At 48.6% G+C, this 288,358-nt stretch overlaps 5 protein-coding genes across 6 annotated transcripts; 2 read left to right on the top strand and 3 right to left on the bottom strand.

The window, feature by feature from the left end:
* Window positions 1-77,355: 77,355 nt before the first annotated feature.
* Window positions 77,356-78,252, bottom strand: LOC144179491 (beta-1,4-mannosyl-glycoprotein 4-beta-N-acetylglucosaminyltransferase-like). The gene has a single exon (XM_077707862.1). It carries the CDS (start codon window positions 78,250-78,252, stop codon window positions 77,356-77,358), a length of 897 nt encoding a protein of 298 aa, XP_077563988.1.
* A 7,562-nt stretch (window positions 78,253-85,814) lies between these two features.
* On the top strand, window positions 85,815-134,337 carry Pdk (pyruvate dehydrogenase kinase). Its single transcript, XM_077706077.1, has 12 exons — window positions 85,815-86,215; window positions 111,329-111,467; window positions 112,738-112,809; window positions 114,180-114,364; window positions 117,890-117,976; window positions 119,174-119,251; window positions 119,420-119,496; window positions 120,608-120,709; window positions 121,631-121,741; window positions 125,116-125,229; window positions 127,009-127,231; window positions 131,042-134,337. Coding segments are annotated over exons 1-12 (1,293 nt in total). The 5' UTR covers window positions 85,815-86,112; the 3' UTR covers window positions 131,044-134,337.
* Window positions 134,338-136,867: 2,530 nt separating this feature from the next.
* LOC144178325 (acyl-CoA-binding domain-containing protein 5) lies at window positions 136,868-165,819 on the bottom strand. 2 transcript variants are annotated; one of them, XM_077706078.1, is made up of 10 exons: window positions 165,595-165,819; window positions 164,516-164,645; window positions 159,837-159,909; window positions 159,580-159,618; window positions 156,075-156,231; window positions 153,664-153,741; window positions 151,970-152,046; window positions 147,338-147,629; window positions 144,867-145,084; window positions 136,868-140,831 (listed from the first exon to the last, which is right to left on the bottom strand). In XM_077706078.1, the coding sequence occupies exons 1-10, from the start codon at window positions 165,653-165,655 to the stop codon at window positions 140,697-140,699; spliced, it is 1,260 nt and encodes a 419-aa protein (XP_077562204.1). In that variant the 5' UTR covers window positions 165,656-165,819; the 3' UTR covers window positions 136,868-140,696. The 2 variants fall into 2 exon arrangements, with proteins under 2 accessions (XP_077562204.1, XP_077562205.1); XM_077706079.1 differs by lacking the exon at window positions 159,580-159,618.
* Window positions 165,820-166,003: 184 nt separating this feature from the next.
* LOC144178326 (protein CDV3 homolog A-like) lies at window positions 166,004-180,890 on the top strand. Its single transcript, XM_077706080.1, has 5 exons — window positions 166,004-166,352; window positions 166,654-166,733; window positions 170,882-171,075; window positions 173,920-174,097; window positions 178,841-180,890. The coding sequence occupies exons 1-5, from the start codon at window positions 166,041-166,043 to the stop codon at window positions 178,971-178,973; spliced, it is 897 nt and encodes a 298-aa protein (XP_077562206.1). The 5' UTR covers window positions 166,004-166,040; the 3' UTR covers window positions 178,974-180,890.
* A 9,921-nt stretch (window positions 180,891-190,811) lies between these two features.
* Window positions 190,812-273,168, bottom strand: LOC144178322 (uncharacterized). The gene is made up of 11 exons (XM_077706076.1): window positions 272,844-273,168; window positions 208,324-210,763; window positions 207,738-207,874; window positions 206,688-206,815; window positions 204,707-204,962; window positions 201,617-201,766; window positions 200,303-200,369; window positions 199,263-199,388; window positions 198,566-198,734; window positions 196,950-197,093; window positions 190,812-192,860 (listed from the first exon to the last, which is right to left on the bottom strand). The coding sequence occupies exons 1-11, from the start codon at window positions 272,959-272,961 to the stop codon at window positions 192,762-192,764; spliced, it is 3,834 nt and encodes a 1,277-aa protein (XP_077562202.1). The 5' UTR covers window positions 272,962-273,168; the 3' UTR covers window positions 190,812-192,761.
* Between the last annotated feature and the right edge of the window lie 15,190 nt (window positions 273,169-288,358).

The raw sequence follows: 288,358 nt of genomic DNA, 5'->3' as shown, positions 1-288,358 counted from the left end.
GGGGAGCCGTGCAGTAGCGCAGCCAATTGCGAGCTCGGCTCCTCGCGACGTCACACGAAAACGCCGCAGAAAATGGGCGAGCGTAAAGAGAGGAGGACAGCATTTTCGAATTGATTTTTCTACTAAATAAATTCGCGTAAACGCGCTCAGAGTGGTCGAAACAGGGCCTAGGGACTCCGGACTACAATTTGCGCAAGTAATCCCGCAATGTGTACATATCACTTCAGTGTCCCTTTAAGAGGCTGTTTAAACACCACCAACCGCAAAATGTATGAGGCGAAAGCATTTTCGTGGTTCATATCGCACTCGGCATCGATGGGAAGTTGTCCGCTATATTTGGTCACTTTCGTACCTGTTCTTCCATTTTCTGGTCACGCTTCCATTTGTTTATCATATTCATTGGAAGGATGTTCACGTCCGAGCCAGTATGGAACTTGAGCGGCACGTCATGGTCATTGACGGAAATCGTCTCCATTCACTCTGAGGAGGAATGTACGTTAGAGAGATCGAGGCTCTCCAAAAAGAACTTTTGATGGCTGTCTTCCTGCTCAGACTCCTCGAGTAGCCCTACTCGATGGCGGGAGGTATGGTTGCCTCGCTTCCCTTGTTTACACATGCTGGCAAAATATACAATCTTGCCCAGTAGGTAACCACGGGAATATCTGACACGGCAATTTCAAGGTGATGCCCCGAACACGCGCAAAGGCAGCCGTTGATCACGGGTACACCGCTGGTCGGCAAGACGCAGCGCATGCAGCGAAAAGAAGGAACGAGGGCGGAGATCCCAAAACGAGCATCTCGGTACTTTTCGAGTACACTGGTCGCGACAGCCGTAATATATGCCTTTACGGTAACTTCAACGGCGTTTGCAACGTTTTAAGCGTTAGCTGATCAGGGTTGTTTAATCTGTAAATAGCGCATAGTAGTGTCACTAGATAAGGTTACAGAGTACTGGCCCTCTTTTCTTCTATTGTTTCGTGCCGCCGCCGTGACCATAGGTCAGTTCGCATCACGTGACATTTGTTGGCACTGCGACGGGTAATGGGCACCGCCATTTTGTTCTTATGCGTTTTCTGTCGGTTAACTGAGGTAGTCTCAGCTTCTCCTCTTTGTTCTGTGGCTGCGCGCGACTGGCGTCCTTCCGAACGCGAATCAAAGATAACGCGCTTCGCAGCATTTCAGCGTCAGAAGTGTGTCCGAAGATGCCGTGTTGCTGCGCCTTCGGCAGGGTTGCTTAAAGTGACCTCGTCAAAGTGATCGGTGAGGCCGCTGAAGCGGAAATCTGGCAACACTGGTAAACACCAATATGGCGGCCGTTGCTCACTGGCGTGCCTCAGTCACCGCACTCTGGATCTTATTTAGTGATACTAGTGCATAGCACTGAATGGCGTTATCGTCAGCAGGTTCGCGAACCATCCACTTTTGCAGGACAGGATGAGTCAGTAATTAATTTATCCGGAATTATTGCAATTCACTGTACTATCAATGGGATTTCGCGGTGTTGTGAAGAGCTCGGGATGTCGTTCTGTTCTGTCAATGAATAAATAGCTGCAGTCAACATGGCGCATTTCGAGGCGCGTTCGTCTCTTCAGGATCAGTTACCGACTGCACCTCTTCCACCAGGGCCAATTCTTACCCTGGGTAACTCGTTAAAAGGCGGAAAACTACTACAAAAAACGCTTAAATGGTATTACAGCATTTCAGTCAACAAAAGCGTCGCAGCCCAAACTATTCTACATGGCGCTACCCTTAACTTGATTCGGCACATTCGCGTGCCTATTTAACCGTCTTCCTTGAAGGCATTCAGTAGCTAAGAACTTATGCGCCGCTCTGACTTAGAATTCTTAGCTAATTTTGAAGGCCCAGGAGGCGTGTTTCCAAACGCTTCGCAGCACAGCGCCCCGTGTGACTTGTGTGATGTCACAGCGAGCGCTATTTTTTAGCTCCCGCTGAAAGGAGCCCGCCGTTCGGGCTCTGTGGCCTCAAGGTACAGTTCTGTACACTGGCCCTGGCAGTTGGGGTTCGAGCCCCAGTGGGTCTACAGGGGATTTGGTATGCTTTAGGTTGCTTTATGTTCGGGGCGCATCCTCTGACAATGTTCAATTAACATTCTGCATCGCGCGAAAACACATGTCACGTGGCTGTAATACGTTCAAAGATCAAACAGGTCTTCAATGAAGACCGACATGTTGCGCATGCAGATGATAATGTATGTACCAAGGATGTTTAAAAAATCTATGACCAGCTTTTTGTAAATGGAATATATATAAAACCCAGAAACGAACAACCCTATGTATACCCCATTTTCGGAGCAAAGTGGGCTTCATAAATTGGTCTAGAGCATATACGGCGAAGCGCCTTGCCTGGCATTGAACAGAGATAAAACCTCCAAGGTAGGAGCTGGGAGATGAAACCTAACTGATAGGACAAAAAATAGATACAGAAAAGTAGCTGCGACGTGAACAATGGGGACTTCGATTTACCGAATAATAAGATTTTCATTAGTAATTCAAATGGCCTGTCATGAAAAGATACCCCCTACCCCAGAGAATAAGTGACAGGGAAAGGGTCAGTCGTCATAGCAGTCGTCTAACCGCCGTCTAGGAAAACATAATGGACTGATTCCAGGTCCTGAATCCGCACACAAGTTCACCGCAGGTAAACTTAGCCCAGAGAAGGTCGCATTTAAAGCACGGAACAGAGCTTCCCGGCCAAATTTTGAATGCTTTCACGCTGACACACATGCATCCGGGAGCATTGCGTCTAGGTTCTTATCAGCCTTGAAGAGTAAAAAAATTGGGATCCAAGAATCTCAATCTGAACCCTGACAGCCAGATCAGCTCAACCATCTTATTGTCTCTGCAGCCACACGATGCGGAACACACGCAAAACGCACGCACCTCTTTCATATATTTTATCCCAGCACGGGAAAAAGGACTCTCCTATTATGATCACTTTAGTGCCTGATCTGGTACTTAACACACATAGGGGAGCGACTTCTGGCGATTCGGCTATGTTTGGAGAATCGATTATTTAATCAACTGAATACACAAAAAAAATCGTATCCCGGATTTCTCGGAATACTGAGATGCGCCCGTGTAGATTACGGGAAACACCGGGTATTCAGATATACAGTCATTCAGAAGAGCCGGTAATGGTGAACTTAGACGAATGGTCACTGCAATAAAACGCGCATTTTCGTAAACATGGCTATGCACAGGAGGTTTGTTGTTAAAATCAAGTTATGCAAGCTAATCGAAGTATAGGAGGGTTAATTCCGCGCGTGCACTAGGGGTGCAGCTCACCTCGGCCAATAACAATTTGATTGACATTGACAGCTGATCGATTGAGTCTCCAAACACGCTAACTATCGTTTTATGATAGTTTTCCAATCCCTTTGTGTTGGCACGTATGTGCATTCACCCTCTCCTATGCTGAGGGATATTAATCGGCATTACCCCTCCTTACGCCTGAGCTTTTCATGACTGCCACCATTGCGCAGTCACTAAAGTTTATTTGACTTCTGGTTGCAGCTGTCATGGCAGATACCCCTCAGTGGGTTGCGCAGACTGAGAAGGTGGCTAAGTGGCTGGCGTCACTTCAGCTCTTTCACTCTAATGTGGGAAGTGGGTGACTCAGTGTTGCCTTTCTTGAACTCAGAATTTTAGGGGGAAACTCCTTAAGGCCGACGGTTGTCCGGCGTCCGGCGTCTGTGCTCACGGCAAGAACAAAATAAAATTACACCATCTTCCCGAGGGGAACCATGAGGTGATGCGAAGAATCGCAGAGTTCCAATCGAATCCAATCCAATCAAAGCCAAGCCAAGCCAAGGCAATCCAATCGAATCCAATCCAATGCCCCTCGCGAGAGAGTGTTCGCTATCGGAGAGGAGAGGGGGTGAGCGGCGGAGAGCGCAGTTAGCGCGGCGAGGAGAATGGGGGAGGGGTGGAACGTGACAACGCCGACAACAACGCCGGATGGATGCAGGGACAAGGCGAATGAATGAGATGCGTCGCATCTAAAAGGTTCACAAAAGAACCCAAGACGGGCCCGTGTAGAAAACGAAAAACGCATGGCATTCAGATATACGCTTTATTCAAAAAATCAGGGAACAGTGAGCATAAAAGAAGTCCCGTAGCTGTAAAAAACTCATTTTAAAAATAAACACCGCTTTTCTCAGGACATTTGATAATGAAATCCTGTAATGCAAGCTAATCGAGGTAGTGCAGGGGGTGATTTCATGCGTATACGCCGGGTGTAGCCTCTCGGTGCGGTACTGGGGCATAGCCCACTTGGGCAAATAGAAGTTCATTGACATTGATCTGTCGTTGATTCAGTGTCCAAGCTCGAGATAATTATTTTATAGCAGTTGGCCGATCCCCCTGAGTTGATGTTTGTGAATTGACCTGCGAATGATTGACTGGTACGCACTATTCATCCTCTCCTCAGGTAGGGAATGATTCCCCATTGCCCCTATTCAAGCCAGTATCTTCCATAGCCGTATGTGCGTGTGTGCGAGTGCATTTGCGTGCGCGCGCGTGTGTGTGTGTGTGTGTGTGTGTGTGTGTGTGTGTGTGTGTGTGTGTGTGTGTGTGTGTGTGTGTGTGTGTGTGTGTGTGTGTGTGTGTGTGTGCGTGCGGGCCAGCACGTGCGTGCGTGCGTTTGCGTATGCGTGTGCATGTGCGTGTGCGTGCGTGTGTGTGTGTGTGTGTGTGGGCCAGCACGTGCGTGCGTGCGTGCGTGTGCGTGTGCGTGTGCGTGTGCGTGCGTGCGTGTGTGCATGTGCGTGAGCGGGCGTGTGTGTGTGTGCGTGCGTGCGTGCGCGTGCATGCGTGCGTGTGCGTGCGCGTGGGTGCGTGTAAGCGCGTGCATGCGTGCGCGTACGTGCGTGCGTGTGTGTGTGTGTGTGTGTGTGTGTGTGTGTGTGTGTGTGTGTGTGTGTGTGTGTGTGCGCGTGTGTGTGTGTGTGTGTGTGTGTGTGTGTGTGTGTGTGTGCGTGCGTGCGGGCCAGCACGTGCGTGCGTGCGTTTGCGTATGCGTGTGCATGTGCGTGTGCGTGCGTGTGTGTGTGTGTGTGTTCAATATTCATCGTGTGTTTGTGTATCTTCTATCTTCAGCCTCACCTTCAACAACGCGATGAGGCTATGGTCTCCGCTTAGCCTATGGCCTCAGGCTATTTCCTCTTGTGGGCGTCTGCCTAATTCATTTGAGAGGACAGCTTCGTGACCAGAATACAAACCACGAAACATTAGCTTTAATCTGCAAAGAAGCGTTTCTTATTTCGCCATTTTGCCACACTCCCAGGCAAAAACAAAGGTACTCAGCAACTCGTCATTTGAACCACACTCCATTCGGATCCGTCAAGGTGTGAAAGTGTCTCTTGCCTACGGGGCAGCATATGTTGCCCCGTAGCATATGCTTCGCTGTGGATTTAGTTTGCCGTTTTCTGAAGCCCTGTATGCTCTGAAATGACGATATAGAAAAGGATGCTATAGCTTAGGTTATACAGATTTTCTTTCGTAGTACCCAAAGCAAACCCGACTGTCTTCCGGCGCTGTGAAGTACTCCACTTCATAGCTGTAAATGCTCCGGCATTATTTTGATGGGTAGAAGTTGAAACGAATGCATATACGAATGTGCGACGGGTGGGGCGCATCTCTGGGGAAAAGGTTACACTGCTGTTGTCAGTGCCTCGAAGCATGTATACCAAAACCTATTCTGCACATAATTGCCGTTTAGCGTAAAAGGTATAGGCGTCAGACATTTAAAAGAATCGATGTTAAACATAGCAACAAACGCAACAATACTGACTGGCTAATTCACAGTTGAGGTGAATTCTTTGCGTGCAGAAATTAGTGCCCAGCGCCTAACAGACTGTCAACACTGCTTTCTTCCTGGCTAGCCCCGGAGAGCCAGTGTAATATACACAGAAGAAGGCTTAATAGTGAAGAGCAGAAAACGTGTAGTGATGCCGAGCTCAGAACGGCCGCACGGTGACTTTGAAGCTACCTGGCACTATGGTGATGTTGAACCCAGAAAGGTTTAACGCGAATCTGGCACAATATATTGATAATGAGAGCCTATAAGGTATCTGAACAGCAGCTTGGGAGATAAATGAAGGGAAAAACTCGCGAAGTATCATCAACACATTTTAATAAAAAATCGTAACCAGTGACATTTCAAATCTACCTGCACAACTTTACGCCCTGGAGAATCGAGGGACCCCCTGGGGCTGACAAATTGTTGATTATTATTATGCCAGCATAAAAGATGTTTAGCATTGAACTTTACGATCCTAGCTGCTCAAGCTCCTGATGTTCGTTGGCGATTCCCGCCTCTTAAAGACTTGCACGTTGTCGTCGTGAGGATCGGCTTGCACGTCGTGGTCATCACCACAGGCCTGCGCGTGGTCGTAGCTCGGGGGTGGCACGTGGTAGTACGCTGTTTACTCGTGCTAGTCATCGTATGCAGCTTACACGTGGTAATCGTCGTACGCGGCACATACGTTGTCATGGTGGTCGTCGTCGTTGTTTGGGTGCGTGGCTTAGATGTCGTAATCGTGGTCCCAGGCTTGCACGTTGTCATTGTGGTCTTCGTTCGTGGCCTGCACGTTGTGGTTGTGGTGGTCATGCGCGGCCTGCAAGTCGTAGTCGTCCGCCGCCGCTTCCACGTGATTGTCGTTGCCATGAGTGGTCTGCACGTAGTCTTCATGGTAGACGTAGTACGTGGTCTGCACATAGTGGTCGTCGTGGCCGGCTTGTACGTCGTAGTTGCGCGCGGCTTTGCTGTTGTAGTCGTGGTGGTCGTGGCTGCGCTGGTTGGGACTGAATTACGTGGGGTGGTCGTGGCAGATTTAGTGGTGGTTGACTTACGCGGGGTGGTCGTGGTCGTCGTGCTGGCAGGGGTGGCGGGCACCTCGCAGCCTGCTGGTTCGGTAGCAGCGGGTGCCTTCATAGGCCGCTGGAGCCTAAGGCGCAAGGCCGGACGGTCGGCGAGACTTGGGCAATTCTCCCACTGCATGCGAGGCAGCATCTGGTCCAGGAACCAGTCCTCGTAGTCGCGATTCCCCCAGAGAAGCCGTAGGGGCAAGCCGTGAGGGTAGGAGCCGTAGGGACCTCCGAATGCGGGTTCATCAGCCGAATGTCCCCACGCAGAGGTGCGCTTGTGGCATCGGTGGTGGTGGGGGTGGTGGTGGCCCATGAAGTGGCGCATACCCACTCAGGGGGATTGGCCAAGAAGATTTTTTTTTCATTAAAAGAACCAGAGGAAGCAATATAGTGCAGTCAAAGAAAGTATTTAGTACGTCGATTGAAGAGAGAAATAGAAAAAGAAAAAGGAACGAGAAAGCCTGATCAGAATCGTTTTAGCAAAGCAGACGAGCTGTCTCCGAAATGAAGGAATGGATGGCGTGACAAACATCCCCATGGCAGTGTCCTAGCTTCATGCCCCCAAAAGACAAAAGCACTGGCAAAGTTAGTGGCATTGCAAGACGCCGTAGGGGAGCCTCCAGCAGCCTTCTTCGATGATGAGAGAATCGACGGCAAAAGAGGAACAAATGTTCATCCGATTCAATTTCATGGCAGAAGTGGCAGAAGGGTGAGGTTGCTAGATCTTCCCGGTATAGGTACCTATTAAGTGGGGGAACGCCACAGCGAATTAAGGGGGCACTGACAAGGAGCTCTGTCTCTGTGGTGACCATCATTGTCTTTGCTCTTCTACCACGGATTTCAGCTACATACCTATAGACCATTTACGTGAGGGTTCTATATTTCCTGTTTAAGGCTTTAGCTCTAGCTACTCACCGACCTGAGTGGTGAACCACGTGCATGTTTTTTGGCAAAGGGTGCAATAAGATATTATGCCACCACCGAGAAAACTGCTTGTTCGGCTTCACGTCTGGGGAGCTTCAATTTATTCGGTTCAACATTTTTGACCGGTTTTTGTCATTGCAAGCCCTGTTCTCTGGCTAGAGAGGTGGCCGACTATGAGCTCATCCAGCGTGTTCTGCAGACCCATGCGAAAGAGCCTGTCGGTTGAGGCGCTCATTGGGACTCTAAGGGCTTGGTTCGTGGCTTTAAGGATAAGAATGTTGAGTTTGTCCGTATCTGTCTTGGTTAGTGTCATGTAGGGCACTGCGTATGTCAGCCTCAATAGAAAAAATGCCCGGATAAGAGGGATGGTATCGTCTTCTTTTATGTCCCGGTGTCTATTTGTGACTCTGCGAATCATTCACAACTTGTTCGGTCGTTCGGGCGAGGCCCTGGAGCAACATGTTGCATTTAAAGCAAAGCTTTCTACCTCTACCAGCCAACGGTTCTTTTGTGGCTGCCGGCCAAGAAACTCCCAATGCGGCTGGGCAGGGTGAGGGTGCTTTTCGCTCACGGAGTACAGTGTAGATGGCGCGGCGATTTGGCGCTATTACCGAGCGTTCCCCGTGCTCACCCAGGCGGGCAGGTCGGCGGGACCTTTCCGTGTGCTTTGTCGTTCTTTAGCGACGGTGTTGGGCCTGCTTTGGCACAGCTTCATGTCCATTGCGCGCTTACTTCTCATGGCTTGATTAACTTGTTCGACAGCACCTCCTCGGTAACCCGGACCCGACGGAATTAAGTGGTCGTACAGCACAGATACGTTAAGGATTGATTTGCAGGGCGGGAAAACAAAATAGGAGACCACTTACAGACATCTGGCCGCTTGAGAAACGCCACCTTTTGCGCAATTCTTGTCAGGAATGGGTCTGCGTTTTCTAAATTGGGGAATACCAATTCGGTTGTGCTTTAACAGGTATTACAAAAGGCGAATGGAGCAACCGGTTGTAGTAAATAGCGATTATAAAAGTTCCGTCAGCTTTCTCGTAATTCTCAAACTAACGAAGCCATTTATTTAAATCTGTATAAATCGGAATCACTAAGCTCACATGCCGGATTTTTTAGGTGTCTGCGCTTGTGTCGCGCGGTGGTGTAGCGCCGAGCTAGCACATCAGGATGGCTAGGTTCGGCTGTCTCACACTTCGAAGAACACTCCTCTCAGTTTTCTTTCTTCGGACGCACGGCCGGGCTACAGCCTCTGGAGCCCGGCCGTGGCCGACGCTGCTGCGTTCGTGACGGCCCCGCCGCGAATCCCAGGAAACGGCTGCCAGAATCTCTGGTTTCACTCTTCTAGAGCCACGTGTGTGAATTCAAGTGACGTCGCGTGTGAAATTGTTTTAAGCGTCGTCTACAGCTTTGCTTTCCAAGCACCTTCACAGCGTGGATTGGAGATATTTTTTTTTTCATCTGGTAGTACGATAAGCCCAATTAAGTGCCCTGAGTGAGCCGCAGGGCTTCATTGCTTGCCCCTCTAAATTGATTTCGATGCTGTCCTTGTCTTTTTTAGAACGACGACGCTCGACCACCAAGAGTTCTGACTTTTGTGGGGAACACTCCAATGCGCCTTCCTTTGCGTATTGCTTTACAGCGTCTGCTAGCTGTTTGTTGCAAGCAGTCTTGAAGTCTCCCGAGTGAGTCAGTGCCAGTCCGAATTGTTATATTGTCTGTGTGCAGTGCATGGTTTAAATTTGGAATACTGTGCAGCCTCTCCGGTAGACCCAAGAGCTTGATTTTAAATAGGAGCAGGAGAGGACCCAGCCATTGGGTGTACCTCTATGTCCGGGGATGATAGGATCTGAGGTGATATCCCCAATTTTGAGTGTGGCTGTGCGGTCTGAAAGAAAGTCTACAATGTAGTTGTCTGTACTCGTCCCGCATCCGGTGTTGTTAAAGTTTCGTAGAATTGCCTCGTGCGACACGTTATTAAAAGCCCCTTTGCGGTCGAGCGCTACTATTGCTCGCGGAAACTGACGGGGGCGAGGATTTCTTCTTTTAGATGAATCAGCACGTTTTGGGTTCCGAGATGTTTTCCAAGTCCAAACATGGTGTCTGGCATTTGCTGGGTTTCATCCAGGTATTGCTGCATACTGTTGAGCATTCCTCCCTCCATCACCTTTCTCGCACAGGATGTGAGCGATATTGGCGGCAAATTATCAACTTGCATAGATTTGTTTGTCTTGGTAATAAATCTTATCTCTGATGTTTTCCACTGCTGCGGAATCTTGCCTTTAGTCCAAAAGTCGTTAACATATCCCAACAGAGTCTCAAGAGCCTCGTCGTCAAGGTTGGCTGATAGTTTGTACGAGATGTGTTCGGGTACTGGAGCGATGTTGCGCTTGTTTTCGGCGATTACAGCATGCAGTTCGTACAGTTGGAATGGTTTGTCGAGGCCTTCATTCTGCTTTCCTGTGCAAGGTAGTGGGTGGTAGCTTTTTATGGTTTGGACGTACTTGGTTTCGAGATTCAATAGAGTTGGTTCAAGTCTCGTCGATCTGAATTGACGGTGCGGATCGTATCAGAAACCGGAGGAATCAGATTTGAGTAAAACGTGTTGCACAAGGCCTACTGGCGGTAGCCGACCATTGAGTTCCTCCTTTCCCCTCTTTCTCCGTCACAACATGCGCCGACGTCTGGGAACGCATCACGAGGCCCATGGAGGGTGTTATTGTGTGTATGTACAGCTTTCCTGCCGTTCGAAAAGCGTTGGAAGGCTGTGGAGCACTTGCACTTTTTTGCATAAACTCTCGCCCTCCGGCAAGTCGAGCTAGTTCCCTCAGGGCTCTCGTTAACAGCATTGGTCTGCCCGAGTCATGCGGTAAGCTAGTCAGCATGCTGGTCTTCCTGTATCATCGCTATCTTGTATCGACATTTATTAAACCACTTAGGTTTTGTTCTCAACTCCTTCTCGTTCGAAACAGAGGTATAGCTCTCCTGCTCGCCGCTCGTTCACCACACTACCACTACATGATGGAGGCGACAGAGCTCGGTTATTCGCTAATGAATAACCCCGGCTACTACATTGCACCGAATGAAGAGTCATGAACCGTGTTGAAAAATCTTAAGTTCACGACAACAATCTCAGTGAGTCATGTTCACGTCCATGAAACGCCATCCTGGGTTCATGCCATCAGGATAATTATGTGGCATGCTGACCAGTTCTCTCGCAGATACACACGAGAACTCGGATATCACGTTCGAGAGAGAGAGAGAGAGAGAGAGAGAAAGTTCAATGCCACAGGCTATGTTTGCCGAAGTGTCGTGCCTGGTTTGCTACGACAGGTGAGAAAAAATTATGAGCAAAATGTGGGAAGTGCGGGAAAATTCTCCGTCGCATGCAAAGAGCCTCACAAGAGGCTGTTCGCCGTAGAAACATCTATTGGTTCGACAATCGCCTACATGGATGCATCACGGATGCATGTTGGAGCAGCCGCCTATTCAATCACAAGTGACATGTACTTACACACATCCTTGGTCCTTTCACTGATCCCCGTGTTACAGCGACTTAAGGACCCTCTCAATATTCACCGTGCTTGCGTGCGTGCGTGCGTGCGTGCGTGCGTGCGTGTGTGTGTGTGTGTGTGTGTGTGTGTGTGTGTGTGTGTGTGTGTGAGAGAGAGAGAGAGAGAGAGAGAGAGAGAGGGAGAGAGAGAGAGCCCGTGTATGTGGGCGTGAGTGCGTGCACGTGCGTGAAAAAGCGTGTGAGCATATGTGCGTCTGTGTGTGGAGAATTCCACTAGCAATATTTAACTCCAATTACGCGATGAGTCTTTGCTTTACCCGACTGTCGTTTGCCATATCAATTCACCCAGCTTCCTACGCCCTACCCCCGGCGCAGTGCCCAACCCGTGGCAAGGGCGGTGTGTCGTTGAGCCTGAGGACAGAAGTTCGAATACGGACTAGGCGGCTGTCTTCCAGGAGTAGAGGAGAAGCAAAAACCACCGCGTGTTCGTGATTTCGGCCCATTATGAAGACGTCTTGTCTACTTTTTGTCAATTGGCTTCTATTCCTACTCTTTGGCATGTTCGATGGCCCAAACTTGTATTTAGCGCATAAAACAAAGCGTGAAAATTTTACAAAACTCAGACCGGCCCTGCTATTAAGCGCAATATTGTGGTCACCTGAAGGAATTCCTCACGAAGACCTATAAGTTAAAGCTGGCAATTAGGCGACCTTTAATGGTGGCAAGTTCAGTTGTGCGAAGTTCCACCATTCAGTGGAATTCAGTGAAATTCAGTGGAAGCATGGTGCGATATTTCACAATGATGACGGGCACACTGGAGCGCTGCCAAAGTGTTTTTTGTGTTCCAGCGGCGAAGAGCTTTTTGCGAGGGTATGGGTATGCGACTAAGAATTTCGTGCGCACCATCCCACATTTTTTTTTCTTCCTTTTTTTGTCTCGCCTGTCGTAGCAAACCAGGCGCGACGCCCCGAACAACATCGCTTCTCTCATTAAATGTTCTCACTTATTCACTATCCATCATACTACCAAAATTATTCAAGGTTCAAGATGGAGAGAGAACAGCAAGGGCAAACGGGGCATCCTTGCCGATTATACGAGCGGAAAGGCGCTGGCGTTGAAACCTTTCCATCTGTGACCAGCCGGGTTGTGTTGTTGGCATAGCACACACGGAGGCCGTGATATGACTTTGCCAACATTGGCTTGGTGCAATGCCTCAAAACGAAAGGAGTAACTTTGTCACATGCCTTGGGTAAGTCAATCTGAACAAGAGCAACTTGTTAAGAGTTATCTGACGAGCACTCAAGTACGGAATGAACGATGCGGATATCATTTTTAATACTGAGATTACGAATTCCGGAAGTTTGGCGCGGGCCTACAAAGCTCTCAATAACACCACATTGAAGCCGATTAGCCACAATATTTGCAAATATTTTATTACTGACATTGCACAAAGGTATAAGTCTGTAGCCAGAAATACATTTTCCATCGGTTAGGTAGTCTCTCTTCAATATGAACACCATGTGACCATGCTAAAAAGTGGGTGGTAGAGCCCCTACTTTGTAGGCAATCTGAAGATCCTCAAAAATAACTGGACAAACAGGTCCCGAAAACGCTTGTAGTATTCCACGGGCAAACCATCTGGCCCTGGTGTTTTTTGCTCCCGCAAAATATCTACAGCAATATAATTTCGTCTGGCGTTAAATCAGCTTCAAGCGGAACCTTTGCGTCTTCATTTAAAGAGGGCAGCAATCGAACGAGACGAGAAGCTACGCCAGGAGCTTAACTAGAGGGTGGAACACCGAAGAGGCTTCCATAACGACGGTCAAATGCTTTCAGAAACGAAGAAGTGTCAGTAACTGCCGCTGAATCAGTCTCTATATCTATGATTTCTTTTGACAGAGCATGACGTATCACATCATCTAGGGAACGGTCCGAAGGATTTTCATTGAAGAAACGGTTGGACAGCGATCGGACTGAAAGTCCTCTATTACATTTCGTTTCCAAGGATTGCCACCTAATCTTCACATAGCTGCTGGCCTCGGTGGATTGACCTGTAAAGTCTGACTCCAAACGATAAAATTTAAGTTTATTTAGAAACTCGCGTTGCTGACATTTCATTTCAAAGTTTAGTCGTTAGGACTCTTCAATGGCAAACTTTCCCTCTGCTTTAACAAGTCCTATTTTGCGAAGATGTCCAAATCGGTCAGCGCAAAGCAAGATTTAAAAATGCAATTTGCACCATAAACAGATAAATCGCGTCGCGAAAGGAAATTGTTACGTTTGAGGAGATTCCTATACCACAGATTGATAAGTGCTGCTGAGCCACACCTACAGGGTCACCCAAAATACACGGTCGTTTAAAAAAAACAGGACGGGCAATAAAAGATACCTTATCTGCAAGGCAACTCGAAACGAATTTTTGATCTAATGGACATGGATAAAGCGTACTATAATATGCTCACGCTCTCATATCTCAGCAAGAAAGTCGTCGCCTATATAGTAAAACATGCAAAGTAGCCATGGTTACGACTATACTGCGCTATACCAGCAAGTTGTGATAGATAGAACAAATGTTTTTGTCGTTGTTCTTTTCTTCAAGCAGATGCTTACTTGGGGTATTGGTGCCGAACCAGGAACTTTTATGGGCTAATCTGCGCTCTTCACCAAATTCCCATAACTTTTAACTGTAAATGTAAATCTCGTTGAATTGTGCGTACTACGTGACACCTGTAGGTGGCGCGCTTCTTTCTTTTTATTTTCAACGACACCTGCATGGGATGGCACGGGATTAAAACAAGGGCAGACGAGCCCGGCAAATCCCTAATTTTAGGGAGGCTGTGACGGTTTCCAGTCTGTTTGTGGACGTATTTTGCCCAGTAAGACGAAGGAATAAAAGCAAAGAAACGGCACACAAACGATGCAGCACAAACGAAAGAGGTCGAAGTAATTTCTTTCAAAAGACAAAAAAACCCATTCATCACCTTCGTTAGGTCACCATCCCGACCGAACAAAGAGCATTGTCCCTAGACCCATCTTTCTCCCACCCTGTCCTCTCCCCCTCCTCTCCTTCTAAACAATGACTACCACAGGGCGTAAGCCAAGAAACACGCGAAAATAAACGTTTAAAAAAACGAACGAAAGCGAAGAAAGACAAGCAAATAAGACGCACCAGTATAGAACTTGTTAATTAGTACCGCCACGCTACCACCTTCAAAGTGCGTAAGCAGGCTTACCTGCCCCGAGGAAGTTTTTATTCATACCAGGAGCCTGACGAAATCGTAACAAAAATCCTTTGTTTTCTTCTTTCAATTCTTGTACAATCGGCAAAGGTGGGAGTGTGGCCAAGTTCTCATTTTCACCATCCCCTTAACCTCTGCTGATGAAATCCCTTCCTGCGAGCGGCCGTGATGAAGAAGAGGTTGTGACACGCACGGCATTCTCCCACACAGGAAGTCAGCGAAGTAAGCACACATTCGTCCAGAAAACTCTGACCAAGGAACCCGGCGGCCCTGACATAGCAGCGGTACCCCTGCGTATGCTCCAGGGAAACCGCAACCATGAGGACTGATTCCTGGACCGGATGCTGCCCCGCAAGCATCGAGAGAGCCGCTTAAGCCTCGCCAACCGCCTGGCCTTGAATCTCACGCTCCACAGGAGGATGAAGGCGGCCGCCACAGCCTGTCCCGATGGCTGCACCACTGCCAGCACGACGACCACGCGTAAGTCAACCACGACCAAAACCACCACGACCACCACGCGTAAGCCAACAACGAACAGAGCCGCCACGACCACGACGACGACCTGCAAGCCGCGCACCACCACTACAACTTTTAAGACCACTACGACGACCACGACGTGCAAACCATGTACTACGGCTACAACGACGACTACGTGCAAACCACGCATAAGACCGACAACAACATGCCAGCCGCGAATGACAACTACGACCTGCAGGCCGCGCACAACCACCACTACCACAACGTTAAGACCACGAACGACGACCACCACGACAAGGTGCAAGCCTACGACTACGACTACGGCATGCGGGTCGCGCACCCAGACCACGATTCCCACCACCACGACGACGTCCAAGCTCAGGCAGGCGGCCCCAACAGGAAGTCCGCGTACGACAATTTGTAAGCTGCGGAAGACGTCTACTCCGTGCCGTCCCCGAACGACAACGACCACGTGCAGGCCTGTGGTGACTATTACGTGTAAACTGTAATCGTGACGACAACTACGTGCAAGCCTTTGCAGACGAGGGTCTCGCGAAAAGAACATCAGAATCTTAAGCATCTTCGGTCGTTTAGTTCAGTGCTAAATTCTTCCGAAACAAGTCTAATTATACGCAGTAATTTGTCAGCCCCAGGTGGTCCCTCCAGACCACAGGGCATGAAGTCGGGCCAAAAAAAATTAATAAAACGGCTGCTGCTAATAATAAAACGTTTTGCAGATAATACGGCAGTTTTTTTCTGTGCTTACTTCACAAGCTGCTGTCGAGATGTATTACAAGCTCTCGTTTTCTGAAACATGGTGCAGATGTTTCGTATAATAGCTTCGGTCTCGCCTGTCTGGGACAATGTCTGCGTTGAGTGTGGTAATGTGGCCTCTACCGGCGATGTCACCGTTACGGTGACATGAACATATTGTGGAAGTGCATTTTGTGTTCCGAGTAAAGAGTTCGGAGTTCGCTTCCGTTCCTTACCTGGTCTCCGTTCATTACGCGTCGTTTTCTTACGCTTCGGTCGCATACGTCATACACCGCCACGCTCAAGTTATTTGCGCATCATGTACCACAGTTGATGCGGTTATAAAGTGCACATTAGGTCAAACTGCGCTTGACGCACTGATCCTTAACTTCAAATGACGGAAATTAACACAAAAATGCTTTTAGAACACGCATCCTAAACGAAATGTCACGCGCTGCAAGCCAACTACGCACCAAGATAGTAACTGTGATCCTGCAAGGGACATCATAATCATAGGCCAATAGTCATAAGCGTTCGAAACTCGAGAACCGCTGCCGGTTGTCATACATATTCCCGTTGTTTAGCGCAACAAAAGACTGCAGGTACATTTGAGGCAAAATATACAGGGTGTTTCAGCGAACACTTTCAAAAATTCTTGAAAATAGGCTCTTCGAGAAAAAAAGAAACCACCCTCTTCAGAAGGAGACTGCTAGCTGCGGCGAACGCCAGGTAGTATGAAGGGTGTGCACATTAGTTAGGTGGGTAAGTAAACTCTACTAATTAACTTCTTAATTAGCGGAGTTTGGTGGCTATTGTAAATGGTGATTTTGTAGCCTTGGAGAAGGCGTTTTCACATCGTATTTTAAAACAACGAAAAAGTCGGTGTTTAAAGCCCTGTAGCACGAGGAAACCTGCCGTTGTTTTTCGCTCAAAAACGAAACTCGGCGTTCGAGGAGCGCTGGAAATCTTGAGCGAACGCAACGTCCACTGGTGACGTGTTTCAATGAATGTAGTGGCCAATTCGAAATGTAAGTGCAATTTTCCCTAGCTAGGAAGCCTCAGCATGCGGCCACAGCCGCGAAAGCCTTCTTCACCCAGCAAACAAACCTTTCCTTTGTCTGATGCGCTTTCTAACACGCAGCGATTATGAACGAACAGCAGATAAACCTGACGAAAAAAAAATGAACGGATGGTGACGTTTCAGATTTTTTCACGACTGGTAGCCACTTGAGATGAGGACAAGACAATAAAAAAAGAAAAAAATCACGCCATATCCACGGAATGAATGATGATAAGTGGGGCGAAGCTCGAGAGGGGGAGATCATCGGTAACCGTAACTCTCCCGTGGAAGTTCGCCCATTACATCATTAAGAAAGACGTAAGACTGTGTGCGTACATTGTACAAATCAACTTTTATTTTCGGAGTCAATGCTCCCAGGCCCAGACCTGGTGAAAGACCCCGCGCCATCGAGGACTACCCCGCACCTCACCACAATTTGTCACGTAGGATGGGACACAACGGTAAAGAAATAACTTTTATTTAGGGCGAACTTGTGCCCGAACAAGACGAGAGGAAACGAGCAAAGATCCTTGCGTCTCGTTCGATCTCCGAGAACGACTGCCTGCGTTCGTGGCGTGATCTCTTCCGTGATCTCCCCCTCGCAGTGCACGTGCGCTCGCGCCTCCGTTGGCGAACACAGACAAGCTCGCGCTCCCGGTGCCGAGTTCGCGCTGCCGGTTGCAGCCGGTTCTTGCGCGTGCAACGCGGCCCACTTTGCGACATCTCCGAAAGCATGCGGCGGTCACGTACCACGAGACACAAGGGATGGACAGACCCATGACTTAAGGAGCTTCGCCCCTAAAACAAAACTGTCGCCAACGCCCACTAGGGCTCCTGAAACGGGAGACCGCGCAGTGGGCGATATGGCTAGCTTTTTTCTTGCGCCTACCAACCAAAGAAAAGATAACGCTAGCCGTGGTATAAGGTGATCGTTGATCATTGAAAGAATACAGGAGGCGATGGCGTTGATATAAGCTGATTCCCTAGCGTGGGGAATCATCAGAGCCTTCTTGAATTTGGTGACACAGTCACTGCAACACGTCATCAGCGGATGTTGCGTTTTCACTACACTTCTGGCGCACCATGTGCGCTGCGTTTCGGTTTCATGCGGGAAAAATACTTGATTTTTGCGGGCTGCAGGGCTCTACAGAGTGTCTTTTTCGTTGCTTTAAAAACTGATCGGTTATCGTCTTCACCGTAGCTACAAACTCGCCATTGGCAATAACCGCCAAACTCCGCTAATTAAAAAGTTCATTAGACAATTTTTGTTAATTAACTATGTAATGCGCATGTTTCTCATAACTGCTGACGTCCGCCGAACCTGACAGCTTGTTTCTTAAGAGAATTCCTATTTTTCTTGAAAAGCCTACCTTCAGGAATTTTTTAAAGTGTTCACTGAAACACCCTGTATGTAATTAACCGGCAGCGCCATATTCATATAGTAGGGGCGCTCTTTGAGATGATTTTTACGTTTGTAAGCGAAAAAAAAGTAAGTGGCGTTGCAACGCCGGCACGTGCGGAAGGGAAAGCAAGCACCATAAGAACATAACTCCCGCTGGCGGTGTTTCAGGGAGGGAGCGAGCGAGCACTGCGGAAGCGGGAAATTTGAATTGCATTGGGTGGTAGCAGTGAGCGGATAACGGTGCTACAGCCCATTATGGCGAATCACTGCTCTGCACTTCCGGTAGCTTTCACGTTGAGTAGAACGGCTTTAATTTTTTTATGTCATACTTATTTCTTTATTTCTTTATTTATTCAGAATACCCCTAAAAGCCCTCACACAAGAGGGTATGGCGTAGGGGGGTGGTCAACACAACAAAAAAAGAAGATTCATTGTGATAAACATAAATAAAACATCGAAAGAACAGCGAATAAAACCCAAGAACAGTTTCGGGGCTTGGGTGGTGCCGACATTTCGCAATTTTGAAGGAAAGGGGGTACAAGGTAATCGGACGGCACGGGGAGAGAGCGAGAGAGAGAATAACTTAAATGAAGACCAGCGATGTTAGCCGAGCCGTCGGGCTGGCTTGCCAGATGAGTGAAGAAAAACAAAAAGAAAAAAATGTGAAAACAAAAAGATGTCATTTGATGCGCCCAAAATTTTCAATCACAAAACTCTGTCCAGTTCTGGGCTCCGAAAAAACTCTAAAAAAGAGCTTTGATTGCACGTGCAGCCTGACTGGGACCCGACCAAGGACCCAAAACAGCCCTCAGCTCAAGTCGCGCGCAACCTGCCTGCACAAAGATAATATGAGTTTCTGTCTATGCACGGTGTACTTTGGACACACACATATAACGTGATGAATGTCTCCTCGTGAGTTACATCTGGAACAAAGAGGTGAAGATGCCTGCTGGATTTTGTGCAGGTAATGTCCCGTGTAGGCCACATTCAAGCGCAGCCTATGCAGAATGGCTTCCTCGCGCTTTCTAAGCCCAGGTGGCATTCCGAAGGTGCACTTGGGATCAATCGCATGAAGAGGTGCGTCTTGCTGCCTTGCATCAGTCCAGATAGACATCGGCGCATTCCACGCGGTTGATGAGGCGAGTATTGCCACATCCTTTCTCGTGAATGGGATCGGCACAGCTTGAGTGCAGAGACTGGGCAGATGAGGCGGCTTTGTCAGCTGCGTCGTTGCCGGCGACTCCGCAATGGGCAGGAAGCCACTGCAGACCTACGCTGTGTCCCCTTTGTATGGCTTGTAAGTGCTAGAGATTGATTTCCCAAGCCAGTTGTTCTTTTGGAAGCGACTTTAAGCTCTCTAGTGCTGACCTGGAGTCTGTAAATACAGCCCATTGGTAGGCCGGCTGCTTTAGAATATGCTGAAAAGCAGCGCGCAGCCCAGCCAGCTCAGTAACTGTCGTCCAGGACTTGTGGCTAAGTAGGGCGCAGATGGTAGTCAGGGACGAAGGAATCGATATTCCTATCACCGACGATGTAGCCGTCACTGAGCCATCAGCGTACACGTGAGTGTGGCTTCTGTATTTGTTGTTAATGTGCTCCAAGGCAAAGAACTTTAGAGCCGGGGTTGGTATATCCGCCTTCCGCTTGAATCCAGGTACCGTGGTGACAATGTTCATTGGAGGAAATAGCCCCGAAGGGTGAGGGGAAGAGGCTGAAGGCCGACACTGGGAGGGAGGATGTTACACTCTCCCTACTAAGTGTAGCGGTGAAGATTTTTTGCTAGATGTAGCTGCAAATTTGTCCGAAAACTGAAGTTCTTCGCGGTAAGACTGCATAAATCTAGAGTTTAGAAGAAAAAAAACCGTCAAACCTTTCAGAATTGTTCGCTATCTTCAATAGACAGCACAGGCAATCTGTTTCACTGCCGTCACATGACCGACAATGTTAGTCAGCGTCTAAAGTCCTGAAGGGCGTTCCATATGGATACGCAGAACCTGAGGGTGATAATCATTTGAGTAGCGTGGATTGTTGGGCTAGTTGGTTCACGTACATAATTTAAAAAACTTTGCGCTAAAGGACGCGACAAAGGAGAGAACGTCGGCGTCGTTCTCTCCTCTCTTCCGTCCTTCAGGGCAAAGTTCTTTTAATTATGGGCCAACCAAGCTGTGCAGCTTTTTTGTAGTGCATAAAAATATCCAAATCTCAAAGGGGGGGCAGTTGCCCCCCCCCCCCCTTTTGCCCCCCCTTCCGGACGCCCATGCACGGTGGAAGGGTTGTGAAGATCCATGTTGCGTTCGGTGTGAAAGGTTGGGAGTTCGCTCCCGTTCCGTGCCTGGTCTTCGTTCAATAGGCGGTGTCTTCGACCGCAGTTGACGACACGTTGAACCTTTTTGGGCAAAAGATAGTTTTCATCATTTGCATACAATATCCAAGCATAGTTTTCCTTAGATGCGTTCGGACACAGCTTCAAAGTCACCATGTTGCCATGCAGAGTTAGCCATCACTAAACGCTTTCTGCACCTGACTACTAAGGGGTACATTTCTCTTCTGGGTAGATTATACTGGTCGTTTGGTGCTAGGCCAGCAGAAAGCAGTGTTTTCAGTCTGTTAGATGCATGGGGAACTTTAAGTGCACGCATAATATTTAAATGGGGTGTAAATTAGCCTGTAGCTGTTGCTACGTGGTGGCTATCTGTCTTATCGGTTCTCTTAAAAGGCACCTATACTTTTTACACAAAACGGTAATGATGTGCAGAATATGTCATGATATACTGTCTTCAAGGCACTGACAACCCCACAAGGGTGCTATTCCAGAAGACCCGAGTTTGAGCGAAACTCGGGCAAGGAGGAGCTGTGGTAATAATAAAAAGCGCATGATAATATTTCACGGCAGGGTTAAAACGCTTTAAAATGCGATTCGTGCTATTTGCTGATGATTGAGGGGACGTAATCGGTCCAGGGCAGTGCGCACCAAGGATGCGCCACTAGGGTGTGGCGCATCTTTCAGTGCTTTCTCTCGCTCCACTGCTGCGCTGGCGACTACAATGGGCGAGCAAATCCAACTACTTTATTTTGTTGTGCTTTTACTTTATTAATCTGTATTTCACTTCGAGGTTCATTTTATTTTTTTATTCCAGGCGTTCGTATGAGCTTTTTGTTTGCAATTTTTGTCCTAAGAAGTAGTTTCTGCCGTTGGTAACACACAGTGCAATCACGTGACTATGGCCGACTGGCAAAAAAAGAAAGCGGGTGATGAAAGCGCCCCACATTCAAAACAGTTGCTGCTCGTATTGCGTTATCGAAACCCTACGATTTTCGACACAAAATTTCCTCGGCGCGGTCCAGTCTGCTTACGTGCATTTAAGGCGAAACCCTGGTGAGATGTATTAGCAACTTCTTTTTTAATTTATTGTACTTGCGCCTTTTTTTCTCGCTTTCGTTTCTTTTTCTTTTGCCACGGACTACCTTAAACAGCTTTTTTTTTTTCTGCTGTTGCGTGTTTGTGTCAGTGTCCTCTCTTTCATTTGTTCGTCTTAGTGTGCAAGCAGGCTGGAACACGCCACAGCCTCCCTAGAATCGGGGTTCTGCGAGGGTGGTGTGCACCTGTCCTACTCCCGTGACATCACGTTCAGGTGCACACTGCACGCACTATCCTACAAGTGTTACTGTTCGGATCCACAGTGTTACTAATTTTGCGAACCGGGCACGTTAGTTCCTCTAAGCTCCCAATAGCGGGCCAATCCCCCAAGTGGCCATGTGTTACGAAGGAAGGAATAACAAGGACAACAACCTTTCAGATTTATTTGCTTTATTTTATTTTGCTCTTCCCCGATCTTGTTCGAAGAAGCTCTCCTCAGACGTTTTTTTTTTTTTTTTTCATAGAGTTCAATCCCCTCATTACCCTCTCTTCTTTCGCGCCCTTCTCACTCCTGCTTACCCTCCCTCTGGCGCCACGCAGTTACGTCAATTCTTAGCTCTCCCCTTTACTCGCTTTCCATGCTCTGCTTCCTGCCAAACGACGGTGACACTGAACAAAACCCGTTGAAATGTGTAGAGATCGCCTCTGACAATAGGCAGGCGCCGTTGATTGAATTGTAGCGAGGATAATGAACAGATGCAACAGGCCATAAAGCTATCGGGGTATGCCCCGTGCCAGCATCAACCATGTGGAAGAGGAAGGCAGGATTATGTCTTATCCAGATTCGACGGTATGCGCAAAATACGTGTCTGGGGAAGAAGATGAACCCCATAAGGTGCATGCGCGAGAAACGAGCTGGGTTATCTCAACGCCCGGACCTGCGTTCCTATCGGCTTCACCCTTGAAAATAAACCACCTCAACCGACTATCGGTGCGTAGACTGTCTCCTTTATATGTATGCGTATAAGCTGTCCTGCCAGAAACTTTTTCACAAAAAATGCGCGTCACGCATCCCATCGAGGGAGTCTGTCTGCCGCGCTGATGATAAACAAAACGCACAGACATGCAACGCTTCGTTCGACACTGTTTTGCGAGCATACGATAACGGAACCGCACTCTCCGGCTGCAAACGAATAGACACGGCAGAAGCCACGTCCGCCAAATCACCTAAAAGAAAGGCGAGGTCTTGGAAACACGTTTCCACTAATCGTATTGCGCACACACCGGTTAACGGTCGAATGGTGGCGGTCGATAGTGCGGTCGCCACCAACGCCTCTGTAGAAGCTGCCCGTCGCCTGAAACAGCAGCGCACACTACACTTGCTCCTTGACGGTCGTAGAACGAAAGCCGCCTCTAAGTCGTCGTAAACGGGGGTTTGTCGCCAGACGGCTGCAAATCCAATGCACAGCACTTCTTGAGAGCTAATAACCAGCTCGAAATTTCTCCTTCGTTTAAAATACCTGTTGGGGTAGAAATATGCCTGCTACGGCGACCATAAAAATAAACCACGCCACAGCAGGGGCCACCACGGGTGTCCCGAGTTCAACTCGGCCGTGAAAAACCATGCCCGAGTTTTCTCCGAGTTATAATGTCAGTCAAATACACCCAGCCCATTTGTGGGCGCGGCATAACAACGGATGGCGTCCACTTTGTGTGGGCGTAGCGTCGTAGCCACGAAGACGTCATTTGGTGCCCGCTAGCAGCGACAGGAACTCAGCCCGAACAAAAATGACGTCCCCAGGCCACCGTCAGCCAATTATAGCAGTCGCGGTGGTTTTCGGTCCAAACTGGAGTTCACTATTGTACGAGCCGACAGGAAAGACCAAGACGACACTATTTTCCCACGGGAGCCTTCTTCATACACCGTGAAAACATAGTCGATGAAAAATGACACAACTTCAACGTCTAAACCGCACTCGCCAATGCTCAAAAACGCTCTTGGCGCGACACGAGACAATTTCTGATAAGCGCTTGCCGTGCACACTCAAGCAAGCCATAAACAAAAGCCATATTTGACGGTCGGGAGCAGGACGCGTTCCCATAGAGTTTCTTACAGTATACTTACTAAGAAACTCTATGCGCGTTCCGTTCGCTACAGTGGACCCCTTTGATTACTTGGTTTGTGCTTGCGCAGAGCTGCACTGGGACTGCCCTCAGACCACGTAGCAAACATAATTCAGCGGAAGAACAGAACACCGAGAAAAACGGACCGCCCCGCGCCGGGCGTGGCCAACAGCCAGGCTGACGATTTCAAAGTAGCAGTGGCATTATCTAGTTTATGCTGGGGAATGAGCATTGTAGAGCAATTTTAGATGGAGCTGCAGGCGGAAGATAGCACGAGCCGTACTTTATTAACGTAAGTGGCCCCAATACAGCGCGCTAAATATGCCAGGCGTGCTGCACGCGATTCTGGCGGTTTCGCTCGAGTTGTATCGAATGCTCCACTATCAATACTATCATAACCCTAGCAGCTGCAACACGGGAGTAGGCAAAACTCGGGCCTTCTGGAACAGCGCTCCAGAGCAACCATTCCCCACAGCTGCCACGACTCCGTAGCACATTGTTATATGCAGCTCACATTGATTTCATTCTCATCCTACTGGAACAATTCACGAACTATTCGCCTTTGGTAGAAGCCATGAAGCGGAAAACCTCACAGCGGAAGGACACTCTCGGTCTTCGCTTGGCTATCCAAGAAAGAAAATATGTATAACCCTGGCTATGGTGCCCTGCTATATACCGCTATTTGCAGACAGTATACGGCTTCAAAAATGGGCGTACAGAATCATCATCATCATCATCATCACCAGCCTATCTACGCCCACTGGTAATAATGATGATGATTCTGTACGCCAATTTTTGAAGCCGAATACTCTCTGCAAATGCACTGAGAGAGATAGAGAGAGAGAAGGGTGCAAACGGTGGTCGTTGAACCGTCACTCAGTGGCGTGGGTTCTCCTCAGTCCAGGCACCCTTGGGCCTCGTCTGCAGCCCTGGCATGGGTGGTCAGAAAGATATGGTCAGCGTGGCGGGAGCTGGTCAGCAGACCCTTCCGGGGGAAGGGCTGGGATTGGGGGTGAGCGATGGGGAGTTTTGACAGGCCCACAGCATGCAGTAGGTAGTATTAAGAGAGGGGCAGCCGTGACAAGAGAGGGGCATCGGGCAGGATTGGGAGAGTGGAGATTGGCTGCGCTGTAATAGGTGTTAGTTTGTGACTGACCCCAAATTAGTGCTTCCTCCTTGGCTAGTTGAGGATAAGGTTGAGTAAATGTGAGGGGAAGGTTGCGATAATGGTGGAGGATGTAGTGGTGGCGGGATGGAACAGCGGGAGGCAAATGAGGCTGGGCTGTGGATTCTGACGCTGAGGGAAATGCTCGGTGTGAAAGAGCGCGGGAAGCGGCCTGATCCACCTAATTTTCCTCGAGGGACGAGTGGTTGAAGTCCAGGCGATTTAAAGGACGGAGAGGGGATTGATTGATGCGAGTATGCGTAAGGCGGGAAGTGAGATGCGTCCATGTTCAATGTTACGGAAGGCTCGCTGGGAAGATAGAGAATAAACGCTTGTTGAAACCAAGAGTTGGGTATGTACTGAAGCTTTCAGGAGGTGCCCTTAGTCCAAGATGCCTTGAACGGGAACGGCATCGACAGCCCTTTGAGCCAGCCGAAGCTGGTCGTCCAGTCGGGTGCTTGCCAAGACTCTCTGCCAGAGCTCGGCAGTGGAAAGCTGGAGGTTGGTGGGAATCAGTGGTAATTCGTCACACACGCCGAACATTTGGCGCAGCGTTCCTCGTTCTCCGGAAATTCGGCGAAGCGAGGAGACCTGACAGTGAAAAAGGGTGGAGCCGGATAGGATGGGGGATATTTGTTTGTAGAGCGCGTCTCGGGGTAGAGATTTTTATGGGGGAGAAAGTGTCTGACGCGACAGCCTGTAGTGCTGTGTGATGTCTGCTTAAGAGGTCGAGGGCTGCATGCGCTCGGGTTCTGGGAATCAGTGATCATTGTAAGGTATTCGGAGCCAGTAGTAGCGGCGACGGCTACGGCAATTTCTTCGGCAGTGGTTGTTGATGTGGAGAGGGTCATTTGTTTTTGTTTTTTTTTTCTGAGAATTTGACAAAATGGCGAAATAAGAGAGGTTTCTTCACCGGTTAAAGCTTATATTTCTTAGATCGTGTTTATGATGCTGATGCCTATCTCTCATACTAGTTAGTCCCATACCCACGAGGTGGGTCTAGCCTCAGAGAAAACGCGCAACGCTGTCCGTTGGGAGATGAGAGATGAAATTGAACAATCGAAGCCGAAAAGAGACCACGAAAAGATTATGGGCTACGGCGTGATTCATGGCGACCAAAAATACCTTCTTGAGAAGAACCTCCTTCAGGCCAAAGAATAAGTGATCGGGAATAGGTCAGTCTCATAGCAGCCCCCTTACCACCGGCACAAGAAACGACGAACTGATTTTATTTCTGTCACCGCACACAAGTTCAGTGGGACATAAATTGAGAGAGAGAAAGAGAGAGAGAAACGTTTATCTAATCTTTCTAAAGTAGGAATGGTTCCCTATCCGGGAATCCATGAGGTGAGCGGAGAGCCTTCACTCTGGATGCCAGGAGCTGCTGTACGTCCAGATGGTCGCTGGTCACCAGGTTCTCCCACAGCTCAGGGAGGGGGGAGAGGGGATCGGAGAGGTGGAAGTTTGGTATTGCACCCACAATGTATCATAATATGAAGAAGAGTTCCGTGTTGTGAATAAAACTGGCGTTCAGCAGAGTATTGAGTTGGAAACATACGATGCAGGCAAACTGGGTGAAGAAAGGTATTGGTTTGTAGTCTTCGGAGCAGCGATTCTTCTTCCTTGGAGAGTGCAGGGTCAGGGGGAGGAAAGTGTTGTCTGTCGGACCGGAAATATTGCGTGATGCCTTGATACGTTACGAGCGGGATTGACGATGTGGTCTCCTCGGAAGCCTGGAGAGAGAGGGCGCAGGCTTGCTGATGAGCAAAGTTGTTGCCCGTCAGGGAGGAATGGTCAGGAGGGACATAAGTTGAGCCTTCAGCGGTACTCGGAGAAGGTCAATTAAAGCAAATAACAATACCAAAATTAGAATGATTGTCCGCTGACACGCACACATCCTCACTAATGGCGTCTAGATTCCTTAAGTACGCAAAAAGATTTGCAATCACAATCTGAATCCTGATAGCAAGATCACATCAACCATCTTATTGTACCTCAGGCCCGCACAATCCGAAACACGTGTCAGACTACTTCTTTTCGATACCCGGACACGGGAGAAAAAGGAGCCAGATATCATTAATATTTGGGTCTCTTCATCTGGTACTTGGCACTCAGTGTGAATAATTGATAGAGATTCTGCTGTAAAGATATGTGCGTAGACCGGATTGCTTAATCGAACTCTAATTTAAAGTCTACGAAAATTCCAACCCCCGACTTTTCGCAGCACACAGATACGACCGTGTCAAATTATGGAAAGCGAAGGGTATTCAAATATACACTAACTCAAAATAACTAATAACAGCTAGGCGTGGACGAAGTACCATAGCAGTAAAAATACATTTTGAATATGAACACCGTTTTCACAGGGGATTTGATACTAAAACCACGTTATGCCAGCTAGTTGAAGTGCAGGAGGGAAAATTTCGTGCGTATGCACTTGGTGTAGTGTCGCGGTGCGGTAATTGGGAAACTCGGGCGAATAAAAATTATTGACATTTATCACCCGTCGATTCAATGTCCAAAGACTTACAGTCATGGATAAACGAAAAGGGAGCGCGAAAACAATGAGCCAGAACATGCAAAATTGAAGAAAATGGTTCGTGGAGATCACATAACGACGCTGTTGTAATGCATTTGGAAAGACGAGTTTACAACCTTTGCTGCTGTTAAGGAATGATGGACAATTCCACTTGCATAGAAAGAAATCACGCTACTTGTGTGTTCTGGCTCATATTTTCGTGATCTTGTTTCATTTGTCCATGCCTGTACAGTCGGGATCAATTTGAAGGTTATCGCGGGAGCGCCGACCGACCGCGACGACAGCGCCGTTACGTGACACTTTTTAGCATTAGCCACAACGAGATTGCGCTGGGTTTGCTACTCCCTCAGCTGTTCCATGTAGTGCGCGCACTACCGCCAGAAACGATAACGGCCACTCTCGTTTCTTTTTTCTTTATTCCTTTCTCCCGTCATCGATATACTTCCCACTGATACGCAGCCTTCTAAGGGCAACTATGTCAGCATGCCGGAGCATTGTAGCATAAAAAAAAACAGTAATTTGCTTCCGAAATGTCGAGGTATCTCCGGTATTATCAAATCACCGAGAAACGAAACGCGGATACGTCATCCAAAAAGGAATGAAGAAAAAGAATGTGGCAGTCGGCCCTTGCAGAAGCGGGTGAGCGAATTCTATGCAACAGCCAAAAGGTGAGGGAGGGTAGCATAATCTCGTCTTCGCAAAGGAAAAAAAAAGTGCCATGGAACGGCGCTGTCGTCTTGCTTGGTCGGCGCTGCCGCGATAACCTTCAAATTGATCCTGACTGTACATCATCATTTCATGGCAGTTCGTGTGCGTGCGTGTGCATTGGCATGCGTGCGAGCGTGTGCGTGTCAGTGGGTGTGTGCGTATGCGTGTGTGCATGCGCGTAGGCGAGCGCGCGTGAACGTGTGCGCGCGTGCGTCCGCGTGCGTGCTTGTAGATGTGCGTGTGTGCGTGCGTGCGCACGTGTGTGTGTTCGTGTGTGTACGCATGCATCTGCATGTGTGCATGTGTGTGTGTGCGTGTGTAGGTGCGTGCGTGCGTGTGCGTACGTGAGCATGTGCGTGTGGACGTACGAATCATGTTTCGCAAGGCAATTCGTAGTAGGACAATGCGTGGTAGGGCACTTTGTAACAATGCGATCGATCGCGTATGTAAATTCGTCATTACGGCTATTCGTCGCTACGACAACTAGTCCTTCAGAAAGAAAGTTCTTTTTAGCGGGCGGAAGGCTTCTGAATTTTATCTTTTATGCATACACGCTCCGTACCCAAATCTATTTACCCAATTTTGTTTGGATAAACTATAAGCCTTGAAATGTTGAATGAATTTAAAATAAAGATTTTATTCATTCACTCAACATGTAAAGCCCTATAGCTTACCAAAGCTTGTTAAGCAGGCTGGGGCATGAAACCTGCAAGTATAAAAGATGAAATTCCGAAGCTTTCCTTTCAAGAAAACTTCAATTCACTCCCAGGCTCGCAGTGCACGGGAGCCTGCGTGTTCTCCGGGACAATTGTATCCGTCAAGGTTCTAAGTTGGCTGGTTCAGGGAACGTGCAGTGAACTATTAAGACGCATTTACATTCGTTGTATATGCAATGTAAATGTATATGTAGGGTTACGGAACCAAATCAAGCTCTTTTCGTGAACTAACACCAGCTTGGTTGCCCCATCAAAATTAGTGAAACATATAACCCCACTGTAACATAGCCCCACAAAATAAGGCGGCGTCTACTAAGATAGTACAGATTTTAGGCCAAATTTGGAACATTATAGTACACAGCTGGCTATCAAACACAAAGTGAGGGAGAACCTTCGTTCATAGTTAATAAATTGACGTAATATTTCCAGAACCCGTGCCTTTTGATATGTTTTGTTGCCAGTTCGTGGCCGCGCCCGGCTACGAATTCACATTCCATAATTGTATGATCCAGTGCGTGCGTGCGTGCGTGCGTGCGTGTAGGTATATGTGTGTGTGGAGGGGGGGGGGCTGTAGAGAGGTAGAGATTGCTTCATGGTAGTAAATACTTTCGGCATTATTCTGATGAGCAGTGAATAGGGATATACTAAAGACGGCGGACCACCCCTGCAGTTGTCAGTGCGTCGAAGCGTGTACACGACAACCTGTACTGCACATAATTGCCGTTTAGTGCAAAATATGTATGCGTTAGACCTTTAAACAGGCACTGAAGTGAATTTGTCAGCTCCCGTTTCTGCTTGCTTTGCGTAGGCTGGCTCAAGTAAACACACTTTTCATCGTTTATCTGGTTGATAAGGCGGTATTGATTTAATAAAGCCCGAAAGAAGAAATGCTACCATGTGGGGTCTGCGGCGCCCGCCCCAACTAAAGCAGTGACGTCCATACTAGGTGCTACTGTGATTGGACGATGTTTAAGATTAGAATTCAAAACAGTTTTGGTTAAGGTTCTCTGAAACAACATGCTCGTCATCCGACGTTCTCGCTGGCTGGGCATTCTCCAAATCTCAGTAATCGGCCTACCGCGTTTCTGCCATGTTGTCGACTAAAATGCGTCAGACAAGACTACCAGCACGACTTGGAATCGTAACAATCACTAGCCGAGGCGTCCGCAAGGATGAACGCCCTCCGCGTCACCGAAGACGTTCAAATGCGATGCTCTCTGCTGCCAGCTTTGGAGCTTTCCTGGCTCGTTCCTGTATCATAAGAGGTGTGTTCCCAACAGGCAAAGCGTCGGCTGATGCGGAACTGCGCCAGCAAGCAGTCGGTGCTTATGGCAGCACCACGCCAACGAGTACTCGCCAGCGCGTCAGAGTCAGTCAGCACACGTTCTGCGAACTCGCTGGTGAAGCAATGGGTTATACAGACCAAAATGGTGAATTCTGTATAGAAAACATCGCCCAAAAACAAAGAAATCAACTTAAAAAACATGCGCTATCGGGGATTTGAACTTGCGAATTGCAAAACAATATATTAAGTGTTCCACTTAGCCATAAGGCAGCGCTGCTAACAGTGGAAATATAATGAATGTAATGTATAGCCTGTATACATTTTTACTTAGTTTTAGCATTCCAAGCAGCTTAGATGGCCATTTCTTGAATAGCACTCGTGCAGTAAGCACCCCCAAATTTCCAGAAATATCGCGAATGCATTCCTTAGGCAGACAAGCGTTCGCAGATGTGTGGTCGTGCTGCTGGCCGCTGTGCTAGTTCACCCAGTGCAAGAAGTGCTTCCCGCACCTTGGTTTTACGCTGTGCGGTAAAAGTTTTGGTTGATTTCAATTCTTTAGTACCTATAATAAATTCCCTGACTCTTCTACCGCATTCAATTGGCCTTAAAATTTTCTATAAGCGTACCCGCCAGGGAAGCGTCACCTGTGCGCTTTTGTGGAGCGACTTGAACTTGGAGCTAGATACATTCTACAAACTAACAAACTAAAGACACATTCTTCCAGGCACACATGTATCATGGCTTAGCTTCTTCAACTGAGCGAACTAATTGCGACGACCCGCCGGCGGCCGGCCAACAAAAGGCTGAGCCAGTAGCGCAGTGAAGCCAAGCCATCTCGTTTTGACGTCACACGAAACGTCATAAGAAATCGGCAAGGGCGATGCAGAGAGGAGGACAGCATTTTCGATTTGATCTTTCTACTGAATAAAGTCGCCAAAATGCAGCGAGAGGGGTCGAAACATAGCCTAGAGACTCCAGACTACAATTCGCGGTAGTAATCCCGCAATTTTTACAAATCACTTCAGTGTCTCTTTAAGGGAATCGATGCAACAAGTTGCGACCACGAAACAAACGCTACCAGCTATAGGTCAGGTGAATCGTCTGAGCGCAGCACAAACTGCCCCATGTCAAATGGGCTCGCTAAGCTGGTTTCTGCCTGGATAGCCACGAAGCGCCAGTATAGGGCCTCCTCGATTTACCAGTCCTGGATGGTCCGCGGACAGTCTGAGGACTGCACTCGGACCGGAAGCCTTATAGGAATACATGGGAAAAACGAGCTCCGGATCGCGTCTCCGGCAGTCCGCGGACGACCCGAGACTGATAATCGAGGAGGCCCATAATCGATCCAGCAGACGGGTGAACGCCTTTGTAGTGAAGAGCAGAAACTGTTTAGTGATGTCGAACTCTACATGGAAACATGCTGACTTTAAAACTGTGTCATTTCCCGTACCAGGAAAACTATGCTACCTAATGTTGGATGCAAACGATGGAAAATATTCGCCAAAAAATTTTTAACGCTATCTTACAGAGCCCCTGCGCAATATTTGGAGCACCGATAGTTTATAAGGTATCTTGACAGCAGCACATAAAAGAAACCGGAAAAACCTTGTCATCCCTTGCTAAATAAAGTTGAGAGAAGCGCGAAAGCTTTCTCACATCAAAACGGCGTCAAGAGTGTGTCAAAACCTTCTCTAAAAGTGCGTCCAACCTACGCTGAAAGTGCGTCCAATCGATCGGCAAGTCTTCAAAGACCAAAATCGCCAATGAAGAAGGAACCAATGGGACAATTTTTCGCGCACTAAGTAAACGCATCGACGAACGACGTAGATGTATGCATATACGTAGTTTATCACATAAACGTATAATATTGCACGCCTTCCTTATGATCGATGCGTGTATATTCTTATCTCGAACCGTTCCTATTCGTGAGTTTCAAGTAACCCTTTTGAAACAATGGAAGCCCGGTTTCAAGCGTGCAACTTTATTCGACTTCTTCCGCTTAACATGCACCCAGTACACCATGCAGAGCGTAGTTGCCAGGGCACGCGTGACCTTGCAGATAAATACCCGACCTCCCCCACCACCATGTATGTAGACGCTGTGGTGTACTGATATACCGACGGCTTCGCTCTAGCAATAGTTATGCACCCCAACTGTCCCCCAGACACTTCCTTCACCGTACGCACCTCTTGCCCCGAATGGCGGCAGAGGCGGCAATAGCCCTGGCCCTTATCACCAGGCCACAACCACGCAATATAATCACTGATTCCATAACGGCCCTCCAACACTTTATTCGCGGTAGCATTACGGCTACGCCACTCAAAACTCTCAGGCTCCCAAATTCCCCTACCTCAGCCTACACTGGGGTGGGAGGCAACGAGGCAGCCCACAAGTCAGAACGAGGACCTGCTAGCCGTGCTGGGCTCGCTGTTCGGTGAACTTCGGTCGGCACGCGGTCGACTACACTCATATCAAGAAGACGTGGTGCATTACCGCCTCTCCCGCCGCCGCCACCTTCTTGCAAACACATCGCTCACTAACGCTCAGGAGCGCCTGTGACGAGTCCTCCCAAACAATTATCTCACTAGTCGTTTCTTTCCCCCAACTGTCCCCACTGTGACTCCCTGGGCACTTTAACTCACGCCATGTGGGCCTGTACTCTTAACCCACTCTTCCCTATCTCCAGCGTCGAGTAGTGGGAGGACGAGCTGGGCAGCTCGCAACCGGTGCTGCAACTACTGGTTGACCGAGCCCTCAACGTCGACGCCAGTCTTCGTCCGGCGGCCGCCGCGCGTTCCTAAGCCAACTTTCTTGGAAAATAAAATGTATCCCTCTCGCTACAGACATCTTATCAGAGCTTTTCGGTCAACCAACAAGTCTATAGGGAAACGCATTAGTTGTTTTTTTACACGACGCCAATGGTCCCACTAAGAAAGCTTTTGCGTAAAAACTCGCGCATTATCTGCAAATTTTTTTATTAATGAGCAGCAGTAGGAGGTACTCAAAATTTACATGCCCAACTTTATGTCCTGTGGGCTTTAGTAACCACTTGGGCCAATTAACGAAGTGTAATTATACTAGTATAGGAAGAATTTAGCACTGAACATCACGACCCAAGGTACTTGAGCTTCTGATGTTCGTTGCGCGAGTCCGGCCTCTGCAAAGGCTTGCACGTGGTCGTCGTCACAATCGGCTTGCACGTGGTCGTCGTCACGATCGGCTTGCACGTCGTAGTCGTCACAACAGGCCTGCACGTGGTCGTTGTACAACGGGGGGTGGCCGGTAGTCGTCGTACGCACTTACACGTGGAAGTCATCGTACGCGGCCTACATGTAATAGACGTACGCGGAGCGCACATTGTTGTGGAGGTGGTCGTCGTTTGGGTGTGCTTCCTGCATGTCGTAGTCGATGGCCCAAGCTTGCATGCTGTCGTCGTCGTCGTCGTTCGTGGCCTGCACGTTGTAGGAGTGGTCATGCGCGGCCTGCAGGTCATAGTTGTCGTCCGCGGCTTGCACAGGCTTGTCGGCGAAGGGCGTGATCTAAACGTGGTGGCCGTTGACGTCGTAACCGGCTTGCCAATTGTGGTTGTTTGTGGCTTGCGGGTCGCCGTTGTAGTGTTGGGTGTCGTCGCGGTTGGCTTAGGCGTGGTGGTCATGACCGTTTTGGCAGTATTCTTACGCGTGGTCGTCGTGCTGGCAGTGGTGGCGGGCACCTCGCAGCCCTTGGGTGCGGTAGCAATGGCCGCCTTCATGCGCCTGTGGAGCCTGAGACTCAAGGCCAGGCGGTTGGCGAGGCTTAAGAGGCTCTCTCACTGCATGCGAGGCAGCATCCTATCCAGAAACCAAGCTTCGTAGTTGCGGTCCCCCTGGAGCACCGCGAGGCCTCTAAGTGCGGGTTCCTTCGGCAAAGCTTTCCAGACGATGGTGCGTTCGCTTCGTTTGCTTCGTATGCGTGAGAATGACGCGCGTGATAATGGCGCGCGTGCCACGACCTCCTCTTCATCGCGGCAGCCTTGCGCGCAGCAATAGATTTCGTCAGCAAAGCAGAAGGCGAAAGTGATGTTGAGGATGGCTACGCCTTTTATACAAGAATTGAAAAAAAAAACCAGGCGTTTTGCTACGATTCCGCAACCCCCCCCCCCCCCCCCCGGGATGAATAAAAATATTTAGGGGCACTTAACGGAGTCATGAAGACAAAATTCATGTTTTGTTCAATCTAAAGATTGCCTCATAAGAATTACACTGGAACCACTTTCACGCAAACTTTAGTCAAATAAGCTGTATAATGAGGAAAACAGAATAGCCATGCGACTCACTAGTGACTTTTACACACTGAACATAGGACGTATTATGGGCAGTTTGTTACGATTTGCAGAGGCCACCAAAGTCCAAGGCAAATTGAACAGGGATTAGAAGCGTGTAAACCGAGCTATTTGCGCTTACATTCAGTGCACACTTTTTTATAGCAGTAGGAATAGCGCGGTTAAAAATAAAATTTAGGGACGAAAACTTGCAAATTGAATCACAATTGTCCCGGTATGGCACGCACTATTCCGGCCGATGCTGCGCAGCTGTCGGGCGCATATGACTGGTCAGACACGACACTGGTCAAGTGGCATAAGTGACACTGGCACTTCCGTGCCCCTGCCTATCGAGTCATACCCAACCTTTCTCGACGCGATTACTATTAACCGTATCAAAAACCGTGTGCAAGTCCGGTCACACAAAAACCAGACAGCGGTCAACGAGTGGTATCGTTGCCCCATCTATGAAGAAAGGCAGCTTTGCCATTGGCGGTGGCATTTCGTTATGGCGGCAATGACTTATTCAGCGCAGTACCTCACTTTCGGTTTAGGTAGCTGCTCCGGATACGTCAATGCCGCCATCATGAAACACACTATGTAGGAAGGGAATCGAAATTTTAGCTTAAATTGCCTAATTTCTCATCTAATAAAGCAACATTTGATGCCGGACAAGCTCTGAGGGCACTGTAAATACCAAATCTTTCGAATAAAACAAAAAGCGTTTTGTCTTCTCGGCCCCAATAAGTCAGTTGAAGTGCTTTGTAGCCGAAAGCCCGGCGGTACTTATTAAAGCCTTCTAAATTGCTACATGATATTTTCGTGTCTTCCTCGCTTTCGTTTCTTTGTTTGTTTTAAACGTTCATTTCCACGGGGTTCTCCGCTTGCGCCGTCCGATGGAAAGGTTTCGGGCAGAGAAGAGAATTAAAGGGCAGAATGAGAGAATGGGGGTCCCAGAGACGATGTGGTTCGGTCCGTCAGGACACACAACGAAGGCGACCAATGTGTTTATCTGTCTTTTAGCACGAATTACTCTGACCGACTATTTTTGGCTACACCCTGTTTCTATCTGGTTATTCGCTTTCAGCCGTAAAAAACTAGGCAACGCTGTCTATGGGCTCAAGAAAAATGACGTCCCTTCCTTCACACTTTTCGCAATGCATTGGGATGCTAGGGGCCTCTGCTGAGTATTCTTTCCTCCATGGTGCGGCACTTGTGCGCGCGCGCCCGCGCTGACTGCGCCCGAACAGCACGTAAATACATCACATCCAACAGTGGCGAAGTCAATACGATATCCCTGTCCAATCCCCCTAGTGGGTACGTGCCAAACACGTCAAGGGCATCACAATCATCATCATCGTCATCGTTGTCGTCATCAGTAAAACACGTGAATACGGTTGCATTTGCCGACGTAAATTTATAAGCCCCACGAGGGAAACGTCATCACTTTACCCCTGGCCAATTCTCGCGAGTGGGTACACGCCAATAACTTCGAGAGTATCATCCTCATCAAAAAAGTTGTCTTTTCCTGAAGGCTTTTCGGCGTAAACCCCCACTGAAGGCGCAAGTCAGCCAATACAAGCTTTCATTGATTAATGCCTCTGAACGCCTAAGATTTCATCTTGAGGCCATTTAAATAGCCTACAATTTATTATTCCTCCCAGGGAGCTGAAAGAATCGTATCGAGATGCATTTGTTCTTTCCGTTCAATCCTTGTGCAATGAGCATGGACTGCAGTCTAGCTAGCCATTCATCACCACCATCATCACGTTTCTCATCGCCATCCTCATCGTCGTCATCATCATTATCTGTCCCTTCCGCTCTGCTGCACCCAAGGCAGCCGCGATGAAGAAGAGGTATTGGCACGCTCGCCAATCTCGCGCACATGACTCCGGGGCTGTGCCGGTAGGTCAGGTGGGTCCGTGGTCCTTCGCTTACGACCCGGGGAAGGCGGCAGCGGCATGGCGCGGGTGGCCGTGCTCATGCTGGGCTACTTTCTTCTGGCCACCATCGAAGCGAGGCCGCTGGAACCACGCCGGCGCGGCAAGCGCACCGTCGTCTGGGAAAATTTGGCCGAGGAACTCGCGCTCGGAGGCCACGACGCAGCCGTGGTGCCCCTTCGGATGCGCCGGGGACGCCGCAACTACGAGGACTGGTTCCTGGACCGGATACTGCCTCGCATGCAGCGAGAGAGCCGTCTGCGCCGCGCGGACCGCCTGGCTGTGCGTCTCGGGCTCCACAGGCAGATGAAGGCAGCCGCCGCTGCTGCTGCGCAGGGCTGCGAGGTGCCCGTTACCACTGCCAGCACGAGCACCACGCGTACGTCAACCACGACCAGAACGACTACGACCACCACGCCTAAGCCCACCACGACCAGAACCACCACGACTACGACGACTACGACGACGACATGCAAGCCACGCACCACCACTACTACGTGCAAGCCAGCCACGACGACCACAACTTGCAGGCCCCGTACTACTACGGTTACAACGACGACCACGTGCAGACCCCGCACGACACCGACAACTACCACGTGCACGCCTCGGACGACGACTACGACCTGCCGGCCGCATACCACCACCACTACCACCACGTGCAGGCCTCGAACGACGACGACAACTTGCAAACCTAGAACTACGACTACGACCTGCAGACCTCGCACGCAAACGACGACCACCACCACGACTACGTGCAAGCCGAAGCCGACGACGACAACGACAACTTGTAAGCCGCGTACGACGACTACAACGTGCCGCCCCCGAACGACAACGACCACGTGCAGGCCTGTGGTGACGACTACGACGTGCAAGCCGATCGTGACTACGACCACGTGCAAGCCATTGGACAGGCGGGACTCGCGAAACGAACGTCAGCAGCTTAAGTACCTTGGGTCGTGAGGTTCATTGCTAAATTCTTTATACTAGTTTAATTATACTCAACGATTTGTCAGCCCCAGGGGTCACTCCAGCCCTCATGGCATGAAATCGGGCAGGTAAATTTGGAATGCCCCTGGCTGCTGCTCAATAATAAAACGTTTTGCAGATAGTGCAAGAGTTTTTTCCTCTGTTTATTTCACAAGCGGCTGTCTAAATACTTTATAAGCAGAGACCGCAACTTCAGATAAAATGCCTATTTTTTTCTTTGAGGCCCTATCAACCCTATTTAACATATAAGAATGAACTCAAGGAAAAGAAACATTGTACCCAATCGTTCATTGCGCCTGTTAGTGCCTGTTGTGTTTCGTGTTTAGAGGGGCTTTTAGCGCTTAAAAATGCCTTTTTAATGTAATACATGTCCTGAAGATACCTTTTCTTGGTTATATATAGTTATGTGCCTTTTCTCTGTTATATACGCTTTTATTGTGCTTTTGAGCCCACGTTGTGCTAGGAGTGCTCTCACTTCAGAAGCCTGCAACTCGGTGTTTGTCGCACGCTGTTTACGAGCAGAATCCGCGTGCCGTACGGCGCGCGGATTCTCCTCGCACTTTATCGGCACGTAATGCCCGACTCTCGGCGTGTTTGACACGTGTCAAAAACGCCGAGAGTCGGAAGCCGAGCTCAAGCTTCTGCCACCTCGACCTTGACGACCCGAGCAACTAAACGCTAAAGACCCGTACGCAGCGACAATACAGCCAACCTCGCCACCGGTGTGGCGTGAGGTCACCCTTGTCCGCGCGAGCTCTTCTGGTCCTGGGCTGTGTCCGTGTTTCAACAGCGTAAACTTCCGATCCATTGCCGACGCAATAAAAACCAACCAAACAAGAAAATGTACGCGACACAGCCGCGCATGTGCCGCACAAGGTCAAGGATGCCCCCCTGTAGATAACCACGTGATTCCACGAACACACGCACGGGCAGCCGTCGGTCACGGCTACATCGCTTGTCGCCAACATGCAGCACATGTAGCACAAAGAAGGAACGAGGAGTGAAGGTCACAAAACGAACATTTCGATGAGTACTCTGGTCGCGACAGCCATCGTCTCTTCAATGGCGTTTGCAACGTATTCCGCGCTAGCTGATCGGGGTTGTTAAATCTGTATGTAGTACCCGCAGCGACGGCTCAGTGGCTAAGGTGTTGTGCTGCTGAGCAAAAGGACGTGGGCTCGATTCCCGGTCGCGGCGGCCGCTTTTCTGATGGCGGCGAAAATCAAAAACGCCCGTGTGTACGAGGTTTCGGCGCACGTTAAAGATGCCCAGGTGGTCAAAATTAATCCGGAGCCCTCCACTACGGCGCGCCTCATCGCTTGCGTTGAGTTGGCGCGCTAATCCCTACAATCAATCAAATAATCTGTAGATAGTGCATAGTAGTGTCACTAGATAAAGTTAAAAAAGAGTATCTGCACTTTTTTCTCTCAATCTGTGCAACAGCCGTGATCATTGGTAATGGTAAGTTCGCATCACGTGACATTTGTTTACACTACGACGGTTCACGGGCACCGCCATTTTGTTGTTTATGCATTTTCTGTCGGTCAACTGTGGTATAGTGTCAGCTTCTCCTCTTTCCTCTGTGGCTGCGCGCGACTGGCGTCCTTCCGAGCGCGAATCAAAGATAACGCGCTTCGAAGCATTTCAGCTAGTGACCTCTTCAAAGTGAGCGGTGAGGCCGCAGAAGCGGAAATCTGGCAACATTGGTAAACAAAATGGCGACCGTTGCTCACTGGTGTGCCTTAGTCACCACACTCTGGATCTTATCTAGTGATACTAGTGCATAGCACTTAATGGCGTCATCGTCAGCAGCTTCGCGAGGCATCCATTTTTGCAGAAAAGGATGAATCAGGAATTTATTCGGAATTATTGCAATTCACTGTACTATCAATGCAATTCAGCGGTGTTATGAAGAGCTCAGGATGTCGTTCTGCTCTGTCAATGAATAAATAGCGGTCAAGATAGCGCATTTCGTGGCGCGTTCATCTCTTCAAGGATCAGTTACCTAATGCACATCTTCCACCAGGGCATATCGTTACCCGTTGGGGAACTCGTTATAAGGCGGAAAACTACTACAGCAAACACTTAAATGGTATTATAGCATTTCAGTCAACAAAAGCGTCGCAGCCCAAACTATTCTACACGGCGCTACACTTAACTGGATTCGGCACATTCGCGTGCGTATTTAACCGTCTTTGCATAGAAGGCTTTCGGCAGCTAAGAACTTATGCGCCACTCTTACTTACAATGCTGAGCTCATTTTGAAGGTCCGGGAGGGGTGTTTCCAAACGCTTCGCTGCACAGCGCCCGACGTGACATGTGTGCTGTCACTGCGAGCGCTATATTTTTTAACCCCTGCTTAAAGAAGCCTGTCGCTCGGGCTCTGTGGCCTCGAGGTAGAGTTCTGAACACTGGCGCTAACGGCCGGGGTACGAGCCCCAGCGGGTCTACCTTTGATTTACTTTTTATTTATTTTTTCTAACTCAATCCTACGTGTTGTTTTTAGTAATAATGGTGATTTGGTATGCTTTAGGTTGCTTTAGGTTCGGGGCGCAGCCTATAAAAACCTTCAATTAACGTTCTGCGTCGCGCCAAGACACATGCCACGTAGGGTGCTGTACAGCGAAGCGTTTGGAAATGCGCGCCCAGGAGAGGTTCGTCCCCACCGTCCCTGAATGAGCGATTGCATACGGAGCCATTCCGGAGTTTGAATCTGTCTCGGACGCAAAATTCCTGGATTTCCTGTGCTAACAGAGCTACTGAAGATTCTTAGAGGCAAACGTTCGGACATTCCAGGTGGAATTAGATCATGGCGCGTTCCGAAGTACAAGCACATGCCCCGCTAACTTCACGAGCGTTGTTTTTAAATGCGAATGCACTTCTTAAGCGAGCCTGAATCGTCCGCCGCCGTCGTCCGCATAGCAACAGCTGCGGGTGCGCGCGCTCCTCGTCTTCCTCGTCTTCCCTAGCAACGGGGGGAGATGGGCGCGCGCTACTCTCCTCCTCCTCTCTCCGCTCAGTGACTGCGGGTGTTGGGCACCTCCTCTCCACTTCGGGCGGGAGAGCTCTCGCGTAGCGGGCGCTCCGCATTCCGACGCGTGAGGGCGCTCGTGTAGCCCTCGCCGTAACGGCGGGCGCTACTCTCCTCCTCCTCTCTCCATAGAGTCTCATACAAATAACTAGAGGGGAAACTGGCGCTAGTGTCAACGCGAACATGGCAGCGGCGCTTACGCTTCAATGGGAATGATGGGTAGTTTTGGAACCGGATTGCGTAGGATCAAAACGGGCTTGTGGCTGCGCAAAATGTGTTTTTTGACAAAAAAGCTCTTATTTCCCGGTTCTCCGTTTACAAATTACATGGCAAACAAGAAAGTTAGTGACGAAAAACCGGTTTTGTACGAAAAAAACGGCGCGTTTAAACAAAAAGCAGACGCGGAGTCGAGGAGGTTTGTGGAGCAGGTTTGCCATTTTCCGCCAACTACAGCAGGACGCGGACTTCTTTAATAACTACTTGTAAAAGTTTCGGTGCTGGTGGTTAGTAATAGGAAGTTAAAAGTTTTGTACTTATGAAAAAAGAAACAGATTAACTTTGGAGAAGTTATTCTTGCCTGAATTAGTGACATCCATCAAGCTGCGTTCCTATCAGCCGCCGGTGCTGCTTTTCTACCATGTTCTACGCCGTAGGAGCCAGCGTTCGCACGAAAGGTATGGCTGTTCCAAGCGATTCGCAACCGTCGTCAGCTTTGACAATACATTGCTCTGCCGAATGAGCAGCGCCGCAACTCCTAATTAGCAGACAACTTCGCCGCACAGAGCGCCGTCATTTGTGTGTTCATGCTCGCTGTGCGGCAATGCATTGATAACCCACCCAATTCGCAACTCTGGTTATAAAACATTCCACTCAGGGCGGCGTCAGGGCACGCGAGGCATGCAGTTCAATGAGAAACGTATTTTTGATCACTCCTCCCAACACCCCGCGTAGGCAAATGCGTTCATGTAAATCTAAAACGAAAACGAAACTGCCTGCAATCCATAGCAAGTTCCACGAGCCATCGAGCGCCAATCCGAATCCACGACTACCCATCACGCCCATTGAGGCGTACGATTGCAGCGCCAGTTTCCCCTCTAGTTATATTGTAAGAAACTCTATGCCTCTCTCCGCTCAGTGACTGCGGGTGTTGGGCGCCTCCTCTCCACTTCGGGCGGGAGAGCTCTCGCTCGCGTAGCGGGCGCTCCGCATTCCGACGCGTGAGGGCGCTCGTGTAGCGGCCGCGTGGCGCGGGAGGGTATTAGTCGAGCGCGCGCCGTCGTCAAGGGCGGTCGCTGGTCCTGCATCTCGATAACGATGATGGCAGACCGGGCAACGGTACCAGCAATAACGAGTGAAATATCTTTCTTTGTAGTTGTGTGCGTGTGTGTGATCTCTCGACTACTCATTAAGATCACGATATCCACCGTAATCGCGCAATCAACAACCGTGCATTCGCACTTACACACTCTCCCCCTCGGGGAAGTGCGAGGGAATTTTTTTCGCACAGAAATGTCGACGGACATGAGGTAGAATTTTATGCTGTTACACGTTGAGATGAAGCTGGTTTGTGATGGCTGTGACGTCTTTCTTGTAGTGACAAATCAGCCTCCATTTTAAGTAAATATGTTAAAATGGCGATTCTTGTGAGAATATTTTCCTAAGGAAAACACAATTACTTTTCTACAGCACAAGATTTGTCCGCTATTTTCATTGAAAGTAAAATACTTGTCCTAAAATACACTGCTGAAGTAAATACGGATTGAGCTCATATATGCCTGAACGATAGTCTTTCACGTCTATGTATGCCTAAATGACACTGTTCAGTGCATAATATAGGCGCCTGAATCGTCGATTTTGCGTGCCTAACGTTCCGGTCTCTAGTTGTTCCAAATCTCATGTCTGGTTTAGCGTAATAATGCTTCCAACGTTCTCGGATAGTGTTGATCGTTAGAGTAGCACTGCCTTGATTTTACTAAATGCGTTCGGACACAGCTCAGAAGTGTCTGACCGTGTTGCCATGCAGGCCCGACATCACTAAACGTTTTCTGCTCTTCCATAATAAGGCGTACATTCGCCTGCAAGTGGACTATATTGGCCGTCCGTGGCTAGGCAAGCAGAAGGCCTGTTAGAGGTGGGACACTATATGAACACGCAGAGCATTCACCTGCGGTTTAAGATTATCCGCGTGGACGCTATGTTTCACATTCATTCCCTGAAACGGGGAGTGCTTGTACTTTTTACACTAAACAGCAATTGTGTACAGAATGATAAACTCGTTTCAATGCACTGACAACCACCACGCAACCTTTTCCGCAACGCTTCTTCCCCTCAGTAGCCCATTCTTATAAGCAGCTCGCCTTCATTTCAATCTCTACACTCCAAAAACAATTAAAAAATTATTTACTAGACTATGGTAGGAGCTATATATGCAGCAGATGCCATCGCAGCGCGAGAAAACTCTCGGTATTGTTTCGACAACCCCGAAAGAGAGAGAGAGAGGGAATAAACGTTTACTGATGTCAGTACAAGAAGTTTAAGGAGGAAAAACCTGTATAACCTGATAGTAACTTGTTTTATATCTATGGTTGTTCATTTTGGGTAAAACCCGGCTTCACCCGATTTTTACCCCCCGAACATGTTTCAGGAGAATCGGGTTAAACCCGATTCCTCCCCGAATGTACCTTTTCAAAATAGAGATCTTAACAAATGTGGGCTGACGGTCCACCCTTCTCAACCAGTACTTGCTGGAAGCAAGCTGCACTAACGAAGCATTCGAACTCATTGAGTATTGGCATGACTCTGCCACTCGCTTCCCCAGGCTGGCAGATGCTGACATTGTTGTGCCTAGCTAACGGAAGCAGTGATATCGCGAGAACTTTCTCCCGGTTGAGAAACGTTCAACGATATCAGGTCTCGAATGAAGACCGACATGTTGCGCATGCAGAAGATAATGTATGTAAACAAGGATGTCTAAAAAATCGATTAACAGCTTTTCGTGAATGAAATGTTTCAGTTTTTTTTTTTTAGTTATCAAGGCTCTTTACTAGCATCATTACCGATTCATTTCCGAAAAAGCACCAAGTTTCCGGGAGTATTTGATAGGAAACCCTCAGGCCTCCCGATTACCAGTTGAAACAAACAACAATTTTAACGCATTGGAGTTATTAACAAGCTGGTGATACCATGTGATACAACAAACTGAGCGTATTGCATAGTAAATCTGTAGATATCACCCGAAAAAAACGAATTTCTGAATGGTTTTATAAAAAAAACTCCGTTTATCCCCGATTATAAGTTTGAAAAATAGCATCCAATTTTTACCCCCGAATTTAAAAAAACTATAAACCCCGGAAACGACCAACCCTATGTAATCCCAATTTTCGGATCAAAGTGGCCTCCATAAATGGGCCTATAGCATGTACGGCGATGCGACTTGCCTGGCATATCCAAGAGATAAAATGTCCAAGGCAGTCAGGTGGGAGCTGGGAGATAACTGATAGAACAGAAAAGAGATAAAGAAAAGTAAATTGAGCGCTCAAAAATGGAGGACTGAAAGAATAAGACACGAAGACCAGCTCAGTACTAACAACTGGATTTTATTTATCACTCACCACATATAAACCCTCTTTGACAACACCCGCGCGTGATCGAATGTGTGCGTACCACGTCATACACACAAACACAGGAAAAGGCACTTAACACTTTACATTATCTTATGTTGTCTAACAACTTAATTTCCTTATCGAACAGGGCTACTGACGGTTGTCTTTAGCGTGTTCCCTTTATTTTCTACATTTGCCAGGCTTTCACTATCTCTCTTGTAGTCTTGTCTTGGTGGTGGAACTTCGTCGTCGTTTGGTAAAACAACGACTCGCACTTTTTAAGTGCGAATGCACTTCTTAAGCGAGCCTGAAGCGTCCGCCGCCGTCCGCATAGCAACAGCTGCGGGTGCGCGCGCTCCTCGTCTTCCTTGGCAACGGGGGGAGATGGGCGCGCGCTGCCTGGCCGCTGACATGGCACATACCCACGCGGGGGATTGGCCAGGAATCTCCTCGTCTTCCTTGGCAACGGGGGGAGATGGGCGCGCGCTGCCTGGCCGCTGACATGGCACATACCCACGTGGGGGATTGGCCAGGAATCTCCTCGTCTTCCTTGGCAACGGGGGGAGATGGGCGCGCGCTGCCTGGCCGCTGACATGGCACATACCCACGTGGGGGATTGGCCAGGAATCGGGCGTGAGAAGGGCTAATGCACCCGCTTAAAGGAGTACTAACACGAAATTTCAAAGCTGAGATCCGCTCTAGCAATCAAGTACAACGACAACACAAATAGGTGTCTGTGAATAAATGCATCTTTCTTTCTTTGTAGTTGTGTGTGTGTGTGTGTGTGATCTCTCTTTCGCGAACATTACCGAACCGCGCAAATTCAACTCCTGCATTCGCACTTTCACATTCTTCCCCTCGGGGAAATGCGGGGAATTTTTTATTTGTTGTGCACTGTTCACTATGCGCAGCCAGATGCGTGTATTGTTTTATGAGCCTTACATTTACGCATCTACTCGCTTGACCGACGTACTGGCGCCCACATGTGAACGGAATCTTGTACACAACTTTTTTTCTGCATTCCATAAATTTGTACGTGTGACGCATAGTACATTTAGTAGCCTTGCTGCTAGCCCTTTCTTCGTACAGTCTAATAACCACCGGCAAAGGCGTCCCACTTTGTTTTTGGCAGAAAAAAAAAACACATTCACGTTGTACTTGGAAGCGGCTTTCTTGAGCCTGTGAGACAAACCGTGCACGTAAGGAATTACTGACATGCTCTTGTTCTTATTTTCGGCGCTTTTTTCCTCCTTCTTGCCCTCCATTTTTACTCGTTTTAGTAGTATTTCGTTAGCTGTTAGCAGCATCGTCGATGGGTACCCCATAGAGTTTCATACTAATATATACTAGAGGGAAATCTGTCGCTGCAGCCGCGGGCCGCCAAGGGCGGCGCCATTGCCGCTAGCGACGTTTCTTGCCTACTTGGCTTAGCTAGCCATACGGCTTCTTTTATGTCTCGATGCCAACTAAAAAGGGTGACATTTTTTTCTTGTTCATTGTACATGGAACCTCTAAATAATTATGTCAAATTAATCTTTTGGGGGGTTCAATTTTATAATGACAAAACGAATTTGATAAACCTTGTGCAGTAATATTGTTGCTTTTTTGCAGCCAGAGCCCACTTTACAGCCTGTTCATGAGCCATTCCATGGACAAGTGGAACGTGCCTGCCTGGTACATGACGGAACGCTCGCTGAAGCGCGGCTCCCCTAGACAGTGGCGCCAGATTTCCCTCTAGTATATATTAGCATGAAACTCTATGGGGTACCCTGCCTTTTCAGTGCCCTGCCCTGGGCTGGTCTTCGTGTCTTTTTCGTTCAGTCCTCATTTTTTGTGCGCTCAAGTAACAGTCATGAATTGTCACCAACAAGCTAGAATTTCAGTGTTATTAAAGAAAAGTAGCTGCGACGTGAACAATGGGGACTTCGATTTACCGAATAATTAGATTCCCATTAGTAATTTAAGTGGCCTGTTATGAAAAGATCCCCTCTACCCCAGAGAATAAGTGACAGGGAAAGGGTCAGTCGTCGTAGCAGTCGTCTAACCGCCGTCTAGAAAAACATCTGGAAACAGCGCAACACGGACGAGGACGGAAGAAGTAGACAAGACGAGCGCCCTATGTCACCTTACCAACTCGCCCAGTTTTCCACCCTTTTAGAAAAACATGATGGACTGATTCCAGGTCCTGAATCCGCACACAAGTTCACCGCAGGTAAACTTAGCCCAGAGAACGTCGCATGTCGCATTTAACACTTTAGCCGTGCAACACTTTTTTCAACGCTTTTTTTTTTTGAAATCCTAAATGCTTGCAGAACGTAGTTACCCATACATTAGGGGGTCGCTAAGTACCTCAGCCAAAAATTACTGCTCTATGCTCATCAGATAAGTTGGAAACTCACTCAAAAGATTTTTCTCTCTTTCCAGGTCTTGACGTTCTTCGACGGCCCGAATTACGTCACTGCGGCCATGTAGCGGCTGTTGGACGCTTTTCCTTCAGTTGCAGCAGTGAACGCTTTTCGATAGCAACTGAAGCCACAAAAACAAAGCAGAAACGGAAGGCGTATCTGGTGCGACGAGCAAATCACGCAGTGCCGCTCCGTACACTGTAGCTTTCGCAGTGCTTCCAGACGCGAAGGAAAGAGTGAAAGCGTTTATCGAAGGTGTTGCAGGGTCCCTTTAAAGCAAGGAACACAGCTTCCAGGCCAAAATTTGAATGCTTTCGCGCTGACACACGCGCATCCGAGTGAATGGCGTCTAAATTCTTATCAGCCTTGAAGAGGGAAAAAAAATAATTGCAATCCCCAAATCCCAATCTGAACCCTTAGAGCCAAATCAGCCCAATCTGAAGCCGCACGATCCGGAACACACGCCAAGCGTACCTCTTTCAAATATCCTATCCGAGCATGGAAAAAAAGAGAACTCTACTATTCTGATCACTTTAGTGCCCTGATCTGGTACTTAAAACACATAGGGGAGCGATTTGGCTATAAGTTATGTTCGGAGAATCGATTATTTAATCAACTAACGACAAAAAAAAGCCTACCCTGGATTTCTCGGAGTACTGAGATGCACCCGTGTAGATTACGGAAAACACGGGGTGTTCAGATATACACTCATTCAGAAGATCCGGTAGCAGTGAACGTAAACGAATCTTCATTGCCCTAAAACACATTTCCGTAAATAAACACGGCTTTCCCCAGGAGGTCTGTTGCTAAAATCACATTATGCAAGCTAAACGAAGTATGGGAGGGGTAATTTTGCTTGTGTACTAGCGGTGCAGTTCACTTGGGCCAATAAAAATTTGATTGACATGGACCGCTGATCCAATGAGGGTCAAAAAGCGCTGATAATAGTTTGATTATAGTTTGCCAATCCCCTTGTGTTGGCACGTATGTGCATTCACCCTCTCCTACGCCGAGGGAGATTAATCGGCAGTACCCCTCTTTAAGCCTGAGCTTTTCATGGCCGCCACCGTTTCGCAGAATCACTAGAGCTTATTTGACTTCTGATTGCGTGCAGCTGTCATTGGCCGATCCCCCTCGGTGGGCATGCGCCGACTGAGAAGGCTGCGAAGTGGCTGGCGTCACTTCACCTACTTCACGATTATGTGGGAAGTGGGTGACTCAGCGCTGCCCCTCTTGAAGTCAGAATTTTAAGTGCGAATGCACTTTATAAGCGACTCTGAATTCCGTTGACCGCCGTCCGTCCACATAGCAACAGCTGCGGGTGCGCGCGCTCCTCGTCTTCCTTGGCAACGGGGGGAGATGGGCGCGCGCTGCCTGGCCGCTGACATGGCACATACTCACGTGGGGGATTGGCCAGGAATCTCCGCGTCTTCCTTGGCAACGGGGGGAGATGGGCGCGCGCTGCCTGGCCGCTGACATGGCACATACCCACGTGGGGGATTGGCCAGGAATCGGGCGTGAGAAGGGCTAATGCACCCGCTTAAAGGAGTACTGACACGAAATTTCAAAGCTGAGATCCGCTCTAGCAATCAAGTACAACGACAACACAAATAGGTGTCTGTGAATAAATGCATCTTTCTTTCTTTGTAGTTGTGTGTGTGTGTGTGTGATCTCTCTTTCGCGAACATTACCGAACCGCGCAAATTCAACTCCTGCATTCGCACTTTCACATTCTTCCCCTCGGGGAAATGCGGGGAAATTTTTTTTAGTTACCGTCATCATTGTTGACAGGAAGAAAATTCACGCGTTCTCAGCCTGCACTTAACGGTAATGAGGCGGGCGTGGATTGGACGTGAACCGCTTCCAAGGAGTCCTCAACGTCTCCCGGTCTGATGAAAGATGCAAACGCCATTTCCCAGTCTCCCCCTGAGTGGTTATTACCGGCGACGTATATGGATAGATCTAAAGAGTCAATAACGGTCACCCGAGGAAAATAAATTAACTCCTCCCGAGTTCGGGGTGAACCGGTCGTCAACTGATTCCGAGGAGGAGGAGGAGGAGGAGATTCCGATGAGCGGGAATGGTTTGAGGGAGAAGTAAAGGGAGTGCACTGGGCTGGGCTGGTGAGGGAGCTCACCTGCATACAACCCAGTACAGGGTATGGGAAGTAAAGGGCAGTGAAAGGATAAAGTACAGAGCTAAAGAGATAGAAATCGAGAATAAAATAAGAGATAAGGCCACGTCAGTCCGGGCACCTCAGTTATTAAGGCAGCCCGGGCTACAGCCGCTGTGAGGCCGGTCGTCTCTAGGCAATGGATCAGAGGGCGTGTCAAGTCTCGAGGCCGTTTACTGCAGGAACCAGAAAAGAATCCAGCCGCTGGCTGCGGCTGAAACATGGCGTCAGTCAGCTGCACGCTCTGGCGCGCCGGGTCTTCGTCTTCGTCTTTCGTGGGCACGTGCACCCTAGCCCGGTACATAGCGTACCGATATATAGCACTCCTCCCCCCTGCTAGTTGGAGTCGCTGTATCTTGCAGGACGACGTCTATTCCTCGGTGGATTTGGGCGCCGTTGAAATGCTGGCTGAGGACATGCTGCTTTGCCGGGCGATAGCTGTTCTCCAGAAGTGTTCGCAGTGGTTGGGCTATCTTCAGCATCAAGCCTCTCGTTCCGGGTTAGCTCTGGATTCGATGTGTCCAGGGCTAATGGCATCGGTAAAGAAGACGGCTGACCTGGGTACTCCATCCGCCTTACGCGTAAATGGTTCAGGTGTCTGCGAACCGGTTCAGTAGACGTCTGGACTAACCACGAGCGAAGGCCTTTCCTCTCGAGGAGGACGCCAGGAATCCACTGAGGCCCATTGCCGAAGTTCCTCGTGAAAACTTGCTGCTGTGGCTGCCAATCCTTTTTCAAAGTTTCGGAGTGTTCTGGATGGAGGTTGGGCGTGGTAGGCACTAGCAGCTGTACATTTGTCCGAAACTCCCGACGAAGCATTAGTTGTGCTGGGCTTTTCCCTGTGTACGAACTGACAGTGGAGTGTTATTTAAAAAGAAACCTGGCCAAGCGAAGGTTGATGTCCTTACTCTTCTCTCGCACCAGCGCCAGTTTTAGTTCGTACTGTTGCGACCGGGCGGGGACACCCGATCCGTTCTCCGTGGCCTCCAACAGACGATGGGTAGCGTGTATGGTGCGAGCGGCCAGCCGGTGTTGCAGCCGTGAAGAAGTCCAGAGCAGTAGGGTAACGTAACTGTTTACTTCATAGCGAGAGGTGAGCCGAAGCCAAAAAAACATACAATGCCCTGACGGGCGAGGTTACAATACAGGACTCGAGAAGAGCGACCGCATGGATTCGCTGCTCAGACAGGAATGAATTTCAACGTTTGTGCTGCTTCTATTTATACCCAAAAAACGCCCCCAAGAGTAACACGCCACGAACATCACAGACACACACACACTCTTTCCATAGTTCGTGAGTCATTCATGGCTTCGTCCCTCGTGGCGTCCGAGAGAGTGGAGAGAGTGTCCTTGAGAGGTGCCGGGGTCGCGCTATCGCAGTTGATCGCGCCGATAGCGAAACGTCTGAGCCGGGGATGTCAAGGCGGGACTCACCGACGCGCAGCTGCCTGAAGGGTGTGGCGAACGTTGTGAAGCATGCCTGGGCGTGCCGCTGGCAGCCGCCGGAGGCGCGTTGCAAAGCGAGGTGACTGACCCGGCATGGCGAGACACGAAAGTACGATTCACCGACACGCGGGCGCACGTGGTCGATTCCCACGTGGTGGCTGATGCGGGGAAATACGGCGGCGTTGGCCGATTCGTAACAGCTTCTCCGCCGGGGGTCCGAGATCCCGATGGATAAGGGTCTGCAACCGTTGTCCGGAGGGATGCTTTCGCAGTGAAGTGCTCAGCAGACGCTCGACTCCAGGCCGGGGCTGTACGACACCGTGCTGGAGCTTCACAGGGCCGATCACTGGACGAGTAGTGGCTCCCCAAGAACGTCTCTGGCTTGGTCAGGCAAGCAACAGAACAACACAGCAAGACACAACCGCATTGCCGGCAAGTGCGAAGACAAATCCACACGGAAGATCTACCAGGCTTTAGTTGCGAAAAAATACGCTAATAACTAACTACACTAGTTATATTTTAGCCCAGCAGTACTTTTAGACAAGTGCACAAACTTGAAAGGTGACATTTCGCGTGATTGGAAATGTCCCACACACAAAAAAAAACGTAATCGTAAAGGGCGAAACCTGCTTCAGGAAAAACAATGAATTTGAGAAAGTCAGGCGTCTACAGGCCATTTCTCGCGCCGAGAGCTGCGATTTGAGCTCTCGTCAATGCCCCGAGCTTTTCCCCTTCGGAACCGTACTTTAGGTGCAGCCGTTCTCTCAACGCTGCGGTGACCGTGTGAAATGACACCGGTCGTCTTGTTCGACAAAGGTCGAGCGCGCGGAGGAGCGAGCGGGATTTTCCCCCGTTCATACGTTAAGCGCGCACTGCTTCTAGGCGGCGTTCCCGCGACGCGATGCGAGCTCACGGCTTTGCTCGCACTGAAACACGCGCCACAATTACGCGCTGAAGTTTTTGCTACCTCCTCGTTGCTCGCCTTTTTACGAACGCGTTCGGCAAGCAAACGCCGGAACGCGTTTGCGTTCTTTCCTCTAGACTGGTCGGCTCCCGACTTCGGTTCAGCCACAGGCGACACCGGAACCTCAACTAGCTCAGCCGATGTTGGCCTATAGACGGGAGCATCAGCTGGGAGTGAAACGGGCACGACACCTTGCAGACACCATTAGACACCTTGCAGTTCCCATCAGTCACTACCTCGTCGTCCCTCGCGCTTTCAGTGACAACCTCGGCACGCGAAGACCGAAGCGTGTTTCCGTTCTCCTTCCTCACTGCCAGAACTACACTACAACTAGGCTGCCCTGTCTCAAAAGACGGCTCAGTTGCCCGCGAACTGCGCGCGTTCGGGTCGACAGTCGTTTTCAAGGCCTCCCGTGATATAGCGCACTTTGAACATGGCGACAAAACATCTCCGCTCAGCGTAGGGGCTTTACACACAGTGTACTTACGCTGCCCTCCGTCGCGAGCCTCTGGAAATGCCCAATCATCGCTTTCGGTCTGAGTTTCGCCATTCCTCACAGAGGTGGCGACCCTATCGTTACTCGAGTTCTTCGCAGCGAGCCAAGCTGGTTCTTTCCTCGGCAGGTTCTCAAAATTGTACCCCTTTTCCCTTAACAGCTGATCCGACCTGTTCGAGAATAGGTACCTGTACTCTGGAAGTAGTTGTGGGGATACTGCTGCCTGCGTCACAAGTTCACCAAACGGACCTCCGATGCTGACCTTAGCAATCGGTAGACGCACGTTTCGTGCACCTACGGCTGGCTTCACCCAAACACACTTCCCTGTTAGCTGATCCGGTTCCACGTATACGAAGTACTATATACGAAGGGTGGACCATGTCTACCGTCGCTGCGGAGTCGCGAAGCACTCGGCACGGTTTACCATTGACGACTAGCTCCCGTACGTACTGCTCTAGAAACTGCCTGCTGTCCTCACTCTGATCTAGTACGTGAAATACTAGTTTTCCCTTCTTACAACTGGCAGCGAAATGTCCCGTCTCGCCGCAGTTGTAACACGCAGCCTGTCTGCGCGCTTCGAAAGCTTTCTTTCTGCGCCGCTCCTCAGCGTCTGCTGCTCTCTCTCCGTTATCGTGGCCAGTTTCTCTATCCACGAGAACGACTTCCGTTGCTCCACCGTCTTCCCGTGGAGCTCTGCCTTTCGGTCCTGACTTATCAGGCCTCGGCCTGAACTCTTTGTGGCCGCCTTTCGGCCCCTGCGCACCTCGACGTGCGACGAACTCGTCGGCTAGCTGAGCTGCCTGATCCACAGTACTTACCCCTGGCCTATCTTGCACCCAGAGTCTCAGGTTCTCTGGTAGACGGCGGTAAAACTGCTCAAGACCGAAGCACTCAACTACCTTGTCGTGCTCTCCGAAAGCCTCTGCCTCTTTGAGCCACTCTTCCATATTTGCCCTAAGCTTGTAGGCGAACTCCGAGTACGACTCGCCTCTAGCTTTCTCGGCTTCACGGAACTTCTGGCGAAATGCCTCTGCTGACAGCCTGTACTTACGCAGGAGGCTCGACTTGACTTTTTGGTAGTCCTCCGCCTCCTCCTTTGGCAAGCGGGCCATCACGTCGGATGCCTCACCTTGCAAAAGCGTAAGCAGCTTTTGCGGCCATGAGTCTCGGCTAAACTGGGCCCTCTCACACGTACGCTCGAAGTTGACCAAAAAAAGACCGATGTCTTCTCCTACCTTGTAGGGTCGCATTAGGTCACACATTCGCAACGTAGGTCGCTCAGTCGCCGCAGACTGCACGCTGCTGCCACTCTGACGTCTAGGTCGAGACGCCTCGACGCTTCATTTCCAGCTCATGCTGTCGCTCCTGTTCTCGCTTTCTATCTTCGCGTTCCTGTTCTCGCTTTCTATCTTCGCGTTCCTGTTTCTGCCTCTCTTGCTCCTGTTCTCGCTTTCTTTCCTCGCGTTCCTCTTCGCGCTTTCTTTCCTCGCGTTCCTCACGCTGGCGCACAGCCTCTGCCTCTGCAGCCTGACGTTTAGCGGTCTCCCTGCCACTGATCGTCTCAATGCACTCTGACAGCTCGTCATCGTCAGCCCCAACAGCGAGTATAGCCTGTATCAGCTCTGGCTTTCTCAGCGCGTCCGTAACATCCAAGTGCAACTCTTTTGCAAGCTCCAACAACTGCGGTTTTTTCAACGCTTTCAAATTCATGGCCGGTCTAGAGTACAGCTTTCCCACTGCTCAAAAAAATGTTTTGCGCGAATAACCCACGCGACAAAAACACACGCCCTACCAGCTATCCTCAGAAGCCTGGTAAAACTCAGTGAAGAAAAGTCCCGCACTCACCCTTGACCGCCGTGAATTCTGCGAAGTCCGAAGCCGCCTTGACGTCCGTGGTGTTGGGTCTCGCACCGCTGGCTCCAGGTGTCACGAAGTTGTCATCCGACCGCTGCCAACCAGTTGTTGCGATCGGGCGGGGGCAGCCGATCCGTTCTCCGTGGCCTCCAACATACGATGGGGAGCGTGTATGATGCGAGCGGCCAGCCGGTGTTGCAGCCGTGAAGAAGTCCAGAGCAGTAGGGTAACGTAACTGTTTACTTCATAGCGAGGGGTGAGCCGAAGCCAAAAAAACATACAATGACCTGACGGGCGAGGTTACAATCATGAGAAGAGCGACCGCATGGATTCGCTGCTCAGACAGGAATGACTTTCAACGTTTGTGCTGCTTCTATTTATACCCAAAAAACGCCCCCAAGAGTAACACGCCACGAACATCACAGACACACACACACTCTTTCCATAGTTCGTGAGTCATTCATGGCTTCGTCCCTCGTGGCGTCCGAGAGAGGGGAGAGAGTGTCCTTGAAAGGTGCCGGGGTCGCGCTATCGAAGTTGATCGCGCCGATAGCGAAACGTCTGAGCCGGGGATGTCAAGGCGGGACTCACCGACGCGCAGGTGCCTGAAGGGTGTGGCGAACGTTGTGAAGCCTGCCTGGGCGTGCCGCTGGCAACCGCCGGAGGCGCGTTGCAAAGCGAGGTGACTGACCCGGCATGGCGAGACACGAAAGTACGATTCACCGACACGCGGGCGCACGTGGTCGATTCCCACGTGGTGGCTGATGCGGGAAAATACGGCGGCGTTGGCCGATTCGTAACAGTACACCATGCGTTACGCTTTGGCCGTTAGTTGCCGGATGGTATGGAGCACTTGTGATTTTCCGAATTCCGTTCCTCTGACAAAAGGTGGTCATCTCGGCTGAAACGAACGCAGTGCCGTTGTCAGTAACGAGCTTCTCCGGAATTCCGAAAGTAGCAAACAGACGACGAAGCTCTAGAATGACCGTTGCTGAAGTAGCGTTTGGGACGCACCGCATTTCCAACCATTTGGTGTACGCGTCTACGATGACCAAGAACATTCGACCTTCGAGCGGTCCAGCAAAGTCCAAATGTAGCGTCTGCCAAGGGCGCGATGGGTGTTCCCAAGTAGGCAAAGGAGTTCTAGCGTCGTCTCTCCGGGACTGTTGGCACTGAATACATTCAGCCGCCGATCGTTCGATTTCTCGGTCTATAGCAGGCCACCACACGTAACTGCGTGCGACCGCCTTCATCGCTACCACACCTCTGTGACCGGCATGAATAAGCTTCAAGACCCACCGTTGGTATCACAACCCGTGAACCCCAAAGCAGGCAACCGCGCAGTGTCGACAACTCGGCGTCCTTTTTACGAAAAGGTTTAAAGGTGTCCGCAGTTAGGTCACGAATCCTGCCCTTTTGGACCGCATTGTAGACTTGACGAAGCGTCGGGTCTTCCTGCGTCAATGAGGCTATCTTTTGAGCAGATAGTGGGGAATTCGGAAGTGCTTCCGTCATGAGCACGTCAGCGGGAGGCCATGGTTCATCATCGGTGGATTACAGAGGAAGCCGACTAAGGACATCAGCATTTTGATGGAACTTGCCGGGGCGGTACGCCAGCTCATAGTCGTACGCAGCCAGCTTGATGCGCCAGCGCTTCATGCGCGGAGACACAACCGCCGGTACCGGTTTCCCGGGACTCACAAGCCCAAGTAGAGCCTGGTGGCCGTGTAGATAATCACGTGCCGGCCTGCCAGGTACTGGTGGGAGTGAATGGCCCCAAAAACGACAGCAAGACCTTCTCTGTCCAGTTGCGAATAGTTCCTTTCGGCTGGCCCTAGAGTTCTGGACGCAAAAGCAATGGGGGCTTCCCGGCCTTGACTGTCTTTCTGGGCAAGAACTGCGCCAATGCCATACGGAGAAGCGTCGCAGGAGAGGATCAACGGTTTCGATGAATCGTAATGCGCCAGCACAGTTTTCTGCAGTACAAGCTGTTTGAGCCGTTTGAAAGCTGCGGCATGCTTGGCTTCCCATCTCCAAGGCACATTCTTGGCGAGTAAGGTAGAGCTCGTTGGCAATGGTGGCGCTATGCTCCGGGAACCGGTCATAAAAGGAAATCATGCCAAGAAACGATTGCAGTGTAGCCTTTGATGTAGGTTCCGGCAACTCCTTAATAGCCTTAATCTTCTCGTCCGTCGCTGAAATCCCCTTGGCGTCAATCCTATGTCCGAGGTAAACAACCTCCGGCAGGCCGAAACGGCACTTCGACATTTTGGCTCGTAGACCCTGAGCCTGTAGTCTTGCAAGGACTAAGCCCAGGCGCTCATTGTGCTCCTCCTGCGTCGGACCGGTAACTATGATGTCATCCAGGTACGCGCAAACGCCTTTGATTCCAGCCAGGGTGGTTTCCATACATCGCTGGAAAATGGCAAGAGCCGCCGAGATGCCAAACGGCAACCTCTTGACACGGTACAGGCCCTTGGACGTATTAATCGTCAAAATTGCGGCGGCTTCATCCGTGACCTTGAGCTGCTGATAGGCTTGGGTCAGGTCCAATGTCGAGAAAATCTTCCCGCCTTCTAGCTTTGCCAGCACCTCACTTACAGTGGGTAGCGGATACGAAGCTTTTGTCGATGCCTCGTTGACAGTGCTTCGATAGTCGCCACAAAGACGAATGCTCCTGTCCTTCTTCAGAATCAGGACAACGGGAGTGGCCCATTCGGAGTGTTGTATCGGTTCGATGATGCCTTGCCTGGTTAGCCAATCGATTTCTTCCTCGACACGCTCTTTAAGTGCAAACGGCACAGGACGAGCACGGAGGAACTTCGATGATACCGAGCCCTTGAGCTCCAGCTTAACCAATGGCCCCTTGTACTCATTCAGGTTGTCGTCGAAAACCGAACCAAACCGCTCCAGAACGGCCTTGATGCTGCTGTCACAGGCTAGGAGGTTAATGCCACGGATGCTGATGCCTAACGGCTCGAACCAGTTGCGGCCTAAAAGATTGCATCCAGGTGTCTTCATAATCACCAAAGGTAAGCTTTGGGTCGTATTCTTGTACTGCACCTCGACAACAGCCGGTCCCAGTGCTTGGAGGCCTTCCGCCAACCACGTGCGCAGAGCCACAGGCATGTCCAGAAGAAAGGGTGGCTTGTTTGGCCAATCACGGCGGAATGTGTCTTCGCTGATGATGGAGTGCGATGCTCCCGAATCCACTTCGAAAACCAGGTTCACACCGTGAACTTGAAGTTCGACCAGGTGCTTCTGAGGCACAGACGCAGCGAAGACATGGTTGAGGTCGTAGCATTGGGCTTGATGACATGGCTCGGTATCGCAAGTACAAGGTGGAAGGACAGCGTGTAGCTTACCACTGTGAGGTCTAGCCTTGTGGTCTCTTGCCTTTTTCTTTATGCACGCCTTCTCAATGTGACCAACCTTCCTGCCAAAACGACAACGTGATGATCGATGAGCACAGGAATCTGGGCTGTGCGGCTCGTCGCAGCGGTAGCAGCTTTTGTCCGATGTCTGGTGCGCCGCTGAATTCCTCCCAGGCACCTTCGCGCCGGTTTTGTTCCCCTCTGAGACGCTGCCTTTGATGCTCTGCTGTTGCAACTTGGCACTTTCCGCGCGTAGCGATATGTCCAGCGCCTTTTGGGACGTCAAATCTTTCTCGGCGAAGAGACGTTGTTGCAGATAGGCATCTTGCAAACAGCAAACGAATATGTCGCGTAACATGACATTGAGGGGGAGCATTGTTGCATGCGGCCCCGATCCGTCTCCTTGCGCTGCGTCCGCCAACACCGGTGTGCCAAAATTGCACTGCGCCGCTAAAGTCTTTAGGGTGGCGACGTAAGCCGTGATCGACTCGCCTGGTAGCTGGTCGCGTTGTTGGAAACTAGTGACTGTAGAGTTCAAAAGGCCTGGGGTCGAAGTGGTCTCGCAGGCGGGAAACAATCTCCTCGAAAGGAACTTCAATCGGTCTCTGAGGCGCCACCAGTGCTTTTACCGTCTCGTACGTAGACGGTCTGCAAAGCGTCAGCAAAAAGGCACGTTTCCGAGCGTCCTCCAAGATGCCGTTGGCTTCGAAGTAGAATTGAAGCCGCTCCGACCACGAAGCCCAGCCCGTACCCGAAAACTCTTCGATGGAGCCGTGCGTAGCCATGTCGCTGTAGTACGATGCGTCAGTTCTAAAAACTGGTCATCCTCGTCGCCAGTGTCAAGTCTCGAGGCCGTTTATTGCAGGAACCATAAAAGAATCCATCCGCTGGCTGCGACTAAAACATGGCGTCAGTCAGCTGCACGCTCTGGCGCGCCGGGACTTCGTCTTCGTCTTTCGTGGGCACGTGCACCCAGCCCGGTACATAGCGTACCGATATATAGCAGAGCGAAAAGCGGATCTTGGAAGCAGCAAGGGAGGAGAGGTGGGGGGGAGAGCAGCGAGGTCACGAAGCATACCGGTGGAAGTGACACTAACAGCTAACATCTTCAGTGCATGACATTCAGGGAGTGTACAAACGTATCAGCTCGGCAGGGCCAGACGAGTATCATACGTGCGAAGGAAAGCCTAGACGGTGATTCACAAACCTCACTCCGAACTCCGGAAAATGAGGCTTTGAGTACAGAACACCGGTCTAGACGAGAAGTTCTAGGTTAAGGCAAAATTGAAAGGTGCGTTTTCGACCAGACATAAAGTTCCCGATATAAACAGGGAGTAATTTGAGAACAAGACGCTAGCAAACTCTGTGATCGCCTGAACATAGGACCCTTACAACGAACAACAACCGCGCCTCATTCTGGCCGTTTTCCAAAGAGTTTTCTCAATGCCACCAAAAGCACTATTTGCCTTTTCTATTTCTTTATTGCATGATTCGAATTCCGTTGCTTAAATTTGGCTAGAGAAAGCGCCATCTTTTCGCCAGCAAACATTGGTCTATTCTCATCATTATTATTGCTCAGGAAGTTTGTGGTGAAAAAGAGGAGAATGCGTTGTTTCAATTACTGATCATGATGGTGATGATGCCCGCAATTACAATGGCACGTACCAGGAAGGGTCAGTGGCCAGGTCTAGAAGCGCCAGTTTCAGCTGGTGAATAAAAATTCGCTTAGCTGCGAAAGGAAAAAAAACGAAGAAAGGCGCTCAATGAGAACATTTTCACCTTTGCCGCTTCCACTGCGTTACTTTGATCTCTTGAAGAGCCGACACGCACATAGGCTGGGTCTCAAAACAACGGGCCCTGTGTCAATGGGACAAAAGTCGCATCCGCAGCCAGTGCCGCAGCCACATCATGGGCGATGGGCGGGCAAGGCGGAAGAAGAAGCGGCGGGTACAGTGAACGCGCGAGAACAGCGCTGCTCCTTGAGAGCCGCCTCGACCGGCTGCCGCGGGCCCCATGGGGCCGTCCAGCGGCGGACGGCGGCGCCTCGTAGTCTTCTGGCTACTGGCGTTCGCGCTGTCCGCCGTCGCCGACCACCGTCACCCGGCCGCCAAGGGCCGCCGCCCCGGAGAGCACCGGCCACAGCGAGCGCGGAGGGGCCTCAAGTGGCAGTTCGTGCCCGAGGAAGGCCCCTCGGGGGACGACGCTCACTACGCCCACTTCGACGACGGAGAGGACGACGAGGACGCCGACGTGCCGCCGCCCCCTCAAGTAGAACGCGGCTTCCAGGAACAGTTGCTCTTGGACAGGTTGGGGCCCCACGTGCCAAGACCCGGCTCTGGCAAGCTCGATGAGCCCGAGCGGCTGGTGGCGTCGCGTCACGGATGGCTTCCCAACGCCCTCCAGAAACAAGTCATCGAGACCCGCGGAAAAGAGGAACTCCCCGTCCATGACGCCAAGACCGATGCCGACTCAGCTCCGAGCGCCACGTTGTCCGCCAAGGACGAGTCTCCGAGCGAGGCGGCGGCGACGGGGAAGACGGCTGACGACGAAGGCCGATGCTTTGCCGACGATGTCAAGCCCCCCCGGCCACTTCCGCGGACAACGGCAGCACTTACCGAGCCCGGTGGCCTCATGCGCGCCTGGTTGCGAACAAAATCTACGGCTGAGTCTGCAAGCGTGACGACAAGCAGGATGAAAAGAACGGGGCTGTCGAAGAAAGCCGCTACGAGAACCATGAGGACGAGGAAGGCTACCACCACGAGCGCACCGAGATCGACGACAAGGTCAACGGTGAGGGAGACGCGCAAGACAACCACGAAGATCGCGTCGGCTGTGCAGGCACCGGCCAGCAACGACAGCGGCTGGTTTGTCATCAACCGTTTCGCGCACATGTCGCGGGAGACCGCGTACATGGAGCACATGGAGCCCATGACCGAGATGGCGTGTCGGGTACACCTGTGGATAATCGGCTTCCTGCTCGCTCTCCTGCTGCTAATGACGGTGGCCTACTGTGCGTCGACAAGACCGCGAACGGAGCCGCCGCCTCGACCACCCCCGCCGCCAGTGGCACTTTCTCCGGTAAGCCCGTACTCGCCACCATCGCCGCCGCTACCGGCGCCGAAAAGGCCCTACGCCGAAATGTGGGAGGACGACCTGTACAACGTGTCCGAAATTTCAAAATCCGACAAGAAGCCCAGCGTGACGCAGGCACCGCCGCCGGACCGAGTCTACCGAAACATTTAGGTTTACTACGTGCAAGTGAATCGGCCATTCGGTGCACCGCGGCCTCAGGTTGTGTGGACGTGGTGCTGCGCTCGTGCGAGTCGAGTTGAATCCTTCAAACGCGACATGCATCGGGCGCGAGGCCTTGAGCCGACTTAGTTTGTCAATTGGCGCAAGCATTCATTTGTCTGGCTTCAAGTTTTGTCGTCTTTTCTAAAGCGCGTACATTTGACGGGGTTTGACATTCCCCGTCTAACGCGATTACCCATTAAAGTAACAACTTACATTTGGCTTTATAAAAAGACCGGCGGGAAATGCACTCATCTACGAGATACTATGGTAACAAAAAACTTCGCGTTGACCTGGACCATTTTATTCACAGTATCAATCTTTTAACTACCGTATGAAGCCTCCTGTAAGGTGTATGGACATACGTAACAGTCGAGTGATCACGTGGCTTCAATCACGCTACTACACGCCCGTCGGTGTAACCCTTAATGTATACCTCTAGTGTTTTAGAGAAACAATAGGACAAGTATGGCAGCAATTTAAGACGTTCGAATTTTTATGCAGTATGAAGGCGCAGTGAAAGAATTCGATATCGTATTTTCCTGCTGAGGCGTATCATCGTGCAGAGTGATTGAACGGCCGGTGTAAGCCTAATTTTTATCGTTCAGTCTCGTACACAAGTTTATTGGTTGGTTTTTAAAACCTTGTTTGTCAGTGGCACTTGGCCATACATTTCTTTTTCTCTCTCGGAAATTGTAGGGTTCTCAAATGTTTTAAATTTACGCAGGCCGAAGGAAGGGGAGGAAACCTTTCAGCTCAGTGAGCCCCCTAACAAAGTTGTCGCGAAAATAAACACATAGAGCTTGGGAATAAAAGAAAATACGTCCTCTTTAAGCATGCGCCTGCGCAAGAGACGGTCTTCAAGCAATTACACAAGTTTAAGCTGCTCGCCTGTATGTAAATTGGATTTCCGTTTCTGCGCGAGGCAGCGCCCAGGGCAATGTAAGAAGTACTAGTTAGGCAATGTAACGGCAGCAAATAAGGCGGCGCAGGTACTTGAATAAGGGACGGGAGCGTTCAGAAGAACGCAGTCGTCTGTTTCGAGAGTACAAAGGCAGCTCTCGTCTGCTGTGCGTCCCCGGGTAGAGAGGGCGTAACCTCGAAGACTGCGCCTGAAGAGAACAGCAGACGGAGCCGCACTCCCCCTCCCCTTCCTTTAAATCCCGGCAAAGCACAGATGCCGTAAAAGTTAATTGGAACGCAGTCTCATGAATGTAAGCGAACTTCCATCTGGGGAGGCCTGGCTTCTGGTGGGTGCGGTTAGGTCAGTCCTTCCAAATTGAAAGAGCCGCCCCCAGACTCGATATAGCTGCCGCAAAGCCACACCGGGGAGTAAACGGTTAAAATTTGCGACCCTTTGTTCGAATCACTTTTAGGGGCGAAGCAACTTAAGGCCGAGGCTTGTCCAGCGTCCGGCGTCCGTGCTCACGGCCCAGCACCATGTAAATCGAAACATCTGTGAACAAAGGGTTCCCAAAAGGTTAACAAGAACAAAATAAAAGGTTCGCAAAGGTTAGAGAGAGAGAGAGAGAGAGAGAGAGAGAGAGAGAGAGAGAGAGAGAGAGAGAGAGAGAGAGAGAGAGAGAGATAATGCGCGAGGAGCATTGGATTGGATTGGATTTAATTGGATGTGGATTGGATTGCATTGAAATGCATTGATTGGATTGTATTGTAATAAATTGAATTGAATTGTATTGGATAGGATTAGATTGAATTGGAAATCGCTTTAGCTGCAGTAAGCACTCTCACGGGTGATTTACGATTAAGAACGATCCCCAGTGCTTCGCCCAATCGTCATGATTCACTTCGTGGAGATGCGTGAATTTTTTTACAGTACTTGCTCAGTTTCTTGCCCATAGGTTTGCGTTGTCAGCAGTGATCTATCTCTCTCTCTCTCTTTCTTTTGGTGTGGCACATATCCGAATTTCCTGTGTTTCAAGAAGAGTAAAAGAGCTAACAAGTGTGCTTGAAGATAGCTGTTGAGAAACGGAGGGATAGAGCAAAAAGTCTTTATTCAAATTGCTGTATGCAATGATTGTCAAATATTGCCAATTTGCTGAATTTTTTCTCTTTCACTGCATAGCCCCCCCCCCCCCCTCCCCCCAATTTGCCATCCGGCCCTCCGCAGCCTCGGCTTCATGCAATGCAATGCAACTTGATCGGCCCTCCACCTCAAAAGGCTGCGGCGACCCCTGATCAATGGGATTGACACAAAGGCATTCAGGAATGTTTGAAGAGGGTTCAGCCCCCGTTTCTTTTTCAGACACAGTACCCATGCAGCAGAATGGCGAGTTGGGCTAGTTGGTGAAATTGCGTGTCGAAAACTTCAAAAAGCGCAACACTTGAAAAAACGCACCACAAACGAAGGGAACACAGGACGAGCGCTTGCAACTGAAGTTTAATCAGAAAAGACGAAGAACATATACCCTCCCATTCACCATACCACGCATGCGTCTCCAATAATCAGATGGGAACAACCCAAAAACCACAAAAACAAAAACAAAAAACTGCATCATCAACTGCCACGGGGTGTGCAACTCAATTACTACCAAGACACGCGATCTCTTTGCGTGTAAGGCAACACTGACTGACTGACACAAACGTCCCCTCTCTGGCTTATCTGGAACGCCTCAGCTATTTATTCCCCTATATCCAGACGGTGAGCACTGGGCGAGGGCATTGGGCAGCTCGGATTCGGCGGTGCAAGATGCCATCGTCGCCCGGGCTGCCAAAGTCACCGGGGACCTTCCTCCCTCGGTCACCACCCCTCCCCCGAATTAGCCCTTGCGGCAATAAAAGTTATCTCTCTCTCTCTCTCTCTCTCTCTCTCTCTCTCTCTCTCTCTCTCTCTCTCTCTCTCTCTCTCTCTCTCTCTCTCTCTCTCTCTCTCTCTCTCTCTCTCTCTCTCTCTCTCTCTCTCTCTCTCTCTCTCTCTCTCTCTCTCTCTCCTCAGCTATTTCCCTGGCTTACGCTAAGGAGTACGTATGGACAAACGGGCAGATGCGTCAACGTGCGCCTCGGAGAGCATAAGCTGTCCCTGAAAGGGGCTATATCGTCACATCTAGCGGAGCATTGCAGCAAATTCCGGCACCGTGGTGGTTGCAGGCCGCTTTTCTCTGACACAAAGATTGTGTTCAAGTGCGCCAGATGACGAGGGAAATAGCTGAGGCGTTCCAGATAAGCCAAAGAGGGGACGTTTGTGTCAGTCAGTCAGTCAGTGTTGCCTTACACGTCAAAGAGATCGCGTATCTTGGTAGTAATTGAGTTACACACCCCGTGGCAGTTGATGATGTAGTTATTTCGTTTTTGTTTTTGTGGGGTTTTATTGTCGTTTGCAGTTTTTGGGTTGTTCTCATCTGATTTCTGGAGACGCATGCGTGGTCTGGTGACTGGGAGGGTATATGTTCTTCGTCTTTTCTGATTAAACTTCAGTTGTGATTAAGCGCTCATCTTGTGTTCCCTTCGTTTGTGTTGCGTTTTTGTCAAGTGTTACGCTTTTTTTAAGGTTTTGACACACAGCACCCATGTCATCTTCATACAGATATCACAAAGGTCGAACGTAAGCTTAAGAAAAACTGTAAAGCAGAGATGTGTGCTTATTATTGTGACAGCAGGTACAATGTCTTATTCATTTTGAATATATTGTCACGTAGCCAAAGACGATGCAGCTGTCTTGAAAAAAAAAACAAGTTCATTGGAGCGAAGTTGTGGTCCTCTGACAACTCAAAGAATACACAGGCGGCGAAGCAGCAGTCAACAAAGTGACGTGCGCAGGCGAGTGCCGGCGAATCGAATGCCGCGGCGTGTGCTCTGCGGACATTTATCTTTCGGCGAGGGTGTTTCTCGAACCGTCGAGTTACATCGAGAACACTATAGATCAAAGAAGACTGCTCTAGGTTAGTGGCGTTAGGGTGAAACGTACTTTCTATCAAATGGGATAATCCGTGCGGCATAAGAAAGAAAGAATGGAACGTGCGCTTCACTCGGGACACTGATAACACAGCCCGGCGCAGCTGGGCGGTACACGCAAAATATAAATAAATCCAATGCATGGTTCGCGGCAATATGTAATGAAAGACTCATCTCGGCTACGGCCAATTTATAGGGATGGGCATTTAAAAACTCTTTGATTTGCAGGATGTTTTCCGCGTTCCACAATTTCTGTGTATTTTTTCTTCATTGCCTTGTGTGTTGTAACTGGCATTTACGTGCACTCGGAAAGTATGTCTGAATTTTTTTAAAAACCCCGGATTCAGTCTTAATTTGTTTATAGATTACGGAACAAATGTACCGGCTCACTATATTCCCTGCTCCTTAAAAATAGGAGCAACGTGGCTCCAAAATATCGAATTATTTGCAAAACGTTGTTTTTAAGTAATTGTAGTCTTTCCGTACGCGTTTTTCGCGTTGTTCTCCAAACAATTAAGAATGAATAAATGGAGACGCAAATTTATCAGTGCATAATAGAGCTGCTTTTAAATGGGTGTACTGAATATTTTCAAAATCATGCATCCGACCTATAACAAGGCACGCCGAGCAGCAAGAGCACGAGCAATCCATGTGCAGTACGACCACCTCCCCTTCACTCGCTATGCAGACGCCTCTCCATACCCCCACAAATCTGACCACGCTGCCAGTGTGACCGACGCCAACGGAAAGGAGTTAACCGCAGTCACAGCCATTACAAAATCTATAGAAACAGCCGAAGAAGTTTCTACTACTTGCGAAGACTACACAGTTATACTGACAGTCTCCCAAGCTGCATGCCGCAATTTCTTGACCGGACGAATATCCCAACCAGCATTGGCTATACCAAAACAAATTAAGCGACTTCCTGAACTACAGATTGTCTGGTCACCTGGCCACGAAACCCTCAAAGGAAATGAGTCGGCACACGCCGCCGCCCGCGCGCATACACGCCGGGCCGTTTCCCAAGAGGGTGACAAACTACAAGATGACGACATCCTCAAGCCTACGCCCCTGAGAAAATACGCCGATATACTCGCCCACTACCGGCGCGGGCGCCAACAATACCCAGCACCCCACCCACACCTATCCAGAACCGAAGGTACAATACTGACCATACTCCGGCGACTACAAACAAACTCTTACCCCCACAATACCCTACTCCATGCAATGTACCCCACCCTCTACCCCGCATCTTGCAAATACTGCCCCCATCCTAGCAGCCTGTACCATCTGGTATGGGGGTGTCAACTAACCCCGTCCATTACTCCCAATCCCCAACCTACTTACGAGCAGTGGGTGGCACAGCTGACCAGCTCCAACCTCTCCTCCCAGCGTAGAATGGTAGAGAGGGCCCGGGTGGCCAGCGCGGGCGGGTATCCCGGACTAGAGGAAACCCCCCACCAGGCGGGTGCCCAGACAGCAGCACCTAAGGCTCGCATAAATAAAGTTTATTCCTCCTTCCTCCTCCTGTCGTGGCCTAAAAAAATGGCCGCGTATCTGCTCCTTTCGTTGCAAATGTCGTCAAAAGACGATAGTCTTTGTGGACATTTGCCAAGGAAATGCCCCCTTCGCTTTCCCGCTCACCTCTCATGCTGTTCCTGTTCCGTCGCGCTCATCCCAAGGTAAACACACTAAAGGTTTGCTCGAAGCGATTTCAATTTACTGCGTTCCACTGCTAGACTTGGGGTACCTCGATGCCAGCGCTGAAGTACGGCGGAGACGCGCGTGAATCGAGGCGGCCGACTTCAAGGTTTATAAAACCGCGTTGCCGTGCTCCACGTGCGTTCCAAGCAGAACGTGGAACCTAGCTAGTGGAACCTTTCTTTGCTGTTGCCGCGTGATTTCTCATATGCCGCCCGTAGTTAGCGCGGGCAACAGCAGGCGGTACGCGTTGTTCTGCAGTAGATGTAGAATATCATTTGCTATCGAAAAACCAAGCATCCAGGAATTTTTTAATAAAGGAACACTGTAAATATCTCTTGTGTACTAATTTACGGTCTTATATTTGCGTAATCTCTTGTTCTTGTAAAACAAACTTGACAAGTATGAACATATAAACCAGGCTTAGACGTTTACATTTGGCTGTGAGTATATAAGACTATTGCGCAGTAAGCATTTTACTTTGGCCCGGTGGCTGAATCGAGTTACAGACAGACAGACGGACAGACAGACAGACAGACAGACCAAAATTTCTGGGTTTAAGTAGCCCAAGAAATGCTATCGTCTTTAATAGCAATCAAGTAAGCAAGCTGCAGTTCAAGCCCAGTGACCCCACAATTACCGGCGTGAAGCCCGCACTCCGGCATTCGGGCATGCGGGCAAGCGAGCATGCGCAACTCAGGAGTAGCCCCTTCGTACACCGTCGCTTCTATACCCGCAGGTAAATTTGCAAATGTGTACATTCAAAGCTCATCATCAGCCCATTTCATCATCAGCCTCCTAGTCTCCTTTTTTGCCACTGCTCCTTAAATCGTATTTACTTCGAGCGCATCAAACTTCAAACGAGGTCAGTTGTTTAGTATGCGCGCCTAAAGCCGAAATGCCAGCGCTGATTAAGCAAAGTAGTGCGTTAGTCCATCTGGCGCCTGGAAGCATTTTTTTCCTTAATTCATCTTCACTCCAAAGTTTGCATGTATGTGCCTTGACTCCGGGACTTTCGAAATTGCTTGAATGCGCAACGTTGGGACTGCGTGTGAACAGGTAGCAGCACCTACCGGTAAAATCACCAATCACCTCCAGCAACCGAATAGCGCGAAATTTTGAAACTATCGATTTGGTTCTACCGAAGTTCTACCTAACGCCTCGCCCGTTTACTCAGGAAAACAAAGCTTATTTGCCGAGAGTGTTCCAGTGTGTTCATTCTCCAGGCTGCCTGATCACCGATTATGAACAGGCAATGCAAGGCGTCGCGTAGTGTGCAAGGCGCTACGCTTGAGGCCTTTGTTTGGAACTCCGAAACGAATAAATGGGCTTACCGCACGGCATGGGAAAATAGGCACGAACGTCGCAATTATTGGTGTATCTCAGTTTTCCTTGTACGCTTCTGAAGCATTTAAAAGAGCCATCCCGGAAAGCATTTTATGAGCCTTTTAATGAACGGTTGGAAGCTGCTAAGCCGCTATTTTATTTATAGCGTGCCCCAAAAAGTCTTGACGGTCGCATGAATAGACAGACTTTTTAGACCACAACAAGAGCAATGATATGTGCGGGCTTCGTGTTACAATCCGCTATGGAGTGTGAAAAGCAACTACCTCTTAATTAGGATAATACACTGACATCTTACGTCATGAGTAGGCGCCTCGTCTCGAGCTTTATATTTACCAAATTCTTTGATCTCCTGATCTCCTGACATGATCTGTTGACATGCAGGATCTCCTGACACGCAGGAGTAACCAATTACCGCTTATGCGGCGCACGATTTTGCAGGAAGCTTATAATGCCAGAGGAGCAACTCCAGTAGCATCTTCAAGGCGGGAGTCCAACCCTTTGTGGCTTTGGGATTACCATTTTCGGTTGCATTGCGCCACACTGCAGGCAGCAAACAACTCATATAAGGCGGTTTGATTACCCGCCGCGGTGGCTCAGTGGCTAAGGTGTTGCGCTGCTGAGCACGAGGTCGCGAGTTTGATTCCCGGCCGCGGCGGCCGCTTTTCGGATGGAGGCGAAAAGCAAAAATGCCCGTGTGTACGAGATTTCGGCGCACGTTAGAGATCCCCAGGCGGTCAAAATTAATCCGGAGCCCTCCACTACGGCGCGCCTCATCGCCTGCGCTGCGTCGGCGCGTTAAACCCTACTATCAATCAAGGTGGTTTGTTTCAACCACATCCATCTTTTGGCCACCCCTATAAAGAACTGAATGACAAGGCACAAAAATAAACAGTTGGCATATCTCCTGCCGGAATCTAATCACATGTACCCACTTCGGGTAGGCGGCTGGCCTTCAGAGGGATTGTTAGAAGAAGAAGACAAAGCTTCCGGTCTCTCCGTGGCCCCTCTCGTGTTGAGGACTATGCCATCCTCTCATTCGGCTCGCTTGCTTCAAGTGACAAAGTTAATCGTATCCGACGTAAATGCCATTTGCAGGTAACGCACCCAGTCGTTTTAACCGCAATAAAAACTAAACTTTGGTTGGTTTGCTTTTTAAAGCTAAGCTTTGTTGTCCTCGCTAATGCCGTTGTACGCCAATAAGCCCTGCAGGAAAGCAAACTTTCTCTGGTTTAACAGTTACCACCTGTAACAGAAAAAAAAAGTATTTTGCGCCTAATAAGCTTCTTGTGCCTGCCCTAAGCAGCGCTAGTATTAAACCAATAGTATAGAACGTGGGTATATTAGTCCTTTTTGGTAAGCTGACATGTCATCATCCCGCTACAAAGGCGAAACCAATATCAATCATCATAATCATCATCATCATCACACCTCAAACCTGCACCCACCCAAAAAATTGCTCACTGAACGCCAGGCAGCAGGTACCACGCCGTATACCCCAAACCCAAACTTTAGGCCTACGGAGTGCACACCCGAGAATTGATATGTGTATTCTAGAAAAGTGGCGCGTACCACCAGAGCAGCGCAAGATTACCGTTCAACCATAGTCGTCGTTAGACGGAGGGGTGCATGATTTGTTTTAGTTATCGCGGGACTGGCATTAGTATTTGAGATTTGCAAATCTCCAAAGATTTTTAGGCATTTCTTATTGATGCGTAATTCCTTTTTTTTTTTGCCAAATTAAGTTTCCTTAATACCCTCTCTAATCAAAGCGAAAATAATTGCGGTGGTATTGCGTCCCCTTGCTGGACACCCCCTGTGGTAGAGAGTTTTTGCCTTCTTAACTAAGAGAATCGTAGCCGTGGAGCCTTCATTAATATCCTTGAACAATTCTACGAAGGTTCCTCCATTCTACTATTTCTGAATTCTTCCAACATCGTGGCGGTGGCCACTGAGTCAACATTATCACCAGCCTATCTACGCCCACTGCAGGGCAAAGGCATCTCCCATTATTCTCCAATTACCCCGGTCCTGTGTCAAGTGTGACCAATTTATCCCTGCAAACTTCTTGATCTCATCTGCCCATCTAAGTTTATGCCACCCCCTGCAACGCTTGCCTCCTCTAGGGATCCACTCTGTTACCCTTAATGACCAACGGTTATCCTGCCTTCGCATTACATGCCCTGCCCACGTCCATTTCTTTTTCTTAATCTCTACTAATATGTACTTAACAGGTGTTTGTTCCCTGACCCACTCCGCTCTCTTCTTGTCCCTTAATGTTACACCTATCATTTTCCGCTTCATTGCACGCTGAGTCGTTCTCAATTTAAGTTGAACCCTCTTAGTGAGCCTCCAGGTTTCTGCCCCGTAGGTGAGTACCGGTAAGATGCAGCTGTCATACACTTTCTTCTTCAGGGACAATGGTAGGCTGCCATTCATTATCTGAGAATGTCTGCCGTATGCACACCACCCCATTCTGATCCTTCTAATTATCTCTGCCTCATGGTTGGGATCCGGGGTCACAACTTGGCCTAAGTAGATATATTCGCTTACCACTTCCACTATCTCGCCCCCTATCCCAAACTGCTGTGCTGTCCCGAGGCTATTGATCATTAGAGTCAACATATTCTTTTCAATTATCTATGAATGGCATAGAGGCGTACTAAATTCTCCCCGTTTTTGAATTCTCTGATTGATTGCGTGAACATGATCCATTGTTGAAAAACAATTTTGAAATTCAGTCTGTTCTTGTTGTTGTTGAAGGTCTATCATGCCACTAATTCGATTAAGTAATTACTTTCGCAAATAGCTCGTACACAACACATAAAAGGCTGATCGGCCTGTATTTTTTTTTTCACTTCTTTGACACCGATCCCTTTTTGTGAATTTGAATTAGGTTCGCATTTTTTGTGCCTTTGGTACCTTTGAAGTCCCAAGGCATTGCTGGAATAACACCGCGATTGCCTGTGACAATGTCTCCACCTTTCACTTAATAAATCGATTTTTATTCCGTCATCACATGGAGCTTTGCTTATCTTCTTCTCTTTGAGGGCCATTTCCACCTCATCGTTGGTTAAGTTTGGAACTTGGCCAACGGTGACTTTAGTAGAAAATCGTTCACCGCAATTTGTTCAAATACGTATAAATTCGCACAGATATTTTCCGCTGGTTTTTTTAAAGCAAAGCTTTCTACCTCACCCTGCCAATGGTTCTTTCGCGGCGTGCGGGACAAGAAACCTCCACGCTTTCACTCACGGAGCGCAGTGCAGATGGCGCAGTGATAGGGCGCTATAACCCAGCTTTCCCCGCACGCAAGTGACTGCTCGCACCGGCGGGCGAGTTGGCGGGACGGCTTTGTCGTCTGCTTTAGCTACAGTTGTTTTGGGCCTTGGTTAACTTTTTCGACAGCACCTGCTGGGTATAACCCGGACCCGACGGAATTAGGTGAGCGTACGGCAAAGATGCGTTAAGGATTGGTTCGCAGGGCGGGAAAACAAAATGTAAAGACCACATACAGGCATCTGACCTCTAGAGAAACGCTACCTTTTGCGCACTACTTGCCACGAATGGGACTCCGTTTTCTAAATTGGTGAATACCAATTCGGTTGTGTTTTAAGAGGTATTACAAAATGCCAAGGGAGCAAGTGGTTCTGATAAAAAGCGATTATAACTCAGCTTTCTCGCAATTCTCAAACTTACTAAACTAACTAGTCTAAATCGGTATAAATCTCACATGCCAAATTGTTTCAGTGTCTGGGCTTGTGTCGCGCGGTGGTGTAGCCCTGAGCTAGCACATCAGAATGGCTAGGTTCCGCTGTCTCACCCTTCGAAAGACGCTCCTCTCCGTTTTCTTTCTCCCGACGCACGGTGTTGCGACCGGGCGGGGGCACCCGATCCGAGCTCCGTGGCCTCCGACATACGAGTGGTAGCGTGTATGATGCGAGCGGCCAGCCGCTGTTGCAGCCGTGAAGAAGTCCAGAAGCCGTAGGCTAACGTAACTGTTTACTTCATAGCGAGAGGTGAGCCGAAGCCAAAGAACAATGCCCCGACGGGCGAGGTTACAATACAGGACTCGAGCAGAGCGACAACATCGATTCGCTGCTCTAACAGGAATGGTTTACAATGCTTGGGCAGCTCTATTTATACCCAAAAGCGATAACGGTCAAACGCAACAGGCTGGAACACGCACAAACGTCACAGACACACGCAACACTCTTTCCAGAGTTCGTAAGCCGTTCATAGCCTCGGGCACGTTGAGTCCGAGAGAGGGGAGAGAGGAGGACTCCGTTGCGATCACCGGGGCCTGCCTCTGTGTCCTTGAAGAGCGTGGAGACGAGCCGTGCAGGCAGCCGCCGAATGCGCAGAGAGCGAAGCGTCTGACGAGGCTTTGTCGCAACTTGTTGCCGACATGATTGCGCCTGTTTCCGAAGGCGCCCGAGTGGCTTCGCCGCACAGCCGAGGAGTGATGCGGGGAAGTACTGCGGCGCTGGCCCATTCGTAACAGCTTCTCCGCCGGGGGTCCGAGATCCCGATGGATAAGGGTTTGCAACCGTTGTCCGGAGGGATGCTGTCGAAGTGAAGTATTCGGCAGACGCTCGACTCCAGGCCTTGGCTGTATGACACCGTGCTGGAGCTTCACCGGGCGGGTCACTGGACGAGTAGTGGCTCCCCAAGAACGTCTCTGGCTTGGTCAGGCAAGCAACAGAACAACACAGGAAGACACAACCGCATCGCCGGCAAGTGCGAAGACAAATCAACACTGAAGATCTACCAGGCTTTTAGTTGCGAAAAAGTACGCGAATAACTAACTACACTAGTTATGTTTTTGCCCAGCAGTACTTTAGACAAGTGACAAACTTGAAAGGTGACATTTCGCGTGATTGGAAATGTCCCACACAAAAAGAAACGTAATCTTTACTAAAGGGCGAAACCTGCTCCAGGAAAAACAATGAACTTGAGAAAGTCAGGCGTCTACAGGCCACTTCTCGCGCAGAGAGCTGCGATTTGAGCTCTCGTCAATGCCCCGAGCTTTTCCCCTTCTGTAACGTACTTTAGGTGCACCCGTTCTCTGAACGCTGCTGCGACCGCGTGAAATGACACCGGTCGTCTTGTTCGACAAAGGTCGAGCGCGCGGAGGAGCGAACGAGATTTTCCAACGTTCAAACGTAAGGCGCGCACTCCTTCTAGGAGGCGGCGTTCCCTTGGCGCGATGCGAGCTCATGGCCTTGCCTCTGGGCGTGCCCGCACTGAAACACGCGCCACAAGTACGTGCGGAAATTTTCCCGCTATCCTTCTTGCTCGCCTTTTCACCAACGCGTTCGGCAAGCGAACATCGGAACGTGTTTACGTTCTCTCCTCTAGGCTGATCGGTTCCCGACTTCGGCTCAGCCACAGGCGCCACCGAAATCGCAACTAGCTTAGCCCATATTGGCCTATCATCGGGAGAATCAGCTGGGAGTGACACGGGCACGACGAGCTCTTTAGACACCGGGTAGCTTCGTACAGTCACTACCTCGTTGTCCCTCGCGCTTACGGCGGCAGCCTCAGCACGCGAAGCCCGAAGCGTGTTCCCGTTCTGCTTCCTCACTGCCAGAACTACACTACAACCAGGCTGCTCTGCCTGATTCTCAAAAGACGGCTCAGCCGCCCGCGACACCTGAATCTCTACGAGCTCGTCTGGCCGTTGCTCGAGGTCCGTTACCTGAGCTGGTGGCAGGACGGAATCGGCTTGCTCAGTGGCGAGATCGTCATGACTCCTAACTGAACCGTGCAAACCGTTCGCTGCCTCGGCTGCAGGCTTTGCCACCACATCGCTCGTTTCCGCACTACCGTCCGAAGGAACAACCTCCGTTTCAGCGGATTCGTGCGGCGTCTCGGAAAGCTCATCGTTTACGCATTCCTGCGAAACGTCGCTATCTCGCGAAGTGTTCACGTTCACGTCAGCAGCCGTTCCCTCAACGCTGCTGCGACCGCATGAAATGACACCGGCCGTTGTTTTCGACAAAGGCCGAGCGCGCGGAGAAGCGAGCGAGATTTTCCAGCGTTCGAACGTAAGGCGTGCACTCCTTTTTGGAGGCGGCGTCCCCCTGGCGCGATGCGAGCTCACGGCTTCGCCCCTTCGCGTGCCTGCACTGAAACACGCGCCGCAAGTGCGCGCAGAGGTTTTCCCTCTATCCTTCTTGCTCGCCTTTTTACGAACGCGTTCGGCAAGCGAACATCGGAACGTGTTTACGTTCTCTCCTCTAGGCTGATTGGTTCCCGACTTCGGCTCAGCCACAGGCGCCACCGAAATCTCAACTAGCTTAGCCCATATTGGCCTAGCGTCGGGAGAGTCAGCTGGGAGTGACAAGGGCACGATGTGCTCATTAGACGTCTCGTAGCATCCATCAGTCACTACCTCGTCGTGCCTCGCTGTTTCGGCGACAGCCTCAGCAAGCGAACACCGAAGGGTGTTTTCGTTCTGTTTTGCGGCTGTCAAGGCTACACTAGATCCATGCTGCCCTGTCTCAGACGGCTCAGCCGCCCGCGACACCTGAATCTCTACGAGCTCGGCTGGCCGTTGCTCGAGGTCAGCTACCTGAGCTGGTGGCAGAACGGAATCGGCTTGCTCAGTGGCGAGATCGTCATGACTCCCAACTGAGCTGTGCAAACCGTTCGCTGCCTCGACTGCAGGCTTTGCCACCCCATCGCTCGTTTCTGTGCTACCGTCCGAAGGAACAACCTCCGTTTCAGCGGACTCGTGTTGTCTTTCGGTAGCGCCATGGTTTACGCACTCCAGCGAAACCTCGCTATCTCGCGAAATGTTCATGTTCAGACCGGTAGCCATTTCCATGGCGTCCCGCGAATTTGAACCGTCCGAACACTCCGCCGAGATCTCCAAAACAAACGCCGACACATTATCGCACTCAGTGGACAGGCACTGCCCTCTGCCGCCTCTGCCGACAGTCTGAGCTAATGCGCCGTCGTTATCTCTCTCAGCAACCTTGACGCGCTGCGGGGCAGCAACGGTCGCTTCCGACTCGCGCTCCCGAGCGTCTGCTGCTTTCTTTTCGTTACCGTGGCCAGTTTCTCTATCCACGAAAACGAGGTCTTTTTCGAGCAACTTTTCTAACTCGGGCTTCGCTTCTTCCTGCTCGAGTTGAATTTTGTGCTCTAGGTGCTTGTTCTCCCGTTGGAGTCTCTCTTTTTCGAGCCTCTTTGCTTCCTGTTCAAGGCGCTCGAACTCGAGGTCGTACCATCGCATCTTTTCCTCGTGCTTGAGCTTGCGTTCCTGATCTTGTCTCTGCCACTCGAGCTCCTGTACTCGCTTTCTTTCCTCGCGTTCCTGCCTTTCGAGCTCCTCACGCTGACGCTCAGCCTCAGCCTCTGCCTCTGCGGCCTGACGTTTCGCGGTCTCCCTGCCATTGATCCGCTCAATGCATTCCGACAGCTCCTCATCGTCAGCACCAACAGCGAGTATAGCCTGTATCAGCTCTGGCTTTCTCAGCGCGTCCGTAACATCCAAGCGCAACTCTTTTGCAAGCTCCAACAACTGCGGTTTTTTCAACGCTTTCAAATTCATGGCCGGTCTAGAGTACTGCTTTCCCACTGCTCCAAAAATGTTTTGCGCGAATAACCCACGCGACAAAAACACGCCCTACCAGCTATCCTCAGAAGCCTGGTAAAACTCAGTGAAGAAAAGTCCCGCACTCACCCTTGACCGCCGTGAATTCTGCGAAGTCCGAAGCCGCCTTGACGTCCGTGGTGTTGGGTCTCGCACCGCTGGCCTCAGGTGTTACGAAGTTGCCATCCGACCGCTGCCAACCAGTTGTTGCGACCGGGCGGGGGCACCCGATCCGAGCTCCGTGGCCTCCGACATACGAGTGGTAGCGTGTATGATGCGAGCGGCCAGCCGCTGTTGCAGCCGTGAAGAAGTCCAGAAGCCGTAGGCTAACGTAACTGTTTACTTCATAGCGAGAGGTGAGCCGAAGCCAAAGAACAATGCCCCGACGGGCGAGGTTACAATACAGGACTCGAGCAGAGCGACAACATCGATTCGCTGCTCTAACAGGAATGGTTTACAATGCTTGGGCAGCTCTATTTATACCCAAAAGCGATAACGGTCAAACGCAACAGGCTGGAACACGCACAAACGTCACAGACACACGCAACACTCTTTCCAGAGTTCGTAAGCCGTTCATAGCCTCGGGCACGTTGAGTCCGAGAGAGGGGAGAGAGGAGGACTCCGTTGCGATCACCGGGGCCTGCCTCTGTGTCCTTGAAGAGCGTGGAGACGAGCCGTGCAGGCAGCCGCCGAATGCGCAGAGAGCGAAGCGTCTGACGAGGCTTTGTCGCAACTTGTTGCCGACATGATTGCGCCTGTTTCCGAAGGCGCCCGAGTGGCTTCGCCGCACAGCCGAGGAGTGATGCGGGGAAGTACTGCGCGCTGGCCCATTCGTAACAACGGCCTTGCTACAGCGGCGGCGTCCGCCGCTCTAGCCCGGCCGTGCCCGGCGCTGCTGCGTTCGGGGCTCCGCCCCCGCGAATTCCAGATAACAGCAGGCAGAATCTCTGGTGTCACTCTTTTTTGAGCCACGTGTGTGAATTCAAGTGACGTCGCATGGGCAATTGTTGTTGGTGTCGCCTAAAGCTTTGCTTTCCAACCACCTTCACACCGTTTATTGGCGCCAATTTTTATACGTCATTCATGCTACTTTCTTTTTCGCGGCCTATTGTCTCTAAAGAACCACATGTCGAGATGTTACAGAGGATACACAAAAGCGCCCAAAAGTTGCCGTCCTCCCATACATTCATGTCATCACGCACCGCCTAAAAAAAGTGGGCTATCGCTATGAGGTGCAAGTGGCTATCACGGCTCGCAACAAGTTGCGTTCTGCCAGGCTGGATAGAAATATAAAGCGGAGAAGTGATAAGAAAGGGTTTGCATGGTTGTGTTCTTAACCGCAAGAACCACTACGTCGTCTGCGCAACGGGTGTTGTGTACAGCATTCCTTTACCCTGTGGCCGAACTTATGTTGGAAACACTGACCGTTGTACCAACGTGCGTTTGAGAGAGCATGAATTGTCAATAAAGGGCCCCCCATCATCACACCTTTCTTCGCATTGTACTGAGTGCAGCGGATGTAAACCTAATTTTCCTGTCAGTGACATTTTATTTAGGCAGCGTGAACAAACGCCCCGTGAAATTATGGAAGCGTTCCACATATCTATAGCAGAAAGAGGAGACAAGTGTGTCAGCCAAGCAAGCGTGCGTCTTCATCCCAAAGAGATTGCATATCTGCGTGGGCCTTGACTGTAGCCGGTGTCTATCTAGATAAATTGCCTTATCACCGTGCCTTTGGTAAACTTGTTTCGCTCATGCGCAGTGTTTTTTTTACTTATTTTGTTTTGTGTTTTATTCACCCTTCTTGATATTGAACTTTAGTTGTTAGACCAGCGGTTCTCCTTCTGTTCATCTTCCTTTGTCTTTGCTTAAGTTCGCGCTGGTTTCGTCCAAGAATATGCTGTAAAGAACCTGAAATCACCCCGGCTCACTTAGTGGGCCGCACGACTGATACAAGAATCATCATAGCCCCAGTCCTCCCATCCGATTGAGGTTCTTGGTGGACGTTATGATACATCTGGAACCAGCTGCCGTTCAAATTAAGTAGATTATAGCTTAGAAACTTCCCCACAGCATGACGCACAGCGCAGACTCGTATTACTCGTGCAGCAGTCTGCAGCGCACACCTTACAGCCACGGGTGTTTCAGCGCTTCGCTTCGCACAAATACTTGTTGCTAGCTTCGCGTGCCTCCTGTTTAAACAGACATCCACACAGAAAACAAGCGCAATAACAAACAGGGGACGAGGTGTGGACAGGACAAGTGCAGAACCAGCGCATGTAAACACATATGGCTAGCGTGAAGAGAGGAGGAAGGAAAGGAAAACATCACCACCTTCGGACCACCTTCGAAGACAAGCATCTGATTATGACTATGAGGTTTAACGTGCAGACGCTTCACAGGCAATGAAGCGCGCCGTAGGGGGGGCTCCAGATTATTTAATTTGACCACCTGAGGATCTTTAAAGTGCGCCGAAATCTCTAACAAACGGGCGCTTTCGCTTTTCCCCTCCATGAGAAATGCAGCCGCCGCGGCCGAGAATCGAACCCGCGTCCTTGGGCTCAGCAGCACAATGCCTTAGCCACAGAGCCACCGCGGCGGGTAAGACAAGTATATAAACAACAAAGTAAATCAGTTTTTATGCCGCCTCTCTTCTTCCCATTTCATTGCCTGGACATCTTTCACTCTCTGCCTCATTTATTAAGCCCCACAGGCTACCACACAAGACTCTGTTCACACAGTTAGAGAGGTCAAAACGGTATGTACAAGGGGAAGGTGAAACTTTTACGGGACTGCGTAAAGTATGCCTTTGAAGCGTTCTTGGTTGCTGTGAACAAATCCCGGCAGAGCGGCGGGCACTTTCTTCCATTCCGAAGTCGCGACAACCGTCCCGTTGTAGTGACGTCCAGTCTTCATCAGGCGGGCCACATTCCCGACGTCGACGGGACGACCCTTCAACCCTGGCTCGCTAGCCATCTTGGCCATGACGCCCCTGAGGCCGAGGCACCACGAGCAGTGCCACCCAGCCGGCTCAGACTGCGTGCCCAGCGTCCACGACTCCTCCATTTGCGACGACGGGAACCGCAGACGGCTCAGCGAAGCCTCAAGCTCGTCGCGGAGGCGCCGCCAAGTGCAAGCGGTCCTTACCGTCGTCGTTCCGTCCGTGTGCGCCACCCGGAAACTGTAGACGCTGCTCGCGTAGCGGAACGACACCATCTCGGGCAGGCCGTCATGGTGGCTGAGGAAGTCAACCACCTCCGCGCTGGGTATTTCGTCGGCGCTGGTGAACAAAATCCAGGCGTCGTCCTCGATCCGCGGCAGCGATTCGGTGAAGCTGGCCATCAATTCGTCCATGAAGACTCGGTGAAGGGCCAACCGGACGGCACGAGGGTCCAAGTCGGACGGGAACTTGGGGTGGTCAGAGATTTTGCCGTAGACGAGCCTGTCCCTGAAGCGTTCAAAGCGCGACGTGTTCAGCAGTGGTTCGAGAAGAAGCTTTCGCTGCTGATTGCGGAAGTTTCGGGTGCTCTCGACGACCACGAAACGGTCCACGGCGTTGTACAGTTCTCCCAACCGGATCTCAAGCAGGTCCACTTCGTTGTGGAAGAGCAGGAGGTTGACGACCGTGCGTCGGCAGCGCCTGCGCTCGACGGCGCCCCCACCGAAGCCTTCGCCGGCCATCACTGCTGCGGGAACGCGATAGTTTAGTGGTAGAGTGTTTCGGCATTTAGGCTTCGCAGCAGAGTACGGCGGGTCAGGCCCGATCAGAAGCTCCATGAAGACGTGAGTCAGGAAGGCTGTCAGCAGGACGGTGACTAAAACCGCCTTGAATTCCGTGGAGTGGTAAAAGCGCCGCTGAACCCTATCCATTATCGACGGCTCGTGTTATCCCGCAATGCTGTGAAAGTCACTATACTGCCACTACCACTTCTGCTTCTACCGGTGATTATTACGATGACGATTATGATTACTTTGATGATTATGGTGGTGGTGATACCCACAAAGGCGGAAGCCGTTTTTTTCTTTTTCCTTTAGGGTTCAAATTGCCAGCAGATGTGGCTGGAGTAGAACATTGGAACACGTATCGATGGCTTATCAGATGATTGCGGCCTTGTGTCTCGCTTGGAATGAAGGGATTTGAGGCAACGAAGATGACGAAAAAAAAAACTGGCGAAGCTTGCACTAAGTCGCACAAGGCTTGAACCATAGAAGCTGCAGGATTTCTTTCTACGTGAGCACCGAAGGACACATACTCCGCGTTTGTACAAGTTTGAAATTGTTTAATTACATGTTCCGTCGCCGCTTTGCACTGTGCTAGTAGTAATCATCGTCATATGCATCGATATCGTGGTGTTCCTCGTGCCAAGCTTTACATGCGCGGTAGCGCTTGACGACAGCTGGGGCGCAGCGGCGGTGCGTACGTGCACGACAGATGCGCGACGCTCCTGTAGTCGCGTCGCGGAGCAAGAGTTGCGTCATTATTGGCGTTGTTGGTTGCTAGGCAACGCGAGGCGCTCTTCAGAGTTTTAGCCAGCATTTTTTTTTTTTTTTTTTTGCTAAAGCCACTGCGCGAGCCGGGGACGCTCGTCGGTCGCCGCGAGGCACGCGCTCATGCGCGCTCGGCATTTTCTCGCTCCTCGAAATTTCCGCCAGTTTTTTTTTTTTTTTTTCTAAAGCTACTGCGCGTTCCGGGGACGCTCGTCGGCCGCCGCGAGGCACGCGTTACGCGCCGCACATTACGGCCAGCAACAACAGCTCCGCTGTTAGAATAAAGGAAGCAAGCTGTGCCTCACGGAGAATGGACATTTTCTGATACTTTAAATTGAGTCTGTGGTTTACGCTGCTCATCAGAGTGCATACCACGGCCGACCGTTGTAACACAAAAATGGCTATTATATGTTTAGCTCCAATAAAAATATATTGGTAAAGAACGCGCGTCACTAAAATATGTAAGCGGAACCGATCTCTCTTGTGCTCCCATAAAAAAATCTATATATAGTGCCCAGGAGGAAAATGTTCTATAAATGCTCTACAGGGGGGAAACTTTCGGTGCGCACATGCAGTATGGAGATATATATAGGCCTGGAGTGCGAAGCCATAGGCTGAAGATAAGGGGGCATAATGCAAACACATGGGAGATTAATTTTCTAAGTAGATAATATTGTCACTGGTTCTTTAACACCGGCGAAACATAAAAAGACGTTGACGACGACGAAACTGGCGCAGTACTCCGGCGTCCGGGATGCTTGATCTGCCCTCCTGAGCGTCGTTGAAAATACTAACCGATTCTTATTATAATTTGCATTATTTACTCTCATTCTCTCTAAATTTATGAGTTATTACTTTCGAGATTTGTAAATCCAAATTGTTCTCCAATCCTGTAAAATTATCTTTATACAGTGCCCTGTAATAAGATAAGATTTTTTTTTCTTTTCAGACCTCTGATGTTTGGCCGGTACCCTGATTGAGTATGTGTCATGCGCTTAGGAACAACAACAACCACAGCAGCACCAACAACATCAACAACAACTCCGGCGTCTTGCGCGTGACCAAGAACGCAACGACGCTGAACAACGACGACGACAGAACATTACGCGCGATTTTGTTATCGTCGCCGTGTTATTTTGGCATCTAAAATAATCCAGGTAACATCCTAATCTGGCCGATGCTCCGAGGCAACCAACAAACCGTGAAATAGGGAGCGCTTGTTCTTGGAACCCGTTGCTATATAGCACTTCTGAACTCGCTGTGCGGTTCTTAAGATTTGACAGCCATCCAACACCAACAGAACCGCAATAAAGGCGCGTCTGCGATACGCGACAAAATACTCTCGCAGACATCATTCGCATTAGAGTGCGCGAGTTCCGCTCCATCAATTATCCTACATTCATTAATTACCCTGGATTGAAAGGGCTAAGAAGCCGGTAAACTTTGCGGCATCGGCTAGCCGGGAGGTGACATCAGGCGACTGTCCCCAAATTTTTGCCTCGAAATTCGCCAGATAGCAAAACGTGCGAAGCTCTCCGATAAAGCAAATCTTTTTTGAGTGTGTGCTGTAGGAAATTACAAGTGCGTTGAACCACTTTACGTTAAATTTTTCAAGACATGTTAGATAGACCATTTCATAAACCATAGGCCGCTCTCAATCTAACATTCCTCTACATCAAACATTGATCTACGGCGGCTACATATCACGACCTGACTCTGAACCAAACTCGAACATCGCTATGGGACTCGGGGGAGTGCTTCCACTGAACCGGACATTGCCCCTGTGACGTAGCTGAAAATTTGTAAAGTAATCCACTTACTTTCGAGTTACTAAACGCGCTGGAGCACTCACGTGCGAGGACGTCGTCCCCATTAATTTTATATTAACGCTCGCAAACAGCCGCCCCAGGGAGCGTCCGCATTTTATTTCATGATGCGTGCCGACGTTGGCATCAGAAATATTTAGCCTCAATGTCGGTTACGAAATGGACGCTGAGTGTGGACGTGGGGCCCGTACACCGGGGGACGTGCGGAGATAAAACGCCGGGCTCGAAGGGAAGACGCCTGGGGACGCTAAAGAATTTATCTCTCCAAAGTGTAGCAACGTTTGCGAGCCTTCGCCAACCAGGGGAGATTTGCGCAATATACAGCACCCTAATGTTTAGTTTGAGCCGCCGAAGATCGACGCTTGCAAACTCTAGCTTTTGTGTACGCCATTTTGATCTTGTGAATTGTGCACCGCGACCGGCGTGATAGCTTATCGGGCAAGATATATGTGACGGAACTAGTTTTGCGGGACGAGAAAATGCGACAGGGGGAAGTAAGTCTAAGTAACGGTACAAACGATCAGGTGAGCGGAGTAATTTTTATTTGTTCAGAAATATAAACGTTGGTTTTCGCGGAAGCAAGAGAGCCACCTGTAAATGCTTTGCGAGTGCAGGAGGTGCGCCGCCATTACCTGCGCCTGACTACGCAGCATGACTCGCACCCTTTAGTTTCCCGCCGTCAACAGCGTTCAGCGTCAAAGGTTCATCAGGCCATCTTTGGTGATGTCATGGCCCTCCCCCCTGTGTCTCAATGGCAACACAGCACTGGGTTGCCTCCATGGGCTGTTCCCTGCATTGACACCAATGCCCCGGGATGCCCAAAAAATTATCTATATCTACAGTAGCAGCAAAGCAAATGACGCTAAATTACATGCATGAATGTTATGCTGATTATGTGCATATATACACCGATGGATCGTCGACAACCTCCTCGTCGTCGTCAGCTTTCACAATACCGAGCCTCCACATCGATAAGGGGGTCAAGCTCTCACACCCCACATCGTCGACGGCTGCAAAGCTTTACGCAATTTATCTTGCAGTCAAATTTATCGCTACCATGACTTCACCGACTAAATGGGCACTTCTCTCAGAATCAAAAGCGGCTCTTCAAGCCCTAAATCCAATTGCGGCTTACAGTCAGCACAATCTCTTGGCAAGACACATGTGTGATGTGATGGCAATTGAAATAGGAAAAACTCAGAGAAAAACATTTCAGTGGATTCATGGGCACATTGCAATAAGTGGAAATTCACGAACTGACCAACTAGCAGCAACCGCTCATTCAAATTCCACGTGTAGCGCCGTGCCTTTTACCAGAGGTGATGTGAAAAATTATTTGAAGAAACTAAGGACATACATTACTTTGGAAACCAGGTTGACCGATAAATACCGTTCATCACTGTTACACCAAGTGGACCCGTACCTTTCATACCCGTGTGCGTCTCATCTCGGTCGTTCGGTCGACACGTTATTACATCGCCTTCGTGTTGACGTGGCCTACACCAAGAAATTCCTCTACCGTATTCGATTTGCTGATGACACCTGCTGTGCTTGTGGACACCAAACTGAAGATGTGCATCATGTCCTGCTTGAGTGCCCTCTATATGCGACCGAGCGGAAAAAATTAAGTGACAAGCGTAGCCTGCTATCTCGGACACCCCTATCTTTACCGAAACTGTTGGGTCCGTGGGACAATGTACGCAACCAAACCAAATCCTTTCTTGCCTTAAGAGAGTTTTTTTCAAGTGACGAAGATGTGCGAACACTATTAAATGCGTACACATTCCTCTGAATGGGTGTGGAAACACACAAGGGTGTATGTATATTGGCGAAAGTATCTGTGTCGCATCGTGGATATTTTGTATTGTTTGTATATATATATATATATATATATATATATATATAGGTTTTTTTCTTTTTACTATATTCCGCTGCTGTCTCAATGTACTTAATCTAACCTTGTGGTTCCTTAGGGCAAGTATTGTACCTTTTGTATACTCCAATGCCTGGAGTAGCCAGCTCCTGTTTGGGTTGGAGCTAAACTCTCCAATAAAAAATTCTCTCTCTCTCTCTCTCTCTCTCTCTCTCTCTCTCTCTCTCTCTCTCTCTCTCTCTCTCTCTCTCTCTCTCTCTCTCTCTCTCTCTCTCTCTCTCTCTCTCTCTCTCTCTCTCTCTCTCTCTCTCAACGTTTCGTGAACGAAAAACTGGAGGTTATGGATAGAAACGCAAGGGGCCTGAAAGGGAACAAAAAAAAAATGCGGAACAAATTACCGAAGGACTGAATCTAATTTTACAAAGTACTGAACGCATACTACAGCAGCATACGAATCTGAATATGTGCGATATCGCAGAAATGCACGCAGGTTCGAATACGCGAAATAAGAAGGTTTTATCAGTTATATTGGAGTCGGTGTACGCAGGCTGCGCATACCCAATTTAAGCAGTTGGCAGAAGAAAAGGTTCACCAAACCGTCTCGATATATGTGTAGCCTGTGTTCAGTACGTGGACTACTAAGAGAAAAAACGACCAAGAGCGGCATTTTGGAAAGAGAATAGTGTTTTATAAGCAGAACGTAGAGAAACGGGGCAAACAGTATCCACATGGAGTAGCTAAACAACTGGCAATTATTATTTGCCGTCATAAATATTGTATCAATAACCCCAAACATTAAAGGAAGAGCTATTAGAGGCAGTCACCAAGTTTGTTCTCAAAAAAGCATCTTTAAACTTGCAACACAAAAATAAAACAACTTAAAGACCTGTTGAATTAAAATAAAAATGGCGAACATGCGTTAAGCTGACCATTACATATTGAACTTCGAGATTTCGTATTCATGTACTTAGCCCAGCATAGCAAAAGCAGCCGAGCTGAGCTTTCCACAGACGAGGTACACCGTTCGGCACCACTGCTTATGGCTGCCGCTAGCTACGCGAACTTGTAAACCATTATTCTTGTGAATATAATTCAATTTCGGATTTGGCGAGACGGGAGATAGCGTTAACACAGTCCTCCCCCCCCCCCCCCCCTTCCACCCCTACCAAAAAAATGAATGAGAACATCAAAGGACTCTGACGGACTAGTTGGTCTGACATGATGGAAATAAAATTGCGCTACATTTAGCTCACGTAGCGTACATGGGGCTTGCCTTCACCAGAGTGCAGTTACATGATGTAGCTGCCACAAACATTTGGAACACATTTGTTATATAGCTTTGCGGAAAACTGTGAGAAGGAGAGGAAGATGTTTCGGAAAGTGAGAGTATGCATACGGTCGTGCTGTGCCAACACCACCTAGACTATAAAGCCGAAATTCTCTTTTGCGCGACGCGGCCTACGTCATCGGGCTGGGGCGGGCTTCATGGCAGAGCACAGGGTCGTCTTCCCTACAAAGCCCAAATACTTTTCTGCTGGCGTCGCCTGAAAACTTTCCCGGGGGTCCTGCCACCCATTTCACTGTCCCCCGTCCCGGCACAGGTGGTGTTGGCTATGCCCGTGGTACAACTACAAAAAAAAAAAAAAAAAAAAGAACGAGAGAGAGAGAAAGGGGAGTTGAATTGACAAGGCAGCTCTCAAGATTGCACGACGACACGGCAACGCTCGTGGTGTGGGCTGCAAGTTCGGGCACCGTTGAAGCGTGGACAATTGAGGTTTCAAAAAGAAGCGAAATGTACACAGTAGGTAATCAGAGGGTGGGGAGGCGGGTTCGGACGAATTCATACAGGCATAAAGGAAGACTGCAATTTTTGTATGCCCTCCCCGGATGGCAATTGAGAATAGATACGGCGCACAAAAGAGCATTGCACAGCAACCGAACAGGATGTAGGGAAGCACTGCATGTGGCCTGCACCCGCATGCACCTGGGAAGTGCACGTACAGCTCAGGACAATACGGTTTCAAAATAAAAGATAAATGTAGGCAAAGGGGTAATCGCTGGAACGGGAGTCAGGTGTGGAGGGATACAAACAGGTAACAAAGGAAGATCGCAATTTGTGTGCGCCCTCCCTGACGGATGGGAGAAAAATAGATAAAGTGCACAAATCATAAAGGGTTAAATGCTGCAAAGTGGTGGGAGAACGTGGCCTCCTTCCCAAGGCGAAATCGCATTGTCGAGCCGGATTAGGCTAATAAACCTACTGCACTTGGTGGCAACGCACGAATGGGCGACTGGACAATGAAAGAGTGAAAGCGTTTCGTGGTGAAAAGAGTTTGTGCGAATTCCGATGGGAAACTCAAGGGTAGGAAATAATGAACAAAGTGACAAAAATAATGAGGTCGCCCATTTTATTCGAGGGATAAGCACGTTAGTTTTCCGTAACTTTCATTGATACCAAGCGTCGCTGACCTAAACAAATAAGGTTCCCGAACCTCGCGCTCGTGGTGGATTTTAAAAGCGGATTCCAAAATTTTTGCTCTAAGGTGTTCAAATGCATAACCGGGACCGTTAACACGTCTTGACAGAGGCAAATAAGGACAAGTTTTTGCATGAGAGCGGTGATTATTGAACCGCATTCGAAAGGGCGTCCCATTTCAGTTCGGCCGATATATTATTGCCTACAAATATTGCCTACAAATATTGTTGACAACAAATATTACATTAGAGGAGTCACAGTTAAAGTTACCTTTATATTTACCTAATAGTCTGGGATAGAAGCAGACGCTGTCTACTTCAAAAAATCGCGCGCGTTGGTACGAGGCGCCACGGCTTGAGACGTGCTGCCATCTATCAAAAATTTGTGCAAGCTGAAACAATAGTAACACGCTTTAAGTGGTTATTGACCGTCAAAATCCAGACTGCAAACGTATTACTAATTATTTTTTTACTTCGCGTACTTTTTAAGGCTTATTTTGTGAATTTAACATATTTAAGACGGTGGTGGCCATTTTGTATCGGTAACATCAACCCCGAGAAAAGTCGAGCCCCCCCTTGCATCAGCTGCCGCGTCGGACCAATGCCCAGCTGCGGCCGTGGACACACCTCCCTGTACGTTCGCTTACGTGATATGGCGAAAGACATTGCACTGACGTAGAAGCTACACGTGACGGCTTGCATTCAGCGCATTCAGCTGGTAATCTGCCGTGCTGCTGCCAAGCGAGCCAAGCAGACGCGGGCGACACACAACCGCGGCGCTTTGCTTGCAGTGAGCCTTAGCTTGCACAGGTCTCGCTCCGAATGCGAGGAATCATCCGTGGTGGAGTTCTTTGACGGCTGCTGTAGACCTAGGGCGACATGAAGATCACGACGCGGCTGCTCAAGGACATCGGGAAGATGTTGGACAAATATTCCCGGTTCCATCCGTCGCCGCTCTCCATAAAGCAATTCATCGATTTCGGTGAGTGGCCGTTTATCATTACCTCGCGGCGCTCGATCTTTTTCTGTCTTCTTGGGTAACCTGCTTCGCTGAGCAGCGGCTCCTCGGCAATGTGCCGAGGTAACACGCTTGACACCCGGCCCCTCATCGTACCAGCAGCTGCCGTGCTCCGTGTGTTTAAGCGCTTGTCAGTGAGCGTTCAGGCCTTCACCAGTCTGTTTGTGTCCATTCCCGAAGCCACCGGTTTATTGGCGAGGATGGTGAATAGCCCGTGTGGTTGCCCAAACGGTCGCAACATCGTGGGAGTGTTTTTGTTTTGCCCGAGGCCGCGCTGCCGACTCTTCCGGTTCGTGGACGCATCGGTGGTTAGGTATGCCTGCTGTCCCGACGCGAGTGGGCCCGCAAGCGATCATTTATTGCTTTTGTGTTGGCATTGCCGACGATTGCTGCCCTCTGTTATTTAGGACACTGAAGAAGGCGGCCGTGACGAGGGCCACTCGTGGCGATCTGACGCAACACGTAATGTAATCGCTCTGGAAAGGAAGTCGGCGGCAGTGGGAACAAAAACAAGCGCTCTTTCGACGTGACAGGCTGCCGGCGACTGAAGTCGAGAGCGTGCCGCTACAGTTAACCGGGCACTTGGCACGCTGGCGAAATTTTCTTGATTTTTTTCGGGCTCGCTTTCTTTCGCATTTAGGTGTAGTGTGAGCTTGTGAAACGAGTTTGAGCTGATTATTGCATGTGTATCCACTTGCTTGTCACAAACCTGCGGCGGGAGAAGACGCTGGAGGCGAAGCCGCGATGGTCGAAACTTTTTTAGCGCTGATCGATCGACGTGCTTCACGTGTTCACGCTAGGACGTGGCAGCATTGGGTGAATATAGAAGTCTAGGAAATATGAAATGGCGCTTTTGTTTGTCGAAGTCCTCGTCTCTAATTATTGTGTACCTTGTTCCCGGAATGAAAAAAACAAAATCGTAAAAGCTTAATCGCAAGGTGTTGCTGTTTGTTATGAGTAGTCGGGACAGGGAAAGGCATGTATCAGGGTCACCCTTTCCTCATTCTGTCTTCTTAGTTGTGTCCGAAATGCAGCCTGCACTGCTTAGTGGCTTCCCGCCTTGGTTGTGTTTATCAATATGGACATGCACGGCACTTGTCGTACCTCAGTACTGTTTTGGCGGTAACCTGCCTTTTCTTTTGTAAGCATCAGTACATTCTCTCTCCCTCTCTCTCTCTCTCGCTCTCTTTGCGTGTGTGTGTGTGTAATCGATGGCATATGGGAGACTTCCGTCGAAACACGGGGCAGATCATCCGGTTACAACCGGCTGGCTGGCAGCTCTCGACCTGCATTCAGATACCGTCCGCTGCCTGCACATTATCAAGCACAAAAATGTTGACTTTAGAGCGGCAGCTGTATGCATTTTGACAAACCTGGCAGGTTAAAGCGGCAATCAGAAAATGAGCAGCTAAATTGCAAAAGAATACGTGAAACTGTGACGCTGCGGCAGCCCGTGCTGATAGGTTAAGCAAACGCTGAGACCGACTGTACGAGTCATGATTGCTGAGGAAATGTTAAGATGAACGTCGGTCGGTCAACTAGTACATATAATTTATGTGGTTGCTTGCTAAAGAACACGCAAACATACATTGTGTTTTGCTATACTAGAGGATAGATAACTTTGATATGTTGTGCGTGCCTCCCAAAACTATTTGATTGATTAATTGTAGGGTTTAACGCGCCGACGCAGCGCAGGCGATGAGACGCGCCGTATTGGAGGGCTCCGAATTAATTTTGACCGCCTGGGGATCTTTAACGTGCGCCGAAATCTCGTACACACGGGCGTTTTTGCTTTTCGCCTCCATCAGAAAAGCGGCCGCCGTGGCCTGGAATCGAACCCGCGTCCTCGTGCTGTCAAAACTATTTGTAAACGATTCATGAATGATTAATGTCTCTGGCTGTGCTTGCCCGTAGTGTAAAGAAAACGCAATGAAAACGTGCCCCCCCCCCCCCCTTCTCTTGTTTGCACCTCGCTCCCTTAGAGGAAGAAATGTAGGAGGCAGAGAAAAAAGAAGGGCACCCCGGTTAATGCAGCAATGCCAGTTTTATTTTGTCAGTGGAACCACACATGTGACCTCTGAAGCCTCAAGGCCTAGCAAATGAAACATCACGAGACATGTTGAAGTTGCGTGAATCGGCAGATCAAATGATATTGGCAGAATACATCGCATCAAACCATGCAGCATATGGTCGCAGCAAAACTTCCTTGACGGAAATTGAGGGAGTTCTTGCCTGCCTCTGATGCGCATGAGCTTCGCCCACTGAAGGCGTTGAAGGGCGCTCTACGTGGGCGACCTGTTGCGTATATTTCTCAACTCTGAACTTGCCGAGGCCTCTTTGAGAAGATAAGGTAACGAACTGCGTTAACGCGGTGATTTGGGCTAGTAGGTGCACGATCACGATGAGAATGGTGGCCGGACGTTGGAAGACGGGGCTATAGAGCACAGGACCGTCTTCTAATACGTGGTGCGTTGTCACCTTATACAGATGAACATTTCGCCGGCATTGCGCGCCTTTCACCCCTTCACCTCTTTTACCCCTTTCACAACCGCAAGGAGCCTCTTCAAACCGCGTTCGTAATCGTTATCCCTGACGGCACTGGCCTTCGCCTCAATATAAAGTAGCTTCGCTGTCCCTGGACTTCGCTGTTCCTTGAACGCGAGCTGCCCGTACGTTTGGATAAGATAGCCGGTGGAGCCCGAGCGCCGACTGGTACTTCGACCGAACCCTTTTTTTTTTCCTTTCGCAGAGAGTGAGAGCGGCACGTGCTTGGAAATATACCTTTCAGGCGACCTGTTGCCCTCTTTGGTCACTGCGATGTTCTTGGAGGAAGTTGGGTGGGGCTTGTGTTATATTTTACCCGTTTTAATCACACCCGCGATCTTTCTAAGCTCCGATCCCCTCTTTAGCCAAGATAATGTTTCAAAAAGTTGGACTTGCGCGGCGCCTTTCACTTGTTCAGAAAAGAAAAATGCGCTTAGCATTGAGGAAATGCAGTATTAAAGTGGCCATGAAGACAAAATACAAGTTTGTTTTATTCGAAAGGTTTGGCGCTTTTTCGCTTTTCCGGCAGCGAGCGATGTTTTATTCACTGAGAAAAACAATTCAAGCCAAAGTTTCGATTCTCCTGTTGCATCGTGTTTCGTGACGTCAACAATGACGTATCCAGGGAAGGCACCTAAAACCAAATGAACTGAAACAAACTTGCATTTCGTCTTCATGGCCCCTTTCAAGGGGGGAGGTATCAGGTATGAAGGAAAGCTAGACGCCAATCATCTCGCGATCCAGAGACGGTGCTTTTTTTATGGGGACATACCACGGCGCTTTCTCATATAAAGTTATGAGAGCTCAGATATGGCCACCGTGTGAAAGTCTTCCTCCCAGTGTTTTCAGAGCGCAGGTATTGTGTCATCGGTCATAACTGCAATTTTGTGTCTGCGACATTCCCCCAACTCCGTGTACTGCAGCCCAGCTCTCTCACTTTCTCTCTCTCGCGTTCTCCCTACATTTGCCTGGCCCGTTGTCTCCACTGTTTCGCCATCGCCACAGGGCACTGTCGTACGATTAGCCGGGCCCGTTGTGCCTGGAATCAGTCCAGGCGAGGTGCTTGGCCTAAGGCGCCGCTATCTCAGTCGTTGTTAAGTGTTACAAGCCTGCATATTCAACGCACACTTGCCGAGCAAGGCCCGCCCTCTTCGAAGCAACCCGCAATCTGAAGGGGGCTCATTTCAAGGTCATCTAAACTAACCCAGGTTGCTTCGGTTGGCGCCTGACAACACCCCCCCCCCCCCTCTCTCTCTCCTATCCACAATCGTTCTTTTCCACCCTGAAAAATGGGGTAAAAAAAGCACTAATGCACCCCTGCCTCGAAGCGTTCACCTGGTGGTTCTCATCGTATTCGCTGTGATTCAGGAAAATTAACTAGAGCGGAAAGTTGGGCAAGTTGGTACCGGGATAACTTATGCATACTTCCAGCGTAAAAAAAGGCGAGTATACAAGATGAGGATGCGGGTGGGACAGACACTGTTCCGTGCGTATTCTCTTCTCATGTTCTAGTTTTTTTTTAAACTGGTCAATATGTACAACTTATGATCCAGGAAGGAAACGCTTCTTAGAGCGTAAACTGCGTTTGGGCGGCAAACCTCCCGCAAGAGAGGTCAGTTTGTCCATCACCGCCGACGGCAAAGCTGTTACAGTACTACTAATATATTGGTTTGTACATCAAAATGGGTGACCACTTTGTCATTTCAATCGCGTTATGACCTCTGAGATGCACCGTACATGGGCGTTTTTTGGCGCGCGTTATAAAAGGTAACCACAAAAACCCGCGACAACGGTACGCTCCTCCACGAGAGTGAATTATTTATCATACAGAAAGAACATCGCTTCAAGTTGCCGCAGCTCGTCAGTATGTTGTTCCGGAAATTAAATGAGGGATGGCAAAACGTAGAGTTGAAAATAATGGCGGCGCTGTCGTATTTGCCGGTGTCAGAGTATAGCCCTCATAGCGCGGGAAACTGCTGCGTTAAGCGAACTGCTTATTTTTGCCGGGGGAAAGGCATACTCAGCGTGAACGTAATAGCTGAACTCCTTTCCATCCTAGAGCAGTTCCTAAACCAAAACGAAAATTGGGTTTAAGAAATGTCATATGACATTTCTTAAACCCAATTTCGCGAGCTCCGGCATGAATTTTGCGCGCTCCGGCATTTGGTTGGCGCAGTTTCGTATTTGAATGCGATATCGCATTCAAATACGAAACTGCGTTAACCAAATGCCGGAGCGCGCAAAATTCATGGGGTCGGGCCCGCCGACGCCTGAGCGTCGAAAAAGAGTACGTTCGCAGGCGATCTATTTTTTCCGGCCCGTCGGGCGTGTTTTGCACACGCGCGCTGGTCGAAACTGGACGCATCGGGTGTTAACCGGGTAATCAGGGCGGCACTGGCTCCGTCAGCTTAATATGCCGGAAGACCGCGCCTTTGAGTGGTCGTTATCGGCGGGTCGTGAGCCGTCTGGAAGGTCGCACGCGTCAGCGCTTGCTCGATAAGGCGCCGTCCGTGGTCTGCCGGCAGCACCTTTTAGATAAACAGCGGGGCTTATCATGGGGGTGCAGCGTCCTTATACCTAGCGGCTTTGCTCTCACCGTGTTCTCCCAGCAAAGGAAGCACCTCGTATTACCTCAAGAAAAAGCGCAAAACGCTATTGCGGCTATCCAGTAGTTTGGTTTTGTGCTTAATTAAATCGCAGACACGCATGGCACCCACAAATGGACTTTCGGGTTGTCGATGAACGATGTACGACACTACGGCTTCTGTCTCTGTGCATAGCCTTTGTAGATAACGAAAAAAAAAAAATGGTTTGATTCTACATAAACCACCGGGTGGCAGTAATGGAAACATTGAGAGACCATGGAGTACCGGAGGCCTACAAATAGCTTTTCGGAGTAGAAGTACCCAGCTATAATGTACCAAGATTTTTGAAGAGTAATGGTGTTACTCGAACAAGACAGGGCATAATGCTTCCAGTACTGTAGAGTAGTGGCCAGTGTTTTTTTTTTGTTAATCAGATTAAATTAACTGTAATTAATAACCCACTGGGGAAGTACTCTCCTAATCATGAATGTGCCAATGAGGCACTTTTAGCGACCAACTAATTGCGTACTCATTTATCTCAACTAATAAAGAAGCCCCGCGAAATATGAAAAATACCACGTGTGCTTTATTATTTATTTATTTATTTATTTATTTATTTATTTATTTATTTATTTATTTATTTATTATTAAAGCGAAGCTGTTGTAGGTGCGTCCGCCGGAAAGGTTTGTGACGAAGTCGTCTTCCGTGTAGACAGGAATAGAAAAACAGCTTACCCATTCTCCTCTATCCCCACCTTAGTAACATGCCATTTTGCACCTCGTTAAGGAGAGGGGGTTGAGTACCCACTCAAGGAGAAAGGGAGAACGACGTTAGTGAGGAGTGATATGGCCGTCACAACCCCTCACGATTTTCCCGCTGAATCATTGCCGTTTCGCGATAAAATTACGGGTCACCTTCTCCAGACCGTCATACGACCAAAATGTGCGCCCACTCTTATTCTTTCCTTGACCCCAATACTGGGCAAAATAGAGCTTTTTTTTTTTTACTCTACTCTTTGCTTCCAACGCTGATATGCACCGAGCGGCTGCAGTATCGCATCTGGCCATCGTCTCGTCGCGCGTCGCGAATTCTCCGGCGAGATAGTAGTGGCCGGCATCCGATTACATGGGGCTCCCCTCTCGCGCGCGCACCGCCTCCCGCGTGCGGGAGTAAATTTGGCGCGGAAGTTTTTTTCCGAGGCGCCGCGTGGAAACCTCCCGTCTGGGCCAACGTCTGGGAACCGCCGGGTGAAAAGACGGGAGCGGCCTTCGCAGGATCGAGGCACGGGGAAAGTTGGCAGTGGTAACGTTGATAATCAGCGTAGTGTCGCGTGCCTTCACGGCCAGAGCCCTGGACGTCGCAGGCGCCCTTTGGGCTTCCGCCACCCTCCCTACCCTGAACCTCAATCTTAAATAAAGTGGCGCTACTACTTCTTCTGGCAGATACAGCGGCTTCCAGGGCATTGTTGTAAACAAACAAACAAAAAAGGCAAATTACGACCCACTGCCGAGAACTTGCGACGAAACAGCTGCTCTTTAGTAGTCTATAACAGCGTCGAAGTGTTGCCAGCATTCTCATTCGAGAAGCTGTGAACTTTAACTTTTACTAGTTTTCACTCCACAGCTTTTGTTTCTGTATTTCATGGGGGGGGGGGGGGGGGGGGGGTAGTGGCACTTGTGGAACTTGGAGAAGTGCAGCAAGTTTAAATGGGGGATGTTGACGCACCGAAGCAAAGCGGGGTCATCCAGAGGAGCGCTGAGTGTGCGGCGTTTAACTAACAACCTGTTAGTTTTTCTTACGGGCTCCCACCATCGTGTTGGCGAGCGTGCCCAGTTCTTTCCTCTTTCGTTTCTCTTCCTTTCCTTCGACACATGAGAGAAGATGATGCAGCAGCGCTGGAATCTGCGTTCTCCCAAACGTCACGACGCAGTTTTACGATATGCGTAACATAACGTTGCTGTCGGGAGCGCTGGCTTCCAGGGTCGCGTCGCTATGTTCTGTTGCATGACTCAAGTTTTTGTCTTCGTGGTATCTCTCTCTCTCTCTCTCTCTCTCTCTCTCTCTCTCTCTCTCTCTCTCTCTCTCTCTCTCTCTCTCTCTCTCTCTCTCTCTCTCTCTCTCTCTCTCTGTGTGTGTGTGTGTGTGTGTGTGTGTGTGTGTGTGTGTGTGTGATATATATATGTATAGCTGGGTGTAAAGTTAACTATATGATTGAGTAGTAACAGTGAAAAACAACATTTATTCTCACGTTTCGACCGGGAACCAGTCTTTTTCAAAGATCGGTTCCCGGTCGCAACGTTAGAATAAATATGATTTGGCTGTGACTACTCAATCGTGTATATATATATATATATATAATATTAGAGTAAGCCTGTGTGTGTATTGACAACAAGCGTCGTTCAGAAACAGAAAAAGTAGGCCAGCAGGTGTAAATTTGCCTCGCCATGGGGCGGGAACGAACTGGGCAATGGGGAAGAATAGACCTAGAAAAGAGAGAGAGAGGTACACATGGGGGAAGCTACAAAGTTACATTTTAAAGTCGCGACCCGTCAATATTAAAGTTTTAATTAATTGAGGACTTTAACAAAATAAAAGATGTGCATGTGTCGTGAAAATGAACGAACCCGTGAATGAATCAACAGCTTGTCGCACTCATAGCTGCTAAAACTAGTGTGCGGGATGGCGCGCGCGTTTACCCGGAGTGCTAATTAATTAGGTGCTCCCGTTGTTTTCCTACTAAACTAGGGCGTAGGCTGATTGCAGAAGTCATTAGGTTCTACAATTCCCGCGGTGTTTATGTAACTGCAGCACCTCTTTTCACCGTCTGACCTTCTACGCGAGTGGAATACGCGGAAAATGCCGGCGCGTTGCGATAACCACCGCTCCGGCTCTCCTCGTTCTGACAGGCAGCAGCCGAAGCCGCTGTAATCATCAAAAACAAGACAGAACAAACAAACCCCGAGCGAGGCGGCGGCTGCACTGCTGATTTCCTACCCCGTCTTGCTGCCGCGTCCGTGTTTCCTCGTTCCTTGCGGCGTATTGCAGGCGTAAGACAGGGCTGGCTTTGGTTTCGTAGAAGTGCCGTGCGGGAAACTAAGCGCATCGTGTACCGCGACTCCGATACGTTTGTGTATAGGTTAATTGCACCGCGGAAACGAGTGCAGTGTATCGATCACGTACAGCCGGTAAAAGGCTTGTCTATAACACAGCGTTCGTACTCTCAGCCCTATCGTGCCCCGCCGGAGGGGGTTTGGATAAAAATACTGCGGAATTCTGAAGTCTTAGCCCTTCGATTTTGCCTGCGACATGTTTGGAACGAGTATGTTTCGGCAGTTTTCGGATGTAGCTGGTTGAAGTTGAAATCGCTGTTATAGACAAGCGTTTTACCGGCTGTACTCATTATGGGCATACGTGCCGGGACACTTGAAACCTCCTCTGTGATCACTGACACGTAGGCATGGTGTTTCACATTCGAAGAAGGCAACGCCGTGAGCTGCGCCGCGTTGGTGCGCGCTGACCTGCTTCCGAACCTCTATTTGCGAACGGTGCACTGTCGGCGCGTCAAGTATTATCGCTTCCCTATGTTAGAACCGGCGACGTCGGCACGTCGGATCACGTCGCCTGTGGTGCAGCGCTGCGTTGTAAAATATTCCGAGAAAGTTGTGTAGGTGCCTATAATGATATACAGTCGAGCCCGCTTATAATGAACACACCGGGAAATTGAAATCAGTTCTTTATATCCGCATTTCGCTATATCAGGACACAAAATCTATGTATACAAATGGTAACGGGAAACGGATTTGTTCGTTGTAGCCCCTATTTCGTTACACCCGGGTCCGCTCTGAGCGGGATATACTGCATTGTATGTTGCAGACGCTTAGGCTAAAATAGGTTTCACTTTTTCTCGTGAGATGCCGGTAAATTTTCCGGTCCGGTCCACACGTGGAAGGGTATCAGCATTGTATATCAGGTGGCAATGTTGATGTCGCTCCAGAAAAAAGAAATTTGGTGATTGTGTATAAACAAGGAGCGGTCTATGGCTTTGGATAATTATGATTACCTCAGAGGCATACACGCACACGCACACGCACACGCACACGCACACGCACACACACACACACACACACACACACACGCACACACACACGCAGTGTTCCTGGATCCCCGCAGGGTAGATATCATGTACTGCAATTATGGTTTCTGTGCGTGTATACAGCTGCGATGCAGCGCAGCTTGTGATGCAGCTTGAGCGCAGCTTGCGGCAGGCAAGGCCTTTGAAACGGGGATGAGTAGCTAAAGAGCGCTTCCCATCGAACGGTAAGAGCGAAGCCAGTTAATGGGTGTGGCTGTTCCATGGCCATTTCCCGCTCATGAGAGTTCCAGTGTTGGCGCGTGTCTTCTTTACCCTCCCGGTCCGAGAGCCTTGTATAAATACATGCTGGCTGGTTTCAAAATAATGAAGTCAGCAGAGCGTTCCGTTATGATTGTATTATGGTCTAGGATGCTCATAAAAGTCGCGTGTGCAGGAATATTATAACCTTTCCTACACGGCGTGTCGGAAAGGGTTATAATATCTCTGTCATTATAAAAATATCTTATGTAAGGCGCCCATACACGCCGTTCGCGCGAAATGACTCGAGTTATCTGGTAAATTTGCGAGTGAAATTTGAACGTCGCCTCGAACAGCCTCTCCTTCACTTTAGAAGCCGGGTCGCAGCGCGTCGTAAACTTCCCTCGCCTTCCCAGCAAGCAGAGAACTTTCATTGTGGCTTTCATTGTGAAGATTATGCCCTTCCTCGCGAATCCGTAGCAGTAGTAGCCGAGCAAGCGATGCCGCTCTCCGGCCAGCGTCGGTTTTGTTTTTCTCCGAAGCTAGCGGCACGTGCCGACACACCTCCGGCCGCGGCTGGTGCCAAGTCTGCGCTCGTTGACGTCACGCGCGGGTCTAGACGTCGCGACTGTGTACCGGCATCCCTGCAGCAGCCGACAGAAGCTCAGTCAGCGTTTTGGCCGGCCACGTGCGCTGGCTACCGTATTTTTCCGTCTGCTTTCTCAGTTTTTGTTATTATTTTTCAAGAGCGGGATCTCCTACATTACACGTTCGGTTATTTATACCAGGTAGTGGTCACATTTAGCCGCTGCTGGTCGAATTCGCGTGTCTAATTTTAACGTTACAGTGTCTAACACAGTGTCTAATTTTAACGTTAGATAGTACCGCTGCTGGTTAGTGTGCCAATAAAGCAAGTTGACTGTATACCCGGTTACAATTTAAAAACGGCAGCGGAAGTTGCCGCTGTGTCTCATCACCGCAGCCGCATGTTGCTCCGCGCGGCGCAAGTAGTGCGTTACTGGGAATATTTTGATCATGGCACGAGCCGTTTCCCTGATTTTGTGGACTTAATATGCCTATAAACTACTGCAGTGACGACAAATGAACTAAGTGAGAAAAGGCGGGCGATATCTCGCATTCATAGCAATCTCCTTCCTTTCAAAACGCGCGCGCCCGTTGACATGCGGGTCCGTCACTTTGGCGGAGTGATACCGTGCATGAGCTATTGCCGTCCTTAACTAGGAGCCATGAAGAGAAAATGCAAGTTGGTTTTATTCGAAAGATTTCGTGTTTTATAGTGCCCCCAGCGCTTGTCCGGATACAAACGGTGCTTTATTCACTGAGAAATTAAACAATTTAGGTTAAAATTTTTATTTTCCCGCTCAATCGTGCGTTTTCGTGGTCCCAAGTGACATCACTGGAACCATGGAGGAAAGAAAAGGTTAGGAGAGGCCCTGACGTCACATTTGTGAAGCCGAGTCCCGCCATGACTTGAGCCCACGGAGCCCAGCCCTCTATCCCATCATCCGTTGCTGTCTCCGGTTTGATTTGACTAACATGGCGTCGCCCTGCCCTCCCGCTTCGCAGCGAAAACAGCTTCGTCGCTAATTCCTCGATGCGATGTCATGTTCTAAGCTGTTGATTTCGCCTTCAATTGGCCCATTCTAACCCTCACCCAAAGTTTCAATCGAAAAACGGCCTTCGTTTTTGAGATAGAAGGACGATTTTTCAGCTCTTAAGCCTGGCAAAGTAGCGTTTGTTGTTGTCATAGCAACAGGCTCGCGCGATGGCGAACGCAGACGCCTCCGACGGCAAAGTTTTCAAACTGGCCTAATCTAAAAACGTTTGTCGTAGCGACGGCGCTGGTTTGCAAGCGTAGCGAAGCAGCCACATACCAAGCGCCTTAAAAATTTGTCCGTTCTATTCGCCCAAATTTGGCCGCCGCAGTTGTAAACAAGTAAGCAACATTGTCCATGGGCTCAAGAAAAATGACGTAACTTCCTCCACACTTTTCGCAATGCATTGGGATGCTGGGGGCCTCTCCTGAGTATTCTTTCCTCCATGACTGGAACCGACTGCTCTGCAGCCTAGAGTACCTTCATTCACGCATCCGCCGTACAGGGTAGAGACACGTATACGCTGGCGCCGCCATTTTCGGTTGCTCGCTCGCCGCCGAAGCAAGTCCTTGTGTCAAAACCGCGCTAAAATTATCGCCGCAACGCGGTTTACTGAAGAAGTTTGAATCATATTGTCTGTTTCGCGTTGCTAGGTCTCGTGGGAAACGAAAAGAATAACGCGTTGAGCCCGTTGCCCCAATTGCGGCGGCACGGGACCGTTCAAAGGTTGTCTCCACCCTGTACAGCGGTGTTGGTTTGTTCCCGCGTTTCTTTACGTTCCGTAACCTATATGGCGCCACCATACCGTGGCAAGCGTTTAGTTTGTTTTTGCCCGCATTTAAACCTGGCTTGTTTTTGTTCTGGGAGAAAATATTCGTTCCCTGAAACAGTGCTCGCTCGACAAATGTGGTCATGTAAGACACCGTTGCTTGCGTCAATCGGCCAGTGTCGTCTGAGACAACCCCAAGCCCCGTAGTGCTGTGCAGCTAAACCAAGCATGCTGTGCGCAGTACGAACAGCAGAACGCATCGGTACTTCTATGTTTACATGTGCTTTCGTAACTTCCACTGTTTGTCCCATTATTCTTATTGCTTTGTAAAGAATGTGCCCTAAATTTAAGCGCAAATCGCTCGTTCGTCTAGTTTGTATGTTCTACCAAATTTGCGTCTGCTTCTGCCAGCCTCCGCCAATAGCAGAGCTTAGCTCATGTGACGACATAGGTTCTGTTGCGGGAAATGAGCTGGTGGGTCGCATGACCATTCCCGTTTTTCCTAATTATGTAGCTTATTTGAGCGAAGTTTACGTTAAAAGTGGTGTCAGTATGATTCTAACGAGACAGTCTTTTGAATGAACCAAACTTGTGTTTTCTCTTCATGGCTCCTTTAAGCGATTGGTGCTCTCCATATGTACAGACGTGTAAAAGGCCTCCGTTAAAAAATCTGGGGATTTTCGCGAAGCAGTGAGCGCGTAATTGGACCGCGACTGAGAGATGTTCTTAGCTGACTTGGTGGGTGGTTGAATATGGGGTCTGCTCGCCTGGTGCGAATTACCTATTCTTTTCCTGTTCTCTTTTCGTTTTGCGCCTCAATCTTTCTATGCCCATCTTGTCGGTTGTTTGGTCTTCAGGGGCAACGGTTTAAACACTCAGCAACAAACAGGTAGGTGGATTCACGATTGACAACGCCTGCACCTTTTTCACTCTTATGCGCGCTCGGCAAAACCTCGTCAGTGTCTAAGCTGTAGTCAACCACAAGCAGTATTCATGTTGATTCCCGAGACCAACACTCTTAACCTTGGTACGATCGGCTGAACTATGTTGCTGTTCTAGGAGTACAATGTCGCCTCCTCCCTCTTGTACCCCACATTTCGTCTGAAGTATATTACCAAACACGGAGTATCACAAACTCGCCCCGCTCGGAGCTGTCTTTTGTACGTCGGGTTCTTCTTTTGCCAAGTTATTTTATGTTTGTATGTATGTGTGCATCTTTTATTGTTTCTTGGGTTTTACTGTGCTTCCTGCTAGGCTCGGGAGGGGTTCTTCCTAGAGTTCTTCGTTGTGTGACAGTTAGTGATTCGTTAATGACGGTTTGGCGCGCCTCGCAGACGGTGAGAGGAGGGTCTGGAAGCCGAGGCGAAGGGAGAAGGTATAGGCGCGTTGAGGATACGAACGTTCGAACAGTACCAGGTTGTCTACAGTCTTTCCATGGCGCGCCTTCTTAGACCTTGAAAATGCGGCAAGATCCGTTATTCCTTTCTTTTTGCTATGCTCTGCTCTGGACAGCAGCCAAGACTGCCGCACTGTGCGACCTTGCTCCACTGTAATGGGTGACCGTTTTCGCTTTTCTTTTTTCACCGTCGAGCAGGCACCTTCGCGCACCTGTTGAGTTAAGCTACATATTTATTGTTTTAACTTTGGGGCTGTGTTATGTTTTTTCTTATCCCGTCCACAAATGGCGGTGTTCCATTGCGCCACACTCTGTCGTCCCGGCTGTTAAACATTTTGTTCCGCATGTAATAAGACTCAGGGATATTGTTTTTGAGAGGGTAGTCTGGGAGAGAACGCCCGAGGTATAAGACGCCAATGCGCGTATATCGTACGTCCCGAAACGAGCGCTCGCAGTATTTTAACAGCCAAGAAACGAGGCCCGCCTCGATGATCTCGTGTCCAATTTCTCGCGCTGTTGTTCCTATAGTTAACCGTTAACGAGCTCATCCGCGCGTCTACCTTAGCTCACAGTGTGATCAGAATTGCCACCGAATGACGGGGCTGGGAGCAGGGGAAGACAGAAGGTGCGACGTAGGTAGGTGAGAAAATTCGGGGCCAGAGAACGTATTCGGATATAGCGCACAATAGGAGCGGTTGGACGTCTATTCGAGAGACGCATGTCCATGGGCATAAATAGGGTGATCGGATCGGGATACGTTGCGGTCAAGTTGCCCAAGGCTACGTAACAGGAGCACAGGAGCTAACAGGGCCATACCCATCCATGACCAATGTTAACAGTGCAAACTGTGCATTTTGGTGCCACTGACTGCGTGAACTGTGCATCTTGTGAATAGGACCCCAAAACTAGAACTGTGTGCACTGTGTGAATTGTGACCTTTCCCTTTCTCTTCCCCCTCCCCCATCCTCACTTCCCCACAGGGCCTCATAGCATCTCGTCCTTAATAAAGCGTTTCGCTCACCTACTCGGCCCGGTGCCTTACATTGACTGCGTTTTCCATGGTCACTAAATGTTGCCGTGTTGTGCGCCTACGCCCGCACAGGGTAATTAAATTGTCACGTCGAACTATAGGTCTCTAACGGCAGAAACGACACACTTCTTCCCAGGAATAACAGTACCTGCAACTAATTAAAAGCTGCCCTTTCCAAAATTGCTTTCGCGAAACATATGACCCGATCATTCCAACACAGACAGATGATTTTGCCGTGAAATATGATGAAGCCACCGCAGCTGTTACTGCGATGGGCTGACTGCAATGGGAACCACGCCGCATCTGGCTTCCGCATACCTGGACAGATCACGGGAATATTAAATGGGACAGCATTTGATAGACCTGGAAAACGAATCTTGCTTGCGCTGTCATGATTGCGCCGACACGCTTCAGAGTATGCACCACCGCTATTTTTTTTTTTTTAACAATGAGCGAGCTCATATGTGGTGGCGCGAATGCGCCGCCTGTGTCGAATAGCTGTGCTGGGAAAGTCTGCAAAAACTGGGATCGACTATACTCTGCGGCTGCTGCTTCATCACGCGTTATAATACACGAGTTCTGGTTCATTTTTGTTATTCCCGTTCCCCATACCATTTTTTTTTTTTTGGACGCTGAAGCTGCTAGTGATTTGTTGGTAGGAACTTTTCGTGTCGTTGTCCTTCTCCAAATTTGTGGACAAAAAACTACGCTCCACAAAGCGCTTAATCTTCTTCCTCGAAGGTCCATGGATGAACATGATGCTGTCACTTCTTCATAACGTGCCGTAGCCCGCAGTACATGGCGAAGTGATAGTGCGGAAGTCAGCATGTTAGGCAGCAGCGGTACAAAGGGCACGGACAGAGAGCGGTTATGTCCGCCGGAACACGGGGCTATATGAGCGACATAATGTATTTCGTCTTGTTCAGTGCCAGTTGACCATGGCACAATATGGCACTCTCCTTTGACTCACCGGTCCCGGTCACGGTCGCAGCCCATAGATGGGTAACATAGCAATTTCCAATTAATTGATGCCGCTGGTAAAAATGTCGATCTGGGTGAGAATTGGCCCCGGAACAGCCGTACCTGCCATGACCGCGAAGAAACGTGAGCTCCGTAGGGCGAGATTGCAGGCTCAAGTCACAGTTAGTTAGAAGCTTAGAGTCCACTGTAGAGCCAGTGCACCTTCTAAGGTCTCGCCTTGGCTTGACCGTCGGGTCACAAGCTGGGGACATATAGGCGGGGTCATCCTTTACGCAGCCTCGCTGGCCAATCTGTGAGCAAGGCTGAGTGTCGGCCACATTCTGCAGAAAAGTAAATATGTTAGGTCCTGAGGTGCACTTTGTGAACAGCGTGTCCTCACAGTTTGCCTGTTTGCCGCCGCTCTTCAATATCGATTGGGTGCAAGTTAAAAAAGACAGAGCAGAGAGAGAGAGATGGTCGGTACACCCACCCCCCTCTGCGCGCAATGTTTTTCACAGGCAGATTATTCTCCCGCTCTGCTTGATCGAGGCCTCCAGGGCCATCCCTGTGGCGGCCGTATACGTGTATATAGGAGGCGTGTCGAGTGTGCTATAATGAGCAAGTATCGAACCGTTGACACATCTGCGGCCTGTCCCTCCGTGCGCACCGATCGCGACGGCCGGGGATCGCGGGGCGGGTGCATGCTTGGCTCCGTAGCCATGGTAGCCGTTGCCACCGGACTCCGTGCGCCGTACGGCCGTACGCACCATGCTGCTTCTTCCGACCGCCGCTGGTTCCTCCGGGGCCGGGAGTGGAGCATTGGGCTCTGAAAGCCCGAAGGAGGGAAGTACAAGCTACCCAACTGGCTGTCCTATACGCGCGGAAAAGAGTCTACGGGTGGAAAGGGAAGGGAGAGGGGGTGAAAAAATAGGAATAACTACAGAAACAGCGAAAAATGGTACGCAAGAACAAATGAGGGAGCGATTGCACTTTACAGTAGCAGAAAAATACCAGCAAGCGCATGGCGGTCCACACGAAGTCTCCAGATCCGCCAATGCCAATGTCTCTCAGGTCTCAAAGCTGTGGCCGCCGTGTTCCCGTACTATCGGCCGTTGGTCGCTTTTAATTATCGCCGTTAGCTATGAGGTGGCAGACACGCACTGTAGAAGTTGTTCATTCATACATCGCAAATTGAGTTTTCATTACTACCAGATGGCGTTGGCGTCGCCGTGAGAACTGCAGTTTCCAATGAACGGACAGGCTGTGCAATCACCATTGAAACCGTCTTCAGGTCAGATAACACAACGAACGGGAAAATTTCATGTGAAAGTCCGAAAGTATTTGCGAAATATATCGACGCCAAAGTTCTTGCGTGCACTTTACCACAAAGAATACGGTTTGCTGCATGGAGGAAAGAAAAGTTATCTTTTCCTCCATGGTTTGCTGAGTATGACTCATAACTTATACTCCGATCACACGCCCGATGACAGTGTCACTTTTCCGAAATTAATTAACCTGAACACAGCATAATGAACTGACGAAGTACATATACTTCCGCAGTGCATGACGCGCGAAACAGCAAGAAACATGGAAGTTTTGTAACACAGAAAAAAAAAAAACGTTACATTGTGCGGAGTTTTTTTGCACAGTCCGTTGTAAAAGCATGGCGATCTGTCGAGAGTTCCAGGAATTCGTGAAGTGTCGTTAGCATAGAAAAAATATGACAAAAAGAATGCGGGCACAGCAGAGACTTGTTTTCGACGTCCTGTCTGGCTGGAAAGGGGAAGGCAGGGGAGCTTTTTTTTTTTTTTTTTATGCCTGCTTTGTCTGTATGCTCTCCGATAATTCGTCATCCCGATGGTGGGCTGTCTTCCGCACTGCCATCTGCTCCCGCCAAGTGCGTAGGGGTTAGTTTTCGTCGCGTTTTTACCCCCTTCGTTTATGCAATTGAACCGTTACGGACATTTTTTTAAAAAGAAGATCCGTTATTGATGGTGACACTAACGCTATTGCGAAACTGATAAAGGCACTCGTGAGCAGACGAGCTGGTTTCGATAGATGTTCCATTATTAATTACGCTGGCGCGTATGCACGAAACTGTTAAAGGGATTCCATTGTTTCAGCGCATCTTATCTGCCGCAGCTGGCGTTCGCTGAGTTGAAGCGATCAATGAAGACGGGGGAACAAAAAACAGCTCTGCGCGCGTGCGTTTCGTGATGTTGACGCTTTCATGATTCATTGCACAACCCTGTGAGCGGAGGCCAAGACTATGGTCTTTTTATACGGAGTAAGAACAATCGTAACTGCGCATGCTCTGTGACCTCCAATGGTAGTGTTTTACAGAGGCCTAAGCTTACTATATAGGTTTAATCGTCAGCGCTGATTTGGCTGTTTAAAAATATTCGCCGTCCCGCCCTTCTGCGAAAGTGGATGTCCGGAGAAGCTGTAGTAAATCACTACAAATGCTGATGGGGGAGGGTACGAAATGTCTCCGTCGTCTCGGCATGCTTGTCGCTTGCGCTCGGCTTCTCTGGCGGCGAATGCTGGGTCCTGCCTATATAGCCTGACGTATGCGCTGGGCGTCTTCGGCAAGAACTGCTCTAATTATTGATTCCTGCCTAGCCTTCAAAAATAATCTACAAACAATCTTTACCAGGTGAACACATGGTGGGGAGGGGGGGGGGGGGCGGTTCCATTGTTCACAGGCGCCTTATCATCATGGAGGACTCCATGCTTATCATCCATATATATATAATGCGGTTTCGATGCTTGTTTTGCGTTTTTTTTTTTAACGAATACTGAGCTCAACGCTGTATGCCTGATTAGCCTGACGCATGTGCTCGGAGTCTTAGGCGAGAACTGCTGGGTCCTGCCGGGGTTTTTCGTTTACGACATGAAATTTTCCGACAAAGTAGAGGCTAACAGCTAACCGGCCGCGGTGGCTCAGTGGCTAAGGCGTTGCGCTGCTGAGCACGAGGTCGCGGGTTGGATTCCTGGCCGCGGCGGCCGCTTTTCTGATGGAGGCGAAAAGCAAAAACGCCCGTGTGTACGGGATTTCGGCGCACGTTAAAGATCCCCAGGTGGTCAAAATTAATCCGGAGTCCTCCACTACGGCTCGCATCATCGCCTGCGTTGCGTCGGCGCGTTAAAGTTTACCCTACAATCAATCAATCAATCAAATCAGAGGTTAACAGCTTCGCTGCAAAACGCCCCTGAAAACCACCGTCCTGCGTCGCTGTGGCAGGGAAGCTAAATCACAGTGCCCTCTTCCAGGTGTGCAGTCAGCAAATTTGCTGTGCAGATGAGATAAACTGGAATGCAAAGCAACCGAAGGACCGTGCGGCAACCGGGAGCTTATGAGAATAATTAGATGAGCAATGACGGCAGAAATGAGAGAAAGCACGTCTGCGGGAAATACCGGTTAACTTCGTGGAACAACGCTTTCGCTTGGTTTTTGTTGGTTTGTTCAGCCGAAACATTTATTCAATTTAAGCCTTTGCTTTGATTAACCGCATATTTCTAGCCAATGAAAATGCCTCTGCGGTGCGCAGATAATACTTTCGTCACCTCGCCACCAGTAACGGACACAGAGCAGCGGTTCGGGGTATGAAGGTTAGCGCTGCGGCCTACATAGCGCAGATAGCGGACACATGCGTGCCGTCTTATCTGGCAGAACCCCGTGGCCTGAGTCACGGTCCGGCCCCCTCGAAAATGGAAAACAAGAAAAACGTACCTTGTTGTGTCGCCTCTGCAGGATAAGCAGTCGGAGGCCGCCCTGTCTATCTGTGCGCTTACGTGTACGCGATCGTGGCGAGACAGCGCGGCCGCTTCAATAGACACGCGCACAGCTTCGCTCAGCGCTGGTGATAAAAACACCCAATGCTATCGTGCAAGTCACTCTTCCCGCGGGGGTGTGTACTGCTTACAATAGTCGCACGGTTGCTGAATGTGCAGTCACCGAGCGGGCTCCTATCGTGCAAGTCACTCTCCCCGGGGCCTGTGCTTACGGGTCGTGCGATTGCTGAATGTGCAGTCACCGCATGGGCTGACATTTCCAGGCCGCTTGCATCATGGTGATTGGCGCGTACTGTTATCTCGTGAAAAAGTGTCGGACGCTACGTGAAAGTCCGTCGGTGCTGTGGTCAGCTGACACGGTGCTTTCGTCTGGTTGCTAGGGGCTCAAGGTACCATAGAAAAGAGCTTCGTAATGTGTGTGACTTGAACCTCTGTGCGTAGCGAAGGGGGCCGCAACTCTTGTTCAATTGCACACTCTAAAACTGATAGGACGGCGTTTACTCACTTACCGCTCTTTACAGCCATGTAAAATAAAACCTTACGTGTGGTGCTAGAAATGCCCCAATGGTATTTGGAAACCAACCCTCGTGTCTCAGTTGGTTGCGCACTGGGAAAGTCCGCGGGAATAATTAAAGGGGCACTGACACAAAAATTTTGCATCTTGTTTTTTTTGTTGCGATAAGTAGCTAGTGACCTACTTATAACCTGTAGAAACCTCATTTGCTTCAGCGTGCGACGGTTGTTTAATTAGAGGCATTTTCAATGCGGCCAGTCGCAGTTTCGGTTTCAGCGAGTGCCGCGAAACGATGGATTTTGTGGATTTTGTGTGAACAAAGCTGACCACGTGACCGTCGGAGGGATATCACAGTTACAGAGCACAGCCGCCGTAGCACTGTCGAATCCGCATCGACGGCAGTTTCTGTGAATGCCCCCCCGTACTGATCTCGTGAGGCGCCTAATTAAAAAGCGACCGTGGATGTGACGCAGGCGCTGCGAGTGCAAATGCTACCGCGGCTAACGAACGGCGCGCGACGCTCGAGACGGTGGGTGGCAAGACGCGCACTGGGAGCAGCCGGCCGGTCTGCCTACAGGTCCGCCTACAGATGTGTTCGGCTTAGCACTGCGGCGGATATTCGAGTGCCGCTCTCGTAAGCGGTGCAGATGACAATTTTTAATGCAACCCGCCATGGCATCATTAAATCCTTTCTCATGTAAGCCACCATGGTCGGGACTTGGGGACAATTTCGTGCAGCGGTAACAAGCTATCACTCGAGCTACCTGCGCCGGCGTGGGCCACTTCGCGGCCGTGGCCGCCGCCTGCACAGCGACCGTGCGGCTTGCTCAGTGGGCTTTTCGTGCCTCCGGAGCGTTTCCGCATCCAATGGTAATAAACAGTAATAGAAACAGAGTGCCTGGAATCGCTGTAGAACTTTGGTAGCGGCCAGCTGCCCGATGAGCTGACGAAATCACGGCGCCTCCGCCGCCAACGATCGCGTCGTTCGTTCTCGAGAGCAGAAGCTCCGCCCTCCGGCCCTCCGATTGGAGCGGCGAGCCGACAGTACGGAAGCGCGGCAAACACAAACTCGTGACGTGTTTGGATGTTGTTTATTTACACTTGCGCGGGTGGATCTGCTGGCCGCTCGGTTGCGTTTCGCACACTTCAAAATTGATTTTAAATATGTTCTAGGCTGTATTCACCGCTGATATTTTGCAGATGATGTATATGTGTTCCCACCAATCTATCTCCGAAGTTATCTCGCCTTCAAAATTTTGTGTCAGTGCCCCTTTAAGCTAAAGCTAGGTCTAGCATGCTTTTCATACCGAAATGGTGCACAGAATAAACCGGTGTGTATGCCTCGCGCCTCATTAGCGACCCTTGCGGGGTTGTCTTCTTTCTACAGCCATACTTTTAGTCGCACCTCGGCCGGAATCTGCCGTGCCCGTCCGTCGTCATCGTCAGTGTAGCGAAGAAGTCATTGATGCGGGCAAAAAAAAAAAAAAAAAAATGGCAGTGAAATCTCCCTTAGTCTGGACACAGCTTCGCGCATCTCGGGAAAATGTGTTGGGCATGCTCAGTAAGGCCGTCTAGCCCACAAATCGTTGTGATTCAGCGATAACATCATGGTCAGCTTCGCGCTGTAGCACCATTTCAGCAGATGTGAATGTGTACCGGGTATTTCCTTTCTTTAGCCGCACGCACTGCTGTCATGCTGGCTGCGGGCCATCAGGCTGGAAAAGCGAGCGAAAATCTCGGTGGTTGATGATACAATAACCGCGGCAGTTCCGTGTCTTTTTGGTGTTGAGTCTTTCCCTTGGCGCTGCACTACTCGAGATTCCGCACCGAAGCCTCAAAAATAGCGACGCTCACTCGCGGATCAGTTGGCTGCGGCCCTGCCGTCGCCGACTGCGGCTCCCCAAGGACGGCATCGGAAGCCGTTATCCCCCGCCGCCCATGCATGCCTTGTCATAGCCCCCTTTATATGGCCTTGTGCGTCGTCTGGAAGCGAAAAAAAAAATTGTTCTCCCTTCGAAAAGTTTATAGGAATAAAATATTTTGGCAGGTGTATTTTGAAACACTCTTCCTGAGTAGTTTCTTGAAACGGCATTCCACATTCCCCAAAATAAAATTACTGTCCCTCTTGGTATTGCACATCACTCTAGTCATCCCCATCTGGCATAACGAGCCCTGTGGCTAGCAAGGCTAGAGAGAACTAGAACTTTAGCAAGGCCACGGTGACCCCCCCCCCCCCCCCCCCTCTCTCTCTCTCTTGATTTAGAAGGCGATTGGAGAGAGCAGTCCTGCGCAGAGAAGTAGCGAATCACTTATTGAGAGTCCAAAAGGACGACTCTGGATGTGCGAGACTACCAGGGCAGGGCTCGCAAGCTTGGACGTTCCCTGTCTTCCCTATAGGCGGCGTAAAAATCGACGCCCCACGTGACCAACCTTGACCAACCTAAAGCGCTGTTTTCGACCATCAAGCCCACCAGACGGCGCAGGCAAAATGTTACTTTTGGTATAGAATACAAAACATTCATTCCGTGACTCAAAGAGCCCACACAGTTCGCTTACAATGTGTTATTTAAAAATACTATTAACAAGTTCCGCATCAAACATCCGTTGAGCAAAAATGTACGCAACTTTTTACGAACAGCCGACTGGTGCACCACCTTGTTTCTGAATTCGCAACCACAAAGCCGCCAATTCAAATTGAAACCGCTGCAACGGCCGACCGTTTCAATGTGCGCGGAGCACCGGTTTCGTGACTGTTATTGCTGTTATGTGCTTTTGCGTCCATCAGTTGTTGAGAGGACTGGCAAAACACGAGAATTGAGTGCTTGTGGAATGACAAATGTGGGAAATTCCGCATCGGAAGGCAGCTGTCGAGGCCAGAATATTCGATTCTTCAAACAGAAGGTGAGTGTTATGCACTCCGCTAGAAAGACGGTGCAAAGGAAACCGTTGTCGCCGTCAATACTTCATTTGTGCCCTTCGTTCGAAATCTTAGCGCAAGTGAACGAGTTGTTATGGCAAAAAAAAAAATGTTGTCACGAAAGCGACGTACAATTGCAGCGATCGAAATGAAATGATGTCCTGGCCTCTGTAAACTTGCGGATGTCAATAAACGATTTGTTCTCACTTGCTGCTCACTGTGGTCTGTGCCAGTCGAGGCCATCTGGTCACCTGGCGTAACATCACTTCACTAGCGCGGCGCAAGTAAACACGCGACCAGCGTGCCAGCCAGGAGCCAGCAGGAGCAGCCACGGCCGGACTCGACGCCCCTTTCGCGCGCGGGAGGAGGAGAGTCGAGTCCGGCCGTGGAGCAGCGAGCCGGCGGCCGCCGTGCGAGGGCAGCCATGTTATTAAGGAGCTCAAGCGGCCTGTGCAAAAAGCATCCGCCATGTTTACAAAGCCGTGTTTACAGCGCCATCAAGCGGGCGTACTGGGTAGTTCACGACGCCGCCACTACGCTTTTTCTGGCACTACAGGCAAAGCTAGACCTTTGCTTCTCTAAAATCCTCCCTGTTCTGTGACCAGGGCGAGGCCACTGGCCACCTCCTCCGCAGTGGTGGCTGGCTGATGTGGTATGAATTGCGTGTCCAAGGGGTCACGGGGGAGGGCGCTTCGAGCGACGAAATGACGGTTGTGACGAAAGCCGTGTTATCATGGTAGCTAGAAGCTTAGTAGGGAGTGACCGGCTGCAGGTGGCTTGTTTGTTACGGTAAATCACATTTCTGTTGTTTCCATCTGATCCAGCTCCATCGCATCTTGTCACACAACTAGCCCCTCAGCAGATTCTGAACGGAACGTCGATCGGTAATTACGAACCGTCGTGACGTTCGCCATGTTCTAGAATAAAACCGTCTGCCTTAGAGTCCCTCTATATAGCTCTCGAGGAACTCTAGTCTGTCTTATGCATAACGCCATAAACGAGAATCGAAGAAAGATACCCCACGAATCCTTGTACAGCCAGCTCAACAATACTTTTTGGCTTTAATCACCGTGGGATATGTAAAACAGAGGGGATAAAGTTGCTTTTTTCGCGGGACTCCATGACGCACGTACGGACAGACATTTCGGTAGAGCCAGGGATATATGAAAGGAGGATAACGGGTGCGTGTTTACCAAACATTCCAGGACAGCTACGAAGAGGACAAGATCGAGATATCCACCGGCACGCTCCGCTGGAATTTGTGCGTTCTATATATATGGTGCGAATTTCCCCTGCGAATTCGCAGCTGCGGCACCGCTCGTGCGGCGACACGATCTTTTCTCGTTGCTGCGGCAGGGTGGCTAGAAAGAGCCACCCCAGCTGCGGCAAACTTCCAAATGAATGGAACAGTCGAACTTCTCCTGTGAACGCCGTTTGGCATGAGGCAATTTGTCGCAGCAATGACAATAGGAAAATAGCTGGATTCTGCCGCACAATTTTGCCGCGGCGTTCCATCTTGGTTTGTCAACGTGACCAGGGGGCATGGGCTCGAGGACCGCAGAAGCGGCGTCTGAATCGCCGTGTTCTCGCCGCGCGGCTGGCAATCGCTCGCTGGTGTACGTGCGTTTGCCGGCTCTTTCGCCGCACCCAGTCGTGCGTACGTGCGGCCGACGGGTGCGCGCTTGGGGTTTCCGCGCGGGCGAGAGGAACGCCAGACGTTGCCCCGTCGTGGCCGGCCGGTCTCTCACTAGCTCGGTCCGGTCTGGGGACGCCGCCGAGGCATTCAGCGCCGCCGCCTTCCCTTTCTTGTTTTCACGCCGAAGCCCTGAGCGAACGCCAACTTCCGTACCTGTTTGTCGTCCCGCCTATAATGACGTCAACGCCGCCACTTGTTAACCGCCTCAACTGTGCATCTTCCGCGCTGCCGTCAAACTGTCGGCAGCAGAGAAGATAGACAGATTATATATTTCCGCCCTTTTGCTTGCTTTATCTCGACTCATGGTGCCTGCGACCATGGGAATAGGGACATCTGTTTTCGCCTGTGACTTATGCTACCCATTGCTTTCACTTTATAAAAGTTCAAATGAAAATATTGTGGAACGTGGTTTCTCGGACACCACGCTGTCTCCAACATGGAACTATCAATTTTAGATTCATCTTCACTGCAAAAAACATCTGTGCACAAATTGTGCAAAAAAAAAAAATGCACGCATCCCGCCTGCCCTTTTTGTGAAAGGCTTTGAAGGTTACAAATATTTTTATTTACAATACTTCTAGCCCTTGCGGGCTGTGGCAGGGGTGGGAGGTGAACATGTGAACAATACACACTATTGGGCTTTCTGTTTTAGCGGCAGTGATTAAAAGAAATAAAATTATCTGACATTGTCGACTTCGAGAGCTTAGTTGCAAGTACACGGAGCATACTAGATGAGTTACGCACCATCCACTTGTCTCTTCACCAAGAGTAACTGAGCACAGCAGCTTTTTCTTAAAAAACACAATGTTCAGTCAAAAGATATGAAGTGAATTAAGCCAAATTGTTGTGATAGCTCTTTCGTTCACTAGTTTTTTGGGACTGGTTGTAATGTGTGTTGCCTGTTTTTGTTTTTCCTTCTCCCAGGTGAGAATGCCTGTGAGAAAACGTCATTTGTCTTCCTGCGCAAAGAACTGCCGGTGCGGTTGGCCAACATAATGAAGGAGATCCACCTGCTGCCTTCAAACCTCCTAAGCATGCCTTCGGTGGAACTTGTCAGAAGCTGGTGAGCATCCAAGGTGGTCGAGGGTCAAAAAGAGATGACGAAATCTCTTTCGTTTCAGGGAAGGGATCAACCCTGGTGTCTGTCTGTTCGCTTGTAAAATTCGTAGTGACGATGATACCCTGGTGCCTATTTTTCCCAGATTATGTGCATCTACTGGAAGTGTATGTCGGGACTAGATCCGCGAAATCTGACCAAAATTGACGCCAGGATTACGGAAGGTCTCGATTTTCTGGCAGGTATAAAGAGTTCTATTAGGGCAAGGGCATTGACTGCCCTGTAATCAAATACCAATCTTGTCAAATATGCTGCTGTTGGGCACGTGTGCTAAATTTTATTCTTTGTTTTCTTTTTTTTTTTCCTTTTATCAACTATGCAGTCACAGCATGGAGGGTGCGGGTGATAAAACACCTTAGTGGATTCAAATGCACATAGGGGCATCATATTGGGTTCATTCTTATGCAGTTAAAGCCCCTTTATTCATATCCAACAAAGATGCAAAAGGAGTGCCAATTAAATGAACTTTGTACTAACAAATGCTCAACAAAAATGCCTTCTGCAGCATATAGAGTAGACTGAAATCACCAACTTTTAATTGGGACCCCATATTTGTTGTCGTTTTATGGTCCTGATGCGCTGAATACATTTTTGCAAGGAAATTGAATCTTGCGTATAAAAAAAAATTGTGTAAATCAGCTGAACAAGCTCTAAGCATAAAACATAAACCCTGGACTTTAATCTAATGGTAATTAGGTGACATTTACAGTTAAATTCGATGTCCTGCTCTTCATATTATGCCTATGCCATTTTGGTATTAATATGTAATTTTTAGTAAATAGCACTAATTTTAATCCTTTATGAGTGCTGTTTTGTTTTGCTGAACTAATAATGGCTGTACAGACTTTCTGTTCAGTTTGTCATACATTTCATTCTTTCCATTAGTCAAATCATGTATAAGTAATTTGTATTAATACCACTGCTCCCATAGAAGCATGTGATATTGCCATTTTTGTCACCTTATTGAATGCATAGTATTTTTAAACAGCAACTACATTCAGTTATTTGCAGAGCGAAAAAATGAGAGCAGCTGGTGGTGATAAATTTTGTTCCAAATACAGAACCTGGAACTGTCATTCATTGTTCAACTTCGTTTTAGCTGGCGAAAGGTGTTGCTCGCTGCTTCTATATTACAGGTATGATCAGTGGCTTTGCAACGTATGTCACAAGGTACGATTGCATGTCGCACAATTATTATTACATTTTTTACATGCAGGTATGAACGCAGTTTTGAGGAAATATTGGAATTCGAGAATGCTGGGAGTAACGACGAGAAGGCCATGGCAAAGTAAGTCACTGCAAAGGTGCTCGTTTGTATTTAGTTGGTTTCTGTTGGACATGCTTAGTCCTTGTTAGGAAGATATTTTTTAAATTTCCCTCCTCTTCAAGAGGTTCTTATTGCTAGCCAAGTATTGTTGCTTAATATCCAGTTAAATTCAGTGGCTCGAATTTTACTTCTACAAACTTTTAAACCTTCAAAGGACTGTTAATTTAGATTACATGCACTAGTTATGCTAAATTTGTTAAAGATATGCATATACCTTGCTTTCCATATTTTTGTTGTGTCTACAAGTGTTCAGTTACTGAGCAGTACCAGCTGACAGACTGTTATATCCCTGTCACACGGCAAATCTAATGTCATTCAAAGTGAATGACATTAGTTGTTAATGACATTCGGTTTCGCCGTGCGGGTCTACACGGCGAAACAAATGTTATTTGAGTGATAGCAGTGACAATTAGCGAGCTCAAAAAATTGAAAAGCTATATTTCAAGTACATCTACAATGTTTTCATACACAAATTTTTTTTAAAAAACATAACAAAGGATTATTTAAAAAAAATAAAAATCACAAGCTGAGACGAGTGTGCAAAACAATCCGTATATGGGTAGCACATGCATTGGGGACGAGATTTTCTTTTTTTTTAGTACTTGTTTCTCTTTCTTTATTTGAAAACTTGAAAGTTTACTAACAGTTTTTAGAAACAGTATTCTTTGGTTTATTACTGAACTTTCTTCTCTAGTGACGCGCCTTTGCTGTTGAGGCTACTCATTTGGCTGCTGAATGAGCTCCCGAACCTCAGTTAGCCGGTAAATGTCATTCGCCTCAAGTGTCATTCGGTATTCTCTTGTAGCGCCGAATTAATGACACTTAGAGCGAATGACATTTGCTCTAAATGTCATTACATCTGCCATGTGACAGGGGTATGAAGCTACTAGGACAAAACTTTTACTTTGGATCACTACTGATTGATTGGTTAATTGTGGGGTTTAACGCACCGATGATACACCTGGGCTGTGAGGTGTGCTGTAGTGGAAGGGTCCGCATTAATTTCCACCACCTGGGGATCTTTAATGTGTGCCGAAATCTCGACACGGGGGCATTTTTGCTTTTTGCCTCCATCAGAAAAACAACAGCTGCAGCCGGGTTGTAACCTGCACCCTTGGGCTCAGAAGCACAATGCCTTAGCCACTGGGCCACCACTGCATGTTGGATTGCTACTGTATTGGCCTCGATGCGATTTCTGAGCTGTCCCCTTCATGACGGGGAAACACATCATGGATATTTCCCTGCGAAATCTTTAGCCAGACGAACTTTCGGGACGTCGTTTTGCACGGGGGGACCGTTCTCACACTGCTACTGCCTTCTCTGGTTGTCAGGTTCTGCGAGGCACTGATCAAGATCCGGAACCGGCATTCCAACGTGGTTCAGACTATGGCCCAGGGTGTGATTGAGCTGAAGGAGTCGCACGAGCCCGACCCCAAGACAGAGCACAGCATACAGTACTTCCTCGACCGGTTCTACATGAACCGCATCTCCATCCGCATGCTGATCAACCAACACAGTGAGCAGGCGCCTTTCACCTTTTCACACTCTCTATTGCCCATGGAGGGAAAAATGCTCGGGAGGGGCCTTGACGCCACTTTTGGTGAAGTCTCTCCTGGTGTGTCAGGACTGAGCCAGCGCACTACTCTTCCTCATCCTCCCCTTCTGCTCCTCACCTTCACCGCCGCTACTTTTAAGTGCAGAGCAATTTAGGGGCTTACCTTGTCATCGTAGCTCGCTTGCTGGACCCAAGCAGAGCCACACGGCATTCCGTCGTAGTGGCTGTCGTCGTGGCGTAACCCAGAGGCTTTAAAAGCCAAGCGGTTTATATAGTCATAAGCGTTCGAAACTGGTGAACCGCTGGCGCTTGTCATGCATCTCCCCATTGTTTAGCCGAAAGAAAACTGCATTTGACACAAAATATACATAATTAACCGGCAGTGCCCGCGTTCATTTAGTTATAAACGCTCGTTGGGTTGGTTTTTACAAGAGTAAGCGAAAAAAAAGTGGCAGTGCAACACCGGAACATGCGGGAAGAAAAGCAAGCACAAAAAGAACAAAACTCCCGCTGGTGCAGCTTCAGGCAGGGGGCACGTGAGCACTGCTAAGGCGGGAAATTCGAATTGCATTGAGTGGTAGCAGTGAGCAGATAACGGCACTACAGCCCATTATGGCGAATCACTGCTCTGCACTTCTGACAGCTTTCACATTGAGTGGGACGGTTTTTTTGTTTTGTTCAAAGAGCAGATGATAAGGCACACTAAGGCATGCGAACACCAAACAAATTGGCCGACCCCGCGTAATTTGGTGGAAATCAGCTGTACTCACCTTCTGTGCCACTAATTTTGTTCATACCCACAGCTCTGTCGGAGCGGTAAGAAATTTTCCATGGCATGTCGCCAGGTTTAGTTGCTGTGAGTGTACAAAAATTAAGCAACACTGTCTGTGGACATCCTTAAAGTGACGTATAATACCTCCACACTTTTTGCAATGCATCGGGTACAGTAAGGGCAGCCCCAAAGTATTCTTTCCTCCGTGGTGTGTGCTGCACCTACTGGCTGCTGCATAGTTGCCTTAAAAGCCATCTGAAGGAAGCTTTTCAGCTTGGGCCATTGCAGCACAAAAGGGAGACCTCTCAGTTAGTTCTGAACTGATGTGAGTTGAATTAATTCTGATGTTATGCAGGGAAAGTTGGTACCATTTGTAGTGAACGGTAGTACTAAATGTAGGATTTCAGAAAAAAAAAAAAAAAAAATCAGCATCGAAAATTGGGTCGAATTCAAAGGAACTTCTTTTTCTTTTTTTTGCTTTGCATAGTTGTTTCTTGTGAACCAGACCAGCTGCGAAGTTGTCTTAAATTTCACATATTGGAACATATAATTAATGCGGAAAAATTTTGTTTTTTAAATTTGATACATTGCACCAACAGCGTGTAATTATGATATTTTGAGGCCTTACTTAAGCACCATTTAACACATTCACTGCGTTGTGAGTCACCGGTGGGTCATGGCCTGTGCTCCTTCTATGTGGCAGCGAAGTTACGAGCCTGCATCTGCTTGCGGATGTGATCACATGTGAGCGCAGAGATACGATTTCTTTTGCATAAGGCTATAGATAGCCAGAAGAATACTTTGCTGGTGTTAAATGTTGTGACCGACCGGTGACCCACGGCGCACTCAATGAGAGCATTTTTATGCTGCGTGTGCTGAGACTCACCGGTGGCCCACGCTCAAGAACGCTCCGTGATGTGCTTCCACCCGAGTTCGAAAATGCAGCTGATGTATATCTATATTTATTGCATTGGACATGGGGCAGGGCTGTTGTTTGCAAGGAGCAGAGTGGCGACCTATTTCTCTATTCTGTTGCTCGCCAACATTTGCCGCAGTTCTTGAAATACGTTTCGCTCGTGTTTCCTGCTGCTTGCAAACATTTTAGCATTTTTCAAATAAGCGCGTGAAACTCCAGCAAGAAAGATTGCAGCGCCATCTCATTTTGAGCAAATGAAACAGGCATAGGCGCGTGGCCCACCAGTGGGTCACACCGCATCTGGGAAATATGCCGAATGGCCCACTCCGCACGTAAAACGACACCTCAAAAAGGCATGGCACAGCAGACATGTTATAACATAAAAACAAGACGAATAAAGAAAGCAACGACATTTATGTCTGCTTTTTGGTGCATGGGACAGAGATCCACCATATTTCCCATTCCTTGTGGCATTGCCCCAGAAAAAAGAGGGGAAGGGCCCCCCCGTCTCTATTCCAGTGGCCGCGCGCCTCCTGCCATGGGGCAAGTGTGCCGCTGTGGTGGCGGGGAGCTAGTGTTGTGACCTAAGCTCAAGTGCGGACTAGGTTGCCATAAGAACCCTAGCCACAAGGAACACTGTTGTAAGTGGTGCCTAATTACATTACACTACCAGGCTAAAGTCTACCATGTGTAGTCCACATACTTCGTTCTTTCTTTCCGACAATTTTTGCCAGTTCCTTGTCAATTAAGTTGTTCCAAAATGCCGTGTCCTTTGCTCCCCCCTCCCTGCTTATTTGCTGATGTCAGCTCGCACGGCACGCTGGCAAGTCATCTAGACGGAATTCAGCGGATTGCTAGCATGTTTAACCTGTACAACCTGTGCTTGAGCAGGCAAAAAGGCAGTATTGACCATGAAATGGCTCTGAGTTAGCAAGGAAATCGATTGCAAACAAATGTGACGTTAGTGTAGTGCTTTTGTAATGCAGGGCTTTACATAAAAAGTGCTTTGTTAGACTAAACTTCAGACCTACATAGTATCCCTTCATCATAGGTTAAACAGTGTATCATTTGATATATTGCAGAACATCAAAGCACTTTAATGGCCTTGAGGATACAGTGCGTAGAGTTCACTGAGAAAATTTTAATTTTCATCACTCTAAGAAATGCATGTGGTTATGTAAGTGCTACTAGTTGGCATTGTCTTACCCTGTAAATTTACCCGTATTGTGATAAACTTTGTAAAGTTTGCGTGGAACAGCCTGACTAAAGTATGTTTATTTAGCTTTACCGCATTCTTTAATGCAGGAATAATTAGACACAAGATCGTTTTGAGGGGTTTTGTTGCAGATTTTAAAAACTTGTGTTTTTACTCCAGGAAGAGGCTCATGTTTGCTGATATTTTGTGTTCCTCTTTATCTGTTTAAAGCGCTACAGGGGCATGCAATACATTTTTGTGCATTATAGTAAATCAAGATTAACAAGCAAAGTCCTTTTTTTTTTTAATTTTATCCCTCAATTAGGAACAAATGCATGAAATTATTGCAAGTAAATGTAAAACCTTCTAAAATACAAATTATAAATGCCTTGAATATGCAAATTTTGATTCATGGCTCCATCACCATGCCACTGTTCACCTGATTTTCTTTTCATGGTTTATGTTCTCAGTGAGTAATTGCTGAAGATAATTCCCTTTTTTTACACTTATGCTAAAAAGCTCTTAACTGTATTTTCAATTCTATTTCAATTCTAATCTGATTCTATTTCCAAAACTTTGTTCCCTTTTTTTTTTCCTGCCTAGCTTCCCTATTTGGAAATGAAAACAACACGCATCCTCGCAACATTGGTTCCATTGACCGTAACTGCAACGTTTCCTCAATCGTTGAAGGTAAGTGTGCAGTTGTGCAGTAAGTAAATTACTGCATGAGTGCGAGATTTTGAGGTGGTTAAATGCCCATTGTGTGGAAAACTGTCATTGTTGTAGTCGTTATCTGGTACAGACAATGGCTGCCACTGTAAAGAGTAAATAGAAGCACACTGAGTTCGATGGTATTAAGTGCAGCGCACTTTAGGGGCTCGCCTTGTCGTCGTAGCTCGCTCGTTGGACCCAAGTAGACCCACACAGCGTTCCGTCGTTGTGACGTAACCGAGAGGCTTCGAAAGCCACGCGATTTATATAGTCATAAGCGTTCGAAACTCGTGAACCACTGGCACTTGTCATACATCTCTACGTTGCTTAGCGCAAAGAAAAATGTAGGTACATTTGAGGCAAAATATTCGTAATTAACCGTTCATTTAGTTAAAAACACTTGTTGGTTTAGTTTTTATGATAGTAAGCGAAAAAAAGTGGCAGTGCAACGTCGACACGTTCGGGAGGAAAAGCAAGCACAAAAAGAATAGAACTCCCACTGGCGCAGTTTCAGGCAGGGGGTGCATGAGCACTGCAGAGGCGGGAAATTTTGAATTGCATTTGGTGGTAGCAGTAAGCAGATAGCGGCGCTACAGCCCATTATGGTGAATCACTGCTCTGCACTTCCAACAGCTTTCACATTGAGTGGAACGGTTTAATTTTTGAACCCGGGACTCAACAGTAGGAATGTACCCAGTGTGTTACCACTGCATTAGCTCCACACATCACCAGTGATGGAAAAAAAAGTTACAGTGAGGACCGTGTGACAAACGAACATGACAGCATGTAAGTAGAACTGGTGTCCCCTAATTCTGGGAAAGCTGTTACACGTGTCATCACTCTTCTTGTTGTTGTGACAAAAGCTGAAGAAGCGAAAAGAAATAAAAAAGATGCAAACACGGTGTAGCAGTAAAGTTTGTCGAAAAGATTCACCCCAATGACAAAGAACCAAAACGAACAGTGAAGAAAGGGACAAAAATACAGTGTCATATTATCATCAGCGTGTAACACTGTTATAATTTGCGTAATGTTTCTTTTTTTTTATCCTTTTGTGTAGAAAGATTGCTTGTTGCTTGCTCAAGGTAACGGCTGTGTACTTCCTTGTTTTATGGTCGATATTAGACTTGCACATGTAGGCTAAAACTTGCGGTTGCATTCTGTTAATTTCCTTTTCAGATGCCTATGAGAACGCAAAGTTCCTCTGTGACCAGTACTATCTCACATCTCCTGGCCTGGTGGTTGAGCAGTGTGATGGTAAGGTGCTTGCAAAGTTTGCGCCTCATATACTTTCCTTTTCTTTCATTCTCATCTCTCTCTTCTTCTTCTTCTTTCAAATCTTCGGCATTCCTTTTACCTTTGTAGACCTTCCTGTGGAACACTTGCCTGCCTCGTGTTAGTAAATGACTCCTTGTCTTGTTGCAGTGATATGCCCAAATTCTCCAATCTGTGTAGACTATGTGCCGTCCCATCTGTACCACATGCTGTTTGAACTGTTCAAGGTGAGCTCCTTAGGTGCTCCTTTGTTTTTTCTTATTCACCTATGTGGCAGTGTGATGGGCAGATGTGATGGGGTTGGGGGACTTGTTGGTACGCGGCCCTTGAGGGAGTGGTAGCTTTGAACCGGTACGAAACATCATGATAGGAACGAGGGACCACTCTGACTATTGACAGTTTGACGATTTAGAGGCGCTTTTTGTGTGACTTGCATGTTGGTGTGCATGGGCGGATAGTGAGAATGTTGGTCAGGCTTTTCAAGAAAGTGAAAAGGGGACTTTGCTTCAGAGATGCGCATATGTCCGTGTGCAATTCAAATTTAAGTGGATTTACTGGATACAAAGCATTTTCAGTTACAAATGAAATGTACGGATTAATTTCGATCATACAGTTGCACATTCTCAAGTGAATGTGCCCACAAATGCAGTGACAATACTTAACAGTGTAGCATGTTGCATGCATAATGTACATAAAAAAAAGATAAAGGCTATGCCAAAGACGCATACAGTAAGAAGGAAGAAGAAGGTGTCAGGATTAAAGGACGGGAGACTCCAACTGTGTACACTGCAAAAAATAGTGTGGATGATGATAACTTGAGAAAACAGTTTCTTGGCGAATACCCAGCGTGAGCAAGAAATGACCCGCAATATCAATATATGTTGTTCATCGGGAACCTTCTTCACCTCGCCTCTTAAGCAGTCTCTCTTGTTAGCCTTTATTCTCTTGCCTTCAAGTGTCTGCCTCCTTTTACTCAGTGAGTGTAATCAAATAACTGGTAGTCAACAGCACCTTTCATTCTACCAGTGCATGCTTTGTTCAAGCTGGTACTTCATCGAGCACCATGTAGCATTTAAGTAGGTGTAGGTGCAAAATTAGCTTCGCTGCTATTGGTGTTTAGGTAATGGTTACCTTTCTGCAGCGTTCTTGCATATCCATTGCATTTCACTTGGCGTGCAATTGCTGTATCTCAACTCCTCAGTAGCATTCCATAGGAAATACCCTTCGCAGAAACATAATTTGTGTAAGAACAGAATCATTGGGCAGCTGTGTTTTATAAAGCTGTCTTAGAGTAGATTTGTTCAAGGTCATTTGCTTCTTTTGTGCCTGTGCGAACAGAACTCCATGAGGGCCGTAGTTGAGTACCACGGAACCGAGTCCGATGACTTCCCGCCACTGAAGGTGCTCATAGCTCGGGGAAAAGAGGACCTCACCATCAAGGTTTGTCTTTCTCGTAACATGGATGCACATGTCTCCTTTTGTAAGCACTGCTGTGGTGTGTGCGAGGGTTAATACATCCCACAATTTTATTTTTTATTTTTTAAGAAAAAAAGCTGCATTTTAATTGTACCAACGACGTACAAGCTGCACACCTCTTCGTATGAGCTGGAAATTGTTTCTAAGTATTTGAAGCAATTCCAAGTATTCAACGTCGCTTTAATTTCATTCGCACAATGGTAGTTCAGTGAGAACTACCTGTGCCTGCATATACTAAGTGGCTTTTTAGGCCATGGGGAATAGTTGATCAGCATGTACGGCTCTTCAATTTCCAGTGTTCACATAGCTACAGCAGTCCAGCAGTGGCCAAGCCTGTCGCAGTTTCACTATGGGGCTGGTTTTCGAGGAATCTTGCCCATAACAAAAGGGGATTTTGTGAGGAGATACGTACTTTTTTATGTCCAAAGCAGTGTAATTATTAGGAAAAATGACATGTTATTGTGGCAGCCAAAATGTCGCAAAGCTTCCAGTACCACAACATGGCGCACATTTTCATTCCATTGAGTGGTGCGTTTTAGGGTCAAAAAAGAACAAGCACGCATAGCCATTGTCTGTGACTTGACCACGCTCTACACAAGCTTGATATGAGGCTCTGTTGGTCCACATTAAAATCTAGAGATTGGGAGTTCTGCACTTATTGCCGTGTGATAATGACCGGCGCCTCATGGATAACTTTATCGCTTTAGTGCGAATTCATAGTGCAAGTTCGTAGCTTATAGCGAAAATTCGAATTCAATAAGCAGATTTGTACTTCTTGCGTGATGAAAAAAGGTTGCTTGACGCACATGCGCTTTTTGCACGTTTAATGTAGCATTTCGTTGTCTGAGTTTTGTTCTGTGTGGTTTTCTTTAATCCTGATTGCAGCTTTGTGACAAAGGTGGAGGCATTCCGAGGTCATGTACAGAGATTCTGTTCCAGTACATGTACTCCACCGCCCCTCAGCCCTCTGCTTCGGGGCTCAACTCGGCGCCTCTGGTGAGTGCGCACCTGCATCGTAGTGGCTACCAAGTGAAGCAGCTACATTTTAAGTGCAGAGCACTTTAGGGGCTCGCCTTGTGATAGCTCGCTTGCTGGACCAAAGTAGAGCCACACGGCATTCCGTCGTAGCGACTGTCGTCGCAGCATAACCCAGAGGCTTCGAAAGCCAAGCGGTGTACATAGTCATAAGCGTTCGAAAGTCGTGAATTGCTGGCGCTTGTCATACATCTCCCCATTGTTTAACGCTAAGAAAACTGTAGGTACATTTGAGGCAAAATATACGTAATTAACCGGTAGCTCCCGTGTTCATTTAGTTAGGAACACTCGTTGGGTTAGTTTTTATGATAGTAAGCGGAAAAAAGTGGCCGTGCAACACCGGCACGTGCGGGAGGAAAAGCAAGCACAAAAAGAACAGAACTCCCTCCTGCTGGCGCAGTTTCAGGCAGGGGGAGCAAGAGCACTGTGAAGGCGGGAAATTTGAATTGCATTGGGTGGTAGCAGTGAGCGGATAACCGCGTTACAGCCCATTATGGTGAGAGAGAGAGAGAGAGAAAACTTTATTATGAACAGATGGGTTAAGGAGACGGGGTGGCCACCAGGCTGGTGGCGACTAAAGCAGCTCGTTCAACCAATAGCTCCTGGGTGGCCAGGTCGGAGCTGCCCAGCGCCTCCTCCCACTGCTCGCTGCTGGTGATTGGGGGGAAAGGGTCTTGAGGGCATTCCCACATGCAATGGGTGAGTGATGCATACGCACCACAAAGGGGACATTCGGGAGAGGGGAATTCTGACGGGCGAATGTGGTGGAGAAGGGATCTCGTTGGGAAGGCTCCCGTTTGAAGGAGTCTCCATGTTCGCACTTTATGTTGTGGAAGAGATGTATGGGATGGTGGGTAGAGACGACGGGAGAGACGGTAGTGCTCTGTAATATCATTATGGCGAATCACTGCTCTGCACTTTCGGTAGCTTTCATATCGAGTGGAACAGCTTTAATTTCGCGCTTGCCTCTTTTGCCTAAACACTTGCTAAGTGTGTGCTGGAAAAGAGAAATACGGCTTAAACAACTGAATCCAAATCATGTCCAAATTGTTTCAGGAATCATGTACAAATCATGGTTTAAGACAGAATGCTTTTAAAGGAGCCATGAAGAGAAAATGCAAGTTGGTTTTATTCGAAAGATTTCGTTTTTATAGTGCCCCCAGCGCTTGTCCGGATACAAACGGTGCTTTATTCACTGAGAAATTAAACAATTTAGGTTAAAATTTTAATTTTTCCCGCTCAATCGTGCGTTTTCGTGGTCCCAAATGACATCACAGGAACCGACCGCTCTGCAGCCTAGAGTACCGTCATTCACGCATCCGCCGTACAGGGTAGAGACACGTATACGCTGGCGCCGCCATTTTCGGTTGCTCGCTCGCGGCCGAAGCAAGTCATTGTGTGAAAACCGCGCTAAAATTGTCGCCGCAACGCGGTTTACTGAAGAAGTTTGAATCATATTGTCTGTTTCGCGTTGCTAGGTCTCGTGGGAAACGAAAAGAATAACGCGTTGAGCCCGTTGGCCCAATTGCGGCGGCACGGGACCGTTCAAAGGTTGTCTCCCCCCTGTACAGCGGTGTCGGTTTGTTTCCGCGTTTCTTTACGTTCCGTAACCTAGATGGCGCCACCATACCGTGGCAAGCGTTTGGTTTGTTTTTGCCCGCATTTAAACCTGGCTTGTTTTTGTTCTGGGAGAAAATATTCGTTCCCTGAAACAGTGCTCGCTCGACAAATGGGGTCACGTAAGACACCGTTGCTTGCGTCAATCGGCCAGTGTCGTCTGAGACAACGGAGGCAACCCCAAGCCCCGTAGTGCTGTGCAGCTAAACCAAGCATGCTGTGCGCAGTACGAACAGCAGAACGCATCGGTACTTCTATGTTTACATGTGCTTTCATAACTTCCACTGTTTGTCCCATCATTCTTATTGCTTTGTAAAGAATGTGCCCTAAATTTAAGCGCAAATCGCTCGTTCGTCTAGTTTGTAAGCTCTACCTAATTTGCGTCTGCTTCTGCCAGCCTCCGCCAATCGCAGAGCTTAGCTCATGTGACATCATAGGTTCTGTTGCGGGAAATGAGCTGGTGGGTCGCATGACCATTCCCGTTTTTCCTAATTATGTAGCTTATTTGAGCGAAGTTTACGTTAAAAGTGGTGTCAGTATGATTCTAACGAGACAGTCTTTTGAATGAACCAAAGTTGTGTTTTCTCTTCATGGCTCCTTTAAGAGGGATGGCTAGAAAAATGAGCCTTAGTTTGTACTGCACACCAGTGCGAAAAAAGACGTGGACGAAGGGAACGGACAGGACGAGCGGTGTCCTGTCCGTTCCCTTCGTCCACGTCTTTTTTCATGCTGGTGTGCAGAATGACGCCATACCAACTTGCCCAGCTCACCACTCTCTTAGTTTGTACTCGTGCGCTTGAAAGGCCTAGCCTTGTGCCAGAGCTTCATAATACCATTAATGTTGCGCTCACTCGCGTTATGGGCTGCCAGATGCCAGTGGGGGGGCCACATGTGTAACACAAAAAATTCCTCTGCCAGTCTTTGCATATTTTTGTACAAATGAGATTTACTTATTTGGTGTAACGTGCCCAGCTAATGCAGGCAGTGTAAAGCAGTCTGTGTTAGTGGCTGTGTTTTGCCAAATGTTATATTTAGCTTAATGTTCCATATAAAATGGGGGAAAAAAAGCATTCATGGGATGACTTTCGGGTTGTCATTAAAGACTTTGCTAAAAGAAATCTTTCTGCATGTTTTTACTCACATCCTTATATGCCCTCCATTTTCATATGTATGCAGCAAAAAATGTGTGTTTCATTAGTGCACTTTTGCTTGTTCATGACATTATATTGCATCTGCCCCTAACACCCCCCCCTCCCCCCCCCCCCACTCCCCATATTTTTCTGTACCATTGTTTTAGATGCGACGGCACCTCATTCACTCGCCTTGTCCCTCCATATGGCGTTGTCGTTGTCCGTCCACACCCCTCCCCCATTCTCCTCGCCGCGCGAGCTGCGCTCTCCGCCGCTCACCCCTCTCCTCTCCGATAGCGAACACTCTCTCGCAAGGGGCATTGAATTCGATTCGATTCGATTGGCTTGGCTTGGCTTGGCTTGGATTGGATTAAAGTGGATTGTGTTGGATTGTGTTGCGTCATAGCCGTGCCACGTTGCGTCATAGCCGCGGCAGGGGGTTCACGACACGTTTCACGCGATGGGAGAATCAACCTAACGGAAACAACAATGGAACCCCCTATGCATCGCATCTACACAGGGGTTCCCGCGAGGGGAGGTGGGAGTAATTTTTATTACCACTTTTAACACCTTCTAATGCAATTTCAGGCTGGCTATGGCTATGGATTGCCTCTGTCCCGGCTATATGCCCGCTACTTCCGTGGGGACCTGATTCTGACCTCGTGTGAGGGATACGGCACGGATGCCATCATCTACCTCAAGGTCAGTGTTTCTTGACGACGGGATGCCAAAAATTTACCATTCCTTCCTAAGGAAAGTTGAGAAAAACGCGAAAGCTAGAAGCGCATCCAACCTTTGCTAAAAGTACGTCCAATCAGTCGTCAAACCTTCAAAGATCCAAATCGCAAACGAAGAGTGAACCCATGCAATGATTTTTTTTGCGCACGTAAGCAAACACATCTACGAATGATTGTGGTTTATGAGATAAAGGTATACTATTGTACTCCTCCTTCATGATCGATACGTGTATGAATGTCGTATTTAGAACCGTTCCTTTTTACGATTTTCAAGTACCTGTTTGGACACAATGAAAGCCTGATTTCATGCAAGTGGTGTATGTCGAAAGATCTTGTCAGAGCGTTTCAATCGTACGACCAGTCTATGGGGAAATGCATTAGCTTTTTGACAGAACACCGTTGATCCCACTAAGAAAGTTTTCAATTTAATTACAGGAATTGGCGGTTATTACTACTATGTTGGTTAAGTGCCGAACTCTGTCTGCATCTTTGTTGCCACGAAAGGGAATGGGGAAGACAAGGCAAATTAGATTGTGTGAATATTACGGCTGGCATAACCGTTGGAGTATGTGTATACATGGGGGTAGGAGTATTAGAAGTTAACAAGGCCAGTATCTCGCTTGCACCAGGTAGCCTGGCATGCTCTGCGTATTTAGTATCTAGTTTCTTGAGCTGCTGGTGGGATCATTGTGAAGCTATTGACTTCAATTATAAATTCTACACAGGGGCTGCATTCTTTTTTGGCGCACCTGCACGGTTGAGCACAGGGACGTGTACTGTGGTTTTTGCCAACACACGTGTTTTGGCAAAAACTTGTCAGAAACTTGGCAAAAACTGCGTAGTACTGCACAGTTTTTGCCAAGTGTTGCTTTAATAAGCATGCACGGCTAAGCTCGGCAGTGGCTTGAGGTTACTGCACCATGGTTTAGAGGTTCTGCACTCTTCTATTTCCACTGATCTTGGGAGGAGAGTGAAATAGCCATGCTGACGGAAGGAATGGGATGTAATTGGCACTGAATAAAGATAAAATCGTGGGTGCAGGTGAACATTTTGTTTGATTCTGTGGTCACTGAAACCAAAACTGGAATTTAAGGTGTCAAAGGTCAGAGGGGCCGCACACTCTGTGCAAAGCAGTGCTTGTGCTAGAAATTTGATTGTTTTCTTGACTGAGTATGGCTCTTCGCCTTTTTAAGTATTTCATGACATTGTTAAGTGTCAGTGGCATAAATCATAGGGAGTTCAGGGGAGTCTTGACCCGCCCCCCTCCATTTCACAAAATATTTCTCAAAACCTATATTTATAAAAACAATACGGCCACCAATGCAAAATGTGTGTCGTCCCCCACCCCCTGTGATTTTTCGGGATTTACAGCACTGTTAAGTATTTAAGTATCCTACCACCATCTTCTGGTGTGCCAGGTGCATTGAAAACTTCATTAGAAGTGTGAGGTACAGGTTATCAGCGCATCACATAATCAAATTTACCTGTGATGTTATGTGCTTCTGTTAGGGAAATGACAGGGTTTCATCTGAACAGCCTAATTTTTAAGCAAATCTTTCTTCTTGCCTGCTTATAATTTTGCCGAAAAGAAGATGAGTGCACCAGGGGCAACTCTGGTGGGCCACCAGGGTTGAATTGGGACAGTAGAAATGATGGGCGAGCTCCCAGCACTGCAGCCAGCAGAAGCGTGTAAAGGCCATGGTGGGGTTACTTGTTGAGCGACCTTCTGCCCTCTCGTGCGCAGGCACTGAGCAACGAGGCAAACGAGATGCTGCCCGTGTTCAACAAGACGTCGAGCAAGCACTACAGCTCGGCCGTCGGGGCCAAGGACTGGATCTCGCCCCCGCCGCCGCAGCCCAGCCCGACTCCCCCGCACGGGCTGCGCCACATCTCCAACCTGCCCCTCAACATCGCCACCAAGCAGTCGCTCGTCGCACGCAAGTTCTCCCAGGAGCACAAGAACAAGTGTGAGGAGACTGCTGCAACCGGGAAGGGGGGGGGGGGGGGGGGGGGGCGCAGTGTGGCTGTAGAGAAAATCATTCGTGCCGGCAGTTTGTCACATCTGCTCTTGCAACTACTGTATTTGCACATGAATAACGCGCCCTCGAATATAACACGAGAGGAGCACTTCTGGTCCTTTGGAAAATGAAAATATATATTACGATTATAACGCGAAGTAATGAGATGTTGTCATGAAGCTTGCCGGTCTCATGTGCAAGCTCTCTGGCTCTGAGTTGCACAAGCTTAGCGTTTACAGGCAAAAACTGGCTGCAACGTTTGCGGACGACTTCTGCCAGGTCATTCCGGAGTTTACGATAGCGGCCGTTCCTGGGTCCACGGAACGCTTTACGAGTCGGTGTGGCTTGAAAGATGCAATCACGACACTTCCTCCAACCTGGAATGGTTGCCTCGCTTAGTCCGAGATGGCGTGCCGCTCTTGAATTTCCCTGCTCTTCAGACGGCAGGATCGCCCGTTTCTTAAAAGCGGCGGTGTACTGATTTTGCCTGTTCCTTGCGGCGTCTCAGAAGGCAGAAGCAAGTACGAACAGGACAAAGCACAATGAGGAGCCAAGGCTGCGCCACGCGCACGTTAGCTCTCGCCTCTTTACCAGAGTTCCTGGTCATTTGACCAATACCAATGTTGCCAATGGCATTCTCAAAAGAAGCCGGCGCTGAAGCGTAGAACGGTGGGTTCGCGGCTCACGTTCCAGGCATGATATATTCTGAGGCATGTGCCAAGGATTACGGTATTTGAAGAAAGAGGAAGAAAGAAAGGCGAGGGAAAAAGCTCGTGCTATGTTCGAGCCCGAATATAATACGAAGGGCGTTTTGGAGGCACAAAAATCACGGGAAAAAAATTTGGGTTATATTCATGCAAATACGGTATGTCCTCTAATGGAGGTTTGGCTGTTTTCTTTATGGGCTGCACAACAGCATGCTCACTTTTGGGAAACACAAAGCATAAGCAAGGTCACCTTGAGTGGTGTTTTTTTGTTTTGGAATGTAAAAACCAGTGGGCAAGGTCACTGCGTAGAAGAGAAAGGACACACAGATGGCCGTTCACAACTGTTTAATTCGGCAAAACTCCCCAACTGAACGCATCTTTCTGAAATGGTGTAGGCACAAATGAAACATCCCCCTCGCTCTGGGGTCCACGAAAGCAAAGCAAAGCTAGACCACTCTTACAGGTGTTGCGCTTGCTGCTCTGCACTAAGAAAAACTTTTTTATTTATTGTCTCTGATTACCAGGAAAAGTTCACTAATCCTTTTTTTTTTATCGTAAAGTCTCTTTTATTATATCATATCATACACCGACCAGACTGGCCAATGTTACTGGGACAGTTTACATTGGCCGGTCTGGTTGGTGCGACGAGAATAGAGTTCCCACAAATCTAGGGTGACCACCTTTTTACTAGTGATGAACAGAAGGGGGATTAATACAGCACGATGAAAAATGAACTAGAAACATTTCTGCCTTAACTTTTCGTGAGAAATTCTCACTTGCAATATTTTTCGCCTATGCAACGGGAACATGGTGTAATTCATACAAGTTAAAGATACACATATCCCATGTCTGCTCAGGCAGCTTTAAATTATAGCCGCCCACGAGCAATGAACTGCCACACCCCGCCTGGCACAATGCTAGCGACCGTGCGCCAACTCTGAGAAAGATGGGGGGTGGGGGGGGGTCTGTGACACCCTGCATGCATCCACGAGTCAAAATCTCCCTGCTGGCAATGCAGCCAGTGACAGAGGAGGTGCCGCTCGGTACCAACTAAGCGGTCACTGCTGTGTTCATGTATCGCCGTAAGTGGTGCAGCTACAACCGTGACTCGGGTGACCAAACTGAGCTTTCTCCTGGACTTCTGGGTGAAGATGCTGGCCATTTAGTATGCAAGCACTGAACTTGTGTACCATGATGACTAATTGAATGCATCACTCTGCAGTTCTGGGAGTGCACGCTCTCCCAGATATAATGTCACCTCCCTGTTTGCCCGCGAAGTGTGGGATTCTAATGGCTGACCACACGACTGACCTTAGCAGTACGCGGGACATTTTTAAAGATTCTTGTATCTCTTTAAAGATTCTTGTATCGCGGGACACGGGACGATAGCTTTCAGTGTGGGACTGTCCCGCGAGTCACAGGACAGGTGGTCACCCTACAAGCATAGCACGTGTCTCAACAATGGCACGGGAAGCCTGGCGTTAACATTGATGAGCCATGCAGACAAAATACAAGTTTGTTTTATTTAAAAGATTTCGTGTTTTATAGTGCCCCATTGCTTGTCGGGCAGCAAATGATTCTGTCTTCACGGAGAAATTAATCAATTTAGATTGAGATTTTGATTCTCCTGCTAAATCGTGTGTTTCCGTGACTTCTGCCATGAAGTCATAAGCGCGCGTATTCAAACAAACTTCCACTGCGTCATTGGGCTCTGCAGCCTTGCTTGCCGCCAGTCCTCCCAGGTGGCGCTACCATACTCAGCCGTGGACCATTGTGCGCCGTTGCTTTGTTTTTGACCGTATTTGCTCCTGGCTTGTTTTTGCTACTGTAGAAAGTATTCGTTTCGTGAAACATGAGGTAGCCTTGACAAACACAGTCACTTAAGACAGCGTCGCTTACACCAATTGGCCAGTGTCGTGTAAGACAACTTCAAAGCGGTGTACAGCTGTACATCTAAAACAAGAATAATGCGCCCAGTACCAACAGCAGTGTACATTGGTACTTTTATGCTTATGTGTATTTTCGCAACGTGCATTGTTTACCGCACCATTTTTACCGCTGCAAAATGAATATGCATTACATTTAGGCGCAAGTAGCTCGCTTGGCAATCTTATAAGCCCTGCCTAACTTGCGTTTGCTTTTCCCGGCCTCAGCCAATTGCTCAGCTGGGCATGTGACATCATAGATTCTGTTGTGGGAAATGAGCTAGTGGGACGCATGGCCATTCCTTTTTTCCCTAATTATATAGTTTATTTGAGCGGAGTGTGCATTACAAGCGGTGTCAGTATGATTCTAACGAGGCAATCTTTCGAGTAAACCAAACTCGTGCTTTGTCTACATGGCCCCTTTAAGTGAGTTGGTGTTCCGTATTTTTTAATTCTCAGTGCAAACAACAAACAAACAGAGGAAAGGGAGAAGAAGACACACGGGTGATGACTTACAACTCACGTTTATTGCTGTCGCATCTTGCATATAAATACAGCAGATATCAAGGCAACAAGGAATCGGAAACATAACATGCGAAAACAAAACAACAAAATTCACAACTACACTTGCTGCCATTGCTTACAAAGCGTCAAGATAAGTGATTTCCTTGATTTGATTTGTGGCAGCATTTTCGCGACAGCTTTGTTGTTTTGTTTTTGCATGTTATGTTTCCGATTCCTTCTTGCCTTGATATCTGTATTGATATGCCAGATGCCACCGCAATAATCTTCAGTTGTGAGTCAGCACCCATGTGTCTCGCTCTTCCTATCATCTTTGTTGTTTGTGCTGTGAATTCAGGAATCTCTAGCGTTACATCTTTGTCAGTTTAGGTAAAAGGTAATGAGGAACTGTTAGCTTATTAAAAGTAGAAAAAATTAGCTTGTTCTCACATTGAAAAGCATGTTCCGAAATTGAAAAGCAAGCCAAGCTGCACAAGGGAAAGTGTGTAAGAATTTTTAATATAAAATGAGAAAACATTGAGCGTAATGCTTTACAATGTGTGTGTGTGTGTGTGTTTTCTGTTCGTACTTGTAATGACATTTCTTTTTTTTTTTTCTTATTCCAGGAACTTGTGAGCCGATGAAACCAAACTGACCTGTGCATCTTGTCCACATGGTTGAACAGTGGTGTGGCGTTTGTCAACATGGTTGACATTTGTAAATAGTAGTCCTTGGAAGACTGCCTTCTCTTATTACTCTGTATGAAAAAAAAAATGCTTTTTTTTATTTTTGTTTCGTGGGCACACAACTTTGTTTGTGTTACCTTAGTTAACAAAACTGGCAAAGACACAAGACAAAATATATGTGTGCGAGATTAAAGGGAGCCTAAATCATTGTTGTAAAAGCAAGTTGGCCTGTATCAGCCACTTACAATGCAGAGAATGCCATTTTAATGCTCTAGGTTGCAGAATTTGGTGTTTGTTATTTCGGAAAATGCTGAAACCGTGACTGTGGGCATTGCCGCAGAATTCATTTTTTTTGAGAAACGATTTGTTGACATAGCAAATCTTGAGTGGCAAAACACAATTGGTGAAACTAATCTTGACATTTGCCTGAAAAAAAATTGGCCTCATATTTGCTCCTTTCGTTGCAAATGTTGACAAAAGACAATAGTCTTTCGTCGACATTTGCAAAGTAAATGCCTCCCTTCACTTTCCCGCTGGCCTCTCATGCTGTTCCTCTCCCGTCTCGTTCCTCCCAAGGCAAACACACTAGAGGTTTGCTCAAGTCAATTTAAATTTACCACGTTCCACTGCCTCAGGCCGGGTGCCTCGATGCCAGCGCTGCCATACAGCAGAGATGCTTATAGACGTTTTTAGAACCACGTTTCCCTTCTCCACATGTATTCCAAGCAGATCGTGGAGCCTATCAGTAGAAGCTTTCGTAACTGTTGCCGTTTGATTTCTTATAACGCCGCCAGAAACCATAGTGGCGCAGACGACAGCAGGCAACGGAGTGAATTTTTTTTTTATGCAGTGGATGTAGTATTTCATTTGCTATTGTAAAAATCAAGCATCCATGGATTTTTTTTATAAAGGAACACTGCAAATATCACTTATGTATTGATTTTCTGCTTCACATTTGCGTAATGTTTTGTTCTTGTTCAACATGTCGACAAGTATGAACATTGCCACCAGGCTTAGACGTTTAGATTTGGCTGTGGGTATGTAAACCTATTGTGCAGCCTCTGTTTCACCTTGGCCGGGTGGCTGACAGACAGACCAAAATTTTCACGTTTAAGTAGCCAAAGAAGAAAATGTGAGGCAGGGCAACGCCACCTGCACAATATTCCTTCTCACGTCACGTACTTTTCAATGGGAACAGTAGGGAAGGCTAGTTCGGCTGCTCATCCGCGATGCAGCAAGCGGAAGCAAATGACACTGCTTGAGCTTGGCATGCTGCTTGCCGGGCACTATGAAACATCTTAAAACAGCACGAAAGAGATGAGAAAAAGAAAAGAATACACAGGACTAGTACAGGCAAACACTGGCAGGCAGACACTGCGATACATAACATGGATGTGTAGAAGCATCACCTCACGCAGGCTAGACAAACCCTGTAAAATGTTTCTGGTAGTTTGATGAGAGTGATGCTGCCAAGCGAGACACTGCTTGCATGTAGGCTAGTGCGCGAGAAAGGTCAAGAGAGCAACGTGAAAGTGCAAGAGAGAGCAACGTAAAAGTGGCTCTTTCGCCTTTTTCGGCTGATGTGACACAATGCTATACAGATGGTGTTGGGTACGGACATAAAAAAAAACTGTGGTTGATTCTTCTGTCATAGGAACCGGGAAAAACACGAAAGGGAAATGTGCAGCGAAATCTGCAGCTGAGCATGATTTGTGGGTCAGCGGCTGTTTTGTGGGCGTGCTTGGCGAGCGACGTCATGCTGGCGGGTTGCTTCGGAAACGTCATTTCCGGTACGGATACGACGTCAGTAAAATCTTGGTGTATCCAGGCATAAAACACTTTCGTGTTAAAATATAGAACCAGAAAACGAACAGCCCTAAGTAGTATAACGTACTTTTTAGTAATTAAAGTTGCTTCCCCACAAGAAGACCCTGTGTGCAGGGGTGCACCCTTTACAGGCCGCTTGCTTCGCTGTACTGGCGTCACGTCCGTGACGGGTATGACGTGCGTGAAATCTTTGTGTATCCCGGAATAAAACACTTTCGTGTTAAAATGTAAAATAAATCGGCGTATGAACACCTGCTGAGTACATGTTCCTCAGAATTCTTTAGACTTGCCTCATATCGGTGCACCTTAGGTGAAGTCACTAGCACACAATTGCACGTGTTCAACCCTATGTGAAGGTACAAACTGGTTATCACTTATTTCTGAAATCTGTCTGATGCTAGGGCCGTTGTGTAACGTGAAATGTGTCTCTGTCCAGTGCATACATATATGTTTTTCAGTCTTTGTGTACATTTAGCATGCAAAATACCCACAGTAATACTGTCATTGTAACGAGTTTAATGTTTCTGTGATCTAGACGTCAAAGTCGTGATGTCATGTGCAAAACTGCTTCCTTATTGCTTTCCGGTTTTGTATAGTATATGAAATTAAAGGGATGTGGGTGGTTGATACTGTTTAAGTTATTGATCTTAAATATTGTATTTTAGGTCAGTGAGAAGGTCTTTGGTGGCCACTTGAGTGGAATGTGTACTGAGTATGCCTTTTTTACGCTAGTTGCACCCAACCCCTGGCATGGTAAGAGGTCTGTGTACAATCCCTTTGAATTTGTGCGTTTAGTCAGTGAGAAAGGGACGTGTAAATGGCTCTCAATTCTGAAGAAAAAAAAACACAACAGTACCTTTGTAAGTTGCATATATGAGATGTGCACTCTGGTGTCCAGAAGGATTACCTCAGTACTTCTTTGATGTTCACACTGACTGAAAGAAGTCTTGCTAACATTACAAGCAGGGACACAAAAGCAGTGCTTGTACGACCTAGCTAAGGACTATCTCATTTCACAATGTCATTTCACGGGACCCTCGTTGAGTGTGGTGTTGTTGGTGTTGGTTGTTATTTAAGAGCTGTAATATAGCCAAAGTGTACTAATATAACAGTTTGTTACTGAAGCCTATGATTGTTAAAATGCAGCAGTTCACACTGCTTGCACTAAATGTGCTGAATGTAGACGACATAAATGTTGAGCCACTGACGTGGCCCGAGTGTCCTTTTCCCTTTGAATAGAGCGTGTGCAATTGTGTTTACTACAACAAAATGTGTTGTGCAATGAGGGGGTGGCTAGCATATTAAACATGAGCCCAGTGCAGTTGCTGTTCTAAGCTCTTTACACTGCTGACAGGGTGAGCCATTTTTATGTGCAAGTGGAAATAAATATGTTCTGTTTGACCACCGTAGTGAGGCATTCACTCGTTGCAGGCAAAATATTCAATCATCTCGTAGTCCATGGGCGCTGAGATATGAAAGTATAGTAAATAATTCTTTATTTACAGTAATCGTAGCTCTGCACAAACATTCTCTGCAATCAAGGCTTTGTACCAAGTTTCAAACTGAATCGTTTGAACATGTTGGATGATGGCTCTACTTTGAGCAACAAACCATGAGAACTGCACGCTTACAGAAAAAACATGCACACGCTGTGCAGTAGATTTGTTTTAACAGCACAGCTGTTATACTAGCCGTAATTTTAGTGTTGCAGGAAAAAAAAAAAAAACGGAGTGCTCGTGAGCGCGTGCCTTTGCACCGACCGCCAAGTGTTCCTGGCATGTGCAGTGGCTTCAGCAAAAAAAAGAAAAACGTGGCAACAACCACAAGGAGCGAGAAAATGCCGAGAGCTCGTGAGCGTGAGCCTCGTGGCGACCGCCGAGTTCCGTCTCGCCCAGTGGCTTTAGAAAAAAAAAAAAAAAAAGCACTATTGTCAAGCGTTCCTGCGCATGTACTTCTTGGCATGAGGACACGATATCGATGCATATTACAATGACTAATACTAGCACAGTGCAAAGCAATGACGGAACATGTAAATAAACAATTTAAAACTTGCACAAATGCATAATGTGTCCGTCAGAGCTCGCGTATAAAGAAATCCTGCAGCTTCACTATGGTTCAAGCCTTGCGCGACTTGGTGCAAGCTTTGCCAGTTGTGCTAGTAGAAGTCTGCAAAGCTGAGGATGACCTTGCATCCACCACTCGCCGCGAAGACGGCCTCTTCGATGCATATGACGACGATTACCAGCACCGCAATTATGAAAATAAAGAATTATACTGCAACTTAACTATGTGTTCGGCAATTCTCACCTACAACAGCTTCGCCATTTAATTTTTGCATATGATGCAAGCTCCCCTGAATTTTTTCTTCATGGAAGCAAGCAAACAAAAACAAGGCGTGCGACTATAATCTACATCAAAGATTTTCATGCAATTTCAAGCGACAATTATAAAAATAAAATCAGTAATACGTGTGCATCACAGCAGCCTTCTTCAATGGCATGCAGTTCTGCGATAAACTGCACAAAATGGTTTTCGTCGTGAATGGTTACCCTGGGAACAAAGTTGCATTTCCTAAAAGCCATCACTTGTGTGTTTAAACTTTCGGTCTCTTTTATTTGCAAGCTTGGAGCAGTTCTGAGCAGCTATGCAGCAGCTCCTGGCTGGTTGAAATGAAGTTTACCCCCAAAGCCGGTGCCCAACCTGCAATTTCAGAGATGCGCGTACTCGACTCTGATGGCGACTACAACAAAACGGTGGCATATCTTGCGGCGCAATTGATACGCTGGGATGCAACCGTATTCCAGTGTGCCTTAAAGTGTTGTTCAAATTTACCGCGATGGCCGAGTTCAAACGCACTGAATTCAGACTACCGGAGCATTCATTGAGGTGGCAGCTCACTATGAAACATCACCCTTTTTCCCAGAAGCATTGCAGGGACGCCGGCAGATATAACAACGGATAAAACCGTCGCCATTTCGCTTGCCCATCTCGGGTTACAGGCTACCCCATCTACAAGAAAAAGAGCCCATTGCATTTTCTTTAGCGAGCGGTCATACAATAACATTCCATGACGGCGTCCTAACGTTGTCATTTGTATATATGCACCATCAGACGTGAAAACCTGGTGGTCTTCGTAAAACACCGGGGACCTGTCTTTGTTAAAGACCGGATACACCAGCATCTCAACGTTGTTTATAACCATTCTCGGACTGAGCAGACGATCAACTGATGCGAGAACGAGCAAGAGCGCCAACGAGACCGCGATTCTCCTCTTGTGCATGTGCTGTCTGCTCGTGCGTCGTCATCTGTTAACCGCCCCTCCCGAACAGCCACAGCAGTTTGGGCTGTTCCCTGGTGCAAAAGAAATGTAATTGACCAGTTCCGGGACTGGTGGGCCGAGCCAATGCGGAGCTGCTCTCACAAATAAACTACGAAGCTCCTTTGGAAGCGGCTCAGAAATGCTTTCAGCAAGCAAATAAAAGACCATTTGTTACCTTTTCCAGTGGCCATATTCCTAGCGCCTCCATGCTACATCAAAGCTGTTGCTATTTTAACACTGCATTCAACAATTTTACACCTCCAGCTTTCATCAAAATGCCACTTCATATTTTCTGGCGTACTTAGAGGTAACCCCCCGCCGCTTATGTTCGGCCAAAAAAAAAAACGGAAGGTTAACATGAAAGTGCCTTATATCCAAGCACCTGTCCTCTTTTCAAGCATCACTTGTCTGAAAAAGAAATGTGTTGCTTAGAATCATGACTAAACAACACATGAAGGCGTTTCACTGTCCAGAGCCATTAATGGCTGAGCACATTGTAAGATGGCATGGAATGTGTACAATGCATCATCTGTGGTACCTGAGCTCCACCTACACTACTGCATCTGTGCTTGCAAGTATGTGAGCACAGTAGCATAATTTTGCTATTCAGGAAACATTACTCATGCTTTAACATAGTTTATTAAAACAGTGATACAGATCTTTACATATAAACCTCTGCAACATAACATGAGAAAGTCTGATACAATGCCATCACAACAGCTTCAGGCATAAAAGTAAATGCACATATACAAAGCACACTACCTATGCTGGAAATCTCTGTGGCATAAATGAGCTTTGACAAAAAAAAATGACAAAAGAAAAAAAAAACGAACTAGTACCAAATTTATTCGATTATAAGGCGAGGGCACGGAGCAAGAATACGATAGGAGGCAAAACTAGGCTTCCTAGCGAGGCCAGATAATGTCCCAAGCGATTGTCATACGTTAAGCTAGCGGCATCTGTCGCGGGTAAAGAGAGAGAGAGAGAAAGCATCTTTATTTGTCCTGCAAACGCGACGCAGCCTCACGTCGTGTCAGCCGGCCGCTCGGCTTCCGTCACCTACTCATGCCTTACCCCCGGGTGGGGGTGACACTTTCGGGCGTTGAAGCTCGAGGGCGTCTGACACTTGTTGGACGGCCATGTGTTGTATCACCGCACGGCCGCCGCAATCGGCATTTCACTGCTCAGCCGCGGTATCAAGTGCGGCCGCTATCACTTCGTCCATCAGGTGCCACTACCTTCTCCGAAAGCTTCGCAGCTACGAAGCTTTGCAGTCCGCCTTGCTTTCCATTGTGACATTATCTGGTCGCTTGCCCGCGCTTGTCGCAATGGGCCGTTTCGCCTCCTATATATTCTTGCTCCGTGGGCGAGGGTGAAGTTTGGAGAGTCGAAAAAAAAAAAAAAAGAACCTTTCTTAGCTTCGAATATGAGGTGGGGTGTAACTTTGAGTCTACGGATTTTGGAAAAAAAAAAAAAAAATCTCGCCTTATATTCGAATAAACACGGTATTTGTTATTGTTACCCGCCGCGGTGGCTCAGTGGCTAAGGCGTTGCGCTGCTGAGCACGAGGTCGCGGGTTCGATTCCCGGCCGCGGCGGCCGCTTTTCTGATGGAGGCGAAAAGCAAAAACGCCCGTGTGTACGAGATTTCGGCGCACGTTAAAGATCCCCAGGTGGTCAAAATTAATCCGGAGCCCTCCACTACGGCGCGCCTCATCGCCTGCGTTGCGTCGGCGCGTTAAAAACCCCCCAATCAATCAATATTTGTTATTGTTGGCAATAAAAAAAGTGCCTACACAGGAACGTACTCCAAACAAGCAGCCTGCAATCCTGACATTATAATTACAGGGTTATCAACATATCATCATATTCGAATTCAACTTTTAGTCATGTTTACACAACAGCTAAATGACCATGGATAATCATTAATACAAAAAAAAAAAAGAAAGTTTGCTTGTACTCTCAGAGCAGTAGTACCTTTACAGCAGGCTTGTGTACTGCTACTCAAATCGCCTGTTTGTGTGGCCACAAAAATTCACACACTCCGGCGTTAAAAGAAAAGCCACAGCATTGCACGAAACCACCAACTCTTAATTTTGCGGGACGGGTAGACAAAGAAAAAGAAAAGGACAACACACAGGCAGTACAAGGTTGTGTTCCCCATCTACACAAGCTAGCCAGTTTAAACACCAGCTCACTTCCGGTCACCGGGCGTTGTTCGTTTGATTCAAGCTTCCAAGTCACTGCCCTCCCCTCGAAACTAGTCTATGAAGGTCTAGACCTGAGACAGGAGAGGTCAATGCTCAGTCAATACAGAACAAGTTGCATGCTTCACTCAAGCCCAGTAGAGGGAGAACCTAAATAGCTGTACAGGGACGTTAAAAAACTTATAACCAATATCCCACAAACAAGACAGATCCCTGTTTCCATGCATTAGTTGGCAGTGAGATGCCATTGCGTGGGCTTATGTGACTGTCCTTGGATTGGATTGGAAAAGACTTTATTGACAAATATCCTGCAGTAGGCGGGGGCCGATTTATGGCTGCGCCTCAACGCGGCCCAACGTTGCACTGATTGCGCAAAACATTCCGCCATGCCACTATTACTGGTCCATTTGTTAATTCACAAGGTTTAGAAACACTGCTCTGACTGCTGAATTTTTCTCGTGTGATAAAGACCCTTCGCTTTACTCCCATTTGGAAAAGTGTACAGGTTTGAGTAACAAGCTAAAACGTGCCCCTTAGGTGTGCCGAATGTTTGTGTGAACGTTTGGCTTGTTTGCAAAAAATACTAAGTGTTGTGATACACAAGACTGGCTACCCACTGCCCCTTATCACAGTTTAAATTGCCCCAGACTGTAGCCTGCATCATTAGCCTGTCTACACCCACTGCAGGGTAAAGGCCTCTCCCATGGATTTCCAATTATCCCAGTCCTGTGCTAACTGCCAAAAATTTATCCCAGCAAACTTCTTGATCTCATCTGCCCATCTAACTTTCTGCCGCCCCCTGCAACGCTTGCCTTCTCCAGGGATCCGCTGTTACCCTTAATGACCAACAGTTATTGTCTGTCTTTCTTCCTCTGTTTGTATATTCAGCGCAATTTTCGTAATACCAACGGTTATCTGGCCTTCGCATTACATGCCCTGCCCATGTCCATTTCTTCTTCCTCATTTCTACTAATATATCCTTAACACGCTTTTTTTCCCCGACCAACTCCGCTTTCTTCTTGTCCCTTAATGTTACACCCATCATCTTCCGTTCCACTGCTCGCTGAGTCGTCCCCATCCTCTAGCCTGCAAATAGACATTATTTGAAAGGTAATTCCACCAACTGGCTTCACTTGCAAGCAAACGTTAGGGATAAGGTTGGAAACACAACAGAAGCAGCGCGAGTGCTCACCTATTTATGGACGGAATCATTTCTGAATTAAATTGGGAGGAGCCGATAGTTGATAGTGTCAAAAGCACGGCAGCTGCCAAATGAACTTGTGCGTGTTTGCGGAAATGGTAAAGTACCTTATGCTGGCAGCCTCATTGCAACTTTCGAATGACTGCCATTTGTTCAGTTTGGCTATCTTGACTGCAAAAAAAGAAAACGAAAGAGCTGTCACACAGGTGCGTGCTTGCTCCCACTCCACTGTTGATTTGGTACACCTTGAAAACTGACGTGAAAACCAAATTCTGAGAGACCGCCACTCAGTTTGTCATTTCTCAACTCTCTTGCTAGGGCCACTCAATGTTGCCGATTTCAAACATCTACTGAAATTGCAAAACTAATCTTTCGTGTGAGGCGACAGAGCAGAGGCAGATGTCCAAGCAACTTTTTCCTTAGTCTGTGCTCACAACATTGCTTACTGACATGCAATCTCCAGTGTAGTGTTAGTGAAATAATGCACTGAATACAGGAATACATGTGCACTTTGAAGTACAATGACAAGTAGTTTACATATTGCACACAAACTGGTAAAATACAGTTCACTGAAAAATATCTAAAAACAAGTTTGTAATGAGACAAGTCATAATCTTAGCCTTAGCTGACATATTTTCTCCAATTTCTGTGCTCACCCCAGTAGTGAGCACAGAAGTGTTTTATGGCTGTTCTGGGGTACATCGGCTAATTTTTTCCCTATAAAATGTTTTTCCAAAACTCAAACACTAAGGTGCCATCCAGGAAAATAAAAAAATACACAAATTAACCGAGGCTAACAAGCCAAACCCACTTTCTTCATTCAAGTGTCTGCATCATGTGTGTTTGCTCTGCTTGCATTCTGTTTATTTCCTCCTATGTACAGCTGGGTACCGACTTTAGGAATCGTAAAAACCTCCGTGCTCAGAGCACACTGCCGGAGTGATGTGCCACAAAAAACACGCAGCACGTGTGCGCATCCACACAGCAACAATCTCTGAAACAAGAAGGCGGCAAGCGTTGTGGGCCGGTGGAGCAGTCCCGCTCATCGAAGGTGCCGGCGCCTGCGATGGCTGAAGACGTAGAAGGCCAGCTGGAAGGCCACGGGCCACGCGAGCAGCAGCAGCAGCACATGCGGGGCGACGCCGCCAAACAGCCACCAGCGCTGACTCTGCGGCGGCTGTGGGCAGGAATAAAGGCACATGGGATATGCACCTCAGGATGCTGAGTTTTAGACGAGTCGTGACGACAACATACAGGGTGGCGCGACGACAATTCAAGCACTTTAATAAAATTTTTTTCCAGAGTGAACCACCGTTCTGTTCGCGCTCAAACTTCACATGAAGGTTGAATTTTGTGGTCTATTTTGTTTGACACCGAAAACAACGACGGCACTTACCTGTTTATTCTGAAAATAAATAAAAACGATTTTTGCCTATGAGAAAACGGCGGCCGATTTGGACGTGCGAGCCAGCACAAGCTGATCTTGGAATGATGGCGCCATCTGAGGTATGCAGAGCGAAACGTACATTTGGGATTCATGGTAGGAAGGAGCCAGATGAAATGGTGTGGCAGACAATCAGACAATCTCTTTTATCCCTAGCTTACGATGACCACAAATACTTGCATAACAGCTGATACCAATCACAATAAAATATTCCCATGGTTCATCGTTGCCAATAAACGTTGGATTTGTTTTTGCACCTGCTCTCACATTTTCTGATTGTCTGCTACATCATTTGGCTCCTTCCTACTGTGAATCCCAAACGTGCGTTTTGCCCTGCATACCCCAGGTGGCGCCGTCGTTCCAGGATCAACTTGCGCTGGCTCGCACATCCAAATCGGCCGCCACTTTCTCAAAGGCGAAAACCGTTTTTATTTATTTTCAGACTAAACAAGTATAAGTACCGTCGTTGTTCCCCATGTCAAACAAAAAAAGACCACAAAATGCGACCTTCGAGTGAAGTTTGAGCGCAAACAGAGCAGCGGTTCCCTCAGGAAAAATTTTTTTTTAAAGTTCCAATTACCGTCGCACCACCCTGTACAAGTTTAGTTCAATAAAAAGAATGCATTGCCCTGACAACAATAATACTAATTTTATCACAAGCTTATAACAAATAATAGAAACATTAAAGAAAACAAATAAAACAGTGGCGAATCCCCAGCCAGTTTTCGGCGATGTCTGTATGACGCGACAGAATTTTGTTTCGAGCGATTGGTGGCTGACAACCCAAACCATCGCCAAGATGCGCGACTGGGCATTTGTACTGGGGCCTCTAGTTCTGTTTGATCGCATCACTTGAATGCTAACATGCAGTCCTATCATATAAATATCTCGGGGTGCATATGACGTATCGCTTTCTTGGGCAATGCATATCGACACCATTTGCTCAGAAGCCTCGCATACTCTCGGATATCTTCGCCGTAACCTTAAACTTGCTTCTCAAGAAATAAAAAGACTAGCCTATCTAACATTGGTAAGGCCGAAACTGGAATATGCATCGGCCATCTGGCATCGGCCATCACACGCATACAAGTACAACTTGAATTCATTCAAAACCATGCTGCACGCTTTATCACCTCGCAACATTCAAATCATGTCAACGTCACTGCCCTTAAACTACCTCTCCCCCTCCTGACCCTTGAATCATAATGGGTCATTGCTCGCCTATGCCTCCTCCATAATTTCTTTTATCAGCCAGAATCAAGACACACGTTACTAAAGCCGCCTCACAGAATATCACCCCGCTTAAATCACACTTGCCCATTAGCCCCAATAACCGGTGGAACGTCAGCATTTGTCTCGTCCTTTTTTCCTAACGCTATTACTCTATGGAACGCTTTACCCGCCGACATCGCCACATGCACCAATAACAAACAATTTAGAGATAAGCTTGAAAAGGTGTTCGCATGATGTATTCATGATATAATTCTACTGTTCTGGCTTGATGGTCCTATTGATGCTTCAACTGCTTTTTGTATACATATTAGAATTCTGTTCACTTGACGACGCGGGGATCAGATAGTGAAAAGTGACCAAAAAATCGTTTTTTCGGAAGTCACATTTTCGGATTGCACGTTTTATATTCTATGCGTTCACAAAGTTACCCCGCCGCAAACGATCGCGAAGTGCCAAAGAAAAATATTTATATCGGCTGAGGTGGCAAAATATTTCCTCAAAATGACGAAAACACGGCAATTTTCGCAGCACTGGATCTCCGGAATGACGCCACCGGGCACCGCCATCTTGGTCGCGTTAGATCGGCCGACTCTTTAACTTTCGTTTTCCGGTCGCTCCTTCTGTCATCGCTGGCTCATAAACGCACAAACGGCAGAAAGAGAAAGGTAGTGAAACGAAGAAATCGATAGATTGTAACACGCGATTGGCTGTCCGGCCGCCTTTTTGATTCGGCTCCTCTGATTGGGTGTCGCCATGACAGCAAAAACATGGCCGCCGCGCTGCTGCGCATTTTACGCTGACTGCGCTCCGCCGATGTTATCAAAATTTCCCGGTCGACTTGGTTGCAGTTTACTCGTTTTATCTGATGCGGTACTGAACAGTGACATAACTGTTATTGCGGCGATAATGCTTGAGATTGTGCGCCAGATAGGGAAGTGCGCGGTTCGAAAGATGTATTGAAAACGTGCCCACGACATCGCCGTGGTCTGACCTTGAGTGGGAAGTGCGGTACTCTCGCTTGCTTTTTATTTATTGCATGTTAATGTAGCATGAACGGAATGAAAAATGGCGGGGGGGGGGGTCATTGGCACTTCACGGAGCTTAGCAGGGTTCCTTGGGACCAACATGCTTGAGAACCCCTGGTGTAACATCTTCTGAATAATTCTTTAACATTGCTGATCGTTGGGGAGGTGGCAGACTGTAGAATGCTTTATTTGAACAACCGGCTTCATTACTGTAGAGCATGGTTTCTCAAAGTGGGTTCCGCGGAACCTAGGGGTTCCGCAGGCCCCTCCTCAGGGTTCCGCGAGCCACTGATAAATTTTCCCTGGTTCTGCAGTCGCAAAGTCTTATATGGTGAACTTGAGGTGCGATCGATCTAAGGAACCTCCATTACTCACGCCCGAGTGTCAGTAAGCACATCTCGGCGTATAACAGAAACGCGTGAGCTGCGCAATAAATCTCGCCAGCAGCTTGTAGCCAGCCAGACTCCGACAACGGGCCACGTGGTTAAACTATTGCACTTGAATCTCGGTCTTATATTACCCCCACGCGCATTTCTCCTGTTTGGAGATAGGTGCCACTAGCGTACGCATTCGCTTAAAGTCGACGGGAAAAAAAAACGATACCCTTGCTTGCTTTTGAATTTATTGCATGTTAATGTAGCATGAACGGAATGAAAAATGGCAGGAGGGAGGGGGGTTCCTTGGCACTTAAGGGAACTTAGCAGGGTTCCCTGGGACCAACATGCTTGAGAACCGCTGCTGTAGAGTTAACCCTTTCAGGGCCACGGCTGTACATATACGTCCTCTGCATGGTCAATAACGTAAATGTACGTTATCGCTTGTATGTTTAAAAAGCGCGCCTTTTCGCCAACTTCTCTTGCTTGGCATGTGCTGCCACACGACGGAAATACGTCAAATTATTTTCTTGCGCCGATGGCTCTTCTTTTAATTTTTTTTATGATTTACTTCAGCGGCGTGCCAGCTATCGCTTGCGCATCCGGTAATGAGGGGGAGCGCTGGGTATCACCCACCGGGCGCCCAGGCACCTCCCGCTCCTTGCGCCTGCCACAGACCAAGGGCGCCTGCGAAACTGATGAGGCTCTTTTCTCCTTTTTTTTGTATTTTTTAGGAGCGGTGCGCTGTCAATCGCTCGCAGATCCGGCTGGTTTTGGTATCGTCCTCCGGGTACTTCCCGCTTTTTGCGCCAGTGAAACTGATGTCTATCTGATTTCGATTCACTCAAAAGGTGCTGGCTTGTTACTCTCTCGTTTTTATTTAGAATTTTTCGTGTGTTACTCATGAATAAACCACGTTTGTAACAACACAAACAATTTTTTTGTTACTTTATGGTCACCCTAAAAAAATTATGATAATTTTTTCTCAAAATAGACTCATCCGGAGAATCTAGATCAGCAATAACAAAAATCGACCCTCGGGGGGTCGCATTTGGCAAAAAAAATTCAACCTTCAAAGGGTTAATAAGAAAAGGTCATCCTTGCCCCCTTGACGTCAATGGGAGCGGAGTCCTCACCTTGGCGTGCTGGAGCAGAGTCTCGAGCACCTCGAGGCGCGCCACCACCTCGTCCATGGTGTGCTGTAGCCGCAGGACGGCCACTGCCAGCTGCTCGCTCACCTCCAGGGCCAGCTGGGGCCGGCCCCCACCGCCACTGCCACCCGCCCCGCCACGCGCCACGCCCCGGCCGTACGGCGGCTGGGGCCAGGCCGCACCCTCGGCACCCCCGTCTGCTTCTGCAGGGGGCACCGCAAGGTTGCATACTGAGCCGTACACTCTTCAAATTCACATCTGCGGGCTACATTTCGGCTGTGAGGTGCACCACTGCAGAGGGCTATGGATTAACTCTGACCCCCCCAGGGATCTTTAATGTGCGGCAAAATGTCACCACTAAAACGTTGTCATTTTTCGCCCCCATTTTAAAAGCGGCAGCTGTGGCCAAGGTCAAACCTGTGTCCCTGGGTTCAGCTGTACCATGCCTTTGCCACTGAGCAAGCATGGCAGGCATTCTATGCGCTTTTATGACGATTCCCAATGGACAAGCAGCAGCACAGGTAGCAGCGAGTAGGCATGGGCTGTTCAGGAGGAGGTAAGGCACAAGCCAGCAGAGAGACAAGTGCTCCCGCCTTGTCTCTCCCTCTTTTGAGCATCCCTACAAATTGTTCTCTCATCGTTTAATTTCCAAGTACTATGTTTCAGCCTAAGTGATGAACCAACTGGCCAAGACTCTCTTGTCAGTGCTACTAGTACTTCGACAGCACCTGCTACCAATAGCAGAGCTGCTGCATCTTGGAAACATGGTAACCTGCAAGTTTAGCGGCACTTCTTCTTGCGTTTAAAAAAAAAAAACTGGCGGCGTATTTGTTCACTTCATTGCAAATGTCGTCGAAAAATGAGTCTTCTGCTGCCCCTGCCACCTACCATATTTTCGCATGTATAACACGCCCCTGCATATAATCCGCACCCCCACTAGCAGGTAGGTTTCTCTCCTGTAAGCTGCGCAACATTTCTCTCCTGTAAGCTAAATGCAGAAGGCATTTAAAGGGCACATTTAATCCCTGACACATTGGCACTCTTAGCAAAAGCAGTCCCACTGCCTTTGGACCTCAAAGGGGCTCTGAAATGCGGCCGACTAGATGCTTTCTACCCTTTCAGCCCACCAAAAAAGAAAAAAAAAAATCCTTGAATATTGCCCGCACATTTGATACAGGAAAGGCTGCACCAAAGCTACTGCTCAAGCAACAAAATCGCATACTTTGTAGACAGAAAAAGTGTATATTTAGCAAATAGAATACACTGACTGCAAGGCAAAAGTCACAATTCACTAATAAAGTTCAGCTGTTAGAGTGCGCACGTCTTTGTTTTTTCTTCCTTGTACTTGCATGTTTTGCGCAATTGCTACCATGGAAAGCTTAGTCAGTGTTACTGTGTAGGAGCTTCACGGCGCAACGCACATTGCCATGGAACTGCACTAAAGGAAAAGCCCCGCTTATTATCCACACCCCTACTTTGCCACTGAAATTTTCGCATTTTTGGTGTGGGTTATACGTGCGAAAATACAATAAATGCCTCTCTTCTCTCCCCACCCACCCCTCACACTCTTCCCCTCACTCCTGCCACAGTAAACAGCGTAAAAGTTTTCTCAATTCAATTTTCCTGCATCCGTACTGCTTGCACGCTATCTATTGGAGCCTTTCATTACTGAGGAACTTCAAATGCGGCCTGGAGGTCATGGCTCAAGCGCAAGCCCTTTTTGTATTTTTGGGTCAAAACAGTGTTTTCAAGGCACTTTTTTCCAAGATCAAGAGCACATATTTTTCAATTAAAAGAATGTCATAAGTTATGCATTGATGTTTGGCCTCAAGTATGCCTAACATTTTCTATTTGAACAAACATTATGGTACTAGGTTTAGTAGTTTGGAAATGTTTTGCCTACCGTAAAGTTCCTAAAGAACGCCCACCCAAAGTACCGAGATATCAAGTGAAAAATACGGGATGGGCGATCTTTCTAGTCAGGTGCGAAAAACTAGAAAAAAGTGGCCACACTGTCAACCAAAACTGTGGAGAAATCAAGAAAAAATACCAGATGGGCGAACTTTCGGCTCAAGTGTGGAAAGGACAAATAAGTGACCGTATCAACACATGAATAGACGATTCGCATTTATTTTGTTCACTCATCGGCGCTAAATCCATCGACTTTAGGGAATGGGTGATCTTTGGGGTCTTCTAATAAATTAAATACTACACCCCTAAAAGGGGGTTGGCGAAGTTTCGGGGGTCGGTGCTTGCTCGGAACTTTACAGTAGATTAACATCTCGTTCAAGTAGGTATTCTTTCAACCTTCGGCCGGGTGGCAGGACCGAGGGACAGACAGGCAGAACAAAGCTTTTGGGTTTAAGTAGCCCAAGAAAGACTATGGAGAACAACAGAAGGAGCACAAGGAGAACAGCACCCCCCCCCCCCCCCTTGCCCCCTTCCCCGTGGCCCACCTCTGCGGCGGTAGGAGCGGGGCAGGCGGCCGCCACTTCCCCCTGGGCCAGACCGGGGGAGTGGGGCTCCTCCGCGGCGGGTGCTGTCGTCCCCTCCGCCACGCACGCAAGCGGCCAGCTCCCCGTTAGGCCGCTTGTTGGCGGGCCCGTCGGCGTAGAAGGCCCACAGCTGGCTCTGGCCATCCTGCACCAGCACACGCTCCGAGCCACTCAGCAGGGCCTCGTTCACCGCGCTCGCCACCAGCCCCGAAGCCTCCTGCTCCCTTGGCTCAGGGGACCCGCTCTCGTCCTCCTGACGCGGTAAAAGAAGCGCCCGACCCGCAGCACAGGTCATGCAGGAAGGGGGAGAGAATTTATGAGTGGACTCTCGTCTTTTCAAAGAAAATTCTACAGGATATGACGACAGGTGATGGGTTTATATTCAGGGACACATGCAACCTTCATCAATCATGATGATGATGGTTCGTGTTTAATGGCGCAAGGCCGACGAGGGCAAAGAGCGCCAGAGAAGTTATTTAATGAAAAGAAGTGATTACCACAAAGGATAGGTATAAAAAGAGTAAACTGGACATAGTAAGATCGATAAAGATAATGGTGATGGCTGGTGTATAGGGCCAGATTTGATTATGCATGATAGGAGATGAGGTTTAAAAACTTAACATCAGACAAATACTTAAACACGCGTTTCACAGAAACCATGGCATCGTCACCCAGAAACAACGATGGGTGTAGGGGAATTTGTTGTCTGTAGAGTTCTCTGAAGTGTTTGTGTCGTGTTGTGTCAACTGCCTTGCATTGTATGAGTATGTGGACTACGGATAGGCCCTCCCCACACCTGCTACACAGGGGTCTTGGAGATCCCGTGAGCAGGTGCGAGTGCGTTACATGCGTATGGCCTATCCGTAACCTAGCTAAGGTAACTTCAATGTGCCTGTTGTGTGAGTCAGTAGTGTATTGTCCCAAGTGTGGTTTTATTACGTGTAGTTTGTTGTCTGTCTGTTCGCTCCAGTCTGCTTGCCAAGTTTTACGGAGTTGTTGTCTAATGTGTGGCTTGAGGTCTGTGTAAGGTAGTGTTGCCATGTCGACTGTGTTTCGGAGTGCAGCATTGGCGGCCATTTCATCCGCCACTTCATTACCGCCAATGCCAGAGTGGCCTGGCACCCAACACACAGTCACCCCAAGGTTTGAAGAATAAGCTACCATAATCGTTTTGAAGACAAGATTAATGACATGGTTTTTTGATGACTTTCCGGATGATAATGCACGGACGACGCTCAACGAATCTGTATAAATGACGGATGTAGGAATATGATGTTGAACTATGTGACTTACAACCAGAAATATGCCATATGCCTCTGCCGTAAAAATACTTGTATTAACATTCATTGTTCTACATGCTTCAAAATTGGGCCCATGCGCAGCACAAGACACCGCAGTGGACGTTTTAGATGCATCGCTGAAAAACTCTGCAGCTCTGTATTTATTCTGCAGATGCATGAAATGCTGCAAAATCCCACTTCTTGGTGTCCTGTTCTTATTGTATTGTACGAAAGAGAAGTCACATGACACAGGACGAAGATGCCATGGTGCTACAAGATCAGTGTGAGATGATTTGAATGTGTCTAAGAGGGAGACGTCATGAATAGTCACCTCTTCCCTCACTCTCTGCGAGAAAGGAACAGCAATGGATGGGCGGTTTAAAAAGAGTTTAGTTGTGGACGTATCATTAAAAACCGGTTTAAAGGGATGGTTATTCATTGATGAGATTTTGGAGGCATATAGAAGGTCAACATAAGTTCGCTGGTACGCTAAGCACCATTTGTCGCACTCTGCATAAAGACTGTGGACAGGACTGGTACGGAACGCCCCACAAGACAGGCGAAGCCCCAAGTGAAGCACTGGGTCGAGCATTTTAAGTGCTGTTTTTGTGGCTGACCCATACACGACGCTTCCGTAGTCCAACCGTGACCCCACCAACGCGGCATAAAGTCGAAGCAGGAGTTGTTTGTCTGCACCGTACGATTGGTGAGACAGGACTTTTAGAATATTCATTGTTTTTAGGCATTTTTGTTTAAGTCGTTTTATGTGGGGTATGAATGAGAGTTTCTCGTCAAACACCACACCCAAAAGCTTGTGCTCTCTTTTTACTGGAATCGAGTCACCAAAGAGTTTTAAGTCGGGATCGGGCAGGATACCCCGCCTTTTTGAGAATACAACGCAGGTACTTTTAGAAGGATTAAGTTTAAACCCATTTTCATCTGCCCAGCGAGAAAGTTTATTTACCCCAAGCTGGACCTGACGTTCACAAATGGATATGTTACATGATTTGAAAGATATTTGAACGTCATCTACATACATCAAGCAGGATATGGTTGGCGGCAGTGCCTTTCGGAGAGAGTTCATCTTAACTATAAACAAGGTGCAGCTCAATACGCCACCTTGAGGCACGCCATTCTCCTGCACGTGAACGTTTGAAAGTGCCGAACCGACCCTGACACGAAATGTTCGTTCAGACAGGTAACTTGAAAGAGTATTCAGCATGTTACCTGTCACACCATAGGATTTTAGGTCTGCAAGAATGCCATAACGCCATGCCGTATCATAAGCTTTCTCGATATCAAAAAATACGGTCATGCAGTACTGTCTGTGTATAAAGGCATCCTTAATGTAAGATTCCAGTGCAACTAATTGATCGTTAGTGGATCGCCCTGCCCGGAAGCCTGCCTGGCAGCTCTCGAGAAGACCATTGTACTCAAGAAAGTACACGAGCCTACGGTTTATCATCTTCTCGAGAAGCTTGCACAGGCAGCTTGTCAAAGCAATGGGCCGGTAACTGGAAGGAGAGGAAGAGTCCTTCCCTTCTTTTAGGAAAGCCACTACTATGGCCTCCCTCCAAGAGCGAGGAATGTGCCCCGAAAGCCAAATCTTGTTATACCGTATTTACTCGCGTAATTCTCGCACTCGCGTAATCCTCGCACCCCTAATGTGAGCCACCTTGAATTTTTTGGTACCTCGCATAATCCTCGCACCCCCAACTTTGCAGCGGCGAAAGTTGCCTGCTCGCGAAACCCGCATGGTGCACGCGCTCTCCAACGCGCGCCCTCCCCGCCGCCTCTCCGTTCGGCGGAGAGCGCTGTGTATCCAAGGCCATCCAGGTTCCCTAACAATAGTATTAACTCTATGGCCCTAACAACCTGTATGGCTACTCCCTAACAGGCGCCCTAACACGCTACTCACACTGTCTTTGAGCCGGTTTCGCGCGTGTTTCGCGTGCGCGCAACTAGACGGTGTTCGCGCAGCCCGCCTGTCGTGTCGTCGTCATGGTCCCGCCGTTGAGCGGCAGCAGTCAGTGAGTCACTCGCGTCAGTGGTGGATAGCTCGCTGCCGTTTTGAGAACTTTTTGATCTAATTATTTTGTGCTTGGTGCCGCTTCGCCATGGGGAGGAACGCCAGCTACACCGCCGCTATCAAATTGAAAGCGAAAGAGTACGCGATCGAACACGGCAACCGTGCCGCAGGCAGGCACTTCGGCGTCACCGACTTCAACGTGCGTTACTGGAGTAGGGCACGCACATACGACGACGAGATAGGGCGCGCGCCAGAAAGCAAAGGCGGCAATTTCATGATCGCTGATCGACGGGAGGTTGTTTACGTTGTAAATAATGAAATAAAAAGAAATAGCTGCTGTTGGCAACACTGAGCTTACCTATACAAAAAATGACCGCTACATTTAGCGGGATTGGCATAAGGCAAATTGGCAACACTGTGCACCGGATATTTTTTTTTTCCCGCATAATTCTCGCACCCCTAACTTTGCATTGATTTTTCCGAAAAAAAAGTGCGAGGATTATGCGAGTAAATACGGTATAGGTGAAGGAGTGTTAGGAGAGTGTCTGAGTGTAGGTGCTGTATCACTGTATATGTGATGTTGTCTGGGCCTGGAGGCTGGAGCTGAGGGTTTACAAGTGCTCAGAGCGGTCCTCAGCTCATGAAGTGAAAACTCCGAGTTATAAGAGGAGGTTGACTTATCATTATCACGTAAAGACTTCTTTTCAGCCAATTGTTTGTGTTTCATGAAAGTGCTAGTGTAGTGTGCTGAACTGGACACGTGTTGGAAGTGTTGTGCGAGTGTGTTAGCCTGGTCTTCAGTTTGTCCCCTGTTGTACTGACCAGGGGCAGGCTGTGTGTCTGTTGTCCTTTTAGTTTGCGTATTCGTGTCCAGACTTTGCGAGAGTCAGTGTAAGAGTTTATGGATGTTACGAATGAGCGCCAACTCTCTCGTTTTGCCTCACGGCGCACACGTTTTCCCATCGCCTTAGCCCTTTTGAACAATAAAAGGTTTCCCGACGTGGGGTACCTGCAACCTTCATCAATCAATGCGAGGAACATGCCACTGTCCTCCTTCAAAGGCGCCCTTCCCACGTCAAAAAAAAAAAAAAAAACCACCTCTGCTGCTGCATCTTTCTTTCATGCTTGCATGAACATCTCATTTCAAACAGTAAGAGCTGCCAAGGAGGCCGTATAAATAAATAAAAAAGACCGCTCCTACTTAATCTACTCTAAAACCTCACTTGATCTCTAGCCAAAAGTACACCAGGCAAAATAAAACACTGCAAAGTAAGCTGCACTCACATCCCCCATGTGGTCGTAAGTGTCCGAGAATTCGTCCTCCTCACTTTCAAAGTCAGACCCATGGCCGTTGACCCTTCCTGCACAAGAACACAAGAAGCAAAGCAACCTCGGACCAAGCACATGAGGACACAACAGTGATTTCCCTACACCCCCCCTAGGGGGTGTGTAGACCCCCCCTAGTTTTTCTGGACACCCCCCCTTGAATCCCCAAATTTCACTCTTGTCAGCCCTTGTATGGACCTTTTTCAGTATCGATCTGCGCATGTGCGGGCTGCCCGTCTGCTATTCTTGGCAGTAGCCTCGGGCAAAATAAACAAGAGTGCGCCCCCCCAGCTTGCCGTTAGCGTTGCACGTATTTATTTCCTTTTTTTCGACAGCTCGTGGCAAGTTCGTATGTGGACACAAAAAAGGCTTTCAAATGAAAGGGGCAAAGTGGTTTGAGGCTGACCGCGCTGCGAGCACATTGCTACCAGCCAGGGAGTAGCGAAAATGAAAAACAAAAAAAGTAAAGGAAAAGGGGAGCTTCAACGGCCGCAGATTAGTCACGGAAACTTTCGCCTGCTACTGTGACATTCATTTGGCCTAGTACCATGTGCCCAGTCTTCAACTGCTTTAGTTTTTATGGACCCTGGATCATTAGCGCTGCTTTCACGCTGCGTCAAGTAAGACGTGTGCAAGTTTAATTATAAGAACTGCAAATAAATAACATATCGATTCGTCAGAGGCCACTGGTACAGAGCAAGAACAAGCGCGTGAGGAGGTACGAGCAAAGCATATATCGACAAGCACTCACCCAAAATTACTTCGACTGAGGCCGCCTTTGACTTGAACTAAGTGCAGTAAACACACATATAATTTACTTTCTTCATTGATTCGATGCCGTTCTTTGTTTACAACCGTAATCTTTGCAGACGCTCTTTCAGCATGTACATTTAAAATGGGCAATTTGGCGAGGCGAAGCGCTACGGAAGCTAATCCTGGCGTTTTCATAAATCGGGAGCGTACAATCGGTGCCTGATTTATAAGTGCTGCATAATTCGTGTACTACCTAAACATTGTTTCAAGAACTCAAATTTCGTCACTGGCCCTGGTAACAAGTTCTAAAATGTCCTTATACGTTGAAAAATGGCGAGAAATTAAAAAAAAAAAACTGAATATGGACCTTTCATGGTAAAAAATGAATTTCTCTAAATTTGTTTGTTCTTAGATTGAATAGAAAGCACCGCCTCTCAGGTGTATATATATATATATAAAGAAAATGAAAAACGTACGTCACGGGGATGAGCGTTTGGTTAACAGACGTCTATTATTTAACTAGTGGGATAAAAAAAACAGCTTTTCTAGTTTATGAACCCCCCCCCCCCCCCCCCAGAGCCATTGAGACACCCCCCCTAGATCCGATGTCTGGGGAAACCCCTGGGACACAAGGGCAAGAGGAGTAGGTACAGGCAAATGGAGATATGACCATTGCTACCCAAAGCGCCAACCGATGCAGTTGTTTACAAGGCGATCGGGGTGTTAGCAAACAACACCTCTAGGTGTTGAAACGTCTTTTTCACAGCTTTTTGTAACACCCTAGCGGAGTATATAAAAACAATGTTTTTGGCATATGTGTATTAAAAATTAGAGCACACTCCTCAACACTGTGTCATACACCTATTGCGTCGCCCAGATGATCCGCAAGAGAAACCTACCTGCTATTTTCCGTTCCGGCTTTTCTTCATTCAACTTTTTATCAGCTTTTGAGTACAATGGTTGCTCTTGTTCCGAAGCTAGATTTAATGGGGAAGAAAAAAAACACATACAAGAAAAAAATGAGTGGAGTATAGCAAACCATATAGCAATGAATGTAAACTGAAAAGCTGGAAGGAAAAAAAAAAAAAAACCCGCCCGCATCTTCCCACGGGGGGAACTCGAGTAAATGCGTCGCAGAGTGGTGGGGGTATCGCGTGAATGTTGCGTAATTGGGTATGGTTTGGGAATGCTTAATTATTATTTCGTCTTTATTATTCTTATTTATTGAATGAAGGAGAAGCGAAGGCAAGGAGTGTAAAGTTAAAGTCTGTCTTTATTGCTTGGTGCCGTCAAGCAAAGCGTCAAGTCAAGTGAAAGCCAAGCAAAGACGCCCTTGACTGAATTCCGAACGCGCGCTCCGCCGCTTATATACACACCGCCCGCGTTCGAGGGAGAGACGCGCATGCGCACACTTCCGTACACAAGCGCGCGAACTTTCCACGCACCCACCACGCCGTTATCACGTGTACACGCCCTGCCGCCGTTACTGTTGAGCGCGACGCAGCGCACGGGTAGCTACGACGCATGCGCGCACAGACACGTTCCCCCCGCACCGCCGCAGCTGTTGTTGAGAGCGATGGAGCGCACGGGGTACACGGCTCCTCCCGCACCGCCGCACCTGTTGTTGAGAGCGAGGAGGGTACGGGGGAGAGACGCGCACCTGCGCCTCGATGCGACGTGCATGCGCAGTGAGCGTGTGGACGGCGCCCACAACATCGACGAGTGACATCGCGAGCCTAAGAAATGCTCCGCATTTAAAAGTTGGTCGCCATCCCGCCCTTTGAAAGTGGATGTCCAGCAAAGCTGCTGTAAACTACTACAAATGGTGATGGAGAAGGATATGAAATGTTTCTTGTTGTCTCGGCGGGCTTGTCGCTCGCGCTCAGCTAGTGCCACTAGATAAGGGTACAGGGTATCAGCATTCTTTTCTCCTATTGTCCCGTGCCGCTACCATGACCACTGATCAGTTCGCATTCCATGACGTTTGTTTACACTGCGACGATTCATGGGCGCAGCCATTATCTTGTTTATGCGTTTTGATCGGTCAGCTCTGGCAGGCTCAGCTTGCCCTCCCTGCTCTGCGGCTGCGGGTGACTGACGTCGTTCCGAATGCAAATCAAACACAATGCGTTAAAAGTATCTAAGCAGCAGAAGTGTGTCCAAAGATGCTGCTTTGCTGCATCTTCGGTAGTGTTGTTAACAAGCGACCCGGTCAAAGTTAACAGCGAGGCTGTAGTTGCGGCAATCTGGCAACACTGATAAACGCCAAAATGGCCGCCGTTGGTGACTTGCAGGCCTCAGTGGCGGTACTCCAATACCTTATCCACTGACACTAAGCTCGGCTTTTCTGGCGGCAAATGTTGAACCCTGCCTAGCCTAACGCATGCACTTGGCTTCTTGGGCAAGAACTGCTCTATTTAGCGACACTAGTCCTGCCTAGCCTTCAAAGATAACCTGCAAGCATAATCGTTACCAGCTGAACACATGGTAAGGGGTGGGGGGTCTCATTGTTCACAGGCGCCTTATCATCCATAATGCGGTTTCGATGCTTGTTTTGTGGTTTCCTTAAACGAATTCGGAGCTCTATGCTGTATGCCTGATTAGCCTGGCACAAGCGCTCGGCTTCTTAGGCCTTGGCACGTTGGTGTTTTTGCCCATGGAGATGAAACCATAGCAGGATAGAGGTATACATACAGCTTTGCTGTAGAACACGTGACACAGAATTCAGAACAAAATCCTCCGACTAGCTGAGGTTCAATAAAATAAAACAAGCACCAGTATCACTTTGTCTATTAATATTTGAAATATATATATATATGCTCAATCAGCCGAGTCATTAAATTGTAGACTAGTTGCGCAGTGCCACATAGAACACTGCCTTTTTCTGTAAAAATCCAACTCCAACTCATGTTTATAGCTCAGTAGAATTTAACGCCCTATCAACTACAAGGTGCAGATCACTCATTCAAGCTTTAACTCATTTTTCCTACAGTGAGCAAGTAAATTCCTAAGTTAGAATACACAGCCTAAAACAAACCCAATCGCAAGCAATTTCAAAGCACATCAAAGATAAAGAAAAGTGGCACCAGTGGTCGTCAGGAAGTTTTTGGTCTCACACAGTAGTCATTCCTGTCATGAGAAGCAACTGCAAAAATGGCACATGTAATTTAGGTGAAATGTATTTAAACTTCTAAAACTATCTTAGTTGCTGACTCGCTGATACTAGCTTATTTTCCTTCTTCTTAGAATCCCTCCCCACCACCGTTCATCCTCCTCGCAATCTAGTCGGCCCAGCAAACTGGGTGGTCACCTTCGATTGTCTCGATGTCGTCTTCGGACTCCCGGTTGCCATTGAGCTTGGCCTGTGGAAACGCGGCAGCCATGCTGGGGGGCACAGAGTCAAACAAGGGGCCCAGCAGGTCCACAAACTTGGCCACATTGTCCGTGTACGACATCGCCTCGACAATCTGCAAGAGAGGTTCGCCAGGCCACAGGGCCCCGTAAGAACTAGCACGAGGGATGCACCGTGACGCAGGCATATGTAAATACATTCCACATATGCATGTGTCACGGTGTCATATCATCCGGCTGTGGCTTTCAAGGAATTCTGTAGCTATGCTAACACTCCAACGTGTTCAGTGCTGCAACAGCATGGTTTGCATTGCTTCAGCAAATAAACTTCGTCCAGACTAGAGAAAGACGAAACCAATGACACAATGAAGCACTCAATCTCCAAAATTACAGGCACTGTACGAGTTTCAGGTACTCAAAGTCGGCTAATTCAAGAACTCAAGTAATGCAAAGAATATTTACATTTGCTTCACTATGACGATAACCTTTTTTTTTTCACACAATTTAAAAATCTGCTCCATTTTTGGGAGGCCAAACAAGCCACAGCACAGCTACATGAAAGAACACCTGAATTCACAGTACACAAGCAGCAGTGGACAGCACGGCATCAAGTACGAATGCCTTTCTTCACCGATGCAAGTTTAAATTGTGCTTGGCCCATTTCCTTAAGTTGTAGCAAATGCTGGCAAGCACTGCTTGCAAGTAGCAACATTTCTCTCCTGTAAGCTAAATGCAGAAGACATTTAAAGGGCACATTTATTCCCTGACACATTGGCACTCTTAGGCAAAGCAGTCCCACTGCCTTTGGACCTCGAAGGGGCTCTGAAATGCAGCCGACTAGATGCTCTCTTTTTCTTTTGTGCCTCAAGGAACCACGAAAGCTAAAGCTGTAACCACCACAGCACAGTGCAGCAAATACTTCATTCAGGTCGTTTTTGAAATCACTGCCTCTTCTTTGTTTCCCTATTCTCAAATATAGTTACAAAATATCCTTTCATCTGGTTATCAAGTAGCCTTGTTGTTTCCACAGAAAGGTAGTTTGCCATTAGCATTGATATTCTCTGTGACGACACCCTGGGCAGCATACGGTGCTAGAAGTTTTAACCCTTCTAGGGCCGCCACCGTAACTTAATGGCGTTGCCGGTGCACTCTATGTGGTTCTACCATAACATTACGGCGCCAACTGAGGTTTTAAATTTCCCTCTGTTCGTGCTCCAAGGATTGCTTGCGAGGTGTTCCATCTCCTTGAAATTTACAAGCTTTCGTTTAATCGTGGTTCCATCTTCCTGGCCTCTCTGAGACAGATTATTATGTGGCACAGCTCTACATGTGGTCACGAGGCTATGCGCGTGCGTCATCGGTTCCTTAGGAAGAGATTTGATATTGGTTCACGTGCTGCGCAGATTACCACTGATGCTTCCTGCACTTTAGATATGGTGCTGTGCAGTGGAAGGCCACTGAAAATTATTTGTTCCATCCTCTCTCAGTATTTGTTTGTTTACTGCCGCGTGAAGACTGTGGTATCAGTACGGCTGCATGCAGTGTACTTTTTTACAAAGACAGCTCAAACGAAGACTAGTGATTCGTTAAAGTAGTACTGACATGAAATTTCTGAGCTGAGAAGCTGAGATACCTATGTAAAAAGCTTCCTTTGTATATGAAGATAACTCCCACAAAGTTTCAACCGGATCCGTTCAGTATAACATACTTTAAATGAATTTTAATCTTTTCCCTCCGCAGAAAGCTCGAAACGGATACCCTTTCGACATCGGCATCACCATTACGCCATCTACTCCTTGCCCTAAAATGCCAACGTCAGGGCTCCCGTGGTGTAGCCAAAGTGCTGGGTGCTGTTGATGTGCACTGCTTCGCCTTGTGGATCAGGTCACAATTTTAGAAGTGACGTCATGCTGCCCGCGCATGTGCAACCACGGCTGCCTGGATGCGCGTGCGCGAGCTCCAGACCGGTCGTGGTGCGACAGCAACAGTAAAGTGCCCCCCTTTGGCATTGCAGCCGCCTCAGTGTTTGTTTCACCGAAACCGAACATAACACAAATAAACGAGGTTGTAAACAATTATTCACGCTGCGACTGACCATCTAATGTGCCAATCTATGAATAGTGGGCTGGTAGGAGCCCATAGCAGTGAAAAAATCTAACATTAAGCCTAAGAACGTAAGGGTACCGGCAAGTTGGTAATCCATAAGCTTCACAGCGCAATAACTGACCAGGGACAAGAAGAAGGACTACAAACAAGCACTTGTTTGTAGTCCTTCTTTTTGTTGTCCCTGGTCCGTTTTCGTGCTCTGAAGCTAACATGAATATTTTGTGCCGTACTCCTTTAACGCGGAATCCTCCCTAAAGCTTGGCCCCAAAGGCGAAGGAAAAAGGAGACAATTCTTAAGAGAGTTCCCAAGTACTCCAATGCCTGTAGGGCCATTTGGCTAAGATGTTTTATGGCTACAGAACTCAAAAACTAGATTTGTCTACTCACCATGTTCGAAAAGTGTTGCAAATTTTCATGCGAAAAAAAATGTTACAGGGTGTTTTGAAGGTTCTGAACAAGGCCTGCTCTAAACAAGTGCACGACAAGAGAGTGGCCAAGGAATTACAACACGTACAAACGTTGCTCCTGCTTCTAGTCTTGCTTCACACTGCATTAACATACATAATAACTCAAGATTACCTATACAGCACCTCATATGACCTTAAGTTTTTTCAAGTGATTTTATCCTTTGGAAAACTTAAGCCCTGCAAGGCACAAACTAAATCAAGGAAATCTTGGCACACTTTGACAAATACTGCACAAACACTGGAATGCGCTGTAAGCCACACATAAAGAAAGCAGCCAGGGAAAAAGGAAAAAGCAGCACACCAAGCAAGGTGGCTACACTGATACGCCCAACAGTGCACGAACTGGCTTCTGATGCATGCTGCAGTCAAAAAAGCGTTAGAAGTGCCACGCACAGATCTCAAGAGAGGTGCTAAAATTATTTGCTACGTCAAAACTAATGAGCAGTCACATGCACATTGCAGGCTCACAGAGTGTGAAAAAAAAGAAAGAAGAGTTCTTAGAATGATCAGAAGCTGACTCTTATCAGGAGTAACCGAAGGTACTACAGGTAGGCAGTGTTAAAAGATTTTTTCCTCCACCTTGCGTTCACAAAGACAGCCAATTAAAAAGAAAAAGTATCTGGGGATGTTAGTGAAATCAAGGGGATGAAAATTTCTGTATGAGCAAATAATGGACAAGTGTTATTACGAGGCACCAAATGCACGGTTAAAAGAGAGGATTTTGGCAGCACTGCCTTTCCTTCCCAATGTTGACAGAACACTTTTCTCATAATCTAATGTCTGAAGCCGCAATCCTTCACCGTTACGAAATTAAAAAATTACCCCAGGGACACAAAATGCTCGTTCCATCATTTCTCTATCCAGCCTATGGCATTTGTTCTAGGTGCATACCTGGTCCTCTGTAGCAGTTTCTTGGCACTTTTTAACCACCTGTAAACAAGGGCAAACAAAACAAAAAGATACCAGAAAAGCAACACAACCAAAATCGTGAACAAAATAAAGCGACCCGTGCAAATGAAAAAAAAAGAAGAAGCAGGCATGGCTGTCACAGCACAGCAACAGCAAAGACGCCAAGCAGGAAAAAAGCGAAGTCCACTGCAGTGTGCAAGACGGCAGTCCCAGGCAAGGCTTCCAGCTAAGTGCAATACCTTTACAAGTTCCTCAACATATTTCTCCATTGCTTCTTCCTTGGACATGTCACCCAGTTTCATCCAAGCATCCCTGCAACAGAGAAGCGCTTTCTGCTCAGTGATAACCAAACACCACAAGTGCGAGAAGATGTAAACTACACGTTCTGCTGTGCATACATACATGGGCATACTGCACAACCCTGTGAATTCAACAACCTAATACCGGTAAAAGAAATTTGAGATAAATGGAGTTTCACGATAAGCAAAATACTGTAAATTTCATCACATTAGACACACATACAAGAAGTTCAGCTGATCAAAATACAGTAAAACTACTTATTTTCATGCATCCCTAAATTTCAAGAACTTTAGGGGAGGTAAAATTTTGATAATAAAATTACATGCACACACGCTGGAGTAAAAAACAGTACCTGCATTTTGACATGTGTTAATATTTTGACTGAACTAGTACATGAAAGCAAAACATCGAACCGAAAGCATCAGGGATGGGCGAATAGTGAATTTAATATTTGAAGCAAATGGTGAGTTGGTTGAATAATTTCAAATCAAAAAGTTCGGATAGTGCATTAATAAATTACAAAAAAAATTGAGCAAATTGTGATCCGACTAAGAATTAGGCTAACACACGTAGGCACAGCACTTTGTGAAACCATTACAAGTTGAGTATTTTTCCAGAAATTACATGCAAAGCTTTCCTTTAGTGCATTCACAAGTTTTCGTGAAGAAACACTAGTTGCTTATCATGCTCAAGGAAAAGCAGCTCCCGGTGGCTGCTGACAACCTTTCCTGCTGTCAAGAACTTCCTCTCACTCCTTGCCTGCTTCGCAGGAATTGAAAGGTTGATTGATCGATTGTGGGGTTTAACGCGCCGACGCAACGCCGACGATGAGGTGCACCGAGTGGCTCCAGGTTAATTTTGACCACCCGGGGATCTTTAACATGCGCCGAAATCTCGTATACTCGGGCGTTATTGCTTTTCGCCTCCATCACAAAAGCGGCTGCTGGAATTGAAAGGTACCACCCTCATGCCACTTTGGCCAGCACCAGGTAAAGCCAGCTGCCATGTTTCCTCCACCACTCCAGAGGGTTTTCAGACTGTGGGAGCACAAGGGCGCCCAGGTAGTCTGTCACTTGTCTACCACAGTTCACGCAGTGAGCTGTCGTATATACTAGATTCTAATTCACTAATTCCTAAGCAGATACTTAAAAAAATTACACCCACCTCCCCTCGCGGGAACCCCTGTGTAGATGTGACGCATAGGGGGTTCCGTTGTTGTTTCCATTAGGTTGATTCTCCCATCGCGTGAAACGTGCCGTGAACCCCCTGCTGCGGCTATGACGCAACGTGGCGCGGCTATGACGCAACACAATCCAATTTAATCCAATCCAATCCAAATACAATGCCCCTCGCGAGAGAGTGTTCGCTATCGGAGAGGAGAGGGGGTGAGCAGCAGAGAGCGCAGCTCGCGCGGCGAGGAGAATGGGGGAGGGGTGTGGACGGACAACAACGCCGTATGGAGGGACAAGGCGAGTGAATGAGATGCAGTCGCATCTAAAATGTAACTACAAAAATGATAGGTCCGCTCAGATTAGATTTGTATTCAAGCGTAATTAGTATTCGCAAAAATATAAAAGTAACGTGCAGTTGGCTCCAACGTTTTTAAGGCCACCTAGAAGCTTTGCTAAAAAAAAAAGAGTATTGTAGCCACAGGTATCTACGGCCGTAGCTAACCAAAGCACAAGTTACAGGCCACCAGGATGAACAGTGTTCCGCTAATCCCATATCGAACTGGCAATACAAGTGCACCGGCTTAGTACCACTGTGTTGGCAGCGGTGTCGTTTAAGTGCCGCTTTTGTACGGGAAGTGTGATGGCAGCCGAGAGCTAATTTTAATCTCTAGACAAGGCAGCAACTTGGCCCTGAATATAGAAATGTCCACATTGGCGGGGTCTTGCGACAAGCCTGGGATGACATCTTGGAAGGCTTGACCGAAAAGGTCGGCTTTTGGCTGCCTATTCGGGAGTGCCCAATAATTTGAAAATATTGAATACCGGCATTCGGAACGAAGCGAGTAACGAATACACAGCAATTCGATCGAATATTCAACAGCACCGAATATTCGCCCACCCCTAGAAAGCACGACTAAAACAAAGCTTGCTACCTTTGAGTTTCGATTCCTAAAAAGAGGTGTTCAACAACAGTTTCCAGCCTCACTGAAACTTCAATTTGCATGTTGCTACCTTAACGTTCTTTACAACAAAAAGCTTAAGCTCCACAAACTTTGTTTCCCTGTTAGCAATTTGTGCCACCACAAAGTGTAGCATGGAAAAAACATTCCTTATTCACAGCATATCAATCTGCTAATTCAGGTCAACTCTACACTTTAGGGCCCCTTTAACATAATATCTGGGCAAAGTAATTTTCCATCAAATAAGCTCACAACTATTATAGCAAACTTCAGTATATCTTGAATGTGCTACTGTTTCGAGCTTTTGCATGGAATGTTCTTCTGTAAAAGCCTAAGAAGGTAAGCAGGCATACATACATTGAGCCCGTCACTGATTGGCCTCAAATTGCAAAAGACTTCCAGTGAGCAGAAATTTCAAGTTTCCAGAGGTCACATTAACAAGCCTCTACTATATACAGCTCAACAGTTTAATTCCATTAGCGGTTTGTCAGGATATCTTTTTTTTGTGCCCTCGGTGTTATGGTCAATCGTGCAATCATTGCAATGGGAATTTCTTTACAAATGATACACTTGCCCTCATAGAAAAAAAAAAAACAATGAAACAGCAATACAACACTTCAAAAGAATTAACCATGTGCCGCGTACTTTGGTAGAAACTGTGCCAAATGCGATAGCATGCAAGATAATTCACCATTTTTTTTGCTTGTTTCACCTGATGTATGATATTCACCCAAGACTTTGCCACGTTACAGTGTACCAGAAGAGACAGGTGTGTTGTGCCGGGCCGATTAGGGGGGTTCCTTTTGCGATGAAAATTTCTGCTGAGAACTCCTGTCGCACGCAGCACCCCTGGCAACCGCTGCTTGCCAGTTGGTTTCAGAAGTTTTGTTTGTTAAATTATTCCTTATTTATTGCCCTAAATAGTCTTGTTTCTTTATTTCATGATACGAAGTGTTATAAAACCCATCAAATAACTGTTACGGTTGATTTAAAAACTGATAAGCGGCGATGGCTGCAACAAAAGTTCCCTGGGGAACGCCTGCTGCTCCATACAATTTTTTTTCATCGCGAAAGGGACCCACGCTCTCCATTGGTTTTTTTCCCTGAGTGACACACCTTACCTTCTAGTACACTGTAGCCATGTCACTTCCAAGACTTCATACCACAATACCGCGGTATCATTTCAATTTGTATTCTTGCCTTTGTATTTCAGCTTTGTGCTTCCCTTTCCTTGAAATGCATTGGGAACACCAACTGTGTGTGGTTACAAAAGCAAATCTTCTGTGTGTCATGTACGAAACCAGGATTTTAATTCCCACCAGGCCTCCGAATTACTTTTTTGTGTGGTGGTTGACATTTTCTTTCCTTTTCTGGTCATTCTCATAGGCAGACAGATAGACTTTACAGCAAATTTTCATTCTTAAAGAAGCTAATCTCAAAACTTACACAGTTACTTGGGTGGGAAATCTGACACTGAATTTAAGAATCGTGCAGTGAGCTTGCTCCTGCCTGTTTTCTCTTTCACGTCAGCAGAACCCTAAACAGCACAAATAAAGGTTACGTATAATAATCGTGCCCCACATACACAAAAAATGGCATTAAGTGCCTAATGCCTTAAGTTTTAATGCCATTATTTTGCTGCTACACGCAAAAATCTAGTGCCATTCACTGTAATGTCATTTTTGGTATAAGGAGTTCCGCACACCTCATTTGCCTTCACGAATGCCTTAGATCTGCCTACTGTCGAACGCGATGAGCACCAAATGAAACCAACGAAACTCTCAGCACCAGAGTGTTGACGTGGAAACATAGCTGAACTTCAAAATAACAGGAAATTTTGTGCCCTCTTGGTGGCGAAGTTCACTAAAACAGCGGCAAAAGGCAAACATCGTGTTAATCATTGTTTTAAATTTTTTGGGTTTGGCTACCACTTGCAGGCGACGGCACCTGTTGAAGTCACTCTTACAAGCGGCTCACACCATTTTTTTTAAAAGCACTATTCCCCATAACGTTTTATTTCACAAAAATCATTTTTAACCCTTGTAAGATGTTTTTCTCTATGTTAAAAACTTCTCAAATACGAGTGCATTCCTCTTTTTGGTCATTATGACATCATGCCTAACAGATTTAATGCCTTTGCGTTTTCGCGTGTAGTACGGCCTGCCCAAATAATGTCATTCAGTATCTTACAGCCTTAAACACTTAATAGGCAGTTTTAGCATATTGGTACCGTGTTTGCGTTACCGTTTACCATGTGAGTGCACAGCGCGAGAGTTACCGCGAACAGTAACTAACCGGCACAGGCTTCACCGTCGCCAGCGGCTTCCGGTAACACGGTAAACGGTAACGCAAACACCGCAACGATATGCTAAAACTGCCTAATGTCATTTTTTGTGTACGGGTGACACAGGTATAAGTCGTAAACAACGGTCATGTCCTCTTTATGCACAGAAATATCAGAGAATATATATATATATAGTACAGTACCATTTTGCATTTCCTACGATGTCCCAAAATCTTGGCTTGGGCACTTTGCATTCTGCGATGGACCCCTGGGTCGCTTGCTTGTAGTAGGCATAGAACTTGAGTTGAAGGTCGTGCGAAGGCTGAAATGAACCTGCATGGCAAAACATGAAATAACTTAACCAGCAGAGCAAGGCAGAGTTTATACGACCAGCACACTTATGAAAGCTCTGAGGCGGTTTACACTTCACTCAAGAATGAGCGATCCTGATGGATGCACAAAGAGCGTCGTGGCACGACGCTTTACCTCAAAACCAGTGGCAGTTCACTCACGGGACAGTCTGTACAACCACCACACGTACAATCAGGAACATTTCCTCCCTAGTAGGAAAATTTCGGACGCACGAGAGGTCCACGGAACCCCACTGTTCCCGGTCCCTATTGTCACAAAAGCTGGTTGCGTAAATCGCGCAAATAAAGGCACCTGACAGGCAACGAGGTTAAGTAAGAACGCATTAAAATGTACGATTGTTCTCACTGCGACCTCTTTCTTCCGCGGCTGATTGCGGGCGCTACTTCCTCTGGAGACTGGGACGAAAGCGACATCACCCCCTGTCAACAATACCAAAACAAAACCACAGCGCATACTAGTCCTCATTAGCAGAGTTATAATTGATTAACTACAGCAACAGTGACGAGCATAACTTCCGCATATATTTCCCGCTCTGCGGTAAACACTTCGGTCGGTTCCCGATTTGAGCGGCAGCAACGAAACGAACGCCGTAAACGCCAGCAAAGGCGCTAGATATGTCGCAAGGACAGTGAGTTAGCGATACCAATCGTCAAGGAAACTGCCCGAGCTGTCTGAGCGAAGAAATTTTCACGACTTTCCTCATTCGTAGACTGTGATTGTCAGCCTTGCCATGCACATAGACAAAAACGCAAGCATGCATCTGTCAAGCAGAAGAAAATACTGCCGGAAGAAGCAATCCTTTATCAACCCGCATCTAGTATCCCGAGCAGTTTCCACGATTTGTTTTCTTTTCGTTGACGTCCGATCGACTGAATCTAAATGGGTTACTCGCGGGTGCGTCTTTACTTGCCGTTCTTCGGTAGACCGCGGATTACTTCGACAGCTGCGTTGAACCTTTCTTCGGTCGTCATAGCTGTGATTGAAGGTGCACAGGCGCAGGGCACTTTCGCATGGGGAATGTTTACTAAGCAGTCAAGGTAGCGTCGCCTTGAACTCGATCACGATGCAAACAGCGCAAGCAGCCTGTCAGATATCCAGATTTCCAGCCAGTCCAGCCGCCGCCGGTCGCGCCAGCTGGGGGGCAACAACCACGCGACGTAAAAATAACTACTCAATTTGTGTTTACTACTGTTAGTTCAAAAAAAAATTATTTGATAATACAAAGTGTTTTTGATTAGTATCAATTGTATATTCAATATTTTATTTTGAATTGAAACTTAACCGGATTGAACCGGCCCACGTTTTCCGCGCACCCGTGCCGCCGAACGAGATCTAATATGGTGGCGACGTGAATGCATGGTACACGTTGCGGGTCGGCTCTGTACGTCTTGCGGCTGTTTGTCGTTAAAGGATAACTTTTTCTCGTCTCTTACCTCGCTGATATTGTCCGGAACCGGCGGCACCACTATGGCAGACTCCAGTTTAGACCAGTTTTTCGCGAAGAAAGACAAAAGCAAGAAAAAGGCTAAAGGAAAAGTGACTTCCGAACAAATCGCCAAAAAAATGGAAGATAGTGGCAAGCCTGCCGAGAAGACGGTCAAGAAGGACAAGGACAAGCAAGAAAACTCGTCGGGAAAGTTGTCCATCACGATCCCTTCTCTTGCTCAGGTAGGACAGCGCTGGCACATGTCCATACGGCGGTGCCGGTTTGGCTGTGACCTCGCTTCAACTCCGGCATCCTGACGTTCCTTTCAGTGCCTGCCAAACATGCTTTCTCATGAAGCTGTCGGGCATTTAATTCTATCTTTGGGTGAACAGGCTTAGTATTTGCGGCGCAGATAGCCGAATTGCGCCGCGGTGATAACATTCATGCGTCTGACGCCTTTATTGCGAGCATTTGTGGCAGGAATCGTCGCCCTGAGGGTGACAATCTCGCTCATATCGCATTTTCTTGCGTTAAATGCCGTAGGCTGAAGAAGAGTGGAATGACTTCGAGGAAGAGAAAGAAGTCGACTACAGCGGACTTCGGATCCAAGCTCTCACCATTGCGTAAGTATGCAAGTCACCCAGCGTGGCAAGTTGCTGGCATTTTTTCACTGGCTGACTGACAGCGTGCTTCCTCGTTTGTCGCGTCGTCAAGTCGCCAGTTCGCGGAAGTAATTGAATGTGCGGCCATAATAATAAAGTTACCGGTGGCGATCCAAGGACAGGCTTTTGTACTGTTGCGCGTTAAGGTTAATCATTGATTGTGCCCGCCGTGTCACACCCGACTTGCTGACAATCGCATGATTGATTCTCGATGTGATTAAAAAAAAAAACAAATTTCATTTGCATGCCGTGGGGTACTGTTTGACTAGGCAGCTCCTCGAGGGAAGAAAGTTTCGTGCTTCAGGGTTAGTAGTGAACCTGCTGGCTGCAATAACAGTGCTGCACTGTCGTTCAGAAAATCTTTGTTTAAACCTCTGCCTGCCGCAGCGGTTAGTGAACAGTGCCAGCGAATGCGAATGAAATGGGCTGAACATGAAATGCTAAAAGTTTGGGATTTCACCCTCATGTCTTTAAAGTAGTGGTGACAGATCACACAGTGGTCCCTAGGGTACATTGCTTTTAGTACATGTTCTTGTTGTCTCTTGGGCCACTATAAACGGGAAGCGATAATCGTAACAAGCAAAATGTCTAATTTGCAAACATTTAAGTTTATTGCATTTCATCAGTGGTTTCAATGTGTTGAGTACTGTTGGATTCTCTCATTTTTGGCTTCCCAATCTGTCACATCACCTCACTGCATTGTAATCATCCCCATCTGGCGTAGCAAGCATTGCCGCTAGCAGAGCTGCCCTCTCCAGCCCATATTAAAGAGTTCTCGCTCTCTAAAGTTGGTTGCTTTAAAGCCCAGCTACTTTGACCAAAGATGTTGGAGCCATCTGAGGAACTATGTAACAGTGGTCAATCATTGTGTTCTATGCTGCCACATAGTGCAGGAATTGAAAACAATTGGTTTAAAATAACTTAAGTAAGCTACTAGCGTGTCCATTAATTTGTTCCACGCTTTCACTCTTGTAATGCTGTTTCCTCACAGACATGAATGTATTGACCCCATCCAAATGACCTACTCCCCATTAATGTACACATAGATGTTTTACTGAACCGTTATTCTGCTTTACAATTCTTCTCCGAGCTAATTAATCTCTCCTCTCCCTCTGTGATAGGTGATGTGGCATACATAGGGGCCGGCTTGTCGGGAGAGGTAGATCTTGATCTCGCATCTCTCTTTTTTTTTTTTTTTTTTTTTTCCTCCCTCATTTTCCCCCATGGCTCAATGGGCCATGGAATGAATAATGATAGGAGAAACCCTTAGGAACAGGAAATGAGCTACCTGGATCAGAGAGCAAACTCGATTAGATGATGTCATAGTTGAAATAAAGATAAAGAAATGGAATAGGGCTGAAAAAACAGCGTGGTGGTTCAGGCTTGTTGGTACATACTTAACATTTGAACAACAGTGCTTAAACAAGGCAGAAGATTGACAGGACAGAGCGCTGATTGACAAAACCAGCGCTCTGTCCTGTCAGTCCTCTGTCCCGTTTAAGTGCTGTTGCTCAAATGTTAAAGGGGCCCTGAAAGGCCTTTTGAGCACACTAAATGAAGTAGCGCAATCGTTAGATTGGGTCGTCAACGTCATCTGTGCCAAGTATTACTCTTTTACGCGCAGCAGAAAGCTCACACTTTTGTTCCAAGTTTGTCGCTTTTTTCTCACCCTTCCCTTCGTGTTTTTGGACGCTGCCATCTTCACATGTCTACATCATCGATTCCCAGATGTTCGTCATGAGCTAGACATCCTGCTATTGGGCGGCTTTTTAACGCACTTCCAGCAAAGAGATGAGTCGTCTGCTCAGCGCCGGCTGATCTGCCAGCGTAGTGCCGGAGTGCTTGGACATTTTACGACAAACGAAACAAGTGTAAAGAAACGCTTAAGCGTTTGTATTGAATGCAACACGGCCATAACACGACATGGATATTCTCTTACCTGAGTACGTTCCATAAAGAAAGCGTTGAAGCCCCGCGGCACTTCTTTCGTGCAATCGCAGAGAACGCCCTGAGCCGAATGCCCGGGTTTGACGTATACATTTTATTCAACTTCAAAACAATCCAGAGATGCGTTTCGAACGAACACGTCACAACATGCGTTGCAAGTTTGAACCGCGATTGACAGACGATCGGTTGCCTCCTCCTGCCCGTCGTAAGTTCGGCACTCACCTCACGCGCGGTTTGAGGGGACGAACAGCAAGTCACTTAACTCTGGCACACAAGCCGAGATGGCTTTTAGCCATGCACACTGCACATACCCCATGCGAGGTTGAGTCGTACGTCGCTCAAGAAAGATAATCCAGACGATAGGAAGCACTATCCACCCGCAGAAGCACAACGTCGCATTTCAACGCGAAGCAAAGGCGTCCACAACACATACACCATCACCTCCTGTAATATCAAACGCATCTCGCATTTCCCAATGGGAGTGAGTGGTACGCCTGCAGTGCCCACATGTCACGAGGTGGGGCCCCAAGCTAAACCGGGATCACGCAACCGTAACTGACTTCTGGAGTGGTTTGTGCTTTGTTGCCAAGGAAACCGATGTTTGAGATCGTCAAAGAAATAGCGCTCGCTCCAGCGCTAGAGAGCTCAGAGCCGCGCCGGAGCATGTTTTGCCAACGTTGCCGCACTCCACCACTCGTCGCCCCAAGCTGAACTGGTCACATGATTGAAGCGTTTTGTGCACGGGTTCTGTGTCGGTTTAAAACGTCTTTTTCACATGCCTCCGGCAGGAATTACCACCTCCGCAAAATAACACCCGGCACCAGCGGGGCCACATCTGATACGGCGCTTTTTGGATAAACAGTGCGCGGCGCGTGAAAGGGACCGAGCTCACGATCCTTCCCGAGCGGCTGCGAGTTCGCCGCCGATAAAAAGTCACGTGCCGCCGATAGCAACGTACACCGCGAAAGGGCAAGGCCAGGCCGCACAAATGCGGCCAGATTTTTCGTTCGCTTTTCCAGCCTTGAGCGGACTGCGGGATTCATGGTGTCAACAAAGCTTGCCCGTTGCAGACGGCAGTATGAGGAGCACCATAGCGGAAGTGCGTCACCGCTGAAGAGCGCAGCATCATGGGAGGGAAGGCTCGTGCGCCGTCAACAGCGAAAGGAGGAGGAAACGCGGCGCGACGATAATACGCGGTTTTTGATTTACGATTTCTCAGCTAATACTCATCGCTTTAACAAAATTCTTGCAGGAGGAGATTGCTAATACATTGCTTTATTTGGTTACATGTACATCCATGCAATGGGGGAAGGTATTTCAGGACCCCTTTAAGGACTAGGGTTGGCATGTAGTGAGAAGAAATGACAACTGATGGACTACCAGGGTAGCAGAGTGGATACCAAGAGACAGGTCTATTGATTTGATTGATTGATTGTAGGTTTTAACGTGCCGACACAACACAGACGATGAGGCAACCCGTAGTGGAGTGCTCCGGATTAATTTTGACCACCTTGGGATCTTTAACGTGCTCCGAAATCTCGTACACTTGGGAATTCTTGCTTTTCGCCTCCATCAGTAAAGCGGCCGCTGTGGCCAAGAATCGAACCCGCATCCTTGAGAGACAGGTCTAGAAGGAAAAGGCCAATAACTCAACGGAGGGATGAAATAAGGAAATTTTCGGGCAGCAAATGGGGTCTAGCAGTGGAGGACACGTGCTGTTAGAAGTCGTTGGGAGAGGCTTTCGTCCTGTAGTGGTCCTGAATATGCTCTTGACCATGGTGGTGCCGATTGTTTGTGATGGTGAACACAAGCAAGAAGCACTTCCCCGCATGCTGGGAAGGAGAAGTGGCAACAAAACAGTGCAAAGAAACTGAACGGAAGACAAGAGACAAAGGCAGTGCTTGTATTTGTCTCTTTCTTGTCTTCCGTTCAGTTTCTTTGTGCTGTTTTTTTTGCCATGATTATGAACCAACTAGCCCATCTTCACACTCTAGGAGGAAGTGCATTTTGTGTTGTGCGGTATGCCTTTACCTTTGCCTATCCAGGCTGGGAATGAGGCAGGCCCACTACATGCAGCACATCCCAAAATAGGGAGCGTTTCCCATTGGCTTGTTGCTGTCCTGTGACATTTGCGAGCTTGCCTGGTTGCCACGCGTGCGTAGGGAGAAGGAGAAAGAGGAGGAGGCAGCGCGAGAGCAGCAGGACGAGGACGGGGAGGACTCTCAGCAGGCGGGCGACCAGCAGTCCGGTCCCTGGAAGGTGCAGCAGCAGCAGCAGCAGGCGGCTGCCGCAGCCCAGCAGCGGCCCCCATCGCCGCCTGCTGAACCCGAGCCCCAGGCGCCTCCCCCAAAGACAGGTACCCCCCACACATTTGGTTCTCACTGACCCAGGGGGAGGGGGGGGGGTCTTCACTGGCTGATACAGCGGGAGTTGCCTACTCATCACTTATCTTATTCAACCCGTAAGGGCCCCATTGTGGTATTACATAGGGGTGGGGGGGGTCTAGAATCATTGTACAGTAAAGCCCGCTTATATCAAACTGCGCGAGGATTGTAAAATAGTTCGATATAGCACAAATTCGATATAGAAGGTAAAGCAAAAAAAAACTTACATGAGAGCAATCCTGCCAACGGAGTCACGAGCTAACGCTGAGCTCTTACCACACTGCAGTTCACCATTGATACAACACTTTCTTGGAAAGAAAACATTCATTTATTGGGGTGGAAGAACTGCGTGAGTGTAGCCACCTGCTTCTTGGAGCGCAGTGCATTGCTGGTGACTGCTTGCTTCACGGTATCTAAACGATCGACAAAGCACAAGACTGCTGTCCTCAATGGCACTGCAGTAGCGCCGTAGCAGGGCCACGGCAGTGACGGCTTCGCTTGTGCTCGGAAGCGGTACAGATTTCGGCATCTTCGACAGAGCGGAGACAAGCTTGGATACAAGCGAATAATGGCGAACCCAGCGAACTGAGCAAGTGCAGGCAGCGAGTGGCACAGACTTGAAGATCAGTGACACCACAGGCCGCAGCGCCCAATGGGGCGCTTTCGGTGCCAACGGCATGCATGCGTGGAGCTGGTCCGCTCTGCCACGGCCGGTTTGATGGGGGTGCGGATAATATGCCGGGTTTTTTCTTTAGCGCAGCTTCATGGTAATGCACGTGCTGTGAAGCTCCTGCGCAGTAACACTGACTAAGCCTTACATGGAGGGCTATACCAGGTGAGGTGGGGCAAAAAAAGCTTCAAAAAATGCTGCATCACAAACAACATGGATGGAACTGAAGATGACCTTGTGTATAACAGTGAGGACTGCAGCTGAGGTGATAGCTCTAGTGAGAGCAGTGACACTGAGTGAATTGTGACTTTCGTCTTGCAGTGAGTGTATACTACTTGCTAAATATAAGCTTTTTCTGTCTATATACAGTGTAGACCGCTTATAACGTATGTCGCGGGAGCCGCAAAAATCCGCACTATAAGCGGTACCGCACTATAACCAACACACGCGCGAATTCAACCACATCGCCACCTATCTCTCAAGTCAACCTATATTTATCATCACTCAAACGCACAGCACTTAAAAACGGAGACACGGTCTATATTTCGTGTTATTTTTAACATCAGCCGCTGCTGCAGGGCAAAAGCGCAGTCTCACAAACGGCGAGCGCGGCTTTAACTTCCGTTGTGTTTGTTTTGAGACCATGGCTGCGTTTTTAGCATCTATGAACAGATGCCGCAAGACGTGATAAGAACGCCAGCGGGATTTTTTTTTTTACCCCACCTTGCGTTCACGATGCCGAAGGCGGCTGCTTATCAGCGCAACGTACTGGTGGTGGAAATCTTCGGCTTCGCGCGGCTCGAATGTTCGGAAAGGGAAAGAGCGGTGGCTTATCAGCAACAACGTTCTAAAGCGTGAACCGCGTGGTAGATTTGGTATCGCGAAAACGTGCAGTGCACGCCAGCGCGGATACAACTGGCGTGGTGTGGGCGGCGCGGTAAGAGGCGGCAGCATGGCGTCGGCACTGGCCGTGAAGCGGTGCAGGCAGTTCCAGTAAGTTCCAGCGACCGCTTCTAACCGCTCGCTGAAATGCCGCACGGGGCGCAAGCGAAGATGCTCATGCAAGAAAGGAGCTAATAATGTGGGCGAAAAGTGGAATATAAACTGCCATCCACGCTGCTTGTGAAAGCGCCCATCAAAAAATACCGCGGTGGTAAGCCTAAACATCTCTGGCGCGGTTAGCCGGCTCGGAGCGCGTCTCCCCATTGGTGCAAGTCGTCAGGCTCCTCCCACTGCCACGCGAAGAAGCCACCGCGAGCGCGGAATCGTCGACACGAGCACAAAAAAAAAAAAAGCGCAACGCTGATGTGCGCGAAAACGGGCCATGCGGTTCCCGATTAATAAAATCAACTTGCCGCGCACGGATGGGGAGACTGTCGCTATCTTCCGAGATGCATCAAGCAAGGTCAGTTGTGGTTATCAGGTACGCACGAACTAAAGGGTGCCTATTTTTTTTCTTTGGGTGTCTACGTTAGAGGAGGGCAAGGGGTGCACGCTGCGTCAGATGGCCGATTTCACCTTTTTTTTTTTTTTTTTTCTTTTGCTACCCTAAAACGATGCCACAGCTGCGCCGGTCGATCACCAGACCCGCCGAAAAACCGCACTATAAACGGTATTGTGCTTCGGCCAACCGCATCTTAAGCGGTATGCTTATGCATTGAGTTCTATGGGAGGCAAACTGGTGGTCGAAAAAACCCGCGTTATATCCGGTCCCGCACTATAAGCGGTTACGTTATAAATGGTCTACACTGTAGTATGTGATGTGTTGCTTGAGCAGTAGCTCTGGTGCAGCCTTTCCTGTATCAAATTTGCGGGCAATACGCGAGGATTTTTTTTCTTTCTGGCGGGCTGAAAGTGGTGGTGTGGAAAATGCGGTAGGTTCTCATGTGATGGGTTGCACAGGTTTGTCTTCCTGGCACCCTTACATTGCACAGTGCGGTCGAGGTCGTGTCTCTGAAGCAGGGAGGGACGGGGGCAAAAAAGAGGACTGCACGAGTGCTTATTATGTCTTCTGGTTCCTCTTCGTTCCTGCACTCTTTCACCGGCACGTCCCAGAGCCAAGCCTTGGTGGATAAAAGTATGGGTAACTTTGACCAGTGTTTCCCCGAGTAGTGCCCATTTTCCTGAATCTCCCTGGTCGATGCAGAGCCCGAGCCCAAGGAGCCCACCCGCAGCACGTACCGGCCGCCGCACCTGCGTTCGGGGGCCGCCATGCGCACTGGCACATCGCAGGGCCCTCGACGGCCCGTGCGCGAGAACTACGACTTCACCAGCGAGGAGCAGTTCCCCACCCTCGGCGCGGCCGTCGATGCCAAGGCACCAAGGCGAGTGGCTCACTCGATTGACGCTGCTTTGCTGGGACCATTCCCCAGGTGGCATCAAGAGCAATGGAATTGAGAGGGGAGGGGCAATAGGCACAAAAGGCAATGTGCTGCTGGGATTGTGTTTGCCTCCACAGATTTGCTGCTTATCTCAGAAAAAACTTTCTTCCATGCTTCAAAGCATTCTAGCTATCTGCTGATGATGGCTTTCAAGGGGCGGTGAAGAGAAAATGCATTTGCCATTGGTTAATTTTATCTGCTTGGAACAACCTTTTAAGAACACATATCCGAAATGTTTTCACAATTCATTGCTTGTGGAATTTAGGAGACGCCTTTGAAATGCTTGATTTGGGGCGCATCGGAAGCGACCATGCGATATCGGTGGTTGGCAGCACAACTAGCAGTCACATGTTAAGAACATTCAGGAGTTAACCCTTTGCGGGTTTTTGCCGTACGTGTACTGCTGCGGTTTTCCGTCCCGCAAGGTCTTTGCCGTACGGGTACGATTTCGAGCATCCGTTTGAAATTTCGCGCCATATTAACGATGCATGCTCCCCGGGAGGTGCTGCCACCTCCTGGGACTTACAAGAAGTGTTTGAAATTTGATTGTGCTACCTTCCTGTGGTGAAAAACAGAACTCTCTGGCTTCGGCACGTTACAGCGTCTGTACGTGTCAACGCGTTTCGTGGTTTCAGTTTCGCCACGTATCGGAGGCGCGCGAAACTTGATCGGCGCTCGCTATCAGGGGCAGCGGTAGTTGATTTCGATCTATATTGGCGCTGCTCTTATCTTGTTTATTACCCATGCTCACTAGGTATTCTTGCCCTCCTTGCTTGGAACTGAAGTAACCTAATCGGAGACTCCGTTGCGGGGGCGGCGGAAGTTGATTTCTATCTATATTGGCGCTGCTATTAGCTTGTTTATCACCGGCGCGCATGAGTTATTCTCGCTCTCCTCGTTTACTGGGTTGCCTTCGAGTTCTTCAGATGCACGGCAAAGCGACGATATGGCCCAACGAACTGCCCGCTCTGATGACACCAACCGCGATGACTCTTCTGACTCTGAGTTTGCTCCTTTCACCGAGTCTGAATCGGAAGACAGTCTTTCTTCGGAAGAAGACAGCTCATTTTCGGACATGCGCTTTATGCGTGCAGACTGCGATAAGGCACTGTGCGTTGACCCGTGTTTCAAGGAATACCACACTCTGAAATACTATTGAATATTTTTCAGTTCTAAGTGATGCTGACCCCAAAATACTGTTCCTGATAATTTTTTACCATTTAATCCTGCCTTTAGACATTTTGTACATTCCAAATCCGCAATAAACTAATTTGACCACCAGGGAAAGTTTCTTTCAAAAAAATTCGACCCTCTTTTTATATACAGTCAAACCCGACTATATCGAACCCATTTACATCGAATTATCCTTGATATCGAACTATTTGTGGACGCAGTACATTTGCGATGAGAATATATAGCGAAAGCTACTTTATATCAAACCAAAATACCAGCGACAACCAATATATTGATTGCTAAATGCCGCAGCTAAATGCTGAAGTGCCCCCCCTCAAGTTGGCTTTCTCTTGGGCTGGAGGAGAAATTCTGCCGGCACACCCCTAAGAGTGGTTTAACCTGGCCACTCATGGGCAGTGGGGGGCTCTTTCCCCTCCCTATTATGACTGCGCCATCGCGCCGTGTACGGCAAGCCATCAACCCCACCTCTGCAAAAAATTATCCCTGCCCACCCGCCATACTTTTTCGTCGTTGTTGTTGTTGTTCGTTGTGTTTGCGTCTTGACTTTTCGCACTTTGTGGGCTTTTTCGGAAGCGTAGCTGTGTTGGCTAGCACTAGTGTCACTAAATAAAGGCTGGACGTCCCCGTCATTCACGAGATTCCCGAGAACACCTTGTCGAAGTAGGTTCTGGGCAGATGTCGCGAAAGAAACTGCCCGCAATTGCTTCAAATCTGCCGGCTTGTGTGTGCCGCTGATGACTGAAAATCCTGGAGAGTGCAACGAAGCCACCGCCGGTGTTGCCGAAGTGTGGAGCGAGCTATCGGAATTTCCAGGCGCCGTTGCCGGATCAACGGTCTACGAGTTTGTGGGTGTGGATCATGGTTTTACGTCCACGGGAGAGTTTAAAAGACTGCATTGTCGACATTGTACCGAGCGCAAGTGAACGTGGGTGTAACGAGGAAAACGACCTTCGAAGTGATTGGTGCACTCGCACTAGTCTGGGGCTTCTTCGCGAATGTGAAATTTGCGGCCTCAGCGGGCCCAACCCTGTGAACAATGTGGAGAAGTGCCTACTGTCTCGGGCAGCGAGGCTATTCATGCAGACGATACAGGACTATTTCGTGCATAAGTAAAGCACTTTCACCAATAAGGTGTTTTTATAAATGCTATATGCTTTTATCGCGTCCAATTCCTTAGCTTGCTTATATCGAATTATCCCCTATATCGAACTGATTGGTGTTCCTTCGAGAGTTTGATGTAACCGGGTTTGACTGTATTGAACCCGCAAAAAAACACCGATCAGCTCGATATAGGGGATAATTCGATATAAGCAAGCTAAGGAATTGGATGTCATAAAAGCTCATAGCATTTATAGAAACACTTTATTATTGAAGCTGCCTTACTTTCACACAAAATAGTCCTCCATCTTCTGCTTGAACAACCTCGCTGCCCGAGACAGTAGGCACTTCTCCACATTGTTTTAAAAGTCTGAGCATCTGAAGCTGCAACCTTTCACATTTGCAAAGAAGTGCCGGACCAGTGCGAGTGCACCACTCACTGTGGAGGTTGTGGGATCATCGTTGCTTTCCTTGTTACTCCTGTTTTTGCTTGTGCTCGGTACAATGTCGGCAATGCAGTCTTCCAAACTCACCGGCACACACAATTCCAGGTGGTTTCTTTAGTAGCATCTGCCCAGAACCTACTTAGACGAGGTTTTCTCTGAAATCTCGTGCATGATGGGGACATCTGACTTCTCACCAAGTTCAACTCGATTTACGAATGCCAGTATCGCGGCGAAATGCAAATTTGGTCGCTTCGCGCTACCTTGAGTCACTACATAAGCCTTTATTTGGTGACACTAGCGCTAGATTTCACGGCTACACTTCTGAAAAAGTCCACAACGTACGAACGACGCAAACACAACGAACGAAACAAAAGCATGGCGGGTGAGGGATCACTTTTTGCTTGGGGGGTGTCGACGGCTCACCCTACATGGCGATGGGGAGATCCCACCATAGAGTTTCCTACAATAATAACTATGCTGCCCGCTGCCCATGAGCGGCCAGGCTAAACCACTTTCAGGGGTGTGCTGGTGGAATTTCTCCTCCGTCCTGAGGAGTTTGGCGTTCGATATATCGATTCTCGCTGGTATTTTTGTTTGATATAAGAGTAGTTTTTGCTGTATGTTCTCATTGTAAATGTACCGTATCCAGAAATAGTTTGATGTAAACAGGTTCAATATAGTCGGGTTCAACTGTATTATTTTGTAAAGCTGTAAATTCAATATTTTAAACATACTGCATCCTTTTATTGGTTGCCATAAAGACTTCTCCATTCATGTAACTGGCGGCGTGACTGCTTCAGTTGTCTGGCAACCATTGTAGAAGGACGCGGACCTACTGGCTGTTGGTACTCAGTTTCCCTGCTGGAGTTCACTTTATTTTGGAGGATTCTCTTGGGAATCTTACCTTTTTTGTATCAGACGGCACAAAGCCACTCAGGCAAAAAAAAAAAGGAAAAAGTTGCCCCGCACGCGATTTGAATGTGTGGCCGCTGGGCCAGCCTGCAATGAAGTCGGACACTTTACCAACTAGACCACAGATGCAAGGAGCGCGCGTGGCTGGTAACTGTGGCACAAAAGCCGCTTTGTATTTGTAGCCCAGCATTCGGACTGTTTTCATAAATTCTCATTTGCCAGAGCTTTAACTTAAGCCAACTGATTGTTGAACGCTTCTACAGTAAGCCATAGGGGAGCACATTCAGTTGACAAAACAACGTTAACCAACATTGGTGATGGTGAAGCGCTGTACCACTACTCCCCATTCGTTATTTTTACGCTTGAAAAGTAAAAGACGGGCTGGTGTTAATTTCAGACTACTCGAAGTTCTTTAAATGTGTTCAGGTATGAAATTCCCATTTTAAGCTTTCAGTCATTTAGCTCGTTGGGTTGGGAAGTTCACGTTCGCGTAACTCGCATTAGAGGCTATGTGAGACAGGCGTTGGCAAGCTTGAGCAAGAATACTGGTGTACCAAATGACAGGTTAGACTATGGTGAAGCAGAGTAAACAGTTTACAAATACCCAGTTTACTGGTTACCTCTGCCTGCGCCACTTGCCCATGTTGTTAACTGGGAGTTCGGCCATGTGGACCAGTCGTATCAGAAATCGGACATTGCTCGTTCAGTTCCAGGAAAATTTCATCATGGTGCCGATGTTGTACCTGTATCTGAATCTGACCCTTTGCGAGCCCGCTCTACGTGGACATGTTGTGCAGACAAGGGAGAGCTATGATTGGCTGCTTAACTTCTTAATATGACGTCAACTTGACATGACTTAACATGATGTAAACGTAACTATGAGATAATGTCAATGGAATGAGCCATGCTAATTCTTTCAAGTTATGTGCAAACCTTCCACAATGAAAATTGGATGCTCTGCGTTAACACGTTTCTTTACTGCCCTGTTGCTGTTACAGTTCCGCAGTGTGTGACGTAGCACTGTTTCCGTGTGCAGGCCCGAGTATGCCGACCACAGCTTCACGTCCGTGAAGCACGGCCTTCGGAACCGCGAAGACCCCACGCACCACCACCTACAGCTTGACCTGGAGAACAAGTATTCCGCCCTACATCAAACTGATGGCAACTAGGAACTGTGCCGGGCGCCTTTTCTCACCAAGGGGCTAGGTGGGAGGAGAAGACTTGCCTGCTTGCCGTTGTTGTTCCAAGCAAGGACTACTGCAGCGACTGTGCTGCGGACGGAGCCCAACTCTACCCCTGCTCCGCCCCTTTCCAGTGGAGGTGCACAGGAAACAGCAAAAACTCTCTTCCACTCCCCCTGTTAGCCTGATCGCCGTCCCCCTTCTCCTTCTTTTTTTCTTTTTTTTCCCCCCTCCCGCTCGGGGTTTACCCTTTTAATTTCCCCACCCCGTTATCCCCTGATTGTGCTAAGAAGGTGCCTGGTTTTGGCTGACCCTTCCGCTCACTTTTATTTTATTTCTTCTTTTATTTCCCCCCTCCCCAAACTTAGCACTCAGCCCCAGGTCGGGCACAGAAGGCATTGTCTTGGCAGTTGAGGAGAAGGCACGCGAGGCACAATTGGGTGGCCACTCGCCGAGCCTTTTGCTCCGAGCATGCCCCCTTGTGCAGGCGGCCTCCTCCACTCTGCCTCACTCATAAGGGTGTCAGGAGCGTACAAGTGAAATGTGCTGGTGCGCTGTCGCTTCGACGAGTGTGTGCCATGTGTCAAGGACTGGCTAGAACTCTCGGGGGGGTGTTGGGTAGTGGTGGTGCCCTGCGAGCAAAACGCACATCTCGGCGGCTTCGTCGAAGCACAATCTCTTTAGTCTGTGCTCGCCTGTGGCACTGTTAACCGGAAGGCTAAGAGGAAGAAAACAAATATAGCAATCAAGACTGACAGACTGGGGACAAACGCACACTGTCAGTGCTTATGTGTGTAACCTTGTGGATGGCTTAGTGCAGCGGTTGTTGTGTTACAATGCACAACAGCTCTTCTCCTTCTGTTTTCTGCTATGGGGTGTTAACAGTTTCTTAAAAATCTGAATTCTTGCCGCGGTATCTTTAACGGAAGTGGTGAACTGTAAATTGCATGGACCAAAACTCTGCCCCCTATTGCGCTGCCCCAAAGGGGGAAGCTTCAGAAGGGCTTTCTAGGCCTACACAGCGTACAGCATTGTGATACATAGCCTGATAGCCTAGACATTTAGTGCAGGCACCAAGGTCGTGGGGGTTTTTATGCAGCACAAGATTGCTTAGAAAACAGGGGAGGGAGTAAACAGCTGCTCTGCTATCTGTTCTTGAGTACCTCAACAGTCGTCCGCCCTTGCAGGAATCCGATTTTGACTTTTGAACGCACCAAGTGTCCTTGGTTTTCAACCCGCAGGTTTTTTAAATACTGGTGGGGTTCAGTGTGAAAGTGAGTGTGTGATGTCTCTGTCATGAAAACTGTCTTTTTCTTTTTTTTTCCCCCAGAATAAGTACCTTGTTGTGTGCATCATGTGCATGGAGAGTTTGCAACTGTACTGTCTTGTGTACGCTTCTGGAACATTTTTCGATTGTGCATTTGGTCAGATACAGAGAAGGGCAGTTTTGGGCTAGCTTCTGCTGCTGCCACCTTTAACAGTAGGCTGCAAGCCGCGAGAAATCGGCTAAGTGAAATGATATAACGATCATGTTGTTAAGTGAGATGGCTGGCCAGGTTGTTTCAGTGCATGGTGATGTTGACATCTCTGGAAGTTTGCGTATTTGCCATACTGGCCACAAGAGAACTGCGGATTGTGAACATGCGAAGTGCGACATATTTGCACCACCTTCTTAGGTCAAAGGTGAAAGTAGGGATGAGTGGCAGGTTTGCCTAACATTGTTTTTGCAACATTTGCGTTGCTTCTGTCGAGTTGTCACTGAAGAAGAAAAAAAAAATGAAGCAGACGGAGCATTGCTGGCATGTTTTCTATCAGAAGCTGTGGACACACTGAAAAAACTATTTTATGCAATGTTTTCGTGATGTAGGTGTTATGAAAGGAAGTAAAAGAATTATGCTTCAGTCAGCATTGGTGTTGGGCTCTGTCAGTCTGCGAATCATCTGTGCCTTATTGAAAATGCATATGTAATAACTTTCCTTGGCGCATTAATTTATTATATAAAGCTTTCTTTCTGGCCACACTGACTGCACTTCTTAACCCCAGGCTGAGTAATGATGCCGTGATGCTCTGTACTAGGCTGTTTCAACCGGCCAGACAGTGGAAAGCACCTGCTTCGCTTCTTGCTGCGAAATAATGACCGTGGCCTAGCTGTAGTGTAAACTAGATCCACTAAATAAGCCATGCTAGCATAACTGAGAGTGACTTTGTCACACTGGCGTGCAGGCTCGAAATCCCCAAAAAGTAAGCACAGCTGTCATGGTTGCCAAGTTGCGCCCAGACCAATTCTGCCCATCAGTGTCGGCTGCAACAGTGTGCATAATGCTGGCCACTCTGGCGTCAGGCACCAAAACGGCTGCCACCGTGTGTCAGTTCGTTACTCTTACGCGTAGCTTATTTAGTGGCTCTAGGATACGCAAAGTGAAAGATTGGCTTAGCCTGTTCAAGTCTTGGTTTCACTTGGTTAACCTTTGATTTAGCTGTAATTATTATACTACTTGTCCAAAGCCTGCCTTTATCTACGGTTGTGGTCCCGCGTCCAGCGTTTTCCGAGCTGAACGGCTTGCTCTTCCTCAGTATCCGGCGCTAGCTTCTCTTGCTTGGCATTCCGGACCCTCTCTAGTGAAGCTGCTCGCCAGGCAATGTACACGGGATGGTCAGATGATGCTTACCAACGACCGCTGGAAACCTCCGGCTCTTGCCCCGCACTTGGAGCAGACTGGATTCGCTCTCATCTATGGCCAAGCTTGCATGCACTCGTTGAGTCACGTGGTCAGGCGGCAGCCCAGCTGTGGAGAGCGCATGCTCCAAGCCGTCGTCGGCAGCGGCTAGCGAACGCAGCGGGTCGTGTGATGCGTTGCCAAAGGTACGCGCAGCAGCCATCAAATAAAGGTCAAATTCCCCCCAACGACGTAAGGGCTCAACAAGATTAGTAATGCTTTGCATTAAAATAGAGCTGACACAGAAAAGGACAAGGTGATGGTGACACACACAGGCACTTATAACTTCCAACCCGATTACTAGTGAATATATAGTAAGCTTTTTTTTCTCTATCTTTTCAAAAATGTTTATGCCTAGAAGGCACCTTTTGCCATTTTCAGGTTCATGACATGCTTTATTGCAGGTTTTCTGATCTGCACCTAAGCTTAAATAATGGTGCATAGGTAGGCACCGAAGCCCATGCGCATCGCAGTCAACAGATGTGTTGTTTAGAGCATGCTGCAGCAATCACGTTGCACCACGGCGTCCGGGCCGCTCTCACTAGGGCCAACGCCAAATTTTTAACCCCAGATGCGCGACGTTGCAGCTCCAGCCATTGGGTGTCTGTTTAAATAGTCTGTTCAAAGCCATGGGAATACGAGCCGTAGTTTGAAGACAACAATCATCACCTAACGCCATCAAGCCACATCAAGTGAAAATCGGCCTACCAAGTCGAGCAATGGATCAGTAATCCGAGGGAGAGGCATTTTTTAAATGCTGCCTGTGGGATAATCTTGACGACATGGTTTTTGCTAAGAGTTACAAAAACATGAGCAGGGACGACGAGTCATTGCGCATGCACTTATTTCCTATTATATTGCAGTGGCTGCAACAGTAAATATGGCCCAGCTGGCATCTGGTTTTTCTTTGCTGACTCCAGTTGAATCGCTCGCGTTACTATCATACTATATATTGTTTCTTTTTCGTAGAGACCAAAAGTACCCCCTCACATTAGACTTGTGGTTACTTCATTATTTATGGGTGAATATGATACTAGAACTATACAAGTATAAGCGATGCAGACCTTTTACACCGATTACTTTGTCTAGCCCCTTGTAACAATAGTAAAATGCCTTTGAAATGTCATTATAAGCAGATTGAAAAGAAACAGAAAAAGTACGAATTTTTTATTTTACACTAGAGTATTTGCGTGATTAAAAAGAACTGGGCCATCTCCACTAACGTGAAACCTAGGGAGGTGCGAAGCATGCAGTGTACAAGTGTATTCAAAGATTGTAGGTCTCTCTCTCGCCACGTAGCACACACTGATATGCGCAACATCCCAATTACGAAGACGCAGGAGAAGTGAAATTCGAAACGGAGAAGTGTAAATTTTAAAGTTCGAGTGCGGTACAAAATAGAAGCAAGCAAGCAAGCACGAACGAAAAACAAGTGTCCTGGTGTGTTCTTTTAGCATGCGTTTTTGCCCATGGAAGCGTGCTAGGGCGAGGCATTGGAAAACAAATGTCCTGGTGTGTTCCTTCAGTACGCGTTACGTTCTAGCATAAGGCGTTGGAAAATGAACGTCCCGGTGTTTCAGTAGCATGACCACATGACAACACAACGACATGAGACGTCCACAGCCCGAGCCCCTAAAACTACATCTTGGAAAGAAGACATAAAGCACTTCTAATGGTGTTGTCGATGCAAAAAAAGCGTGACGTGAGATTGAAGTGTGAAAAGCAAAAAGGGTGATTGAAGTTTTCTCCTATGCATGCCCAGTGGTCATAAATTGGGGCCATGTTTCAAACTCGTTGATTTTGGAACTGACAAGGCTGAAGGCATGGACGATTGAGGATCTATCGCAACACCTTCACTCTGTGCTGTAAAAGCCAACTGACACGAAGGGCTACTTGGTATGTTTCACCATGGCCTGCTGGCTTTCTTCGTCACTGGCAATTTTGTGATACATTTCTTGATCACAATTTTCTTTTGCATCGTGACCCTGAAGCACTTTTTTATTAATTGTGAATATGATAGCATTAATTTCCAACTCCAGGCGGCAACCCTAGACGGGATGGTCGCCATCAGTGAGACCAAGAAAGCTTTACTTCCAAATCTAAACTGCTTCGACCATGCCGGAATGGCACGAGGAACCCATGGGTTCAATTCCGATCACAGGAAGCGTTTTTTTCTTGAGGCGCTTGATGTGCCTTCACTCATCATCATCATCGTTTTGTAGAACCTGTTGTGTAAAGTAGGCTTTCCTGCAGTGTGTCTTCGTAATGGGACGGTCACCGTCAGTGAGGCATAGAAAGCTTCGCTTCAATAATTAAGGCAAACCCTAGCCCTCCAGCTTCATAGCCCTATTAGCGTAGGTGCATTATGCTTCAAAATTACAAAATTAGTTTTCATTTTTACTCCTCTGCAGTGCATCTTTACTGGTAAGTGCGGGGGGAGTAGAGGAGTGTACAAAGTTATTCATATTGGCCCATAAGTCCACTGACAGGTGGGATACTATCCCTTTTGGGCTGTGCAGCCACCAGGGAAAAAATGGCCGTTAGTGACAACACTTTCTTCAAGGTCAATTCAAAGCGTAGAATGGTAAGCAAGAACTACTGGGGGTCTGGAAACACTCGACACCGAACCAAGGAGGGTCGCAGTATACTTTATATGCGTTGGTTTGGGGAAAGCCCCGGGGCTGTAAACTGGGCATGGGTGGAAGGGATTCGATGCTTGAAAGAGGGAATCGCAGCCAGAACAAAGCCATTGACGACCCCTGCTCGAAACCGGACAAGCCACCAGTGAGGTGCCCCGGGCTCTTTGGAAGCTGCGTCTTCTTCTATTTTTGAGGCTCGAAAGCATTGCATACGCTTTATCTGCTGTACCTTGTGACAGAAGTGTTTTCAGTCCACAACAAGGTTTCCCAAGCCGTGCTGGTAGCATTGTCATCATTTGAATAAGTAAATTCCGCAGAACACAAAAAATTAAAATGGTCAGCTAGCTGTGGGGACATTTACCCGTTTTGTGTGTCCTCTTTGTGGGTGGGAATGGAGAATCCCAAACAGACAGCGAGTATAATAGAAACTGACCAAAAGAAACTACCATGATTTTCTTATTCGGAGAGACGTTGCTGTAATTCATATTAATAATGCACAACCATGAAACAAGGTTAAAGAAGGATTCTGCAATGAGATTGTGGCAATAAGATTCTGCAATAAGATTGTATTGCGACTACGTTTCTTGTTTTTAGTTGAGCACTTCTTTTTTTGTAATTTCTTTATCATATTCTAAATGAGTATACTCGATGTAATAGTAAAAGGCATTACATTGGTAAGCCAGCCCTTACACCAGAATCTAATGAATGGCTCCCATTTTTAAATTTGCTTAGCCCTTTATGAATGCTGGTTTTTGCCTTTCAAGTGAATGCAAAGCGAATAGATTTGTTGGAATGGTTTTGAACTGGAGCAAATATATAAAAAGAGTTCACTAAAGTTTTACTGTGGCACAGGAGTAATACACAAGCAAAAGTAACATAAACTTGTTGCATTTAACCTTATTAAAGGTGAAATCCTGCTCATGATTTGGAGATGCTGGCTACAAGTAGAAACAAGTATCTAAGAATGAACGTAACCACCGTATAGGTTGTATTCACTGGCGAGGCACGCATGCAGGCAACCATGTGAATGCGCCGTCACTGGTTACATCGAGCTCCGCGGGATGGCAGTACTTGTCCGTGTCAAGCACATGATGTGATGTGTGTTGGATGTTCCAAACTTAACCCCACCGAACGCAAAGTAATGCCTCGAGTCCAATGAAAAAAAAAAAGTGCAATTAATAACATCTCTGTTGACACCACCGTTGAGAATGGGGTTGAAACGAAGCAGACGACACACGCCAGTGTTTTTTTTTTTTTTCGGTGACGTGCGGGCGCAGTGGCACAAGCCGCGTCATGTCCGTGGCCGTTTCCAGTGTTTCCAAGTGAAGCAATTGACAGCTAAACTTTTCAGTGAATACCATCTATACGTATTCTGATGATACTTGAAAACTCAATTAAGAAACAAAAAGAAAGAAGTTAGGGTTGGCAAAATTTCACCTGAATTTAGAGCAAGTCAACTCTGTGTATGTGGCACAGCAAAGTACGAAAAATGACTTATAAGACCTCACAACCGATCTCGTGCTAGTTCTAGAGCTCTTGTAGCACCCAAAGCCACGCTGTGGACATGGAAAGGCTCAAGCGGAGCCTACAGGCAATGCGACGTGGCGACACTGGGCCCGAATGAAGGCAGATTCGACTTGTGCGAGGAATCGGTTTCTGTGCGACTGCAGAGATTAAGCCTCTACACTACAGGCTGTGTGAATTGCGGCGCGTGGGCTCAGTAGTAATGTATGCCTCAGTTCCTCGTGCATTTGCCTTTCGATAGTACGGTAATTACATCAGGCATTGATTCCGCAAGGTCCTGAGCCCAATTCTTCTAAGGCCCAAAGTGACACAAAGGGACACGATGCAGGTCCAAAGCAACATTTAGGTGACACTGCGTAGCTCCAAAGAACTTTAAAGTGACCCAATTCCATTCCAGTGCAACTAAAAACAGGCTCCAAAGCTATAGCTTTGTACCTCGATCCTTATGCGATTATGTGGGGGGACATTGAATTTTGTATGAATGGCATAAGTAGCTTAATGACAAAATAAATTTCCATTTCTTTGTTAGTACAGAACACCAATTAAAGGGACACTGAAGGCAAAATACAAGTTGTTTTAGATTGATAGAGATAGATTAGCTCACCGAGAACACGAATATACCACTCTCACGCGTGGCTTTTTTAAAATAAGGTAGAAAATAGCAAAATATGAAGACGGGTGTCGCCGCCAGTGGCTATATCCCATGCAACTTACACTGGAAAAGGTTAAAATCGCGTGAAAAATATTTTCACGATGCGCCTTCACAAGTTTATGAAAACTTTACCGAAGTTTTTGTAATGTCATGTTTTAACACCAAAGAAAAAAAAGAAAGCCAGACACGACATGATGGGAGCTTAGCCGATAGATCATGCAGCGATCCCGAACACCAACAAGCTCATTCTGGTTTCAGTGCAATACCTGGTGTAGTTGTGCGACCCTGGTACACTAAAGTGTGCATATAGCCACTTTTATTATGGCTGTGTGCTTTCGCTGCATTAAAAAAAGAGAGAGAAAACAGGGGAACGCTTATTTTGACTAAAGCAGTATTTTCAAGTGTGCGCAACGTCTGGCATATGCAATGTCGTCCTTGGCTGCCGCTGAATGGCACTACTCGTCCATGCCAGCAGCAATACCGCTATGTGAGGTGGCATGCAAGGGCCGCGCACCAGCGGTTGGATTGGCGCCAACATTCACGCGGCGTAAACAGGACAGTAGGCTTTGCCGCTTTTCTTCAATAAAGCGTCAAAACTGGTCATGGTTCCCATGAAGAAACATTTTGCTTAGTGGTCCAAGGCAGCAAAGGACGAGGGAGTCAGTAAAGCACGACTGATACTGCTTGATATGCGGTAGCGTTGTATTCGGTTGCTTGTATTCCGTGATACAAAGAGACTGCAGTCGCTGTTTGCGTCACGTTTGATTAGCAATTTTTCAGCAATTAATGCCACTTTCGGCACTGAATCAACGCTAAAATGGCTATGGGAAGGTCAGACTTTCGTTTGAAACTGACTTGCCGGTTGCCTTCAGTGTCCCCTTAAAGGAGCCATGAAGAGAAAATGCAAGTTGGTTTTATTCGAAAGATTTCTTGTTTTATAGTGCCCCCAGCGCTTGTCCGGATACAAACGGTGCTTTATTCACTGAGAAATTAAACAATTTAGGTTAAAATTTTGATTTTCCCGCTCAATCGTGCGTTTTCGTGGTCCCAAGTGACATCACTGGAACCGACCGCTCTGCAGCCTAGAGTACCTTCATTCACGCATCCGCCGTACAGGGTAGAGACACGTATACGCTAGTATATTATCTCTATGTATACGCTGGCGCCGCCATTTTCGGTTGCTCGCTCGCCGCCGAAGCAAGTCACTGTGTCAAAACCGCGCTAAAATTATCGCCGCAATGCGGTTTACTGAAGAAGTTTGAATCATATTGTCTGTTTCGCGTTGCTAGGTCTCGTGGGAAACGAAAAGAATAACGCGTTCAGCCCGTTTGCCCAATTGCGGCGGCACGGGACCGTTCAAAGGTTGTCTCCACCCTGTACAGCGGTGTTGGTTTGTTCCCGCGTTTCTTTACGTTCCGTAACCTAGATGGCGCCACCATACCGTGGCAAGCGTTTGGTTTGTTTTTGCCCGCATTTAAACCTGGCTTGTTTTTGTTCTGGGAGAAAATATTCGTTCCCTGAAACAGTGCTCGCTCGACAAATGGGGTCACGTAAGACACCGTTGCTTGCATCAATCGGCCAGTGTCGTCTGAGACAACCCCAAGCCCCGTAGTGCTGTGCAGCTAAACCAGCATGCTGTGCGCAGTACGAACAGCAGAACGCATCAGTACTTCTATGTTTACATGTGCTTTCGTAACTTCCACTGTTTGTCCCATCATTCTTATTGCTTTGTAAAGAATGTGCCCTAAATTTAAGCGCAAATCGCTCGTTCGTCTAGTTTGTAAGTTCTACCTAATTTGCGTCTGCTTCTGCCAGCCTCCGCCAATCGCAGAGCTTAGCTCATGTGACGACATAGGTTCTGTTGCGGGAAATGAGCTGGTGGGTCGCATGACCATTCCCGTTTTTCCTAATTATGTAGCTTATTTGAGCGAAGTTTACGTTAAAAGTGGTGTCAGTATGATTCTAACGAGACAATCTTTTGAATGAACCAAACTTGTGTTTTCTCTTCATGGCTCCTTTAAGTGTAATTTTGCAATAAAGAAGAAAAAAAAAAACGAAACCATCCCTACCTAGTTTAGGGTTGCCACCTGCCCACTTTTAGACCCGCCGAACCGGCTTTTTAGACACGGGTCAGTTGCCAGTCTTTACCTAAAACGGGCCGCCATTGGCTGTTTTTTTTTTTTTTTGCCATCGTGCTGCGATTATTTCTTTTTTGGCATTTTATAACCATCAATTCAGCAACTGCAACAACGATATGTGTCGACAAGCTCTGCAAGGACACGCGTGAGCAAAGAGAATACCATCTTCCTCCAGGGAGAATACACGGGCGAGCGCGCTCCTAGTCCTAGCTATGGAGAGGAACCTAAGGGAGGAACAACACAACGAAATCAACGAAATGCCGCCGCTGCGGTCAGCAAGTGCGGTTACTTTTCAGTGTAGCATATTCGAAGCAATAACCAAAATCTCAATAATTTTCAGTACAAAAGTTATGTTCATTTCTCTCTAGGAAAATGCTAGAATAAATGGCATTGCATGTAAAAAAACATGCCATCTTTATTTAACATTCTATATACATCCTCTCCCCCCTCCCCCAATGGGCCAGCTTTTTTTTTTTTTTTTTCGGGGGGGTAGGTGCACAACCCTACCCTAGTTTCGAAAAAAGTGCACAAAAGGGATGTGAGAGCAAGTCATTCGACCAAGCGGAAAAATAATCTGTACAGAATTACAGCAATCTGTTGTGGTAACTCAAGCTTGGCAACGGCTGTGGTGCACCTCTGCTGGATGCTTATTTGAACCTTTTGGGGGCTTTAGGGAGACCTGTCACTTTGCCTTGTGTAGGTTGCTCATAGAGCCAACCTGTGGTGCCCATGCGTTTCCTTACAGTGTCCTTCCTCACATTGCTCGACAGTGCTCTGTACTGAATCCTTTCAAGCCTGTGTTGACTGTTGCAAATTCTAAAAAACCTTTACAACCTCCCAGCACGCTGGCTAGTCGGTACGCTTATGGGGGCATGCTCATGAAAAGAGTAACCGCTCGTGTTGGCGGCTGTAGCTGGGAAAATTATACCTGCACAGACTTGAACTTGTGCAGTTTTGCGGAAGCTGCAGACTGTAAAGCTCTGGTGACAAACTGCTAGCCTTTCTTAGCAGAGCCTTTAAAGAATGGCGGTAATGATCCAAGTGAACAACCATAGAATGCTCACTGTATAGAGGGAGCTCCGCTGGTGAGCTACCAAAAACATGGAACTTTTCTATACAGCATTGAGAGAGAGAGAAAGATATTTAAAGGGGCCATGCAGACAAAATACAAGTTTGTTTTATTCAAAAGATTTCGTGTTTTATAGTGTCCCCAGTGCGTGTACAGAAGCAAACGATGCTTTATTCACTGAGAAATTAATGTATTTAAGTTAAAATTTTGATTCTCCCGCCAAATGGCGTGTTTTTGCGACGTCTGCAATGATCACAAGAACCGCTCTGCAGCCTATTGCGGAGCCTCGTTTACCATTAGTGAACCTAGATGGCGCCGCTATACCGCAAAGGGCCATTTTCTGCCTTTGCTTTGTTTGTGACTGTCATTTGTGAAACAATGCATTTTCTCGACAAATATGGTCACGTAGGACACCGTTGCTTACGCCAATCGGCCAGTGTCGACTGAGACAACCCCAAAGCGCCGGAGTGCTGTACAGCTAAAACAAGCATATAATAGTGAGCGCAGTACCAACAGCAGTACGCATGGGTACTTCTATGTTTACGTGTACTTTCGTAACTTCTACTGTTTACCCCACCATTATTACTGCTATAAAAAGAATGTGACCTTAATTTAATTAAGTGCAAATAGCTCGTTGGCAAGCTTGTAAGCCCTGCCTAATTTTCATTTGCGTTTGGCGGCCTCAGCCAATAGCAGAGCTGCCACATATCACATCATAGGCTCTGTTGTGGAAAATGAGCTGGTGCGTCGCATGGTCATTCCCTTTTTTCCTAATTATATAGCTTATTTGAGCAAAGTTTATGTTACAAGTGGTGTCAATATGATTCTAACGAGGCAATCTTTCGAATGAACCAAACTTGTGTTTTGTCTGCATGGTCCCTTTAACGGGTAGGCCAGGTCAGACAGGCTAGCCGCCCGACTTGCTGCACCAGATGGGGGTGATTGGTAGGCTGATGGTAGGCATTGGGAAGCAAGTGAAGAAACCTAAGCATTTCGGAGCAAGGTTTGAAGTGACTCCGACTGATAAGTGCATGCAGAGCAAGTTACCTACAGTTGTCACTTATACAAGTAGGACACTGACAAAATCTTCACAAAATTACTTTTATTGTCTAATGGGTGGTGGATGGCTTGTATTAAACAAATGAAATTAGAACCATGTAGTGACAAAGGTAAAATCAATAAAAGGGTAAGTGAGACTTACTGGCTAACATCTCTTTCACTGGTGCTCACATAGGACCATTCAACAATGTTACCGACTGCACTGGGCCACGTCATTCCCCCTATCCAAGAATCTCTCCACAGATACACACACACACAAGTATGGCGATGCTTTGGTGAACTACGACATCCTCAAGACCTACCTTTTGCAGGCCTAGGTTTCCCATATCTGTGAGCACATTTGCACCTTTGTACATTCTTGAACCAAGCTGTAAAATCCAGAAAGCGGGCCATTTCGTTGTATTATGCAATACTTGGGAGTTGTGTTACAGCGTGCTTCTGGGTAAATTGTGTCAGAAATCAAAGTTGCTCTTGCTTTCTTTCACTGAAGAACAAGTCACACAGACATAGTTCTATTTTATTATGTCCCTAACAGTGAATTTCTAGAAATGTGCTGTTCAGACATGCTGGTTGTGTATGAGCCATAGCAGCTGCTCTCAGTATCTGTCCTGGATTTGACAAAAAATTGGTGAATATTGCCATTTCTGCTGCTCAGGCAACACAGTATGTAACCGATGTAATTAGGCTACTGAACACCAGCACATATTCAATGATCGCAAGCTCCTGATCAACGAAGCTTTGGGTTTTGAGGGCATCACGAAAGCAGGGTTTCACACAGCTAGCACTGTTTTTCCCTTTTTTGTTTGTAGTGCATTTAATGCTTGGTTTTAGAACCAGAATCCTTATTAAAGCCAAATCTTTCATCACTGTCAACCAGCACATTATTTTTTCTGGACATTGTGGGGCAGTTACTGTTTGCAAGGATTTATGTGAATATCGGTAACTGAGTTGTTAGCTCTCAACAGACACAGATGAGCGCCAAATGAAGTTGTATACTCGTAGAATTATTAGCTTTCATTGTGAGGTGCTGTTAGCCAGCAAGGGGCTTTCATTCATGGGAAACATTGATGAGGGAAAAAATTACGTCAACTCACGGGTGGCTTGTCAGTGGTTTTGATCGTTGCAAATCATCAGTTGCACCTAAAAATTATGCATTCATTTCACAAACTCATGTGGAGTATGTGACAATGAACGCAAGAAATGTTCACCGGTCTCTCATTCTAGAACTTTGGTGACATGGCTTATCTTGCCTTGGAAGGACATTTTTCGTTGTTCCCAGAGAGCGCAGCCCCGGCGTGGAAGTTTTAACATTACGCCTTCATCGCTGCAGTCTGTGTTAGCCAACAATAGTGAAAGCGTCAAGTCACAAAGTAGGAGCTGGCATAGGAGTTAAAAACTTGCATGCTCCCATGAATCTCGTGATACAATTTCCCACGAAGAATGTACACGCATACATTCACAATCACTCATTTCGACCAGTATGAGCACGACACTTGCAGCGGGCATCAGCCAGTCTTAGAACTGTTGTACTCAACCCTTAGGTGCACAGTCCCTATGGGTGTGCTTCGAGAAACTGACTTCAAAGTCAACTCCAACTCCCGTTGAAATAGCCAGGACTTCAAGCTGCTTCACGCTCATCCCTGTCAAGACCAGAAGTGTCATTCTGCCGCTCTACACCGTAAAAACTTCGCGGCGACGTTCGTCAATCATAAATACTTTGCAGTGCCGTAAGGTCGGTAGTGATGGCACTGCGCTGCGTTGCCAGCGGCACTTTTGCTCCAAAGGACTGTCCGCTGGAGTTGCCGCTCTACCAATTAGAAGGCAGGACGCGCGGAAACGAATTCACTGGCGTTCACGAGTGTGTCCGTGGCATGCAGTACTGCGGCACTTGCAAACGTCTGTCACGTCACGGATGGATGCCAGTGCACGTTCCTGTAGAGTCTGTTGCACGTGGACACACAGAGGTGCACTTTCCAGCTCAGGAATACATGGTGTGAAGGGTTGCCGTCTTGTAGTATGGCATCACTTGTGCGTACGGCTCCCGCTTCTGGGACTCATACTCGTAGGGATTGTGACTCTGCGAAGAGGAAAACAAGAAAACGAAACGCAAAGAGTGTCTTAAAGGTGTAGAGTGTATCGCAAACATGCACAAGTAGCAGCTTAATCAGTACACTGGAGGTATATGGCTAGTTCTAAGAAAGACCTGTTCTGCGTCCAAATTGAGTGACACTCATGCTTTCCTTGATGGTGTCACACATTTACAGAGCAAAGGAAATGCTAAAATGGGAATATTGACGTGGACTTGTCTACATTCCAGACATTGGTTCACGAAGGTAAACCAATGGCAAATAATGGCGCATTTTGTCACATTGACATTGGTGAAAGTGTCCCAGAACCGACGTTCTTCGATGCCGTGGTAGCATGGTGAACGAGTGGCTTGAAAGGAGTTGCCTTTATTTCAAAGATGCAGAGCCAAGAGCAAAAACTTAACTTGTTCATTGCATGGCGAGAAATGAACAGCGATGATACAGGAACAGCACCTGGCATGCTTACAGCATGACCGTCAAACGGGCAGAGCAACGCTCTCAGTCAAGCCAGTGATGCGAACTGCTGGGTGCTCGTCGAAAGCCCCTTTGTATGACCAGGAGTCACAATGGTCCACAGCCTTCCGGCACCAAAAAGCACAAATATTCGAAACATTTTCTGAAGGTCCCGGGATGAAGCCAGCGTACGCTGTGCTTGAGAGATGGGGGGAAAGCAGGGGCCCAACAGGTACCAGAATCAAATGCACACAAACAAAAGCACTCTTGCAGAGCCCGAGGGGTGATGTGTCAGTCAGTTGCTCCTCGAGAGGGTTCTGGCCGCGCTGTATTCTAAAAGTTCCGTGATCGCTGCAAGTGTCCTCCTCCTCCAAGCATCAATGCTATGTGGGAAAGAATCTAGGCTTTCTGTGCACTTTTAAAGGCCAACTGCACTCAAATTTTTCTTTGACCAAATAAGTTGTCTATGCTCTCAAAATCACCATGGTGAAATCCTTAGCTTCGTAATCGCAGAGAGCGCTAGGTACCGCCGTTCAAAGTACCTCCGAGCAGACGACGTTTGCACCTGGCGGAGAGTCGCCGAAACAAGTTCGGAGCGGCCTGTGACGGAGGTTGGGAACCTGTCCCGTGAACATGCCCTTGAAGCTCGCGCTTCTCCGGCGCCTTGCAGGGCGCTCCGCCAGGCGCAGGGATGCGCTCACCCGGGGTTTCTCTGCTACACCAGCGTGCTGTACCGCCGTCGCCATCACATGTTTAAACTAATCGCATAGGCTGTAATATCCGCCATTTTTTTTAATGTAAAAAAAAAAGAAAGATGAGAAGCCTACAAACTATTCACGCGCTTGCGAACGTCTTGGAGTTAGCAAAACTCTTTTTACTTGAAAATAATATTTTTACTCGAAGATAAAAATAGCGCGAAACAAGCACTTGCCTTACATTTGTCATTCCTAGGCATTTAAATGCATAGGAATGACATAGCAATTCTGTGGTAATTACCACAGAAAAAAATATATATTTTATAAATTCTTGGCCACTTGCATCACGCGTCCAATATTGGCCATATTTGGGCTGGCCCAACGCCACCTCCATCCTTTAGACCTTTTCAAAAGTTGGACGACATAAATAGAGTTGTTGTACACGCGGCTATAAACGCTTGTGTGACTTTTGCCTCACTCGCTAAGTGAACCAAAATCAGCCTTTCTCTAAGTAACAAATACATCAGCACAAATATCGGCCGTCGTCTTCGCGAAGTGCGAAAACTAACGAAACTTCTCCTCGCCTAAATAATAGACTAGATTTTTAAAAGTTAAATTCTCAAGTGAAGTATTTACTTTGAGCGTTAGATTTAGTTTATTTGAAAGTAAAATGTTTTCAACAGCCCCTGTCTCTGGTTAAACTAGAAAACAGCGGTAGATAGGAAACGTTTTCGTGCTTTAGTGCATCATTTAGCTGTGGAAGCTGGCTTATCGTTTTAGATCCGTTTTATAATTCGATTCCCTATGGGCAGCAAGGTGAAAAATACTGGGTTGATATTCACGAAGCTGTTTGCACGTAATGTATGGTAAAAATAGTGATCGATCGCCGCCCGCGTGCAGTTTGTTCCCTTCAAACAGAGCGACGTGGTAGCCGAAGCGTCGGCTATAACAAAAGCTCTTTTTCGAAATCGTATGGGAAAGTAGAGTTGTTAATGAGGGTCCGCTTTTTTACTTGCAATGCGAAAAATTGCTACTCCGGCAGTTATTATTATGGAAAAAAATTACAGTCCGGTGGTGTACTTCATCTCGAGTGATAGCAACGGGATGCCGGAATTGCGCCTAGCTCTATTATTATGGGCAAACGTTAGTGAAAGTTCTTCTGTGGAAATAACAGAGCGAAACGCGGCACTACCATGCGCATTTCAAGGCGGCTCTGAGCGGCCGCCGCTCTGGCACGGCCGCTTCCGTTCCATCACGTACGTCACGTCCGGCCGCCGCTATGGCCGCCTTTTCTATTCAGTTTCGGTTCCGAAAACGCCAATGTCGCGAGCCGTTTGTGTCGCGCACGTTGATGTTTCAAGCGCAGCATTTTGCATTTCGCACCCTTTTCATATGTACTATTAGGTGACATTATTCTTACGTTGTCGAAAATTTGAATGCAGTTGGCCTTTAAAGACCGTGTACCACGTCAACACGTGCACACACAGTCGATTCGCAAAAGTTTCAAATACATTTGTGAGGTCAATGCTATAATGCATTCACGTCCTTACTTCACCTCTGCAAAATCAGACGCCAGAATTTGTATGTTCAGGTTTGCAGTGTTATTGCACTCGTGTTTGACTTCTTGCTGGCTGTGCCCAGTGAATTATCAAGAAGAAATGTTTAGCCATCGTTTGGACTATTACGAAATTTTGCCCGTAGCTCTATGGACGCCCATTCGACGTAGTGACGGACCACCACGCCCTTTGTTAGCTCTCTTCGCTAAAGGATATCTCTGGACGATTATGACCATAAACAATGCTTTTGCAGAATGGAGATTTTTCCATTGGACAGCAATGCTAAAAACTTCATAGAACTTGGTATGTTTCTTGTCTGTTTTTCCTAAGCTGCCACGTCGCTGCTGGCTTTTCTGCGCCTTCAAGCTCCATTTTAAGAATGGAGAGCAGTGTTTAGAAGTCACAGAGACAAGCAATCAGTGAACCACTCATGCTCTGTTGTCTGCTTGCATTGCCGCATCTAATTTCGAACTGCTGCTAAAATAATTATGTCCAGGCAATCACTTCACTTAACCATATAATTACTTCGGCATATTTTGCCTTTTGCAATTTTTCAGGGTTTGTACTTACTTTTGTGAAAACAACAATGCCACTTGTTTTTTTTCATATTCTGTATGGCAGACACCTGCAAAAACCTTTAAAACTTAGCTTTATTTTGTTTATTTTTAGTAATTAAAAATCAGAATTTGTAAAAACATTTGTTTCTGAATGCTGATTCAGGACTGAATGTGACACGCTAAAAGTTCTAAATCTATTTTTCAATGGCTTTGTACCATAATTAAGTGCTCAAGCACACAGTCTCACTGATTGATTGATTGTAGGGTTTAACGCACCGACGCAACGCAGGCGATGAGGCGCACCATAGTGGAGGGCTCCGGATTAATTTTGACCACCTGGGGATCTTTAGCGTGCGCCGAAATCTCGTACACATGGGCGTTTTTGCTTTTCGCCTCCATCAGAAAAGCGGCCGCTGCGGCCGGGAATCGAACCCGCGACCTCGTGCTCAGCAGCGCAACGCCTTAGCCACTGAGCCACCGCGGTGGGTCACACAGTTTCACTTCAAAGCAACAACTAAGTTACTAAAACTGCAGTACGAGGTAAAAATGGATAAAGTGACATTACAAAACCAACTAAAAGAAACTAAAAGGTGGAAGGCCTTTCTTTTCTAAACATAATTTATATACCTGGCATCACGTTTCTATGGCCTGATGGACATCCTTGCGAAGGGGCAAGTGATGGTTGTCTTTTGTGCAAACTGCTTTGTGAGCATAGCAGCTTCTCTCATATTTGTTTGAATATATTTTAACGGTGTAACTTCCCATTGTCGGTGGCCACAATTTTATCATCTTCGCTGGCAGATCTGTGTGCAGCTTACCGGTGGCGGACCGTACATGGCCCCTCTGGAGCGCGGCCTCTGGATGTGACTGTAGTGGTTCTCTTCCGGTGGACTCGGGCTTCGAACACGGCTGGGGGTCGCAAACACGGGTGGCGTCTTCGGCGGCGCCGTGGCCTCAGGCTGCTGAAAAGTACATCCATCGGGCGTACCCTATGTTAGTCAGGGCCCAATTTACCGAGTTAAGGTCGGGGCGGAATACTGTTATCCATTGCTATATCAACAGTGAAGACATTGTTAGAAGTTGGGCGGAATGCACAAGGGAGAATAAAATGACAAATAGCTTTTTATTGCGATAGTGTGTGCCCTCAGTTGTTTATCAGGTGGGCAGGTTTCCCAATCCTATACTATGTGCAGTTGGTGTGAACCAAGAAGACTTCACCCAACACTTTCACCCACGACTCAAGACACTGTGATGAAAACAGCAAAATCCTAGACCGTGGTGGTTGTGATGCGGAACAGTGCAATATCGACACTGCTTAGTGCCACATTTTAGAGCAATCGAGTGTGGCGGCTGCAACCGAGAAAGTTGGCAGGGGTTGACAAACAAGGAACACATGTGCACGCTCAGCTATCTGTACAGCAGGTGCTGAGGAGGGGTGCCCCAATATTTCTAGTGTACGGCCTGCATGGTCTTTATTTTGTGGCCACTGCTACTTTGAGTCAAAAGTATACAGCAAATCAGGAATGAAAGATGTGCCACACTCTCTTTCCAAGGTGTTCAGTGTGATAACATTCACGGAGGACAACTTAGTGGGCCTGCTGTTGAGAAAGAGATGGTTTTGCAGTGTGGGAGGGCAAGATGAATATTTTCCGGCACCTTCTCCCATTCAGCACAAGCTGCTGTGGGGCTACGCCCCCTAAACGTACAAAGGGAAACACCTGAGCTGTGGTGCTTGTGAGATTCATAGACACTATGGATGAATGCTGGTGCATTTAAGAGAGACAAGAGAGGAATAAGGCTGGAAAAACAGCAGCGCTGGCAGCACCTCTCCCTTCGTCGCAGACATGGCTGCTGCACAACACAGTGATTTCCGAACTTGCCACATAAAGTTTTTCATGACTAGCAGGCCCGGATTGTTTTGTCTGCAGTTTTTCACATCTCTAAGAGGGCTGAAAGGTGAAAAAATACGCAGAATAACCCAAATTGTGCGTGCTTTTTCAAGAACCGTGACAGCTATCTGTGCTGACAAAGCATTGTTCCAGCTTAGTGTGACAGTACCTTTACTGTTTGCAATGCTGCCACTGAGACACACATCTGAGCATCCGGCCAGTCTGCTCGCAGCACTGGCAAATGCACGAAGAGGCATACCACTGTAAAACACATTGTTGGGCAAGTTGGTGCATACTTGTAACAGTTAGCATGATAAACACGACAGAGGAGGAGAACGACGGCAGCACTTGTCTTGTCGTTCTTGTTCAGTGTCATGGTGTTTATAGCGCTCTAACTTTTAGAACAAGAGTGCACACCACTGTGCACATGGTTCTTGTTTTCGATCATCCTACGCCACCACGGGAGCTACTACGTGAACAAGCCGGACTCCAGAGGGCCCCCCATCATCGCTATAAGAAAGTCACAGGACCATGTCATTATTTACCACGTATATGTTGCCCATGGCGTCCGCAATGTGCTGCCAGCGCAGCCTGTCTTCCACGCTCACGCGGTAGGCCGGCCCAAGTGTTGACGCCTTGCTGAGGTAGCCCAGGCTGCCCACCGAATGCGCGGACATCACTTCCGCCTTGTGCTGCTCACGCTTCCATCGGCGGCTGTGGAAGGGACGAGAGACACCAAGGCCCATTGGCTAATCAGCCAACTGATCACTTTACAATGAAAAAGGAGCTCTTTTGGCCCAAAAGTTTCCAGGAGTTTCCAAGACTCATGGCGCATGGAAAACACCGGGTACAACAAGCACACACTGATCACCACATTAAGACAACTGTGTATGTATTTTTTTTTCTGCTAAATTAATTGGGCCACACGTTTGAATCGAGACTTCCAGTTTTGTCTGCTTTATGTACAATTCTATCAGGAAATAAAACTGTGCTATTATAGATCTGGCAAGACGTATCTTTAGCAAGCCTGGTCCTAAACCCAGTAAACATAACTTAAGGCCTGTTGATAAACAGGTTGCTATTTGAGAATATAACCAATAATTTGTGATTTGAGAATAAACCAAGCATGTGTGCCACACCTTCAGCTTGGAGCATCCCTAACAGAGCTTCCTTCAGTTGGGATTCACTTCCATACCAAACAGCATGCAGACTGGAGCGATCGATGCGAACAGTTTGACTCACTTCCAGAGACAGAGGCAGACCAGGGTGAGGACGATGATGATGATGGCCGTCACAGACGCTCCCAGTGCAACGCCCAGCACCTCACCATCGATGTCGCATCTGGAGCCAATGTATTTTCCACGGCAGCTGCACAAATCGTAAAGAAGACACAGGCAGAGATTCAATGATCTGTAGCGAAAGAACAAAATCAGCTGTGCACTGAAATTTCAACTGCGGTTTGGTGAGCCGCTCTTCTTTGCTGGGCATGAACAACTAGAGCCAAGGAATAAACGGTCTTTATTTGTGAGCCGATTTGAGGCAAAACAGACCGCCAACTTTGTTAAGAAAATATCAGCTTGTGAAGAAATTTCTTAATTAAGGCAAAATTGGTAATACCGAACTCCCTTAACAGTACACCCTGTAAATACCCATTTTAGCCAGTACTTACATAAGAATTTTCTAGGTACTATAGGGCAGTAGAGCCATGTGAAATATTTCATTTATTTTGCTAACAGCAACTGCATTTTATGCAAGGTTATGCAAGGAGAAGCACTTCTTAAAATTACCTGCAAATGTAACCTGACACCACACCGGTACATGTTACTAAAGAAACATGGTTTTTCAAAGCCCTGAAGAACAAAAAGGGCCATGCATGTCAGTAAAGAGCCGATGTCATCAGCTTAAATTCAGCTTTCCGCCATAGAAATGTTCATATTTGTCCTCGGCACAGCAGCCATTTCGTTTCTGTGCTGTTTCAGCATTAATCCATTTCATGCACACCACAATCTAAAGTTGTGATGCACAATGTTATCAACATCTGAAGCACAAGCTGCACAATGAAAAATTTGGGGGCACCTTCAATATGCATATATATCTTACATTTTGCACCTGATTTGCTCCAGAAATACATGTTGTTAACAATCATTTCTTGCCAAATTTTTCGTCAAAGAAAGCATACCCTTGAAGTCTTGCAAGTTGAAAACTATCACTTTACACAAGGAAGGATTCAAGGATGACATTTAAAAGACAAGCCATTTAGGGCGCGCCTTTCTGGCTCTTACCTGCATTCTCGCTGCCCGTTGGTAATGCGACAGTCGCCCCGGTTGTTGCAGTAGTCTGGTGCGCAAGCTAGGTTGGGAAGAAAAGTCACAGTCATTTAAAGGGCACTTAAAGGGGCCATGCAGATAGACACAAGTTTGGTTCATTTGAAAGACTCCCTCATTAGAATCATACTGACACCGCTTCTAACGTAAACTTCGCTCAAACAAGCTATATAATTAGGAAAAAAGGGAATGGCCATGCGACTCACTAGCTGATTTCCCGCACTAGAACCTATGACATAATATGTACAGCTGTGAGATTGTAACACATATTCATTTTATAGCAGTAAGAATGGTGGACTAAACAATGGAAGTTACAAAAAGTACACATAACAGAAGTACAAGTGCGTACTGCTGTTGTTACTGCGCGCACTATGCATTTCATAGCTTTACAGTAGTCCGACGCTTTGGGATTGTCTCACATGACACTGGCCGATTGGCATAAGCAACATTGTCTTACGTGACCCTGTTTGTGCAGCATACCCCACGTTTCACGAGACGATTACTACCTACCATAACAAAAACAAGCCACGTGCAAATACGGTCAGAGACAAGGCAAAGGCAGACAGCGCTCCTGCGCAGTATGGTAGCACCATCTAGGCGAACTGACAGTAAACAAGGCGTTCGGCAGTCCGCTGCAGACTAAACAGCACATTACCATTTGCTTGAACACCTGTCCTGTTTACGTCATCGCAGACGTCACGAAACACAATTTGGTGGGAGAATTGAAATTTTAACCTAAATTCGTTAATTTCTCAGTGAATAAAGCATCCTTTGCTTCTAGGCAAGCACTGGGGGCACTATAAAACACCAAATCTTTCGAATAAAACAAACTTGTATTTTCTATGCATGGCCCTTTAAAACCTGAATAACTTGTTTTAGCTGAAAGGTGACACACTTTATAGCTAGCTGTCTGAGCTTTTGTTTTATGGCAAACTGCACCATGTATTTGACCGCCTTGGCTAGTGCTTCGTTTTACCTCACACAGCCCGATACAAAACATTATTACTTTGCAGCCCCAGATTCAGAATCGTTTACAGACATTTTTTTGTTATCATAAACTGCAAACACCACTGCCTGAGAAGTCTATGAGGCCAACGAGATGCATGCTGGGATACCTCAGTGCATCTGTTCAAGCCGAAAGTCAGTGTCTCTTCATTGACCTTGTATCAGCCGAGTGAAATATCTGGGACCGACATCCAGCAACTTCAATAAATTTGGTTTGCAAGGTATGCGTGTGCGCAAGTACACATGCCAAAGTGGCATTATTCTCACCAGTGCACGTCCTCCCACTCTTCCACTTGGTGTCTGGGTACTTGTCCGTGTAGCCCGCTTTACATGCGCAGCGGAATGTGCCAAACACGTTCTCACAGACACCGTTCTTGGAGCAGTCATTGAGGGTTGCATCGTTGCACTCGTTCACATCTGCACAAACAGGAACAAGACCCTTTGCTGTTTATGCCAGCCCCCTTACAAACCGCCGACTCTTCATGATGCTGGAGGGACTTCATTAGACTGTTTTTTTTGTGCAAAAAGCCGTGCACACTTCTGCAACACCAGTGCCCCACAATTGTGAAAGTCTCATGGGATCACCAGGGTGCCTTGAAGTTACTTGCATGGCGAGCACGCTGGCAATTAACGCAAACGAGAAATCGCAGCATAAGGACGTGGGTTCGATTCTCCGCCGTGGCGGCCGCTTTTCTGATGGAGCCGAAAAGCGAAAATGCCTGTGTGTTCGAGATTTTGGTGCACCTTAAAGATCCCCAGATGGTAAAAATTAATCTGGAGCCTTCCACTGCGGCGCACCTCATCGACCGAGTAGAGTCGGCATATTTAACCTCATAATCATCGAGATCGCAGCATAAAGCACATGCACATAGACACGGATGGCTGTTGAGCTATAAAGAAATACAATTGAAGCCCGATGAATCGAGGTGAGACATATCAGGTTCCAGCATTAATCAAACCATTTCTACAACTTCAACAAAATAAATTTGGAATAACAAGAGAGGAAAATTCTTGTGTATGGAATTAAAGTATCAATAATACATATTATAATGAACTATGTGAGTGCTAAGGTGAGTTCTCTGCTCTCCCATGACTTGGCCTTAATAATGTGTACCTGGCCTCCAGATGCACATCATAAACTGGGCTCTCAATGTATTATGGTGCTGTTGTTGTACACCTTTAACCACAAAACTTATCTAAAATTTTGTTAGCATGCATGGGGTAGTTTTGGTATATATGTGCCTTCGATTTTATGGGGTAAACATTTACCCTAAAACCATTCAATAAAAAGCTAATTATCAGTTTTTTTTGCTTTGGCAAGTAATAAAAAATTGATATCTCGATGATGATGATATCATTTTTGTTAATTATGTCATAATTATCCACTTTCTTGCGTATAATGTTCACTTGGCCGCATAGGCCGTGAGTGCTGCCAGTAGGGGCGCGGTCGCTAGGCCTAATCTAAACAAAGCGAAGCACACATGACGTGTTCAGCGCTGGGATGGCTGTCGGCACCACTTAAGAGATCCAAATAAGCAACTGTCAGTAACAGAAATCTATCAGAGGCACTTCCTATTATTCTCCCCTGTGGCTGGAGTTTCAGTCGTGGCCCTACCCTAGCTACCTCCTTCGCCAGCTCGGCTTTTGAAGGTAGACTACTCCTCTGAACAGGGGCGCGTAAAGCGCGGTGGGCGGGGGGGGGGGGGGGGGGGGGGGGGAAGGGAAGGGCAGGCAGGATTGCTCGTCATTGAAGGCCAACTGCACTGAAAATTTCGACCTCTTGAAAACACTGTTGTCTGCTATTGTCTCCTGAAAAAGAAAGCAGGATGCATGATACAACAGCTGAAGTACGCGCGTGGACGCCGCAAGCGATCAGCAAAAATCGAGGAGAGCGCGGCTATTGAAGTGATGTTGCAGCCGTCCAGCGAGCGGCCGGCTGGTCAGAATCTCGGGAGCAAGCCTTCGTGCAAGCTCTACGCGAGCACGGGGCAGCAAATGGGTGAATTGTGCGCAGCAGAGCTCGACCGGTTCCCCAGCTGCGTGGCTGGCCAGAGGAAGAAGCCCCGGCCGGCCGGAGCGTCACAGGCGCATCATGGCCGGTAGGTGCAGAGGGGTCTGCGGCGGAGCTTTTTGAAACGCTCCTGACTGATTAACGAGGCGTTTCGCGGGGCTACCACCCGTGTCCCAGCTGATTTACTACACATTCAAAGTAAATTTGGTCGAGCGGAAATCTGAGTGCAGTTGGCCTTTAAATGTGTACTAACGTGTGTACTACATTCTACCACGTCGCTCTGCTTGCACCAAGCCTCTTAAGGTCGGCTTTGCTACTAGACACGCGTGCATTGGCAGACATGTTATCAGGGGCAACCCTATGTAGTATTGTGCGTTGCACCTCTGCAAGTTGTGATAAGTCTGACCAATACGCGGGGTGCATTTGTTAGAAGAGCTAACACTTTGATTCGTGCGTGAGTTTCATATGTTCGACTCCTTAGAGCACGGGTCTCAAACATGCGGCCCGCGAACCTTTCGATTGCGGCCCGCCTTGCGCATAAGTGTCTTCGTTCATTTACTGTAATTTGTTTGTTTTTTACCCACCCAAGGCGGTCACCATGTGTTGAAGCATCACCGTGCAACAAATATCTCATATTTCAGAATCGGCGTCCAGATTTTAGTCACCCTGCAGATTGGTATCAATGTTTCTCCAATGCTGACGCCTAATTCCATGCAGAAGTGACCCATAATATCTACAAGATGTGGGATAGGACCTGTTTCTTTCAAATGCCAGCGTTAGATGAGATTTAGTTACAACCCCCCCCCCCTCTTCGTTTCAACACCGTCTTCGCTGTCCCGGTTCCTGCGGGACTATATTTCGTGACTGCGGCCCGCCCAGTGATGTGAGTTTGAGACACCTGCCTTAGAGGAAGGGAACAGATCACGACTCAAAGCGTGCCGTTAAGCCTAACGACGGGTGTTTAAAGTGAAAAATATGGGAGGTCTCACGAATGGAACTCCAACCTGTGCACGCGAAATCGGCCGGAGTAGGCTAACGGTGCTTCCGCACTAAATGATGATGATGAGTAATGGGAACACCTTTGAACTGCTGCATCTACCATTAAACTCGTATTTCGCTTTAGTTTTGCTCTGACGCTATCTCTGACTATAGTCCCCCTTGATCGACTCCTCCTCTGCGTTTTTTCCGTTAATACTCTAATCACTTTTTTCTGTAGCCACTGCTGACCAGTTAATGCATGCTTTCCTAAACGATGAAATCCAGTGCCTCAGGAAGGAGCACTTTCCCCCAATCCTGGCTAAAAAGCCCGTAAACTAGCACGGCCTGAGGGAAGTAGCCATCCTCACCGTCCACGGAGAGTCCCGAGTTGAGCAGTCCATCGACGTAGAGGCGGCTCTCGCCGATGTTCGAGCTTCGGCGGTTGATCATGTTGACGACCTCGTGCTGCAGCACGCGCTTGACCGAGGGCACGCGCGTGATGTCGTTGTCCTCGAGCTGCACCGTCGCGTTCACCATCACCTTGCTGCCGGCCGACTGGAACTTGTTCACCGTCACGTCCATGAAAAGCCGCGAGAAGCTCGACTTGCTGAACAGGCTGTGAAGCTGCACGCGTTGGCGACGGACGCACGGGAGGACAATTATTCGCTGCACTGCTTGCTGCTTTGTTCTCGAAACCGAAGGGAGCGTGAGCATGACATACATCCTTGTTTTATTGAAAAACTCTAATTTTGAAAAACTCAAACTTCGTGCGAAATTTCGCCACTAGTGGCGTCAAGACGGAGGTACCAAAATCAGGGTAATGAATGGGTTTCTTCGATTATCAGTCTCGCACTGACCGCGGGCTCCCCGAGAAGCAATCCAGCATTCGTTTTTCACATACATCTACATTCTAGTCCACTTGTAACAATATCCAAATGCCAAGGAAATCCCATCGTTATAACCAATGGTTGTTATATGCGGGTTGCTAAATAAAAAGACTCAGCAGAGCTTAAAACATTTTATTTGCAGGCAAGCAAGGTTGTACTGCTACCTATTTGTGGAAAAGAAGATATACTTGGTCAGCTTTGTTTGCTGCACATGAAGCTGGAGCTCATCTTTTTCAAGAGCATATATAGGTGCTTCACCTAGCTGAGCGAAGGGTCCTTGGTGGAAACGAAGTCCTTGAGGGACTATCATGCGTTGGGCCTCCTGTGAAGGTCCTACCCTGTAGGCTGTTCAACCGCGTCGTCAACTGCCACCGCTGCCCGCAGCACGTATCGGCGCAACAATCGCCTCTTCAGTGAGGCACTCAGACGCTTCCAAAACACCGCCCCTGACGTCTGATCCGCGGAAAAACGGAGGTAGTTGAAGAGGCACCTAGTCAAATTCAAAGCAGCAGGCACGGGGACGGGGCCAAAGCGGCGGCATCGGGAGGGGTGTTCGGAAGGACAACTGTTCCCCTACTCCTCTCGCTTCCTCGTAAGCTGCGCAGTTGACTCATTTTCTGGGGGGTGGACGGGATGCGAGGCGCATCGCGGCGCATGGTGTCGGCGTGGTTGGCGTGGAGAGCCGGCGGCAAATCGCATTTTCAGTGCTTGCTGTAACACGATTCAATCGTTATATCCGATATCGCAGCACTGGAGCATTGTAATAAGCGGTTTATTTTGCCATGGAAAGTATACAAAAGCGGACGGTGCCGTAGCTGTTCATCGTTATATCCGATATATTGTTTTAAACGGTATCGTTATAAGTGGACTCGACTGTATATGGCATGGAGAATCCTCGGACTACCCGCGGACTGTCCGTGGTGAGTCCGGGACTCTAGATCGAAGAGCCCCTGTGTGCTAACTTAATACTATGAGGGGCCTCCTCGATTATCAGTCCCGGATCGTCCGTGGGCTGCCCGAGGCGTGATCCGGTGCTCGATTTTGCCATGTATTCCTGTGGGGCTTCCGGTACGAGGGCAGTCCTCGGACTGCCTGCGAACCGTCCAGGATTGGTAAATCGAGGAGGCCAATATTAGAGTTTTAGCAGTCCGTCTGTTCCGTAATGTAAGTAGTTACCGTGTTGACCGGGCCCCACTGCGCCTGCGCGCACGGAAGGGCGAGGAGGCGCACCCCACCGGGACGAATGCGCGGACATGGCGAAGGCCGGCCCACGGAACTAATCCCCCTACCGCGACGAATGCCCAAGAGCCCAGACGGGTCCCGGTCAACACGGTATATAGTACTACGTACACGACGGAACAGACGAACTGCTAAAACTCTATTCAAGCGACGGGATAAGACGGAACTAAATGCCCCAACTCTGACTTGCAAGCGGGAGAAGGAGTGGTTCAAGTGAACTCACGGCTTGTTTCGCCTCGTATTCTAGCAGCTGGTAGTCTTCTGATTCCGGGTTTCTGTAGTTCCTGTTGAAAACCAACTTCTGGTCGCCAAGCCGGTCAAGTTTCAGCGTGAGGCCAACGTTCACAACAGCTGCAATGAATTGCATGAAACATGGCTTACAGGCAGGCATTTTACAGCATAACGGCATGTGTACAGCTTCGTTTTGATGGACAAAAACATCGCTTTCGCGTCGTTTCATCCTTGGGGTTAAACTCCACTTTTTCTGCGTTTAAATCATAAAAAGGACTCCATTGATTTTTATTTTTTTTTGATAGCAGGAACGCAGTCTGCCTTTGACGACTGTTAATGGGAGAACAAAGTTAGATTTACAAAAACTAATATGGTTCACTTTATGAAGATGCTTTCCTGCATGCAATTACGGGCCGTAATATAGCTTGAAACCTATATTAAATCAATATTATTGCAGCAGTCTCGAGAAGCCAGGAAACGGGGCCCAGATCGATCGCTTTGCGAAGTTGAACGTGCATGGTCACCAGCCTGTTTGGCGTTGCAGATCGATCTGAGCCCCCTTTACCTCCTGCCAACTCCTCTCAGCGACATGCTTATAAGTCGGGAACGAAAACGACAAGCCCATGCACGGCGAAAATAACAACAAAAATACTCCTGGGAACATGTTTACGAGGCTTGAAGGCTGCTTTCGCTAGTATTGCACGTACGTCTCCTGCGATCCGACTTTCTTGGCGTACTTGCTTGGCTGAGACCGAAACTGGCGGTAGAAGAGGCACTTTCCACCCCGGAACACGGCGCGAATCAGTTCAACAGCCCCGACAAAACCAAAAGTTAAATTGATAATGTGACATAAAGGCGCAAAAGACACTTCCCACGCCAAGCAATGAATGTAGCTCCAGAATTGGTTGCTGCTTTTCTTAGTTTCTCGCGCATGTCTGTTGTTGAAACAGGAGATAATATAGGCGCTAGTATTTGCGGCTAGTTTTTGGACAACGCAAGAGCTTCCTAACACGGTAATTTATCAATGCATGATAGTACTAACGGCTGCAAGGTCCCCTGGGAATTGTCCTGGTGAATCCTGGTCTGCAGTGACAGGAACTGACGCCCAACTCAGCTTTGCACCATTCGTTCAGCTGAGAGTCGCAGGTGGAATCATCGCCGACAATGCAGGTGTCGATTCTGAAAGAAAAAAAAAACATGCTTGTTTTCTCTGTGTGTGACCGCGCTTTAGGAAAGGGAGAATGGGATCGCTACATGAAATTTTTTCGACACAATTTACGGCAAGGTGAGTTAACATGACTGCTTTGGCCAATACGCTTCCGTAGACGTGCGGCTTGCAACCGAATCACTGATGCACGACACGTGGTTTCCTCCAGAGAGGTTACGTGATACATTTTTATAAATTTCAGTGACACGGCGGCCCATTAAGGCAGGTGCCAATAGATCGCTGATTGTAAGCTCCAAACTTCACGGATTTAAGCAACCGGCACCTTCAAAGCACAGGTATTATCTCAGTTTAAAAGCCTTACTTGAACCTGCCCTGGCTTGTCTCCTCTTGTGTTACACAGACTAGCTGCTCTACAAACTGCTGCGCCAAAAAAGATGCGTCCGAGCGGGTCTCAACTTACCTCACCAAGGTGCTGTTGTGTTTCGGCCGGTACCCGGGCCTTCTTCGCGGAGCGGAACCAGGCTTTGTCGTCGGTTTTCGTGACGGACCCGTTTGTTCCTTTGACCTTGGGCGAGGCGTGCTGCCACCGGGTCGTTGTGGCGCGTGGCCGTCCTGCGGTCGCGCGAACCCGTGGGATAATTCTGGCGGGAACCCGATCACCGGCCTGACATCTTCGATCTCCACAGGAATTACGATAGGCCTGCCCGTGGGCGACTGGTTAGGTTTCAGCGGCGGCCTGGTGTGCGTCACGTCCGGCATCAGCGTACCTTTTCCGGACAAGGTCATCACCACCTCCGTTTCGCCTTCCTTGGTTGTGGGAGTACTCGACGGGGCCGTCGTCGTCGAACGATGATTCGGTTGCGGTAATGCCGCGCCCGTTGTGGAGCCGTTCTCTAGCGTAGGTGTCCCGTAAATGACCTCCGCTTCCTTGTCTAGCGCAGGCGTCGTCGAAGAGTCTGGCGGTGGTGCTGCTTCTTCCTCTTCACCGCCAGCGGGTTTTGTCCCCCCGGTTTCCTCACTACCAGTCGAGCTACTTTCTTTGACTGTCTCAACTTCAACCGATGGTGTCGTCGGGGCGAAAGTAGGCCGGATTGTCTGGGTTGGAGTCACGACATTGCTGATGGTTCCAATGGAGTGCATTACAGTAATGTCGAACACTGATGGCTCCGTAGGCTCAGTAATTATCTCTGGCTCCTCGGCCGTGTTTATGCTCACTCTAGAGATGTTGGCCCTGATGGACGAGTCTAGGAAAACCGGTAGCCATCCGGAGACCGGTCCAGATGGCACGCTGCCAGATGGCTCCAGATCTGTCTCCGCCTTTGTGGGTCGCACATCGTGGCTGCCGTCGTGCTCGTGTTGGGTCTTCTCCGCGTCGCCATGCCTGGTAGGTGCCAAATCCTCAACAGGCTGTGAAGACACTGGCGCTTCGTGTATAAGCACGATGGTGGACTTGCTCGGCGGGAGCACTTCTGTGGCGGTCACTTCGGGGCCATTGTCACGAACCGTCTCCCTGTGCATCGTGGTCCCGCCGTCCGGCGGCAAGTCGGACAACGCTGGCGTCGCCTCGTGCTTCCCGCCGTGCGTCGTTAGCGGCGGCTGCGGCACATTTTCGTGGTGAGGCCGGTGTCGGTCCTGGTCATTGAGTCCCAGCAGGTGACTCACGTCGGAGGGCGTCGGGTAGACCGTCGGTGGGTGCGGCAGCGGCACGATGTGAATGTGCTGCTGCGGGTGGTGAGGGTGGTTGGGGTGGTTGACGGGCGGGAAATGGAAGTTTGGAGGCGGCGGCCGCGGGATCGTGTCGAAGTGGCCCGGGTGCGGCGGCGGAAGGTGCGGCAGGCTGGGACGGGGTCGCGGGGGTCCTGCGTGCGGCGGGTGCGGAGGGTGCGGCGGCGGGTGAGGAGGGTGTGGCGGTAGCTGTGGCGGCCGCGGTGGGGGCGGCGGGAAGTTGAAGTTGGGCGGACCTCGGTTGTTGATCCGCGATGGGGGTTTGTGGTGGTGGTGGTGCTGCTGCTGGTGCGACGCTTGCGGTGGTAGCGGGGGAGGTGGCAGCCGCAGCGACGGGGGTCGCGGAAGGTTCATATCTCCGCCGAGAAGCTGGATGATGCCACTGAGGATGTTATCGATTGACGGATTGCCGTTGGCCCCACCGCCCCGGGTCCGCTCTGTGGCGACGCCTGCACTGGAAGGGGAGATCGGCTCCGCGTCCCGGCTTCGGCTGTGGGGCACTGTGTGAGCGGGAGTCGTTGTCGACGGGTGAATGCTGCGCAGGACGCGCGAGCTGGCCTCCATCGACTCACTTTCTTGCTCTGGGCTTTCCCCTGGCCCTGACACTGCCGGTGGCGCTGGTGCTACCTCGGCTTCGCTGTGCGCTGTAGCCAAGGCCAAACTGACAGTTCTGCTAGAAGATATTGTTGCGCTGTCCACATCACTTTTTCCGTTTGTCTGGGATGCTCCTGAAAACAGGCTGGCTGTTTCTTCCTCTCCGTGATTAGCGGACAAGACTGGTGTAGAAGGAAGAACGGCGCTTGCTTGCCGGCTATTGCCGACATGAGCCACATTTTCAGTAGATGAGTACAAGATCATCCTTTCAGTGACGGACGGAGACAGTTCACTTGTAATTGAAGGCTTTTTCACTCCAAAGTCTTCTGACGTGACGTCGGTTTGTTGAGATCCTTCAGTCCCCAGCACCAGAGATAGTGTAGATGTCTCCGAAAGTCTTGTGGCTGGTGATGCGTGAATGGTTGAAAGAGAACTAGAAAGCTCTATTGCTGCAGTTGCATTAGATAATAAAGACTCGATAGAGGTGACTGGCCTTAAAAGCTGCGACACGCTCCCATTTTCTTGACTATGTGTTGATGAAGTTGATGACTGTGCGGGCATCGCTTCAATGTGAGCTGTCCCTGGAAAGAAAAAAAAAGTGTTTTTGAGCCTTTTTTTCCTTGATCGGGCTAAAAGTTCTGCGCAAAGTGGAACAGCGCATGCATGCATTCACTTTTTTAGCTCTCGCCATGTATATATAGGCTGCCTCATACCGTGTTCTCCAAAGCAGAGGTGGGAAAAATAGAGGCATTATTGCTGATGCCTATAGATAGTATTCACTGAAAAGTTTAGCTGTCAATTTCTTCACTTGGCAACACTGGAAACGGCCACGGACATGGGCAGCTTGTGCCAGTGCGCCCGCACACGGCAGAGAAAAACACAGGCGTGCGTCGTCTGCTCCGCTTCAATCCGATTCTCAACGGTGGTGTCAACACAGATGTTATTAATCGCACTCACACTGGAGTCGAGGCATTACTTTGCGTTCGGTGGGATAGAGCTTGAAGCGTCCAACACACATCATGTGCTTAGCACGGACGAGTACCGCCATACCGCGGAGCCCGACGTAACCAGTGACGGCGCACTCACATGGTTGCCTCCATGCGTGCCTCGCCAGTGAATACAACCTATAAGCAGGCCTTGTACCTTCCCGTAAGATATATCTCGACCCCTCCCGCTTGCTCAGCCTTGATCTCCCCAACACTTCTTGAAAATTCCTTGAGGTGTATCATCTTGCAGTACACAAAGTACGTCTTTCATTTCGCGGGGATAAAGGAAGGAGGGGGGGGGGGTCGGTTTTCGAAAAAAAGTGGAGAGATGGAATCCAAAAGCAGTAAACAGTTAAAAATAAACAAAATGCCGTAAAAAACGCTCTAGAAGGACCAGTTGACGCTATAAATATTCAAGGTATACCGTTATCGTACTCTACGTGACCTCCCGATTCTTTGTTGGTTTTTGTTTTCCGTGTGGAGCATTGCGTAATGGCTGATCGCCAAGGTAAGAGCAGATATCGAAGCCGCGTAAGCACTACGTACAAACGTAATGCCGAGGACCAGCAGCAAGCACAGATTCTCCACCCAAGTACACGCCCGCAAGTAACATATCAGCAAGGGACTCCCTTCTACCCCCTCCAACCCCCTCAACCCCCCCCCCCCCCTTCGTCCAGCGCAGTCCCTCCCTGGGTTTTTACAAACGCAGAAAAAAAGTCATGGAACCGTAGTTATAAACAGTTTCGCTGTAGAACGTAGATGTTTTACTAAATGTGGTAATGAGGGTAACGCCTGAGCCCCTTGGCAGCATCAATGACTCTGGTAAGGCGCATAGCGTGGACAGTGAAACATTGGCCCGTTTGGACTGTCGCGTGGTGTCGGAGGAAGTGCTGCTGGGACCTTGGCCAGACGCGAAGCGTTCCCACAAGGCATTTAAAGCTGTGATGACATTTCTGCGCAGCAGCGGCCTCTCAGAGATATTGTAGTTGAGGCAGTATCGGTATAGGCATCTCCTATACATTGCCATTTATTTATTTCTCCGCCGTCTTCATCTCTCTCGTCCTCTATACACACTCTTTCCTCCCCTTTCCCTTCCCACACACAGGATAGCTGGCCAGATATACTACCATCAGGCCGACCTTTCTGTGTTTTTTCATTTCAATAAAATTCCTCTCTCTCTCTCTGGTAAGGTGCTAATCGAAGATGTCAATTTTGTCCACAGGCGTGATTAACTCTTCGCAATATTTGGAGGAAAGTTCGCAAGTGCGCACATGCGCAGTAATGGTGTACTCATTGGAATAATAAGCGGCTAACTGATCTCCCGAAAATGGCTGTTCACAGAGGCAATAGAAAGGCTGCTCCGTGCTTGCGTCTTTTAAAGACTCTAATGTGCTCGTTTGTCACCTTTCGTTCGAATGGGTAATGAAGTCAAAGTTTCAAGACCCGCGACAGGGGCTTCGGTTTGCCCGACAATCAAAATTTTAAGACACCTTTAAAGGGACACTGAAGTGAATTTGTCAAGCTCCCGTTTTTGCTTGCACTGTGTAGACTGGCTCAAATTAACACACTATTCATCGTTTATCCGGTTGACAAATCGGTAATTATTTTACAAAGCGCGAAAGAAGAAAAACTACCATGCGCGGTTTGCGGCGGCCGCACCAACTAAAGGCTGTGACGTCAGGAGGGGGGGGCACCGTGATTGGACGATGCCCAAGGTTAGCAATCAAACAAGTTTCGGTTTCGGTTTCGGTTCTGTAAAACAACATGCTTGACATCCGATGGCGTTGTTGGATGGCCATTCTCGATATCTCAGTAATCGCCGTACCGCGCTTCTGCCATGTTGTCGGCTGTCAAATGTCTAAGATAAACCTCCCAGGGCGGCTTGGAATCGTAGAAATCACTAGACGAGGCTTACGCAGTGGATGAACGCCCTAAGCGTCACCGCAGACTCTCAAATGCCATGCGCTTTTCCCGCATATTCGGAGCTTGCCTCACTCATGTCTGTTCGTAAAAAGCTAGTTCGCACCAGGCCAAGGGTGTGCTGATTGAGGCCTGGGCCCACTGCCCGCAAGCAGTCGGTGCTTGTGGCAACAGCACGCCAACGAGAATTCGCTAGCGCGTCATTGCCAGTATGCGCGCGTTCTGCGATCTCGCTCGTGGAGCAGTGAACGTTACGGCCCAAAAAGGGTGAACTCAGTCCAGAAAACATCGGCCGCATACGAAAAAATCAACTTTAAAAAAAAAAAACCATGTACTCTCGGGGATTCGAACCTGCGACTTTCAAAACAGTAATCCCAGCGCCTCAAACCACTAGGCCACGAGCCGGCACTGACCGGGCTGGATATATAAGGTCTATAATTTATAATCAGTTTACACTTTTATTTATTTTAAGCATTTCAAGTACTTTATGTGACTATTTGTTGTATAGCGCTCCTGCAGTAAGCGTCCCCCAAACTTCCACAATATCTCACGTCTAGCAATTGCATTTCTTTGACGGAAAAGCGTTCGCAGATGTGCGGTCGTGCTGCTGACCGCTGTGCTTGTTTACCCAGCGCAAAAAATGCTTCCTGCTCCCTAGTTTTGCGCTGTACGGTAAAAGTTTCAGTTGATTTTATTTTCATAGTACCTATATTGACTTCGCTGACTCTTCTCCCGCCTTCAATTGGCCTTAGATTTTCCTACTAGCGTAAAGTCAGCGAAGCGTCGCATGTGCACTTGTGCAGCGCTTGTGTGGAGCGACCCGGACACTGAGTTTGACACAGTGTACAAACTAACAAAGTAAAGAAAGGCACATTCTTTCATTCACAAAGGTGTTGTGTCTTAGTTTAAATTGAGCGAGCGAATAGCGACGACCCGTCGGCGGCCGGCGGACGAAACGCTGGGCCGACTGACTCGATCGGTAGGTCGGCTGGTCGGCGAACCGTGCAGTAGCGCAGCCATTTTCCAGCTCATCTCCTGCTGACGTCACACGAAAACGCCACAGAAAATGGGCGAGCGTAAAGAGAGGAGGACAGCATTTTCGAATTGATTTTTCTACTAAATAAATTCGCGTAAACGCGGCCAGAGTGGTCGAAACAAGGCCTACGGACTCCGAACTACAATTTGCGCTAGTAATCCCGCAATGTTTACAAATCACTTCAGTGTCCCTTTAAGCGCGAGCGTGCGTGCGTGCGTGCGTGCGTGCGTGAGTGAGTGAGTGAGTGAGTGAGTGAGTGAGTGAGTGAGTGAGTGAGTGAGTGAGTGAGTGAGTGAGTGAGTGAGTGAGTGAGTGAGTGAGTGAGTGAGTTAGTGAGCGGGTGAGTGAGTGAGTGAGTGAGTGAGTGAGTGAGTGAGTGAGTGAGTGAGTGAGTGAGTGAGTGAGTGAGTGAGTGAGTGAGTGAGTGAGTGAGTGAGTGAGTGAGTGAGTGAGTGAGCGCGCTCGCATGCACGGACGCACGAATAAATGGGGCAAGGCAAGAGCGAGTCCATCTCGTTTCACGAGCCCTCCAAACAACATTCCTACTCAGTGACGACCCGTGCACTTTCCGAAAAGGCAAGTCCTAACAGCACCGCCACACGTCGAACGAAACCACGAGCCCTCCTCCACAGCGAAACAGCATGACGCATGGGGGGAAGGGCATGGCGGCCGGATTTTCCACGCGAACGCGGGCACACGTTCACGCATAAGCAGCCGCGACGAAGCGAGCGGCGCCCTGTTCCGTTTTCACGTTTTCTTTATGGCCAAGCACATCCTTTCCTTGCTCATGCGAGAGCAACCGAAATCCGTGAGGCAAGAGCCAGCAGTAAAAGGCCCACGCCGAAACCGCAAACAACGTTGCGAATGCGGCTTGTTACAAATTTTGCGACGAAGCACCGCCAGCACCATTTCCTTCCATGTTATCTTAATTTCGTTCCTGACCCAGATTTCCGACATACGTCCGAGCCGCTTTTTTTTTTTTTCTTTTTTTTTTTCTTTCCCCATTGGCCACAAGAGGCGGCCGCGCGAGACACGAGAGCAAGCAAGATGTGGGTGGGTGCGCCAATGGACTTTGGCTAGCCCGCACTGGAGTGAGCACGAGGAGCCGAACAAGAAGCGCGACCTTGAAAGCGCGTTTGTGAGTGTGTGTGTGTGTGTGTGTGAGACGCCATTCATTGTTATGCGATTTCTTTTTTTTTTTTTTCAAGGAACTCGAAGTCTCGATTATAGCTTCCCGAACCAACCATCGTACCTTCCGTGTTATTGGACCTTCCATGTTATTTACGTATACGAACGACAAGACAGCAACCAAAATCACCGTCAGCAGCATTGTCGACCGCTCATGGTGTCAGCGTGAGCCATGCGCACAGTACGGTCCCCCACTGGTGCTTCCATTATCACGGGCGCGCTCTACACCGCCTATTCTACGAATAAACGTGGGATGCTTCGGGATGGACTGTTCCTACGCAGTGGACGACGTTACTATTCGATCCTGAACTAGAGAATACTCCCAGCATACATCGCGGCCTGAATATGGCAGTGTGCGCGAGAATCCACGATCCAGTCGTTGCAGCCGTTTATATCGCGGTATCAATGGGCGTCGGCCGAGGTTTGTCTTGAGGGGGCGAACCAATTGCGGTGCGGGGGAAAGGGGGCAAGTGCTGGTGCAACTTGGGGGGGGGGGGTCAGGTCAGGTTCCCCTTCTACACCCCCTGCCTACGTCCATGGTTGGCATTATCACCAGCCTATCTCCGCCCACTGCAGGGCAAAGGCCTCTCCCATTATCTCCAATTACCCCGGTCCTGTGCTAAATGCGACCAATTTACCCCTGCAAACTTCCTGATCTCATCTGTCCATCTAACTTTCCGCCGCCCCCTGCCACGCTTGCCTTCTCTAGGGATCCACTCTGCTACACTTAATGACCAACGGTTATCTTGCCTTTGCATTACATGCCCTGCTCACACACATTTCTTCTTAATTTCTACTAATATGTCCTTAACACGCGTTTGTTCCTGTATCCTCTCCGCTGTCTTCTTGTCCCCTAATGTTACACCTATGATCTTCTGTTCCATTCCTCGCTGAGTTGTCCTCAGTTTAAGTTGAACCCTCTTAGGTAGCCTTCAAGTTTCTGCCCCGTAGGTAAGTACCGGTAAGATGCAGCTGTCATACACTTTCTTCTGTGTACTAATACAAACTGTGTATCTCTACTAATACAATACTGTGTATCTGTGTACTAATACAAACATTAATGTTTCGGAGGTAAGCTGGCTGTTCTTATTGATATACCGTTATGTAGGGCACCACTGCAAGTTCACTGCATTGTCTATTGTCTTCGTGCTCGCAGCCTGGTGCAGACCACATAAGTTTTTCAATTTTGTTTTGGTAGTGTCCTACAAAAGTTAGATAAAGAAAGAGTATACGCGGATATATGTGCACAGCAAGAAAACGTAAGTTGGAAAAACCTAGAAACAAAACCAGCGATGTCAAAACACAGAATTCATAAGCGGGAGAGTATTGTTTTGATACGTTACACTTGTGCAAGGAAAGTGCAGTAACTCGTGTTCGTGTAATCGTTAGCACAGAAGCAACAGGTGGGCACTCAGTAGAAGCTCCCGGCCATCTAACTCTTTCACTTTACACACGCGTCCGACAAGTGCTGGTTAAAAGTGATCAAGTCACCTGCGACAAAATTGTATGGAGAGGCTGCTGGAAGTTGAAACACGTAGCTCCGCCTTTTCGTAAATTTATTTGAATTAGCACGACGACAGATAGATAAGGATGGTAACTATCCGGGCTAACCAAATCGGTATAGCTTACGTTGACACTCATGTTTTCAGTGTTTGAAAATCAAAGGTCGATTACGCTTCCAGACGAGTTATCAACGTAGGTGCGCTGCTCAAGATAAGTAAAGGGGAAAAAAAATCATTAAGGCTCAAACCTTTTAAGACAGCAAGTACTGTAATGGGAAATGCTAAGGTCACTCCATCGTATTCCTGGAGAGTTGAAGTCGCTGAAAATCACGATGAGGTGTCCTGGGTGAGAATATGCACTATCAATCGATGCTACAATTTTCGGAAGGAAATCGAATCCATATAAGATGCACCAAGCAGTACGCGTTTGTCCGGGTCCTGCGCATTATTGGTCGACCCAGACAGGTCCGGACTCTGTCTCCAGGTCTGAGCGCCTCACACATCTCAATGAATAGTAGACAGATACCAAAGTTCCCCTCCTTGTTTTTTTGCTGTATGAGGTGTCATGGTCACTGCGGAACGCGTTGGTCCGACATAAAGTAAAGCATTGGTAATATGCTGGGAGGAACAACGTCTAACTGTTAGTACAGAGCGAAAAAAAAGCGGAATATACATTACAGAGAAACTTATTTGCTTTAGTTCTCAGACCACGAACATGTTGGTAAAACACGATGAGTGACCCGTTCAACAATACTAATGATCAAGGAAATGGCATTGTTGTGACCATGAGGTACTTTGTTGAGCTCCTCTTCCCAGTATTTGTACAAAAAAAAAAAAGAAAACCGTTCCTTCAATATTCGCAGGTACGTGGTCGCAGTTATCGAAGCAATGTATCCCGAATTTTCGTCAAGTTGACGTCAAGGCTGAAGCAAAGAGCACACTGCAGAATTAATACTATTCTGGGGGGAAATTCTGCGTACATTTTTTCTGTGTAATATTTAAAAGTAATCCTTGGTTTTTTGTTGATAAAATTATTTAAAGTGACAAGTGCGTATTTTTCTTCATAAAATGGGCGGCACTTTCGCGCTATGCGATGTTTTTTCCCTGCATTTCGCTGTTGAGGGCTGTGCGATTAATATAGTTGTAACGAGACTGTGACGGAGGCCGCTAAGCAGTGAGTTTAACTTCTAATGCGCGAGGCCAATATAATAAGTGTTGCACGTTGAAGCTTGTGGCACTAAAACCCCATGTGGATGAAAAAAAAAAGGAAAGAAAAGAGAAATCCCCAACCTGTCGTTTCATAATCTATTGATCTGCGCCATTACGCCCCGCGTTGCTAGCACATAAAGAACTATCCATTTCGCTAGCATCGCGCTTAATCGCCCGAACATTCCAGCAAACATTTCGCATCAAGGAAGTTTCCGTATTACCCGCCGCTGTGGCTAAGTGTCTAAGGCGTTGTGCTGCTGAGCACGAGAACGCGGGTTCGATTCCCGGCCGTGGCGGCCGCTTTTCTGATGGAGGCGAAAAGCAAAAACGTCCGTGTGTACGAGATTTCGGCGCACGTTAAAGATCCCCAGGGGGTCAAAATTAATCCGGAGCCCTCCACTACGGTGCGCCTCATCGCCTGCGTTGCGTCGGCGCGTTAAACCCTACAATCAATCAATCAAGATGCCGTATTAATTTCTCGCGCCCTGCGAGTTCTGCGCGCCTTTTAACCGTGCCTTGAGCGCTGACCGCGGTGCGCTCAGGCGACCGAAAATCCCAGTCGTCTGTCGAGGTTGCCAGAGCAGCATCCCCTGGTTGTTCGCGGTAGCGCCAATTTCCTTTCGATGCGCACTTAATAACGGAGCTTCTTCGCGGTCGTAAAGCGTACCTCGGACGTCCCCGCCCGCTTCCTACCAACGTGTCCGGTGGCTTATCGTCGCGGGCGGAGGAAACGAACGGCACCCAGGCGGCAGAGAGCGGCGAGAGAGCGCACCGCGCTGACCCACATCCGCGACCTATCATTTGCGCTGAAAGGCGAGCAAGCGCATTGTTGTTGCCTCTCTGCTCGCCGGCAACACGCTGACCTTCAAGCGGCCGCGAAACGGAGCTCGCGCGAGGCGGCGTCACGTGCGCAGCGCTGACGGCCCGGATCAGGTGCTGCGGCAGCGTCTTCGCGAGCAACGTTTTTGACAGCGTCCCATATCGTTCTACGCGGTGCCCGACTGTATCGTGAGCGGCCGCCGCCGACATACTGCCGCACGCATCTCGAAACGCGTAGATAAAATCAAAGGAAAGAAACATTGCGGTCAGAAAGTAAAGTGGTCCAACCGTGCCTAGCCCGAGCGCCCAGTCCTAGATTTTTCGGCGTGGGTGCTAAGGTCCACTGTTGCCACGCTTTCACACTCGCATGAGTGTCTGCGCATTTTGCGGGGTGCTATCCAGGTACAGGACTCTTGCGCTGTACACAGCCCACTGCAAATCCCGCACCTTAACTTTAACAAATATCGCAGTGTACCGCCTTAACTTTAACTACCACCTCAACTTTATCCATCTCTTCTGATTATCAGAAGACATGGACCTCCTCTCTGGTTAGTTCTCGAGTGCCTCGCTGCGCGGTGCCACCGCCGTTCGAGGAGCAGATCCGGCCGCCGCTCGCGTGTTCTGAGTCAAATTGAGCGCGATAGTACTACCCAGCCAGTGACCGCTTCGGACACCAGAATGTGTGAATTGGCGCTGCTACTCCGGAGGCGAACTTCACATCAGGATGCACGTGTACAAGGGCTAACCACACGCACACACAGACACACAAAAGAAAATTTCGACAGAAAAAAGTTATTTTTACAGTACTACTTTTGGGCGAATTGTTTCATTTATGGCGCATTCCAACAGCACAAAAGACGACGGACAAGTAGGAGGAGTACGCGACTTCGGCTCTTGTTTATTGATTAAATCCGTCCAAAATATAGTTGGCGGGCGTCCCAGTAGTAGTAAGCATAAGAGGGATCCAAGGCATCAGTACTACGACGCTTGAAACTACAAGATGAAAGAAAAAAAACACCAACGAAAAGGTGACGATGGGCAGAGCACGCCGAGCTACGCAGCGTATCTGGAGACCGGAGGAGGGAAGTAGCGAATCTGCCGGATCATTGCAGAGCTCGGTAGTAGGTGATAAATGGCACAACGCAGTCAAGCATATCCGATATGAGCAGGTGGAAGGACCCGAAAAAAAGAATTCAACACGCGTGGAAAGAGTACTTTGCGTACCTGATAAATGTGGATACCGGACAAGGGCATGTTGCCAACGAGTTAGCGAAAGAGGCCCTCACGCATGAGACTAGCGACGAAGGAATTGACGCTATGTCCAAGAAAATGGTGACTGAGAGAGCAAAAGGATTGGACGGAATACCGACAGAAACGTGTAATCTACTCAGATAAGCAGGGAGTTAGAGCATTACGATAATGAACAGTCCCATGCAGTACAAAGCAGCGGTAATGCTGCTTCGTACGAAGAAAGTGCAGCGCTCCTTCCCTGCCTGTCCGCACTGCACGGTTCCCTCTATAAGAGTCATCCTCTGCTGTTTGGCAGTTGCCTGAGGGCGTGTTGCTTCAGTGCGGCACATCGTCTGAACTACTCTTTCTTTTCAATACTTTCACTGCCTGCGGAATGGCCTTTTCATGCCAGTACTGCACGGTACTAATTCGGTATTGCACGGTACTAATTCTCTTGAGAATTAGTACCGTGCAAGAGCCATTCTCTTGAGAATCGCTCTTGGTCGCTGGGTTTCTCCGAGAAGAGGTGTGTTTCTCAGTCAATCACATGAAACGTACGTACAATCTATGCTTTCCACGTACGAACAATAGCACCGCCGAGCTTTCGCCTCAAATCGTGCACTCAAAGATCTCGCTGCAACACATGGGAGCGAGATAGCACGATTTGAGTTCCCGAGCGACGCCGATTTGTTTAAGTCCTCCGCCACTCCCGCGTCGACTGAGACGACAACGGAAGTGATCATTATTCTTCTCTAACGCCAGACCACGCGATTTTGCGAAGAGATCTCACTAACGACCGGCACTGTAAAGGAAAGAAAGAAAGAAAACTTAAAGAAGTGTCCACCCGCTCGCGTTCAGCTCTGGCATGCAAAGCAGAAAGAGGAAGGCGGCCAAGTTGACACAATGCTACCGGCGACCGATCTCGCGAGGAAAGTTCCGTTTTCTTTCCTCTCGCGCTCAGTTCCAACCGCGTGCGCTGCGACTTCCCGCTTCCGCGATGTTTTGTCGCCGATGCCGCGGACGCTGGTGGGAGCCTCGGAAGAGGCGTTTCGCTTTTCTGCGAACCTTTCTTCGTGCTCCCAAGAAGAAGGTGCGCGATAGAATCTGATGAATCACCGATTGTCTCCGCTCTTCGGAGAAGACCAAGAAGTCTTTGTTCGCGCGTAAGCCGTTGGCGCCCGGGGCGGGCGTCGCCAGAACGCGGGCTGCCTTCAAAAGGAAGGTCCACGACCAGACGTGGTTTAACTGGGCCCGGGCGGCGACACAATGCGAGTAGGCCACCCGCATAGTCCCCTCTCTTCTGGGTCACACCGGCTAACCGGGCAGTGTGTGCGCGGGTTCATCGGAAGAGCGGGGAAGGCAGACCCGTTAGGTCAGAGTCCACAACGTTCTAGCCTGTCACGCTCCATTCTAGCGTACGAAGAAAACTAAAGTAATAGACTACTGCCGCTTGATGCTACTGCCGCTAGACGTATATACGTAGTGCTGGTTCGCGATTCGGGGGCGAGTGCGCCGGCTTGGTTCGGCATAGCGCGTTCTACTTGATGTGTTTCTAATGAGCGTGCAATGCAAAAGGCATCCGTGTAAGGCGCATCCCCAGCCGGTAAAATCATCAGGCGTTAACAATCTATTTATAGCCACAAGTGCAGCCGAGACAATCACAACCCAGGTGTATATACTCCCGGTCGCCAACCCCCAATTTGTTCTTTTAAATGCTTAAGCACTTATGTGTGAGCTCAGCCAAGAAAACCCGTCTGCTGGTCCGGAACGCGTGATGTGTCACACTTTCGCGGCATACAGAAAGGCTATTGAAAAAAAGCGCCAGAGCTTTCAGATTTTCAGGTGAGAACCGCAGTATTGCCACCAAAAATGTTTTCCTAGCAATGTATTTGTGTAAGTAGTGGAGCCAATCTTAAAGGTGCTCACACAAGACATGGGCGTCCGAGAGACGATTTCGGACTAAATATCATCACCCTGTGAGGCCATCTACAATCTTTACTTCACCCGTTCGCACGTACAGACTAACTTTTTAACAGCAGAGCTGTTTAAGGTTGAGCTTAGGCCGGTGGCGATCGCAAAAAAAAAAAGGCAAAAAAATACCGAGCACACGTGAGCATGTGCCGCGTGAGGAACGCCAGGCGTCGTCTAACTCGACCTTCACAACACTCTTCCCTGTGTTCGTGGCGTAACCTCTCGCGCGCTCTTCTACTCGCCAGTTCATGTGCGTTCGTGCCTGAGGTGGGGAGCACAGGACAGCTCGTGCTACAGACGCCGAGTTCGGGAAGCCGGCTGCCGCTGATAGCAGCGCGTGCTAACGCGGTCCACTTTGTGAGAGATGTGAAGGCCTGCGTACAAAACGATCCTAGCCTGCTAACCATTGAGAACTTTTAGTGGCAAGTTCGGAAATCCATGTGTTGAAGAATCTCAAAGGTGAACGGAAAGCAAGAAAAGCGAACTGTATTTACAGTAAGTACAGGGCAGAACAAGCCTTAACATGGCGACCGAGAATCTTCCTTCTTCTTTCTCGTCTTCGTCTGTCTCCTCCGCACGCCGTCACGCCGAGATTACCGCTATTTTCCGCTGGGCCCCGCACGCGGGCGCCAATTTTAAACCAGATCACAGTCCCTGGCAATAAGAAACATCTCCCGGCACCAAAAGTGTGGAGAAAGGGACGAGCCGCCGTGACCCGTTCTGATGAGCGGTTTAATCTAACCTGATCATGATGATGATGGGCACGAGGGAGGCGAGGCTTCATCTTTTTCAACACCATGTGATGGGCAACAGCCGGGTCCCCGACGAAGGGGGAGGGGCCGACAGCTCTGCTGTTTCCCCAGCCTTGCACCACTAGTGGAAGCTGCGCCAACTTTTTCTTTTTCTTTTAGGGGCGAAGCTCCTAAAGCCATGGGTCTGTCCATCCCTTGTGTCTCGCGGTACGTGACCGCCGCATGCTTTCGGAGATGTCGCAAAGTGGTCCGCGTTGCACGCGCAAGAACCGGCTGTAACCGGCAGCGCAAACTCGGCACCGGGAGCGCGAGCTTGTCTGTGTTCGCCAACGGAGGCGCGAGCGCACGTGCACTGCGAGGGGCAGATCACGCAAGAGATCACGCCACGAACGCAGGCAGTCGTTCTCGGAGGTCGAACGAGACGCAAGGACCTTTGCTCGTTTCCTCTCGTCTTGTTCGGGCACAAGTTCGCCCTAAATAAAAGTTCTTTCTTTACCGTTGTGTCCCATCCTACGTGACAAATTGTGGTGGAGGTGCGGGGTAGTCCTCGATGGCGCGGGGTCTTTCACCAGGTCTGGGCCTGGGAGCATTGACTCCGAAAATAAAAGTTGATTTGTACAATGTACGCACACAGTCTTACGTCTTTCTTAATGATGTAATGGGCGAACTTTCATGGGAGAGTTACGGTTACCGATGATCTCCCCTCTCGAGCTTCGCCCCACTTATCATCATTCATTCCGTGGATATGGCGTGATTTTTTTTACCTCCTTCTTTCTTTTCTCTCGGTTCTGCCCTACTTCCTTTAGGTCCCCTATTCCTTTCACCTCACCCGCTATGTGGCCTTCTCTCTCCCTCCCCCAGAGCGATGCATGGGGTCTTATGGAACTATTTAATAGAAGGCGCTGTGGCCTTCTTGATTCGATATCAGACTCCTCAAATTTCACCGAGAAAAATGTATTCTCAGCAATGCAAACCTGTTTAGTTGTGAAGCCGACTTTAAGCGGGATCTGGGTGATGCTGTTAATAGGGATGCGTGGGGGGTCTTACAGAGCTCTTAATTAAAAGGGTTCCAAGGCCTCGCAGCTTCGATATCAGACTGCTTATATCGACCGCCAGAAATAAAAATTAAAGCCCTTTTCTTAAGATAGAAATGGTTAAAAAAGCCAGGATTTCTCCCGGTGCTTCCTGAGTGAAGGTTCAAAATCCAAACTGCTTCAACTGTAAAGGAAGGGCACAATCGGATAGACGTCGGCTTCATACCGCGAGGGACCCAGGCTTGATTCCGACAACGGGAGGAGTTTCTTTCCTTGAGGCGCTTGATGGGTGTTCGCTTGTCATCATCACCATCGTTTAGTGAAACCCACCATGTAAAGTTGGCTTTCCTGCCGTGAGTTACGTAGCAATGCTTTCGAACGCCACCAGAGGAACATAGAAAGCTTCGCTTAAATATCTTCTCAGCAATGCCTTTGCGTATAACTGTGAAGACCACTTTAAGGAGGCTCGCTGAATAGCAAAGTGGCCTAAGCATTTATCCGACAATGCCAATATAGGAGAAAGTTTCTGCAACTTTTTAACTGTCCGTGTAAGGTTACTCAGCCATTACATGGCCCTGTGGCTGTTTTTGTGCGATGCTCGAGAAAACATTTCCACTTGAGTTTCGTGTTACATGGTGAGCTATTATAACTTTTCTTCTAGCTTCGGATCTTCGTTTAGTTGCTTGCTTGCTTTTAATTCGTTGAATTGCTCGACGTTCCTGTGTCTCCATGAGCGGATGCAGCTGTAATTTACCCAGGGGCACGCAACAGAGCATTGGCTGCCCCTTTTGGTTTTACTGCAGACCTCACTCCACCGCTGAATTGCCAAAGCACATTCAAGAGGAGGGCGTCGCACTCGAATAAAATAGTTTATTTGACCCCGTTTAACCCCCCCCCCCGCCCCCCAAACGTGAATTTTTAGTCATGTTTTACTGCCTCACATCTTCTATACGTCTTGCCACTTGGAATCACGTATGTGCCTATGCCAGACACATGCAGTGGTTAGAGCAGCGAGCCTACGACGACCTAATTGTGCCTGTCTTGCCGCGCCGAGCTTTTACTGCACGCACGCACGTACGCACGCACGCACGCACACAACACACACACATATACACACGACACACACACACACGCACACACACACACACGCGCGCACGCACACACACAATCTCTCTCTTTCTCTCTCTCTCTTTCAGAGGCGCAGTTCGGATCTGCTGCTTAGTGCGTATATAAATAAAAGGAAATATCCTGAGCAACGGCCTGAGCACACCTTCGAGCCATTCGCCGGGCAAAACGGCGGATGAAATGGTTCAACCTGTGTTTTCGACGGAAGACAATGCTGCGATTTGTCCAGCATGTAAATAAACAAACTAGTTTGTGCAGTTTGCCGTATTATACCAACGCCAGAGGCAGCATTCCACTCTGCCGCAAAACTGGGTCAACTCCGAGATGGGCGCAATAGCTTCCTGATGACAGGTAGCATAGTGAAGCTTTCACTTGGTGTACGCATGTGCACACACATATCCGTGCGGGCGTGCCCACGCCGGTCGCGGTAAATGGCGCATTGTTTGGAGTTGGCCTCAACTGTTTTCGAATGTGTAGCGGTGCCCACGCACGCTGCCCGTGAGGTTGCGAAAACGGGCTCCTGCTAGTGGTTTTTTGTTTTGTTTTCTTCGGCACATTACAGTTCGTTGGATATTTGCGTTCATATCATTTGGGCGTTTCTTTCTGCTGGTAAACAGTGGCCTCTAGTGAAGAATGGTGTGGCTTCCACCATTTCCTCGTACATGATATCGAGTCACAGAAAGAACAACTGGAAAGTCAAAGACGCAAAGAATCGCAGCACTACTGCTTCCTTCCATGTTCTTGCCTTTCTGTTTAAACCGAGAATGCAGGTCATGTGTTGCGTCGTATCTTCCTTTCCACTTTTTCTGTCCGGGGAAAGGGGGAAAGGGGCGGGGGAGGGTGTTGAGGAACATCCACGGGCATTCTTACCACTCCCTGTTGCGGAAACTCAAACAATGGGCCCGCTGTGATACTTAGGTAGCAATAATTCGACAATTTGCATGGAATGAATTTTCGCTTGATCACCTTGCATTGTGCTGCTGTGCCCAAGGACGCCGGTTCGATTCCAGGCCGCGGCGGTTGCTTTTCTGATGCAGTCAAAAAGTTGAAACGCCCGTGTGCTGAGATTTCGGAACACGTTAGAGATCCCCAGGTGGTTAAAATTAATCTGGAGCCCTCCGCTACGGCGCGCCTCATAGCCCAGGAGTAGCTTCGGCGCGTTAAACCTCCATAAAATGAAGAAAAATCCCGGGCCACTTCCACTAGCGTGAAACATGGGGAGGGACGAAGAATGCAGTGTATAAGTGCACTCAAAGATTGTAAGTCTCTTTCTTACCACACGGCGCGCGCTGATTGGGCGCCGGAGAAGCGCCGGAGGGAGGGGCAATCGCGCGCTTGCTGAGGCTTGAACCGGATTTAAGCAAATAAATGAAAGACAGAGTGGCCTAAAGTTGTCTTCGTGTCACACGCCGCAGCATGCTAAGAAGTATGCTTTACAGGAGAAATGCTGGCGTTTTAAATAAATTTTGAGACGAAATATTAAAAAAAAAATCATTTATTACTGCAATTAAATCCTGATTTTCCTGTATTTTAAATTAGTTTATATCATGTTAGTTAATTTTGAACCGGTTTCATTCATTATACACTTGCTTTTGTCCATTATTTGATAACTTACTTTACCGTGACGTCATCAGACACCGACAGCCCGAGCCTTTAAGGTGCTTCGCCCCTAAAAAAAGTTTTTAAGTGCGAATGCACTTTATAAGCGACCCCAAACCATCCACCGCCGGCGGCGGCGGCGGCGGCGGCGTCGGCGTCCGCAGTGCTCCTCTATATTTAAAAAAGAAACAGCATCCGGCGCCAGGTTTCGATCCGATGACTTTGCGGCCGCAGCGCGACGCTCTACCGACCAAGCCACGGAGGCGACGCTGATATCAGTGTTAGTGACGCGCCTTATATCTTTAACGCATTCAAACTACGTCGTCGGCGGCGTGCGTTGGCGACTCAGCGGCGTTATAGCGGCTTGATAACTGCGTGGTGTACACGTGATACTACAAACCCGATGGAAGAGATGGAAGAGAAGGCGGCGAGGCGGTGGGCTGCGGGGGCCGAGCGCAAGCGCCGCAAGCGGGCCGACAACCGTGCATTCGCACTTTCACATTCTCCCCCTCGGGGAAATGCGGGGGAATTTTCTTGAGAACGTCGCGGCTAAGAGGGATGTGTACGCCGAAGTACAGCAAGCCCCAATTCACACGTGTCCGCTCAGGTATTTTGCACCAGCTTGTGATTGCGTGCCTACTACTAACTATGTTCGTTACAAAACTGCGTGGGGACCTTAGCAAACTTGGATTCCTGCCTGAGCTCAATGCGTCAGCGGACGAATCCGAACCTCATCCGGAACGTCAAACGTACGCTACCGCGAAAGACGGTTTGAACAGGACATCATAAGTTACTCCCCGATTTCTATATCGAACGCTCGCGTATAGTGTCACTAAGAAATTTTCTTAGTGACTCTAGTCGCCTTACTCTTGCGCGGAAAGTCCGTGGGCCTCATTTAGGCTGCCGCCTGGTGCCTTGGGTTGATCCTTAGACCTGACGCTTAGCCAAAGGCTCGTACAAACTACTTGGGGCCCTTAGCGCACTGTGGGGTACCTGCCTTTGAGCGAAGGGACTTTATTGTGAAGCCAGTGGCAACGCCACAGCCTTTCCTTGCTTCGCGAACCTTTCTCTGTGTACGGCCGTGCGACCACGGAGGGGAAGTGCGTGTCTGTGACCGGGAGGTTGGTGTTCGAATGGAAGGAGAGATTCGGCTCTCACAGGATAGGTTATTGGAAAGTTCTTTGTCTCGCAGTGGATAGTGATGGTGGTGGTGGTTATGGTGAGGTAGGGTGGTGGTGGCAGTGCTCCGGCAGGTTGCGACAACGGCGATGATGATGGTCGCGTGGCTACGGCGGGGATGATGATGGCGACGACCATGAAGCGTTTTGTGCGCGGCCGTTCTCGCATGCCCCTAATCAGAGATTCGGCCGTTGCGCCTGGACCGGAATCCACGTACACGACCTCGTGGTCACCAGCGGACCGTTTCAGCCACAGAGCCACCGCGCCCCCTGTACACAGCCAGGCAGAGAAATGGACGTAACTCACGCGTAATCATACGGCCGCAGTGAAGCTCCTGTTGCGTGCCAATACGGCGCGTCTCGTCTATATATGAAGGCGGCGGCATGCGTCGCCTCACAGGAAAAAGGTGTGTCCGCGGAAGAGCTCCTTGGCTACGTATACACTCGTAGCGGCGAGCCGTGTTCGGCTCCGGTGCGTGCCCGCTGGCATCACTTATGCATGCGCGACCAGACGGCGGTGACCGGACGAAGCCGGTTTGCTCGCCACCGCCGCCGGTTCCTGCATCAGGCACGAAAGTGTACGACGAGCAGCACGGAGGGCTGCTGCTGTCGGCCCCTATATTTAGCGCGGTGGATCTTCGACGGAAGGCTTGGCGTTGTCGTCGTCTTCTCCGTCGCAGAGACACTTGGCGAAAGGACTTCCCATTCATTAGCCTCTCTCGTGCTTCAGTGGGGTACTGCGGATGTTTCACCGGCGGCATAGTCACGAGACCTGAGCGAAACTGACGCCCATTATGCAACGACTGAGCCATTCGTGACAGTGTAGTGTTCTTCGGGGCTCTAGCGCTTCGTCATGCGACAAGGTTTGGTGGCATCGCAGGCTGGGCAGCGCCGTACACCAGCGGCGTTGTTTTGAACCAAATGACGACAGAGACGAGAGAGACGGAACAAAATGCGGAAATGGACACTAATTTTTTTAAAAAAAGAAGAAGCAGAGAAGTACGGGGAGGGGCACGGAGTATAGGTAGAGTGTATGGATATCCGAATAGAGCGCGTGTATCATCGAGCTTTCGCCGGATTTATTCGGCACTGATGAATCGCTGCAAGTGGCGGCGAATTGAACTTCTTGTGCGGCCATTCGTTCATGCCGCGGTTTAGTCATTTCATGCTGTGCCTTTTTTAAGCATGTTCCAAATTTTAACTGTCTGTCTGTCTGTCTGTCTGTCTGTCTGTCTGTCTGTCTGTCTGTCTGTCTGTCTGTCTGTCTGTCTGTCTGTCTGTCTGTCTGTCTGTCTGTCTGTCTGTCTGTCTGTCTGTCTGTCTGTCTGTCTGTCTCCCTTCCATACATTCCATATATACACTCCATTCTAAGGTCTATATTATAACGTAAATTAAATCTGCCAGTTTCATTTATTGTCAAGCGGGAACAAGAGCAACCTATGATGTGTGCTTAGTAGCTAAGATTCAACTTTGACGAGGTGGAGACAAGTAGCAAGCGGGCCCTCTAACATCCGTCACCGTGCGAAGACAGGCTTACTAAGACGTCAGGAGGCAGTGCTCGAATTCCAAGCAACAGCGCTAAGGAGGTGAAGCGAAGTAGAGGTGAAGCGAAGTAGTGCGTCGTGAAGCGAATGGGCGCCCATAGTTGGCGCCTCGATAGGGCAGCGTATAGCAGCGGAAGCTGCTGTGTTTATCCGCCCGCCGCGTATGTGGGACGCCGCTCAGCCTGTGGAACGCCGCCCACGCGTTCCAGCAGGACGTCGCTCGCCAAGCACACCCACAAGACTGCTGCCGACCCGCAAATCATGCTCCTTTCGCTGTAGCAGACCGTGACTTCACCAAGCGATTCGCTGACAACCCGTTCGGTTTCGTTAGCGCCTGGGGTTTCAATCGGATTTACGCAATGCTCCGGCGCGTGTAATCCAGCGTCTAATGTTGATGCATCTAACGGTGCCATACCGACGAAATGTAAATAGCGATGTGCAAGTTCGTATCGATGCACAATAAACATTCAAATGATCCTGTGAAGGCCCATTTCACTTTCGTGTTTTACCGATTCCTATGCAAGAAGGATCAACCACATTTTTTTCATTGTTTTGTTGTTGTCAAGTTGGCACAGACCTTATTTCTAGTTCAATAAAACGCAACAAACAGAGACTGAATTTGTACCAGCCTCTCTAATTCACTAAAATAATTTTCCCCCATAAAGACACAAGGGTTGTGTCGCCCTCAGGTGAAGCACTTCCTGCATGTTATAAGCTCGCCACTGGCAACGTTTAAGGCCACGGGTGCGGAGCTTATATACATATTTTGCGTGTATGTTATAAGCTTGAAGGACACTGCCGCTCGGCCGCGAAAAAAATTAACGAGCGTTATGAGCAAGCAGACAGCACTACATAGAATTATCGGGGCCGTTAGCACGAGCGTTGAAGCTGCGTGTTAAAAATACGGGCTTTCAACAATCACTGCAGGGCAGCGTGTTTTCGTGCTGCCGTCCGAGGCAGGTATGCGGCGCGCTCCATCGGAAGCTAGGTCAGGAGGCCCATATTTCAGCCGCATTTGCATGTTCGTTGTTTCCGCCTTCGTTACGCTTGAGGAATGAGCAGGCGTGCACGCTTGTCCTGTCGTCAGGCAAGACTGGCCGAGCCCGTGCACGCAAGAACCGGAATCCATACGGCATAAACGCTGTACATGTTTTTGTCTAAAACTAGAGTGGTTTGAAAATGTTCCTGTAATTCCGCCAATCGATCTGGCATAGACACATTGCTTTCTACATACCATTCCCCCCCCCCCCTTTTTTTTTTCAGTGACGCGCGTAGTTTATAAGGGCATCGATTTACCTTCTCGAGAGGGATGAAGCTGCGACAAGCATTTTATTTCGGAGTGGGCATGCGTGCGTGCGTGCAGGTGGCGGCGGTAAGGAAAAAAAAAAAGGAGGTGTCACCTGCACTAAAACTGCCGCGCCAATCGTAGACAATAGGAGGTTGGTGCTGAGCCCTCGATTTGCCGTATAAATATCCGCACATGTAGGACATGTTCAGGAGTAATACTACATATGTCGTTGGGCTTAATATACAACAACGTAATCGCACGACTCACGAACACGGTACATCAGTACGCCGGATTATCGCAGTTGGCAAACTGAATAAAGTTTATTCTCTCTCTATCCCATTGCCTCTATAGTTCATTCAACAAGATACGTGCAGCACTGTGGAGGATACATAGTTGTCAACAGTCCGCACACTGAGCCCGCCTAACTATCCGTGAAGGGGGCTTCGAAAGGACATTTCCGTCTCTCCTCTCGGCAGGTGGAAGCACAAGGCTCCGGCGCCTTTCGTCGCTTTTCACGGTGAGTTGGTGCCCTCAGTGGGCGGACTGTTGGCAACAATGTAGCCTCCACAGTTCTGCACGTAGCTTGTGGAATGAACTATAGACCCATACGACGTCTCAAAAACCGTATTTCTAACCGACAAATAGCTCGTGCAGTTCTCGTGTTTGCCGCTCGCATACAATCAAAGCGGGCACGAAGCATCAGATTTGTTTAAAAGGCCGGCGCTGACTTTCACCTGGAGACAACGACGGCTTGCTTCGCGTTTCCCAGCGACCCATTCCTTCGCAAGTGTGGGAAGAATGCATTAAAAGTTCTCTTGCCGCTGCGTACTCCGAGAAAAACTTGCAGTTGAAAGCGGGAGAACCTGCTTGCCAGAAACTGTCTCTGCAAGAGCACAAACACGCACCAAATAATTCAAGCGTGGCAGATTACTATATTTGCCGCAGTGCTCACGCCAACTCGTTAGGCACAGCGCTCGCTTCTTTTGTTCCGTGTGTGTATACACACGTACGCATCCGTGCACAGTCGGTGAGTATATTTACGTCCGCGCGCCGCGACCGACGAGTGTGCTATCCCGGCGGCGTGCGTAGCCGATCGGCTGTCATTATCGGATGCGGAAGCAGGCATTAGCATCTCGCACGCGCTGCGGCTATACATGGCTCGCTACGCTCGGATGCCCGCGGCTTTGTGTTATCGGCCGACGGATGCTAACGGGTAACAGGACTCGCGGAGCTGAGGCTCGGCTGAGGCGCATGGAGCAACATTCAGGAGACTTGGGCGCCGACGCTGAAGTTTTGGCAATGGACTCTGTTCATCACCGATACCCGCCGCGGTGGCTCAGTGGCTAAGGCGTTGTGCTGCTGAGCACAAGGACGCGGGTTCGATTACCGGCCGCGGCGGTCGCTTTTCTGACGGAGGCGAAAAGCAAAACCGCCCGTGTGATGCGGACCATCTAATATGGGCGTGTCCTTCACTGAACTCAGCCAGAAAGCGACACCTGAGAGCACAGGCCTCCATCCTGGAAGACCCCCCGGCCTCCAGCGGTGGCTCTGGGGACCCCACCACCACTCTCTTCCTGCCTTCCTTTGAGAGAGTGGTTCCCATCCCTACCTGTAAATATGTTATTTTTATGCCAACGGGCATTCTATCGCAATTTTGTAAAAAAAAGTGCCCGTGTGTTCGAGATTTCGGCGCACGTTAAAGATCCCCAGGCGTTCAAAATTAATCCGGAACCCCCCACTACGGCGCACCATATCGCCCGTGTAGCGTCGGCACGTTAACCCTACAATTCATCAGTAGTGTCAACGAAGATAATCAGGCTTATAGAGCATTCTGCTCTGCGATGCGGCACGCATTCATTTTGATGGAACTTTTCATATCCTTCCACTCAAAATACTCCCACAAACTATCCTGAAAACGCATTCCCAAATAAAATGACCCCCCCCCCCCCCCTCCACTCCCTTCCTTTTTGTTTTTGCGTGAAAGGAAATGGAGAGCTAACGACTAACGCTCACTCCAGATTCACATAATATCGACATCACATATAAATCGGATGGTCGAATGTCGTTTCGCATGGAAACAGTGTCCGGACAGAAAACCCCGTAATACGACATGCAATATCTATTACCGATGCGTTAGTCCTTGAAGTTGGACTGTAAATGTATGCGGCTTTCGTGAGCACGGGCTTATTTGAAAGCGATGCACTCACTTTTCAGTCCGCGGGTTCTTGCATTAGCAATGAAACCAGTAGCGATTCTATAGCTTATCGACATAATCTTCAACAGCAATCTTTATGGCCGTGTGGCTTCGTTGTGGTAAAGTATAACGGGACTGAAGAACTAGTTGCCCAACAAGTCCGCAACTATCCGTGATACTCCCACCAAGTAGTACTGCCTGCCAGGCGGATACCGACGTCTTGGCATCAGTAGTCGGAGCTGCATGGCTTTTTCGGAGAAGGTGGATAAAATGCCGGCCGGGAAACACTGAAGAGCGGTACCGCAAGCAGGGCCTTCCTTCCTGGACGCGTCAGAGGTTGCGTCACAAGTGTCGCGCGCCACGCCGTGACGTCCGGACAGGGCGCGGGGAGGGCGAGGGGGTCGCCGTGAGACCCAGTGAACCGCGCTCGAACGCTCGCGCTCGCGCGCCCCTCGGAATGCGGAGGCGCTTCCGCGTTTGCCGTCTCCGCTGTTGGCGTCTCCTCTTCCGCGGCGCTACGCCCGCCGGCGGTGCGGCCGCTGCTCTCCGCCGAATCTCCGGACCGGCCTCTCGCTGGAGAAGAGACTATCAGTCGGCCCATCGGTCGTCTTCATGCTGCACGCGGCTGGTGGATACACCCGTGCCCCGGTGACCAAGTGGCCCACCGTTCTTTTCGCGCTTGCGACTTCGCGGGAGACGTTTGCGACTTCTATTTCCTCGTAGATCATGGCGAGTGGACTTACTGTTTGGACCGTGCAGTGTGACGTTGTCGGCAGCGTCCATAGAGTAGAGGAATAAGTGAATGAGTTGTTACGTGTTACGTTAATATGCGCATTGAACGTACCCAGGGCCGTGCCCAGAGGCTTGGGGGTCCAAACCCCTCCCGAAATTGTTTCCAGGCAGCACGTAAACAATACTTACTCTTGCTTTCAGCAAAACTACCCCCTTCCCAAAATTCATAACCCCCCCGAAAAAAAATTCTGGGTACGGCCCTGAACGTACCGTGATTCAGTTGAGCATTAAAACACTCCTTCGGTCACTTAGGTTACTCTGAGCGAAGAAAGCTTTATAGTTAAAGTCACGTGAGTTGAGATTCTACTACCGGGAAAAAAAAAGCATCAGTAACGTGCATACGGAAGGTAAACAAAATTGCAAAAATGCAAATTCAGATGGGGCACAAATTCAACAACGTCTATCTGGTGAATATGGTGATTTAGCTTACTTGTCCATGCCCGGGCGTCAGTAACTAACGTGGCTCTTTCCGTCAGGTGACCTCAAAGAGTTTCCCATGCGCAGACCACCTCAAGGTCACTGCAAAGACGCTGCAAGGTCAACGTTTTGAAGAAGATCCGTTCTGGCGTGCGGGTGGATTCTTACGCGACTCTTAAACCAAATTTGACGCCATAACCGGAAGTGGCGTCAAGGATGATGTTGCGTTTGAAAATGGCGCTTTATTCTGTTATAACGCCATATCTCAGACAACTTCATCATTCGTGATGCGAATGCAGCGCAGTGCACGGAAGCAGCAGGCTGAGAGGATGGAACCACCAGAGTAGGCTCACAAGCGCTGCGCGTTTGACGCTAACACCAAAAACCCCACAGGGAGCATAGCAGATAACCCATTTTTGGGGGCACAAGACTGCCTGGGATTTCTGTAAATTATACCCAGCATTCCAAAAAAACAACGTAAAAATGAAAGAAAATGAGACTAGGGCTGCAAGTTTATCACGTTACCCGAAAACTGGTGCGGCACACGCCCTGCCACGCTTTGCACGCGCTTTGTGGGCTGTTAGTTGTCAGCGTCCATTATAACTGCTCGACGCATGTTAGCGCACACTTCGAAGCGCGAGTTAGAAGCGTCGTAATCCTCCTCACCCCCTTTTTTTAAAGCGAAGCTCTCTATGTCTTACTGATAGCGTATGTCGCGTCCAAAGCCTACTGCAAGAAATCCAACTTTCTGTAATGATGATGATGATCGTGGGTGAAGTGAAAGGAAAAAAAAATGCCCCTCGTGGTCTGAATCGAACCTGGGTCCCCCGCGTTATGAAGCCGACATCTATCCGACTAAAAAAAAAAAGAAGCCATTCCGACACCATCGAAGCAGTTTGAATTCGGAGAGGGGTGCATGGACGTGCAAAATTACACAGAAAAATCATGCACCCATTGAGTCTAACGACAACGATAGTTGAACGCGAAGCTTTCTTCGTGCGAAATCAAATGGCGAACGGTCAGAGTGAAAGCCGCTGCGACCAAAAGTCCAAATGCGTGCGAGTCAAAGTCAAAGACGAACGATTCCAAGACCAAACCGTCTCCGAGTCAAAGTCAAAACCAAGACGACAACCAAGAAATCCCTCGCGAGAAAGCTTCGCGTTCAACCATCGTCGTCGTTTGACGAAGGGGTGCATGATTTTTTTACGCGACAGAATTTTTGCAAGCATGCAGGGACTGTGATTTAGCCGGCGTTTGGAACTCCCAATATCATCTATCCATCCCCTAATTTCCCACTGAATGGTACTACTGCTACTGTACGACCCACAGATTCAATGACGAGCTAATTAAGCCAAGGGCACGCACTGGGTCATACCTACCGAACTTCACGGTGCAGCATGGGAGGGCCTCCTGAAGTTTCGTTGCAAGCAAGTGGTGTGGAATTCTCGCAACGATCATTGAATAAGGACACACAGAGGAACAGAAACTATAGATTCTTTCTTAAATTCTTCGTCGAACTCTCCTCGACGCTCCCGTCGGGCTTCATCCTCCTTGGGATCCTCGTCACTGCGTCTTTTAGAGCGAAAGCATTCTTAATGGGGCCGATGGCGTTCTGTCCAAAAAAGAAAACTAATGCATTCACCAGTAGACCGCTCGGTGGACAGAAAAGCGCTGATAAGATCTCTGGGTCGACACACGACGCGTGCGTGAAAAAGGGCCAACACTGTGTCAAAACGGCTACCTAAAAATATCGAAAAGGAACGATTCGAGATAAGACAATACACGCATCAATCCTGAAGAAGGAGTAAAATAGGAGTAAATATCTCATAAACCACATATCGGTATACGTTTAGATTGTTCGTAGATGCGTTTACTTAGAGCGCGAAAAATGATCCCATGGGTTCGTTTGTTGTTTGCGACGTGAGTTACGAAGGTTTGATATTGGACGCACTTTCAGGAAAGGTTGGGCACCCTTTTAGCTTTCGCGCTTTTCTTTTTTGAGGAACGGATGGTAAATTCTTCCCCACGCAACCATCAGATTAAGGGCTACTGCACATAAAACCACCGTCATACCAACTCTATGTCAATTCCCCGTGTGGGTGAGTCGTATAGACGTAAAGCAGTTTTCTTTGCCTAACACCAGACGACCCCCGCCCCCTCCTCTGACCTACAAGGAAACGAATAGGCCTACCCATCTTTGGTCAGTACCCAACACGGGTTGTTCGAACAGAAGCTAAATATATAATATATAAGGCGTACGTGAAAGGGAAAACTTTGTTAGTTATTTTTGTTAGGCAGATATTCCTGTGTTCCACTGAAAAAATAGATACAAAAAAATATTACACCGCGAATTCATTAAAGTTGAGGTTGGTCATAAAATAGAAGTTCGCCTTACTTTAAAACTGATTATGAGCTTGTTTTTCCCCTTCATGTCCTGCTTTCGTGAGTACTTCGTTTAGGATGAAACGCTTCTTTCAGCCGACCAAGGCGAAGCCATGCCATGAACGTGATGGCCGTGAAGAGCATAATGGATGAATGAAGCGCGCATGCGCATAAGAGAACCGAAATGCTGAGAAACCAGAAGCAGCGTCTTCTTGGTCCCTCCTTATCTCCGGGTTTTCGCTAAACGTTCTTTCATGTTCCCGCATAATTGAAAGTTCAATCTGAATCTGAAATCTGAAATCAGTGGAATCTGAGCGTGCACACATTTGTCCTTATCAAAATTTTTCTACTTGTTCGTTTTTTTTTTCTTCTTTTTTTTTTCAGTGCTACCAGAGACCTGAAAGCACTCCTCGCGTTCAAATGCATCCTTAGCCGCGCAGTAGGCTTCAAGTTTGCGATGTTCCACCGTCCACGTAAGCTCGCCCTGGCGACACCCGCAAACGGACACACACACGCACACCCGCCCGTAGACAGGGGCACCTGGGAGAAACGAACAGCCTCGCTGGCAGCACGCGAGAATCGCGTTTGTTTACGCCATGCCGCGGATAGGATTGTCCGGCTGCACAATGGCGCACTATCTCCCTCGGCGGAGAGAGGGAGGGGGCTCTTCAACCCGCGGTCGCACTGCGGGCCACCACTGCGCTTCCACGGCCGCAGCAGGCAAACTAGCTTTCGTGCCTCTCATGAGTGGCTCTTGGAGAGGGAGAGAGAGATAGCGAGAGGAGACCGCTGTTGTGCGCAGGGCTCGCATGCGGTGGTTCTTCCAAACTTCTGCCAGGAACACGCGTCGCTGGACTTGAATGCGAGGCGGATCCTTCGCCTGCGCCGTGCACGCAGCAAGCGGTCGCGTCCGCCAGCCGGTCCCCACTGATGTCCTGGCCCCGATGATGCCGGCCCTTTTGTTAGGCCGATCTCAGTTACGCTCTTTGCTGGGCTAACGACATCGTAGCCGAAGGACGGCTTTGGAAACGCTCTTTTGAGCGCCGCCGTATCTGCTCGTTTCTTTCCTTGACGGACGCTGTCTTCGGCGCAGCTGATAGCGCCAGGCTGCAGCGCTAATAGCCACCCCAGTAAACAGCTTGGCTCGGGTGAGTTGAATGCTTCCGAAGAATTAGTCTGCGCACGGAAGGAACTAATGGAAAGTAGGAGTATTTATAAAGCGAATCGTTCGCTAAGGGAGTGGTAATTATTAGGCACGCTATACGAAGTTCATAGTTGCCGTTCCGAGTCTCTCTTTTGCTGCGCAGGTTTGGTGAGAATTGGACACATGGTGTTTCCTCAAATCTCCCTCCCTCCCCCCTTCGTCCCTCCCTCTATCTCTCTTTAATAACGTGTACCATGCTTACACAAAATTCCCCTGACAGACAAGCTGGAAAGCATACGTGAAAGTTTATCACGTAGGAACATCCGCGATCAGCCGTGTACCTGTTTATCTCGCAGAATAAAAAAATGAAGATAAATCAATCAATCAATCAATCAATCAAGCAAGCAAGCAAGCAAGCAAGCAAGCAAGCAAGCAAGCAAGCAAGCAGTCGCGTGCTAGCTTACGTGCCCATGAACTGGTGGGGGCGTTTGAGTTGGCGCACGGGCAAAAAGACTTGGCCCTTCACCGTAAAATTATAGGAGATCAAAAGGCTCTCAGTTTTTCTTCTGTATATGATTACTTTAGTTCCAGAATAATTTAGATTAACGTTAGGTTGTTGCGCGGGCAGCAGTACGCAAAGACGTGATGATGATGATTAATATTATTATTATTATTATATTGATGATTAGGTCGGAGAATGATGATGGTGATGAATACGAAGACGACGATGATCAATAAATCAATAATTGAATTTTATTGAGATGCTAAAGGATATCAGATAGGTATTTGTACTGGCGCACAAAAATAGAGTAAACACTCGTAATGCAGTCCCGACTCCCTGGACAAAAAAAAACTGTTTTCGTTATAAGCAATACTTTTTTTAAAGCGGGTATGTTATGCTCTCTATACACTTCAGCGGGGACCATGGAACACTTCCACAATTGTAGCGACGGTTTACTGTAATAATACTAATCGAAACCAAGAGGCAAATTAGGTGGCGCACGCGAACAGTTGCGGCTAGCAAGGCATACGTATATATCAGACAAAGAAACACCGCAGAACGCCCACGGAATCGCTTTGTAACACGTTTCGGGGTCTGCACGCGTACTACGCGGCCCGCGCTTGCTTGTGCCGCCGTCTGCACGCAACCGAGGCGTTGCTCGAGGCCGTGATTTATTTTCCTTCGCCGCTTTCGTTTAGCTCCGGGCTCCTCTCAGCGCGGCCTTAATTAATGAAAGAGTTGGCCCACATCCCTTCCAAGTGCGCCGGTTCCCGCGCAGCGTGCTCTTGAACAGAAATATATGCACCGTCCATTCCGCGCATGCGCGATAGGTCGCAGCGCCAGATGGTCGGCACTGCTCCGAGACAACGATGCGGTTCGTATCGTGCAAAACAGTTAATGGTCAGGCAGCAGCACGGCCTCCCCGGACCTTTAAAAGCAGCCAGCAGTGTCTCGGAGGCAACCCTAATTGATTAGAGGCGGCACGCCTTTGATGTGTTGCGGTTTTCTAGGGAATGGTTCGTGAACGCACAGAGTTTCACCGTGCTTGCCAGCACATGTTTCGAAACGTCCCTAGTTCCTCCGTTCGCCCACTATTTTGCAGCGGGTAGGTTGGCATCACTCATCGGGATTTTTTGCGTCGTGGTTCATTAGCATAATAGCCTTTGCGGAAAAGCTAACTTTCTTGCGAACTCTCTGTAGCTCCCAATCTAATTTCTATATTTGGGGGGGAAAATCACCGCAATTGGCCGCTAAGACGACTCTATTTTTACGGTGGCATTCATGTACTTGTCCTAATTAATTAGTTCATCATGGAGTTAAAACGTTTGGAATTATCGCCTGCAGCAATGCAACCTTGCGGCATTGCTACATACAACGGCAGTAATTCAAGTGTTACGGTACGGTAACTATATATATATATATATATATATATATATATATATATATATATATATATATATATATATATATATATATATATATATATATATATATATTAAGGTTGCAGTCCTTATTGCCAGTGCTGTTTGGCGTTTTAACAGTATTTTATAGTGCCGAATGAGGTATGATTGAATTTTTTTTGCAGGAATAAATAATTGAAAATTCAAGTCGAGAAAAAATGCGCCGTTTTTTCTGGAAGCGGGAATCGAACCCACAACCTCCGCATAACGCGTGCGGTGCTCTACCATTGAGCTAGTTCCGCGGCGACTCCCTTCTCGACTATACGGCGGGGTTTTGTATTTACGACTGCTCAGAGCCCGGTCAACTAGCGCCTCCAGAATACGCGCCCCAGAATACCTCCAGAATACGTGTCTGGTGCGGTAAACACTATGCTACCGAATCGTGGGTTCGGATCCCACCCGGCGGGCATTTCTTCTCCGCTTTCTTTCTGTCTTTCAAAATTCCCTATCTGCTTCAGTGACCGGCCACATTCCCCCCTTTGCTTTCCGAGGCATTCTTGACCTTGACTGCCAACCATTATATATATATATATATATTGTTACGGGAAGCAGAAGTGGACGCTGGAACAGAGCTCAAGGGACCCACACCGACGCGACGACGAAGCACTGGGTGGCACGCACTCATCTCGGGCTGTCATGGCCGCATTAAATAGATTCATTCTCCTTGTAAATAGATCGCTTCACTAACCATCGCTCGTCTTATTAGTCCTGTTGTCACGTGACAATATATACTGAAAAAAGTACATGACGTGTGACTACTCAAACGACTACATGACCGCGGGGAGTTTTATCTCAGCAGGTATTATGGATAACTATCAGTGACAGTTTTTAATACAAGTAACATGAAGTTTCCGCTCCATTTCAGTCGCTTCACAACGCCGACGTTGAACGGCAGTGCTATGTTTGTCCGCTAGGATAAAACTGTAGTCCTTCAGAGTTTTATAAAGGACACTGAGGCGTACATCGGTAGGTTAGAGTGTCGTGAATACAAATTTAACCATTCGCGGCGGCAGCAGTTGCTTATCAACACAGAAACAGCAGAAAGCGTGAAAACTGGTACCGCGCACCGATATACGCTTTCCCGCACTACAATTTGTGACACCACGAATCCCGAATGATGGCGAAACGGGATTGGTGGTGCTTGTCCCAGCGTTTCTTCTGAAACCGCTCTTGACCAGGGACATGGAAATGTTAAAAAAGTATAGGCGGGAACTTTTTCTGCGCACGTATTATGAAGTAGGACCGCAAATGAGAAATAATTATACTTTGTTTCTTGCTTTCATTGGGACTGCATCCCAGTAAATGGGCTCGCAAATAAAGTATTGTCACTCTGCGATTCAAAGCGTAATTGCAATTCATTTTGTAGCACCATTATCTTTGGTATTTCAACTGTTTCGATGTCTAATCTTGTGCGCAGGCTGGATGCCAACCATTTATTTTTATTTTTCGACTCACAGCAGCAAAGTTTATTCACCATCATGCAGAGCACCATAGGCAATATGTCATCTTAGAAAGAATTATGATCGCTTGGAATGGATTAATGGTATAATTCATTACCTGAGTGTGATAAAGCAGACTTGATCGATCGCTGGTGCTCACAAACCGCCAGAATCCTTCCTCACTCCAAGCTGATAGGCGAGTGCAAAGTTCAGCGAGTGCTATTAAAAACGCTGAAGACGGTATTTGTTCTGCCCGCTGTTGGAAATCAACGGGGACACCGTAACGGCGGCTCAAACCTGTCGCAGTGACAGTAAGCCTCTTTCCCCTACTCAGTTTTGCCTCTGGCACTGACAACTCGAGCCGTCTGAAAGGTCACCGATTGTCGTTGAACCATACGGTTGCCACCCGCCCCCCCGCCCCCCCCTTCCCCTTGTGTGCCGAGACTTCTACGCATTATTACTCAGTCGAAGCTGAATTATTCGTGGGACGATTATATTCTTTAAATTTGCCGCTAAGGGCAAAGTTTTCCTTACGAGTGAGCATCGAGTGCAACAAAGTTCAGATTGAACTGCCGACGCAACGCAGGCGATGAGGCGCGCCGTAGTGGGGGGCTCCAGAATAATTTTGACCCACTGAGGATCCTTAACGTGCGCCGAAATCTCGTACAAACGGGCGTTTTTGCTTTTCGCTTCCATCAGAAAAGCGGCCGCCGCGGCCGGGAATCGAACCCGCGTCCTCGTGCTGCAACGAAGTTCCGGAAAACGATGCCCGACAGTTCCCGCCTGCGAATTGTGCGCATGCTGACCACTCTCCAAACCTCCGCCGAAGACGCTCCCTTTACCTCCACTTTCTTTATTCGTACGGCGTTCACTCGCGATGAGGTAACGCAAGTCACGTGACTGCGCTACACTCTCAACGGTGGCAGCCTGGACACTGCATGTCCGCCGAGCTTTCTTGGCGGAGAGAGTCGCATAATGGCGCGCACGCGTCACGTTGAAGGCACAACTAGGTTAGCGATGGCACCTGCGCGACTCATTCTTCGCCGACGTCCTCGTTCCGACACCTTTGTTCGGACAGACGACGTCGACGACGACGACGGGGCGACGATGCAGCGACGAGCGACGCTCTCGCACCCCAACCTCTTATTATATCATCACCCGGCCGCACCTCGCTCGCCTTAATCCGCGAAACCACACCGCTCATACGCATAATCACAAGGCAGCTGCGTAAAACTATAGTGCCGTTATTGCCCTAGGGCAATCAAGAAAACCTGGCAGGAGACACTGTGGTTTTAGGGCAGTCATGGGCTGAGAAAATTAGCTACGCGAGGTACATACCTTGTGATCCAAGAAACAATACGGTAAGCATTTGGGACAGGGCCAGCAGGTAAGCACAGCCCTGATTGACAATTGCGGGGGCCCTGGACGTAGCAAGTAGAGATTGTTGTCTCGGGAGTGTTAGCCGCCAGAACAAGCTAGAGAACTGGCGGCAGCGCGCAGCCGCCCGGTCGGATAACCATCGCCTTCGTACTAATCGTCATCTGAAGCCGGCGTCTCACAGCGAAGGAAGATGCCGCTGGAGCGGTGTCACGCCCGTGTGAGCCTGCGTGACCCGAGGGAAAGCCCCGTAGAAGAAGTCGCCCTTCTCGCCCTCTTAGCGACGCTCCCACCTGAGCAGGGAGTGCCACCGGCGCCGACGCTGCTTTAATGGCCGAAAGAGACGACGTGGAAACGAGCTGCAGTTTGCTTCTGGGCACTTCGGCGCTTCACAAAGAAGCAGGGGGAGGGGGAGGGACACGTCGGTGACCAGAAGACTGTCCGGCAGTTTCGCTCGACCTGTCCTGGCGAAAGCTGTCGCCTGTGTGACTTGTTTTCGTCGGCTAGTGCTGTTCTCGCCGAGTCACTGTGCTTTTGTTAGCGCTGCTCGCGTCGTAATGCGTTGCAAACAACAGGAAGTTCCGGGACTTCGTGTTCAGAGGAAACCGTGCGCTTTAGCGTGGTGCCCTACTAGGAAGTCCGAGCACGCTTCCTCTCAGCATTTATCATGACCACGATCTATTATTGTGTACCCCCCCCCCCCCATCTTACCCCCGAAAGAAAAGAGAAAAGTGTTGAAAGGTGCGGTCATAAGCAAAATGACATGCACATAAGCATAGAGCTTGTTTATTACGTTAGCGCTCAGGTTTGACAATGTGGCAGCCCTGTGAGGAGCCCTATGTTGTGTTGTATAGCTGCTTGAAAAATGAAGAAGTTTGTGCGCCCAATCAAAACGAAATTTTCGTGTACGTATAACAGCGTTTAGAAAGCACTGAGTGCGCGCGCGTATATGCGCCTGTTCTCTCGCCACGCCGGGTCAAATGCACAGGCTTTAATACACTCAAAGTACCCGCAGGTGGGCTTCACCGCAACGTTATGAACGACAAATCAGCGCGAACAAATGTGCGAGTTTGGAGAATGACGAGGTGCAGCACATGTTTTTATTTAAAAAGAGAATCTGGGTAGGGGCAACGCAGATTTCTGTTTTTTTTTTAACTCAAATCGCATTCTCGGCATTGTCATTCTTCAAACTCGCCCATTTGTTCGCGCTGATTTTGTCCCCTCACGTTGCGGTGAATCCCACCTGTGGGTACTGCTTATAGTAAGGATACGCAACTTGCGCGCGTGCGGTGGGCTCCTTCTTCCACCCAGCTTTTTTCAAACGAAAGTGTTTTATTCCCGGATACACCAATATTTCGCTGACGTCATATGATCTGTCGCGGAAGTTACGCCAGTACAACGAAGCAAGCGGCCTGTAAAGGGTGCATCCCTGCACACAGGGTCTTCTTGCGGGAAAGCAACCTTTATTACTTAAGTACGTTATACATAGGGTTGTTCGTTTTCGGGTTTTATATTTAAACAAGAAAGTGTTTTATGCCGGGATACACCAAGATTTCCCTGACGTCATATCCGTCACGGAAATGACGCCAGTACACCTTTGCCGAAGCGACCCGCCGGCAGAACGTCGCTCGCCAAGCACACCCACACGACAGCCGCCGACCCACAAATCATGCTCAGCTGCAGATTTCGCTGCGCATTTCCCTTTCGTGTTTTACTGATTCCTATGGCAGAGGAATCAATCGCAGTTTTTGCCTCCCTTCTTTCGAGGTCGTCATTTCGTGCACCCACGCGGAAATATCGATAAGCGCCACTCTTGAGATTCACTTTCCGTCGCCTGCCTTTCGCAGAATCCCGAGCTCTGGGTGGCAATGTGCCACTAGGGTTTCCCGGCAGTGCGGCTTGCTTTCAAACCCCAGCGCACTTTTGCGCACAGCAAGCGGAGAACTTTAGCGGCGCATCACCGTGGTAGCAACCTGCAGTTTCTTCCCACATGCGGTGCAGTGACTTCCTATGGCGCTCTTAGGCCACCATCACCGTGGCAGGAACACCATGATATAGCGCCTAGAATATATTCTAGGCACTATAACTATGATTACACCGCACGTGAAGCAGTGTACCGTGCAACACCGGCGTTTCTTGTTAGTCGTAACAAACCACCTCAGTTGCCTTTTCCTTTTTTCTGGTGGGATGAGGGGACGACGCCCAACTTCGAATCCTGTTTTCAACCTTTCTTTATGCCCGGAAGGAGTGCCTGGGTGTGATTCTACTCGTTCTCGCCGAAATAATAGTGCTGGGAAGAGGTAAGTACGACTCGATATCGCGCTGCGCACAGCAACCTGGTTGCGACAATGCTTGCTTGCATCACCAGTGACTTAAATCATGTCTGCTTCTAATCGCTGCAACCTAGGCGAACCTTGTTTTTATCGAAGTTCATGCTGTTTACTTAATTCAATGCATCACGTTGCAAGCGTACTTAATATAGTCAATATGCTATAACTGCATCGATCTGTACCGTGGGACTGGAAAGACACAGCTCACGTATAACGAGCCGCGAGGTCGAATTTTCAGATAAGCAAGCTTCCGAGGGAATACTTGGCTCTCATTCAAACGTTGCGTTAAAACGAACATTTAAAAATAAGATTAGGTTGTCGTTCGGTAATTGAAAAGGTCGCTAAAAGGGGGACTGAATATGCAGCATGCAAATTTGTCTTTGATACGGCTGAGATAAGGTGGGCTTTCGTCTTGTTGTGTTCTTATTTTTTAGTTTTGGGCACATAAAAAAATATTGGTTTCGTTTTCTTTTGGGTGCCGATTAAACGGCACCTAATTTGGCTTAATAATGACACAAAAGGAGATCGTTTTCATAACATACCCATACTGTCACTGCACGGACTACATCTACAAAACCTCAATCCCAAAGGGACTACACCGTTTATGCTCGGGAATTTTGGTCGTTAGCCGCTCGAAGTCGCGACCCCATCAAAACATTTACAAATCCCGCCTTTTTGGTACAAGCGCCGCAGGATTAGGTAAGGGCTCAGTGTTTCTCAATCAGGTTTAAAGAACGTGCCATTACCAGTACAGCCGTGAAGTCAATGTCGCACGAGCCGCGCACCAGGTATGCGCGTCCAATTACCACCTCTTATATATACATCCAGCCCTCCACAAACCTCGCTATAGCTGGGCCTCGGCCCACGCCGCTGCAACTTGTTTGTTCCACCAATTACGACCGGGCCCGGTCCAGCCGCACTGTGGAAACTAACGAGCCAGTTGGGCCAGCGCAGAAACGCGCAGACGCCGGGGGCTTCGGGGAGACGATTGTGTTACGGCGCGGCCGACGCCTATCGCGTCAACAGCTCTCGGCAAACGGCCTTGGGTCATTAGACCGGCCCCGAAATCCGCCGGCCGAGCGCGGAAAGAAACAAACGAAAACGGAACGAAAATGAACAGAATCTTGTCTAGGCGCGCAGCACGAACCCGCCGGAATGTGCCGCGGACGCCGCCACTCTGACCACCCGCTGCGCGTGACCTCTCCTTGCTGGCTCAGGTGCAGAGCCCCCGTTCGTGCTTGTCCGCCGTCCTCCCGCCGGGCCAATAACGAGATCAGAGTGAACGGTGGCGCTCTCGGCTGAAGACACGCAGTTATGCACAAGGAGCGGACGAATGGAAACAACTTATTACAGGAATAGGAACGTCTCAGGCTTTTACTAGAGCGCGGCGCACCGCCGAGGTTTTTCCGCCGCTTTTGAAAACGGCTGCTCACGGCGGGGTCGTCTCGTGGCTTGTGCGACCGAGAAGCCGCTCCGGTGAGTGATACCAGCATGGCGGTATATCCTGTCTGCGAGGAAAGTGCCTTCAGCCGACTACATTTTCCCGAAAGAAGCGCCGGGCAGCTTGCGCGTCGGCATGGATGAAAAGATAGTCAGGGCATTGCTCGTTTCTTTTTTTAGGAGCATGCACAGACACATATCATATTTTTTATGTTAATGAATATATGGCTTTGCAAACGATGGCCTATTTTTAATACTAGCAGATGTTTAAGACGGCCGCACGTTCCTAAAAGCGGTGAAAAGGAACAACAACTATACAAACCACAGAACTCCGTCCCCAGCGACATTGATCCACGCCACGTGAATCATTCGGGCGGTGTGCAAAGCAGTAGAACGAAGCCCCCTCACGCACCGTGACATCGTGGGGCCAAACTCAGTGGCACTTTCGGCTAGCCGCCTCATGGAGCGCTCAAAGAGCTCACGTCCAGACATGGGCGAGACGCTCCCAGCTTGCGCCTCGCTCAGGAATTTCGACAGCGTGGCTGCGGCTGCGAGAGCGGCGAGCCGCGGCGGGCCGGATTACTTCGTCGCGCACTCCTGGCCGCGGTCGTCGCCGCAGCAGCGACGGCGAATAGCCGGAACGACACGCAAGGAATTCGCCCACCGAGCCCGCCCCTGCGGCGGCGGAGTCTCTTTGTTTATGCAGATGCTGGTTCCCGAAGGTGCTACGACCGAGCGGGGACGCTGAAACAAAGAGGGAATGAAGTGGCGGCGGAAAGAAGCGGCTTCGTGGCGACCGACGCGGCATCCGCCCAATGTCTTCTTGATGTACCAGCAGGCTCGTCGGTACGCAGGGAGAAGGTGAAAGGGGGAGCGTGGGAACGCGGTGTAGACGACAAAAAAAAAAGAAGAAAAGAAAAGAAGAATGCAGGCGTATGTCCGGTCTAGCCGCACCTCCTTGCTTAATACTGCTGAGCAATCAAATATGTGCGTGTATATATATATATATATATATATATATATATATATATATATATATATATATATATATATATAATCAGAATGGGAAATGAGGGGCTCGTTGAAAATAATGCAGAAATAAGAATTGGCAGTCAAGAATGCCAAGGAAAGCAAATGGGAGGATGCGGCAGGTTATTGAAACAGATAAAGAAGTTTTGTAAGAAAGAAAGGGGTGAAAAATGCCCGTCGGGTGGGATCCGAGCCCACGCCTTAGAGAATAATACGCGTCTGGGGCGATTACCACTACGCTACCGCGGGGGAAAATTATTTCTGTCAATAGCCGGTATTCAATGGCGTGGGATGCATGCAGGCAACCAAGTGTGCGCCGCCATATCTGTGGCCAAGCGTCTGTTGCTAGGTGACGTTGTGCGCACGGCCCGCAGATCAGGCACCCCTCTTCTCCAACATGCAACCGTGCGAATGCGCCGTCACTCGTTACGTCGGGTTCCGCGGGATGGCGGTACTTGTCCATGCTAAGCACGACTGTGAAACACATGACTGTTTCATGTTACAAACTCTACCTCACCGAACGCAAAGTATTGCCTCAAGTTCAATGTGAGTGCGATTAAAAATTATGCCTATCTTCCCGCGAGGGAACCCTGGTGTGATGCGACGCATCGGGGGGGTTCAACGAGTAGTCAAAGTAAGGTCACGTCAGTGCGAGAGCGAGCGCTTGACTGAACCGCCTCGGCGCGATACCCGCTTTATATTCACAGCGATTGAAGGAGAGGAGACAACGGAGGAGAGTCGCGCATGCGCGCATTTGCGCGCATTTGCGCGCACCGGCGCAGTTGTTTACGCAGCGAAGCGCGCGCCAAACAAGCGCGCCAGCTGTTGTATGCTAATGAGCCGGAGTGAGAGTGTTGCACACAGCTGTGGGAGAGAAGAACGGATGAGGGATGCGGACGGACGCCGCGATGACGACGCAGGAGGGACAAGCCCGAGAGCAAGAGATGCGTCGCATCTAATAACATCTCTGTTGACGCCACCGTTTCGAATCGGATTGGAACGGAGCAGATGACGCACGACGGTGTTTTTTTTTTCTTCGGCGTACGGCCGTAGTGGCCCAAGCCGCGCCGTGTCTGTGGCGCATCGGCCATGTCTGTGGCCGTTTCCAGCGTTGCCAAGCGAAGAAATTGACCCCTAAACTTTTCAACGAATACCACCTATATATAAGCGTGCTGCAATGTTCTGTATTGTTACTCCGATCAAGGCTGGTCCTCCAGTCGAAACGTCAGTAAACATCTTTGTTTTTGTTTTTGAGACGTGCGTCGGACTCTACTTTTTGATATCTCTTCTGGACCATTGGAAACTTTTATTCCTCGACTACATGCAACGTTACTTAGTAACGTTGACTACATGCGGGCGTGCATGCGTACGTGCGTTCGAGCGGGCGCGCGCGTGTGTGTGTGTGTGTGCGCATGCGTGTGCGTGTGTGTGTGTGCGCACGTGTGTGTGTGTGCGTGTGCATGTGTGTGTGTTTGTGCGTGTATGATACAGATATCGTTTTATATTTTAGCTTCAGCGTGTGTGCGTGTGTGCGTGCGTGTGTGTACGTGTGTGTACGTGTGTGTGTGTGTGCATGTGTGTATGTGTTTGTGATTCAGATATCGGCTTCTATTTTAGCTTCAACGTGTGTGTGTGTGTGTGTGTGTGTGCGTGTGTGTGTTTGTGTGTGTGCATGTGTGTGTGTGCATGAGTGTGTGTTTCTGTGTGTGTGTGATACAGATATCGGTTTCTATTTTAGCTTCAGCGTGTGTGTGTGCGTGCGTGTGCGTGTGTGTTTGTGTGTGCGTGCGTGTGCATGTGTGTGTGTTTCTGTGTGTGTGCGTGATACAGATATCGGTTTCTATTTTGGCTTCAGCGTGTGCGTGTGTGTGCGTGCGTGCGTGTTTGTGTGTGTGCATGTGTGTGTGTGCGTGTGTGTGTGTGTGTGTGTGTGTGCGCGTGTGTGTGTGTGTGTGTGTGTGTGTGTGTGTGTGTGTGTGTGTGTGTGTGTGTGTGTGTGTGTGTGTGTGTGTGTGTGTGTGTGTGTGTTTTGGAAGGAGGAATGTGTATATATAGTACTACCACCGGAGAGAGACAGATTCTGTAGATGTTCCAGTTTTCGGCAGTCTTGGAAACTGCACGGAAAATTTCGTAGCTTCTCGTTGGACAGTCGGAAAACGCTTTTAATAGCAGTCGTCTACGAGGAAATTTAATCGGGGCACGATTCGAAACGAGGGTAGTGACGACGGCAGAAACGAAAATTAAAATAAAGATTTGCCGCGACCACCCACGAAATGTTTCCTATTTTGAAACACGCATCGTTTGGTCGCGAGAAGACCCGTCTGCGTGTTTGAGGAGCAGAGAGCTAGGAACTTCCGCGTGCGTGGTCAAAAGTGGAAGGTATACGGGGGAACTTTTCGCTTACCGGGTAGCCCTGCTCCTGTTCGTCATGGAGGTCGTGAATTTAGTTTACAACATTCCTGACCACCTACTTGTTTTTATAAGATGTGCCGAACCCAGACAACAGGTGGTGTACATTTGAAGTCTGTAAGTGCTTTTTCACTGCTTCGTCTGCATCAGCGCATCTAAATACGGAAGCAAAGACAGCCCCTCGGAACAAAAATTTTGTGAATTTCCCGAACATCGCTCTGGCGACGCGAGCTCTTAAGAGTGCTACGGTTCTTACTAAGCGATTCATTACTGAAGTGTGAAATCTCTTTCTGACTTCAGCTGACCACCGCGTCTATTGTAATTGTCGCGTATTATGTTAAATACCATTTTGATATCATCTTTCGTGCTCAGACACATTAACTAATAAAGTGACTGCTGAAAAAGGAGAAGGCGCAAGCCTCGCGGCTACAGAAGGAGGGAAAGGGAGTTGTGCGAGGGGAAAAGTGCTTTTCGGCACAGCTATGTGGTCGAATTCACGATGCGCTGATTTCCGCCGCGCACACAAACAACTTCAACTTTACTGAGGAAGGTTCATTTCTTTTGCGAAGGATCTGGAGAAGGCGTATGCTGCCTTTTGGTCAAGGAGTTGCTGGGTCCCGAAATTCGGCCACGTCGTAGTTGCAGAAATTTCACAAGCTGCCGAAAACCCAGCGCACATTGGGTGTGAATTGGGAAAGTGACGTGAGGAAAGGGACGTGAAGGCACGTGAAGGAAGTGAACGAAAGGGACGCGTTGCATCTGAGGGGAAATTCCGAGTCCTGTCCGTTTTGGAAACGTATGTTAGGCGTTCATTTCAAGTCTTGACGTATGCTGTAGCCCCTATTGCCGAGCCTGTGCCATGCACACTAAGCGACATTAGTTGTTTTGCGTCACTCTCTTGATGGCTCGCTAGAGGCGGACACTGAAGTGGACAAAGCTTGTCCCGTCTAGTCCCGTCTTCGCGTTGTCCTTTGGCCTTTTTGCGTTGTGTATTTTTTGTGAAAACTGTGTGCCAACACGCCTAACGTTATCGCTTCTGAAAAACTCCATATTGCGCCCCTGGCGGCGTCTGTTCTTTGAAGATTGAAAGCCTTTCCATCCATCCGAGAAACTGAACGACGTGATCTTGAAAGCGCTATGCAATATTTCGGCGAGGAATGACATGTCATCATTACGGCGTCATCGTTACGCTCTCCTGAAGGGCGACACCTCGGTTGTAATCCGGTGAGGAGACACAAACAAGCACGCCAGCTATGTTGGCAGCATTAAACCAACGAAAGGTATACATTTATTTACACTTTTGAAAACCTTCAAATTCACTTTTCCTTTCACTTGTTTACTGTAAACGCTGTTTCCCGGCGAGCGTGACTTCTTTCCCTTCAAAGACTCTTATTTGTGGGCCGAACAAACAACGCACGTCGGAACGTCCCGAATTCCATCCACATGCACCTCAGATAATGTATTTTGGCTGCTCCGCTCCAATACAGGCTCGCTGTCAAACTCCCGAAAACCACCGAGCTCTCAGTCATTGACCCCGATGCGACACGCAGAGCTTGTTACCTCCTCGCACGTCGCCACGCCGGCGTGTTGCCTCACAAGCGACTCGAATGTCGAGTCACTTTCCTCGCCTCGACAGCGTCGCCGCCGATGTCGCGCCCGCGTCATCGGATGGCGCAAGCCGCGTCCGCAGGCAGCGCCTCGTTGCTCTTCCGCGTCCCGACGCAACCTGTGACACAACGCCGATCCAGCATTGTGTGCTAATGACGTCCAAACAGCTCAGTCACTGAGAGGAGGCCACTGTATAAGGGGCTGCCCACTGCGCATCCCTGCGGCGTACACACCGTCGATATTTTGCCGCGAGTCTCAGTCACGCTGTCATAACATTTCCTCATAAGCCTTCGTTGCATTTGACGATTCAGTGGTGAGGTTATCTCTGCGGTTAATCAATCTGTTTGTTGATTGATTGTAGGGTTTAACGCGCCGACGCAACGAAGACGATGAGGTACGCCGTAGTGGAGGGCTCCTGATAAATTTTGACCACCCGGGGATCTTTAACCTGCGCCGAAACCTCGTACACACGGGCGTTTTTGCTTTTCGCCTCCATCAGAAAAGCGGCCGCCCCGACCTTGAATCGAACCCGCGACCTCGTGCTCAGCAGCGCAACGCCTTAGCATTAATCTGTTGGTACTAACAGTCGCAGTGTACAGGTGGATTACGCCTCCACTTGTTTTAAAACGAGAACCTCAAGCTCCGCGTTGTGAGGCTTAGAAAATAAGTGGTCCAAAAATCATGCACCCCTCCGTCTAACGACAATGAAGGTTGAAGGCTGTCGCCTGAACTTGGACATTGACTCGCAAGCGGTTTGGATTTTGAATCGTTTAGCTTTGACTTCGACTCGCACGCAGTTTCGATTTTTGATCCCAGCGGTTTTTACACTTTGGCCTTTTCATTTCGCACGAAGAAAGCTTCTCGTTCAACTATCGTAGTAGTTATACAGAGGGGTGCATGATTTTTCTGTCTAATTTTGAACTTACACGCTCCCCTCACCAAATCCAAGCTGCTTCGATCAATCAGAATGGCGCAATCGGATGGACGTCGGCTTCATAACGCGAGGAACCCATGTTAGATTTCGACCACGAGGGGCGTTTTTTTTTTCTGTCACTTCACCCACGACCGTCATCATCGTCAGGGAAAGTTGACTTTCCTGCCCTGCGCTTTCGACGCGCATGCGCTGTCAGTGAGACATAGAAAGCTTCGCTTTAAAACGTTGAAGTTGCGCAAGTTGGGGAGCGTGAGCGCGGGGTCGCGCGTTGGGAAAGGGAAATTGCAGTGTGGGAGGAGGGTTGCAGGAGGGCTCCGAGGAAGGGCGACCAGCGCGTGCCGGAAAAAGATTGACTTGACTGATTCTAGGGTTTAACACGCCGACGCTACACAGGCGATGAGGTACGCCGTAGTGCAGAGCTCCGGATTAAGTTTTACCCCCTGGGGATCTTTCACGTGTGCCCAAATCTTGAAAACACGGGCGTTTTCGCTTTTCGCCTCCATCAGAAAAGCGGCCGCCCCGACCGGGAATCGCAGCCGCGTCCTCGTGCTCAGCAGCACAACGCCTTAGACACTGATCCACCACGGCGGGTGCGCCGGGAAAAGGACACAGCTGCGCCAAAGGAGGGTGGGCCGCTTCCACGCGTGCAGTACCAGCCGCCCTCAGAGGTAGAGAGCTCCTAGCGATGGCAGGCGAGAAGAGGGAGCGTCGCAGGGTGCTGTCCACGGGGATAGCCCAGTGGTGACGGGCGCGGTCACAAACTTCAACAGAAAGTTCGAGAGCAGATCAAGAGAAGGTCCAACTAGGCTTTCGCCTTCGCATTCTTGGAAAGTTATAAGCACCTCCCTTAGTCAGGGATTTATGCACCCCCCCCCCACCCCGACACCCCCGTAACACCCAACACCCCCCCCCCCCCCCCCCAAAGGATTTCGACAACCCCTCAAAAAGCTTCCACAACCCCGAGCACCCTTCCCAGGGATTTATACACAACCTCCTCCCAAACGCCCCCCACCCCCTTACCCCCCCAATTCGAAATTCTAGATAAACCCCCCTGCCCGCTGTTACTTTAGTTATTTTACGTAATTTATTCGCGGCAGCTGTTGACGGAGGCGTCAGTTCCGGTGACACACGTCAGATGCTTTCCAGACAGATGCTTTCCAGTTAGAGTTATGAGCTGTTAGAGTTATGAGTTAGAGTTACTGTCGTCTAAGAAAGCGCTTCAGCCGCGAGCGTGTCGTTCGGCCACCTGTCGCTGCTCCTCAACACTGGCTTGCTGAAATATTTGCGTCACAGTGAGGGCCCAAGTTACGCGACTTCTGGGAAACCGGCACTCGCACGTCAGGCTTAAGATGCTTCGAAGAGTCTCGAGGAGAACTGGATATATCCGCTTCGTACCGCTCCACCAGAACACGTACGAATCGTCATCAAGGCACCGCCACACAAGTACAACATTCCACCTACTTTGGATCCCGGCACATTCAGGCAACAGGGGCAATGAGCGAGCTCACGCCGCCGCCAGCGCTCTAACCCACCTCGCCCACAAGCGTCGAGCCCATCAAATTCGCCCTCCTCCGCCCGGTTCCGGAAACACCAATTTCAAGCAAGACGAGGCTGTCTTGCTGACGTTTTTCGCCGAAATCATTGAGCATTTTCGGTCCAGGCGGCGACGGCTGCCACATCCCCATCCCAACCTCACAAAGCCACAACAGACAATGCTAAGGCGACTGCAGACCAATACTCTCATGTGTCCAGTCAGACTCCACCAGTTTTACCCAACGAAGTTCACCAACCCTCAGTGCAAGTTCTGTGGAGTCTACGGAACCGTGGAGCACATGGTGTGGCTTTGCAGACACACCCCGGGCCTCCCGCCCACCCCTCTTCCGGTTCCTCGTATCGACACTCCTCCTCCCTTGCTTTCGGGACAGGCACCCCAACAAGCCAGCAGTAGAGAGAGAGAGGATAAACATCTCTATTTTGGAGCTTAATGGTGCAGGATGGTGAGAGCACCACCGGTGGGGGGCGTCCGCTAGTCCGGGATGCCCTGGTCCTTGCTGGCTGCTCGTGCCCTCTCTATCAGCATGCGCTGGGTCGAGAGGTCCGAGCTGGACAGCCGGTCCACCCACTGCTCGTACGTGGGACGGGGATTGGGTGTGAGGGATGGGGATTGCTGGCACTACCAGACCAAATGGTACAGGGTGCCTGGCTGGGGGCAAAGGTGGCAGGTACTATAATACTGGGTGGGGTAGATATGGTGGAGGAGGGTACAATGCGGGTAGGAGTTGGTCTTAGCCGGCGGAGTGTGGTCGCTTCGGCTCTGGAAAGGTGGGAGTTGGGTGCAGGGAGCTGCTGGCGCTCGTGTCTGCAGTGAGCGAGAATGTCCGTGTAGCCATTCAGTGTGTGGGGGGCCTTCTCCGTGTGTTGGCTCTCTTCGGAAATGGCCCGGAGGGTGTGTGGGCAGTGCCGCCTTATTTCCGTCGAGAGACTCGTGTCCAGGGGCCCAAACGATATGAATGTTGGGAAGCTGCGGGATGGCATTTAGGATCTTGAGGGCGAAGGGTGATATGCGGCCGAGCTGGTAGTTGCGGCATGCCACTTGCGAGTCCGTAATGACTGTAACGTATTCGCTATGTGTTGTTGCTGCTAGGGCGATGGCGATTTCCTCAGCGGCGTTTGTAGAGGTGGTGGATATTGTGGCGGCTGTGACCTCGGTTCCCTGGTGGTCTATAACCGTGACTGCGTAAGCGGATTTGCGGGTGTAGCGTGCGGCGTCCGTGTAGCGTGTCGTAGGGTTCCCGGCGTGCTTCTTCGTAACTGCATCGACCCGCGTTTTGCGGCGGGCTTTGTTGTAAAGGGGGTGCATATTCCGCGGCACGGGAGCTACACGAATGTGTTGACGGATGTGGAGGGGGACACGTTGGGGCTGGTCTTCTTTGGGCGGTACCGGGTATCCAAGGCGTGTAAGGGTGTCTCTTCCGGTAGGTGTCAGCTTGAGACGGGTGATTTGGGAACAGCGATGAGCCTCGTGCAATTCTTCCAAAGTGTTGTGTACCCCTAGTTGGAGCAACTTGCGCGTGGATGTTGAGGGGGGCAGGCCAAGGGCGAGTTTGTAGGCTTGGCGGATAAAAGTATTGAGTTTTTCTTTTTCTACAGATTTGAGAGCCAGGTATGGTGTGCCGTAATTCAGACGACTGATCAGTATTGCTTGAGTTATTCTCAGAGTGTCCTTCTCCTGAAGGCCGTAGCGGCGGTGGGCGATGCGTCGTACGAGGTGCGTTAGTTGTGTGAGGGTGCGTTTTAATGCAGGTAAGGTTTAAGAGCCGCTTCCATTTTTGGGTATGTTGAGACCGAGTATGCGAAGGTGGGGGACTGTGGGTACTGCGAGGTTGTTGATCGTTAATTCCGGATCGGGGATTGGGTCCGTTCGTTTTTTGTAAGTGCGGGCACAGAGCGTGAAGAGGGCGGACTTCTCTGGGGCGCATTCCAGTCCACGAGCTCGGAGGTATGTTTGAGTGACGTGTATTGCTTACTGAAGTGCGTCTTGTTGGGCGCCGGTGCAGCCGGTGGGGACCCACAAGGTGAGGTCGTCAGCGTAAGGTGCATGGCGTAAATTGGGGATTGCTGCAAGGAGCGGCGGCAAATCTTTAGCAGCATCTCTTTTCCATCCCATCATGCTCCTAGGCTTGGAGGCTTATCCTGGACAGCCCCTCCCCTCGAGGACCAGCTGATACTGGTTGGAAGAGCAGAGGCCGCGTCCATGGCACTCGGATTCCCCTGAGCCGGAGTCCGGGCCTCCTTTCCCCAACCCCCTCCCCCTTCTAAAGGCCAATAAATTGCGTTCCACCACCACCACCATCACGGCTTTTTCGGGCGCCTATTGTGAACGCCCGCTGGGTACGCTCTTTCTCGGTAACCTATTCTAGTAACGCTTTCGCGTTCAAACAGCCCTGGCACGAAAGCTGCGGCTTAACAAGATGGTAGAGATACGACGAGAGTCCTTTGTAGATAAACTTATTTTGTGAGCCACCGTCTGTGATTTCGTAAGTCTTTCGCCCCTCTCTACAGATACTTTTAATGCGTAAGCATTCTTGGCGAGAACCCCAGCAAAATTTGTCCGTAACGCCAAAAGTGTAACGTCTGGTATCTGCCCAAAAATGAGTGACTGGCAAAATTAAGTCATTTAAGCAATATATGAATGTAGATGTAGATGATTCGCCGCTTCACAACCGATAAAGAACGACTGAAACAAAATGACAAGAGCAAAAAAACTTTGATGATGATACAGAGAAACCTTCTCGACAGGCAGCCGCCTTCAAAGCTTACTTTCCCGCATCAGTAGTTAGCATACAGAGAAGCCTGATATTCGGCTGCTGAGTATAAAATTGACTGGTAAATGTAATGACAGTCAGTACGAAATAGCCCACTGTTAGCTCCTCAACAGGGAAAAGCCCAGCACGACTAATGTTTGGTCGGGAATTCCGGACAAATCTATGCCGACTAAGGCCAACCATCATACAGAACAGTCCGACATTTTGAAAAAGGAATGGCGGCTACAACAGCAAGTTTTCATAAGAAACTTCGGACATGGGTCTCGATGGATTTCTGGCGTGCTACTCGAGAGGGAAGGACTCCGCTCGTGGTTAGTCCAGACGTCCGCTGGACAGGTTCACAGACATCTGAACCATTTACGCGTAATGCGGACCAAGTACCCAAATCAGTCGTCGTCTTTACCGATGCTTTAGCCCTGGTCACATCGGGTCCGGATATAACTCGCTCTGGAGAAAAGCTAGCGCCCATTGCGGTTGTCAACGCGGAAGAAGGAACCTGGAGCGAGAGACGTGATGATGAAGAGAACACACCCGCTGGGAGCCCTTCCGGAGAAAGGCTAGCGCCGCCCACTACGGTTGTCGACGCCGAAGAAGGCGCAGCAGCATGTTCTCAGCCAGCATTGTAATGGCGCACAAATCCACCGAGGAGTCGACGTCGTCCTGCAAGATATAGAGTCTCGAACTAACAGGGGGAAGGGGGGGGGGGGGGGGGGGGGGGGGGGGGGGGGGAGTGCTACATACCGCTATGTGCCGGGCTCGGCGTTCACGAGCTCATGTAGCCCGGGGTTCACGCGCTCACGTCCCTGGCGTGAAAGCGGGCTGCTTGTTCCAACGCCATGTTTAAGCCGCAGCCAGCGGCTGTGCTCTGACTCGCTTCTTCAATAAACGGCATCGAGACTTGACAGTGTGTATATCGTATTTTAAATTGTACATTAGGAAGTATGCCGCTGCAACGGCACTACGGAACTGGCGCATCTGCGGCTTGAAGCGGGGTTTCTATTGGTTGATAACCTGCACAAATCACCCGTAAAAAAACACTTCACAGGAAAGATTACGCGCAAAACTCTCCCGATTTTAGTGCAACTGCTTAAACGACGTTGGCACGTGGGCCTGAATGCTTATGCGCGCGCACCCACGAAGTAGCCGGATAAATACACCGCCAGACAGTGAGCAAACAGAACTGATGCTACCGGGACACGCAAGGTAACTCGTCCAAAGGGAGCGGCATTTTAGAGCTCGCATGTGCCTAGGATATTTCTCACTCTCGCGTGATACAAGACAAAGCTGAAGCATCGCAATAATATTAAAAATGGCGTTTTCTTCAACCTCACAATACGGATTCATCCAGCTAATGCACCACGAATTACTCCCTCTCCCCTTACCCCCAAACGAAAGGAAATGCTTCAGGGTTCGGGTAGTTGTTTTAGCCGACCTCTATTGATTAATTTGATTGATTGTACACGGTTTAACGCGCCGACGCAACGCAGACGATGAGGCGCGCCGTAGTGGAGTGCTCCGGATTAATTTTGACCACCCCCCTGGGGATCTTTAACATGTGCCAAAATCTCGCACACACCCACACACGGGCGTCTTTGCTTTTCGCCTAGCCAACCTCTAGGGATGACACTTACATGAAGAGTGGCGGTGAGAGCTGGTCCAGGTTGTGCACAGAAAGTGGTTTCCAAGTAATTAAAATAAATTATTTCCTCAAAATAATACGGGGACGTAGAAGGAAGGCGCTTTTGTAGCGTAAGCTACACTGGCCGAGGTTGAGCAGTTTCGCGTGGACCTTGAAGGGCCGTGGTGCGCAAGCACGAGGAGCATTGGATTGGATAGGATAGGATAGGATAGGATAGGATTGGATTGGATTGGATTTGATTGGAAATCTAATCCAATTGAAGTACGGGTGTGTAGAGAATTGGGCCTGCACATTCGCCGGTCTGCGCAGAATAAACAACCAGCTGAACTTTAGCTCACGCTACGTATATCCTGGCATAGCCCAGCTAAGCCACTGCTAATTTTTTTAGGGTGTTGGCGGTAGTGAAAGCAAGGAAAAAGAACGGCACTTCCCCACTGAAACTGAGCCCGGCTTGTCGGGCAAGCCGCAGAGAAGCTTGACTTTTTCTTTCCTAACACCGAACTTCACCTCGAAACAGGGCGTCAAGCAACTCGTCGTAGAATCCATGACCTCGATACACCATGGTGACGTCACATCGCGCGTCACCAGCGAGAAAGGGTGGGGATTCGCCTCGCCTCTGCGCGATGAATGATCGCATGAGACCTGCGCGTTCTGGCATCTATTCCAGCAGGGTGCCACATCGACGAGGCGGCGACGGTCACCGGGCACCTTGCTGCCGTCACTATCACGTTCGATTCAGGTAGTTTTTGTAGGGAATGAGCTTATACTAGCGGGATTGGAACGGTGTATACGAATGTCTGTCTGTGGTCGACATAAAATGGTATATATATATATATATATATATATATATATATTGAGAGAGAGAGAAATGGAGGGAGGGAGGGAGGGAGTATTAATCTAGAAGGGCTACCGAAGATTAGGGACGGCGTAAGGCAGGGGTAACAACGCAAAATGTCCAACCCAAATCATTTTCTAGTGTACGCTTTGTTTCTGTTACCCGTTTTCCGTCGTCCTTCGTGTTTGATGGAGCTTCATTTTCTCAAGAACCTGCTCAATTGAGGGACTATTACTTCGCGCACCATCTTTATATCAAACGAATTGGATTTAGACTAGAGAGAGAGACAGAGAGTAGCAATCTATATCGATTATGATATCGATAACGACGTCGATAGAACGGGCTCGACCAGCTTCAGTACTTTCCTTGCGCAGAACTACGCCAAGCACCACCCAACTGAACAGAGCTTTCCAACTCGACTGAGATCGTTCCTATTTGTGCCAAGGTAGAGCACGGCTGTAATTTACACGTTAGGTGGCCTCGAACAAGTGCGGTACTTTGAGTCTTTCTCGAATGGAAAGCTTAACGCCGCAAATCGCCAGTGATGAATGGAGATGCAGGAACATGAATGGCTTTAGGGAGGAGTTGGTCGTAAAGACGGCGAGCGCACCTCGGCACAAAGAAATGCAAGCAAAGGTGACGTTTGGGCAGCGAAAGAGCAGCGAGTCCTTTTGGAGCTTGAGCGGGTTAGGAAAAATACTCGCACATACATATGCCGGTTGCTAGGTCTCCCCCCGCATTTGCCAAGGTTGAGCCCCAGCTGAATCGAATTCCCGGAACGTCACGACATGGCAGTTATGCCTGCATCGCGGCGGCCGCTCGATGCCTGCTTTGGGGATGCAGTGTGCGTGCCTGTTCTATCCACGTGGACAGCGGGATTGTAACGCACGCGATTTCGATCGCGAATCGCTCAATGATCAATAATGGGCAGGAAATAAAAGCTTAGCCATGCGTGTCCAGCTGCTCCGTCTTGGCTTGGCTTCAAGATCGCTTCTTCAATGGCGCCGTCACGACACCTCCAGTACTAACGCTATACTATAGCGCACGGATTCTAGAATGAACAGCGATCTCGGGGGGGAACATTACTTGCATGAAAACTGCACGCTCCTCCTCTCCTATAAAGAATTCGTGCGCTGAGAGGGCGCACCGTAAAGACAAGAAAACGAAGACGCTTTGTTTCGCGTCTCTCCATTCCCTTTCATGCGAGGAACGCGCCGAAGTGCGTCGACCCGCCATTGGGCGCGCACACCGTGCGTAAACAATCGCGAGTGAAGAAGACCCTGAGGGATTCCATAAACGACGCAAAATGAGCAGCAGTATAACAGAGGCGAGAGCCGTATCGCAGGTTTGTAGCGCTTCTGCCGCAGGAATACGGCTGCGGCGAGGATGGAAAGCTTGCAGGAACGGGCCTCGCCTGCCGACTACTATGCGTCGGCACGACTCGCATCCGGAGGGGACCTGTGCAGCGCGGATGGTGTCTTTGCTCGCGAGTCACGATGCCGCGCGCGGCCTGGGCATGCCGCACTTGACATTGGCGGTGGCCTGCGGCGGCGGCGGCTGCGAGTCGAAGCACGCTTCACCGTCGCCCCACCTGGTCGCCGCGCCGATCGCGTATCGAACAGGGAACCGACCGATAGCGCGTACTTCCGCCTTAGGGCTGCCGCCCGCCGCCCTTGAACGTGCGTGGCCCGCTACGTTGCTGGGGCGAGAACCATCAGATCTCTCGGCAAGTGTGTAAAAGTTGCACAGCAAAATTTGAAGTTTGTGAGATTAACAAGCCAGGCTTGTAAAACACGTCTGCTAAGCACATTAGCTCCGTATGAACGTAGACCTTATACAGTATAGCCCACTTATAGCGAACCCGGTTTTAACGATATAGCGGTTATAACGAACAAATCTTCGTTTCCCGTTACCATTGGTATACATAGATTTTCTGTCCAGATATAGCGAAAAGCGGATATAACGAAGTGATTTCGGTTTCCCGTTGTGTTCGTTATAAGCGGGCTCGCCTGTACTCGGAAAAGACACCAGCCGCCGATGTCAGCCGCAACCCATTTCGAGTGGTCCTCTTCCACTTTTTTCGAGAGCTCTCAGTGCTTTAGTGGGCTACGTGTCAAGTGTTCTTCTCGTCTGCGTGCACCCGTGTGTCTGAGATACGGTTCATCCTGAAGGCCAGAGGCGCTTCTTCATGAGGGGACAGCGATGAGACCGTGCTGCACCGAAATACATCATTTGTTTCCGACCATTATTTTACGTAGCGCTTTCAGCATCGTGAATCCATGCTTTATCAGAGGAAGGCCTGACAGAATTTTCCTTTCATTTTTCACTTTACGCACGTCACATCACCCGTTTAGCATTGGACCACATAATGGCAACACCTCTTCGGTAAATTTTGGGAGGCGGTTTTGTTACACTATTTAATCCGGTGTCCGTCATTGCCTAGACCTTTCTAACTCGCGCAAAATAGTTTTACATTGAAAACGCTACAGGACCACCTAAAAATAATTTGTGGCAGTAAAGAACGCCAGCAGTAAAGAAATTTTCCTCGCTGTCTTACCACCCGCAAAGAATGGTTCTACGTTCATGAACTCCTCGGGTAAAGGCGTACGCCAACTAGAAGGAGGTAAAAACCTGACAGTAACAATCTGCGGAATTCGCTCCAGCCACAACTGCAATCGTAATGGGGAGAGAGAGAGAGAGAATAAACATCTTTAATTTCAAGCTCAATGGAACATTCATGCTTCTGCATTGGGTTTCTGATGAGTGTCTTGTTTTCATCGTTGTCCTTTAAGCTTCCTCAGTATTCTGTTCTTGTCACTCACCGTTTTCACACAGCCTGTCTGGGTCGCAGCCGAAAGTATGTTTTCTTCCACGTGAACAAAGAGTAACCACCCTCCCCAGGTACAGGCACTATATACGTAGCAACGCGCTCAAGCGCAGAGCCCTCAACGGGCCACTACTTCCTGCGGGCTCCCTACGCTGCTCATTGAGTCACACCGTCGATTACTTATAAATTCCAGCTCCCTTCCTCCGTGCCGTTTCTTCGGAGCGCGCCCAGCCCTGCGCGTCGCCTGCGAAGCGCGAGCGTCGCCCGAGAGGATACCGCATAATCTCGAACCGGAGAGCCACGCTCGGTGTGCGCATCAGAGCGCGTCTTCGTACACGCCCGAATGAGAAACGCAGCCCCGTACCGTTGCTTTTTCGCAGTCTTGGGGGAACTGACGACGGGAGATCCGCGCCGTCAGGGGTCGCATCGCACACGGTCGGTATTTTAGGAGCGCTTGCTCGATACTAGCAACCAGTAATTTGGCGCTGCAGTAGTAACAAAGTTTACAGACACTTTTTTCCAGTGTGGTGGAAAAGCCGGTTGTCCGAGCTGGCGTGTCGTAATGACAAGGCGTGCCTTTGACTACCGGGTTAGTGACGCAATGAACACGCTTCATGACGTTTGGCAACGCGAGTCACCTATTTTTGCAGCTGTGATTGTTGCCTGCCTGCTCCACCTCCATCCTCGCGCCGCTCGTTCTCTTGACACTTTTCATTGTAGCGTGAGCTGCACTTGCCGAGGTTGAGCAGTTTCGCGTGGCTCCTGGAAAGCCGTGCTGCGCATGCGCGACGAGCAGTGATGTCTCACAGCGCACAGCTGGCGCGCCGGAGCCACCACCGCCGCCGTGACTGGATTGGATTGGATTGGAAACCGTTTCAGCAGCAGTAAGCATGATAATCAGCTAATCCTAGACAACCGGGAAACCTAAGAATAACCAGCTGAACCTTAGCTCACGCTACGTATATCCTGGCATAGCCGAGCTAAGCCACTGCTGATTTTTTGTTTCCCTTCTCTAACAGAAGAGCTGTTTAGGCCGACACAAATACGTCCCGCGTAGACAAAAAAAAAACAAAAAAAAAAAACGAGCGCACGTGAGGGCGTGCACCGCGGTGACTGCCCGGCGTCGTACAGGCTTGCGCATGGGCCTACGCCACATGAGCAGATCCCGCCTTCGTCGTCGTCGTGTATGTAGTGACCGGCGCGCCACGGGTCCACCACGCCGAAGACGATAATGACGAATCTGTCGAGCCATCCATCACAATCCACACGCCACCGGACCAGCTGACGAAGAAGTGGAGGTCTACCGAAGCGATGACGCGCTACAAGAGGATTTGCCCTGTGCGGCTGTGCCGTCGAGACCACGACGAAAGGGATGACGACGATTGCTACTAAATAAAGCAGCATGCATAATTTAATTATTTCTGCTTTACAGTGCCGTCCAAAACGGCTTTGCACTGCTGTGATCCGGCTGCTTGCTGTCTCCTGGGATACTCTGTCAGTGCGGGATGAAGCTAGGTCTACCTCCAAGTCGGCTGTTTCTCCACCCTTGCAGCACTAGTGCAAGCTGCGCCACTTTTTTTTTTGTAGGGAGACTAGCGGCATAATATCAGTTCGGATTATTGAAGACACCGTAGAACACTGTGCGCGTGCGCATCGCCAGCACCAGTGTTGCGTTCGTGCAATTACTACGTCCAGATGGTTGAGACTGAGAACATTGCGTTGACGACGGCGTGAGCTAGCCCACCGCTGTGAGGGAAAGGCAGCGGAGGAGATAAAACCCGCCAGTTTTGTGTTTAAGTCTAAGCTATTGTTCGCGCGCATGTCTGCGCTCTGCTGAAAGCAACAAGATCTCATGCGTCATTTACAACAAACACCGGAGAGCAATTACACTCAGAAGATTTCGGCAAGTGGCAGTAGAAAAAAAATCGGGGACGCTTACACTCACGCGCAAGACTGGAATGGCGAAGCTGTTCTAGGTGGCATTGTGGGATGGTATAATACTTTATTTGCATAGTTGCGGTGCTAGTAATCGTCGTCATGTGCATCGAAAAGGTCGTCGTGGTGCAATGAAAGTCACCCTCAGCATTGTAGACTTCCACCAGCTCTTCGTCATCGACTAGAGGCAGCGGTGGCAGAATCTGCAAGTCGTCTCGGGAAGGAGTGGCGCACTCGTAGCCACGTCTCGAATTATCCATAATGGCTTCTAGAGAATGCGGCTACCGCGGTGACCTCTCCCAAGCAGGGTGTCTTGTAGACGCTGCCGCGCGCGAGAGCACTTTTACCGTACCGAACGCGCATATGCGCACGAGGACACGAGTACGAACACGAGAGGACACGAGTACGAGTATTTCTTGTTCCGAGAAAGTGTTGCCACGATTACGGCGAACGCCGGAGTCATTTTTTCTTGCAACACCGAACTTACGGCCAGTAACAACGGCGCCGCTGTTAGAAAATGACAAGCACATCAGGCGCGCAAGGGCGAAACAAACCGAAAACACTAGATGAACAAACGCGTGCTGCACAAGATTACAAGGACGAATTTTCTGCCGTTATTCATTATCGACAAATCACTGCGCACTGGAAGGTGGTAGCCATCCAGAGTCATTGTTTCCCGCAAACTACCACGCTCACCGCCAATCATTCCCGATTCCAAAGTTACTAATCCGCAACGCTGTTCGAGACCGTGGCCTGGTATTTTCGGGTATACTGGTGAGAACGCATACTCGTAGTTTTGTAGGTCCACCCGGACAATCAAGCTGTGAGGACGCAACGAATCTCTTCAGACGTCCATTCTTTTCAGTGCTCCGTATTTTGTGTGGCGGCATTGTAACCCCGTGGTAGGAATCTTGCGGTCAAAAATTGTGGTCAAGATGCATCACGGAGCGAAAAGCAACCGGACCAGACCATGGCCGCCACATGGCCGGACCAAACTCAGTAGAATCCCAAATAGCTGCTGGTGGAAGGCGAGAAGCGGAAAAGAAATCTCCGGCAGCATCAAAAAAGGATGGAAGAAGTGGGAAGAGCTTTTGGAAGGAGCCACTGAGAAGCAAAAATTTCATGCGATATCAAGCGATATAACCTTTACAACCAGAGAACGAAGATGCTGAAGTGGTCATGTGCACTAACAAGGAGAGATGGGTCTGCAACGACCATGTCGGTTGCATTGCGAGGGTCACAAACATTGAAGTTGTGGTGTGCATGGATGGCGACAGAGATAGGTTGGCCACTTCATAAAAAGCGACGACGACGCTTACTTGAAGAAAGCATTGAAGTGGCAAGTCCAGACAAAGGGAATAAGAGGTCGACGGAAGAAAAGGTAGCATGACCTTAGAGAGGAGGGCCTCATAGAGAAAGGTCTCGAGAGGGAGTGGGTCACCGATGGCACGAAGTGGAGCGCATTCATCAGAAATGAGGATCCCATTAGACATAAGATAACGTTTAGAGGAGGAGGTTAACGATAGGGGTGGCGCAGTACTTTTGTACTAAGTCGGCTTGCAACAGTAGGCCTGATTTTTTTTCTTTATTTGCGGGAACTGTACCAGCATGTTTCTGTTGCCTTATTAATGCAATGGGGGAAATAATTATTTTCCATTTGCGAAGCATAATTCAGCAGAGCACGTATGATGTGTCGTGATAAAACTCTGTATCTTTTCCTGACTTTTAAGGACAGACTCGTTGCTGAAACTACCGGAAACATGAGGGTATGTAGCTTGAAATTAATTTGCGAACTGAACTCGTTTGTATATGCTATTACCTCAGAGAGAAAAAAAACAATATTACGGCACAGCACATTATGAACTCGGGGAAAAAAAATGAAGGCATCACAAGATTTCAATTGTTCCCCTTCCTGCCCGTAATGCATAAGTTCACCGCCTTTTCTTGACTTTTGTGCAACAGATTGAACTGAGTCCCCCTAAGGCCGCACGTGCTCGCTTTATTGAATCGATGTGCTGCATGCGGGTCAGTTGTGGCTGCCTTTGTTCGCAGCAATAGTGCTAAGCCACGCGCAAGCCTATTGTCAATCGCGCGGACTGTAATTATCCTCGCTCTCAGAGATGCCGGGCGGCACAATGGAAGGCCATAATTAGCCTGCTGAAAAGCTGTTTCCGAAGGCGTTAGCGACCGTGCCCCTCTTGTTCTATTCAGCGCTGGGTGCAGGCAGCCTTCTTTTATGAGTGCTCTCTGAGTTTCAAGCAGCGTTTCAGGAGCCTTACCAGGTGTTTTTGTAGCGCCTAAGTTAACAGTATAAACGGCGCGAACCTTTTGAGTATTCATTAACGCTTTCTCTCTCTCTCTCTCTCTCTTCCTCAGCGACACCCTGAGTCCCTACGACATTTACATGATTAATTGCGGCTTCGCTTTCGTGCCATACCTTACTTGCTTCGCGCCGAACAAACCTACTTGTTACATCCACTTACACGCGTGCGAAAAGCGTCTTGAATAACCTCGCCAAAGTTTGTCTTTTTTAGCAGCAATGTCATCTTGCAATGGCTTCCACTAAATGCGCTCGCTTGGCTGTACACTCCGAATGAAACAAATTCTCTAAAAAAAAAAACAGCAACTAAAAACCTTGGATGCAACTAAAAACCTTGGATGCTCTTGGATGTATATAGGCGAATAAACTACTATAGCCTTATCCAGTTCAGTTGTTTGGCCTGATATACACCTCAGCGATATGATACCGCTTTTTGGCGTCGGTCGTAAAGTTACACAGGTAGAAAGATAAATTCAGAGCTGGGTTATTCAGTACAATGAGTATCCAGTGAGCACTTTGTAGAGTATCCAGTGAATACTTTGTCTTTTACATACATGGCCAATCATACTGTTACGAACTTGCCCCTCACACATTACGGAACCCAGTGATGTTGGTTTCTTTTTTCGTCATGGTTCCCTGAAAACTTTTTATATTTGTGTTACATGTCTAATTTTTCTCTTGTTCTTCCTTTGTGCTCGCAGTTTGCAATGTGCATTATTTCCCTCCTCTGTACACTCCTGCGTTGACAGCCAAAAGGCCGCTGGCAGTATTGACCGAACAAATAAATAAAAAAAATTAGCAGTGGCTTAGCTCACCTATGCCAGGATATACGTAGCGTGAGCTAAGGTTCAGCACCCGTACTACAATTGGATTGGATTTCAATCCAACACAGTCCAATTTAATCCAATCCAATCCAAATCAAATGCAATCCAAGCCAATCCAATCAAATCCAATCTGATCCGATCCGATCCAAACCAATTCAATGCTTCTCGCGCTTACGCAGAACGGCCCTTCACGGCACACGCGAAACCACTCAACCTCGGCCAGTGTAGCTAACGCTACAAAAGGTGGCGGGGGCTTTGAGTAGGTGCATATACCATCATTAGCAATACATGAAGGGCTAACGTCAGGCCTAATGTCACACGACTGCAGGATACTTATCTGAAAAAACAACACAGCCGACTGTATATGTTTTATAGTTTCGGGTTGGGCATAGTTATACGGTTTTGTTTTTACATCGTTTTTTAGGTTGGCTGCAAGAGCAGGGGGAAAGATATTGTAGCTTTCGTCGCCGAAAGAAAGGCCTGCCACACAAGCTTGGACAGTGTGATAGCTTTTGCTTGACTTGCCCCAAAACAGGATGGTAGAAGAGGATGTGGTTGACGAGAAGTCCCGATTTTACACAGATAATCTATCGGCTGGCATGTAATAAAAGCACCACTGTGCACCTTTGTACTTCACAATTGGAGTGCTCGTGCCATGTCACCATATTACACTTTGTTCTGCCGCAGTCTTTCTATGTAGCAATTTACAGTTCACAACGTCGTCTGAGCATGACCAATCGTCGTGAAAAAGACGTAAAGTTCTTGTCCAGCTGACAATGAGGCTCGTTTAAGCCTGCGGTCGTAGCCGGTTTGACAGATATCAGAGCCAAACTAAACCGCACGCCGAAGGCTTATTGCACCCTGTTCAACCAAGCTAACTGAACTTTGCGATGAGAAGGAGGAGGAGAGAGACAATGGGAAAGCAGGGTGGCGATCTAGGCGCCTAGTCGGTTATGTGTGCCCTACCCCGGAGAAAGAGGTGGAGGAGGAGGAAAAGAGAGGCGAGGAAACGGGATTGAAGACGAATCTACTCATACTTTTTCTCAGAATCGAGGAAAGAGCTTGCAAACAAGCAGTACAAAGTGAGACGCCTTCAAAAGGTTCGCTTTCAAGGCTCGGGCAAAACAACTGGCGGTGAACTAAAAGTGTCGTAGTGTCGTTTCACGAGAACCCGTGCGCGCTTTTGTTGCAGGCAGCTGCGGGGCGGTGGCCGGTGGAGTGGGCGGCGAGCGAGAGTCAGCGGCCGCACACGAAGGAGGAGGGAGACGGGCGTATCCGGCGACGCGCACCAGACCAAGCGTGAACGCTGGATGCGGAGACGTTTCCCCTTGCAGGCCCCCATCGATGACGGTCGCGGGTCATCGCTCAGCGACGCCGACGTAACGCTGCACGTAACGCCGAAGACGCTTCCCGCTTCTCCCCCTTTTAACTCTTCTCCCTCCCCATTTTCTCTCCCTCGCTCGTTTCTCCGCGCCTGTCGTCAATGGAACTGCACCAGTCGTCGCTAGCAGGCGTGTCATCGCGACTAACGATCGTTTCTTACCGGAAAGAAAGTACGTACGCAGCACCTCGGCAAGGCAACAGTCAGGCTGAGAAATGCAGAGTGTAATGGGTAAAGCGCGAAAAGTAAACGTAATGTGGAAAGAAACGGTGCGTATGAGCGCTTAAGTTCCAGTTAATGTTTATTACGTAAAACGTTCACTTGTGTATCAACGTTGCCTGCACACGCGCGTACGTCAGCCGACGGAAGCAGTGCAAGCGCAACAAAAGCAAAGCAAAGACCCCCAGCGCTCTTTGATATGAAGATGATTGACGATGATGATTGCTATTGGTATTTCCTTTGTAGCGGGGTGATGACGTTCATCTTACCAAAAAAGCAAACAAACCTACCTATGTTTTACACTCTTCGTTTGATACTAGCGCTGCTCTTGGGCAGGGACAAAAACCTTATTACGCCTAAAAAACTTATTTTTTTCTTTTACATGTGGTAGCTGCCCTGGGCAACATTCCCCTCTCTGCTTTCTTCCACGATGATTGCTATTAGTTTTTTAAACACTCCCCACCACCCCCCCCCCCCCCTGAAAAAAAAAAAAAAGAATGACGTCATTTTACGGGCAACTGGACCATGCAACCGAGGCTGCAGGAAACATTTGGGTTAACTAGTAGGAAGCAAGGACGGGGAGAGCGAGTTATAAAGTTCCTTCTGATGTGAACTGAAGGAGGGTGTGCTCACGCACGCGTCACCGAGACGTGCCACTTCGGCGGCCTCAATGATCTCCCTGGTTAGCTGATCGTTACTCTCGCCGGTAACGACACACCTGCTGAGAGCAGGTGTCCACTGGCAAAGTCGAAAGCGTGGCCTGAAATGCCCTGTCCTGCCACTGCTCACGTTCCAATGGCGGTCATGCGTACACCAGGAGCCCTTCCCGGCGTACTTCCGACACGCGACAAAGGAACGACGTGCACCACATTCTGGTGACCGGCAAAGAACCTTCCCTTGCGTTGCATCTTACACCACGCTATTCTTCTCTAAACCGCCGCTGACGTTTCCTCGCACAGTTCTTTTTTTTTGCCTTTAGGAACGCCCCTTTTATGATGGCATTCGCTCCGATTGGTTTAAGTTTACAAGATACGGCAGGGGTTTATCCATAATTTCGATTTCTTGGGTGGGGAGGGGGGGGGGGGGGGGGCTGTCGAAGTCCTCCTGGAGGTGTGCTGGGGGCCTGTTTGGGGGGGGGGGGGGGGGTATAAACCTCTGACCAGGTTGCCCGTCATCGTGAAATCTCTGGGGGGTGTTGGGGGGGGGGGTTGTATGAATCCCTGCGATACGGGGTGCGCATTGGGGTGACCGGCCAATTTGATCCTCGACACCCCCCTCCCCCCAAACCCCCCCTCGTGCTGGCGTGTTTTGTTAAGGGAGATTTCATCTATGGCAAGGTACTTTTCAAAAAGAAAGGCAAGTAAACGGGATCGGGTCAACTGGGCTGCACGAAACGTTTTGAGCGATAAAGCAAACGCTGAACTTTTTGTCGAGAACAACATATACTAATTTTACTGCTATAACTAGGCTCTAGAATTTTAGAATTATAGCCATAGCCTAAGACAAAAGATTGTCTTCGTGGTTAAACAACAAAAACGTACTTGGTCGTATCGTCCTAAAGATTGCCTACTACACTTTCTTTGCGTGGCGCTGGGTAGGGAAGGAGCCAAGAAAGACTTCACAATAGGCCACAGCTTTCGGTTTCTGCGCCATACGTGAAAAATTTGATATGTTGTCACTGTAAAGCACCGTAGCGTTTGATTCTTGGAAGTCTCAAAACACGTCACGTATCCTCAGAATCTTTAAAGATACATGGCGGATACCATGGATCTTCAGCGACTAGTATCTTTAACGCTGTCATCGGAGCCGATGTCAGTGCTTCCGGTTGGGACAAGCCCTTGCATTGCGTTGGCTATTCCGCGTTGTTTCGTGCACGATCGCTCCTTCGATATTGGCCTTTGCCGCTGTGTTTCGCATGAAGGCGAAATACAAAGACATTGCTAATTGAAACTTCTCAGCCCTCTGAACAACCTCAGCTGGTTGTTTGTGTGAAACCATTTGCGGCAACGTTTGCTGCATGTAATAAGCTCTCCGCCGCACGTCTCGGTTTAGATGGAAGACCTCCTCGTTGGTTGAAAGACGTAACTTACTGTTTTGTAATTTTGCTTTGCCCAAGTGTACGTGCCCAAGGACCGTGTTCTGAGTCCCTCCTCCAATCCAGTCGCCCCCTCCACTCGGCTGAGGGGAGGATTCCGCAATACTTATGCATGGAGAAATCGATTTCGAGAACCTCCTCCACTGGAGGCTCAAGTGAATGAAGGACTCCGAATACCAGGGTCAGAATACCAGGGAAAGACTCCCAACTGCCTTCCCACCCATCGGTACGTCACCTTTACTGGAAGTGTCATCCAGCAGACCTACCACCCCATAATCTGCTGCACAGCTTCCTGGGAGGACTGGCTGAACCAGGGTCATGACGTGGACGCCAAGTCGAGACGTAAGAACTCCCGGGGGCACACTGCCTTCGGTTTAGTGAGGGACTTTGGGATTTCTAAAGACCAACCGACTCCAAATGAAGAGACTGTGGCGCAACGGCCCGGACTAGGGCTGTCTAGATAATAAAGTTTTCCCTCTCTGTCCAAGTCTGCAAGGAACCAGAAAAAAAATATCTCAGACGTACGGCTTCTTAAATAAAACCTAAAAACACCATCAAAGCATGCAGTACCCGTCACGGTACAGCCTGTAGTTTGTGACTCGCATTTCTTATATGTGTTGTTTCTATATCATCGCTTGTGGTGCGTCGCAGCTGCAAGTAATTCCCAATTATTTTGGCCATCAACAAAGGTGCCGAAAGGATTTCTCACTCGCTAAGCCTACGGCCCGCGTCGCATAATCTGTAGGTTGAATCCGATCCGAAGCACGGAAGCACGTCCTTGGCAGAAGCCTCTTTTTTATTCTGTGTTTGTCTCTTTAATGTAAGTACCACATAGCCCGTTTTTACATATGCGACCAAGAGAGCGCATTTGCTCAGAATACTTGATCAGGCGTTAATGCATGCAAGGAAGCACGTGTTCAGTCAAGGAAATCGCTAAAGCGTTACAAATGACCAATAGGGGTCGTTTGGTTGACGGTATTGCGCTAGTGCAGGCGTCGTGATCAGTTAAGCGGGCGTGGTGGATACATGGGCAGGGAAGGACGCGCTGTAATCAAGGGCACAGAACGAAACTGGCAGATGTTTCTTCGAGCCGCGCGCGACTTTTTCTTTCCATCTTCCTTGAGGGACGCCCTTGCTCTGTGCAGCCAAAAGATGACAAAGCAACTGCTAGTTGAGCGAACACGTTGCCTACACAGGCGCTTTTTTTACGCACTTAGTAATAAATAGCTAACAGAAGATTACAACGAATAATTATTATTATTAACAAACATAACGAACGAAATAAATAAACGGAAACTCAAATTTGACGTAAAAAATAAAAGCGAGGCTAGCTTTAGACATTACGACTACGTATGCATGAGGCAAAGATTGAGGTGTTGAGACAGTTAGTCACGGAACATTCCAGCTCCAGGAAACAGAAACAGCATGTACGATTGCGCTAATTCCTTCCACCAACTGTTGCATGTGTATTAATTGTGCATAATATGGTATTTTTCTCAATAAAATTTACTCATTATTGGGCATGTTGTATGTTAGTGTTACCATCATAGTTCAACAGGCTCAGAGAGCCTCAGCGCAGTGCCAATGTTTCGTCAGGTCACTTGACTTTACTAAAACAAGTCACTGAACAAGTCAAGGCATTGCCCTTTTCGCTCGTCGACACCTTGCACGCTTCCACATCTCGATAGGAAGCGTAAGTAAAGCTGGTGGAACCTGGAAATTAGATTTATTGCTTTGTTTGTTCTTGCATCCTTAACAATTGTGCGCGTGTACCCTATCCCTCCCTCACCTACTTACAGTAACGCACTCAAACTTACTTATATTGCAATCTACCATGTTGTTTTCTCAAGAATTTTCGGCTTCAACAACACCTTTGCTGCTGGCCCTGTTATATCCGCTGGTTTTGTTTGTTTGTTTGTTTAATTTGTTTGTTTGCTATCGTCGAAAGGCTTAAGGCTTTTACGATCACCTCGCACAACCGTGCTTTCTGCCCACCAGAGAGCCGTGTACGGGTGCGCAAAGCGGAGACGCGCTCGCCGACACACAATGCGAAACCTGTCACAGGTCTGCGTCTCATTCGGTCACCGCCTGGTAGCGAAGCGTCCCCATCTTGCCATGTTTATACCATACAAACGTCGCACGGCATGCTTTTTTTGACAGGAAGCCGCACTCATCGTCTCCATCTGCCGCACGGCAAACTCGGCCTTCTATCAGCTGTCGGAAGACAGCCGTAGCGTTCTAGACCTGTCAATCATTTTGGGACCACGGAGGGGCCCGGTGCCTTCAAGCAGCTGTGAGGAGCGCCAAAGAGTGGACGGCGCGGTGACCCCTGTTCTTCGGCTATCGGGCATTCCCAGAGGCGGTGGCCACTACGCTAGGGGGTGGCGGCGGCTGTTCGGAAGAACACACGGAAACCTGCTCACCTGGGCCGCTTTTCCCAGCGTCGTCTCGTCCGTTAGCGGCGGCGGCGGCATCGACGGCCGTCACCAGGTGCCACGCCACGGCCAGCGCCGTGGCGAAGCCGGCGTGCGTAATCCTCATGGTCGGCGAGTCACGCGGCCCGTCGACCCATGGCTCGACCAGTGGGGGCACGGGGCGGACGCCGGGCAGCACGGAGATGCGGGAGGAGCCGGCGGTGTCACGGACGCCATGGGACGCGGCGGTTCACGACGGCTGTTGAGCCGGCCTGTTGCTGCCGCCGCTGCCCGTGCTTGCCGCCGCGTTCTCGGGCCAAGACGGAGGCGAGGGGGCGAGGAAAGGGCGCGGGGGAGAGTCCTGACCGTAGCGTCGCGGCGGCCTCTCGGACGCCACGGCATTCCAAACAGGTTTTGCCCCGGAGGCGAGAAGGCGATGGACCTTAGTAGCGATGCACGTCTGTGTAGTTTCCTCGGAGAGGGAGCTCATCCTCACTCATCCTCTCTCTCTTTCTCTCTCTCCCGATGGGATGAAAGAATATATAACAGCTGAGGAATTCCTGATCCAAAAGTTATGCGAGGGTAAGCGCAAGTGAGTGTTTGAGAAAAGATGGCTAACGTAACGTGTGCTCCTCAAGAAAATTCCACAGGAGGCCATGATCGGTTTCCTTTTTTCTCACGCGTTGTTTTGTTGGCTAAAAACGGATTAACTGAACGCGCGTGAATGTACTTGTAGTTATTTTCTCCCCAGAAACTTTATCTAAACTTATGCCATCCGCACTGGAATTTATAACAAAACTTCCAGTACTTTTCGACGAATCAGCTAAAGACAAACCAATGCAATCGACGAAGCAAATCCGGCTAGGTTGGAGGTCCAGCTCACTGTTTAGCTAAAAGTTCAGGCCTGCCGTGTGACACCGCGTAATCAAGGACGACGTTTTGCGTTGCACGGTGTGACATTGGATGTCCTATTTATATTAAATCATATGTCTTCATTTATTTACACTAGCATGCGTAATTCACAGTCTGTTAATGCTGTTCTTTGGACGAATGCTCCGTTGGGTTCACGGCATCCCCTCTTCACACCCGCTACGGTGCTTAGGTGAATCCAGGCACCCCATCACTAGGTTTCTTACTGAATTGCGAGATGGCGGGTCGACTTTACGAATATTTCTATAACTCTACGGGAGCTATATAGAGGAATTGTACGAATATCAGCCAGTTAGTGCGTTGCTGCGTGCGCTTGGAGCTGGGGTCCAAAGAGCGTACTGTTCGTGTTCGCGAGAGCGCGTGAACACACATCAGCAAAATGATTCGAAAGCATTCCCTCCACGTCTAGTCTCATGCAGGGCCGAAAGAAGTGTCACCCACAACAGGAACGTCCTCGCTACGCAGCGAGACGGGGCGCAGATTTCGAATGTACGCTGATTATGCTGGCCTGGAGACGCGAGTCAAGGCACTGGAAGACTGCATCGAAAGACGACGAGCGTCATGAGCACTACGCCCAGAAGCGACGAGTGGAACGGAAATGCCACACGCACTTTCGTTTCAACCTATGTAATTCCACGATACCCACGCAATCATTTCACATGTTGCTGCTTGAACACCATTGTGCCCTTTACAACACTGACATATAGTGATGATGTCAGTGTTCAAACATCATTGAAAGCTTCACTTTACGTCGCTTCCGACAGATGCGTGGGATCCGCCATTTCTCATCCTTGTGGGTAAGCATGCATCATATCCTAACATTGAATCCTCCTCATGAGAACGTATTTACTGCGGGCCTAGGCGAGATTCACCAGGAACGTTTGTAGCGCCACAGCTCAATAGCCTCCAATCATTTTGGCCTCAGCCGCTATACCCTTCAATCCGAAGGGTGCGTGGGTAAATTTGTGGCGCACTGATGCAGCAAAGTCGCTGCGGTCCATTGCCCGGGAAGTCACTCTCGCTAAGTGGAATACACCTGAGTTCTCAAACGCTCGTCTTAACTCGCTCGACCCAGATTTGCAGCGCCACCTACCTAATAACGTGCCACGCTCGGACGTCACCTTCCTTTGTCGCCTGTGGCTAGGTGTTGCATTCACCGGTGCTTACTCCTACACCATTGGAATGGCCAACAGCCCTGCTTGTGATGCGTACGCCACCGACGAGACGATTGAACACCTTCTGTGCCATTATGACCGCTTCATAATGCCGAGGCAACAGCTCTCCACCACACTTCGCCGACTTGACGACCTCCCCTTTACAGCGCAGACAATTTTGTGCCATAGGCGTTGTCCGTCACAGGCAGAAAAGGCTATAAAAGCCTTACTGCTCTTTTTGAAGGACACAGGCCTGTCTGAACGATTATAGGGACATTACTATAGTGCAGTGCCCTTAGTTCGCCAATTTTATCAGTGGACCGTATTAGTTTTGTGCATTTTCTGGTTGTGTGCGTTGTTTGTACCGCCTTTCTAGTTGCCTGGTCACGCCTTGTGTTTTTTCTACTTTTCTTTCTCTCATTTTCTCCTTTAATAAGTACCGCTGTCCTTTCTTTCCCTTTCATTTCCCGTATCCCCCCCCCCCTGAGTAGGGTAGCCAACCGGACAGTATTCTGGTTAACCTCCCTGCCTTTCCTGTACTATTCCTTCCTTCCTTCCTTGTGGCGGCGGACCTTCGTTACGCACGTACGGACATGCGAATGATTTTCTAGAGGCGAAGCTCCTTAGGGGATGGGGCTGTTGGCGTCTCCTGTCATCGTCGTCGTCGTCATAATCATCCTTCGTCTCATGTAGTCACGGTACTAAAACACAGGGTAACTCATTTACGCTTCGCGCTGAAACGTAACGCGTACTAAAAAAACGCCGGGACACTCGTTTACGCCTCACGCTGGAGCGCTTCGTAACACGTATTAAAAAGACGATAGTCTTTGTTGACATTTGCCAAGGAAATGCCTCCCTTTGCTCTCCCGCTCACCTTTCATGCTGTTCCTCTTGCGTCGTGCTTCTCCCAAGGTAAACACACTAAAGGTTTGCTCAAGTCAATTTAAATTTACGGCGTTCCACTGCTACAGGCCGGGTTCCTCGATGCCAGCGCTGCGGTACGGCGGAGACGCACTCGTTAATTTACGCCTCGCGCTGGAGCGCTTCGCAACGCGTACTGAAAAAAAAAAATGGCCGCGTATCTGCTCCTTTCGTTGCAAATGTCGTCAAAAGACGATAGTCTTTGTAGACATTTGCCAAGGCAATGCCCCCCTTTGCTTTTTCGCTCATCTCTCATGCTGTTTCTGTTCCGTCGCGCTCATCCCAAGGTAAACACACCAAAGGTTTGCTCAAGGTGATTTGAATTTACCACGTTCCACTGCTACAGGCGGTGTTCCTCGATGCCAGCGCTGCAGTACGGCGGAGACGCGCGTGAATCAAGCCGGCCGACTTCAAGGTTTATACAACCGCGTTGCCGTGCTCCACGTGCGTTCCAAGCAGAACCTGACACCTAGCTAGTGGAACCTTTCTTTGCTGTTGCCGCGTGATTTCTCATATGCCGCCAGGAGGCGGCGATTTTCTGCAGTAGATGTAGAATATCATTTGCTATCGAAAAACCAAGCATCCAGGAATTTTTAAATAAAGGAACACTGTAAATATCCCTTGAGTACTAATTTCCTGTCTTATATTTGTATTATGTCTGGTGCTTGTTCAACAAAGTTGACAAGTATGAACATATAAACCGGGCTTAGACGTTTACGTTTGGCTGTGAGTATATAAGACTATTGCGCAGTAAGCATTTTACTTTGGCCGGGTGGCTGAATCGAGTTACAGACAGACAGACGGACAGAGCAAAATTTCTGGGTTTAAGTAGCCCAAGAAAGGCTATCATCTTTAAAAAAAAAAAACACCGCGGCACTCGTTCACGCCTCGCACTAGAGAGCTTCGTGCTTCAAAGACAAGAGACTTTCACAGCAAAGCTGTATACCTCTACCCCCCAACGGTTTCATCTCCGTTGGCAAAAACGCCAAGGTGCCAAGAATACACCTATACACTGCATGCTTCGCCCCTCCGTAGGTTTCACGTTAGTGGTGATGGCCCGGGATTCTTTTTTTTTTTTTTTTTGCCACGGGAGGCCATGAAAGGATCCAAAATGAACACAGGAACGGAGCACATACAATGACCTTAGTGCAGCCGGAGTGCACCAATAAATCAAATCAAATCAAATCAATTTTTTTTCAACAATGCAATGATGAAGGTCACCCTGGCATAAAAGCTGCTAGACGGGCCAGGGCCAGGGGGCCCAATATAAATTTAGACGGCATGCATGCATACAGTGATAATTAAAAACAACAAAATTTATACAATCACGTGATATACCAAGTCTATATTTAAAAAAAAAACATCTGTGTAACAGCAGCATTGAATTTGCAACAGAAGGGGAGCAGGCCATGGCAGACAAAACGTTTCCATCACTTTACACTTACTAAAAGCATTCAACACAACAGACCGACAAAATATGTAAATAAAACACTGTACACAACATTTACCCATTGACATAAGCATCACGAAGGGCATGTCGCGCAATCCTCAGCCCTGAAAATTCGACGCTGTTTCTGTTTAATATGGACGGAATGTTATGTGCCAACGCTTGGAAAAAGTTATTCGTTCGAGGAAACGGTACTAGCTACATATCAGGTTTGCGAGTTGAGTAATTCTGGGTCCGGATTGTTAGGCAAGATCATCGTTTCAGGAACTTTTGATAGAGAGCATCAGAAAAGTGGAATTGGAAAAGAAGGCGGTAATCATATAGATTATCGATCCTTAATCATTTATGCTGCGCAAAAAGTGCTCGAGTGGTATGAAGGTAGTGTACGTTGTTAATGCAGCGAACGGCCGTCTTCTCTAATAACAATAGGGTGGTAATATTATTTTTTGTTGTAGTGCCCCAGACCAACGTGCAATAGTTTAAACGTGATCAAAAAATACAGTGGCGATATGAAGTTTGATACTGAGTGGGAAGAAGTCCCGACACCGATACAGTGCACCCACAGCAGAAGATAATTGTTTGGTCAATAGTTGGATGTACGCATCCCAGCTCATGTGATGTGAAAGCACCACCCCCAAAACTTTGTGTTGCTCTACCAGAGCAGAGATAAAGCTCTTCCGTAATGGATACACGTTTATTTTTTGTTGTGAACAAGATAGCTTTTGACTTTTTTGCGTTAATTTTTAAGCAGTTTGCTTCGGCCCAATCACGCAGTTTATCTAGAACAGCATTTGCAGCAGAGAACAAGTCGGTAACGTTTTCTGAGGACAGAAACAGGCTCGTGTGGTCAGCATATAAGACAAACTGTGAACGGTTATCGATACAAAGGAGGTCATTCACGTATACATAAAATTAAATGACAAAGCAAAGAACTTTTTGTATAAAAGTTGCACAGAACCCGCAGGCTCTGTACGCCGTGTTCCTGTTTGCTTTTCCGTGTGCTTATGCACATACATCGTGGAACCATCGTCAGAACATCCTCGATGGCTTTAGGTTTGTGAAGATATTTACTCTTGTTTGATATATATTGCATGCAAAGTATGATTTGCTGCATTGTCATTTGTTTAGACCTTTTATTTGCGCTTGACTAGTCACCATTTATTTAGTGATTGCTTTCTGATTAGCCTGATTCGGCCGCCGCTTCGCAATCTGCCGAACCAATAGGCTCGCTGCTATCCTGCGCGGTATTGGGTTCAGCCCGGTCTTCACGGCCTACCGACATGATTGCTGCTTGTGTATTGCATTCCGCATTCATCAATAGAGGTTGCCATGGCAGTATAGCCCTGTAATCTCCACCAGTATAAACGGCCAGAGTGGATACTACAAGACTGTTGGTACTCCGAGCAAATATCCGATTTCGGAGCTGTTATTCTCATACCACTACTCTTGTAAAAACTCTTCAAAGCTCAAAGCATCAGTATCAGTGGCTCACTGCATACACTGCTGCTCGCACAAAGCCTTTCCCGGCCCGCGCATAGCTGAAGAACGACGAAAACTGCCAGGGCGGCTATAGGCGCTTCGTCGGTCGCGGCTGTTTCTTGCCATCCGGCCAGCCGGTTGCTGACGTTCTGGTCCGTAGAGGAGGAGAGCGGAGCCAGTCGGCATCTTTTTAGTTTTTAGTTGTCTCAGGCGAAGCTGCCTCCCGGCTCCGTCATCACCCTTTGATTGCAAAAAGGAGCATTGGCGGCGGCGATGGCATGCACGCGCACGCGTCACCTTCGACATTAAGACAGACCCCGGGCATTCGCCCTCTGCGTTGGGTTTTAAGCTAGCCAAGCCCTTGGCGACTTCACTCTTTCAGTTATGACCGTCCCTGATGATGCTAACTGAGCATGGCTAATTCTGTTACTGGCTTTGGTTGACGGCGTATTCTTAAGCGTACATTTATATCGGACCTGGCGTCATGGCTCCCGCAGGTCGTTCCTTCTTTTGCTTTCCAGCTGATGCCGTATAGGCGCGGAGCGCTCAGAGCGAGTTTCTGTGCAAGTAAGAAAGCAGAGCTATCGCTGGCTCTATCACTAACGCCAACTATGTGCATGTTCGTAAAACGTGTTTTGTATCTCCTGGAAGGGCACTCAACGAAATTAAATCAGAGTGTATTTGCCTGACGTTAAGGCGATTTCAGCAAACACGCGACGTCTAGAAGAAAGCGATGTACAGCACTGTCGAAGTGATTGTGCAAACATACTTGGGTACAGAAGGCGTATTTTGAAATGACAGCGGGGTGGCTACTCTGGAGTCATGCCAGTGGGAGAAGTGTTGTAATGAAATAAATGCTACGGCAGCAACGCTGGTATTGCTTCTTCCTTAGAGAAAGACCTGTGTCCTGGAGCTTGCGGGCGTCTCGCCCGTTCGCCATATTGAGAAATCGTGTCTTCAGAGATACCAAAATAGGAAAACGTGAAGGCAACCGCGGTTGCGAAACGACGTGCTTTTTTTGCACTTTGCTGGAAATTCGGTGACTAAGTGGAGGCGCCCGACGTTCTTCCGTATTTTCAAGAGCCTGTAACATGAAACGTGAATAAAAAAAAAGATAAGCCCGGAGAACCGCCGCTCAGGAGTAGTAGTAGTAGTAGTAGTAGTAGTAGTAGTAGTAGAAGTGGTGGTAGTAGTAGTAGTAGTAGTAGTAGTAGAAGTGGTGGTAGTAGTAGTATTAGTAGTAGTAGTAGAAGTGGTGGTAGGAGTAGTATTAGTAGTAGTAGCAGTAGAAGTGGTGGTAGTAGTATTAGTATTAGTAGTAGTAGTAGTAGTAGTAGTAGCAGTAGTGGTACTAGTAGTAGTAGTAGTGGTGGTAGTGGTAGTAGTAGAAGTAGTAGTAGTAGTGGTGATGGTGGTAGTAGTAGTAGTACTAGTAGTAGTAGCGTTATTTTTTTCAAAGTTGTGGTGACTGTACCACTGAGTTATTCACTCAGTCATCTAGACAGCGGGGCTCCCGATGCTTTGGGAGCTCGGTGACTAGGAGTAGAGTGTCACCGCTCAGAGGCCAGCTGGCTTAAATGGACGAAGTTCTAGTTCTACTTCCCCCAGATGCCTTCTGCTTGGCCCACACGGTCTAAACACCGATTCCTGAAGGATTGGCGTTAATGGACTCACCTGCTTACATATGCCTTCTTCAGATGCGCGAAGTTCTAAGTTCTACAAGCGGTGCCGGGGCGGTTGACGTTTTCGCGATCCCTGGTACCGCTGTTGATTTTGTCGCTGAACAGCACGTCCATTGTGGAATCAGGACATATTCACATGGCATAATTCACCAGTATTCACCGCCATACCTAAAAAGCAAAGTTAATAATGAAGGGGCGTGGTCAAGTGTGCGAAATAGACGTTCAGTAACATCTCGCGTTTGAATAACGATGACCGAGAGTCTCCCACAGCACGAGATATACAAACTCCAGTTTAAAAATGTGGCTTAGAGCACGCTCAGTACTCAACGTAAATTTAAATATTTAAAGGAAACCAAGCGAAAAGTTAGCATGGGTTGGTGGCTAGGTCCTCTAAAAAAGGAAGGAAATAAAGGAGAAAGAAACAAAGAAAGAACTAAGATTCCGTGACGAACGTCCGAGAGATGCGAAGCAGATACAGGTGGCTGCTATAACAGATCGGATGTTCGCTTAGTAGAGCGTATCGCAGCGAGTAACTAAAACATCGAAGCGGCAAAACAAAACACCTCAGGCGAAAACTTCGGATGGTCAGACACGAGTGGCTTCGACCGCTGTGAACTGTTACATAAGGGCACCCGGCTGCTAAAGGGCCGTCATGGCAGCATTAGGGACGAAATGTGTGCGATAGGGGATACTACCTTATTCTCAATTTAAAATTATGAGTCCTCTAAGCTTTTTAGCGTAATTATGCTTGGTGGGAATATACCTTCGTCCCAGCGGATGTACCTGGTGTAACTTATTTAAGGAAATATACAGCCAGTTGCAGCGAAGCTGTATATGTCTAATCCCCAGTTCTCGCGCCCGTGTGGAACGAAAACTCGGCGTATGTAACGAAAACTCTGGGACATGTGTACAGCGTATGTAAAATCCCCCCCCCCCCCAAAAAAAAAATTAAAGAAATCCCGTACAATCTCTACTAACGTGAAACCTGGGGAGGGGCGAAGCACGCAGTGGCGCCGTGGCGTTTTTGCCAACGGAGATGAAACCGTTGGGGGGAGGGGGGGGTGTTGAGGTATACAGCTTTGCTGTAAATGTTTCGTGTCTACGAAGCACTAAGCGTCCTAGGGCGAGGCGTAAACGAGTGTCCAGGTGTTTTTTTAGTACACGTTATGAAGCGTTCCAGCGCGAGGCGTAAACGAGTGTCACGGTGTTTTAGCCCCGTGACTACATAAGACGATGGTTACGACACCGACATGAGACGCCGACAGCCCGAGTACGTTAAAGAAATCATGCACCCCTCCGTCTAATGACGACGATGGTTGAACGCGACGCTTTCTCGTGTAAACATGGCAACAAAATACAATAGAGAAATGCTTGGCGCAGGGCTCCAGAACAAGCTTTCATTTCGTAGACCTTTAGGCCGAATAAGGATTTGTGAATATCACAAAATATTTATCTTACTGGCTTTATGACAGCCATTACCGCTTTACAAGAAGCTTTTTATACGGACCCCCTTAAACGCACACAAATGCAGCCTTGCAGCTTTCGGATGTTGAAATTTTTGTAAATTTATTAGACCGTGTTCCAATTACTTTTGACGGCACCTGTCCTTTATTTTTTTTTTTACGTGTTTACAGCGCAGCGATGCATTTGTAGCTCGTCTTTTGTGAACGCGCCTTTGATAACTTGTAAGAACGACGCCTGCACTAAATTATTGGTATGAATCTGGGCACACATTTTTGAATTTTTTTTCTTACAGGCTTTTCGCAGTTGCTGATGTTTGTAAGCTGTATTTAATCTTTCAACATACTGCAGTCACCAATAAATACGTTATATACACAGAACATATTAAAACAAGCGCCTCGAAAGGAAATTTAGCGACTTCTAGCTCCTTGCTGGATTTTTAGCTACTTCTAGCTACTTTCACGTTCCCATCTAGCTAATGTTGCTCGCCGACGTTTGGCAATCCTGCTTGAGGCATCGCAAGGTAAAGTGTGGATGGCACGCACATAGGTATACGCCCCATTTCCAAAGCCTCCGCGTCGCTAGATCCCGGTTGAGAAAAGGCGGGAGGCTTTTTTCTTCCGTTTACTCGTGGTGCTGTCGTGGCATAAGACCAAAAATCCGTCTTTAGCACGCCGGTGTCCCTACTGGGTTATGTCGTACGCCGTACGCTAATGCGATATTATTTGTGTCAATCTTTAGTAATACTCGGTGGCGGGCTTGTTCGGTGACCATAGGTTCTAGGATTGCGCTGGGTATACCACAAAAGTGACTGGAAAGGACCCATACACATGACACCAAGTGTATGTGTCTTTATGTCAAGTATGCGTCCTTTCTATTTTGTGTTATACCCAGCACAATGCTATAAACGTTGCATCAATCGACGTTTTTTTCGGTTCCAGGAATCGCCTGCACATGTGGGTCTCCTACAGAAATATACAGCATACGTGGCTTGGGAAATCGGTAATAGAACTCGCAACTTGGTGTTTGGCAGGACAGTGCTTGCTAGCCGCAAAATAACCGCCACGAGTTCAAGCAACAGGATTGATTTGAGATGGAAGGATTTCATGACTTACATACTGCCAGATAGTATAACCGAATGGAATGCATCAGTGCTGCGAACAAATTTGGCGTTCCTTAGTGCCATCAGCAACGTGATGAGAAGGGTCATAAGAGACACTGGCCGTCAAGGAGACGCTGTTTTCTTTATCCACCCATAAACCATGCTACGATAAAACACCTGCAAGTGTGAGATTACGGAGCGTTAACTGACGCCGGTTGACGCAAATTATACCTTCCCCTAAAACAGGATCGTCGAAACTAAATTACCCGCCATCTCAGTGTGCCGATTCTTCCCTCCAACGCGGTTTTGGCGCCATGCATCGGGCGTCCTGGAAAGCGCTGCGCAAAAATGTGGTACGCGTAACAACAAACCCACTAGATGGCGGGAGCATGCCGCTCGTCTTCCTGCTAGTTCGCAATTCAGTTCATTCATATCCCAGTATCCACATTTTATCTTTGCCATGTTCTAGGTACGAATTCCTTAACGTCACTTCTGTTGATCAATTTCGACAGCTCTGCCAATTCGAGTTGGTCCACCGCTATTAAAACTGTCCTATTCCCGAGTTTTGCAATAAGTTCTTTCGATTTGTGAGATAGTTTGCCAGTTTATTACCTCGTTCTCCTCCTCCTGCATCTACAAGATGACTCCGTGATTATTGTTTTGCGTTGCCACTTCACTTCGTTATTTACGCCACCTTCATTCTCTCCGACTAAGACTGTGAATTTGTTCTGGGGCGTTATTTTAAACCAACGAGCCCTGTTTCTTTCTGAATGCAAGAAGCGGTGTTTTATCTTGTTGCTAGTTTCATCCGTATCCCTTTCCAGATCAAGCCTTGTTATGGTCGTCACAGGACTGTGATCACGGCTCTTGATCTTGCCTAGCACCTCAACATATACCTCACAACGCCTTTATTGGCAATGAAGTTGATTTCATTTTCAGTTCCACGCAACGCTGGGGTCCATTTTCTATTTCTTCGTTTCCGAAAGAATCGATTCATTGACATCAGGTTATTCCTCTCCGCAAATCCAACCAGTGTATCACCTTTACTAGTATCTCTTCCGACGTTTCTCTCTGCGCTTTCGCCTGCTCGCTTCTCTCTGACTTTTGAGGTAAGGTCGCCCATCACAATGCTCTTGCCTTATTCACTGGCAATCGATCACCGTTGCCGGAAGTTGGTGCACATGCTTGCATCGTAACCGGCACCTCGTGCCTAGCTTGAACTCAACGGAAGCGACTCCTTCGCTAATACTGAAGAATTCCTCCGCCTTCCCTGCTTTCTCTCTGTGCATCAAGAATCCAATCCAAGACGTGCTGGCTCGGGGAAAGGAGGCCTGATGATGAAAACATCAGTGTAGACGTCCGTTTTATGCTTCGAATTTACAGTAGCAGCTCGCCTTTCTGCCAACATGTCCGCGTAATTAAGTCTTTTCATCAACCGCCATGACGTTTTAGTAGCTTGGGCTTTGCACTACTGAGCACAAGACCGCGAGTTTCATTCCCTTCCGTGGAGGCCATTTTTCTGATGGAAGAGGAAAAAAATTGCCGGGGTGTAGTGATTTTTGGCGCACTTTAGCGCTCTAGGTCGTCCGAATAATCGGGTGCCCTCATCTTTGGCGTACCTCATTGTTAAGATTTAGCCTTTGGCGCAGAATTGGGGACCTGAAAAACTAAAACGAAATAAGAAGTCGGGCGCATCGAACGTTCCGGCACACACTTCTCGATGCGGTTTTTGTGGAAGCGTGCAGCTGCTACTCGAAAAGGATCTGCGCCCCGCATCGGCCTGCAATTCCTTTGCACAATGTGCATGCACGCCTTGCGATAAGATGCATGATAAGATACCCTTAAAAGAGATTAAAATGATGAACACGATAGTGCGTAAGCGTGCTTCAGGGAACACAAATAATCGGAAGGTAAGCGCAGTAAAGGGGCGTCAAACTTCACAGCGCAACTCTGCGAGTCCTGCTTTTCGCGAAAAAAGCGATGTTCGGCGCCGATATCCTGGAACACGTAATCTCACGACTGCGCGAGTTTACTTACCATGCTCGTTCTAAACGTGTAGGACGGCTATAACAACCGGCGCCGCTGGGAAATGTGGAATATTTTATATTTCTATGTTTGTGCACCCTGGGGCCGAGGCACGACGCGCTTTGGGGCAAGGGGTCGGCAGGCCACGTAGCATCCAAGATTTAAATTGTGGTTTCTCAAGCCGAAGTTCATTATGCGTAGAATTCGTGCCACGAGTTTTTTATAATTTAGGCCGCCCGGTTATCTGTAACGTGCACCTGGATCTCGTGCACATGGGAGTTCTTGTTTGTTCGTGTTGCCGTTGAGCTCCGATTGCAGCAACTGCTGCAGTGTGTCAAACAATCCGAAGAGTTCGGCTTCCTTTGCAAGCCCGTGCGTATTGATGATTCTTCTTGTGTCATTCAGAGCGGGTAGCAACTGTATATGTTTTGTGAAGTTGTGTGCAGGAAGGACATCCCTGATTCGTATTACGGCCATTGCCCGCGTAATGGGAAGGCAAGCGCGTTGAATTGAACCGCCAAACTTTTTTGACAGGCGAGTAATAAGGGGGAGAGTCTGCCGCCATGTTCTGCGGAGAACGCCTAGTTATGCTTCGGGCCAATGAAGCTGCTGAACGGGCGCCTAAAACTTTTATGATGCTATTTATGACGTCAGATTATCATTTACCATTTGCAGCTCCAGTTATTTAGCCGAGTACGGCTGTCGCCTGGGGAACAGAATTACTGAGCATTGACGGACCACGTTTTACGAACTCGTTAATAAACACAATCATCATCATCATCGTCATCGTCGTCATCGTCGTCGTCATCGTCATCGTCGTTTGTCTCCATGAGAAAAAAATTAGCATTGCTTTGCTCGGCTATGCAAGGATATACGTAGCGTGAGCTAAGGTTCAGCTGGTTATCCTTCGGTTTACTCGTTGTCTTGGATTAGCTGATTATCATGCTTACTGCTTCTAAAACGATTTCCGATTCATTCCAATCCAATCCAAGTCAATCGCGGCGGCGGCTACGGTGCGCCAGCTATGCGCCATGAAACGCCACTGCTCCTCGCGCATGCGCAGCACGGCTCTCCAGGAGCCACGCGAAACTGCTCAACCTCGGCCAGTGCAGCTCACGCTACAAAATAACGGCAGACTCCATCCCGTGAGTCTTCGGTGGGACTGACGGGAGGCGCCGTGTAACACTAATGCGGATTGTGTTTCGTCGGCTAGAATCAGCTTAGTTTCTAAATGAAAGTGGCACCGTAATGTTACAGTAATAAAAATTCTCATGAAATCCTGTTGCTGATGGACCAGGTAATAGAGGAAACCGTTAAACGGAAGTGTACTTCGGACCGATGTAGAGGATAGATACAGAGAGCGAGCGAGCGAGCGAGCGAGAGAGAGAGAGAGAGAGAGAGAGAGAGAGAGAGAGAGAGAGAGAGAGAGAGAGAGGGAGGGAGGAGAGAGAGAGAGAGAGAGAGAGAGAGAGAGAGAGAGAGAGAGAGAGAGAGAGAGAGAGAGAGAGAGAGAGAGAGAGAGAGAGAGAGAGAGAGAGAGAGAGAGAGAGAGAGAGAGAGAGAGTATAAACTGAAGATGTTGCTGAAATTATTAAAGCTGCGTCCTAGAAGAAAACATTAATCGAAAGTGCTTCAGCGTGTTGTAAAATTTGTTGTCAAAAAGGTACCCGCTTTTGGAAATAAAATTAGGTATTTAACATTTATTCATTTCATAGTTTCCAAGTGCTTAGCCAATATTGCTTTCCCTTTCCACAAGGATTTGCGAGTTCTTGTTGTTTCTCTACAAGCATATTTACGGTTTAATTTATGGTCTCGTAGGTGTTGGTTTCCAGGGCTGGGCAGACAGCCTAGCACTTCTAGACAGCACAGCACCTGCGCAGTTACGAGCACCGGGGTTAAACGGAATATTATAGAGTATGTTAATCACGCTCATTTAACAGCGCGGCTCGAACTGTAGGTGAGTTTTTTCGCTGAAAGCCGTAGGCCGCCAGTGTCATTATACAGGTTGGACGCTCGCAGCTTAAAGATTAAAAAATTATGTTCGTAGTTATACAGCGGAGTATTTTTAAAAGGGCATGAACATCGTGCCTTTATCCCTCGCGAACTTGAAGCTGCGCGCATGCGAACGCCTTGCACCTCTTCCTGTCTTGCCGTTCTACACTGGATGCACACATCATTCTACAGAGCGTGCAAAGGGTAGCAGGAGTCAAGGGACCCATCGAGACCGCGCAGATGCAGGTGGTGCACCACGCTTCGACTTGGCTTTATAATGGCAAAGTCAGAATCATTGCAAAAACAGCTATATCCTTTCTCGAAGGTAGCCTCTCCATTCTGTCGCTGTGTCCTCTTCTATCGCTCTCTCTGTTGATATATCGACGCGGCTTTGCGGAGCGACGCAAAAACACTTCCACAGGCAACATCTATTGCTCACGCAATAATTTTATCTCCCTCCTTTTTACTCTTTTTTATTTTCTGTTCTTTTTCTCATAGATCGCATCACTCCTCGAAGTGGTATGCTTCACCGCTTTGCATGACGACCACGCGGCAAAGTGTCATTGCCGTTGGCAAGGTGTTGCCAAACTTATCCCGCGCATGCAATTTTTGATAACGCATGCGCACGCTAAGTTTCAGTAGGCGATGGGCGATGTTCAGGCACGCCCGTCGAATATTCAGGCACGCCCATCAAATCCTGCAAGCATCCTCTAGAGGTTCCTTCCGTAATACACTTCAGTTTTTCATACGGCACCTGCAACAATTCAGCGTTGTGCTCCACCGCGGACGCTAATGAGAGTGGTGCGCTCCTAACTTACAAGGAAATAAACTCGGCGCTCTTCCACCATGTACGTTACAAATGAGATGTGTTCATTCAGTAAATTATAAGTGCCACATTAAACTATGGCCGGAAAATTCCGATCAGAACTCTTGTAGGGCTTGGGGTAGGATCGAGTGGTTTTTGTTAATGAGCAACCGAGGTTAGGAGCATTGCTCGTGGCTACTGCAAACCTGCAAAACATTTTGGTTGTAAGAAGAATGCATTCAACTTTGATGGCATCCCCCAACAGAATAACTGTGTCTTTAATCCGGAATGTCAAAAACAACGAGAAGTAAGGCCCTGGGGAAAAGAAAGGCAGCTTTCTAGAGAACTGCCCTAAAACGTGCAGGAATTGAAATAAGCTTGCATGTAGCGTTGAAGCAGTATGGTTGGCGTGAAACTTTAACGAGGGCGACGGTGAGGGTTAACTTGCAGATGGCGTCCCTTTGCCGAACAAATCAAATTAAAGAACGAAGCAGTTTGGGTTAACGGGCTTGTGCCTACAGCGTCG

The sequence above is a fragment of the Haemaphysalis longicornis genome, unplaced genomic scaffold (assembly GCF_048455015.1).
Source record: "Haemaphysalis longicornis isolate Haplotype H1 unplaced genomic scaffold, Haemaphysalis longicornis Haplotype H1 scaffold_4, whole genome shotgun sequence".
NCBI lineage: Eukaryota > Metazoa > Arthropoda > Arachnida > Ixodida > Ixodidae > Haemaphysalis > Haemaphysalis longicornis.
Note: the sequence above shows the minus strand (reverse complement) of the source record. Positions and strands in the feature narration are given on the sequence as shown.

Coding starts and splice junctions, on each gene's coding strand:
- LOC144178325 (XM_077706078.1), bottom strand. CDS start 165,655: ATGACGACCGAAGAAAGGTTCAACGCAGCTGTCGAAGTAATCCGCGGT. Junction 153,742..156,074: donor CGACATCGAGACAATCGAAG/GTGACCACCCAG, acceptor CATTAAATCTAG/CTTCGGAACAAGAGCAACCA. Junction 152,047..153,663: donor GCCGGAACGGAAAATAGCAG/GTAGGTTTCTCT, acceptor GTTCTTGTGCAG/GAAGGGTCAACGGCCATGGG.
- LOC144179491 (XM_077707862.1), bottom strand. CDS start 78,252: ATGGCCGGCGAAGGCTTCGGTGGGGGCGCCGTCGAGCGCAGGCGCTGC.
- LOC144178326 (XM_077706080.1), top strand. CDS start 166,041: ATGGTACACGTTGCGGGTCGGCTCTGTACGTCTTGCGGCTGTTTGTCG. Junction 166,353..166,653: donor CGATCCCTTCTCTTGCTCAG/GTAGGACAGCGC, acceptor TAAATGCCGTAG/GCTGAAGAAGAGTGGAATGA. Junction 171,076..173,919: donor GGCGCCTCCCCCAAAGACAG/GTACCCCCCACA, acceptor TGGTCGATGCAG/AGCCCGAGCCCAAGGAGCCC.
- LOC144178322 (XM_077706076.1), bottom strand. CDS start 272,961: ATGAGGATTACGCACGCCGGCTTCGCCACGGCGCTGGCCGTGGCGTGG. Junction 204,963..206,687: donor AATACGAGGCGAAACAAGCC/GTGAGTTCACTT, acceptor CAACGCGTGCAG/CTTCACAGCCTGTTCAGCAA. Junction 198,735..199,262: donor GTCTGCCTCTGTCTCTGGAA/GTGAGTCAAACT, acceptor TCCCTTCCACAG/CCGCCGATGGAAGCGTGAGC.
- Pdk (XM_077706077.1), top strand. CDS start 86,113: ATGAAGATCACGACGCGGCTGCTCAAGGACATCGGGAAGATGTTGGAC. Junction 86,216..111,328: donor AAAGCAATTCATCGATTTCG/GTGAGTGGCCGT, acceptor TCCTTCTCCCAG/GTGAGAATGCCTGTGAGAAA. Junction 121,742..125,115: donor GGCTCAACTCGGCGCCTCTG/GTGAGTGCGCAC, acceptor ATGCAATTTCAG/GCTGGCTATGGCTATGGATT.